The sequence below is a fragment of the Oryctolagus cuniculus genome, chromosome 7 (genome assembly GCF_051225735.1).
Source record: "Oryctolagus cuniculus isolate XC-2025 breed Fujian yellow rabbit chromosome 7, ASM5122573v1, whole genome shotgun sequence".
NCBI lineage: Eukaryota > Metazoa > Chordata > Mammalia > Lagomorpha > Leporidae > Oryctolagus > Oryctolagus cuniculus.
In genome coordinates this window covers 157,865,092-158,130,311 of record NC_142873.1, presented here as the reverse complement: position 1 = coordinate 158,130,311, position 265,220 = coordinate 157,865,092, and the positions used below count along the sequence as shown (strand labels likewise).

The 265,220-nt window shown below is 54.3% G+C and overlaps 7 protein-coding genes across 22 annotated transcripts; 3 read left to right on the top strand and 4 right to left on the bottom strand.

Annotated features, from left to right (window-relative positions):
- The first annotated feature begins 18,447 nt into the window (after window positions 1–18,447).
- Window positions 18,448–28,845, top strand: TARDBP (TAR DNA binding protein). 2 transcript variants are annotated; one of them, XR_011390893.2, is made up of 7 exons: window positions 18,448–18,535; window positions 19,309–19,560; window positions 23,693–23,856; window positions 25,268–25,408; window positions 26,283–26,453; window positions 26,791–28,000; window positions 28,726–28,845. XR_011390893.2 is itself a non-coding variant. In XM_051841954.3 (6 exons), exons 2-6 carry the CDS (start codon window positions 19,323–19,325, stop codon window positions 27,319–27,321), a joined length of 1,245 nt encoding a protein of 414 aa, XP_051697914.1. In that variant the 5' UTR covers window positions 18,448–18,535; window positions 19,309–19,322; the 3' UTR covers window positions 27,322–28,705. The 2 variants fall into 2 exon arrangements, 1 of the variants encoding a protein (XP_051697914.1); XM_051841954.3 differs by lacking the exon at window positions 28,726–28,845 and having other exon boundaries at window positions 26,791–28,705.
- A 975-nt stretch (window positions 28,846–29,820) lies between these two features.
- Window positions 29,821–42,728, bottom strand: MASP2 (MBL associated serine protease 2). 8 transcript variants are annotated; one of them, XM_051841947.3, is made up of 12 exons: window positions 42,693–42,728; window positions 42,383–42,611; window positions 42,112–42,289; window positions 41,556–41,687; window positions 39,407–39,606; window positions 39,082–39,229; window positions 37,059–37,177; window positions 35,498–35,576; window positions 33,878–33,949; window positions 33,367–33,501; window positions 32,826–32,900; window positions 29,821–31,911 (listed from the first exon to the last, which is right to left on the bottom strand). In XM_051841947.3, exons 1-12 carry the CDS (start codon window positions 42,695–42,697, stop codon window positions 31,127–31,129), a joined length of 2,157 nt encoding a protein of 718 aa, XP_051697907.3. In that variant the 5' UTR covers window positions 42,698–42,728; the 3' UTR covers window positions 29,821–31,126. The 8 variants fall into 8 exon arrangements, with proteins under 8 accessions (XP_051697907.3, XP_051697909.3, XP_051697908.3 ...); XM_051841949.3 differs by having other exon boundaries at window positions 37,080–37,177; XM_051841948.3 differs by having other exon boundaries at window positions 39,407–39,603.
- A 12,670-nt stretch (window positions 42,729–55,398) lies between these two features.
- SRM (spermidine synthase) lies at window positions 55,399–58,190 on the bottom strand. Its single transcript, XM_051841946.3, has 8 exons — window positions 57,910–58,190; window positions 57,366–57,486; window positions 57,197–57,289; window positions 56,667–56,820; window positions 56,240–56,323; window positions 55,956–56,101; window positions 55,742–55,864; window positions 55,399–55,660 (listed from the first exon to the last, which is right to left on the bottom strand). The coding sequence occupies exons 1-8, from the start codon at window positions 58,074–58,076 to the stop codon at window positions 55,640–55,642; spliced, it is 909 nt and encodes a 302-aa protein (XP_051697906.1). The 5' UTR covers window positions 58,077–58,190; the 3' UTR covers window positions 55,399–55,639.
- A 3,332-nt stretch (window positions 58,191–61,522) lies between these two features.
- EXOSC10 (exosome component 10) lies at window positions 61,523–87,524 on the bottom strand. 4 transcript variants are annotated; one of them, XR_016210267.1, is made up of 26 exons: window positions 87,323–87,524; window positions 85,559–85,695; window positions 81,653–81,776; window positions 78,919–79,023; window positions 78,162–78,327; window positions 77,899–78,013; window positions 75,882–75,957; window positions 75,569–75,679; window positions 75,274–75,417; window positions 74,024–74,214; window positions 73,075–73,231; window positions 72,775–72,923; window positions 72,579–72,629; window positions 71,873–71,984; window positions 70,673–70,723; window positions 70,468–70,546; window positions 70,264–70,370; window positions 67,093–67,188; window positions 66,327–66,401; window positions 66,111–66,173; window positions 65,257–65,344; window positions 64,282–64,364; window positions 63,306–63,477; window positions 62,692–62,753; window positions 62,158–62,234; window positions 61,523–61,663 (listed from the first exon to the last, which is right to left on the bottom strand). XR_016210267.1 is itself a non-coding variant. In XM_002723352.6 (25 exons), exons 1-25 carry the CDS (start codon window positions 87,422–87,424, stop codon window positions 61,633–61,635), a joined length of 2,661 nt encoding a protein of 886 aa, XP_002723398.2. In that variant the 5' UTR covers window positions 87,425–87,523; the 3' UTR covers window positions 61,523–61,632. The 4 variants fall into 4 exon arrangements, 3 of the variants coding, with proteins under 3 accessions (XP_002723398.2, XP_089155444.1, XP_089155443.1); XM_002723352.6 differs by lacking the exon at window positions 66,111–66,173 and having other exon boundaries at window positions 87,323–87,523; XM_089299318.1 differs by lacking the exons at window positions 66,111–66,173; window positions 77,899–78,013; window positions 78,162–78,327 and having other exon boundaries at window positions 87,323–87,470.
- Window positions 87,525–88,957: 1,433 nt separating this feature from the next.
- Window positions 88,958–222,262, bottom strand: MTOR (mechanistic target of rapamycin kinase). Of its 3 annotated transcripts, none has more exons than XM_008251668.5 (58): window positions 222,143–222,262; window positions 219,704–219,895; window positions 218,728–218,836; window positions 217,810–218,042; window positions 216,972–217,172; window positions 216,148–216,282; window positions 205,694–205,969; window positions 205,506–205,614; window positions 202,277–202,463; window positions 201,192–201,320; window positions 199,979–200,223; window positions 198,705–198,920; window positions 198,171–198,376; window positions 195,167–195,289; window positions 194,164–194,253; window positions 193,953–194,045; window positions 193,190–193,324; window positions 192,826–192,955; window positions 191,307–191,557; window positions 182,175–182,261; window positions 178,943–179,110; window positions 178,366–178,478; window positions 177,951–178,113; window positions 176,151–176,243; window positions 175,342–175,488; window positions 172,540–172,682; window positions 169,492–169,654; window positions 169,211–169,356; window positions 137,099–137,174; window positions 134,147–134,286; window positions 127,096–127,196; window positions 124,452–124,567; window positions 123,317–123,394; window positions 123,007–123,114; window positions 119,504–119,629; window positions 119,291–119,422; window positions 114,901–115,016; window positions 114,141–114,258; window positions 111,389–111,631; window positions 110,741–110,841; window positions 109,974–110,070; window positions 109,576–109,674; window positions 109,279–109,401; window positions 108,998–109,180; window positions 108,485–108,619; window positions 108,103–108,277; window positions 107,013–107,148; window positions 103,888–104,035; window positions 103,155–103,277; window positions 100,919–101,001; window positions 98,858–98,930; window positions 98,370–98,444; window positions 97,909–98,044; window positions 97,040–97,105; window positions 92,880–92,960; window positions 92,550–92,630; window positions 90,504–90,609; window positions 88,958–89,880 (listed from the first exon to the last, which is right to left on the bottom strand). In XM_008251668.5, exons 2-58 carry the CDS (start codon window positions 219,863–219,865, stop codon window positions 89,865–89,867), a joined length of 7,644 nt encoding a protein of 2,547 aa, XP_008249890.1. In that variant the 5' UTR covers window positions 219,866–219,895; window positions 222,143–222,262; the 3' UTR covers window positions 88,958–89,864. The 3 variants fall into 3 exon arrangements, with proteins under 3 accessions (XP_008249890.1, XP_002723399.2, XP_089155442.1); XM_002723353.6 differs by having other exon boundaries at window positions 219,704–219,879; window positions 222,143–222,256; XM_089299316.1 differs by lacking the exons at window positions 88,958–89,880; window positions 90,504–90,609; window positions 92,550–92,630; ... (25 more) ...; window positions 134,147–134,286; window positions 137,099–137,174 and adding an exon at window positions 165,164–165,301.
- Window positions 156,729–162,350, top strand: ANGPTL7 (angiopoietin like 7). The gene is made up of 5 exons (XM_002723351.6): window positions 156,729–157,313; window positions 159,342–159,442; window positions 160,032–160,226; window positions 160,875–161,073; window positions 161,245–162,350. Exons 1-5 carry the CDS (start codon window positions 156,944–156,946, stop codon window positions 161,412–161,414), a joined length of 1,035 nt encoding a protein of 344 aa, XP_002723397.1. The 5' UTR covers window positions 156,729–156,943; the 3' UTR covers window positions 161,415–162,350.
- A 3,675-nt stretch (window positions 222,263–225,937) lies between the features above and the next one.
- On the top strand, window positions 225,938–235,636 carry UBIAD1 (UbiA prenyltransferase domain containing 1). Of its 3 annotated transcripts, XM_089299315.1 has the most exons (4): window positions 225,938–226,226; window positions 227,011–227,212; window positions 230,589–230,763; window positions 233,592–235,636. In XM_089299315.1, the coding sequence occupies exons 3-4, from the start codon at window positions 230,670–230,672 to the stop codon at window positions 234,077–234,079; spliced, it is 582 nt and encodes a 193-aa protein (XP_089155441.1). In that variant the 5' UTR covers window positions 225,938–226,226; window positions 227,011–227,212; window positions 230,589–230,669; the 3' UTR covers window positions 234,080–235,636. The 3 variants fall into 3 exon arrangements, with proteins under 3 accessions (XP_089155441.1, XP_069933156.2, XP_051697904.3); XM_070077055.2 differs by lacking the exons at window positions 225,938–226,226; window positions 230,589–230,763; window positions 233,592–235,636 and adding an exon at window positions 228,048–230,498 and having other exon boundaries at window positions 226,335–227,212; XM_051841944.3 differs by lacking the exons at window positions 225,938–226,226; window positions 230,589–230,763 and having other exon boundaries at window positions 226,345–227,212.
- Window positions 235,637–265,220: the final 29,584 nt, after the last annotated feature.

Genomic DNA, 265,220 nt, shown 5'->3' with positions numbered 1-265,220 from the left:
GAAAGGGGGGCTCCCTCCAATTGAGAGGTCGGTGCTAAACGACAATTTTTTAAAAAGATAACAGGGTGAGAAAAAAGGTAGCATCATGACCTCATACAGATGAAATAAATGAGGCTGTGTGGAAGATTTTATTAGCTCGTTATTAACGAGGGAACCAGGCAGACGGTAGAAGCCGTTCAAAGGAGAGGAAAGAGAAGACGCATTTCCGGATCAGGGACGTCGAGCTGAACCGGCAAACAGCCTCACAGCCGCTTCCTCCACGCTGAGAGAGGCAAGTCCGGTGAACCTCCCCCGACGCGATTGATTTGCCTGTCCCTGAGCAAGAATGACTGTGTGTACTGAGTTCTCTGCACAACAGCGCAAGGATGGAGTGAGAGAGAGCCGGAGGGGTCTGCACGAGACAGCGTGTGGTGTTCCAGCGCAGGCTCCTGTACCGGTTGGTTTCGGTTGGGTTTTGCTTATTCCAAATTTCCCCATGTCGAGTAAAACGTGGCTGAGAGATGACAGGTGAGCCCAGCAGGTGCAGAGTGAGGGATGAGCCCAGGATGTGTAGGACCTGGGAAGTCCGTGGAGCTGTGGTCAGCAACAAAGAGGAAGAGTGGCCAGGAGGTGAGGGGCAGCCCGGGGCGGAGCCACCAGGCCCTCGGGAGCCATGGCGCAGGCTGGAATTCTGTCAGGAACAGGACGAGCAGCCCGGGAGAGCTGTAAGCGGGGAAGGGACAGGAGCTGCTGTTTTAATGGAATCCTGCTTGCTGGGACTCTGGCTATTTTTAAAAACCGCAGCCCAAAGCCTAAATTCTCAGCACAGGTTCCTTGAAGGGAGTTGCGGAACAATCCTGGAGCCAGAAGTTGGAAAAGAGGACTGACCTCAACAGGGGGCCAGGGCAGACACAGTGCGGAGAAAGCTCCCGCCTGCTCCCCCTGGGAGGGAGCTTGGTTCAGCCACTTTTGGAACGGGCAGATCTGCTGAAATTGATCAGACCTCCACCTGCGACCCTCACCTCCACACGCACAGAAATGCCAGCGCAGGTGCCGCCAAAGACGGGCACGAGAGCATTCACGGGAGCACTACCGCTTCTGGAAGCCGGAAGCCGTCCGGATGCTTATCAACCACAGGGTGTCCACTCACCAACGGAACACTATGCTACACACACACGCGACTGACCACTGATAAATCCAACAATGTGGGTGAATCTCAGAAACCTTCTGCAGGGGTTAGATGCCTGCAGCCCATGTCAGAGCACCTGGTGTGAATCCTGGCTCCACTGCCTTCTCTCACCCAGCTTCCGGCCAATGGGCACTGTGGGAGACAACAGGGAATGCATGGCTCCCACACGGGAGGCCTCCATTGAGTTCCTGGCTTCCGGCTTCCTCTTGGCCCAGCCCTGGCCATTATAGGCATGTGGGGAATGAACCAGTGGATGGGAGATTTCTCTCTCTCTATTTCTCTGCCTCTCAAATAAAGAAAATAAATTCTTTTTAAAAATTTGCTGAGGGGCCAGCACTGTGGGTAAAAGCTGCCGCCTGCAGTGCTGGCATCCCATATGGGCGCCAGTTTGCATCCCAGCTGCTCCACTTCCGATCCAGCTCTCTGCTATGGCCTGGGAAAGCAGTAGAAGATGGCCCAAGTCCTTGGGCACCCTGCACCCGCGTGGGAGACCCAGAAGAAACTGCTGGCTCCTGGCTCCTGGTTCCTGGCTTCGGATCGGCTCAGCTCTGGCCATTGTGACCATCTGGGGAGTGGACCAGTGGATGGAAGACCTCTCTCTCTCTTTGCCTCTCTTTCTCTCTGTGTGTAACTCTGATGTTAAAATAAATAAACAAATCTTTAAAAAAGAAGAAAAAACGTAAGTTTGAGGGCAGGCATTTAGCCTAGTAGTGAAGACACCCATATCCCATATCAGAGTTCCTAGGTTCAATTCTCCCAGCTCAAGGTCCCAAGTCCAGTTTCCTGCCAGTAAGACCCTGGGAGGCAGTAAGTGAGGGCTCAAGTAGTTGGGTCTCTGCCAGCCTCATGGCACCTGGACAAACTTCCAGTCTCCCAACTTCAGCCAAAACAGACTCCCAAAATCGCCAGATGTCTTTGGTGGAGAGCTGGGTGTTGTCTAGTATACACTTCAGAGCTACATGATTCTCTGCACTTCTCGTCTTTGAGCAGTTTTACAACTTTGTATGTTGTGGACTACGGAGAACAAAGCAAGTGATTGTGAAATAATGCAGATGGGTCCTAGCCAGTTATCTGATAGATATTGACCAATTTCGCATACACTAGAATTCCTCCACGCGTTCCTGACTACTGCTCTTTGAAGTTGCCTTAGACCTGACTATAACATCTCACCAGTTCCCTAACTAGTTAACGAATTAAATAAAATCCAGACCCCTGTTCATTTTACATGAGCATACTTTAAAAACCTCACAGAAAATGGGATTAAAAGATCAGTTCATTGTGCTGCAAAAAACATTTGAAATCCACCCATGTGGGAGCTCATGTGGCACAGTGCGTTAAACAGCCACTTGCGATGACCACAGCCCATGTCGGAATGCCAGTTTGAATCTTGGTTCCTCTGCTTCCAATCCAGCTTCCTGCTTGTGCATCTGGGAGGCGACAGATGATGGCTCGAGTACTTAGGGCCCTGCCACCCACGTGGGAGTCCTGGATGAAATCCCAGTCTCTGGGCCGGCGCTGTGGCGCAGAGGGTTAACGCCCTGGCCTGAAGCGTCGGCATCCCATATGGGCACAGGTTCTAGTCCTGGCTGCTCCTCTTCTGATCCAGCTGTCTGCTATGGCCTGGGAAAGCAGTAGAAGATGGCCCAAGTCCTTGGGCCCCTGCACCCACGTGGGAGACCCGGAAGAACCTCCTGGCTCCTGGCTTCGGATCGGTGCAGCTCCGGCCGCTGCGGAAAATTGGGGAGTGAACCATCGGATGGAAGATCTCTCTCTCTCTCTCTCTCTCTCTCTCTCTGCCTCTCTTCTCTCTGTGTAACTCTGACTTTCAAATAAAAATAAATTAATTAAAAAAAAAAGAAATTCCAGTCTCCTGGTTTCATTCTGGCCTATCCCTGGCTATTGCAGACATTTGGGGGAGTAAACCAGTAGATGCAAGATTGATCTCTCTCTCTCTTTCTCTCTCTCTCTGATTCTGCATTTCAAGTAATACATAAGTAAACATTTTTAAAAGATTTATTTATTTATTTTATTTGAAAGTTAGGGTTACAGAGAGAGAGGGAGAGACAGAGATATCTTCTATCCATTGGTTCACTCCCCAAATGGCTGCAACAGCCAGAGCTGAGCCAACCCAAAGCCAGGAGCTGGGAACCTCCCCCAGGTCTCCCATGTGGGTGCAGGAGCCCAAGCACCTGTGCCATCTTCTACTGCTTTTCCAGGCACAAGCAGAGAACTGGATTGGGAGCGGAGCAGCCGGGACTCGAACCGGCACCCATATGGGATGCCAGCACTGCAGGAGGTGGCTTTACCTGCTACACCACAGCACCAAACTCTATAAACATTTTTTTTTTTACAGGCAGAGTGGACAGTGAGAGAGAGAGACAGTTTTTAAGGTTCCTGTTTTTAAAAAGCTCATAGAAGGCCAGCGCCGCGGCTCACTAGGCTAATCCTCCACCTTGCGGCGCCAGCACACCGGGTTCTAGTCCTGGTCGGGGCGCCGGATTCTGTCCCGGTTGCCCCTCTTCCAGGCCAGCTCTCTGCTGTGGCCAGCAAGTGCTTGGGCCCTGCACCCCATGGGAGACCAGGAGAAGCACCTGGCTCCTGGCTTCGGATCAGCGTGATGTGCCGGCTGCAGTGCGCCAGCCGCGGCGGCCACTGGAGGGTGAACCAACGGCAAAGGAAGACCTTTCTCTCTGTCTCTCTCTCTCACTGTCCACTCTGCCTGTCAAAAAAAAAAAAAAAAAAAAACCTCATAGAAAGTGTACATTATGAGAAACCATACATGGATCTCTATTTTTTGTGCCAAAATAAGGTTCTCTCCTAATTCCATTTCCCACAGATCTTCTGCAGTGCCCTCATATTTGCAGGTCGTGACTGTGCTCTTTCAGAAAAACTTCTCCTTTTACGAGACCTGGATGCTTTTCTGTATGCATATTAGACTTCGTGGTTTTTTTTTTTTAAATTAGGCTTAAAAAGTTCAATTTAAAAAGACAGGCCACTGTGCCTTCGCTGAGGCTGCTACCAGCCAGCCCTTCCATTCCTGGGTGAGAAGAAAGCCAGGGCCCAAGGCCAAGCTCAGGCAGGCCGGCTGCCAAGGCCCCCGGTCACCCCAGAGCGGGCTGGCAAGGAATCACAGGACCCCGGCCCAGGCCTGGAATCTGAGCTGAGCCTGCAGCCTCGGAGGCAGAGGAGCTGCCTGCCCCAGCCTCACTCACTGTCTTCAGGGAAAGTGTGAGGAGGTGTAGCTGTTGGGGAGAAACAAATCAACCCGAAAGAGGAACAAAGAAGGAAAAAGAACACAAAGGAGGAGGAGAGACAAACAGGGAAGCCAACGTGGAGCCCCGTCCCTGGAGAAAGCGGGCCCCTGCCCTGCGTGGCTCTGCTGGCCGCACGCTGGCCCTGCTGCCGGCTTCCTCCAGCCCCCAGCAAGGGGGGTGCGCTATTATTATGTCATTAATTCACAGAACAAAGACGTGGCCGGGACAATCGGGCTTGAAGTAAAGTCTCCAACGCGAATAAATCTGAGACTGGAGCAGAGGAGTGAACCCGGGGAGGGAGAATTGTCTCTGACCTTTAGCCCTGTCCTCGCGGGGACCCCTGCCCTGCTGTCCCACACGGAGGGTTGTGCAAAATCGGCCTTGCAAGGGGGCAGCAGCGGGCTGGCGGCCCTGCCCTTCAGCCCTCGCCGTGCCTGCTTTAGCTTCACTTAGCAGCAAAGAGGGGCTTGGGCTTTGCCCCCTCACTTCGGCAGCCCAGCTGAGGCAGCCCCTGACCTTGCCTGTGCCAGCCTTGGGCCAAGCTGAGCCTCCGTGGAAGGCACCAGGAGGAGTGCTGCCAGGACAGGGCTCGCCCACCCTGTTCTTCATTGTCCGCTGACTTAGAAACCTTGCCCCAAACAAAAGCCCTGCAGAGAATAGCCCAGCTATGACTGACATCCACGCTGGCCTTGGAGGGCTCAACTCCCACTGCCAGGAGCTATTTGAAGCATTTCTTTCCTGTTCTTTTTTTATTTACTTATTTCCAGTTTATTTGAAAGGCAGAGAGGCAGAGACAGATAGAGATCGGCTATGCCCTGGTTCACTCTCCAAACGCACACAACAGCCAGGGCTGGGCCAGGCTGAAGCCAGGAGCCAGGAGCTCCATTAGGGTCTTCCATGGGAGCGCCAGGGACCCAAGCACTAGCCACCATCTGCTGCCTCCCAGGGTGCGTGTTAGCAAGGAGATGGACCGGAAGCCGAGCCAGGACGTGAACGAGGCCTCGGGCCCAGCATCTCCGCAGAAGAGCTTCTTGAGCTGGGGAGGGGAGGTAGCTCTGGCTTTGAGACTGAGGCTGTTCGAAAGGACCGTGGGAAAACCCTGCACTTCCCGGAAGCAGTTTTCCTTAATGTGCTCCCTTCCTTAGGGAACGAATCCCAGAGCCAGCAGGCGGCAAGAAGGGCAGACAGGGACAGGAGAGACGGTGGGACACGCAGCCTGTCTCAAATCGCCACTGAGATTTTTCTCCCCAACCCCACAGCCAAATGGTTTGTGACCAGGACTCCTGGTGTTTGAAAGCCCCTTGAAATGGAGCATCTCTTGGCACCTTGAGCCCTAACTTGTTTTAAGGACCCCTCTAGGACAAACCAGGGTGTTGGGAGGAAGCAGGACTAAGGGTGACACGGGGCCTGGGGAAGGCAGGAGCAACGGAGCAGACCTCGCCGGCGAAGGCCACGAAACGGCCAAGGCTCACGCCCACTGACCCCTCTTCTCCTGGGTGTGAGGCTTCTGCATTCTAGGGACGACGTCTGGCACCAGGCTGCCCGGCACTACACCGGCCTCTCCCAGTTCCCGTGACGTCCGAAACAAGAGCCTTGCCGCGGGCCTGGGTAAGGGGCACTTACCAGACGACCGTCGGGGACGCCCACATCCTCCGGCCTGCGGGTTCTCCTGCCCCAGAACTTATCCGGGAGCGAGTCCAGGCTCAAACATGAGAGGCCAGCCTGCCTCCCCACCTCCAGGGCAGGACAGGGGTCACTCGGGTGCCAGAAAGCACAGGTAAGCGTCAACTCCGCCCATCTCCTCCCCACCTCCCTGCTTCGCTGACTTCAATCACTTTGACCCTGGGAGCCCAAATAAGGGTTAAGGGAAGGGTCCGCTGAGCTGCCCCACCTTGGCCTCCTTCAAGGTGGGGCTGGGTGGCAGGGCATCCACCTCTGCTTCTAGTAGGAGCCGGTCTGGGCCAAACAGAAGAAAGAAATTAAGAAACCAACCTGAGGGGCCAGAGTTGTGGTACAGTGGGGTAGGCCGCTGCTTGCGATGCCAGCATCCCCTCTCAGTGTGCAGGTTCAAGTCCCAGCTGCTCCACTTCTGACCCTGCTCTCTGCCAAAGTGCCTGAGAAAGTGGCAGAGGATGACGCAAGTTCCTGGGCCCCTTCCACTCACACGGGAGACCCAGATGGAGTTCCTGGGTCCTGGCTTCAGCCTGGCCCAGCCCCAGCCCCAGCTGTTAGGACCATCTGGGGAGTGAACCAGCAGATGCGACATCTCTCTCCCTGTCACTCTTTCAAATAAATAAATAAATCTTTAAAAATAAAAGAAACCACCTTTAATTGGAGAGCAGTTGTGTTCTCTGCACAGGGCTTCCCAGGAACCCCTCCTGGCAGAGTTCAAAGGAAACTGGAGGAGCTGCACCAGTGAGCAGGGGCTTGGTGAGTCTCTGGAGAATTTGCAAACAAACCAGCCAAGGCAGGAAGTCATGAACAGAGGAGAGAAATGAACCAGTGGGTTTTTGAAGGCTCGCTCTGGCAGCTGGGTTGAGAATGGCCTACAAGGGGCAAGAGGAGGAAGTAGAGAGAAGCAGGGAACGAATCAGCAAATGGAAAAGCTGTGTGAGTGTGAGTGTGAGTGTGCGTGTGTGATTCTGCCTTCCACATAAGTAAATTTTTTTTTTTTTGACAGGCAGAGTGGACAGTGAGAGAGAGAGACAGAGAGAAAGGTCTTCCTTTGTCATTGGTTCACCCTCCAATGGCCGCCGCGGCAGGCACGCTGTGGCTGGTGCACCGCGCTGATCTGCAACCAGGAGCCAGGTGCTTCTCCTGGTCTCCCATTGGGCCATCCTCCACTGCCCTCCCTGGCCACAGCAGAGAGCTGGCCTGGAAGAGAGGCAACCGGGACAGAATCCGGCGCCCCAATCGGGACTAGAACCCGGTGTGCCGGCGCCGCTAGGTAGGTGGAGGATTAGCCTAGTGAGCTGCGGCGCCAGCCAATAAGTAAATATTTTTTTAAAAAATAAGCATTTAAAAATGAATCATGCAATATTGCTTAGCAGTTGTCCTGAGCCAACCTACTGCATGCTAGGACTTCTCCAAAGGTGAGGAAGGCCATCTCACTCCGCTGCCACTCCAGTGCGGAACTGGCCACTCTCGCAGTGTCCAGGGCTGTCACATAGCAAAGCACCACAACCTGGTGACTTAAGCCAACAGAAATTTGTTTTCCCAAGTTTTAGAAGCCAAAAGTGCAAAATCCAGGCGTGGGCAGAGCACGCTGTCTCAGGTTCCTAAGGGAGGAACCTCGCTTGCTTCTCCCGGCTCCCGGTGGCTGCCTGCAGTCCGTGGTGGTCCTTGCTCGGAGCTGCTTCACTCTGCCTTCATCGCCCTCATCTTCTCCTTGCGTGTCCCAATTTCCATCTTCTTATAAGGACACCCGTCACGGGATTAGGTTCTACCTTAACTCGACTGCATTAGCAAAGGCCCCAGTTCCCACCAAGGTCACAGTCGCAAGCTTCAAGAGTCTGAGCACATCTTCTTGATGGACACCACTCAGTCCACAGCAGCTGCCATCTTGCTTTGCCGATTCTGGGTGAGTAAGACTGGGGGATTTTAAAGGCCAGGAATGTACCTCTCCACCCCTCCCTCCCTCCCTCTCTCTCTCTCTCTTTCTTTTCTTTCTCTCTTTTTAGATTTATTTATGTGAAAGGCAGAATGATGGAGAGGGAGAGACACAAAGAGACCTCCCATCCACTGATTCACTCCCCAAATGGCCACATTAGTCAGGGCTGAGCTAAGGCCAAAGCCAGGAGCCAGGAACCCCACCAGGTCTCCCATGTGGGTGGCAGGGGTCCAAGTACTTGGGCCATCCTCCGCTACTTTCCAAGGCACAGTAGCAGGGAGCTGGATCAGAAGCAGAGTAGCAGGGACTTAAACTTGTGCTCCAATATGGGATGCCGGCATCGCAGGTGGTGGCTTAACCCACTATGCCACAACACCAGCCCCTAGACTCCAATTCATTCTGCTCATCACTTTTGAAACTTAAAAACAAACAAACAAACAAACAAACCTGACCTGGAAGAAATTTTCCCAGCTACCTTACAATTTTGGGAGTCTTGAGACAACATCCTTTAATTGCTTGGTTCTCATCCCTTCCCTAGAATTTCATTGTGAAATTTTTCAAATGGATGGAAAAGTTCCAAGTACGCAGTGTGTGCTCATACAGGCTACCCCCAGAGCTGACCCAGGTGGTTCACCCACTGCTCCACTCGCTGTAGGTGGCTGCTCCCGTAACTCCTCCCTCTGCGGACCAACTTTTCCCTCCACTCCACATTGCTCTGCGCGCATCACCATCACCTGAGGAGGCTCAGAACCGCAATTCCAGTCCCAGTGAGGTGGGAGGCGGCTGCTTGTCACCAGGGTCCCGACACACAGGTGGCAGGCCCGCCTCACGCCAAACAGAGCACACAGCTGCTCAAAGCTCGCCAGGAACGTGTCCTGGCCCACTTCACAGGCCTCACACAGCAACGCCAAGGCCAGGGCAAACACCCTCGGTACACAGCTCCCTGAAGAGAACCTGCGGGACCGCACCTAACCTCTTGTTTCCTCCCTTACTTGGACAACCTAAACTCCATTCCTCCTGCACACACACCCACACACCTACGTAGACACACACTTTACACACATCCTTGAACGTAACCACACCCCCCCCCCACAAACCCCTACACAAATGCCTACTCTCAGAAACACACACCCCTACAAGCACAGTAGGGCCTCCTTTCTAGAATATTCTCAGAGAAAGCCATTTCACTGGGGTCTTTTCTGTTGGGCTCAAATTTCATTTCTCCATTTAGGGAAATCATATTTTCAAAATTGCTTTGGGGGAGGGGGGCAGCACCGTGGCTCACTTGGTTAATCCTCCGCCTGCGGCACCAGCATCCCATATGGGCACTGGTTCTAGTCCCAGTTGCTTCTCTTCCAGTCCAGCTCTCTGCTGTGGCCCAGGAAGGCAGTGACTCCACCTGTCAAATAAATAAATAAAAAACATAAAGCCAGGCTGACTTTTTTTTTTCTTGGACAGGCAGAGTTAGACAGTGTGAGAGAGAGAAAGAGAGAGAGAGAAAGGTCTTCCTTCCATTGGTTCACCCCCCAGTGGCCGCTATGGCCAGCGCTGCGCCAATCTGAAGCCAGGAGCCAGGTGATTCCTCCTGGTCTCCCATGCGGGTGCAGGGACCCAAGCACTTGGGCCATCCTCCACTGCCCTCCCGGGCCACAGCAGAGAGCTGGACTGGAAGTGGAGCAGCCGGGACAGAATCTGGTACCCCAACCGGGACTAGAACCTGGGGTACCAGCGGCACAGGTGGAGGATTAGCCAAGTGAGCTACGGCACCGGCCGCCAGGCTGACTTTAAGAACAAAGTTGCTTTGGGGTGGGAGACAGGCCTAGCGATCGAGACGCCAGTTAAGAAGCCCGGTTTGATGCCCGGCTCTAACTCCTGGCTCAACTTCCTGCCACTGCAGACCCGGGAAGCAGGTGGCTCAAGCAGTTGAGTGATTTGGGTTGAGTTCCAGGCTACCCAGTCCTAGCCAGCTGCATTGTGGGCATTTGAGGAATGAGGGAGTAAAGGCATGTTCTCTCTCTTCTGATCTGTTTCTCTCTCAAACAACTACATAAAATATTTTGGGGCTGGCGTTGTGGCCTAGCGGGTAAAGCCGCCTCATGCAACGCCAGCATCCCATACGAGCGCCAGTTCGTGTCCTGGCAGCTCCACGTCTGATCCACCTCCCTGCTAATGACCTGGGAACAGCACTGGAAGATGGCCCAAGTGCTTGGGCCCCTGCACCCACATGGGAGACCTGGAAGAAGCTCCTGGCTCCTGGCTTCAGGCCACTGTGAACCAGCAGATGGAAGATCTCTCCCTGTCTCTCCCTCTCAATCTGTAACTCTTTCAAATAAATACATAAATCTTCAAAAATAAGTAAATAAATAAAGCATTTTTAAAAGAAAAGAAAATCACTTTTACTCAACAGCACTGGAGAATCCTAGGTACAGACCCCATGTGGTTTTCACCATGGTTTTATCCATTGATACTCTCTTGCAAATGAGAAATTACAAAATCCTTTTTAAACAAAAGGCTTTTAGGCCGGTGGCACCGCAGCTCACTAGGCTAATCCTCCGCCTTGCGGCGCCGGCACACCGGGTTCTAGTCCCGGTCGGGGCGCCGGATTCTGTCCCGGTTGCCCCTCTTCCAGGCCAGCTCTCTGCTGTGGCCCAAGAAGGCAGCGGAGGATGGCCCAAGTGTTTGGGCCCTGCACCCACATGGGAGACCAGGAGAAGCACCTGGCTCCTGGCTTCGGATCAGCGTGATGTGCCGGCTGCAGTGCGCCAGCCGTGGCGGCCATTGGAGGGTGAACCAACGGCAAAGGAAGACCTTTCTCTCTCTCTCTCTCACTGTCCACTCTGCCTGTCAAAAAAAAAAAAAAAATATTTGCTCTGGGGCCGGCACTGTGGCATAGTGGGCAAAGCCACCGCCTGCAGTGCTGGCATCCCATACGGGCGCTGGCTTGAGTCCCGGCTGTTCCTCTTCCAATCCAGCTCTCTGCTAATGCACCTGGGAAAGCAGTAGTAGACAGCCTAAGCCCTTGGGCCCCTGCCCCCCCCCCCCCCCCCGTGACGGGCCTGGAAGAAGCTCCTGGCTCCTGGCTTAGGATCAGTCCAGCTCCAGCCATTGGGAACATTTAGGGAGTGAACCAGTGGAACAGCACACAGCCCATACACTCCACACCAGCGAACACACGAATAGTTCACCCTCACTCTCACCCGAACGCCACAAGAGGGCAATGATCGCCAAGCCCTGAACGACCTCACGGGGATCATCGCAGGCTTCATCCCCAATATACTGATTGATAACCCGCTATGTGTCAAGCACTTTTTAAAATATTGAGAGAGAGAGAGAGAGAGAGAGAGAGAAACTCCCCCATCCACTGGTTCACTTTCCAAATGCCAGCAATGGCTGGGGCCAAAGCTGGGCGCTAGAAGAAGGGAACTCAATCCAGGTTTCCCCATGCGTGGCAGGAGCCACGTACCGGAGCCACCCCTGCCGCCTCCCGGTGTCTGCATTAGCAGGAAGCTGCCGTCAGGAGCAGAGCCGGCACTGAATCCGGGCACTCCCACCTGGGACTCCGGTGTCTTACCTGGGGTCTTATCCACTAGACGAAACACCTGCGCTTGCCAAGCAGGTTAATCCTCCCGGTAACCTGCCTTCTACGCAGAAGGAAATGGAGCCCAGAGGGCTCTAGTGTCAAGAAGTCACGCGACTGTGATTGTGTCACACGTCTCTTGTGACTGTCAAGAAGTCACACAACTGGGTGGACCTGAACTTTGACCCCCAGTAACACAGATGAAGCATATTAGACCAGCCTCTGTGTACCCCCTTTTAGAACACGAACCTCAAGTTGCAACAAGGAAGGAAGGTGTGTAAATGCAAATGTCTTTGGTAGATGTTTTTTTTTGGGGGGTCAGTGTTGTGGTACAGTGAGTTAAGCGGTCACTTGCAATGCTGGCGCCCCATATCTGAGTGCAGATTTGAGTACCAGCTACTCTGCTTCCAATCCAACTCCTTGCTTGGGAAAACAGCAGAAGATGGCCCAGTACTTGGGCCCTTGCCATGCATGTGGGAGACCGGATGGGATGCCTGGCTCCTAGCCTTGGCCTGGCCCAACCCTGGCTGTTGGGGACTTTTGGGGAGTAAACCTGTGGATAGAAACACTCTCTCTCTCTCTCCCCCTCTCTCTCTGCCTTTCAAATAAATATATCTTTTTTAAAATTTATTTATTTATTTATTTATTTATTTATTTTTGACAGGCAGAGTGGACAATGAGAGAGAGACAGAGAGAAAGGTCTTCCTTTGCTGTTGGTTCACCCTCCAATGGCCGCCACGGCCGGCGCGCTGCAGCCGGTGCACCGCGCTGATCCGATGGCAGGAGCCAGGTGCTTCTCCTGGTCTCCCATGGGGTGCAGGGCCCAAGCACTTGGGCCATCCTCCACTGCACTCCCTGGCCATAGCAGAGAGCTGGCCTGGAAGAGGGACAACCGGGACAGAATCCGGCGCCCTGACTAGAACCTGGACTAGAACCCAGTGTGCCAGCGCCGCAAGGCGGAGGATTAGCCTAGTGAGCCACGGCGCCGGCCCAAATAAATATATCTTTTAAAGAAAAATATTTTTTTCGGGGCTGGCTCCATGGCGAAGTAGGTTAATCCTCCGCCTGCCGTGCTGGCATCCCATATGGGTGCTGGTTCTAGTCCCGGCTGCCCCTCTTCCAATCCAGCTCTCTGTTACGGCCTGGGAAAGCAGTAGAAGATGGCCCAAGTCCTTGGGCCCCTGCACCCATGTGGGAGAGCTGGAAGAAGCTCCTGGCTCCTGGCTTCGGATCGGCTCAGCTCCAGCCATTGTGGCCATCTGGGGAGTGAACCAACGGAAGGAAGACCTTTCTCTCTGTCTCTCCCGCTCACTTTGTAACTCTACCTCTCAAATAAATAAATAAAATCTTTTAAAAAAAGAAAAATGTTTTTTCACCTTGTTTAGAAAATATATTACTTTAATTTCGAGGAGCAACTTGTCAGTGAAGAACCCAGACACTAGAAATATTCAAATCCATGGATAGCGGAGAAACGCAAATCAAAACGACATTATGAGAGCGTTTTACACTCATCAGAATGGCAAAAATTAGGCAGGTGGAAATGAGAGAGGTGGAGCTGGCGAAGCCGTTGGGGGAGCAGGAGACACAGGGCGAAGAGCCCAGGGCTGCACCTGGGATTCCTGGCCCGGTGTTCTCACCTGGAAAGTGGAAACAACACCCTCACGGAAACAGGCCTGAAAACTCCATCCCAGGTGCCATCACCAGGGGGACGAGCAAGAGAGGTGAGGTGGAGCTGCTCCACAGGCCAGCAGGACACGGGGCCTCGTGCAAGGTCAGCGCGTCGGAGGCTTCCCACAGGGTCTCTTACAGCCTTAGATGATATGCAAATGATGGGCGGGGCTGTGTGCCAGTAAAATGTTATGAACACTCTCACTTGAATTTCATACAATTTTCATGTGGCAGAAAAATGCTTCTTGGGGCTGGCACTGTGGCGTAGCGGGTAAAGCTGCCGCCTGCAGTGCTGGTATCCCATATGGGCGACAGTTCGAGTCCCAGTAGCTCCACTTCCTATCCAGCTCTCTGCTGTGGCCTGGGAAAGCAGTAGAAGATGGCCCAAGTCCTTGGGCCCCTGCACCCGCGTGGGAGACCCAGAAGAAGCTCCTGGCTCCTGGCTTTGGATCGGCGCAGCTCCAGCCATTGCAGTCATCTGGGGAGTGAACCAGTGGATGGAAGACCCCTCTCTCACACTCTCTCTCTCTCTTTCTCTCTGCCTCTGTAACTCTGCCTTTCAAACAAATAAATAAATCTTTAAAAAATGCTTCTATTTAAATTTTCCCCTAGTTTTCAGGCTTAGAAAAGCTGCTATGGCCCACATCTGGCCCACGGGCTGTAGCTCACTGAGCTGCAACAAAGTCTAAAAATACAAGGAGCAGGGCCGGCCTGTGGCACGGTGGGTAAAGCCACAGCCCGCAGCACCTGTATGGGTGCTGGTTTGAGTCCCGGCTGCTCCAGTTCCGATCCCGCTCTCTGCTAATGTGCTTGGGAGAGCAGTGGGAGATGGCCCAAGTGCTTGGGCTGCTGCACCCACATGGGAGACCTGGAAGAAGCTCCAGGCTCCTGGCTTCAGAACGTCACAGCCCTGGCCGTCACGGCCATTTGGAGAGTGAATGCAAGCACTCACATGTGCACACACACTCTCTTTCCCTTTCAAATAAATAAATTATAATAAAATAAATCTGTAGTTTGTCATCCTATTGATGAAAAACCGTTCTTTACAGAACACAGGACTTGGGCAGCTTTTGGTGTAGTGGTTAAGGCTTGGGACTCTTGTATTCCATACCTGGTACCTGGGTTCCAGTCCTGGCTCTGCTTCCAATTCCAGCTTCCTGCGAATGCAGACCCCGGGAGGCAGCAGGCGACGGCTCAAGTGCTTGGGTCCCTGCCGCACACATAGGAGATCCAGACTGTGTTCCCAGCTCCTAGCCCAGCCTCAACTGTTTTTGTTTTAATATTTATTTATTTATTTATTTATTTGAAAGGCAGAACTACAGAGAGGCAGAGGCAAAGAGAGAGAGAGGTCTTCCATCCATTGGTTCACTCCCCAAATGGCTGCAATGGGCAGAGCTGGGCTGATCTGAAGCCAGGAGCCAGGAGCTTCCGCTGGGTCTCCCACGCAGGTGCAGGGGCCCACATACTTGGGCCATCTTCCACTGCTTTCCCAGGCCATGGCAGAGAGCTGGATCAAAAGTGGAGCGGCTGAGACTCGAACCAGCTCCCATATGGGATGCTGGTGCTGCAGGCAGTGGCTTTATCCACTATGCCACAGCGCCAGCTCAGCCTTAACTGTTGCAGGAATTTGGGGAGTGAACTAGTAAGTAGATCTTTGTCTTTGTCCTTCTACCTTTCAAGTAAATAAAGTTTAAAAATTTTTTTAAAAGATAGAAAAATAGGGAACTGAGCTAAGAAATACCACTAGGAAGTAATCAGATCCTGAACGTGCAACGTTCTACAAACTACCGAACTAGATTGCCTTACAAAGTATCAGGGCTGGCGTCGTGGTGCACTGGGTTAAGCCACCGCCTTCGTGGCTGGCACCCTCCATCCAGAGCGCCAGTTCCAGTCCTGGCTGTTCTGCTTCTGGTCCAGCTCCCTGCTAATGCACGTGGAAAGCACCAGAGAGGACCAAGGACTTGGTCCCTGCCACCCATGTGCAAGACCCAGATAGAGTTCCAGGCTCCTCGCTTTTTTATGTGTCTGGGGAAAGAGCGTGTGGGATAAGCCAATGAGACAAAACGCAATCATCTGAGGATTCACGAGGAAAAACTCTTTTCATGCAACTGCATCATAAATTTTAAATTATCTCCAAGGAAAATAATTTTGGACCTAGACGCAGGGGAGGTCCAGCTTGGCAGGACCTAAAAAGATGGAGTCGAACCTCTATTTCAGTATCAGGATTACCCTGACGTGTGAGTTCTTGGGGATGCTTGGGGAACTCCCTCCTGTTCCCTGTCTGGAGTGGACGGAGCCCGGAATCCTAGAGGTGGTGGGAGGGGAGGAGACCCCCCCTCCGAGGCAGGCTGCACGTTCCAGGTTCAGCGCACCGTCAGGGCAGCCCCCAGACCCCAGCAGCACACCTCAGGGAAAGCCCCAGACCCCCCAGCTCACCGTCAGGGCAGCCCCCAGACCCCCCAGCTCACCGTCAGGGCAGCCCCCAGACCCCCACAGCACACCTCAGGGAAAGCCCCAGACCCCCCAGCTCACCATCGGGGCAGCCCCCAGACCCCCGCAGCACACCTCAGGGAAAGCCCCAGACCCCCCAGCTCACCGTCAGGGCAGCCCCCAGACCCCCGCAGCACACCTCAGGGAAGCCCCAGACCCCCAGCTCACCATCGGGGCAGCCCCCAGACCCCCGCAGCACACCTCAGGGAAAGCCCCAGACCCCCCAGCTCACCGTCAGGGCAGCCCCCAGGCTCCCGCAGCACACCTCAGGGAAGCCCCAGACCCCCAGCTCACCATCAGGGCAGCCCCCAGACCCTCGGCGTCCGTCCCAGGCTAGCATCCAGGAGCTTTATCCCCCAGCAGTCTCCCCGAGGTTCTCCTGCGCTGGCTACCTGGCCCCATCCCACACCTGGAATACATCCAGGTACCCTCCTTCTTGTGTGTCTTTGTGCTGCGGTTTAGCCCAGGGCTGGGGGAGGTGTTGGGAGCCCAGTGAGCCCTGCCCCATCTGTGCCCTGCAGAAAGCTCTCGATACAGGGTCTTTTCAGCCCTGCAAGAACCTGCCGGGTTACAGTGAGGGGCGTGACACACACGCGGGCGCACGCACACGCACACACACACGCACACACACACACGCGCGCGCGCGCACACACGCACCCTTCCTGCAGCTCTCGGCAATCTGCGCTCATCTCGAGCGGAACCCCAGGATGGGCTTGGCAGGTGGAGTATGTCTGGTATTCCAGTTTGTTTTTTAGCTTTTGTGTTCGCTATTTGCTGGTTGTCTTGACTCACCTGCAAACTTCCCGGGAAGGGGCAGCCTTGGCCATCCTGTCCCCAGCACCTCCGCCCTCCGGCACCGGGTACCTCCAGTCCCAATGTCTCCATCTCCACCTTTTATTTTATTTTATTTTTTTTATTTTTGACAGGCAGAGTGGACAGTGAGAGACACAGAAAGGTCTTCCTTTGCTGTTGGTTCACCCTCCAATGGCCGCCGCGGCCGGCGCACCGCGCTGATCCGATGGCAGGAGCCAGGTGCTTCTCCTGGTCTCCCATGGGGTGCAGGGCCCAAGCACTTGGGCCATCCTCCACTGCACTCCCGGGCCACAGCAGAGAGCTGGCCTGGAAGAGGGGCAACCGGGACAGAATCCGGCACCCTATCTGGGACTAGAACCCGGTGTGCCAGCGCTGCAAGGCAGAGGATTAGCCTAGTGAGCCGTGGTGCCGGCCTCCATCTCCGTGTTGACTCGAGGGCAGTGGGCAGACCTGGGACAGCTATGTCTGGGCTCAGGGACATCTTTGGTCACACGGCCCCTGGGCCTCAGTTTTTCCTTCTGCAAAGTGGGGGTAATAAACCTGCTTCTCCGGGCCAGCGCTGTGGGAGCAGCAGGTTAGGGCCCCACCTGCGATGCACCGGCTGGATTCCCGGATGCTCCACCTCCCAGCCAGCTCCCTGCTGTGTCCGGGAAGGCAGTGGGTGATGGGCCAAGTGCTTGGGTCCCTACCACCATGTGGGAGACCCAGATGGAGTTCCTGGCTTCTGGCTTTGGTCTGGCTCAGCCCTGATCATTGTGGCCATTTAGGGAGTGAACCAGCAGACAGAAAAAAATAAATAAAACTGGGGTCGGCGCTGTGGCGTAGCGGGTAAAGCCACCACCTGCAGTGCCGGCATCCATATGGGCGCTGGTTCGCGTCCCAGCTGCTCCTCTTCGGATCCAGCTCTCTGCTGTGGCCTGGGAAAGCAGTAGAAGATGGCCCAAGGGTTTGGGCCCTGCACTCGCGTGGGAGACCCAGCGGAAGCTCCTGGCTCCCGGCTTCCGACCCGCCCAGCTCCAGCCGTTGCGGCCACTTGGGGAATGAACCAGCGAACGGAGGACCGCTCTCTCTGTCTCAAATAAATAACTAAAAAAAAAAAAAAAAAAAAAAAAAAAAAAAAAAAAACTGCTGCCTCCTCCGCGGTCGACACAGCCACGTCAGCCATGAGAAACAACAGGGGCGTCTGGCTGGGGCGCGGGGCCGGGCCCACACGCGGGGAACGTGCTAGAACGCTCGCTCGGGCCTCAGCGTTCAAATGCCGGGTCTCCCATTTGTCCCGACCCACTCAACCGCTGAGCCCGGGCCTCACGGAGAACACGAGAGCTTAGGACAAGGCGGTTGTTCCCAGGTGTGTGTGCGGGGTGGGTGCGGGACAGTTAGAAGCGGCACCTGCACCCGTCCACGCACGAAAACTCCGGGCGGCCCCGGCCCACAGGCCACGCCCCGCCGCCCACGCCCCGCCGCCCACGCCCCGCCGCCCACGCCCCGCCGCCCACGCCCCGCCGCCCACGCCCCGCCTCGCCCTTACGGGACCGCGCTCGTCTCGCGCACTTTCAAAGTGCGCGAGCTCCGGCCGAGACCCGGGGCCGACGGTTGGTCGGACGGAACCATCTGCTACGTTGCGTGGGGGGAGCGGAAGGCCTCCACGCCCACTTTTTTTTCCCCCAAGTCTTTAACTTTCCAGCCCAAGTGCTGGTTCACGGTAGCGTTCAAATCCTCTCCGCGTGCTCATACTCTCAGGAGGAACCCAGTCTCCAGGAGAAGGGCGGGTGTGGGTCCGTGCGGCGTCCTCCCCCTCTCGACGGGGAGCCGGTGGGAGAGGACGACGGCCGGCGGGGGGAGGAGGAGGCGGCCCTAGCGCCATTTTGTGGGAACGAAGCGGTGGTAGCTGCGCTGCTCTCGGACCCCGGGCTGCTTCCGTCTCCCCGTCGGGCTCCCTAGCAGCGGCCTAGCGGGTGAGTCGCGGACGCTTCTCACTGAGGATGCCCGGGGCGCCCCGGCAGCTTCGGGCAGGAAGGGAGCCGTGGGGCCCTGCCCGAGCGGGCTCGCGCGGGAGCGTCGTTAGGGCCCGGCGCGGACTGGCAGCCGGCGCCCGGACAGGGACGCGGGGCCCGCGGGGCCTCGGGCGGGGGTTGGGCCTGGTCTGTCCGGGCCGGGGCCGCGCGAGTGCGATCGGGACGTGCGCCGCGGGGGCCGGCGGCCAGCCCAGGCCTGTGCCCCTGCGGCCCCACCCAGGGCCGCGCCGCAAACTCCGCCCTCGGCCGTCACGCGCTGGCTGCCGGGAGGGGCGGCTCGCCCGAGGCCCGGCTCCGGGAGCCCCGCCGAGGACCTTGCTCGCTGGCGGCTTCGCCCTGCTGGGCGCCCAGGCTTCCGTAGGGACGTGTGCCCCGGCCCGCGCGCCGGTGTAGGCTGCCCCGGCCCCCAGCGGTAGGTTTCTCAGGACTGCAGTGCGAGAGTTGGGGGGTGACCGTGTGTGCGGGGGCTGCCCCCGGGGCCACGTGGGGACTCGGGACGGTCGGAAGCAGCGGACTGGCCGGGCGGCGCGTTTTCAGAACGTGTCCCTGGCCTCCCCCGTTCTCCAGGGCTGACCCCCGCGCAGGACAGTGCGAACAGCAGTTTACTTGTTGGAAGTCAGGACAATAGCGGCGGCGGTGTTAGCACGAGGGTACAGGGGCGTGAGCAGCCTCGCGCGAGCCCGGGTCACCCGTGTGTCTTTTTCCTTTTGAAGAACAACAAGGGAAGATGTCGGAGTACATCCGGGTCACGGAAGACGAGAATGACGAGCCCATCGAGATACCGTCCGAGGACGACGGCACCGTGCTGCTGTCCACCGTGACGGCCCAGTTCCCCGGCGCCTGCGGGCTGCGCTACCGGAACCCGGTGTCGCAGTGCATGCGGGGCGTCCGGCTGGTGGAGGGGATCCTGCACGCCCCCGACGCCGGCTGGGGGAACCTGGTCTACGTCGTCAACTACCCCAAAGGTGGGTCCCTGCCACCTCGCTGGGGGACCCTGGTCTGTGTTGTGGGCTACCCCAGAGGTGGGGCCCTACCACCCCACCCCGCTGGGGGACCCTGGTCTACGTAGTCACCTACCCCAAAGGTGGTTCCCTGCCACCCCGCTGGGGGACCCTGGTCTACGTAGTCACCTACCCCAGAGGTGGGGTCCTACCACTCCACCCTGCTGGGGGACCCTGGTCTACGTAGTCACCTACCCCAGAGGTGGGGTCCTACCACTCCACCCTGCTGGGGGACCCTGGTCTACGTAGTCACCTACCCCAGAGGTGGGGCCCTACCACCCCACCCTGCTGGGGGACCCTGGTCTACGTAGTCAACTACCCCAGAGGTGGGGCCCTACCACCCCGCTGGGGGACCCTGGTCTGTGTTGTGGGCTACCCCAGAGGTGGGACCCTGCCAGCCCGCGGGGGGACCCTGGTCTGTTGTCGGCTACCCCAGAGGTGGGTCCCTGCCATCCCACTGGGGGACCCTGGTCTGTGTTGTCGGCTACCCCAGAGGTGGGGCCCTACCACCCCACCCCGCTGGGGGACCCTGGTCTACGTAGTCACCTACCCCAGAGGTGGGGCCCTACCACTCTGTGTGGAGCTGCGGCGTGGACTGGGGCTGCTGTTTGGCAGGACGTTTCTAACCCTAGCATTGCCCTAAACTTCAGTGTCAGGCTGACTTGGGAGACCACCCCTCTAAACTAGGGAAAGTGAGAAAGCTGTGTGTAAGCTGTCATCTGCGCACGCGTGGCCGAGTGGGTAATAGGTGTGTCTTGCAGATAGTGTCCTGCCTTGCAGATAGGTTTTTCTATAGCACCAGGTAGTTTGCTTTGATGGTGGTCTTTCTTTTGTTTGTTTGTTTGTTTTTATTTCACAAAGTTATAGACAGAAAGGTCTTCTTCCGTTGGTTCACCCCCCAAATGGCCGCTATGGCCGGCGCTGTGCCGATCAGGAGCCAGGTGCTTCCTCCTGGTTTCCCATGGGGTGCAGGGCCCGAGGACCTGGGCCATCCTCCACTGCACTCCCAGGCCACAGCAGAGAGCTGGCCTGGAAGAGGAGCAACCAGGACTAGAACCCGGGGTGCTGGTGCCGCATGTGGAGTATTAGCCACGTGAGCCACGGCGCCGGCCGGTGGTGGTCTTTCTGGTCATTCAGTCAGCTCTTCTGAGTTCTTAAATCATAGAGCAGACCTTGGGTGAGGGCAGTGCCAGCTGCAGTCGTGGGGGTTCTGAGGCTGCACTCGCTGCCTCTCAGCACTGATGTCCTGGATGAGAGGAGCAGCGTGGGGGTGTGCTGGCTGACCCAGCTCCTGCTGCTGGGGCTGCCCAAGTCAGCCGACTGCAGTTGGCAAGTAGGCAAATAGCTGACTTTAATGTGTGTCCAGAAAAAAGTAGAAACTCAAATTTCTTTAATACGCTGTTCCTTGAGCAGTTGACTACAAATTGCCGTCTGCCCCAGTTTACAGTGTCACTTAGGTGGGGTGCTGGTTGCCCTGTCGCGGTGCCCCCTGGGCCAGCACCCTGCCGATGCACTGGGGGAAGCAGCAGAGGCCGGCCTGAGCGCGTGAGCCCCTGCGCCCGTACGGGGGATCCAGGTGAAGCACCTCGCGTCTGCCTGGCCCAGCCTTGGGCGTTGCAGCTGTCTGGGGAGTGACCCAGCGAATGGGAGATCTCCTTCTGTCTCTCCTCCTTTATCTGTAGCTCTGCCTTTCATAAGTCATTTAAAACGATGCCGCTTGGTGGGGCCAGTGCCGTGGCGTAGGGGGCTAAGCCTCCCCCTGTGGTGCTGGCATCCTGTATGGGCGCCGGTTCAATTCCCAGCTGCTCCTGTTTGATCCGCTCTCTGCTGTGGCCTGGGAAGGCAGTGGAGGATGGCCCAGGTGCTTGGGGCTCTGCACCACTTGGGAGACCAGGAGGAAGCTCCTGGCTTCAGATCAGCTCAGCACTGGCCGTTGCGGCTATCTGAGTGGATGGAAGACCTTTCTCTCATTTCTCCTTCTCTCTGTAACTGTAACCTCTCAAATAAATAAAATCTTAAAAAAAAAAAAAAAAGATGCCGCTTGGGGTGTCTGCATGCGACACTGGAGTGCTTAGGTTAGGTTTGAGTCGCACCCGCCTCTGCGTCCACGTCCATTTTCCTGCTCATGGACGTCCTGGGAGGCAGCAGGTGATGATTCAGGTCGTTGGGTTGTGGCCTGACAGTGTGGTGCCGTGGGTGCTGCCGTCCCATATAAGCACCAGTTCAAGTCTTCACTGCTCCACTTCTGATCCGGCTCCCTGCTTATGCCCTGGAGAAGCAGCAACAGATGACCCAAGTGCTTGGACCTCTGCTACTCACGTGGGAGAACCAAATGGAGTTCCTGGCTTTAGCCCATGCCTGGCTGATGGGGCCATTTAGGGAGTGAACCGGGGGATGGAAGGGGGCCTTTTGTTATTGTTTTTTAAAGATTTATTTATTGGAAAAGCAGAGAGAGCTTCTATCCCCTGCTTCACTCCCTGAGTGGCTGCAGTGGCCAGGCTTGGGCCAGGAGCGGGTGGCAGGGATCCCAGTACCTGGGCCTTCTGCTGTTTTCCCAGGCACATTAGCAGGCTGTTAGTGCCCACGTGGGATGCCAGGCGTCTCACGTGGCAGTTCAACCCACTGCACCACAATGCTGGGCCCATAAATAAATCTTTTTTATTTTTTAAGATAATTTATTTGAAAGGCAGAGTAACAGAGAGAGAGGGAGATAAACAGAGTTCTTCCATCTGCTGGTTCAGTCTCCCAGGTGACCACACTGATCAGGACTGGGCCAGGCCAAAGCCAGGAACTTGTAACTGGTCTCCAGCGTGGTTCAGGAGCCCAGGCACGTAGGACATCCCATGCTGCACTCCAGGCACGTTAGCAGAGAGCTGGGTTGGAAGAGGAGCAGCAGGAACTCCAGCCGGTTCCCATAAGGGATGCTGGTGCCGCAGGCTGTGGCCTTAACCTGCTACACCACAGTGCCAGCCCCGCAAATAAATCTTTCCCAAAAAAAGGGTCAGGCTGAGTCCTTGCCACCCATGGGGGAGACCCGATTAAGTTTCCTGCTCCTGGCTTTGGCCTGGCACACCCCAGCTGTGTGGGCGCTTGGGAAGTGACGCAGCAGACCGGAGATCGAGTCCCTCCTTCACGCCTGCGTGCTCTCTGCTTTTCAGATAAAGAATGTCATTTAGTTCATCTCCTTTCTAAATAACCTTAAGATTAGGTTTGGCTTTTAAAAATAACCCGAGGTTTTTGTTTGGTTTGGTTTTTTAATGGCACAGTTTGTGTTTATTGTTGAAGGCTCAGGAAAGACAGGAAACGTCCACAGCTGGAGCTGAAGTGCAGGCATCCAGAGAGGCAGGCAGAGGCGTGTGCTCTAGCATGTTTCACTTATTTGAGAGCAGAGAGAGACAGAATGGGCTCCCCTCTGCTGGCGGACTCCCCAGAGGCCCCACTGGCCAGGACTAGTCCAGGTCAAACTGGAGGAGGATTATTTTTGTTTCGGTAAAGCTTCTTCTTTTTTTTTTTTTTTTTTTTTTTTTTTTTTTTTTTTTTTTTTTAAGAGAGAGAGATATTTTAATTATTTATTTGAGAGGTAAGGTTGCAGAAAGAAAGGTCTTAGAGTCACTGGTTCACTCCCCAAATGATAGCAATGGCCGGAGCTGTGCTGAGGCCAGGAGCCAGGAGCCTCTTCCAGGTCTCCCCCATAGATGGAGGGGCCCAAGGACTTGGACCATCTTCCGTTTTCCCAGGCACGTAATGAGGGAGCTGAATCGGAAGTGGAGCAGCCAGGACTCGAACCAGTACCCATGTGGGTTGTTGTGAAGTATTAACCTGTGCCACAGCGCCATCCCTGGGTAAACCTTTGAGAAGGAGGCTATAGATGAGATTGTGATCTTGAGATACTGCGAAGCCGGCGTTAGGAATCTCAGCCATTGGGAAAGCGCCGCAGCCCCTTGTCGGAGCCTCCTCTGTCTTGAGTGCTGACGTCACTCTTGGCCAAGCGTTTTCAGTCTTCACAGATTGATTTCTCGGGGTGGGAGGCAGTATGTTTTAAAGGGACGTGCTAAATGAAGATTTTTTTAAGAAGATTTCTGTTCATTTTGCTCAGATAACAAGAGAAAAATGGACGAGACCGATGCTTCGTCAGCAGTGAAGGTGAAGAGAGCCGTGCAGAAAACATCGGACTTGATAGTGCTGGGGCTCCCCTGGAAGACGACCGAGCAGGACCTCAAGGAGTACTTCAGCACCTTCGGAGAAGTTCTCATGGTGCAGGTAAGCTGGACTCGCTCAGCGGCGGACACGCAGCTCCCTGGCTCTTACTTCAGTGGCACTGTCTTTCGTGTTTGGATGATTATTTTTAAAGCAGAAAGCAGCAAATTTTTTTTTTTTTTTTTTAAGATTTATTTATTTGAAAGGTGGAGTTCAGAGGCAGAGAGAGAGAGGTGTCTTTCATCACTGGTTCACTCTGCAAATGGCCGAAACAGCCAGAGCTGGGCCAGTCCGAAACCAGGAGCCTGCAGCTTCCTCCAGGTCTCCCACGTGAGTGCAGAGGCCCGAGGACTTGGACCGTCTTTGCTGCTTTCCCAGGCCATGGCAGAGAGCTGGGTTGGAAGTGGAGCAGCCGGAACTCGAGCTGTTGCCCACATGGAATGCTGGCGCTGCAGGCGGCAGCTTTACCCACCATGCCACAGCGCCAGCCTGTTGGAGGGTGTTCTAAAGTCCTCATACAAAGTTAGCAGAGGACGCCTGGCTTACATGGTTCCCTTTATTCATGCCCACACGGGACCTTCGATGTTGTAGAATCCTGTGCCTTGAAGGCGTAGGGGAGTAGGTGACATTGAGTTTTTCCTTAAAAGATTTATTTATTTTACTTGAAAGAATTACACACACACACACACACACACACAGAGAGAGAGAGAGAGAGAGAGAGAGAGAGAGGTCTTCCATCCGCTGGCTCACTCTCCAATTGGCCGTAGCGGCTGGAACTGCGCTGATCCAAAGCCAGGAGCTACTTCTGGGTCTCCCACGTGTGTGCAGGGGCCTTTAAGTGTTTAAAGGAACGGGAAATTTTTCTGCTTTTCCCATGTGATTAAGTTTGTAAACACTGACGACTGGCGTTGTGGCACAGCAGAACAGTGGGCTAAGCCGCTGCTTGGAATGTCAGCATCCCCTGTTGGAGTGTGGTTTCCAGTCCTGGCTGCTCCACTTCCAATCTTAGTAGGCCTGGGAAGGCGGCAGGTGGTGGCCCAAACACCTAGGTCCCTGCGGTCATGGGAGAGACCTGGAAGGAGGGCCTGGCTCATCCCCAGCTGCTGTGGCCATCTGGGGAGTGAACCAGTAGATAGAGTCTCTCTCTCTCTCTCTCTCTCTTTCTCTCTTTCTCTCTTTCTCTCTTTCTCTCTTTCTCTTGCTCTACCCTTCAGATATATTAAAAAATTTTTTTAAAGCTGGCACTTATTGTAAAACATTGTTAAAATTCTGTTGTGTCACTTGAGTTTTACTCTGTCCATTAACATGATCTGGATCCCTCTTGCTGCCTTTTATTTTCCTCAGTACTTAGCTTCATCGACATCCTAATTCAGCCACTGCGTTCATGGAAGCCGTTCAGTTTTCAGGAACTTTTGATTTAGGACTGCGAGTTTGAGTGCATGCGGATATTTTAGGAGTAAATTGTCTCTTCTAGGTCAAGAAAGATATTAAAACTGGCCATTCCAAAGGGTTTGGCTTTGTTCGTTTCACGGAGTATGAGACGCAGGTGAAAGTAATGTCCCAGCGGCACATGATAGATGGACGATGGTGCGACTGCAAACTTCCTAATTCTAAGGTACTTGGCTCTCCCTCTGTGGGTTGGGGATTTTTACTGACAGGCTTTCTTAGAAAGTGCTGTAAAATAAAACATTAAGTACAAGGGGGGTCTTTAACAAAATTGATGAAAGGTACGTATTTATGAAAAACAACTGAATTTTTTTAAATTTTTTGCTCCAGAATTTTTTTTTTAAGATTTACTTATTTACTTGCAAGTCAGAATTATACAGAGAGAGGAGGAGAGGCAGAGAGAGAGGTCTTCCATCTGCTGATTCACTCTCCACTTGGCCACAGCAGTTGGAGCTGTGCCAATCCGGGGAGCCGGGAGCTTCTTCCAGGTCTCCCGTGTGGGTACAGGGGCCCAAGGACGCTGGATCGGAAGTGGTGCAGCTGGGACTCAAATCAGTGCCCCTATGGGATGCCAGCACCTGCCACGCCACAGTGCCAGCCCCTCCAAGATATTTTAATTCCATTTTCCATTGACTTTGTTAAGTGCCCGCATATGCTTGGGAAAGGCAGTGGCAGGATGTGTTACAGCTTTTGCCTTGTAACTCTTCCAAACTGAAACTTTGCTCGCGTTATTCATGAGTTAATGTTTCCTGCACGGGTGTCTGTTGAAACGTGAAGACGTACAGCGTGTCATACGTTCACCTTGTTATGTAGGCCTGACAGAGCAGTCCTTGTTCAGAGCGTCGTCCCGTCAGGGCCATTCCTGTCGCTGGCTTTTCCCAGGTCCCGTCGCTTTCCTAACTCTGAAGTCTGGTCTTGAAGTCTTGCTGGAGGGAAAGGGCTGGTGGCTCCCTCGCAGGATCCCTCTGCTGTAACCAGACAGACTCTGCTGCTCTCCTCGCGCCCCCCAGCTCTGTCTGACCTCTCCCCTTTCCCTTGGCCAGCAAAGCCCCGACGAGCCCTTGAGAAGCAGGAAGGTGTTTGTGGGGCGCTGCACGGAGGACATGACTGCTGACGAGCTGCAGCAGTTCTTCTGCCAGTACGGGGAGGTGGTGGACGTGTTCATTCCCAAGCCCTTCCGAGCCTTCGCCTTCGTCACGTTTGCAGATGATCAGGTATTTTGCTTGGTGATGCGTCGCAGTGGACAGCCATCCTTAGCTACGCTTTCTGGGCTTGTACGGCAGCGGGATGTGTGGGCTTAGACACGTGTGAGACGAGCAGTGGGTAGCTTTCAGTATGTGCTGTTGGAGAGTATTACATGGTCTTGAAACAGAGTGAGATGCCCCCGCTCCGTGACTACAGCTAAATAAAGGCTGTGCTGCAGAACAGCTAGCGTCGTCGTATTTCTCTCCAGCGTGGATAAATTCTGCGTGCAATCTAGATTTTGTTTCTGCTTATTAGGTGTGTGTTCCGTGGCTTAATCTCCTTTGTCTGCACCCTTATTTCTTACAGGTTGCCCAGTCTCTTTGTGGAGAAGACTTGATCATTAAAGGAATAAGCGTCCATATATCCAATGCCGAACCTAAGCACAATAGCAATAGACAGTTAGAAAGAAGTGGAAGATTTGGTGGTAATCCAGGTGGCTTTGGGAATCAGGGTGGCTTTGGTAACAGTAGAGGGGGTGGAGCCGGCTTGGGGAACAATCAAGGTAGTAATATGGGTGGGGGGATGAACTTCGGTGCTTTCAGCATTAATCCAGCCATGATGGCTGCGGCGCAGGCGGCACTGCAGAGCAGCTGGGGGATGATGGGCATGTTAGCCAGTCAGCAGAGCCAGTCGGGGCCTTCGGGCAATAACCAGAGTCAGGGCAACATGCAGAGGGAGCCCAACCAGGCCTTTGGCTCTGGCAATAACTCCTACAGTGGCTCTAACTCGGGTGCAGCGATTGGTTGGGGATCGGCATCCAACGCAGGGTCAGGCAGTGGTTTTAACGGTGGCTTTGGCTCCAGCATGGATTCGAAGTCTTCTGGCTGGGGAATGTAGACCGTGGGCTGTGGTTGGTTGCTTAGAATGGTGGGAATTCAATTTTTTCTAAACTCATGGTAAGTATATTGTAAAATACATATGTACTAAGAATTTTCAAAATTGGTTTGTTCGGTGTGGAGTATATTCAGCAGTATTTTTGACATTTTTCTTTAGAAAAAAAGGAAGAGCTAAAGGAATTTTATAAGTTTTGTTACATAAAGGGTTGAAATATTGAGTGGTTGAAAGTTGAACTGCTGTTTGCCTGATTGGTAAACCAACACACTACAGTCGATATCGAAAGGTTTCTCCTGTAATCTCTTATCCCTGGACTTGTCAAGTGAATTCTTTGCATGTTCAAAGTGGAAACCATTGATTTAGAGCTACATTCTTTTCTCCTTGTTTTAATTTGAACCCCACCATACGGATTTTTTCCTTAGGAAAGTCTTCCTCTCGGGAGATGATGGTGTCACGCAGTGTTTGGTTCTTTCGGTTTTGTTTTTAACACTTGTCTCCCCTCATACAAAAGTACGATATGAAGCCTTCATTTAATCTCTGCAGTTCATCTCATTTCAAACGTTTATGGAAGAAGCACTTCGCTGAACGTAGTGCTGTAAACATTCTGCCATAGGAATACTTCTGTCTACAGCTTTCTCTTTCAAGAATTGGTCGTCACGCCGCGCGGGCTGCGTCTCTGACGGTGGGTGTCCCATTTTTATCCAGTACTCTTTATTTCATGGAGTCGTATCAACGCTGTGAACGCAAGGCTGTGATATGGAACCAGAAGGCTGTTTGAACTTTTGAAACCTTGTGTGGGATTGATGGTGGTGCCAAGGCATGAAAGGCTAGTATGAGCGAGGGAAGGAGAGAGCGCGTGCAGAGACTTGGTGGTGCATAATGGATATTTTTTATCTTGGCGAGATGTGTCTCTCAATCCTGTGGCTTTGGTGCGAGAGTGTGCAGAGAGCAATGATAGCAAATAACGTACGAATGTTTTTTGCATTCAAAGGACATCCACATCTGTTGGAAGACTTTAAGTGAGTTTTGTTCCTAGATACCCCACGTAGCTGAATGTGTTAAGTGAAACGATACTTGTACCCCTGCCCCTTGTCAACGCTGTGAATGCTGTATGGTGTGTGTTTCTCCCGTTACTGATCTGCAAGTGTGGTCATGTGAACTGAAGCTGCTGGGGTGAGAACATGGACTGAGCTTGTGCTGTGCTTTGCAGGAGTACTTGGAAGCAGAGTTCCCCAGTGAGCTCAGGTGTCTCCAAGAAGGGTGGACGTTCAAATGTCTGTTAGCTACCATAAGAATGCTGTTTGCTGCAGTTCTGTGTCCTGTGCTTGGATGCTTTTTATACGAGTTGTCAATGTTGGAAATTCTTAAATAAAACTGATTTAAATAATATGTGTCTTTGTTTTGCAGCCCTGAATGCAAAGAATTCATAGCAGTTAATTCCCCTTTTTTGACCCTTTTGAGATGGAACTTTGATAAAGTTTCTTGGCAGTAGTTTATTTTGCTTCAAATAAACTTATTTGAAAAGTTGTCTCAAGTCAGATGGATTCACCACCTGTCAGGCCTTGACGCCTGACGCCCAGACTTAATTGCTATCCGTTCTTGCACTGTCCAAAGTGAAAAGTTTTTTTTCTTCTTTTTAAATCTAGTCTGGGTGCCCGCACCTCATGGTAAGCAGTGCCCTCCAGCGTGTCTCAGTGCCTCTGACGCTCTCTTTACACGGCCTGTGTGGTCCTCGTTGGGGAAGCATGACTTAGAAAACTTTTTATTTGGGGGCGTGGGCAAAGCAATAGTGATTGATTCCCAGTGCTTTGTAGCAAGGCACATCAGCTGGGAAGAGGGGAATCTCAGCGCCTTTCTAGTTGGGGATTTGAAAAGTGGAATTAATTGCAATAGGGATAAAGGAGAAGAAACCACAAATTTTCTTGTGCCTAAAATCCATTAAGAAGCCTGATAGCTTTAAGAACGAGCAGGGTGGGTTGTCTGTCAAGTGGACCGGGCTTTTGCCCGCCAGAGCCGGGGCGTGTAGTGATGCTGAGTGAAACCACTTGCAGCACTCAGATCAGACTCTCACGTGCGTTGTTAAGTATGTGAAAGCAATAATACACTGATTCTTGATTGTACTTTCTATGTAACTACTGATTCTCATTTTCTAATTGGAAGATTGTGACAATATTTGTGTTGGTAGTTTACGTAATGCCCTTACCTAATCAGATTATGATAAATAGATTTGTCATTTTGCAAGTTGTGTGTTTATAAATGAAATCATCCTTTTAGATTTTGTGATCGCCACGTTGTTTCGTTAGTCAGTTTCTTCTGTAAAAGGGTCTTGCGTTGTTTTAAAGTTTTTTTCTGCATCTGAATCTGCATGATTTCCAAACCCTGTACCATCTGAATTTTGCATTTTAGCATTTGCACTATTACTCAGCAGCAGTAACATGGTAACACTTAAAATGGTATTCGGGGACCTCCAAAGACTAAACTGACAAGCCTTCAAGGAGCCCAGGGGTAAGTTAACTTGTCGATGGCATGGTTTTAATCCTTATTTACACTTGTAAATTAGTTACTGGTCATAGAAGGCTTTCACTGTTGAGTAGCCTTTTATTAACATGTTTATGGTACTACGTGGCTGGGGTATATATTCTACCCTACCAAAAAATTGAAGCTTAGACGTGCTTAAACTATTTGGCAAAGATTTGTTTTTGAAAGTCTATTTGGTCATCTAAATGCATTCATTCTAAAAAATTTTTGAACCACAGTTGAATAAAAGTTTTGTTGCCACCAGTTTAGTGTCTGGAGTCTTAATGGAAAACATGTCACGTAGAGGGATCTGAAGAAGCTGCACTTGAGGCGAAACCAGAACTCACAGTGAACTCGTGCCGGAATGCTGCCTGCTTAGCTAGCCCGAAGAACTCTGTTAACTGTTAGCTGTTAAAGCTTTTTAGGGAAGAATGGCTAACTACAGTGAGACTGTCTGAAGTTAAGGTAGCACTGGATTTTTTAAGAAAAAGGAGTTTAGCTTCTCAGTAACTGAGATGATGCGTGTGACGCTGAGAATTTGTTGTTGGGTACTAGTGAAGCAGTTCTTGCCTGTCTGTCGAGTTCCAACCCCACTCGGCTGTGCTGTGGCTGTGATGTGGTGTTGGCTTGCCTGTGCCCAAGTACTCCGTGGTGACTGTAAGAAGTACAGTGTCAGCTCTGTATTTCCTCTGTGGAAGTGCCACATTTGATTCCGTCTGAATTTGAACATTACTTAGGTTATTTCCAATTGCTAGCAACATCCTTAGGGCTACATTAAATTATTAGTGTTGGAGTTAGCAGGTCAGAGGTTATGCACGCATGTAAGGCTTTTGAGATGTTTGCCGTGTCCTTCAGGAGGTTGCGTTGGCTGTGGCAGTGTGAAACGGTGCTGCCGTGCAGCGCTCCCGCTGCGGGACGCCTGGGTGGGTGAGTGAAAGTTAGGGCTCACGCTTGCGTGGTGCTAGTGTTTAAGCCGGAAGTCAGTGAACTCTTGGGCTAGAGAATCCGTGTTTCCAGTTACCCAGAAGTGATTTCAAGGTTATTCCTGAACCAATCCTGTTCTAATACATAAAGCAGTCTCAGAGATGAGTAAGAGTTGACAACCAGTCAGAAAATAGAACAGATGACAAATGCAGACACCCAGTACGGACTGTGTACGTAATTGAACGTGATTCCCCTTGGCTTGGTAAAGAGGCAGACGCGCGCGCCGTGTGGGACCTGCGGCTCAGCCGTGCCGTGGGGCTCCCCTGGCTGAAGTCATGGCTATCGATGGTCAGCCTCTGGGCTGAGATCAAGGGTGGACGTCACTCGCGGAGGAGTTGCTGACTATGCCCTCGATCCAGGGAATGTAGTTAGTGACTTTGGTGTATACCCCGTACTGAGCTGCTTCCCCACAGTCCGCGGAGCCCCAGGACACGATTCCCCCCACAAACCACCTCTGTGTGTCGTTATCGAGAAACACTAGGGCCCCCCCACTGTCGCCTCTACAGCTGTCCTTGCCCCCACCTTCTAAGCCGGCACAAAACATGTTGTCAGTCACCCTCGCCCCTGGGTGGGGGGTGCCTTCATACGCAGCAGCACATTTTTGCTGGTCGACAACTGGAACGTCCACAAACATCAGGTTCCTAGCAAGGAACCCCCTTTGGGTTAGTCCCCACCCAGATACAGTCCCCAGGTCGTTCGGCCTCAGGTAGGACCCCGCGCCTCTCTCGGGCAGGCAGATGGGCAGGACAGTGCTGCTGACAGCAACTCTGTCCCTCAGTTTAATCAGTGCGATGTCGTTGTCGAAGCCAGCGTCATGGGCGTAGCCTTCGTGGATGAAGATGGCCTCGGCCCGGGCTCGGGTGTAGTCAGGTGAGAGTCTTCGCAGGGCACCCATGCGAATGTCCAGGGAGGACGGCTCTCCCCGCTGCCCGTAGATGGCGTGCGCGGCTGTTAGGACCCAGCTGTCAGATAGAAGAGCGCCCGCTGCTGTGGTCTCGCCCAACAGCAAGACTTGCCAAGGAAAATCGCCAGGCTTCGCGTGCTGCCCTCCGTAGATGCGGCCTCCTGTGGTGCGGGCGGAGAGGCCGCAGACTGGGGAGAGAAGCAGACGGGAGGCCCCTTAGAGGCAGCCTGGACCAGGACGGTGCTTACAGAGCTAGGTGTTCGGAGTGGGAGCCCTGAGTGAGCGGGGCCGCAGCCCAGGGCCGTAGTTGAGAGAATGAGGTGTGGAGGAAGGGAGGGGCCAGGCCCTGTCACTCTCCTGTCCTTGGGAAGTGGGGTGGTGGCCGCTGGGTTGTGCAGAAGCAGGAAGCAGAGCGGAGTTCTCACCCCGGGCACACGCTGGAATGCTGCCTTTAGGTTCAGAAGTTACTGGTTTTGGTCTGGGTGGTTTCTTGCAAACCGTAAATTTTACTCTTTACTGCAAACGGATTGTGCTCACTGATGTAGCAGACGTGTTTCCTGTTACGCTTGTTCATTATACTGGACACACGCTGCCACAGCCAAGAGAGGTTTTAGGAAAAAGTAAGCCGAATGGCACAGAGGCAGTGGGGGTGTGGGGGTGTTATTACCTCTCCCTTTCCTTCCCCTCCGTCTCTCCCCCCTCCCCACCCCCGCTAAATCATCATCTTTGGACCAGTCTTGTTACACAGATTTTAAGTACTATTAAAGGCAGATTGCATTAGTGATTAAAATCTAGGTGTCAAAAGCAGTGCTGAGGGAGATAATGGAGTTGCTCGCTTCGGTGTTGATGGCGTTTCTGCAGAGAAAGTAACAACTCCTGTTCCTAAGTGTACAAATAGTTCAAGATAGTCTTAGAAATCATTTAATGTTTATGCTTGCCGAGTTACAAGGTCAAAAGTAATCAAGTGACGGATGCGGTCAGCACCCAGCAAGCCTCAGAAGGGGCCATGAGCACCTGTCTCGGGCAGGAGCGAGCGCCCGAGGCCGTCTGCCTGCACAGCCGAAGCGCTCGGGACGCCAGTCTCCTCTAACCGCGTGCTTACCAGGCTCGCAGACGGGGAGTGATTTCTCTCCTTTGGAGCTCGTCCAGAATCCATCCGCCTCACACACGTATTCACCTGCAGCCAGTGGGAAAGCGAAATGTGTGACTGCGTGCGTGAGGTGGCTATCGTTTGCTCTGCCGCCCCGGTGAGAAACGCTGGCTGCAGCGCGGGTGGCGAGGGGGGTCTGGATGCCGCCGTGGCCGTGGCGGCTCTGCGTCTCTGTCTGCTGGCAAAGTGCAAGGCTTTTAGCTGTGTAACTTGAATATGTATCACCATCTCAAGTGCTTAATGATAAGGTTTTGACTTGTTAAATTAAACCATTTGGAATATATTGTGTGTTTGTAGTAGTCATTTACTAGATAAGATCTGTTTTCAGATTCTTGCAAATTGACATCAAAGTCACTTTCGCTGTAATATTTCACTTAGCAGGTGGGAGAAGTGCCTTTTAATCTTCCCTCTTAGCCAAAAATGTTAGTTTATTTCAGACGGGGAGGGCTCAAGTTGCAAATGCCGCCCACCCCACCTTGAACACTGGGCTCACCGTCCCCGGCACTCATGGTGTAGAAGGTTCCCTCGCAGCTGTACTGGATCACAGCCTTGTACGTGGTCACGTCAGCGCCTGTGACGTAGCGCACCTGGCCATTGGCCAGGTGGTCTGGAGGGCCACAGTCCACAACTGAGGAAGAAGAGGGGGGACCCCGCTGTGCGGTGGTGCTCACCTGAGGAGGCTTTGGGGCCGGCAGTGCTGGCCCAGGTTGGGGTGTCAGCCCCTCCGCCTCGTCCCTGTTGCTGACCGAGGGGCTGCACGGGAGGCGGGCGAGGTGAGGACTTCCCTAAAGGGAGTTTGGAACCATTCGGCGGGCCTCAGCGGCCACTCAAACCTTGGGGTCTGCAGCAAAACTGATGGGCAGAGTCGGTTCCTGGCCAAGTAGCGGCTCAGTTTGCAGGCCGATTGGCTGTAGAGGCGGCAGAGGGCTGAGCAAGCGCGGGAGACCTGGAAGGGGTTGGGGTGGGATTCCGGGGCTTGTGCATGTTGGCAGTTCTCGCCATACCTTGAGTGTGGGCCAGAACGGAACCCAGTTGTTGGGACACTGCTGGTGTGGACTTGGCAGCCGGCTCATGAGCTGGGAGGAGGCAGAGGGGCTGCGTCTCGCCTGCGTGCGTGGGCGTGGGCCTGGCCTTGCCCCTGCTCTAGCACATGGGACTTCTCTCCCCCTCCCTCCTCTCAAGTACATGAAAAAAAAATGTTAAACAGTTTTCAGCAGTGTAATAGCTGTGTGTAGTTCTGTGCCAAACACTTTGCCTGCGTTGCTAGTTGGCAGGTGCAGTTCTGTGAAGGGGCCGCTCTCCGTCTGTACGTGAGAAAATGGTGTGTGTAGAGGGGACAGTGATGGGCCCCAAACCGCCAGCCTGCTCCACAGTGATGTGTTTTTGAACAAAGTCTAATGGGAGGAAAATTTATATTAAAAATGTGAAGGCCCCTAACACTTAGTCCCTAGGAACTCTTAACGTGAGAATGTGTGTGGTGTGAGCCACCGGGGCGTGTGTGCCCTGAAACACGAGGAGGTGGAAACCCACACGGTCCGCCCACGCAGGGGTGCGTGCGGCCCGGCCGGGGAGGGCGAGCGCGCACGCAGGAATCGCGGGAGAGGCAGCCCAGCCATACGGCAAAAAAGATTGCAGTGCCACCCGGTGCCCGGTTTTGGCTGAAAAGTACGTGATGGGATTGAAATGTTCGGATGTGTCCCTGTCCGTGTTGTGAAAGAAGTGACCCCAGCCACTTGGTAGCTTGGGGGGTGGGCAAGAGGCTGTCACCATGTCTTTTGGTAAATTTCTGGGTTTTTTTTTGCAAGTAACACGTACACTTTATGAATGGGAAAGGAGCCAGCACTGTGACCCAACGGGTTAAAGCCCTAGCCTGCAATGCTGGCGTCCCATGTGGGCGCTGGTTCAAATTCCAGCTGCTCCTCTTGCGATCCAGCTCCCTGCTGGTGGCCTGGGAGAGCAGTAGAAGATGGCCCAAGTGCTTGGGCCCCTGCACCCACGTAGGAGACCCGGAGGAAGCTCCTGGCTCCTGGCTTTGGATCAGCACAGCTCCAGCCGTTGCAGCCATTTGGGGAGTGAACCAGCACATGGAAGACCTCTCTCTCTGTGTCTGTGTGTGTGTGTGTGTCTCTCTCTGTAACTACCTCTCAAATGAAATCTTAAAGAGAATGGGAAAATGTACAGTCACGTAAGACACACAGTGCTCAGTTTGCAAGACGGTGGTGCCAGCCATTACCCCAGTTAGGGGTGTGTGTATACATGTGGGTACACCCACAGAATGGTCTGCATTTTGTAGATGGTTCCTACAGAGTGGTGTGGCGTGTGCATACGTGTGAGATGTGTGTACTTGGGAGGTGACACACCAAAACAGTCCCCATGACTGCGGTCTCGCGGCATGTGGGTGTTAAATGGCACTTCCACTTCTCCCGGATTGTGCAGTGACCGGCACTGCTGTCCCTGGGAGAAGGTCCTCCGAGAACACTTTCCTAAGCCCCCCTCCCCAGGAGCCTGGTCCTGTCTGACGTGCGGGGAGCACGCTGAGAGCTGGGGAAGCAGAGTTGGGATCCAAGCCCCGGGAAATGGGGTCATGGGAACTGGAGCAGGGTGGAGCGGCGGCGGGGGCGTACTGCTGCACTCCGGCAGGGCGGGGTCCCAGGCTCCATCTCTCTGACAGACGGCAGTGAAGGACTTCAGGGGCAGGTCTCCCTACAGAGGAAGGGAGGCAGAGTCATAGAACCCCTCCCCGGGGGGCAGGCCTGGGAGATGAGGTGCCTAGCGCGCTGCACTGGTGCACGTGTGTGTGTGTGTGTGTGTGTGTGTGCCCGTCCATGCCACCTCTGCTAGGAATCTCTCAGTGCCAACTTGTGACGCCGGCCTCTGCAGCCATTCCTGTGTTGCTTTTCGCTGTAACCGGGGCACAGGTGGGCGCTTGGAGTGGCTGCGGCCACAGAGCAGACTTGGAGCTGGCCGGCTGCTGTGTCTTTCTGTGGCCGTTAGCTGGAGGCTACTGGAATCACAAGGGTACTTAAAAATTTATGGAAAACGGAATCAAAAGAGAAGTTTATTTCTGGTGCAAAAATACCTGAAATCCACGCTTTTTTTTTTTTTTTTTTTTGAAGCCTCCCTCGTGTGCGTGGCTGTCAGGTTTTACTCATCTTGCCCTCCCGTTCCCCGAGCCTCAGCCCTGCGCTCGGTGTGCTGCCCACGCGTGTTCTGTTCTCACTGTGCTTTTCTAAAGTCAAACGTGAACACGAAGGAAGGCGGCTGTAGCAGAAGCTTTGTGCTTCAAATGGTATCAGGATTTAAAAAGAAAAATCGGGCCGGCATTGTGGCTTGGTGGGTTAAGGCTCCAGCCTGCGGTGCCTGAATCCCATATGGCGCCGGTTCGAGTCCCGGCTGCTCCACTTCCTATCCAGCTCTCTGCTATGGCCTGGGAAAGCAGTAGAAGATGGCCCAAGTCCCTGGACCCCTGCACCCACGTGGGAGACCTGGAGGAAGCTCCTGGATCCTGGCTTCAGCCTGGCCCCGCCCTGGCGGTTGCTGCTATTTGAGGAGTGAACCAGTGGATGGAAGATCTGTCTCTCTCTGCCTCTCCCCCTAACTCTGCCTTTCAAAAAAATAACTTTTTTTAAAAAAAGAAAAGGGTCAAAACTGGGCACGTTTGCAATCCAGGAAGCTGTGGAGAGAGCCGGCCGAGAAGTTTGCAAGGAGGGGACAGTGTCTCCGCCCTCTCCGGGCTCTGGCCTCCCCCAGCTCGCCGGCCTCGCACGTTATTGCTTTTGGCCGCTGAGACTCCGACAATTTTGAAGAACATAAAGAGGGCGTCTTAATCTCCTACCTGTGCCCCTAGCAACACGCTAAGCATTTTTTAAAATCAGCTCGGCGTCCCTCACCGGCGGTCCCTATTTATAACTGTGCACAACACACTCTTTCCCTCCTTCCTGGGGCCGGCTAATTTTTCTGCGGACCCAGAACTTGTCTCCTGGAAGGGTCAGCCTTCGCGGGGTCGGGGGTAGGGCGACAAGGGAGGGGTACAGCGAGCAATCCGAGGATGCATGCCTGAGCGAGCAGGGAAGCTGCCCCCACTTCCATCACCGGCTTAGAACAGGCGAGAGCAGAATGCGCGCAGCCCCCGGGGCGGCCGCCCCCCGCCCTGCTGTCCCCCGCGTCTGCCGGGCCAGGGCGCACCTGCAGGAGTTCATAGCCGACCTCACATTGCACGGAGACGCGGTCCTGGAAGATGTACGTGGCTTGCACCGGGGACACGCGGCCGTTAGGTGGCGCCACCGGGTCCGGACAAGGCTGTGCTGCACGGAGGGACGGGGCGCTTGTGAATCCCGCGGGTCCGAGTTCCCGCTCTTTAACTGAAACACTCAGCACGCAGAGGCCCTGAGACCCTCGGTTGCTTGTGCCCACGAAACCCGGTCACTCGGCGGTCAAGGTGGGCAAGGAAGCCTGGCTGGAGTAAGGCGGTACCCAACCCCCACCTGGCACACTGTGCAAAACAAGCAGGGACCAAGAGCTATCCGTCCCCGGGGGCCACTGGCGCCCCCTCTGAGCCTCCACTGTGGGCGGGATTACAGCAGCCGCTCCCCTTGCAGGGCTGCTGTGGGGGCCCAGGGGCGCCTGCCCGGGGGCTTGGCAAGAGCAAGCTGACTTGAGCCTCCCCACAGTCCCGAGACCAAAACCCCAAGACCCAGACCGACTCCGGGAGCCCCGGGGTGCCTGCCCGCGTGCTCAGGCCACCAGGACGGCTGCCTTCCCTTTCGACCCCCAAGCCCCGGCCGGGTCTCACCCCCAAGGCTGTGGGCCACCTCCTGGCTGCCCCTCCAGCAGCTGCTCTCAGGGGCCCCGGGCACCCAGCCTGCGTCCTGGGGTGCCCCGTCCCTGTGCACGCCCCAAAGCTTCCATCAAGGGAAGCAGTGCCCAGGGACAGCCCCGAGGCCCCGAGGGAGCACGGGGCTTCTAGGATTCGAGGGTCTGTGAGGAGGAGGGGCGGGGGTCTGGGCAGAGCTGGGGCAGGTGCAGGCCCTGCTGCAGACCCCCGAGCTGCGGCCCCAGCCCAGCCCCACTCCCCAGCTCTCACCCACATCTCGCCCGCGCCCGCCCCACCCCACGGCGGTGCAGCCCCTGCCGGGACTCCTGCACCTTCCTGCAGCACCTGCTCGGCTTCCTGGTGCAATCGCAGGTGTTTCCTGTGCCGGGGGCTCTGCCGCGGCACCCGGCCCCTCCCGGGCCCTGTGCCTGGATCTACACCTGTGCCTGCCACCAGGCCCTGGTTTTGTTGCTGTGTCTGTCCCCACACTGGACCTAGAGTGTGTGACGTCTGCACTCTGTATGCCTGGTGTTGTGCATCCGTGGGTAGAAGGAAGCCCGGGTGGACAGGTGGACGGGCGGATGGGTGGGCGGGCGGGTGGGTGAGTGGGTGGATGGATGGATGATGGATGGATGGACGGATGGATTGACGCATGGATGGATAGGTGAATGGATGGATAGTTAGGTAGATGGGTGGACGGAGGGATGGGTGGATGGACGGGTGGACGGATGGGTGGATGGATGGATGGAAGATGGGTGGATAGGTGGAAGGGAGGGAGGAAGGGAGGATGGATGAATAATTGGATAAGGAGCTTCTGGGTTGCTGAACACGTAGGGTCCCTGGTCAGCCTCAAGAGAGGGCATGGAATCCCCACTCCCCTTCCGCATCCTTTGTAAGCTCCTTTGAACAAGCCAGTAAGTGAACAAAGAGACAGGGGCGTGATGGCTGAGCAGGCAGAGGAGGGGGATGGGGGAAAGGAGTGGTCCTTCCACTGGTTCCCAGGCCACTCCCTGCCCACCTGGGCTGCTTTCCTAGGCGCCTGCCTGGGCCTGAGACCCGCCCACCTGAGACCTGCTCACCTGACCTGCCCACCTGAGACCCCACCCCCCGGCCTGAGGCCCCGCCCCCCGGCCTGAGACCCTATCACCTGAGACCCCACCCCCTGGCCTGAGACCCGCCCCCCACCTGAGACCCGCCCCCCAGCCTGAGGCCCGCCCCCTGAGACCCCACCCCCCGGCCTGAGACCCTATCACCTGAGACCCCACCCCCTGGCCTGAGACCCGCCCCCCAGCCTGAGGCCCGCCCACCTGAGACCCCACCCCCCAGCCTGAGGCCCGCCCACCTGAGACTCCACCCCCAGCCTGAGGCCCCGCCCCCGGCCTGAGGCCCGCCCACCTGTGCTTGAGTAGCGGATCTTCCAGCCCGTGTGCTCCCCTGACTCATCCGTGGTGAAGGTGACGGTCACGGTGCTGCTGTTCGTCTGAATTCGGTGGGGCTTTGTGTCCCCGCAGAATCTCCCATACTCCTCTCTGTCTGTCCGAATCTGAAGAAACGAGAAGCCCACGACCTGCCGGGGGTCCTGGCTGGGCTGAAGGACCCTCGCTCCCTCTGAAGCCAAGCCTGGGGGGGCGGGCATGCTGGACAGTGGCGTGGGGGGGCAGTTCAGGGAGTGAGGGGACAGCTGCCGTGGTGGACGAGGCCCGGGTCCCAGGGGCCATACCTGGAGGGAGTCGTAGGGGCACTGGGTGTCGGGGTGTGCCTCCACGTCGAAGGACCCCACAAAGTCCAAGCTGACTCGGAAGCCCTCCTGCAGGCGGATGCTGTACGTGCAGTTGGAGAGTTTGGGGTACGGCTGTGGGTACTCGGGACTGCTGAACTCCCCAGAGCGCTCAGTGAAGACCTGGCCCGAGCACAGAGCTGCTGAGAGGGAACAGGGCAGTGGCTGGGCGCACAGCCTCCAGGGAGCAGGGCGGGGCACGACTGGGTCACCTGCCCACGGGCAGTTCTGAACAGGGCCGGAAGCCAATCACCGCACCTCCACGGCAAAGGGGCCATGTAGGCAGGCGCTCTGGGGCTTTGGCTGAAGCCGCCTGCCCCTGGGACTGCAGCCCTCCAGGGCCCTCACGCACAGCCCCAGAGGCTGGGGCATCCCGGGCCAGGGTGTCAATCCCAGAAGTGAAGTGAGCAAAGGAAGCTCCGCCAGAGGGTGGGGAGGAGGAGGGGGCCCTTCCCAGGAATGCGGGGAGAAGGGAGGGACGCACCATGGCCTTTAGAGCCCTGTCGCCAACACTACCAGCCCACCCTAGCAATTCCTATGTTCGTCCACCAGGGGGCTCCCACCCAGCCGCAATTCCCATTTTCATCCACCAGGGGGCTCCTGCCCAGACCCAGCAGGAAAGCCGCACAGCACTCCCGAGGGTGCTGATGGGAGCAGCCTGGAAGAGCGTCTTGCCCTCCCTCCGCCGGGTCTGGGGCCTGGGGTCCCAGGAAGTCCAAGTCCACAGTGCCCACAACCAAGTCGGAGCGGCTGATAGCGCCTTGGGGTCCCTCACTCAGGGGAGCCGTCTGCCCCCTGCCTGCCAGCCTCGCCCCTGGATGGGGGCTCTGCAGGGGTGGGGTGCAAGCATTCAGACCTAGAGGAGTCTGCGGACTGGGGGTCCCGACACCGCCCTCCTGCTCCCTCCGGGGCAGACAGCATGGCCCCTGGGTTTGGGTGGGGGACCAGGCTGGCCTCTCAGCTGCGGGCCAGCTCCCCCAGATCAGCACCCGTAGCCTGGATGGCCCGGAGCACCCCAGCGCAGCCTGCAGGGCGCGGGCCGGGGGAGTGAGCCCAGGCTGAGCCCTGCCCTCCCCGGGCCTTAGTGCCCCATCTGCAAGCTGACGGGCTGCTCAGGAAGGACCCTGAAGCCCCGTGGGGGAGGCTCCCCACAAACAGGGGTCCCCCGGGTATGAGAAGAGAGGCAGGGAGGAGAGAGCAGGGCACACATCAACACCCCCAACGCTCGGACTCCAGAGACACGCAGCCGCAGACGGAGGCGGAGCCAGGTTTATTATGGGGTGCGCGCGGTTGGGGTGCAGGGGCGAGGCAGCGACCGAGCCCCTGCAGAGCTGCAGCCCGCGGGGCTCCCTGTGGCTTCGACCCTCCGGGCAGGCTGGAGCCTGAGGGGAGGCTAGCGGCTCTGCTCTGGAAGAGATCAGAGAGAGAGGAGGACTGGCGGGCAGGAGACAGGGTCAGGGCCAGCTCCAGGGCTCTGCTGCCCCCGTCCAGATGTGTGACGAAGGCGCCAGGGTGGGGGCGGAGGCAGAGGAGGCGGAGGGACAGCCTCCCGGGGCTGGGCGTGGTCCTGCTGCCACCCTGCGGCTCCGTGGAGGGAGGAAGCTCTGGGAGTTGCACTTGACCAGGGGCGGCAGGCTTAGGGCCCACCCCCACCCAGGGTAGTAGCAGAGGCAGCAGAGGGGGAGGTGGCTGCCTGGGGGTTCCCTGAGCCCAGGAGGAACCAGGCGCACAGTGGGGACCTAAGACAGGCTGAGTGAGTGAAGCCCCCACTGGGCGCAGTGAGGGTGGGGGAGGAATGGAGGAGCTCAGTGGAGGGGTGCAAGGCGAGGGGGCCCCAAAGATGCCCTGGGAGCAGCCGAGCAGGTGCCTGGGCACAGCAGCCCCCCCCCCCAGCCTGTGTGTCCGTCAGGGTGGTGGCCCTGCCCCCGCAGCCTCACCTGAGCAGGTGCCTGGGCACAGCAGCCCCCCCCAGCCTGTGTGTCCGCAGGGTGGTGGCCCCGCCCCCGCAGCCTCACCTGAGCAGGTGCCTGGGCACAGCAGCCCCCCCCAGCCTGTGTGTCCGCAGGGTGGTGGCCCCGCCCCGCAGCCTCACCTGAGCAGGTGCGCCTGTCCCGGTGGAGGACGTAGCCCGAGTGGCAGGAGCAGTAGAAGCCTCCCAGGTGGTTGTGGCAGTGGTGGTCGCAGGCAGGCGCCTCTCCCGGCGACACCTGGCACTCGTCGATGTCTAGGGGCAGGTGGGTGGGACAGCAAGGGGGTCAGAGGGCAGGAGACGGCACGGAGCTCCAGCCTGGCTGCGGGCTCAGGTCCAGCCTGGGGCCGCTGCAGCCCCTCTGAGTGCCCAGGCAGAGGGCCGGCGAGCGCCCGCCTCCCGAGGGCACACAGAGAGGTTGGGCCACTCGCCCAAGGTCACACCGCCATGCCCCGCGGGGCCGGGCTCTGAAATGCGCGTGCTGGGCGGGGCGCCCGCTGGCGGGGCTCCCTGGGGGTGGGGTTCTCAGCCTTTGCGTCCTTGGGGAGGACGAACTCAGCCATCGGTGTTTGAGCTGTGGGTGACGTCAGGCCCCGGGTGCCCTCTCCTGCGTGGCGAGGGGGCCAGGACTCCAGCAGCCCTGGACCAAGGGGGACCCTGCAGGCCCCCCTGGGCTCACCCTCGGCTGCGTAGAAGGCCTCGAAGCCGGTGAAGGGCTTCTCGTTGGAGTAGTCGGAGCGGAAGGTGACGTCCAGGCGGGGGCCCGGGGAGTAGAAGGTGTCGTTGCCAGGGGCTCGCTCCGTGTCCGTGCTCTCGTGCCCGCACAGCGTGGCCAGCACCGCGCTCCCCGAGCTCAGCTGTGGCACCAGCAGTCACAGGAAGGGAAGTAGCCCCCAGGCCCCGCCCGCCCCCCAGGCCGCCCCTGCCCGCCCACTCGCGCCGCCTGGCACCTTCACGAAGTCGTACTCGCAGAGGTAGGAGAGCTCCAGGTCGAAGTGGGTGAAGTAGAGGCGCAGGCGGTAGCCCGGGGGGGCCGTGAGGCTCCAGCGCCGCACCTGGTCATTGGCGTACTCCCCGGGGAAGCCGGGGGACGCCAGGCGCCCGAACACGGGCTCCGGCCACTGCGGCCCCATCGGGACGGCCCCTGAGCCACACAGCAGGCTCAGGACAATCAGCAGCCTGCACACAGGACGGGGGTGCTGAGCCCGCACCCGGCCCTCCCGCCTCGCCCCGCAGGGGGCCCTGGGTGCTCCCACCCACCTCATGCTGTGCTGTCCACCTGGCCAGACCTGGTCTGGGCCCCAGCTCTGACCTTTGATCTGTTTGTCCGGCGCTCTGGCCACGCCCCCCTGTGGGGGAACTGGCCCTGGGATTCCAGGAATGGAGTCCATGAGTGCCGGCCGCCCAGTGTCCTGCAACAGGACGCCCCGGGAGCCGAGAGCGGGGCCCCCGGAGAGGGGAGCGTGATGGCACAGCAGGTGAAGCCGCGGTTCCGGCGCCTCCACGTCCAATGAAGCTCCCTGCTAATGCACACCCTGGGGGGCAGCAGCAGCACGGCTCCAGTGCTTGGGCCCTGCACCCGTGAGAGACCTGGATGGAGCTCCAGGCTCCTGGCTTCAGCCTGGTCCAGCCCTGGCTGTTGCAGCCATTTGGAGAGCGAATCGGTGGATTGAAGATCTTTTTTTTTTTTTTTTTTTTTAATGTATTTATTCGATGGGCAGAGTTACAGAGAGGCAGAGGCAGAGAGAGAGAGAGAAAGAGAGGTCTTCCATCCTCTGGTTCACTCCCTAATTGGCCGCAACGGCCAGAGCTGCGCCGATCCAAAGCCAGAAGCCAGGAGCTTCTTCTGGATCTCCCACGCAGGTGCAGGGACCCAAGTACTTGGACCATCTTCTACTGCTTTCCTGGGCCACAGCAGAGAGCTGGATGGGAAAAGGAGCAGCTGGGACTAGAACCAGCGCCCGTATGGGATGCTGGCACTGCAGGTGGCTCTACCCACTATGCCACAGCTCTGGCCCCAGGATAGAAGATCTTTGCCTCTCTTTCTCTCCCTGTCTCTGCCATTCTGGCTTTCAAATAAATCTTAAAAAACAAACAGGACGGCGCCGCGGCTCACTAGGCTAATCCTCCGCCTTGCGGCGCCGGCACACCGGGTTCTAGTCCCGGTCAGGGCGCTGGATTCTGTCCCAGTTGCCCCTCTTCCAGGCCAGCTCTCTGCTGTGGCCAGGGAGTGCAGTGGAGGATGGCCCAAGTGCTTGGGCCCTGCACCCCATGGGAGACCAGGAGAAGCACCTGGCTCCTGCCATCAGATCAGCGCGGTGCGCCGGCCACAGCACGCCGGCCGCGGCGGCCACTGGAGGGTGAACCAACAGCAAAGGAAAACCTTTCTCTCTGTCTCTCTCTCTCACTGTCCACTCTGCCTGTCAAAAAAAAAAAAAAATTAAAAAATAAAAACAAAAACAAACAAACAAAAAACACAAAGGAGTGGGCCAGGCCCGGATGAGGCAGAGTCAGTGGCATGAAGCAGGCAGGTGGGATGTGGAGACCCCCAGCCTTCCTCCCAGCTGGCCTGGCGCCGCCCAGCCAAGCTGTGCAGCCCCACCTGCTGTGGTCAAGGCCCGTACATTAAAGTCCTGGTCCGCAGGGTGGCGCTGCTGGGTGGTGCTGACTCCGGAGGTCCTTTGGTCCCTGGGTGCTGCCTTGGAGGGAGTTAGAGTCTTGCTGTTCTAGAACACCCCAGAAGGGTCGGAGCAATTGCTCGAGAGCCCTCCGAAGCAGGTTGGCTCACCTGGCCACAGCCAGCCGCTGCCGTGGGCACCATCGGGAGGAAGTTGGAGCTTCCTGGCGACGTGCGAGGTGAGGAGTCGGGGGGCTGCCGCCCAAGTCCTGGACTCCCCGAGCGAGTAGACACAGCAGTGCGTGGTCAGCTCCCACGTGGGGCTCTGGCTGACCCCCAGGGCTCGCGACCTGCTCATGCCCATGGCAAAGGCGGGCTCCAGGGGCAGGTGCTTGGTGCAGTGCCTTATGTTGCCACATGGGGGCTCCACATCCCATCTCCGAGTGCCTGGTTCGAGTCCTGGCCACTTGGCTTCCAGTCCAGCTTCCTGCTAGTGTGCACCCTAGGGGGCAGCAGTACTTGAATTCCTGCCACCGCAGGGGAGACCCAGGTGGAGTTGGGCAGTGGGCTCTGCCTGCCTGGGGCTACTGTGAGCCCTGGAGAAGCTCTGAGAATGGGGCCCGTTCAGAACGGGACGAGCTGAGTCTGTAGCTCAGGGCTTTTTTCTTTTCTTTTTTTTTAAATTTTTAAATTTTTTTAATTTTTGACAGGCAGAGTTAGACAGTGAGAGAGAGACAGAGAGAAAGGGCTTCCTTCCATTGGTTCACCCCCCAAATGGCCGCCACGGCCGGCGCGCTGTGCCGATCGGAAGCCAGGAGCCAGGTACTTATCCTGGTCTCCCATGCAGGTACAGGGCCCAAGCACTTGGGCCATCCTCCACTGCCTTCCCAGGCCACAGCAGAGAGCTGGCCTGGAAGAGGGGCAACTGGGACAGAATCCGGCACCCCGACTGGGACTAGAACCTGGGGTGCCGACGCCGCAGATGGAGGATTAGCCTAGTGAGCTGCGGCGCTGGCCGCTTTTCTAAAGATTTATTATTTATTTATGATGCAGTGGGTTAAGCCTCAGCCTGCAGGGCTGGTTCAAGTCCCGGCTGCTCTACTTCTGATCCAGCTCCCTGCTAATGTCCCTGGGAGAGCAGGAGGAGATGGCCCAAGTCCCTGGGCCCCTGCACCCGCCAGGCTCAGATAGGCTTCAGATAGGCTCAGCTCTGGCCGTTGCGGCCATCTGGGGAGTGAACCAGCAGATGGAAGCGCACGCACTCTCTCTCTGCCTCTGCCTCTCTGTAACTCTGCCTTTCAAATAAAAAAAAAATAAAAATTTAAAAAAATTTAAAAAAAAAGGCCAGCGCCACAGCTCACTAGGCTAATCCTCCACCTGTGGCGCCGGCACACCGGATTCTAGTCCAGGTTGGGGCACCGGATTCTGTCCCGGTTGCCCCTCTTCCAGGCCAGCTCTCTGCTGTGGCCAGAGAGTGCAGTGGAGGATGGCCCAGGTGCTTGGGCCCTGCACCCCATGGGAGACCAGGAGAAGCACCTGGCTCCTGGCTTTGGATCAGCACTGTGCACCGGCCGCGGCGGCCATTGGAGGGTGAACCAACGGCAAAGGGAAGACCTTTCTGTCTGTCTGTCTGTCTGTCTCTCTCTCTCTCTCTCACTATCCACATTGCCTGTCCAAAAAAAAAAAAAAAAAAAAAAGCACATTGGAGACTAGCAGGGGGTGTGGCCAGAGCCCAGAGGGTTGCAGTGAGTCCAGCCTCGAGCTATGGAAGCCCAGCCCGACCAGGCTCCCGGATAGGACAGGGCTGAGACGCACAGGTGCGGCTCCGGGGCCGGCGCACAGGACGGTGAAGCTCCCACCCAGCCCTCTCCACTCCCTTGCTCTAGGGAAGCCACGCTGCGAGGGTGCTCAGGTCTCTGTGGGGAGCACTGGGCCTCCGGACCACGGCCAGCATCCTAGGCTGGCTGCCCACGTGAGCCACGGCGAGCCGGAGCCTCCCCAGCTAAGGCTCGGGGGGCCACGGCCCTGGCCCGTGCTCGATTCCAGGAACGAATACAGTTTCACACCTGTCGGGGTCTTGGTCCCCTTCCCCAGGAAGCTCCTGTGGGATCTGCCCCCACCCCACATAAGGGGGTAAACCAAGAAAGGGGAGGGCACGGGTCCACGCGGCTGTCGGAAGGCCCTGGACAGACGCTCCAGGCAGAAGAAAATGTGCCGGCCTGCGGCACAATGAACTGGGTCTTCCTGAAACAGAGAGTGGGAATGCGGGGACAAGGACGCAAAGAATGGAGCCAAGACAAGTCCTGATCAAGGCTCGTTTATTGAATAAATCCAGTAGTATTTAAACATGACCAGTTGTTTACAAGAAGGAGCACAAAAGATTTACATATCAAAACGGCTCTTAAGGTTACAATAAAAACACTTAGGTGATAAATGAAGGTTACAGGTGTGACTGATTATCTGTATCATCTCTTGTGAAAGGTTTAGGTTCTTCCTGCCTCTTCCCGGAATCTCCCTAGCCCAATTGTCTGTGCCGGGAAGTCTCCATTCACATGTTTAAGTGTAAACAAAGGGAGTGACTACCTGTGGCTGCCCACATTTCCCCCTTTTTTATTTTTTGAGGCACTGTTCCTGTCTTAGGTTGCCCGCATCTCTTCTTGTCCTTACCCGTCATTGGACACCCCAGACATTCTCTGAGGCTCCTGTCTTAGGTTGGTACAAGGAGACCGAGTCTTACCCGTCATTGGAATTCAATGCCATCCTTTTTGGCTCGGGGGTGAAGCTGTGAATGCAACTTTAAAATCTCAGACCAAACGGTACCAAATGGCACAGAGAGGCCTTGGAATCAACAAAGGACCCAGCAACATCAAAAGCCAGAGGGTCCATTGAGATCCACCAACAGAAAAGGGATTATTTAGAAACATATGCTGAAGTTCACCTTTTAGCTGCTGTACCAGATATTTTATGTAAAGAACATGATTTGAGATATTAAAGCAGCAACTTCCAGGAATCAAGTCACAGCTTATAAGATCTTTCAGTAGTAAGTAGTTAATGGCAGCTAAATGTAGCCAGAAATTGCTACTTTCAACAGAAGGAGGAATTGACCATAAGAGTTACTTCAACAGTTTTGACCAATACATCAACCAGGCTTCTTTTCTAGAATTGACAAAGGTATACCCGAGTCTGTCAATGTGACCAGTTTTGATATGCTAAAATCAGTATTCTCCCTTTTCGATTGATCAGTCACATTAAGCCATTGGTTTTCAACTATAACCCTCCCAGTACGGAACAAGGTTTGATTGTTCCTTACCCATTGTACAAACTCTGCTGTTTTAATTCCATTATCATAAGTGCATGAACAATTTTGAACTACTGGTGCGCACCGACAGAGTCCATGGCCTAGGCTTAGTTTGATGTGAGCCGGCAAGCTTCATTCATCTTCAGGGGGATCCCAATCAGCAATGTTATCATAATGAAGATCAAGGGGTTGCTTTGTGACATTGTCTGTTTGCCGCACAAGTCGCTCAGGTAACCACCGTACTTCATTGTCTTTTTGCGAGAAAATAGAAACATGTCCACGTCCCCATATTAAAACAGGGTCAGGTCCATACCATTGAGCAGTTAGAGGGTCTTTCCACTTCACGTAGACTTGTTGTCTTTTGGTTTCAGGATGCCAGTGACGATCAGCTGCAGTTTTCCCTTGATTATCCAGTATTAAAAAATTTAAAATGAAAAGAGCATGTGATAGCCATTTTTTGTGGGGAATATGCCATGGTCCCGTATTCCCCCTTTTTTATTTTTTATAAATAATTTTTAATGCGGCATGTGCTCGTTCCACAATACCTTGTCCCTGGGGATTATAAGGAATCCCAGTGATGAGAGATGTGGAAGTTAGTACAGAAGTGCTTAAGAGAGTTGGAAGTATACGCTGAGCCATTATCAGTTTTTATCTGTATAGGGGTTCCTAGAACAGCAAAGGCCTGAAGGCAATGAGAGATGTTTGGCAGACTCGCCGGATTGCAGGGTGGCAAAAACAAAACCTGAACATGTATCTAAAGAGACATGTATGTATTTTGGTTTACCAAATTCAGGGAAATGGGTGACATCCATCTGCCAAAGCTGATTAGGCATAAAACCTCTAGGATTTACACCATAATGAGGGACTGGGAGAAATGTGACACAGGAAGGGCAGGATTTTACAATTTGCCTTGCCTGTTCCCGGGTGATTCCCTATCTTACTGGTAAGGTCTGGGCATTGAGGTGATGCAAATCATGACCACGGGACGCTTTTTAGACTTTGTCAGTCCCTCGTTATAGGATCTGGCTACTGAGCCAGAGACTGGAGCAGCTAGAAAGAAACACGTTTATAGCTGAAGTTTAGCATCATTTCACATCTTGGCACCACTTTTAATCTAAACACCCCAATTGGTTATTATCTCTGCAAGATGAGAGATATATCTTTTGACATCTCCAGGGGCCCTCTGGAGGTATCAAAAGTCCAGAAAATTTAAAACTTTGATTTTCAGAAAGTCTGTTAAAGGTGCCAAGAGAATTTAGAGTATCTGGTCAAAATAGAATTCCTTAACATTTAGTCAGCGCAATTTTAACACTTTTAGATCACATCTGATCATAATGTTATTTAACATAACTTTTTAAGACTTAATGCTTTTTATCAATCATAACTTAACAGACAATAGAGTACACAGATTACTTTGGCAGAATATGGATTCTATGTTTCTTGTTTAATAAACCGGGAATAAAAACCTTGGATGTAGGAATTAGCACACAAAATTATCACATAACTCAGAACTATTTAACAGAGTTAAAAAGAGCTTACACGACCTAACTTTAGAAATGGCAGAGTAACTGATTAAGCAGACACTGTTAAAAAGAGACGTTACAGTTTTTCCAACAACAGATTTTAAGATTTACAATTGAGACCATTTCCAGATAATTACTAACATTAGTACACATTTTAAAAAATCTCATTGTTATAACAGAAGATCATACTTCGACTTTAGGTTAGTGTAATTTTGGCATTAACATTTAACTTATAGAAAACTCTGTAAACAATGTTTTAAAATCAAACTTTTTACAACTTTTCATGACTTGCTCATACCTTCTGAAACTTTACACCCGTAGTTACTTTTACAGTCTTGAATTGTCATGTATGGACAACCTATGAGAATACATGCTGACAAACTTAAACAGTCTTTTATCAGAGATGTGAAAAGTACACATAATTTTTCACGTTTTACTTAGCACTGATGCCTAGATAACTTAAGACACTGAGCTATTAATGAATGCCACACCATTATCTGAATTAAAAGTTAAAATTACATTTCCATGCTTCTAAGTAACAAAAGGATAACACCACTTGAGCAGCAAACACAGTCACTAGTGCATATTTACAACTTTGAAAAGATCTTCATCCTTAAGAGAAACAAGTTTAAAGCATATCAAAGACATGTAAAACTGAGCAAGTGAACCAAAGGGCGTTTGCATTAACCCAATTTTCTGAACCAATCTGCATTGGCTTACTTTAGTTAACAACATAAAGGCTTGTATACACAGAATTTACTCTCATTTTTATAAGACTACTCTAGCTGAAAAGCAAAAACATGAATACAACATAGATATGACAGACATAATTTACTACATTTTAATACACTTTGTATAATTTGAATTGACTCAAACAGCTGTTGCTTTAACAAATTTAGTGTCTCATCCTTTGAGAGTTCCAGGGATCCGACTGGAAGCCCCAAAGTTGAAAGACTCGGTTTAGAATTTAAACTATCAGAGAGTCAAACCATTTTAATCAAAAATTAGTATGTTTAACCAAGGCTGTGGGCTAGATCTGATCAGTGTTAGGTAATCACTCAAACATTAAAGACAGGCAAAAAACGTAAACAGCTTCACATTGCAGTTTTTCCAGTCAAGACTCATACTGGTAATAGAAAAATGCGAAACCTTCAAGACACATGAAAACTCTCATCAGATAAGTTAGCTACAGCAGCACAGAAAAGAATTATCAGTGTATGAGCCCATTGCTTAAGTTTTTATTAACTGTAAAGAGAAAAACCCATCAAATTGGAAAGCATTAATGGATTAAGGTTCTTGCTCCCTTAGGTAAGGCCAGCAGTAGCCAGAGGCATTTCCCCTGCCCCCCTCCTAGTGAGGAGGTTATTGAATTGGAAATGGAGACTAAAAAAGCGGCCCTGGGGAGCCCTTTCCCAAGAGATATCTGGCTAAGCCTGCTTGGGTGTGGCAGGCCACATTGGCTGGAATAGAGTGTAGAGAAAGGCTGTGGTCCCTCATTTACAGGGAAGACTGCACACGCCAGGGCCTAGCAGGGCTGGCCATGGGGTTGGGTAGGTGCGCTGTTTCACCAAGAGTGCTGGGAACCTCCATAGCGCCTACTCTGATTAAAACGGCCACCAAGTTGAGATCTTCAACCAGAGCCAGATCCAATCAGGCTACTGCAACCACTCAATTAAAACAGATAATTAATAATAGTGTACAAAAGCTTTTCAAGACATACCAGAAACTACCATAAGCTGCAAAGATGGAAAAACATTTATCAGGTTGGAAAGGGTTATCGAATTAAGACTTTTCTCTAGGTTGAGAGACCTGTGGAATTTTTCCTCTCTCTTTCTCCTGGCCATAGGTATAGGGAGCAGTGGGCCCATATGCATCATGAGCAGATTTTCAATCTTTTAACATTTTAAAGGGGACTGGATGGTGACTGGCATTTCTTGGCCATCTTCTGTATATACTTTCACTGGAAAAGCATCAAAAGATTTTGGCTTCCTCCTGGCCTTGCTGTGCTGCTTTTCTCAGGGTTTGAGTGACATTCTTTTTAAGATATTTGGCAAACATTCCCCTTCTTGACAAAGGGATAATTTTTTATCATTATTTTTTATAAATAATTTAAAGGGAGGGGCGGAGGGAGTAACTTTTTCCATAGAACTAGAGGATCGGCAGGATCGATTATCCTCGCCATCACAGCTTCTGGCTTCCTCAATTTTCTCATGTCCTCCCGATGCATCTCATCTACAAGGCCTTCTTCAATAAACCAAGGACATGAAATTTCTATGGTTTCTATAAATTGCTCTATTACTTTCTTTTTTAACCCTATTCCTTGCGTCTGCAATAATGCCTTCATTGCCTTTACTACTGGGGGATTTTTCCCGATGCTTGTCCCATAATGCCTGCTCAAAATAAATCTCCACAATTTTGGTGTCGGGTATTCACCACAAATTGTATACCTCTATAGTCGCGACTCCGTGAATCCAGGTTCCTCACTGCTTCTCTAATTCTCAGGTCCCACGTTCGGGCGCCATTTGTGCCGGCCTGCGGCACAATGAACTGGGTCTTCCTGAAACAGAGAGTGGGAATGCGGGGACAAGGACGCAAAGAATGGAGCCAAGACAAGTCCTGATCAAGGCTCGTTTATTGAATAAATCCAGTAGTATTTAAACATGACCAGTTGTTTACAAGAAGGAGCACAAAAGATTTACATATCAAAACGGCTCTTAAGGTTACAATAAAAACACTTAGGTGATAAATGAAGGTTACAGGTGTGACTGATTATCTGTATCATCTCTTGTGAAAGGTTTAGGTTCTTCCTGCCTCTTCCCGGAATCTCCCTAGCCCAATTGTCTGTGCCGGGAAGTCTCCATTCACATGTTTAAGTGTAAACAAAGGGAGTGACTACCTGTGGCTGCCCACAAGAAAATTCTAGAACACCTGCTCAGTACAAAGTTTTTTTTTTTTTTAAGATTTATTTATTTATTTGAAAGTCAAAGCTACAGAAAGAGGAAGAAGGAGAGAGAGAGGGAGAGGGGAAGAGAGAGAGAGAGAGCGAGCGAGAGAGAGCACTAGAGCTCCATATGGCCTTCCCAGGCCTTAGCAGAGAGCTGGATCAGAACTGGAGCAGCCGAAACTCAAACTGGCGCCCATATTGGATGCCGGCACTGCAGGTAGCGGCTTTGCCCGCTATGCCACAGCGCCGGCCTCATACACTGGTTCTTCCCAAACTGGATGATGCTGATGACAGACAGACACAGGAGTGCACATGCGGCCCCCACGCAACACTGTGACCACACGCGGTGGGTTTCCCCACACAACGTGGGATTCTCTTGGGGCTCAGCCACAGGCTCTCCTGGGGAAAAGCCCACGTGGCTTGAATGGCACGGGAGAGGAAACTGATCACGTGCCGGCGGCGTTCAGTCACCCACAGGCAGGGCCATGGCACCGCCGTGGAGGACCACGTGCAGAAAACTCCAGCAGGTGGGCCGGGTCGGAAAGAGGCAGCGGCTGTGGCCGTGGAGGGCCCCTCGGAGCCGTCAGCTCTGAGACTGAGATGCCCGCGTCCACACGGGGCGGCCTGGGTTCAAAGCCTGGTTCCTGACTCCAGCTTCCTGCTGCTGTGGACCCTGGGGGGCAGCGGTGACGGAGGGAGCGATTGGGTTCCTGCCATGGAGATTTGGATCGAGCTCCTGGTTCCTGGCTTCTTCGGTCAGCCATTGTGTGCATTTGGGGAGGAAAATCCACAGATGGGAGCTCTCTCCTCTGTCTCTCCAGAAAAAAAAAAAAAAAAAAAAAAAATCCAGGTTTAGTGAACGTGACCTACAGCCCAAATGGCCCCAACACAGACAGGAAGGTGAGAGCCAGGGCTGGCTGTTGGGCACGTCTCACTTTGGAGTTCCTGGTTCCAGTCTTGGCTCCGCTCCTGACTCCAGCTTCCTGCAACTGTGCACTACTCTGGGAGGCCTTAGGCGTCGGCTCGGCTGGTTGGGTCCCTGCCGCCCACATGGGAGACCCAAACTGAGCGCCAGGTTCTGGCTTCAGCCTGGCCCAGCCGCAGCTGGTGTGGGCATGTGGCGGGTGAGGCAGCAGGAAGCAGATCTTTCAGTCTTTAAATCGCACAGGAAACAACCAAGGACACAGCTGAGGAGCACAGGGCAAGGCACAGGAGCTCCCGCACCCTCTGGGCGGCCTCTCCGGGGGTCTCCGCCCTGGTGGCACTGATCCCGAGGCCACTGGGAGTCGCACCCCAAGTCCCTGCCTTAGCATCAACGCACTCTCATGCTGAGACCCTCCCATGAGGATGTCCCGCGGCTTGTAGCTCCGGACAGTACTGGGGGCCGAGAGCAAAGCGATGTATTTTGGCACAGAAGGTGAAAGGTGAACTAACTAGGAGGGGCCGTGAAGGTAGCTGCTAGGGGCAGATACTGTTTCTTTCTAATAAGCTATGTGAGCTAATGGGGGCCCTAACCCGGGGGCATGGCTAGTTTTGACAAATATTTAAATACATTTTTAAAAAAAGATTTATTTGAAAGAGTTACAGAGGCAGAGAGAGAGAGAGGTCTTCCATCCGCTGGTTCACTCCCCAATTGGCCACAATGGCCAGAGCTGCGCTGATCCTAAGCCAGGAGCATCCTCTGGGTCTCCCACGTGGGTGCAGGGGCCCAAGGACCTGGGCCATCTTCTATTGCTCTCGCAGGCCATGGCAGAGAGCTGGATTGGAAGCAGAGCAGCTGCGACTCAAACCGGCGCCCATATTGGATGCTGGCACTGCAGGCGGCACCTTTACCCGCTGTACCACACCACACCACACCACCGGCCCTGGCCCCGACAAACATTTAAAACATGCAGACAGGACCAGCCCGATCCCATGCCACAGACGGCCTGGGTTTGTGGCCCTGTCCCAGATCGCTGGGACCCTGGGGGACTCAGGCCATGTCAGTCTCTGAAGACAGTGTTGCATCCTGCCCCCGTCCCGGGGCTCAGCATAGCACACTTGCCGTGCACTTGCCGTGACGGGTCGTGTGCAGGGTCGCAGCCTGCCCCTGTCCCGGGGCTCAGCATAGCACACTCGCTGTGCCAGGGCAGGCGTGTGCAGGGGCTTCATGAGAGCTGGGAAGAGAACTTATGTCACGCGACAGACTCTGAGCGAGGCTCACGCATGCTGCAAGCGTAGCTGTGCTGGGTGAGGCTCTTGCTGCCGCTCTGCAGACTGCAAAAGGCAGACGGGGTCTGGGAGGCAGGGCTGAGATCCGGACCCACGCTCGCTCCAGAACCTGCAGACATGGAGTCCCAGGGCTGTCCTCGCCTCCCCTGCAGCTTGGCTGGCAGAGTGGACGTCCCTGCTGGGCGGAGCTGTGCTGCAGGAGACCGGGCCAGCCTGGGTGAGCAGGGATGGGGCTGCTCTGGGAGGGGCCCTGGTCAACCCCTTCCTGTGCGGCCTTAGCCTGGGTTCCACACAGCTATGGCCACCCTGCCCTTGACCGCTAACGACAGGACCCTGCAGCCGCTTGGCTCCCCGGAAGTGGGACCCTGTGGGGCAGACCCCAACTCCCCAGCCCTTCAGGACTCCTGGGCATCAGAGGGTGGAATGGAGATTGGGTTGCGGTCAGACGTGCTGATGGGTCCAGGGCCTGAACACGCGATTCCAGAGGCACAGTGACTGGCCTGAGTCGGGGGCAGAGCTGGCCCCGCTCTCCTGGCCCCGCCATTTCCCCACACGTTTCAGAATCATGCTGAGAGTCAGGGATCTAACATTTCCGCCCAGGTATGGGAGGGGACCGCAGCACCCCCTAAGCCCCCGGGGCCGGAGCCTCCTCTGTCCAGGCCAGGGGCCGGATTGGGCGGCAGGCTCCTCTCTCTGGGGCTCCCAGGGGGTGGCCTCCCCTTTCCAAATCTGCATCCTGGCCTGGGCCCTCGGGCGGCTCTGTACCCGGGCAGGCGCGTACCAAGGGCACTGCCCTGGAGGTTCAGCACCTTGGAGAGGGGACAGGCCTGTGCACAAGGACTTCCCCCAGGGACCACAGCACCTGCACTCTGCACGTCCCAGCACTTGGTGGGGAGCTGCTACCAACCTGCCAGAGGGCACGGTGTGGACAGGCAGGATCTGAACCCGGGTCCGAGTCCCCAGCAGTCAGGCCTGCCACCTGCGCCAGGCCTGGTGTGCTTGAACGGATCCCAGGTAACTGATCCCGGACGCTGCCCCTGCCGGGGTCACCGCCAGGGCCTGTGGCCCGTGGAGCACCTGGATGGGACCTGACCCAGCCCTGCGTGGCCCCAGTTCTCCTGGAAACACTGAGCAGCCCCAGGAGAGAGCAGAGGCACCACTTGGATCTTACCAACCCCTGGGGGTCTGGCTTGGTAACTGCTGTGTCCTGTGCCCCTGAGGTCAAGGCTGGTCCAAGGCTGTGGGGGCTGGGAGGACACGGCCTGCCTGGACGGGGCCCCAGGACCCACACAGACCGAGCACCCAGGAGCACACCGTGGCCAGAGGGGCCGCTGCCGGGCCCAGTCAAGGTCAGGGGACACAGGATTCCAGGCTTTGTTATAAATACTCGTGTTTGGTGAGGGCACCAGAAGGCAGACGGTGCTATCCACAGCTGGCAGAGGCTTGCACAGAGACAGACAGACGCACAGACAGAGTCCGCCCAGCATTCTGGGGCCTGCAACACTTGGTGGGTGGGTGAGACCGGCAGGGGGCGAGGCCCGGGGCTGGCGGGCTCAGGCACCCTGGCGGCTCCGGGTCCGAGGTCCCCCGCGGTGTCGGCAGCGGCACGTGGGATCAGCTGACATCGTTCAGGGCCTGGGGGGACACGAGGTCGGTCAGGAGGACGCCCCGGGCTGTGCGGGGGGCCCTGCGTCCCACAGCCCCCGGGCCACCCACCTTGCGAGCGAACTCGGGCAGCACGAAGGCCGCGCGGTGCACGTCTGAGTTGTAGTACTTGAGCCCCATCTCCTCCACCTGCTTCTGCGTCAGCTGCTGCACGGGCTCCCGGAAGTTGGTGCTCTGGGGGCCGGGGACAGGGGCCATCAGGGGCGGGCTCTCGGGGCCCAGCTGTACCCACCGCCGCCGCTGGGGGGCGCAGCTCCCAGCTCACCGGGTTCTTGCTGCACAGCATAAAGCCGATCTGGCCGCCAGGGTAGGTGGGGATGGTGCAGTAGGCGTAGCCCACCACGGGGAAAAGCGCCTTGCAGAACTGCCGCATCTCCTTGATGAGGTCCAAGTGCAGCCACTGGCACTCGCCTGGGGGCAGGCAGTCCGGGCAGCGTGAGCGCTGGGCAGGGCTGGCCGTGCCGCGCCCCGCCCGGCCCCGCCCCGCCGGGCCCCGCCGCGCCACACCTGACCCGGCCCCGACCCGCCGCGCCCCGCCGCCCGGCTCACCCTGGCAGCACAGAACGCCGTCCTCCTTGAGCGCAGTCCTCATGAGCTGGTAATAGGATTCCTTGAAGAGGCTCTCGGCTGGGCCTGCGGGCGGGGGAGACGAGCACCCCTGGCTGAGACCCCCGGGCCTCCCCACGCCACCCCACCCCACGGAGCCCCGCAGCTGTCCCGGGATTTGAAACCAGGCCTCTGGCATTCAGAACCCAACTCTGGGCGCAGGGGTCCACACTTCAGTCCCACTCCCGGGAGGTGCTCGTCCGAAGCTCTCCCCAGGCCTGCCCCGGTGGGCCGAGGCCAGGCTGCCACTGTGCTGGGGTCCCGGGGGCACCGGGGCTGGCCGGGCTCTGACCCGCAGGCTGACTCCTAGAGGCCCTGTACCGCCCCGCCCTCCCCACCCCCGCAGGCCCGGGGCTCCACCCCTGCTCACCCATGGGGTCTGAGGAGTCCGTGATGATGACGTCAAAGGCATCCTGGTTCTGCTTCATGAACTCGAACCCGTCGCCCACGTGTAACGTCAGCTTTGAGCTGGAGTAGCCAACGGCCATCCCTGGCAGGAATTTCTTAGAGACTTGGATGACATCCTGGACAGGGGGACAGGAGGGACCAGGCTGGGCCGCGGGGCTGGGGGGCGCTGGAGCCGGGCCACTGCGGGCAGGCCTTCCCTTTCCGGAACCTCGGTTTCCACATCTGCGCGATGGGCAGGGCCTTGGCACCCCCGACGGCCGCCATCCCTGACCCCTTCCCCGCCGGAGGTCACCCTCTCCCCTGCCACACGGCCAGCGGCTGCTCTCAGGCCCCGGCCCGGGCCTTCCTGCCCCAGCCCGCACCTCTACCCCAAACCTGGCCTCTGATGCCCCATCCCCACCCACACCGCCGGCTCCCAGGGGTGCCCCCTGACCGAGACCCGCGCCCCTCCCAGCATCTGTCTTCCGGATGAGAAAACCCCGCGCCACTCACCTCGTCAATCTCGCACTGGACCACGGACTCCACGGACGGGTGCTTGACCACCTCGCGCAGGACCCCGCCGTCCCCGCCGCCTATGATCAGCACCTGCGGGGGGTGGGCGGCGGTCAGCGCGGGGCAGGCGGCGGCGGCCGGCGCCCCCTCCCCCGGGCGGCCCGCGTACCTTCCGCGGGCTGGGGTGGCTGCACAGGGGCAGGTTGGCGATCATCTCCTGGTACGAGAACTCGTCGCGCTCCGTGCACTGGATGACGCCGTCCAACACCAGCACGTTGCCGTAGGTCTTACTGCGGGCGGCGGGGTGACAGTCGGGGGTCCGGGTCCTCGGCGGGCGGGGGCAACGCGCCCCACCCCGCCCCGGGCCGGCAGAGGCGCCCCCCCGCCCCGCCGGGCAGCCCAGGGGCGAGCGGCGGGGGGACACGTGGCGGGGATGGGCGGGCAGGCCCGCCGCGCAAGCCGGGGTCGGCCGGGCTCTGACGCGCCCCGGGACTGACACGTGGAGCGCGCGCTCCTCCGGCCCCCTCCCACCCCCGGGGGCCGGGGAGCCGGCCTAGCTGGCGAGAACTTCTGACAGTTTGGCGGGCGGGGGCGGCTCGGGCGCGCAGGACCGCGGTCCGGTCTCCCGGGGCGGCGGTGGGGGGCCCGGCGGGCCCCAGGCTGGAGGGGGTCCCCGGGGTGGGCGGCTGCGAGCCCGCCGGCCGGCGCGGTACCTGCGGAAGACGAGGATATCCTGGTACCGCGAGCGCTGGTGGTGGAGCAGCCGCTCCACCTGCAGCGACAGGGCCTGGCCGGGCCACAGGCTGCACGTCTCGCGGAACCAGCCCTCGCGGATTGCAGTGGGGCCGGGGGCTGCGAGGCCGTCGGGGCCGGGCTCCATGGCTGGCGGGCGGGCGGGCGGGCGGCGCGGGGCGCGGGCCCGGGACTACAGGCCGCGCGCGGAGCCGCAGCACAACGGGACCAGCTCCGCCCCGCCGCCCGCGCCGCAACCTAACCCGCGGCGGGGCGGGGCCTGCGGGCCAGGGGGCGGGGCCCGACCCAGCCAATGGTGGCGCGGGAGCGGCGCGCGGCGAATCGGCGGCGCGGCCTGGCCGCGCGCTCATTGGTCGCCGGTCCGCCGCGCGGCACCTAGTGGCTGGGGCGCGCCGTCCGTCGGCTGCAGCAGGGTAGTAAGGCCCGCTCCCGGGGCCACGTGGGGCCGGCCCGGGCCGCCGGGCGGGTTCCGGGGGCGATCGGGCCGGCGGCAGGGGTCCGGCGTCCCTGCTCCAGCGCCGCGTAGGCAGGGCGGCGCAGCCGCTACCCTGAGCTCCTGCCCGCTCTCTGGGGCCGGAGGCGCCGAGCGAGGGGCTCGGGGCCCGGGAGGGGCAAGGAGCTGACGGCTCGGGCTCGGGGCGGTGTGGGGGCGCTGGGACCCGCGTCCGGGGGCTCGCAGCCCGCGAGCGCACAGGCTGGATTTGGCATTTTCCCTTAGATTCTGAGCCACCGGCCGTGTCCAGGGAGGAGGCCCAGCCATGAATATTCAGCGCCAGCCCGGGTCCTGCTCCCTGCAGGGGTGGGCAGGGATGTGCTTTCTGTTTTTATGAAAATGTCAAGGAACTTCTCAGAGTCACATTAAGCATGCTAATTACCAAATATTAAATGCTAATTGCTACGCACGAAGCCTGAATGCCAAGGAAGATGAAATTGGTGGAAGCTACTGTGACATTATGTCAAGGTTTTTTTTTTTTTTTTTTGACGTTTTCCAGCCTCCACCTGGAGGTGGGGAGCGAGTCCCCAGTCCGCGGAGCCTCCCTGCGAGGAGCACCGCGCTGTTGACCAGGGAATGCCTGCCTGAAGCCTTCCATCAACAAGGCGCTGTGGCCGGCTTCAAGCTCCCCAGGAGTGGTTTCAGGACACAGGTTATCCAGAGAGGTCGCGAGGGAGTCAGTCCAGGCTTCTGACCAGGTCCAGCCCGTGCCCGGGTCCGCGTGCTTGCCCGACAGGCTACCGATACCTGGGCCACCACAGCGTTTCCTGTGGGTGCCCGCCGAGCGCACTGTGAGCCCAGGAGGCTAGGGGTGGCCTCTGCCGATGGCCGGGCGCGTGTGGGCAGCCCTCGTGGCTTCCTGCTAGGTGGAGTGTGGCTGATCTAGACAGGGGCCCTGGCATCCCAGGAGCACCGTGTGGGGAAAGGTGGAGGATCAAGTCCATCCATCCTTCTACAGCAGAACAAGGAGGGTGCCAAGTGAGAAAGACAACTGCCCTCTTCCGGTCACCCTGGAGGGGAAAATGTGGCCCAGCCAAGGGCAGGAAGATGGGAGACCTCTAGGCTGGAGTATACAGGGGGCACTCAGCCCGGGTTCAGGGAAAACAAGGCCCTGATGGAGGGAGACCAAGTCCCCAAGTCTGCACATAGAAATACACATTTGTTCACCTTATATAAACTAAAAATACATAAATAAAGGCCCCGAACCCGTTACAGGCCAAAGTGCCCCCTGTGCAGCACCAGGAGCCCAGGTGCGACCCAGGGCTTCCAGTCACCAGGAGGAAAAACTGGTTTAGCCAGAGCAGCACCACAACCAATACTGCCGATACTGCCGATCAGGACGGAGGACTGCATTCAAACAGCTACAAAGTGTTGCTGTCTGGTGAGCTGACCACCCAACCTCCCAGCCTCCTCCAAAGGGCTGAAGCTTAGAGTGGGGCAGGGCGGCAGAGGGGTACAGGGAGGGGAGGCGTCAGTAGCTACAGCCCAAGGTAGGGGGCTGTCACCTGGGGGTGTCTGCCAGGCAGGGACTTGTGGGCGAGGCAGCACCTGACGGGAGCTCAGAGCGCTGTGCTCAGCCAGGCAGACAGCTGTGGCTGAGCGGGAACAAATCCAGCCATTGTACGGCGCTACTGGATGGGAATGCTGATGGCGAGCTGCCCGTGCACCACAAACAGCTGCAGGCCAACAGCCCTGCTGGTGCTGGATTCTCAGCTCCCAGCCCTCCCAGCCCGGCCAGCTCCTGCATCCCGGGGCCCAGGCCCAGCCCCCATATCCCGGAGTCCAGCCCCAGCCCTCCCAGCCCGGCCAGCTCCCGCATCCCGGGGCCCAGGCCCAGCCCTCCCAGCCCGGCCAGCTCCCGCATCCCGGGGCCCAGGCCCAGCCCTCCCAGCCCGGCCAGCTCCCGCATCCCGGGGCCCAGCCCCAGCCCTCCCAGAGTGACTGAGCAGCTGCTGATTGGGACACACATAGACACACACACACCCCCATGCAAGTGTCCCATCCTCCTTGGTCCCTTCCCCGTGACACTGCTGATGGACAGAGCTAGGGCTGTGGCCTGACCCCCTGGGGCTCCTGTCTCCACCCCAAGGATCAGCAGCTCTGCACCTTCAGCTTCCGCTAAAACTAAAACTTCTGACATTGGTACCAATTTTTTTATTGTGTAACGAGGGATATTTACAAAGACCTCAAAATCCTATTGTCTGGTTTCCACCTTAAAACATTATCATGAATACAGAACTATTAAGAAAAACTTGCAGTTTGGGGCCAGCACCGTGGCACAGTGGGTTAACGTCCTCCCCTGAAGTGCTGGCATCCCATATGGGCGCCGGTTCGAGACCCAGCTACTCCACTTCTGATCCAGCTCTCTGCTGTGGCCTGGGAAAGCAATGGAAGATGACCCAAGTCCTTGGGCCCCTGCACCTGCATGGGAGACCTGGAGGAAGCTCCTGGCTTGGGATCAGCGCAGCTCCGGCCGTTGTGGCCAGTTGGGGAGTGAACCAGTGGATGGAAGACCTCTCTCTCTCTCTCCTCTCCCTGTGTAACTCTGCCTTTCAAATAAATAAATAAATCCTAAAAAAAAAAAAAAAAAAAGAAAAAGAAAACCTTGCAGCTAGAGGACAGGCCCTGTTTTAACCCCGAGAAACGGCAGGGAGCGACTGCCTCGACCGCGCACTCGGGAAAGGCCCGGGAGGGTTCCGTGCCGAGGCCCACCCTGGGCAGGGCTCCAGGCGATCCGCTTCCCCTCCGCACGTTCTGCTTCCTGCACTTCTTGGGTGGACATGCCTTTACTTTTACACTCAGGAGGGAAGGCAGAGGAGAGAACCAGTCTTCCGGGAGCCACCTCGCGTTCCCTCTCCAGACTTTTCCTCCGTCTGAGGGCAGTGAAGAAGCGGGAGGACGCACAGGCGCCTCCTGAGATGCGGCCCGGACGCGGGCTCTGCTGTCACCGCAGGCGCCTTCGTGCCCGGGGGCCGGTGCGGACTTCTCCAGAAGCCACCACCTCCGAGGCCCACCTGCCCAGCTGCCTCTGTCCTCCTGCTGGAGCTGTGACGGCAGCCAAAGACCAGTCGGGAACCAGCTTTCCTCCAGTAAAAACCAGTTTAATACTTTAAAAATGCATCTGTACAAAACCAGCAGCGCCGCGTGGCGCCTGTAGTCCACTGCGTGGTCCCCAGCGTCTCTCCGGTCATTATCTCTTGGGCCAGTTGTGCCTGAAGCCTCTGCAGAGACAGGGGAGAAGAGTGACTCCCTCCGGCCGGGAGGGAAGTCTGTTCCCGCCAGTGTGTACAGTGTGGCGCCCGTAACAACGCTGGCACAGCCGGGGGAAGGGTTTGCTCGCGGGCTCAGGAGCTCTGCAAGGCAGGGCAAGAGGTGGCCTGCAGAGGCCACGGCCCCACGGCAGGGCCTCAGGATTTCATACTTATCACTAAAACATCCCTCAGCTACAACCCCCCACATTTACTTGTTGTCATTCCTAAGAAACAGGCTGGCCTAGGAAAATCTGTTCTCAGGTGGCCCTGGGGACGGTACAGGAGAAAGCTAGAACGATGGGACTTGGAGTCCTGGGAACATGGCCACGTGACAGATGGCACGGAGCAAACCACCTCCCCTCCCCTCCCAAACGACAGGGAAAAGGCCCCACCCCTGAGCTCCGGGAATGGCGGAGCAGGTCGGGGCTTCCCACTGGGCTCCTGGCCCCGCCGCCCCCACGCACCTGTCGGATTTGCCGGCTGGAAAGGACATGCTCTTGTTTCCCACTGACTGCTTCAGTTTCTTGGCTGCGACGCATTTCTGAGAAGAAAGGAAAGCACTCAGGCTGGGGGAAGCACCGCTGAGGGTGGACAGCCAGGCACAGCCCGCAGCACCACAGGCGGCTCTGGCTTCCCGGGGCTGCACGTGAGGCTGAGCTGGGCCAGGGCCAGGAGGGGCACCCAGCCGCTCCCTCCAAACCCGCAGCCATGTTCAGCTGCCCGGCCCGAGTACCCATGTGGGCAAAGGCAGGCTGCTGCCACACCAAGGGGTCTCTGTGGCCCATGGCTGCGATTCCCACGGCAACAGAGCACGACCCTGAAAGCCACACCCCAGCTTTTACAGCTGTGAAACACTTGTGAACAAGTGCCGGCGACAGCTGTGGGTCGCATCTGTCCCTGGGGAGAAACGTGGCCGAGGGAGAGGATTCCTCAGCGGACGCGGCTGCTGGGCCAGGGACGCGGTCTAAGATGCGCCCTGGAGCACGCCGGTGTCCTACCTTGCCAGATGAGCTCTGCTTGTTTGGGTCAAACTGGGAGGAAGGTTTGGATTTGCTGTCACCTGGAAGGGAAGAGAGAAGAGAGGCTGATGACGCAGCAGGCTTGTAACTGGGCTGCAGGCTGTCCGTGCGGAGGCCTGTACAATGTAAGTCAATACACCACGGCCTGCTCACAGGTCCGTTCTCGGGGCGGGGCAAGCACTGGCTCTTCGCCCCATGGGGAGCCATGCTGTGCCAGATGAGGTCACAGTTAGGGACCTGGGCCTCAAGCACCCGTGTGGGCAGTGCCGTAGTGCTTCCTCTCCCTCCCACAGGGGGCGTTCCTTTGGAGGCTGTCATGGGGCCAGGGGGGCCACTGGCCACCCCTCCAAAGTACGTGGACTCTCCAGGCTAAGGGGCCACATAAGTCCATCTCACGGCATCAGGTGTGTGCAACAGAGGGAAGCTGTGGGTGATGGAGCCCGAGGTCTGAGCCAGGGCACTGCTGCCCGCGAGCTCCAGGCCAGGAGGCACAGGCCCCGGCCTGCGGCACTGCGGCCGCTCCAGCTCCCAGGCTGGCCACCTGCTGCTCTTACTTTCTCCCACCTCGCCAAGGGCCCTGGTTCTGTCCTCACCAGCAAAAGCCTTGAAGTCTGACTGGCTGTAGTCGTAAGGGGTGAAATCTTTTCCTGATGGGTCTGGGGCCTTCAGCTTCTTGGAAGTTCTGAGTCGTTTCTTCTCTTGTTTCTGTTCCGTGGTGCGGGGGTCACTTGTCGCCCGCTCTCGCTTCTTGGCAGCAGTTTCTAGCTGCAGAAGGAACGCAGCCAGGCATGAGGTGTGTGAGTGGGGGGGACGGGCTGAGCACCCCCGCCCATGCGCCTGCGCCACAAGTCCAGGTTTTGGATTGCGCAGTCCTGCACATGTACACGTGTATACGATTTATCTTGGGACAGGACCCAAACATAGACACAAAATTCATTTCTGCTTCGGTTACACCTTATACATGGTTTCAGCAGTTTTAATTAAACATCTTTAACACGGTTGTGCATGAAACCGTTTCATGGTGTGAAATTTTCCACCTGGGGCATGTATCAGTGCTCCAAACGTTTTGGATGTTGGAGAACTTCCCGATTAGCACTGTGATAGCTGGGGACGGGGCTGCCTGTGGGCCACGCGTGGAGTCAGGGCTGGCGAGGAGAGTGGGGCCGGGAGTCTGAGCGAGCTGGCAACCAGGACCAGCACTCCGACGGGGGCCAGCTGGGACAAGCATCTGACGGACAACGACACCAGGCCATTGACGAAAGGCAAGGGACAAGATTCCCACAGGGAATGAAGTGTTTGGGGTGAGGTGGGCCACACAGCAGGCTTAGTGCCCCAGCCACTCCTCGAGTCCAGTGGGCTGGCACAGGTACCTCCACCTGGGGCGGAACCATCCAAGGGGAACTGCAGCATCAACCTGCTGAGGGGCCTGGACGAGCCAAGGGGAGCTTGGAAGAGGGCGGCACGGGGTGTGAAGCAAGGGTCAGCCTTCCTCTGGGACTTGATGGGGGAATCTGCCCACAACCAGGGCAGCATTCGGCTTCTCCAAAGGAAAGACAGGCCAGCACGTACCGCAGCCTGCTGCCGCACGGAGATGGCCTGCTCCGCCGCGCCTTGGTTCTCTTCCTGTGTTTCCTGTGCCTGTTCCCGGGTGGCTGCAAGAGACGACCTGTCTGTGGAGTGGCGCAGCCCGCCCCGCCCCGGCGCGGCCTGTCCACAGGGGTCAGCACAGTTCTCCCCCATCTTCAAGGAGGAGGGCGCAGCCTGGGCACTCCTCTCATCTTCAGCTGCAACCTCACCTGACTTCCCGCCCTGCCTGTTCTCTCCTCTGAACCCCACGGCATATCCACGCACACCTGACTTCCGAGGAAGCTTCATTAAGACGACCATCACTGCAAGGACCAAACCAAAGCCTCGTCCCCTCCCACCGACGGCACCTCCATCCTCGGGGTGCTCAGGACAAAACCTCGCATCCTGAGCTCCTTCCCCCCTCCCCTGCGACATTCAACGCATCATCACAGCTCACCGGGCTCCTGCCCTTCCCTCCGTAACCTCCTCTTGACACAGCAGCCGCAGCGTCTCCTGGGCTCACGCCCCCTGAGGCCTCCCAACGCACTCGGAACACAAGGGAAAGCCCCCACGATGGGCCGACGGCTCTCCACCTCCCACCTCGTCTTCACCCTCGTGCTCAGCCCCAGGGCCCCTCGCTGCTCCCTGAGCCTGACCAGCAACCTCTGCTCCAGGCCCTTGGACTCACGACTGCTGCAGCCCCAGTCAGCGTCCTGGTGAGACGGCTTCCCTAACCCTGCCAGGAACAGCCACACTGCCCCCTCAGCCCAGGCACTCTCTCTGCCAGGACCTGCGGCGGACACGTCAGCCTTTACTGCCTTGCTATCGGCACACCCTCGGCAGAGGTGGCTCCTCAGGGCGGGACTGGGCGGGCACAGCTCCCTGCTGTCTGGCACTTTGCCGAACAGCGGAACAGACAGGACGGAATAGACAGACCGATGCGCAAAGTGCCGGAGTGAACAAGGAAGTGAGGGCTACCTGTTCGTTCAGCTGCCTTCTTCTCGGCAGTTTCCTTTGCATCTTTCTGTCCCTGTCCCTGGCTCGCCAGCTTCCAACGGTTGCTAATCTGCAATGAAAACAAATGTAACAAAACCGCACACGCAGCCACGAGCGGGGCCCAACGTTTTTAACGAGGTGACGCAGGGCACGCTAGCCTCAGAACATGGTCTGTCACGGGTCCCAAAGGACACAAAAAGCAAAACCTCACGCTGCCTTTGTTTATAGTTCTTATTAAGGACAAAGTGCGACTGCGCTGCAGGCACCGGGCGGGGCCTTCACAGCTGCCCTCCCGCTCAGTCCCTCCTGAGCCCGGCTGGGGCAACGGCTCTCTCCCGTGAGAAGCTGGCTCGGGCAGGCGAAGCAGCTGGCCGTCCAAGCAACACGGCTACTAAGGGTGGGCTGCTGCAGGCAGGACTTGCAGGACTGCCAGGTGTCTTTCTGACACGACATTCACCTGTGGCTCTGGAACACAACCGGAAGACCTGAGACAAACGCGGCAAGGCACGCACAGCTGTTCCACGTGCCACGCTCGGTGGGGTAAGGACTAAGCCCCCCCCCGACCCTCTGCTTCCAAAGTCCGCAGGCAAACCCTGGGCACATCAGGGTCTGCGCAAGGCCATAGCTGTGGGAGCCATCAGAGTGGACCCTCCCTGCAGGGAACACGGCAGCCTTTCAGCCACAGGGCCAGAAGTCATTCAATTTACAGTGCCGGCAGAAACACACCACACTGCAGAAAATGCAAGCCGTCACCTCCCAGAGCCTTAGGACACAGACGTGCGATGCGTCACTGTGTGCTTTACTGCGTGCAAACCAAACCCAACTGGAAAACAAACCAACACAGAACTGCTTCTTCAGTTTTGCAAATGTCTCTGAGAATCTGAAGATGCGGCCCCTCCCTAGAAACCAGAGCGCGTCTGTTCATCTTCAGGGGGTCTAGGCACTGAGGAAGCCCTTCCATCCAGGAGCCAGGCTAAAGCAGCAGCCTGTTCACGAGGCTAACTCCCCCTTTTTAGAACAGCACTCTTGGAAGAGGTGCCAAATCCACTTACTTCGTAGATTTTTGAGGATGGATCAAACTTTGCTGCCTGCGAGATGTGAGCCCGGTGCTCCAGCGAAGGCAGGAACTGGAGAAGAGAGAGGTCTGTGAGCATGGAGCCTGGATCACAGTCCGGGGCACCGTGTGAGGGCACTGTGGGTGGCAGCTCAGGAGGACCCAGCTCGGGGATTGCTGTCAAGCTACAAGGAGCTTATGCTACCGCCTGTGCTGCTGGCATCCCGCACTGGAGTGCCAATTGAGTTCCTGCTATTCCGCTCCTGATCCAGCTCCCTGCTAAGATGCCTGGGAAGGCGGCAGACTTGGGCCCCTGCTACCTATGTGAGAGACCCCGATTAGCTGCTGGCTCCTGGCTTCAGCCTGGCCCAGATCTGGCTGCGGTAGCCATTTGGGGAGTGAACCAGCAGATGAAAGCTCTCTTTCTGTCTTTCCCTCTGGCACTTTGCCTTTCAAATAAACAAATAAGGCTGTTAGGGACCTGGGTCACCTCCTGCTGCTTTCCCAGGTGCATCGGCAGGGAGCTGCGATATGGGACACTGGTGTTGTAAGCAGTGGCTTAACCCACGGCACCACCACCCTTGCCCAATAAGCAAATCTCTGGAAGCCCACAGCTCAGGCTCTTGACCTGAACTCCAGAGACACTGCACACACAGCACCCAGAGGCGTCCTCTCTCCAGACGACTAGCTGTCCAGGTGAAAGGCGCCTACGGGTACAGAAATCGCTGCTTGTTCTGCAGCCCTGTGCACACACCACGGCTTACCATCCTAAAGGGGTTTTCAAAGGACTCCATGATGTTCTGGGCTTTTTTCTGGGCGACGGTTAATGGACCCTTGCCATTTTCTTCAGCACTAGGTTCCTGTAGGGACAGACCAGAAACGACCACTTGTAACCGTGCTGGCTCTGTGACACCAGGAGGCAAGTACAAGAGTTAACAGCAATGCTGGCATGCGGCGCGCGCACAATCGAGCTGCTGCCTGAGACGCTGGTATCCCATCCCAGATGCCAGTTCCAGTCCCTGCTGCCCCGCATCTGATCCAGGTCCTTGCTAATGTGCCAGGGAAGGCAGGAGGTGGCCTCTGCCATCCAGGGGGACCCAGGTGCAGTTCCAGATACCTGGCTTTGGCCGGGTCCAGCCCAGCTTTTGCAGATATTTGGGGAGTGAAACAGCAGATGGGAACTCGACACTTCTCCCTCTCTGTCACCCTGCCTTTCCAATAAATAAAAATGGCTAGTTTTTCTTAAGCTCTCCTATTTATTAGGTCCTGCACCTGTAATAGCACCCAAGGAGTATCTGATCAACCATTCTCACTGTCTTACGACCTGGGAGGTACAGTCACATTATCCGCAAACGACTGGGAGACGGTTCTGAGAAATAGAGTGTCAGGCGATTCTGTTCCTGAAGGAACACTCTGCAGTGCACTCGCACAAACTCGGGGACTACGATGCCCCTGGGGGACACTCTTACAGGGCCCCTGTACGTGCAACCTGCTGTTGACAGGAGTCATCACACGGTGCACGACTGTCATGTGTGGGTTTAAAATATTTTGCACCAAAATAAACATCTTCTAATTCCACTCTTCCACAAACATTTTAAAGCACCCTTGTTGAGGCCGGCGCTGTGGCGCAGTGGATTAACGCCCTGGCCTGCAGTGCTGGCATCCCATATGGGCACCAGTTTGTGTCCAGCTGCTCCACTTGCGATCCAGCTCTCTGCTATGGCCTGGGAAAGCAGTAGAAGATGGCCCAAGTCCTTGGGCCCCTGCATCCATGTGGGAGACCCCGAGGAAGCTCCTGGTTTCAGATCGGCGCAGCTCTGGCCATTGCGGCCAATTGGGGAGTGAACCAGCGGATTGAAGACCTCTCTCTGTCTCTCCTCTTTCGAATAAATAAATCGTTTTTAAAAAAAGATTTATTTTATTTATTTGAAAGTTAGAGTTACACAGGAGAGGCACTGCACCCAGTAGTCACTCTGGTTGACTGAAGCTCGGCGTTTCCTCATGGACTGCTGAAACAAGTCAGCCTAAACGCAGTTAAAATGCGACTTGGGACACCCACATCCTATACTGGGGGGCCTGACTCAAGTCCCAGCTACCGCACACTTCTGCTTCAGCCGCCTGCTAACGCACAGCCTGAGTGGCAGCAGGAGGCAGCGTCAGCAGTGGGGTCCTTGCCACCACGTGGGACACCTGGACGGAGTTCTTGGCTGGCTTCAGCCAGGCCTAGCCCTGGCTGTTGTGGGCATCTGGGGAGTGAACTGGTGGACTAAAGATCTTTGTCTAGGGAACGGCGCTGTGGCGCAGCTGGTAAAGCCGCTGCATGCAGCGTCGGCATCCCAGTGGGCACCGGTCTTGGATGGTCTACTTCCAATCCAGTTCCTTGCTAATGCGCCTGGGAAAGTAGTGGAAGATGGTCCAAGTGCCTGGACCCCTGCACCCAGGTGGCAGACCTGGAAGAAGATCTTGGCTTCTGATCGGCCCAGCTCCAGCCACTGTGGCCATTTGGGGAGTAAACCAGTGGATCGAAGAGGTCTCTTTCTCTTTGACTCTGCCTCTCTGTAACTGCCTTTCAAATCAATCTTAAAAAAAAAATTTTCTTTCTGCCTTTCAAGTTGAATGAAAATAAGCAAGTCAACAAAAACATGAAAAAAGAAGACAGCTGCAGCCAGTGCTGCGGCTCAGTGGGTTATGCTGTCGCCCGAGACTCTGGTGTCCCATATGGGCGCTGGGTCGAGTTCCACAGCTCAGCTCCGATTCAGCTCCCTGCTAATGCACCTGGGAGAGCGGAAGATGGCCCAAGTGCCTGAGCCCCTCCCATCCATGATGGTGACCCAGACGAAGTCCCCGGCTCCTGGCTTTGGCCTGGCCTACCCCATGTTGTGGCCATTTGGTGAGTGAACCAGCAGACAGAAGATCTCTCTCTCTTCAAATAAATATTTTTTAGAAATAGTAGCTAGTTGTTAAAACTAACTAATAAGAAAGTGGAGTCCCAGGGCAGAGCTCTGCAGTCACCACTTGACCTCTGTGGGCTCTGGCCCAGTTCTGGCCCAGCGGGAGAGCCTCCGTCTGAACGCACCTCCCGCTCCTCTGCTCTGAGCCCTGGCCACGCCGGCTGCCGTCCCTACACCAGACCAAACGGGTTCTGGCTTCTCTCAGTTCTTTCTGAAAATGATGGCTTTTTCCTACCACACCTGCTGCTTGTGGTATTCCATTTTCTCTAAGTATTTTCCTTTTTCTTGTTTATTTCATTATTCAGCCATTCTGGCCAACAAATACATGCTGGTCTTCCTTTTACAAGGAGCCTGGAGTTCCAACTGCTGGCAGACACCAGGATGGCTCTGTCACAGTCACATGCAAGCTGCAGAAACATGGCCCAGCCCAAGCCAGTCTCAGGTCTGCACAATGGCGGTCACTGACTACGACAACCGTGACCGTGTCCCATGTCTTCCAGGGACAGGACACGTGGTTCTGCCCACTAGTGCTCAGCTGGCTCCTGGCTTTCTCTGTGAGCCATGGCACGGAAGACAGTTTCCAAAGGTCCTCCTCTTCAGCACCAGAGCATGAGAGGGTGTGGCTCAGCAGGAAGGGGTCTGTGAGCGCCTACTCCCCAGTGCGTCAGTGAGCGCTCACTCTACCCTGCCGCGGGTCTAGACGGAAGCGGCTGCTTCTCCAAGTTCTGCCTTTGTCACCTCAGGCCACACCTCCTCCCCCCAGGCCCCACACTCTGAGGGTCTCTTCACACACAGAGCTCCTGAGTCCCTGAAGCGCCTCCCCACAGCCCGCCTCCTCCAGCGCATCTGTCTCTGCCCCCCACGGTTGGGTTTTACTTCTTTATTGGTCTCAAAGTGTACGCAGCCCTCCGGCCACACACCCCGACCCAGCAACCCAGTGAGGCCCCCGAGTCTACACCTCAGTGAAGCTGCCACACTACTCACACTGAACAACGTGATGACAGCGGTAGCGATGAGGCACTGCGTATCCAGAGACGTCTCTTCTTTTTGGTCGGGGAAGAGGCTTGCCTCTTTCTGAACTGGCACAGACCCTGGAGGCATGGAAGTCAGCAAGGTCAAAGCCCAGTGGACGTTCCACAAGGCAGCGGGCCCCGCCTCCGCAGGGGAGTCCAGGGGCCTCGCCATTACCGTTGGCTGGGAGGACTGGGTGGCCATCTGGAGGGGCATGGGAGCAGTCATGCGGTCCAAAGAGAACATTCTCCAATGTCTGCATCAAAGGAAACCATCAGGCCCGGTGTGAAAGCTGCAGGCGCACCAGGGCTTTCTGCCAGCCCCCTCAGTGTGTGGGAGCCAGCTCGCCACCTCGCGCGCGGGGCAGGACAGGAGACTCTACCTCGGCAGCGGGCAGCGGGCCGCTCTTCCTCACTCCTGCGGCAGCTTCGGACTGCGGAGCGAAAACAGAGGCACGTGAGGCGGGCGCCTGCCGCGGGGACACCCACGCCCCTCCAGACCCCGGATTCCTGTGCTCTCAGCCCTTCCAGTGCCTGGCGCTCCAGTCATTCACAAACGACAGGACAGAGCTCTGTGCGGGGATGCGGCACAGCACAGAGGACCCCGGGAGCTTGAGGAAGCCCCTTCCCCGCCCCAGCTTCCTTGCGCTGCTCGGACAAGCGGCAGAGCGAAGCAAGCAGCTTTCTCGTCAACATTATAAAGCGCTTATTCTCAGAGAAACTGATTCTCAATGTTTCTGGGTCAGCAATCTTCCAAAACATGATTTCTATCACATGCTGACACTGCTGCTGAGTTGCGTATGCTAAACTGTCCTAATAAAATGCAAATCAAGAGGTAGATCTATTTTTAACAGGAAACATGAGCTACGTGCAGCCGCACCCCCACAGACGTGACACACCTGTGCTTCGTCTACACTTGTCTGAGCCTGACACCATCTCCCGCACAAAATCAGCTCTTTCTGAAACCCCGTTTCTATCCATTGTTCCCTATTTCCTGTCACCCAGGCTTTAAGTCCAGAGGCGTCTCTCACGCCATCTCCGTCACCCCAAATCCAGTTGCCACTCACATGACTCCCCCCAGTACTGGGTGCTCAAAAGCGCTGGGCAGCCCCTGGGCATCTGTTAGGAAGGCCCATCCACTGTCTGCTTGGATGCTTGCAGACTTGCCCTGTCCGCGCCAGCCTGGGACCCTCACAGCTCCTCAGGTGCTCACTCTTCACATCCGGACTCTGCCGGCCTCTCAGAACCAGCGCCGTGTGCTGGGCCCCTCCATCTCATCTTGCCACAGAAACCGCTGCTGACCGACAGCTACTTGGTATGGCCATTACAGGTTACTTGCTGTTGGGTCAGCAGATGCAAGATTGAAGAATAAGAAGGGTGAGTTTTAACTCAAGACCATCACAAAGAGAAAGCAGCTAAAGTGAAAACCACATCCCACTGGATTGCCGAGACCCCCTTATTTCTTTAGGGTTGTTTAGAAGGGCGCTGCTGTACACAGGAGACCACGAAAACCACAGGAGGAAGGTGTCGGGAGAAAGAACAGCCCACTGAGCGGGGCAGCCCCTTAGCAGAGAGCTCTGTACCTTGAGCAGGGGCATCTCTCGGGCCTGTTGGACTAAAAGATGCATCTCGTTGATCTGCTGCCGTACAAGAGGTGGCACGGGGTTGCAGCAAGCTATGATGCCCTGCGGTTCCCTGAGGACAAGGACAAACACATAATTTATCAGACCTAGAGACACAGCCCTCAGAGGCTTCCAGATAGGGATAACCAACGGGCAGAGCCGGGGGCCTCGGCCAAGCTGAAGGCTAAGGAAACAAGTTCATGTCCGGCTGGCCCAGACTAATCACGCTTCTGTGTGCTCTTGCCATGCCAGGCTCTCGGAGCCCAACTCCTGCACCCTGGGAAGAGCAAGAGGCAAGTCTCCCGGCACTGCTCATTCTCAAATCTGTGAATTTTGTTTCCTGTTTTGTTTCCTTCATTAACACCAGAAAGTGTTCAAAGTCAGGAGAGATGCTCTCCTTTGCAGGAAAGAACAGAAGAGAGTCTGCGACGTCTCCCCTTGTGGGCGGACGGCATGGCTCAGACTGCACTCCGCTCAGTGTGCTGCACTCAGCTCCAGCTCAGGGTTTGGTCCTCACACGGCAGCCCTGGGCAGAAGTTCTGGGTTCCTGCGCTTGCTCCCTGCCACGCTCAGAGCATTTATCTTCCCTGGGTAAACAGCCGTGGGGAACAGCCGTCAGAGAAACCTGCTCTGGGGGCCGGGGCACGCTAGCCGTGTTCAGACTCACTTGGGCAGTTCCTCAGCTATCTTCAGCATCATGTGGTTTGGCAGTACGTATCTGGAACAAAACACACCAGATCATCACGTCAGATTCAGCCAGAGCTTCTAGGAAACGCTCCGACGCAGGGGAAAACAAGCCTTGTCCATCGCTTCCTCGTACAGGGCCCGGTTCAGACGAGGTGTGGAGAATCTGGGTCCCTCACCCATAGCTTTCATCTTCCCGGCGAGCGGTTTTATCCCTCCAGGCAAACAGCAGCTGAAACGCCGTCAGCTGCTGCGTGTTCAGGTGCTTCTTTTGCTTCCTATACAGTTCAAGGTAGGACTCGTCGGTGAAGATCGGCTTGATGAATTTCTGCAGAGTGTTACAGGACAGGCAAGACCAGTGGGAATTAAGAGTGTGCCCCAGGCGCTTCAAGACGCTGGGCTCCGTCATCAACGTACAGAGCAAACCTAAGAACCAGGGGCTGATCAGCACGTGGGAGCAGGCCTGCGGCAAGCCGTACCTTGAGGCAGAGGTCCCTGCTGCGCTGCCACACCACCTGCAGCTGCGTGGGCTGCTCGTTGCCGCGCTCCCACAGCTCCAGCCGCATGCGGTCATAGATGTAGAGCAGGTAGTGGGTGTCATCCCGGGCGTAGCTGAGCATCTCCTCGGGCAGAGGGCTGGGGACGCAACAGAGGACGTGGCTTCACGGACTGCCCCCAATGACAGCAACTCAAGTGTGTACCTGGTGGCTGCCAGGACTACCTTGGACCCTTTTCACATCAAAGATGTTTTCCCAGCCAACACTGACGATGGTAACATCACCACGCCTGGCATTTGTCCTCTTACACGGTTAGAAATGAGGGCACTGTGGCTCTGGGTGTCTGTCCCTGGACAAGTGCCTTCTCTCTCACCAGAGAAACGGGCACAGGCACCCACGTGCTGCCGTGAGGATTACCCAGGACACCAGCTCTGCAGCACCCAGTGCTCAGTAAGGAAGTGGTTTTGGGGGTTTTCAGTTTTCACCTTCTGTTTGACTTTAGTAGTCCAAATACACTTTTGTTTTGATAAAGACTGCGGCAGATAGAACTGGAGAGACGTGCAGGGCATCTGCCCATGATAGCTACAGCCTCAGCGAGGCAGTGCCGTCTACACACGACTGCCCAGAACCAGGCTGCCACAACCTGACACAACACTGAACGTGTTACAGACCAACTGTGCACCCTAGGAAGCTGTCTCAAGGCGCGTACAACCATCCCTGGGTGGGAGACCCGGGATGCAGAGGGCAGACTGCTGGAGGCCGACAGGGCACAGTCTCACAGAACTGGCCCACATGAACTCCACGTTAGCAATTTCCTGCTGCCTTTATGCTCTGAAAACACCGGCAGAAAAGCCTGAATGCAGGTCTCCGCGCTGAGGCTGAGAGCAAACACACCCTCTTCTCCCTACACGTTGGGCAAGAGCAGACTGACCGTATCCTCCAGTCGGCCAGCTGGTACTGCTTGTCCGAGTCCACGCTGCAGTAGAGTTTCAGCAGGTGATCCAGGGAGTGCCTGCCCAGGTTCAGAAGGCGCGCTGCCTGGTGGGTGTCAAACATGTTCACGACGTACAACCCGAAGTCCTTCTGCAGCCATTCGATGTCGGAGTCAGCACCGTGGAAGACCTGAAAACAAACCCAGGGTCCTGGCACAGAGACACTCTTGCTCTGAAGTTAACTGTGCCTTTAGGTTACTACACATTGAAATGTGACACCAACATGAAAATTAAGATGTGGTTTTAAACGTGCCTTTAAAACAATTTTTTAAAAAAAGATGTATCTATTTATTTATTTGAAAGGCAGAGTTACTGAGAGAGAGGGAGAGGCAGACAGAGAGAGATCTTCCACTACTGGTTCACCCCCCAGATGGCTATAACAGCCAGGGCTGGGCCAGACTGAAGCCAGGAGCCAGGAGCTTCTCCCAGATCTTGGCCATGGGTGCAGGGTCAAGCACTTGGGCCATTTTTTGCTGCTTTTTCCCAGGCGCATTAGCAGGGAGCTGGATCGGAAGTGGAGCAGGCAGGACATGAAACAGCGCCCATTCGGGATGCCGGTGCTGCAGGCAGCAGTTCAACTCGCTGTGCCGCAGTGCCAGCCCCCGGCCTTCTTTTATGCTGTCTGAAACTGTTATCAGCCAATGATATAAGAAAACAATTCTATTAGCTAAAAGTATATTAAGTCCAAACTATCTTGAAGGCATTAGCATGTTGCAGGAGTCAATAAAATGAACTCACATTTTTTTGGTTGGTAACGAGCTTTGCCTTAGCTGTTCTAAAAGAAACAAAATCAGTTTAGCCTGTGACACCACGGTAAGGGAAATGACAGGATTCCCTCCAGTTCACTGGTTTTCACTGCAAGAATCAAAGAGATCACGGAGGGGCTGGTATTGTGGTGCAGCAGGGTAAGCCACCGCCAGGGACACCAACATTGCACAGGAGCGCAGATTCCAGTCTGCTGCTCCACTTCCGACCCCGCTCCCTGCCATGTACCAGGGAAAACACAAGAAGGCTTTGGCTTGGCTCAGCCCTGGCTGTGGCAGCCATTTGGGGAATGAACCAGTGGACAGAGGATCGAACTCTCCTCTATCTCTCCCTCTTTGTAACCCTGCTTTTCAAATAAATAAAATAAATATTTACAAAAAAAAAAAAAAAAAAAAGGTACTGAAAACTGAAAGGGCTGGCTGACCTTGACGATGGTAGGGTTGGTGAGGCTCTCGTTGAGAAGGTACATTTCGCTGCGAAGCTCCAGGGTGTCGATGATGAAGTCTTCCGTTCGTGTGGAGACCTGCATCAGGCAGGTCAGCCCCAGGAAGCTCCTGTAGGAGTGGTGCTGAATCACACAGACAGGGACAACAGGAAAAGAAACCCATCTTAATCTCAGTAGGTTTTCCTTTGCCTATTTTGTAAATCGAAGTCCTATGAAAATCATCACTGAATTCATGGAAAATTTAAAAATTTCATTCATTGTCATTACAAGATACCTCTAAGTCCACAGCAAATTCTTGACAATTCAACAGCTTTTCGTTGAGTTCCACGAGTTTGTCCAGGGAGGATATGAAATGGCAGGGTGTCTCGTGCACTGGTCGGTACAACTAGACCAAGAAAGCACCGTGAGAAGCAGGAAGGGATATCAAAGATCTTCCTCCACTAAAGTAAACAACACCAAGGTCAATGCCCTGAAGTCACAACCTTCACTCTAAAGATGTCTAAGAAAGGTCAACATTACAATCAATCTACTCGTTGGATTCCCTCTGGACTACCCAGACACTGCCCTAAATTAAGGTTGGCACTAACCTGGGGTTGTGGCTTTTGAAGCACTGAGTCTGGTGGAGAAAAGTGATCCAGTTCATACTGATAAGGATGTGCAAACCTGAATAAACAAACACAAAAGAGAAACCTTTTTCATTAATTTCATGATTCAAAGGAAAGATTGCTTTTATTCAATTTGTAAAAACAAGTGAAACAAGACCACGGTGAAAATAACTTCCCTTTATAAAGCTTATCAAATAAACCAGCTGATATTTGTTTGAAACTCACTTAGAGAGAGAAGGAGGCAGACAGAGAGAAAGATCTTCCATCGGCTGGTTCATTCCCCAAATGGTTGTGATGGCCAAGGCTGGACCAGGCCAAAGCTAGGAGTCAGGAGCTTTATCCATGTGGGTACAGGAGCCCAAGCACTTGGGTCATCTTTGACTGCTTTCCGAGGCACATTAGCAGTGAGGAGGATTGGAAGCAGAATTGCCAGGACTCCAACTGGCGCCCACAGGGGATGCTGGTATTGCAGGCAGCATCTTAACCTGTGACGCCTCAATACCAGCCCCCAAAGAAACCTATTAAGGAGCAGGAATCTGGCCTAGCAATTAAGATGCTGCTTGGGATACCTGCAGCCCAAATCTGAGTGCCTGAGTTTTGAGTCCTGGCTCTAATTTATTTATTTATTTAGACAGGCAGAGTGGACAGTGAGAGAGAGAGACAGAGAGAAAGGTCTTCCTTTGCCGTTAGTTCGCCCTCCAATGGCCGCTGCGGCCAGTGCACTGCGCTGATCCTAAGTCAGGAGCCAGGTACTTCTCCTGGTCTCCCATGGGGTGCAGGGCCCAAGGACTCAGGCCATCCTCCACTGCACTCCCGGGCCACAGCAGAGAGCTGGCCTGGAAGAGGGGCAACTGGGACAGAATCCGGTGCCCCGACCGGGACTAGAACCCAGTGTGCCGGCGCCACAGGCAGAGGATTAGCCTGTTGAGCTGTGGCGCAGGCCCCTGGCTCTAATTTCAATTCTACTTTCCTGCTAATATGTACCCCGTGAGACAAGCAGTGATGGCCCAAGTGGTTGGGTCCCTGCCACCTATATTGAGTTCTCAGCTCCTGGTATTGGCCCTACTCAGCTTTGGCTATTGTGTGCATCTGGGGACAGAACCTGCCTGCCTCTCTCCCCATCTCACTGCCTTTCAAAAAAAAAAAAAAAAAAAAAAGACAAACCAGAAACTCAAAAACAGTAATTTTTGAAAAAAGAATTCAGGGCTGGTGTTGTTGCACAGTGGGTTAAACAGCTGCCTGCACTGCTGGCAAACCACATGGGTACCGGTTTGACTCCCAGCTGCTCTGCTCCCGATCCAACTCCCTATTAATGTGCCTGGGAAAGCAGTGGAGGATGGTCCAAGTACCTGGGCCCCTGCCATGCACGGCAGACCAGAAGGAATTCCAAGCTTCTGGCTTTGGCCACTGTGGATCATTTGGGGAGTGAACAAGTGGACAGAAGATTTCTCTTTCTCTGTGTCTCTCCCTGTTTCTCTCTGCCTTTCAAATACATAAATCTTTTTTTTAAAAATTGATGTTTTGACAACTGTTGACTTTTTGAAAGTCTGCATTTATTTAATTCATTTTGGAGGCAGGCAGGCAGAGAGAGCTCTAATCTTCTAGTTTACTCCCCAGTGCCTAGGAGCTGGGAACTCAATCCACGTCTCTCATGTGGGTGGCAGAGACCCAAGTACTCAACCACCACCTGTTGCCTCACAAGGATGTGCACCAGCGGGAAGCTGGAATCTGGAATGCAGCTGTGACTAGAACCCAGGCACTTCAATCTCAACTGCTGGGCCAAACCTCTGCACCTCTAATTTTGCTCTGACATCTGTAAAATGGGAACAAGGGCAAATGGACTGCTGAGGGTTAAAAGACACAGTGCTGGGCATGTCCCCGTGAACACTGTCGAGGTGAGACCCACCTGCTGTCTTGGACACATTTTACAAAGGGGGAGAGTGAAGACGTGGCCTGGGGGCAGGCAGTCACCGCAGGGAGCTCAGACGCGGGCACTTACATGTCCTGCTCAACCTGCTGGGTCCTCTGCTGATGGATGAAGTCGGCCAGGGCAGGGGGCACGTCCAAGTCCTCGGGGCGATCCTGTGGGCGTTCCCGCCTTTCTTTAGAGAGAGCTGGAGACCCGGGAGGTGACAAGTTAGCGCTTTCTGGTCGTGAAGGGGCTGAGCGGCTCATTTTAAAGAAAGAAGGAGGCAGAGACCCTTCCCCTTCCCCGTCGGACTGAAAGGAAGCCCCCGTACTGCAGAGTTCGGCGCTGCTTACCCCGCGGGAGGGGTTTTTGAGCGTTGGGCTTGACGAAGATTTTCGGGAGAAACGGTGTGTTGGAATTGTCAATCTTCTCTCGAAACCTGAGTTGAGGTCGGATGATGTTTTTCGCATGAAGCAGTCGGAAGGTTTCAGATTTTGCTTTTTTGCCATATTCTCCTGCCTAAGACCAACACATGCAAATATTCTAACACAGCAACTTGATGAATTAGATAATTAAATTCCAATTTATGCGTGCCAAGGACATAAAAACACTGCAAAGCCATTCATTTGCATTTAAGAATGCATGAGGGCAGGCCAATGTAGGCATCCTGTATGGATGCTGGATCAAGTCCTGGCTGTTCCACTTCTGATCCACCTCACTGCTAATGGCCTGGGAAGGCAGCAAAAGATGGTCCACGAGCTCAGGCCGCTGCACCCACATGGGAGACCCAGATGAAGCTCCTGGCACAGACATGGCTGTAGTAGCCACTTGTGGAGTGAACCAGCACACGGAAGATCTCTGTCTCTCCTTCCCTCTCCCTTTCAATAAATAAAATAAATCTTTAAAAAAAAAAAAAACAAAACATGATATGTCTGTGTGAGACCAGAGATTACAAAGTAAAGAAGAGGGTAGTCAGGTTGTGTGTTTATGAGAGTAAGTTGGAATAGTCCTGTGGCCAAAAAGCTGAACAAAACCACAAATCAGAACAGGCAAAAGCCCTGCTGCACACCGACACGGAGGGCCTCAGTGCGCGCTGAGAACGAGACTCACCTTCCGGTTCCAGCTGGACACAATTGTCTTGGGGACCTGCAGTCCTGCAGGAAGGACCGGCTGCTGATTCTTATTCACGCCTGACGCCTCGTCCAGTAAAATCCCCTAAGAGTAGAGAGGTATTTTCAATAGCTCCCTTTCAAGGTTAACCCAGCTTTAAGAAACATTCTCAGAGAATTACGTATAGAGAATATATGCCTGAGAGTAGATCAATTCAATGCATTTATCCAAATACCACGTTGTGGGGTGGGAACTGTGCTGGAGGGCCTGGAGCCGAGTCCCAGCTCCACTTCCAGTGCCGCTTCCTGCTAACGGCCACCCTGGGACACAGCAGCTGATGGTTCACACACTTGGGTCCCGGTCACCCACGCTGGAAACACAAATGGAGTTCCTGGCTCTGGGACCTTGCATCCACTGATTCATCCCCAAATGCCCATGGCTGCTGTGGCATCCGGGTGTGAACCAGCAGGTGGAAGACCTCTCTCTCCTTCCTCTGCCATTCTCCCCTTCAAGTGAACAAATATAATCTTTAAAAAATACACCATGGCACATACCATAAATATATGCCATTTTTATTACTTAATTTAAAAACCGCTTAAGAATTTAGAAACAGATCGACTCAACGTGGAAGACGGACTGAGGGAGTCATGCCGGAAGGCATTAGTTTGGCCAAGGACAGGCAGTGCAGTGATCACCCACTGTCAGCTCCGGATTGTGCTGGAAACTCAGACGTGACTTAGCAGCGCGTGGCCCGATGGCGCCCATCACACACAGACAGTGAGCTCCAGAATGAGCACGGTGGTTCTCAGCTACCTGCACCACCAAGCAGGTGTGCGACAGCACTCTGGGCACCGCTCACAGGAGCGCACCCAGGAGACAGGTGGCAGCACGGCAGGACTCAAAATCAGAAAATAGGGAGGAGCCACTCAAAGACCCGTGTGCATTTACAGCAGGGAAGAGATGACTTCAAGTACAGGAGAGCGGGAGTTAACAACTCTAGGGACGTCACGTGGCTGAGGGCTGGATGTGTTTTGGAGGACCACTGTTGTGTTTCTATAATATTCTGCTGAAAAATTAGGCATATAGAGTGAGTTAGGAAAATACAAATTTCCTTTCAAACCTGCAGGTTGGGATATTTATTAGCTTTTGAAAAACAGCAAAAATGGACAAAATTTTGATTGGGTTGATATAAAGGTCTCTCAATAGGATCTGCAAATGTGGAATGAATGCAGATTTTTAACAAGGCATTTTATTTATTTATTTAAAGATTTATTTATTTGAAAGACAGAGCTACAGAGAGAGGTAGAAAAAGAGAAAGAGGTCTTTCATCCACTGGCTCACTCCTCCGATGGCTGCAATGGCCGGAGCTGCGCTGATCCGAAGCCAGGAGCCAGGGGCTTCTTCCGGGTCTCCCACATGGGTGAAGGGGCCCAAGAACTTGGGCCATCCTCCACTGCTTTCCCAGGCCATAGCAGGGAGCTGGATAGGAAGAGGAGCAGCTGGGACTAGAACCGGCACCCATATGGGATGCTGGCGCTTCAGGCCAGGGCTTTAATCTGCTGTGCCACAGCGCTGGCCCCTATTTGTTTATTTTTTAAAGATATAATTATTTATCTGAAATGCACAGAGAGAATTGATCCTCTATACACTGGCCCACTCCCCAAATGCCTAAAAAAGCCAGGGCTGCGCCAACTGAAGTCAAGAGCCAGAAACTCAGTCCAAGTCTCCGCCGTGGGAGGCAGGAACCTAAGCCCTTGGGCCATTCATTCCTGGTCTCCGAGGCACATTGCACACTAGTAGAAAGGTGGATTGAAGTGTGGAGTTGCCAGGACTTGAACTAGGCACTCGGATACAGGATGCGGGGGCCTTAAGCAGTGGCCGAACCCACTAGGCACCAAAATGCCTACCACTATTAAGGCATTTCAAAAATACTATTTTGGTGCCAGTGCTACGGTGTAGTGGGTAACAGCTGCCGCCTGATCGAGCTCTCTGCTATGGCCTGGGAAAGCAGTATAAGATGGCCCAAGTCCTTGGGACCCTGTACCTATGTGGGAAACCCAAAAGAAGCTCCTGGCTTCGGATCGGCACAGCTCCGGCTGTAGCAGCCAATTGGGGAGTAAACCAGTGGATGGAAGATATCTCTCTCTCTTCTTCTCTCTGTTAATTCTGACTTTCAAATAAATAAATAAATCCTTAAACAAAAAAAAATACTATTTCTGAGCAGGCACTGTGTCCCTGGCTTGGGATGCCCACATTCCGAATAGGAGTGTCAGTTTGAGTTCTGGCTCCTCTGCTTCGAATCCAGCATTTTTGTTAATGCACACCCTGGGGGGCAGTAGATGATGGCGCAAGTGCTTGGGGCCCTGCCACCTATGTGGAAGACCTGAATCAAGTTTCAGGCTCCAGCCTTTGGCCTGGCCCAGCTCCGGCTGGTGCAGGCATTTGGGGAGTGAGCCAGTGGATGTAAGACCTCTCTTTCTCTACTGCTCAGCCTTTCAAGTAGATGAAAATAAGTCAATCAACAGAATCAGAATTTCACAGGGCAGCGACGTTTTGAAGACAATAGCAGTTTCTTTGGAGACAAACTATACTAACCGTCAGAAGGGAATGTCATCGCTGGTAAGCACTATTGAACATTCTTTTCTTTTTCCAAGGTGCTCGGGTTGCTATTTGCATTTTTTTAGTACGAAAGTTCTCTTTGTTAGTTATCATCGACGCAAGCTGAACAACTCACCACTCTCTCCAGAATCACATCATTGGCATCAACTAGTAAATCAAACTTGTCTTCCAGTTCGGTCACCTTACTCCGGTCCTTAATACTGCTGCGACAGCCGTGGTACTGCATTACCCTGCTCATGCTAAGGAAAGGAAAACAAAGTTTGCTTACTCTTATTTGTTCAGAATCTGGGAGAACACTCCCGTGGCTCAGACTATTTTTAATCAAACTAGTAGAACTTGCACAGTTTACAGCAACCTCTATTTTTTAAAAATTTTTAAAGATAGTTACAGAGAGAGGTAGAGACAGAGAGAGGTCTTCCATCTGCTGTTTCACTCCCCAGATGGCTGCAACGGCCGGAGCTGCACCAATCCGAAGCCAGGAGCCAGGAGCTTCTTCCAGGTCTCCCACGCTGGTGCAGGGGCCCAAGGACTTGGGCCATCTTGTACTGCTTTCCCAGGCCATAGCAGGGAGCTGGATCGGAAGAGGAGCAGCTGGGACTAGAACCGGCGGCCACATGGGATGCTGGTGCTTAAAGCCAGGGCTTTAACCTGCTGTGCCACAGCTCCAGCCACTACAGCAACCTTTAAAAAATACTGCGAGGACCCGTGCTGTGGTGAAGGTTAAGCCTCCACCTGTGGCGCTGGCACCCATATGAGTGCCTGTTCGAGTCCCAGCTGCTCCATTTCCGATCCAGCTCCCTGCTGACAGCCTTAGAAAGCAGCAGAAGATGGCCCAAGTACTTGGCTCCTGCATGCGTGTGGGAGACCTGGAAGAAGCTCCTGGCTCCTGGCTTCAGCCTGGCTCAGCCCTGGCTGTTGCAGCCACTTGGGAAGTGAACCAGCATCTCTCTCTCTCTCTCTCTCTCCCTCTCTCCCTCCCTCCCTCCCTCCCCCTCCGTGTCTGTAACTCTGCCTGTCAAATAAATCTTTAAAAAAAAAAATAATGTAAGATGTGTAGCTGTGGTCAGTTCACTAAATCTTGTTAAGACTTCCCTCAGCTGTTAACTGAAAACGTGAGTGAAATTACCCCAAAGCTTCCTTTAAATTTAAAAAACATATGACACTATGTAAATAATGTATAGCGCATTAATGGCTTTACATGGCAAATCTGAAAGGGTTTCTCAGAGCTGGCACTGTGGGTGAAGCCACTGCCTCTGATGTTGGCATCCCATACAGGTGCTGGTTCAAACCCTGGCTGCGCTACTTCTGATCCAGTTTCCTGCTAATGCGCTTGGGAAAGAGCATGGCCCAAGTGACTGGGCCCCTGAGCCCACACGGGAGACCTGGAAGATGCTCCTGGCTCCTGGCTTTGGACTGGCTCAGCTCCAGCTGTTGCTGCCATTTGGAGAGTGGACTACTGGATGGAAGACTTCTCTGTCTCTCCCTCTCTAACTCTGACTTTCAAATAAATAAATATCTTAAAAAAAAGTCTCTAATTTGGTCAGGCAAGATTGATGTTTATGTTTTATCTCTCCTAATACATTTGTTAGAAAGTTAATACCTGTGACTCTGCAAGTCATGTGAGAGAATACTGCACCTAAGTTTTAAGTCTCATATTAATTCAAAAGATTTGCTGTGACCAGTATTGTGATGCAGTGGGATAAGCCATTGCCTGCAACTCTGGCAACCCACATAAGCACCCATGCAAGTCCCAACCCCTCCACTTCCAATCCAGCTCCCTGCTAACACACCTGGGAAAGCAACGCAAGATGGCCCAAGTGGTTGGATCCCTGTTCCCAGGTGGGAGACCCGAATGGAGTTCCATGCTCCTGGCTTTGGCCTGGCCTATCCTTGGTTGCTGCGGTCATTTGGAGAAGGAACCAGCAGATGGAAGATCTCTCTCTCTCTGCCTCTCCATCTCTTTGTAACTGTTCTCAAATAAATAATTTTTTTTCTTTTAAAAGATTTATTTATTTTACTTAAAAGTCACAGTTACACAGAGAGAGGAGAGGCAGAGAGGCAGAGAGGCGGAGAGAGAGAGAGAGATCTTCCATCCACTGGTTCACTCCGATGGCTGCAACGGCCGGAGCTGTGCTGATCCAAAGCCAGGATCAGGAGCTTCTTCCAGGTCTCCCACGTGGGTGCAGAAGCCCAAGGACTTGGGCCATCTTCTACTGCTTTCCCAGGCCATACCAGAGAGTTGGGTTGGAAGTGGAGCAGCCAGGACTTGAACCGTCGCCCAAATGGGATGCTGGCACCACAGGCGGCAGCTTTACCCCACAGTGCCCGCCCTCAAATAAATAAATCTTAAAAAAATTACTGCCTATTGATAAAACAATCCATCGATATCTATCTTTTTAAAATATTTATTTTGGAACTGGTGCTATGGTGTAGCGCGTAAAGCTGCCATCTGCAGTGCCGGCATCCCATATGGGCGCTGGTTCGAGTCCTGCCACTCCACTTCTGATCCAGCTCTCTGCTGTGGCCTGGGAAAGCAGCAGAAGATGACCCAAGTCCTTGGGCCCCTGCACCCACGTGGGAGACCCAGAAGAAGCTCCTGGTTCCTGATCATCCTAGCTCTGGCTGTTGCAGCCAATTAGGGAGTGAACCAGAGGATGGAAGACCTCTCTCTCTCTGCCACTGTCTCTCTGTAACTGCCTTTCAAATAAATAAATATCTTTTTTTAAAAAAGATTTTTTATTTATTCATTTGAGTGGTAGAGTTACAGAAAGTGAGAAGGATATACAGAGAGAAAGGTCTTCCTTCCGTTGGTCCACTCCCCAAATGGCTGCAATGGCCGGAGTTGCACCAATCTGAAGCCAGGAGCCAGGTGATTCTTCCCGGTCTCCCACACAGGTGCAGGGGCCCAAGGACTCGGGCCATTTTCCACCGCTTTCCCAGGCCATAGCAGAGAGCTAGACGGGAAGAGGAGCAGCCGGGACTAAAACCGGAGCCCACATGGGATGCCGGCGCCACAGGCAGAGGATTAACCTACTGTGCCATGGCGCCGGCCCCAATAAATATATCTTAAAAAATATATTTATCTGAAAGGCAGAGAGAGAGAGAAAGAGAGAGAGAGAGAGAAGAGACAGAGATCTCCCATCCATTGGTTCATTCCCCAGTGGCTTCAATGGTCAGAGTAGGGCCAAGCTGAAGCCAGGAGCCTGAAACTCCATCAGGAATTTATTTTAAAATAAATCTTTAAGAAAAATTTTTAGCCGGCGCCGCGGCTCACTAGGCTAATCCTCCGCCTAGCGGCGCCGGCACACCGGGTCTAGTCCCGGTCGGGGAGCCGGATTCTGTCCCGGTTGCCCCTCTTCCAGGCCAGCTCTCTGCTGTGGCCAGGGAGTGCAGTGGAGGATGGCCCAAGTGCTTGGGCCCTGCACCCCATGGGAGACCAGGAGAAGCACCTGGCTCCTGCCTTTGGATCAGCGCGGTGTGCCGGCCGCAGCGCGCCAGCCGCGGCGGCCATTGGAGGGTGAACCAACGGCAAAAAGCAAGACCTTTCTCTCTGTCTCTGTCTCTCTCTCTCTCTCACTGTCCACTCTGCCTGTAAAAAAATAAAAAAAATAAATAAATAAAATAAAATATAAAAAAAAATTTTTTTTTTAAACCAAGTAGCGTTTACTGGTTCACTCCCCAAATGGCAGCAATGGCCAGGGCGGGATCAGACCAAAACAGGGGCTTCTTCTGGGTCTCCCACATGGGTGCAGGGGCCTAAGGACTTGAGCCATCTTCCATTGCTTTCCCAGGCACATTAGCAGGGAGCTGGATTGGAAGTAGAGCAGCCAGGTTTTGAGTGGCACCCATCTGAGATGCCCGTGTCACCTGCGGAGGCCTAACCTGCTACTCCACCACGCTGGCCCCACTGTCTTATCTTCCAATCTTCTATCTTAGAAAAACAAATTTCAAAAATAGTATCTACCTATTTGTGTTCATTTATTTCATTAACACAAGGAGACAACATGTGTATAGTACATACCAGTGAAGTAGCCGGTCTCCCTGTGTTTCACAAAATGCCTGGAAGCCGGGAAAACTTCGGTAAAAATCATACTCATCGCCAAACTGGGGCAGGCCTGCAGACGCCTTGGTGACGGCCACCACCGACGCGAGAGCAAACTGTCAAAACCAGAGAAGTCAGGTTCACACGGATCCCTGGCCATTCAGCAAATCAAAGGCCTCCTATTAACACACTATGCTGGACACTGACAATATGCAGTCTTCATCCACCCAAAGAGCATTTCGTGTAGCTGTCTCCAAGCCCTGTTCTAGACCGTGAAAATACAGTGAGGAACACAGAACCAGAGGGGGCACGGATAAAGCTGCGTTTGAATCTTGGCTCTGCCAACGGTAACCTGTGATCCTGGGCAGGTTACCTACTTGGGCCTTAGTTTCTTCGCGTGATAAACGGGCACAGTGAGAAGTGCCTACTCCACCGAGCTGTGAGAATTAAATGAGCTAATGAGGTCACTTACGACAGTGCCGGTGCGTAAGCGCTATTCCTACAGGTTCAGCGCCATGAGCTCTCTACAGGAGTTTCCCGTATTTTGTTTTCATCTTGATAAGTCTGGAAACAACGGTAGCATCTTCCACACAGGTCGCCTACTACCCACGACTGAACTGTTTATGGTTGTTAGTGCCAGGCAGTTCTAATTTTTTTTTTTTTTTAATTTTATTTGAGAAGGGGGTGAAGAACACGCACAAACGCATTCCCACCTGCTCTCAATCCAGGTCTCCCACGTGGACAGCAGGAACTCAGTGACCTGAGCCATCGCCACTGCCTCCCAGGGCCTGCACTGGCAGAGGGCTGGAGCCAGGAACTCAACCTGGACCCAGGCACTCGGAGAGAGAGATCTCCTGTGTGCTGGTCTGCTCCCCAAATGTCGGCACCAGCCAGGGCTGGGTGAGCGCAAGGCCTCCACGCAGGTCCCACATGCGGCGGCAGGGACCCCGGCCATCATCAGCTGCAGCAGGCTGGGTGGAGGTGCTGGGACCGGCGCTGCCACATGGGATGCCGGCGACCCAAGGGGCAGCCCAGTCGGCTGTGTATTAATGCCAGTCCCCGACTCTCCATTTTTATTGTTGCAACGAGAAAAAAAAACAGAAGTGGCTACCACAGACCAACGATGCTGGAACAGGAGACACCCAAACACCATGGCTGTGGGTCGTGTGAATAAACACTTCTCAAGAGCAAGTGGGGGAAGCTGAGTCGTGGCGGGGGGCCGGGCAGCCTGAGCGCACGAAGGCCTCAGAATCAGGGCCGCAGCGAGCCACATCGGTCACCAGGGCGCTGCTAACGGCACCGGCACCGGGCGAGCGGGGCTTCGCAGGGTCTGCAGTGCAGGGGCCGCGCACCAGGCGTGAAGCCGGTTTCACGCTCGTCCACACAGACGAACCCCGCGATCCTAAAGGAGGCGCTGACTGCTGTGCGAGGCAGTGAGGGGAGCGCGCCCGGCTGGCAGCTTTAACAGGTGCCATTTAAGCCGGGTCTGGGGTTACGCAGCACGAGCCCTCACGCAGGGCCGGGGGCTTCGGGGCCCACCCGGGCTCGGGGAGGGGCGGCCGGGGGCTTCGGCGGGAGCGAGGTCGCGAGATCTGGGTCATCTGGGTGACAGGGAAGCCCACTCCCAGGACGCGGAGTCGGCCCTCCAACACGCGAGTTCGCGTCCGGGCCCCATCCCCGCAAAGGATCCCCTCGCCCGGGCTCTGAGGCGGCTTGGGCCGGCCCAAAGGGCCGCGGACTCACCTTCACGAAGCTGTCCGCGTCGGGGAAGCCGGGCAGCACCATCTCGCCGCTCGTGCTGGTCGCCGACGGGGCCTTGGGCTCCCGGGGACTGGGAGGCGCCATGTTTGCGGCCTGCCCGGCTCGTCTCGCGAGAGTGTCTCCGCCGACGCGACGCGCGCGCACTGCGCATGTGCAGAGGCCGCCGGCGCAGCCTTCCCGCCGGAGGCGGCCTGCGGGCGTGCGGCGGGTGTGGCAGCCGGGCGGGACCCTCAAGTTCTTTGTATCATCCTAATAGCCCTGGGAGCCAGGGTCGGACCCGGGCCGACTTGTAGTCCTACTAGGCCGGCTCCTGCCAGGCCGGGGCTCGGGGTCCCTCGCCCGCTCGATCTGGGCTCCTCCATTCCGCTGTATTTTCCCTTTGGCTTCATTCCCTACACACACGCGGACATCCTCTCGGTGAAAGGGGGAGAAAACCCGCCTCGCCCCCCATCTTCCAGCCACCTCGCACCTCCCTCGCCCTTCACGGGTAGGCTGGGCACGCCCGCGTGCCCGCTCACCGCCGGCGGGCACGTTAACGCCCGGGCGGACCATCCCCCATTGCTTTCCCAGGCAACATTAGCAGGGGGAAGTGGGGCAGCCAGGACTCGAACCAGCATCCGTATGGGATGCGGGCGCCACGGGCAGTGGCTTACCCATAAATCGATTTTTGGGGCCAGCACTGTGGCATAGTGGGTTAAAGTGCAGCCTGCGGCGCAGGCATCCCACATGGTTGCTGGTTCGAGTCTCGGCTGCGCCACTTCCAATCCAGCTCCCTGCTAATGCTCCCGGAAAAAGCAGCAGGTCCCGGGCCCAGGTCCCTGGCTTCTACCACCCACATGGGAGACCCAGAAGAAGCTCCTGGCTCCTGGCTTTGGCCTGGCCTGGCCCGGCCCGGCCCAGGTTGTTGTGGCCATTTGGGGAGCGAACAGTGGTTAGAAGATCTCTGTCTCTCCTTCTGTCACTCTGCCTTTCAAATAAATCAACAAATCTTTTTTTTTTTTTTAAAGAGTGACAGAGAAGGGGGCCAGAGCCTGATCTTTCATCTGCTGACTGATACCCAAGTGCCCACAACAGCCACTGCTGGGCCAGGCCAAAGCCAGAAGCCACGTGGATGACGGGGACCCAAGTACTTGGGCTATCACCCACCGCCTTCCCAGGTGTGTTAGGAGGCTGAATCGGAAGCAGAGTGGCCAAGACTCAAACCAGCACTCAGGGGGACACGGGCATGCCAGGCCACGCCTTATGAGCCCTGGCAGCATGGCTGCCGCGAGGCAAGCGTCTCCAGTGGGCATCTCTGCGAGCGTCCCCGCCACTCCTGACGTCATGTCCCCCCCCAGGGGACTGCAGCCCCCCACTACTCCCTGGAGACCCATCCCCTTATCACCCCCCACGCGGCTTTCCAGGCACTCTGGGGGTCCTGCCAGCGGCTCACACGGGGCCCTTCTCCCGAGATGGGGTCTGGGTCTCGCGTGGCCCAGTGACGCCCCGAGGAAAGGGGCCACATCGCGTCCTGTGTCCTCCTAGTCCTAGTATCAGTGCTCAATAAAAAGGGAACATGGGAGGAATAAATGCTTCACTTTGGAACTCATTACGAACAGAAAGCCGCTCAAATGCATGTTTTTAAAATTCTGATGTCATTTATTGGCACAAAAATTGTTCAGATACAACATGGTGTCTAGACATGGCTACACTTTATACTTTGTGCATTTAGTCGAATATTTATTTTGCTCACAATTCCAACACGTACTTGAGCTTTCCTCTCTGCTCAGCACCCGTGACAGCGCTGCCGACCTCCAAGGCCTTTCCTGGAAGCGTGGCACTCAGATCTCACGGCGCACGGCAGACCCGTGCCGGGAGGGCCAGTGTGGGCTGCCCTGCTGTGCTGTGCTCGCCCCTGCGTCTGCTCAGCCAGGCCGCCAGTGGCCCGAGCAGGTGCCCCTCCTGGCGGTTCCGGTCTCGGGCTGCAGCGTGAGCCGCGGCCTCACTGGGCCAGGCGGAAGACGCGGCTCTCGCACCCGTTTGGCCCATCTTGCGGAAGTCGCCACTGCTGGCCCCACACCAGTGAGGTAACGGAGGGTGGAAGGGACGAAGCCTGTTGCTTCCACTTCCTTACGGACCCCCGTGCTCGCCAACACGAGGCGTCGTGACTGCACGCAGTGTGCTGTGCCCGTGTTGAGAGGACGAGGCCGCCCGTCTGTCGGCAGGTGCGCGTGAGGAGTCCTCTTGTGAGTGAGTAGAACCCGTATCTAACGTTAAGGACCTCTGCTCCCCAGATCAGTGGCTTCTTCCCCGGGTGCCCCGTCCCACTGGCCCGGGGACCACAGCAAGCCTGTGTTTCTGACAGTCATTCTTCAACAGCAGCTGGAAAGTTGGCTCAGACCAACTTGGAATATACAGTAGTCTTTCATGTACACTTAGAACATTTCACCAAGTCGAGCTTCCTGGCCAGAGCTCGCTTAGTGGAGGCGTACACTGAAGTAGAGAAGCCTCAGGAGAAACGCTGTGCGCACGTCTGGGCCTTCGGTTACCAGAAAGGACACCTAGGGAGGCAGGCAGAAAAGGAATATTTTAATAAGCTCAGCTCCTTCAAAGCTTCCCCAGTTACCCTGACAAGGGCGAGACAGAGGTCTGACAAGCCGCATTCCCTGAGCTCTTCCACAGCTAATTGCATGGGACACACACGTCCTCCTCTCATCCTCGGCATGGGGGGGGGGGGCGCACCCCCTGCGGACACTTCCTGCTGCCTCCAGGCGCGCCTCAGGCAATCACTCCAAGTGCACCCAGCTGGTCCTTGAGGCGAGCCTCCTAGGTCATGAATCTGTCTTTTCATCTCTCTGTCACTGCTCTGGCTTCTTCGGCCTTGCCTGTATCTGAATTGCAATGACTGCAAAAATCCAAGAAGGACTCCTCAGGCCCGGCCTGTCCTCCTACGCCATCTCTAACTGTGATTTTGTGTGTGTGTTTGCCTTCCAAATGTGCATGCCTATGTCTCAGTTTTCTTCCCGTTAGAACAATGAGCACACAAAGTGAAAACAGACATCTGGAGATGTGAGCTCCTAAATGCCCATGACAGACACCCCACCCAATCTTCCTCGGCTACCCTGGGCCCGGGTGGGGTCCTGCCCGTGCACTGTTGCCAAGGTACTCTGGGATGCCTGCTTACCAGCCGATGTAGCACTGGCAGAGGTTCTCATGGGACGTGGCTTGCTTGATGAGCAGTTCCACTTGTGTTGGGACGTCCAGAGTGTCATCGTGCGAGAAGTCCCGACCTGGGTGGAGAGGCACAAACACTTTAATCTGCACCTGGTTACCACGCACCCCGTCCTCCGGCACAGCTGTCCACGCAGCCCATGTCAGCGTATCTCACACGCCAGCGTGGAGGATACACCGCAGCTGGATTTAAAAATTCACTAGTCTGCTTCTCCTAACACAGACTTGGTCCACTGAATATCACGTCCTGAGCTGGCTTAGTTCAGAAGTGGGGTTGGGAGGATTCAGAATATTCCAAAGTCCTCTGTGAGGTGGACAAGTGCAGGAGAACACCCACTCGGTGTTAATCCCGGGAGCCCGCTTCCACTGGAAAGTCAACACCTCCCGCTGCGTATGTCACAAGACCACTTCACGTCCTCTCTGCAGCCCCGGATGTCCACACCCCTCCTTCTGCCTCGCCCTCAGCAGGTGCCCCATCTCCAGCCCGGCAACTAATGCATTACACAGGGTTCTGGGGCCCCAGTGTTCGAGTGCGTGTTGGAGGGGCTGGATTCGCCTCCCCCCCCCCACTCCCTCCTCCCTCCCACTGAGGACCTGGCCCCGCCTGCTTTCCCAGGTGGCTCCTGGCATTGATCGTCCTTTCTTTCATACCGCACAAACTGCACAAACTCCCTCTTATCATACGGTGTCTTTCACACGTACTTGTAGGCAGGTGCTTCTCTCCCCCGCCCTCTCCCTGGGGCACACACTACTCGGCCTTTGAAGCTCCTCCCTTTCCTGACCACTTGGCGCTCGCGCTCTCTGCACCTGCTGCGGTCCGGCTGCTGCGCCCCACACCGCTCAGGAGTCACCGGTGCCTTGCAGCCATCCCGGAGCCTTCCTTAGCCCTCCTGCCCATCCTTTTTTTTTTTTTTTTTGATTAATTAATTTTTATTTCACCTCCTCAAGACCTCGAGAGTCCATCCCCACCCCCTCCACGCCCAGTCTCATCAATGGTCCTGCTTTGCTTCTGCTCCCTTCTCCCCTCGAGAGCAGGCAGGAGGCGGGGTTTCACAGCGCAAACCTAGACCCTAGATGCTTTCCATCACCTGCCAGCTGACGAGGCGGGGGCCGAGGTCACAGGCTGCAGGGGGAGCGGGGGTCTCTGGCTTCTCTAGGTCCCACCCCTGAGTCACATCACCTCCTGGTCAGGAGGCAGATGACGGACATGAGCTGTCTCCTTTTCAAGAGTATGTGTCTCCCCCCCCCTTCCCTCCGTGACAGCTCTCAAAGCACAGGGAGTACATCAACTGATGACCAGAGAGAGAAGACGTAAACCTGCACGATGGAATGCTACTCTGCCGTAAAAAAGAATGAAATCCTGTCTTCTGCAGCAAAACGGATGCACCCGGAGACCACTACGCCGAGCGGAAGGAGGGACATGCTGCCTCTGTCCTCGGTGCTCTGTGCTCTAACGTACAGAGCACAGGGACACCTCCCTGAGAGGGGACGTGCGGGGCAGGCTGTGCTGTCTGCTGTTCCCTGCTGAACTCTGTATTCAGTGCAGCACGAAGCCTGCGTCTATAAGGTCAATTAAAAATGTGTTATCACAACAATTAAAGAAGGAAGGAAGGAAAGAGGAGGGAGGGAGGGAGGGACTGAGGGAAGTGCTGCATATCCTGAGAACTGTACCTTCAGGAAATCTGTTCTTTTTCTATTAATAAAAAATAAAAAGGGCAAAAGCCGAGCGGCAAGGACCCGGAGCGGTCAGAGTGGCTCCGGAGTGAATCAGGACAACGCACTCCTAGGAGCAGGATGAGCTTCACTCACCTCCTGAGGTCAGTGAGATCAGACTAACGTCAAGTTTCACTGTTACTGGTTACCACAAGACAGGGAGCGTGCTTAACGCATGGCCTCGCACGCGTTCCCGTGAGCCGCTCGGGGTCCGCGCTCAGCCCTGACCGCCAAGCAGGGAGAGGACCGTCTGCTCCCGCTTCATTCCAGGTCCACGCACACTCACCAGTGAGCTTATCGCGGACCCTGTTAATGATCTGAATGGCTTTCTTATTTAGGGCTTCTGGTTTCACCAACCCGTCTCCAACTGGAACACACAAAAGTCAAAACAACAGTAAGAATCAGACTGCAACGGATGCAGGGGGCTCCGCTGCTTCCCTCGAGTGTTCACTGTCGCCAGTGCCGCGTCTTCTGCGTCCTCAGGAGAGGATCAGCGGAGACGCCCCTGCTCAGAGGCTGCTGTGCGACTTGGACTTCCCGCTGTGGCCTCTCTGCGCGACACAGCAGTGACTCTCCTCCCAAGCCAGGCACCAGCCCGTCCCGCGGGGGAACTTACTGAAAGAATGAATGGATTCTGGCACTGTGGTCCCCGTTTTCTTATGGGCTGGTTCTCCAAGTTCTACACCGTCCAAAATTTCTAGGGGGAAAATCAATTAATGGAAAAATAAAACACCAACAAGCCATAACTCCCATCAGTTTTTTTTTCTTTTTTGAAAAATTAATTTTTTTGAAAAGCAGAGTTAGAGAGAGGGAGAGAGAGGTCTTCCATCCACTGGTTCACTCCCCAAATGGCTGCAATGGCTGCAGCTGGGCAGGTCTGAACGCCAGCTACCTCTTTTTCCCCCTTTTTAAATATTATTTATGGGGGCTGGCACAGTGGGTAAAACCGCTGACTGCCATACAGGCACCGGTTCCAGTCCCGGCTGTTCCACTTCTAATCCAGCTCCCTGCTAATGTGCATGAGAAAGCAGCAGAAGATGGCCCAAGTCCTTGGGCCCCTGCCACCCATGTGAGAGACCTGGAAGAAGCTCCTGGCTCCTGGCTTCAGCCTGGCCCAGTCCTGGCCATAACAGCCATTTGGGGGACTGAATCAGCAGGTAGATTTCTCACTCACTCTTGGTTTTTCCCCTTCCTTCTGTAACTCTGCCTCTTAAATACATATTTTTAAAAGTATTTATTTGAAAGGCAGAGCAACAGAGAGAGGGAGGGAGAGACTGTGAGGGGGAGAGAGAGCTCATTCAGCCGCTGGTTTACTCCTCAACACTGGTCTCCTGCATGGGTGGCAGGGGAAGTACTTGTGCCAGCTTTTGCTGTCTTCCCAGGCACATTTGCAGGGCGCTGGCTCAGAAGCAGAACAGCTGGGACTCCAACCGGCACTCTGATAATGTGGGGTGTCAGCACTGCAAGAAGTAGCTTAACCTGCTGTGCCAAAACACTGGCCCCAGCTTTTAATTCTTCATGTACTGGGGCTGGCGCTGTGGTGGAGTGGGTAAAGCTGCTGCCTGCAGTGCCAGGATCCCATATGGGCGCCGGTTCAAGTCCTGGCTGTAACTTCTTTTTTTCTTTGGCAGGTAGAGTTATAGATAGAGAGAGACAGAGAGAAAGATCTTCCTTCCATTGGTTCACTCCCCAAATGGCCGCTACGGCCGGCGTTGCGCCAATCTGAAGCCAGGAGCCAGGTGCTTCTTCCTGGTCTCCCATGCAGGTGCAGGCACGCAAGCACTTGGGCCATCCTCCACTGCACTCCCGGGCCACAGCAGAGAGCTGGACTGGAAGAGGAGCGACCGGAACTAGAACCCAGCACCCATACGGGATGCCGGTGCCGCAAGGCGGAGGATTAACCAAGTGAGCCATGGCACCGGCCCCTGGCTGCTCAACTTCTAATCCAGCTCTCTGCTGTGGCCTGGGAAAGCAGCAGAAGATGGCCCAAGTCCTTGGGTCCCTGAACCTATGTAGGAGACCTGGAAGAAGCTCCTGGCTTCAGATCAGCACAGCTCTGGCCATTGCAGCCAACTGGGGAATGAACCAGCAGATGGAAAACCTCTGTCTCACACTCTCTGTCTCTCTGCCTCTTCTTCTCTCTATGTAATTCTGACTTTCAAATAAATAAGTAAGTCTAAAAAAAGTGAAATATATATTTAAAAAAATTCTTTATATGTACTGTATTCCCCTTAACACCTGCCTTACCTACCTCAAATGGAAAAGGACAGAGGCAGCTTTGTGTTACTCTCTGTAAATTTAGAAGTTTTTAAATCTAAAAGCCATATTTAAATGTGAATTATTATAATTGAAGAATATGGTATTTATCAGAAATAAAACATGAATTTCCAAGCAAATAGCATTAATAAAATGTTCTGACAGAGAATGGAGTAAAGGTCAAAGGTTTGGTGACCAAACAGATCTTGCTGGATAAAAATGGACAATAATGTCAACACAATCAGCTTGGCAATGGGTTATACACGTGGTTGAAGTGCTATTTCTTAGAGAAACCTGCTATCCATTCTGGGTAGACAATGTCCTCAGATGTTGGGGTCTCCCACCACTGACTGTGGTCTTCAGAGGTCTTCCATCCACTGGTTCATTCCCCAGATGGCCCCAACGGCCAGGGCTGGGCCAGGCTGAAGCCAGGAGCCAGGAGCTCCAACCTGGCAGGGTCCCAAGTTACTCTGATCATCCTCCACTGCTTTCCCAGGTGCATCAGCAGGAGCTGGATCAGAACTGGAGCAGTCAGGCCTTGAACTGGCACTCCAATATGGGATGCCACGCAGGCGGCAGCTTAACTCGCTGCACTATAACACCGGCCCTGGAACTTAACTTTTAAGCTACATTAAAAACAACGGGTCCCCCACCATCTGGTGCCACCAGAACGGGTTGTCCCAATTCTTCCATGCACACTGCAGACAGCATAAGGAGTCACTCCGTAACATTCCTGAGCTGGGTCATGAGAAAGAGACCAGCGGGTCTCAGCATGCCTGGAGCTACCCAGGAGCCTCGGCGAGTGAGGTCTTCCCAGATCCCATCCCGGCGTCCCTGTAGGACACTATAACCCAGGAAGCACCCTTCCCCCTACCCATCCAGATTCCATGCCTCCAATCAGGGAACCTTCCCCGTGTCTGGTAGGTGGTGGTGAAGTGCTCCCAGCCCAAGTGCCCCCTGAGTACAAGTCAGAGGGGACGCCCCTCAGCCCAGCTCCTGCAGCCGTCCCTCCCGGGCATGGCGCACACGCAGAGTGCTGCTCCCCGCCGTCTCACGCACATCGGCGTCAGTGCTGCGATCGGACTCCGGGCTTCCTCGTGGGGACCTCCTAGCTCACCTTTCCTTTCTGCATCTCGAGACGCAGTGTGGCTTGGTGAGGAGCCAGCTGTACGTGCTCCCTCCGTATCTGAGAGAAAGCTTGCTTTCCGCATCTCAACATCTCAATGGCGTTTTCCAAAGTCTGACCCAGGCAGGAGGCCACGAGCGTTACAAGGAATCGGGTCGGGGGAGCTAAACAAAGCTCAAAGCTCTGCCCCAACATTCTGAGCCTGTCAAGACATGGAGAGGGTTCTGGCTCTTTGAGGGACCTTGCTCCATGAAGCAAACTCCTGGAAACAACATCTCATGTGACTTCAGGGCTCCGGCGACGTGAGAGCATGTTCCCACTGCCCCTCACTTCTGAGCTATCAGCAGTGTTTGAGGACCACAGAGATGCTGTTAAAAAATATGCACACCAGACACCACTAAAGGGCATGGTGTGTACTGGTTGACATTCACACCCACTTTCAACTGTTTGTATAGATTAAAGAACAGATTCATAAACATTTCTTAACAGGGGTCAGCGCCGTGGTATAGCAGGTAAAGCTGCCACCTGTGGTGCCGGCATCTCATATGGGCTCTGGTTCAATTCCCGACTGCTCCACTTACAATCCAGCTCCCTCCCTACTAATGGCCCAAGGGTATGGGTCCTGCACCCACGTGGGAGACCCAGAAGAAGCTCGTGGCTTCAGATCAGCCCAGCTCAGCTCTGGCCGTTGCAGCCTTTTGGGTAGTGACACAGTGGATGGAAGATCTCACTTGCTCTCTCTGTCTCTCCCTCTGTGCAACTGTGTCTCTCAAATAAATAAGCAAATAAATCATAAAAGAAAAATTTCTTAACTTCAGGTACCCACTCCCCACTTCGTGAGAGAAAATTTAAATAAAAGTATATGAGGTGTTTAGTGTCCAGTAAACTATTTCTAGGCCAAGTTTTTGAAGTTCAGTAACCACCGTCTAGATGGTGGTCAGCAGCGGTAACATCCTGCAGAAGTGTCCAGAACCTTGAGAAAGGCGCAGTGTGTGGTGCTTTTGGTCAGCACCGGCTGGGGGCGGGCCTGGGTGTGAGTCCCGGCTCCAGGTCCTGGTTCCAGTTTCCTGTAAGGCACACCCTGGGAGGCAGCAGGTGATGGCTCAAGCACTTAGGTCCCTGCCACCCATGTGGAGATCCAGATGGGGTCCTTGGCTCCTGGCTTTGGCCTGGTCTGGCCTGGTGATTGTAGGTCTTTGGGGAGTGAACCAGATGGGAGATATCTGTCTCTCAAATAAAATGAGAATAAAACACCAACCAACCAACCAACCTCAAGAAACACAGGCTTGCTTCCTTCAGATGCAGCAGCCGTGATGAGTCACACCTCCTTTGGCCATAACAAAGTTTACCCCATCCTGGAAACACTCTGGACAAACACTCTGGGATGCACCCACCTACTGACTGGCCCGCAGAGTAGGAATCTGTTCGCGTCCGGGATCGCTTGTTGCCTTTGGTATTTGCTGGGGAAGAGGAAACAGACTGTGAGAGCGCTGCAGGGGCAGGCACTGTGGTCCCCAGGTTAAGCCACCACTTGGGATGTCTGCAGCTCATAGCGAAGTGCCTGGCTCGAGTCCTGGCTACTCAGTTCCTGAGCCAGCTCTCGGCTAATGTGCCTGGGAAGCTGCCGATGACGGCTCGAGTGCTGGACTTCCTGCCACCCGCAGTGGAAGGCCCAGATGGAGTTCCTGATTCCTGGCTCCTGGCTTTGGCCTGGACCAGCCTGGCTGTTGCAGGCGGTTGAGGGAATGAATCAGCAGGTGGAAATCTCTCTCTCTCTGCATTTCAAATAAATACATAAATTAATCTTAAAAAAAAAAAAACTGCTTCAAACTGCGATGTGCAGAGACTTGGCTTTGCTGCCGCGGATTAGAAGCCTCCTGCCAGTAAGCGTCCTCCAAGGAGGCAGAAGCAGAGGGTCCGCGAGGACTCTGCTGCCTCCGATCCCAACCGCTGGCATTTCTTATGGAACTTCTAGCTTGCTGCTCTACGAAGCCACATAAACAATCCACTGGGGCACGCAGCTAATCCTGAAAAACTATTTTAATCAACATGTAGGTAGATAATGGGAGTTTCTGTTCTAGTTAATAAAAATGCTTGGAATTCCTATCTAGCCACCAGAGCTCCTGGGTGAAATGCAACGCAAGGGCTCAGCGCTGCACCTCGGGCTCCCGGCATGCAGGGGAGGAGGTGGGAGGCAACCTGTCGGATATCCCTCATCTGGGAGGGTGCCAACCACAGCGGCCATGCACTTGCTGACACTCACTGTCCATCAGCCTCCAGTTCAGCAAGGGGTCGTAGACGAAGGCCTCCAGCACGGCCATGACACTGTCCTTGTGTTCCCGCAGCACCTCCATCACGGTGTGGCAGGTGATTCTGTAGTTGCCATCCAGACCAGTCACCTAGAGGAGGGACAGGGCCACTCACCACGGGGGTCGCAGGCTCTGCCTCATTAGTGCGTAGAGCCAAAAGCAAGTGCGGAGGCTCTGCCATCCTCTTGGGAAGAAGACCCTGGCTGCAGAGGGCCAGGGAGGACTGTGGGACTGCGGTGAAGAGCGGTGAGACCTTCGAGATAAGACGGTTCTGGCACCACGGCCAGCGACAGGAAGCTGCCACGGAGGGCACCCAGGCACCCAGGCACCGCTGAACTCTAACAAGCACGTCTGTCCTCAGAGACGGTCGGAACGGTCGGTCCACCCCACAGCACTGTTTCCAGTGTCCACTCACCTCCATAGCATTGGTCAACATTCTCGTTAGTCTAAATGGAATCTTCTCTGGGAACTTCTCTCTGGTCATAGCAACCTATAGCGTAATAAAGACAAATAAACACAATCCAAAGTTAAATTGTTTTCTGTGGTGAAAGCAAGGTAAAGGCAGGTGGCTGTCTCGGATCACCTGTGCTGATTGTAATTACAGCACAGAAACGGAGCCGCTCAGTTAGTGAAGGGACTGGTCACAGGGACTGGGAAGACGACAATAACAACAAAAGCCAGCGAAGGGAGAAAGAGGAAACGGGACCAGCGGGCCGCATGGAGGCTGGGGCTTCCCCCCGCTGGACGGAGGTGTGAGCAGGGCCCCGGCCCCCGGGGGCTTGGAGTCCCACGAGGAGCACAGATTCGTCTCAGACTGGCTTTCTGTCGTGTTGGTAGGAGAGTCGGGGTGAGGGAAGGCACTGCCAGAGAGTGGGCGGTACGTGATCTGGAAAAGGTGGTCACCTCAAAGCAGTCTCCAAAGTCAATGTGCAGGATCTTCCCACTCAGCCGGTCTAGCATCAGATTGGACGGGTGTCTGAGAACCAGAAGAGACCAGGCAGGGGTCAGGGGGCAGCACCGAAGGAGGAACCACCCACAAGGCAGATGCAGGCCCGGGCTGGCAAACCGCAGCCACAGCTCCCAGCCGGTCCCCGCCGCACAGCCAGGCTCCCTGCCTAGGGATGGCTTCCACCTGTTTTATGCTGTAACAGCAGAATAGGGTAGCTGGGACAGACCCAAAAAAGCCCAAAATATCTACTATTTGGTCCTGCTCAGAAGAGCCTGCCAACTCCTGCTGTGGGGCTGAAATGAGATTTATCTGTGTGAGTCACAGCCTGGCCCACTGGCCCAGGATGCTCTGCTTTCCCAGGTCTTGGCCACAAGATAAATAGTTCCTGGCAGTGACGGCCCCTCAGAGTGGAGAGGCTCCACCACGACGGCTGAGGAACTACCACGGGTCTGTCTCCTGGAGCCCTTGAGCCAATCCACACAGGGTCAATCACCTGGCTCTTGTCAACAGGCATTCTCCAATTTTTTAAAAAGATTTAATTTATTTATTTGGGAGGTAGAATTACAGACAGAGAGAGAGGTCTTCTATCTCCTGGTTCACTCCCCAATTGGCTGCAATGGCCGGAGTTGGGCCGATTTGAAGCCAGGAGCCTGGAGCTTCTTCCAGGTCTCCCATGCGGGTGCAGGGGCCCAAGCGCTTGGGTCATCTCCCGCTGCTCTCCCAGGGCACAGCAGAGAGCTGGGTTGGAAGAAGCGCTGCTGGGAGTTGAATTGGCATCCATATGGGATGCCAGTGCTGTAGGCAGAGGTTTAGCCCACTACACCACAGTGCTGGCCCCAACTTTTTTTTTTAAATGATTTATTTGTTTGAAAGCCAGAGTGACAGAAGAGAGAGAGAAAGAGGGAGAGATCTTCCATCTACTGGTTCACTTCCGAAATGCCCCCAAAAGTCAGGGCTGGAACAGGCTGAAGCCAGGAGCTAGAAACTCCATCTGGGTCTCCTAATGTGGGTGGCAGAGACCAAAATACTTGGGCCATCATCTGCTGCCTTCCCAGGCACATAAGCAAGAAGCTGGACGGGAAGAGGAGCAGCTGGGACTTGAACCAGCACTCTGGTATAGGACGTGGGTGTCCTAAGCAGTGGTTTAACCTGCTGAATCACAATACCCACCCCTGTGCTCGTCTTTTTTTAAAAACAATAATTAACTGTTTTTGTGGGGTAAAATTATTTTTACTGTCAAATGGTTGTATGGCATAAGACACTAAGAGAAAAGCTACTCAGAGAATCAGTTTTCTTTACCTTATTGTAAATCAATTTCTGAATATTCATAAATGATTTCCTCAGTTAGTACATTTGGACAAAATTGATTATGCAAAAATACCAGAAGGATGTACTTTGCTTGGTTTCAGCTATAGACATAGGAGTATTTACCTGAGGATGTTGGTAATTGATAGATGCTTATTCAGTCAATAGCCAATCTGATCAGGGTGGGTGTCTGGCCCAGCAGTTAAGAGGCCGACATCCCACCCCAGAGCGCATGGGTTCGGCACCTGGGCGTGGTTCCTGACTCCAGCCTCTTGCTAATGCAGACCCTCTGAGGCAGTGGTGATGGCTGTAAGTAACTGGGTTTCTGCTACTCACATGGGAGATCTGGATCCAGTCCCTGGCTCCTGGCCTATCCCTGGTCATTGTGAGCGCTGGGAAGTGATCAGTGGGTGGGGGTGCTCTATCTGTCTGCCTCTCAGAGGAATACGCAAACATCGACACAATTAAACACCATCTGATCTAAGTATGCTACAGTGAACTACAGAGGAAGCAGGACCCTCTCCTCTGTAGTCTGCTCCGCTATTCCCTCGGCCTGTTTAACAAACAGGAGACAAAAGCTGATGCTGCAAAACAGGCCTGAAGTACAAAACACAAATGTTTGTTTACAAAATGGTCACAAAGCTCACAGGGAAATAAGATGGATCTATTCAAGAAAACTAAGATGGAGAAAGAAGAATACATCCACTCACCTATCTCCCAGGCCCAAAATATACCCCACCATTGACATGACGGCTAACGAGCGGGTGTAATTGGTTCTTCGGTCAAACCACACCTAGAACACAAGGGCACACGTGACAAACGTGAACCACGCCTCGGAAACCTGGACAGTTTCAACATGATTATGCTTCAGTCAATTGCTTTCTTATATTCCATCAATGACCAGTTAGAAAATACAATAAAGGTCTCATTCACGATTAAAAATAGAAACTATGCTTCCGAATAAACTCAATCAGAAATGTCTAGGACTTACATGAATAAGCAGACATACTGTAGGAAATATAAAGGCCTGAATAAATGAAAATATCCACTTACGGATAGGCACTTAAGATTGTAAAGATGCAATACCCTTCCAAATTGTTAGATATATTTAATGGGATTCCAATAAAAATTTAGTGGCACCTTTTTGTCAAGTCTCATTGACAAAATAATCCCAAAATTTATCTGGAAGAAAAAAATTATGAGAATAGCCAGTAAGAAGACACTTATATTAACAGTATGAGACTTGAGCAGAAAGAGCAATGGATCAGAACTGAATCCCTAGAAAGAAATCCAAGAGCACTCAAGAATTTAGTGTAAAAAATGAAATTTCAAAAACAGTACTGAAGGGATAGAGTCTTCTAAAAAGCTTATTTTTATTTATTTATTTACTTGTGAGGCAGAGAGGTGCAGAGACAGAGAAAGAGAGAAAAAGAGTTAGAGAGAGAGAGAGTTTGCTAGTTTCCATCGCTCTCCAGATGCCCTCAAAGGTCCAGACTGGGCCAGACTGGAGACGGGAGCCAGGAACTCAATCCTGGTCAGGCACAGGGACCCAATTACTTGCGCCATCACCTCTGCTTCCCAGGCTCTGCATTAGCAGGAAGCTGAGTCAGGAGTCAGAGCTGGCCTGCAAACCCAGGCACTCTGCCATGGGATGCAGGCATCTAACCACCAGGGCCAAATGCCTGTCCTGAGACAGATGATTGATTATTTGAGAACTAATGTGGTAGTCAATCATTTAAAAAAAATTACATGTTAATTTAAAAATAAACTCCAAATTACATTAGGCTTTAAATGTAAAAAAACAAACAAACAAACAAAAAAAAAAAAACCAAGCAACCTTTTAATTAGCGGAAGAAAATAAGTGAAAATATGCATAATCTAGGCCGGTGCTGTGGCTCACTAAGCTAATCCTCTGCCTTGCAGCGCTGGCACACCGGGTTCTAGTCCTGGTCAGGGCGCCGGATTCTGTCCCGGTTGCTCCTCTTCCAAGCCAGCTCTCTGCTGTGGCCAGGGAGTGCAGTGGAGGATGGCCCAAGTCCTTGGGCCCTGCACCCCATGGGAGACCAGGAGAAGTACCTGGCTCCTGCCATCGGATCAGCGCAGTGCGCCGGCTGCAGCGCACTGGCCGCGGCAGCCATTGGAGGGTGAACCAATGGCAAAAGGAAGACCTTTCTCTCTGTCTCTCTCTCTCACTGTCCACTCTGCCTGTCAAAATTTTAAAAAAAAAGAAAAGATACATAATCTTTTTTATTTTTTAACAGGCAGAGTTAGACAGTGAGAGAGACAGTGAGAAAGGTCTTCCTTCTGCTGGTTCACCCCTTCAACGGCCGCTATGGCTGGCAAGCTGCGCCGATCTGAAGCCAGGAGCCAGGCGCTTCCTCCCGGTCTCCCATGCGGGTGCAAGGGCCCAAGCATTTGGGCCATCTTCCACTGGCTTTCCGGGCCACAGCAGAGAGCTGGACTGGGAGAGGAGCAACCGGGACAGAACTGACGCCCCAACTGGGACTGGAACCTGGAGTGCTGGCGCTGCAGGCGGAGGATTAGCCTAGTGAGCCGTGGTGCCAGCCGATGCATAATCTTGAAGAGAACAGGGCCTTTTGAAATATAAAGCCAAAGAGATAAATTCAAAAATCTAACTTCTAAATTTAAAAAAGGTTTATATATAAAAAACAAAAACCGCAATTCAAAAGACATACCATTAACAAAATTTAAAAATCAAAAATAAATCGAAAAATTTGTAACATGGAAATGACTATGCCTAATTTATAAAAAGCTCGAATACTATTGGAAGCAATAGGACAAACGTGAAAGTACCCAATCTGAATCTGCCAGCCTGCAGGGTTTTCCCGTTTCTTTTTGTTTGACCAGCCAGGCCCAGGAGTCCCCCAGGGTGCCGCAGCCGGGTGAAGGTGAGCGCCTGAGCAGCTGGGTGGGGTGAGGGCGTACCTCTGAGCTGGGGCTCTTCAGCCACAGCAGCTTGGCCAGGTCGTCTCCGGCTGTGTTATTGACGGCGTGCTCAAACACCTCCACCTTCTGCATCAGAGTCAAGTGGTCGTAGTCTGGAGCCATCTGCATCAGAACACAGCCCTCAGTGAGAGGCGCCTCGGGCAGGCAGCTGAACCCCAGGAGACAAGGCTGGGGGCCAGGCAGAGCCGGGCTCTGACCTCCCCAACTCAGCCAAAGGAGAAGGGCAGGAAGAGTACTGCACGAGGACAAATGGAGTGGCCACCCCACCCGATGACCCACGGGCACTCCCAGGGCAGAAGGGGAAACACCACGCCTACCCTCAGAACAGCCTGTGGTTTGGATGAGAGCACTGGAGGCGTCAAGGTTTGGGGCAAGCAACAGTTCTCTTTCTCACTACTCATGCACCTGCTGACCCTGCCTTCCCCACCCGGCAGGGCTTCACAACACAGGTGAAACACCACGCCCGGCACGTGCGTCTCCAGTCCCTCTACGAGCAGAGCTAATTTCTGGGCTTTAGGCTCCTTTGGTTTCTCACGGGTTATCTGATTTAGGGCTCACTCATTAAACCTTCTCCAACAGTTACTTCCCTCCAATAGATTTTCGTATGAAAAACTATGGGCACACGGAACCAGAGAGGCAGACGGCGCGATTCCCGCGGGCAGCTCTGCCTCCAGGACAGTCCGGGGTGACGGGTGGCGGCCCTGTGACGTACCCGCAACATGATGCGATGCTCAATGTTGAGAAGGATCTTCTTTTTCTCCCTGTAGTCCCGGATGAGGGCGTGCAGCGTGTCACAGTGCGGGACCCAGCCAATGAGGCCCGAGTTGGTCGACAGAGGAATGACGGCGTATCTCTGGATGCTGGTGCCCATGGGGAAGCAGGTTGTTACACGGGAGAGAGTAAGCTTTTTTTTTTTTTAGTTTTTAAATTTATTTTTAACTGACATATAAGAAATCATACATGTTTGTGGATTTCCATGAGACGGTTCTGTATATGTGTACACTATGTACTGTCCAATTAGAGTAAATATATCTCCTCAAAATCTCCTCGAAAAATCTACAGTATGTTATCATTTATCTATAGTACCCCTACTATGCTGTAAACCTTTCTCTTAGATTTAAAAAATTACATGTTGATCTCCCTCTGAACTGCTGAAGTAATTCAGGCTGATAAAAATCTGAGACAGACAGAAAGGCATATAGAAGAAAAGCTGTCTGTAGTCTTTTTTTTTTGACAGGCAGAGTTAGTGAGAGAGAGAGAGACAGAGAGAAAGGTCTTCCTTCTATTGGTTCACCCCCAAATGGTTGTTACGGCCGGCACGCTGTGCCAATCCGAAGCCAGAAGCCAGGTACTTCTCCTGGTCTCCCGTGGGGTGCAGGGCCCAAGGACCTGGGCCATCCTCCACTGCACTCCCGGGCCACAGCAGAGAGCTGGACTGGAAGAGGGGCAACCGGGACAGAATCCGGTGCCCATATGGGATGCCGGTGCCAGAGGCAGAGGATTAACCAAGTGAGCCACGGCGCCGGCCCCGTGTCTGTAGTCTTATAAACCAGAAATAACCAGTGTGAATCCTTTAATATATTTCCTTTTTGTCAGCTTTCTATGTTGTACTTTTTATTTCACTTTTACAAACGGGATATCAAATATGCTCTTTCACATCTTATTGTTATCCAGTGAGCTTCCTGTGTCACTGACATTTCTAGGAAGAACTCTAGTGATGTAAAAAAAATCTGTAAGTGAAAAGCACAGTCTACAAAGCTGTACATACAGAACACAAGAGACAGAGGACTGAAAAGAAAACACACCAAAAGGTAACAGTGGATAATCTCCAGCTAGATCACCATGGTGCTCTTCAGGACACTGTACTATACTTTCAGCTTTCTACATTAAGAATGGCATTTACTGGGGCCGGCACTGTGGCACAGCAGGTTAAGGCCCCAGCCTGCAGCACCAGACCCATATGGGCGCCGGTTCGATTCCTGGCTCCTCTTCTGATCCAGCTCTCTCCTGTGGCCTGGGAAAGCAATGGAGGATGGCCCAAGTTCTTGGGCCCCTGCACCCGTGTGGGAGATCTGGAAGAAGCTCCTGGTTCCTGGCTTCGGATCAGCTCAGCTCTTGCCATTGAGGGAGTGAACCAATGGAATGAAAGACCTCTTTCTCTCTGGCTGTACCTCTCTCTCTGTAACTCTTTCAAATAAATAAAATAAATCTTAAAAAAAAAAAAAAAAAGAATGGCATTCATTTTTAACCTATTTGAGAAATAAAACAAAATCTAAGAATTACAAAGGGGCTTTGTAAACAGAAATGTACTATGTGATTACAGTTTAAAAGTTAACTTTTAGGGGGACAGCGAAGTGGTGCAGGTTAATCCTCCGCCTGCAGCGCCAGCATCCCATATGGGCACCGGTACTAGACCTGGCTGCTCCTCTTCCCATCCAGCTCTCTGCTATGGCCTGGGAAAGCAGTAGAGGATGGCCAAAGCCCTTAGGCCCCTGCACCCACGTGGGAGACCTGGAAGAAGCTCCTGGCTCCTGGCTTTGGATTGGCGAAGCCAATGCCATGCAATGCAGTGCCATTGCAGCCATTTGGGGAGTGAACCAGCGAATGGAAGACCTTTCTCTCTGTCTTTCCCTCTCACTGTCTGTAACTCTGCATCTCAAATAAATAAATAAAAAATCTTAAAAAAAAAGTTAACTTCAGGAGCTGGTGTTGTGGTATAGCAGGTAAAGCTACCACGCGGGATGCTGGCATCCCACATGGGTGGTTTGTATCCTGACTGCTCCACTTTCCATCCAGCTCCCTGCCAATGGCCTGAGAAAAGCAGCAGAAGACAGCCCAGGTCCTTGGGCCCCTGCCACTCACATGGGAGACGTGGATGAAGCTCCTGTCTCTGGCCTGGCTCAGCCCCGGCCATTGTGGCCATCTGGGGAGACAGTAAACTTGATCAGTGCAGGACATGTGCACTATTTCTAATGAACCCCTCTGTCTGCTACAGTGGCTGTTGTGACAGGCGTGCAGTGGGGATAACACCTCACAAGAGGACTGTGCACTGCTGACATGAAAACAACACTGGGGGGGCCGGCGCTGTGGTGTAGTGCGTAAATCCGCTGCCTGCAGTGCCAGCATCCCATATGGGCGCCGGTTTGAGTCCCTGCTGCTCCACTTCCTATCCAGCTCTCTGCTATGGCCTGGGAAAGCAGAAGATGGCCCAAGCCCTTAGGCCCCTGCATCCGCATGGGAGACCAGGAAGAAGCTCCTGGCTCCTGGCTTCGGATCGGCGTAGCTCCAGTCATTGTGGCCAATTGGGAGTGAACCAGCGGATGGAAGACCTCGCTCTTTCTCTCTCTCTCTGCCTCTCCTTTTCTCTCTGTGTAATTCTGACTTTCAAGTAAAATAAATAAATCTTAAAAAAAAAAAAAAAAAAAAGAAAACAACACTGGTCTTCACAGTGTGACTGACAAACTCACTGCTTTGGGGGAAGAAGCATGTGACTACTCCTAAGGCTGAAATAATCTCTCTGCTAAACACTGAAGCTCTTAATGGGAAGAGGAGTAACAAAGCATCGGGGCCAGGAAAGGTTAAGCAGCCGCACACATCTGCAGCACCTCCAGTTTAACGGTCGCGAATACTCCATTCTGGGCTCTCTAGAAGCAATGAAAGCAGTTCCTCAACGAGAATCCTCTAACGACTGCAGTTTTTCCTTCTGTATTCGATGCCTTAGCTACTGGCGACTTCTTGCCAGGTTAAAATCACTTTACCACTTCTGTGAAGCTCTGAGACTACATGGACAGAAACTTCGCACTCAAGTCTTTGGCTTTTTCACTGCAATCTGAATACCTGAGATTCTTCCGAAGAGACGTCGGGTCGTTGGCCAGGAGGGTGTTAACCAGGCCGAAGAGCTGCATCACCCGCTCGTCCTGCCGCAGGTCTTCGTGCCCCTTGAGGAGGAAAACAAACTCATGCCCGTTGCTGCCTGCAAGGAACGGCGGCACAGTTAGGGAAGACCACGCGTTCTCAAAGCCTCTTCCGAGAGTCTAAAGGCTACACAGAGGTCATCGAGCCACATCTCTCTCTAATCACAGCTTCCCTCGAGGAGGAGATAAAACCTCTGGAATTGAAGAGAACAGCTCTGCTGAGTATTACCAAGGGTGAGAGGCTCAGGGTGCCTCCCTGAACCTGTCCCAGGCAGGCGGTGCCGACACCCCCAAGGGAAATTACAGGACTGCTGCTTAACCATCCTTACTGTGAAAACTCACTTAACAAAAAAAGATTTATTTATTTGAAAGGCTGAGCAATAGAGAGGGAGAAACAGGGATTTTTCCCTCCATTGGTTCCCTCCCCAAATGGCTGTGATGGCTGGGGCTGGGCACGGACAGAGCCAGGAGCCTGCAGCTCCATCTGGGTCTCCCACCTGGGAGCAGGGCCATTTTCCACTGCCTCCCCAGGCACTACAGCAGGGAGCAGGATCAGAAACGGAGCAGCCAGGACTCCCGACTGGGACTCTGGTGTGGAATACAGGTTCACAGCAGGCAGTCTAGCTTTTAGTGCCACAACACTGGCCCTGAGAATTAATCTTATATAATCGTTTCCCAAAAAGAGAGACTGTGGTGGTCAGAAGACGAACCCAGGAGCCCCTCCTTCAGGGCAGCTTGCTGCTGTCCATGTTTGCGTCCAGGTGCTCCTGGCTGGGTCCTCACCTCCCAACATCTGCCTCCCCAGTCCATCCTCCACATGTGCCTAAGGCGATTCCCCTGGCACCTAAGGCAGCACAGCTGTGTGAGGAACTCACAGTCCCAGGAGGCACTCATGCTCCACGCCTCCCTCCATAAACACAGGAGACGTCGCGTAGGAAAGCTGAGCAGTGCATGGCAGGTGTCACCTCAGAAGAGGGGAGAAGCAGCTGGCAGAAGTGCATGATGGTCCTTACCCATGAGTGTCAGCTTTCGGGGCCTCTGCTTAGACGTGATGACTTGCAAAGACGGGGCTATGGACTGAATGCGAATGATTGGCTGGTTGGGGTCATACGTTCCTGGCACAGCCAATTCAAGGTCCCGGCACATCAGAAGTTTTGGGGAGACATACTGTAGCTCTAAGGATGTGAGCTGTGAATAAATATCAAAAGATTCAGTTTTTGACCTCCAGTGGGGAATTTAAAGGCAATGGTCAATGGTTTGCTAATAGCAATGACTTTTTCCAAAGTCTGTGAGTGGAAGTGTAACCAGACGCTTTGGAATGGGTGCTAGAACTTACACGACAGTAAGACAGGACTATGGTGACAGCTAGCTCTGTGACAAGCCTCAAGGTCCCACCTGGGGCAGCTGCTTCGAGATCCGCCTGAACACGTGGTAGTAGAGGTCCCAGGCCTGGGTGAGGTCCTTGACGTTCCCCGACTTCATGTACTTGCGGCACCACTCCTGGGCCTCCATCAGGTCTCGGCCATACGCCTGAGGGGGACGACAGCAGGGAATTGGAAAGCTGTCAAGGCGTCCGCCGAGCTCGGAGGCTAAACCCCCAAGCTGACCACACAAATCAGGCACCTGCTGTGGGCAGGTGGTGGTGAGAAGCTGTGCACTTCTCCATCCTGAAGATCGCAGCTCCTGGGATGGTTTATTAGGTGGGGGGAGGACCAGGAGAGAGAAGGACCTCTGGGGGAACTGCTAAATTTTCCAGTTAAAATTTTGGGAGGGTTCTTCTAACTTGGTGACAAAAGGCACTGCTCATGTTCTTGTATGCTGTGGCCTTACCGTCAGTAGAAAGACGAGTGGGAAGGGAGCCCCACAGAAGCCCTGGGTAACGTCCTTTCACGCTTTCGCAGCCCATACCTGATTGAAGGACGTCTCCTTCAGGGTCTGGGGGCCCCGCTCCATCATGGCGTGCAGGGGCTCCAGCACCTCGAACATGCCCTTCACGTTCCTCTCCCCAAAGTACAAACGAGAAGCCTCTTCCAGGCCCTCGTGCCACATCTCATGCCAGAGGATGGCCACGCGGATCAGCTCCTCACTCACCTGTCGAGCAGGAGGAGAGAAGCCCAGGGGTGAGCTGGCCCGGCAGGGTCCGTGCGGGACGGTGGGGGACGGTGACCGCCGCTCCGCTCTGGACTCACCATCATGGCTTGCTGGACCAGGGTGTTGCTGTGCTCACACATGTTCTTGAGGATCTTGTTGGCCGCATTGTGACGGGCCGTCGTGGTGGACTTAGACGCCACGGTCAGCGGGTAGATGAGGGCCTGAGGCGAACAGAGGAGCATTTGCAACGGGAGGCAGGAAGCATGACACTGACAGGCCTGCTGCACCTTGGAGGGGGCTTTCTTTTAGGAAGGCGCCGGGCCGCTGGGGCTGCAGGCTGGGCGGACTGCCGCCACACCGGATTTGAGGAGACACTGCCCAGGGTTTCCACATACCTGGGGGTGGTACCGACCGATGTCTGTGAGAAGCTGGTGAATGAGCCGTCCCACCAGGGGTCTGGGTGTATCAATCCTTGCAATGAGCTGAGGTATCACCTGGTGTTCAGAGACACAGCAGGCGGCATGTGAAATGGCAAACAACCTTAGCTAATTTTGTAGGCAAAGATGGACTTTAAACATTTGTTTCGGTTGACACGACTTGGCTCTGCAATGGGTCTTTCTTGTCATTTCTCCTCAAGAATCTTAAGGAGACAGGGAATGGGGAGGGGGTGTCAGGGGCGGGGGCAAGCCCTACATCCTTACCAACGTACAACATATTCTGCCTTGCAGGATTCAAGAGAAGAGACACAGGAAGGGGAATGCGGCCCACCCTCACCTGCCACCAGCACACTCACCTGCAACCAGGTGTCAATCTGGATCGCTTTCACCCCTTCCACTAGGGCTTCATTGACATCTGGCCAGTGGCCATAATCAAACCACAGGGTGAGGACTCTGGAAAAGAGAAAGGAGACGCCAGAGAAAATTTGGTTTCCCAGCTGTCTGCTCATCTTTTATTTATCTTAGGGTTCCTGAGAAGAGAACTAGCAGGGACTCAGATCAGTGGTTCTCAAATGCATTTCCTCTCGGGACTCCCTGGGAACAGAGGCTGTGATGAGCAGAGTATGAGGCTCGTCTGAGTGAATGAGTACTGCGCCCTACATCATGTCCAGGGGCCCCCACGGCTTATCCTGACAATGACCTTGTGAGCTGGGAGAATGTTAGAGATCCACAGATCTGCAGACCTAGAGAAGCAGGCACCGCCACACAGGGCGACCTGGGACTCAACGGCCAGAGCCCCAAGCGAAGGAGCAGGCTGCCCTTGGCCCCACGAAGCTCTGGACTGACTCAGGTCACTGGTGAGGCCTCTGCTGAAGTTGAAGGGATTTTACAGTACTGTGGTAGACGGATGGGTTGATTTTCCCTCCACAATATACCACACGTGAGAGTTCTCACCCTAGCTCTTCTTATCACCGCAGGTTTCACCCAAAGGTGGGCCATCACCTGTTACCCCTCAAGCTGCAGTGGAGAGCGGCCGTATGCCGATCTCGGGCGACCCTCACGTGACTTCTGTGTCCTCCCAGTGACCCAGTCGGCCAGGGTTCAGGCTCCCCTTCCCTGATACCTGAGCGTGTCCTGCAGGTTGTTGCCTCGTGACAAGGAGATGGAACGGAAGAAGCCCTGGACCGCAGGGACAGTATACATCAAGAGGGTTTTGGACAAATCCTGTTGGAACACACACGTTAGTGACACTCTGGCCTCAGCTTTCTCTATAAAACGGGTACAAGTGTGTGCTACTAGCACCCATCCCAAATGGTGGTTGAGTTCTGAATCAGTTAATGCCGTAACACCCTTACGGTGAGCAGTGAATGAATGGAAGTGGGGCCAACATGGCCTCCTGCACAAGGGGCAGGAGGAGGCGGCTGGAGCTCTGAACCTGCCATTCTTGGGGCCTGCTGCCAGCCCCGCTACATTGTGACTGTCGGTCCCAGGGGAGAGAGAACGACAGGAACTGAGGCCCCAGGACCTGACGGCCACACATGCAGACAGTGGCTCATCCACGTGAGAAACACTACAAGGAACGTAGCAGCTGGGGGCCCTGGGAGCCGCCCCAACACGAGAGCACGGTCTCAGGCAGCCGGGGGGCCGACAGGCAGCGTTTTCCAGCCCCAGCGGAGCTGCACACGAGCCCACAGGTTCCTTTCGGCTTGCAAGCACCCGCTCTCAGACACTGGTGCCCTGCTGGCCCCTGACGAGGGGGAAGGCGAGGCACCTCAGTGACCTTCTTCTGCAGGGGGGAGGGGGTGGGGCTGTTCTCGGCGCTCTCGGCCTCGCTCTCGCTGTTGCTGCCCTCGGTGCTGGCGGTAGTGGTGGCGGTGGCGGCGGTGGCGGTGGCGGCGGTGGTGATGTTGGCCCCGCTGCCGTGGCGCAGCTTCTTCTTCTCGTCACGGGCTTGGTTCTGATGCTTGTAGTGCAGCACAGCTTCAAAGTTCATCACCGCCCACGCGTGCCAGGCCTGGAGGGCAGGGGCAGCAAGAGTCAAAGACAGACCCCGGGGCTATGGCCGACAGCGTCAAGGTGGGGGAAGGGCTGGGGCTGTCTCCTCTGTGGTCAGCAGGGTAAGGGTCCACCTTCGTGAGACGGTCAGGCAAGGGCGGGGGGGGGCCACCGGATTCTCGGTGACCCATTCACTTTGTGGGGCACTTACCGGGTCAGGTTCGGTGGTGACTGCTGGGGGGAAGGGGCACAGCAAGAGGAGCAGGTGCGCTCCTGGTTTCACAAAACCTCAGATCCGGGGGGAGAGCTCACTTGCCAACCCACAGACCTACACACTCTGCAGGGCAGAAGACAGCAGAGGCCAGGAGGAAGAGGAGGAGAGTGGGAGTGCCAGGGACCTGGGACGCCTCAGAGAACTCAGAGCAGCTGCGGGAGGAAACACGCGTGGGCAGCAGGGAGGACTTCCTGGCAAGGGAGGAACAGGATGCAGGTGCACAAGGCGCACGAGCGTTCACTGGAATCTGACTGCGGCTTGGGGCACACACGGGGGGGTGGGGGGGGGAAGCTGGCCACGGGCTGGGGCAGACCACAGAGCTCCGGGCATGCTGGAGCCTTTCAGGCAAGTGGAACGTCTGGAAGAGATCCTGGGAGGCCTCTGAGGCTGGGGGCAGGCAGCGCGGTCCCAGTGAGTCAGGGGGTGACGGTGAGGGTCCTCAGTCCGCTGGCAGTGGACAAGGGAACACACGGACAGCACAGGAGCACGGTGCAGGGAGGGTCTCGTCTGCCTCTCTGGCCCTAAGACTGGGCCCGTGGCCTGGTAGAGAAGCAGGCCCAGCGACTGCTGGCTGGAAGAAATCTTTGGTGCTTATCTGGACAAAGGAGAACTCTTCATGTCCCCGAGGTTCTGAGCTGCGGTTACTCTAGCGCACACCACTGCTTGGTTAAGGCAGCAGGAGACAGAACTGGATTTGGGACATGGTCGCTTTGCCACGACAGTAGGACATTTAGCAATCCACTACTAGTTGGGCTTTCTGGATGGCTGGGAACTCCTGGGCATTCCTTGCTAAAAGCCTTTAAAATAAACGTGCCTATTTTCCCATTGAGACAGCGCAGACCAACCATAACTGACTTTTACTTGGAGTAATCTCTGCAGTGAGCCACACTGTCTTCTTACGCCTTTGTTTGTCTAACAAACACCTGCTGCATGTCCACCACACACCAGGCACTGATCTAGGGTCACACTGAACAAGATGAGCGTCCTGGCAGGCACACGGGGCTATGAGATTGACAGTAGAAAGCATCAAAAAACAAATCAAACCAAATCAAAAATCCCAAAACAACCAACCAAAGATACCCACACATCACCAGGAAATGCTTTCAAAAACTAAAACTAGAGGTTGGTGTTGTGGTGCAGCAGGTGAAGCGTCTAGGACACTGGCATCCCATAGGGGCGCTGGTTCATGTCCCTGCTCCTGGCCTGGGAAAAGCAGCTGAAGATGGCCCAAGTGCTTGGGCCCCTGCCACCCACGTGTGACACCCAGATGAAACTCCTGGCCTAGTCCCAGCCACGTGGGGGAGTGAACCAGTGGATGGAAGGTTTCTTTCTCTCTCTCTACATAACTCTTCCTTTCAAATAAATAAATCTTTAAAAAAACACACACAAAAAACTAAAACTAAAGTTCCTGGACCCTGCTTTTTTCTTGTGACTAAAGCTGACTGAAGAAAGGCAGCTCCGGGTAGGGGTAGTTTTGATTAATCCGGGTCCAGCTGTTCAAGGTTGACCGGGTGTGTTTGTCCAGCTCTGGACAGGCAGCGGGCCTCGAGCCACTATGGTTCCTAAGGCAAGACGGTCATCCTCCAGACCAGAATGCAGCTGCTTACTAAGTGAGGATAAAACCTTTATTGTGAATGTGCCCGCAGCTTTTCAGGTGCAAATTTTGATACCAGAGGGATTAATTCACAAAATTAGCAAGGAGACATCAGAAAGGAAATGACGACATCTGCTACACCTCGCAGCTGTCACCATCGACGCTGACCAGGGAGAATGGGTGCGCCACCCTTGCCTCAGTCACGTCTTCATGCGTGTGCTAATCGTGTTTATCCTTCGGAAGTTCCCTGTGACATAACAGATGCTACCCTGACCCTTCCAACAAAGAACAAAGACGGCTCAGTTCTTAGCTGAGGAGCAGGCAGGGGGGGAATCAGAGAGAAGCTGACCAAGGGAAGAAGGTTCCAGAGAGGAACGGTGCGTCCAGATGCTGTGAGGCGCGGAGGCGGCGAGTCCCAGCGCCACACACAGTGACGGTGCAGGGCCCCAACCTCCCCCGACACGGTGACGGTGCAGGGCCCCAACCTCCCCCGACACGGTGACGGTGCGGGGCCCCAACCTCCCCCGACACGGTGACGGTGCAGGGCCCCAACCTCCCCCGACACAGTACCAGTGCGGGGAATCAACCCTCCTCTGCCACCGTACCGGCGCAGGCCTCTACCTCCTGTGGCAGCTGCGCTGCCGCGGACGCGCGCCTCACCTTGTACCAGCCGCGGTCGTGCTCGGTGGCGGCGCTGCAGTACTGCAGCACCTTGGGGATGGTGCTCTCGTTGATGCCCTGCAGGTTCAGCTGCCACTCCCCAAGCTTCAGGAAACAGCTGGAACACAGAACAGCCCCAGGGGCCTTCCTGGCGTCCACTCCTCCCAGGAGGCCCCAGGATGGACCAGCAGCGTTTTAACCACGTGGAGGGAACGAGACAGGCTCTTGGGCCAAACTTTTGAGGTATCATCTCTTCTTCTTGACCTCTGCCTTTCAGGACTGTATGCATCAGGGGCTTGGGCCAGGTAGGTCAGTTCAAGCCACAACCCATTTTGTTCTGTGAATTATTTTTCTTGCTGACTGCTGTCTTCTCCCTCCCCCTCCCCACCATTCTTTATTATGATAGCACCAACAGCTACTATTTCCTGATCGCTATTGCGTTCTGGGGCTGCTCTAAATGCTGAACATTGTACTCTCTGCCCTTACTATGCCACCTTTGGAGACAGGAGCTCTGCCTATCTCTTTTACATGACAAGGAAACTGAGGCAGAGAAAGATGAACTTCCCTAGAGTGACAGCTCGGGCTGCTGAGCCAGGAAAAGGAGTGGCAGGACTCTGGGCAGCCTGCGGCCCTGCAGGAAGCGGTCAGAGAGCCCAGGAACCAGGAACCAGCCCTCCGGGGAGCTGGCATCGCCCCCCTGCTGTGGGGGCTCCGGCAGGGCTGGGAAGGGACCGGCCCCAGTGGGGCCCCGGGAGCTCACCGGGCCATCAGCTTGTGCAGCTCCTGCTTGTGCTGCTGGTCCTCGGTGGCGATGGCGTGCTGGGCCTGCTGCTGCATGCTCTGCACAAAGTGCTGCATGTGCTGGAAGGCATCGATCTGCCCGCAGAGACACAGAAGGTCACTGGGCGCCGTCAACCTCACGGAAGGAGCTCCCGTTCCTGACGGGCTGCCGGGTCAACCCCGCCCCAAACAGAACACCCAGACCCGAGGTACGGACCCCACAGGACAGAGGACCAGGGCACGGGGTTGGGAGACGGCTGAGCTTCTCAGGAAGATTCCTGCCTTAGTCAAGGCTTAGTTCTCCTTTGCCAACTGCAATTACCAGCCTAATGAGCCCTGGGAGAGTGCCAGGCCTGCCACCCCAGGAAGTCGTGCTTCCTTCACGACAACACGCCGCCCGGGGGAGGCGTTTCAGGCTGATGCAGCTCCAGCGTTTGTTTACAACACACGGCACCCTGGACATGGCAGCACAGTGAAAACCACAGGTTTCAAAACAGGACCCTCGGGGCCCAGGTAAGAACGCAGAGTGGGGGTGAGGGGCCTCGTGCATCACACGGGTGAGGGAGAGGCCGCGGCGAGCTGAGCGGCAGTCAGTCACCTGCAGCCGGGCACCTTCGTGCTAGGATCAGGGAAGAGCAGTGTCACAGCCTGGCGAGTGCTGTCAGCCATGTCTACACACACGTGCTTCCCTGACCGGGTCCCTGTCGTTTTCTCGAGGGCTTCCAGGATGGAGACAGAGTGCACAGACATCAAAGCCCAAACAGGAAAATGACAAAACCTCAATCTACTGACACGGGCTGGGGGTGGAAATTACAAGAGAATCTGCAAAGGTGGTATATGTTCTCTGCTGTAGAAAAGAAGGAAAAAAATCAAAACTTCAGATAAATAATAGGCCTTCTTATGGCAAATTATGCACGAGAGCTTTTTCTGTTTGTTTTGTTTTTAGATAAAAACGTTATCAGTGATGATGGCCTAGAAGGAAATCAGACTCTCTGGCTTGGGGGACATGACCAACCGCAGACACTTTTCAGTATAAGGAGTTAATCAGCATCAAGATACAGGGTTTCAGCCAGAGCCAAGATGACAATGAGGAACAACTGATTTGGCAGCCAATCCACGCAGGACGCCCAGGAAGACACACAGATGTCCCCTCAGTGAATGAGACACCTGCCTTCCCAGAGTTCCAGGACTCACTGGCGGCTTTGACAAATGAATCACATTAGCATCGCACTCCTGGGAAGTGATAAATGTTCCTTCAGGTTTTCATCTGCATTGGCCAGACTTGAGGCGGCTGATTTCTCAGTGCAACCTGCGTTCATCAAGCAGGCAGGGATGCAGCGAGGCCTCTGGTGCCACGTCCTTGTCAGAGCCCGTGAGCCAGGTGTCACTGACAGTTTGGACCCAGGGTTTAAGCTCTTTTTGGTGGCATCCCATATGGGTGCCGGTTTGAGACCCGGCTGCTCCTCTTCCGATCCAGCTCTCTGCTATGGCCTGGGAAAGCAGTACAAGGTGGTCCAAGTCCATGGGCCCTGCACCCACGTGGGAGACCGGGAAGAAGCTCCTGGCTCCTGGCTTCGGATTGCCAAAGCTCTGGCCGTTGTGGCCAACTGGGGAGTGAACCATCGGATGGAAGACCTCTCTCTCTCTGCCTCTCCTCTCTGTATGTAACTCTGACTCTCAAATAAATAAAAAAATCTTAAAAACCAACCAAACAAACAAAACAACAAAAAAGAAGCTCCCTAAACTAGGGAGGCCAGGTATTAGTTTGGATTTGAAGCCCAACACTAAGTTTATCCAGCATGAAAAAATCCAGTATGAAATAGCATGAGGCAATTTATTTTCCAGGAATTGAAAGCACTGTATTTGAAAACTTCTTTTCTGTACTCCCAAAAATGAAGGGGTAAAAAGTGATTTATTCGGGGCTGGCACCGTGGCTCACTTGGTTAATCCTCCACCTGTAGCACCGGCATCCCATATGGGCACTGGTTCTAGTCCCGGTTGCTCCTCTTCCAGTCCAGCTCTCTGCTGTGGCCAGGGAGTGCAGTGGAGGATGGCCCAAGTGCTTGGGCCCTGCACCCGCATGGGAGACCAGGAGGAAGCACCTGGCTCCTGGCTTTGGATCGGTGCAGCACGCCGGCTGTAGCGGCCATTTGGGGGGTGAACCAACAGAAGGAAGACCTTTCTCTCCATCTCTCTCACGCTGTCTGTAGCTGTGCTTATCAAATAAATAAATAAAATATTTTTTTTAAAAAAAGGTGATTCATTTGTTCACTCATCAAGGGCCAGTCACCCAAAGGAAGGACATCTCAGGCCACCCGGGCACAGGCTGGGCACAGTTCTCAGTTCATGGTGGCCTAGGTCATGTGTAGGCAGGAATGATATTCCTGGCTCAGTGAAATCTCATGAATGAGCCTATCTCCAGGCAAGGAGACGTGTCCCAGCATCCCACAGGCTCCAGCATCCCACAGGCTCCTGCATCCCAGCATCCCACAGGCTCCTGTCGTTCCAGCATCCCACAGGCTCCTGTCGTCCCAGCATCCCACAGGCTCCTGTCGTCCCAGCATCCCACAGCCTCCTGCATCCCAGCATCCCACAGGCTCCTGTGGTCAGACGCCCTCCTGTAGCATGGGACTGCTCCTTCTCGTGTGCTTTCTTCTGCGTGGGCCAGGCAGAGTGCACTGTCCTTGTCTGAGTGACTGGCTCCTCAACACACCTCATGAGCAGTCAAGCTCCCGAACCGCAGAGCTGTGAAATGTCTAGCTCTGGGCTTCAAGTCCACACGCCTAACTTTAAATGGGTTTCTAAGTATTTAATCCCACCAGAATGTGGGCTAGTAAGAAAAGGCCATACTCTGCAGAGAAGCTGGGCTGCTGTGAGATGTTGAAAGAAGTCACTTCTTGGCTGGGACACCACCAAAAAGCTTCCTTCCACTTGCTGTGGCAAGATATTTGCAGTCTTGGAGACGACGCTCAGGAAGGAACCAGACCCTAACCGGATCCAGCACCTTCTGGTTTTCTCATCTGCCCAGAGAAGGTCAGGTTTGGAATCCGAAATGCTCTGGCCTGGGAACCTCAAGACACCAAAAACCCAAACAACACTAAACAAAAACCAAGATGCCTAAATCACACACTTGGAGAAAGACACTTGGTCCTCAGCGATGAGGTCAACTCCAGTCAAGGACCAGGCACCTGCCGGGTGCAGGGCGGCCGACCCCACTCCGGGTGACATTCACAGTGACACAGCAGCACCACCTCAGCGGGGGGGCTCCAGGTGCAGCCAGGGACCTTCCCGCACACCTGCAGCACACGAACCTCTCTCAGCAGAGCTCTGCACAGCCATGGCTGCAGCGGCTGCTGCCCCTTCCTTTCTCAACCTGGCATCCAGTGCAGGGGCCACAACAGGGAGAGCCACTAGGAATTTCATCCTCCTTCGGGTAGCCAAAGGAGGTGCTGATTTTGCCTCCAGCGTCTACACCACCATCATCAAGGCAGGCTGTTTAAAAACCAAAACCCGACTGGCGCTGCAGCTCACTAGGCTAATCCTCCGCCTTGTGGCGCCGGCACACCGGTTCTAGTCCCGGTCGGGGCGCCGGATTCTGTCCCGGTTGCCCCTCTTCCAGTCCAGCTCTCTGCTGTGGCCCGGGAAGGCAGTGGAGGATGGCCCAAGTGCTTGGGCCCTTGCACCCGCATGGGAGACCAGGAGGAAGCACCTGGCTCCTGGCTTCGGATCAGCGTGGTGCGCTGGCCGCAGCGCGCCAGCTGCAGCAGCCCATTGGAGGGTGAACCAACAGTAAAGGAAGACCTTTCTCTCTGTCTCTCTCTCTCACTGTCCACTCTGCCTGTCAAAAACAAACAAAAAAACAAAAACCAAGATCAGCAGTCACATCCACTTCTTAAGGGCTTGTCTGTAAATAAAGAGGAATTCCACACTGGCCTCAGGATAATGTTTCCTCCTGGCTTCAGCATTACACCCTGTGTGGTGTTGCTTTTGAATCCACACTGATGATGGGAAAGGAGACTGGAAGTCTGAAAAAACCGAACTGGTCTTGCGAAAGCTCTAGTCTGGGTTGTCACAAACACGCACTTCTTGGACGGAACAGCCCATCTTTTTGTAGAGCAGAAATTGTGCCTTCCCACATCTGAGCAGTTTCTGGGTATCGACTACCCTAACTGTGATCACTCTCACACATGCATCTCCTCAACTAGGATCCCTGTGAAATCAGTCCTTTGTACAGGAAGACCCCCGACACCGAGGGTGCGTGGTCTGAACGCTGTCTGCGTGGCGGGCTTTGAGGAAGCTGTGAGAAACAGACCAGACAAGCGTTCTGGAGAAGGTGGATTATTACTGGAGGGACACACACACACACAGACCTTACGAGAGCTCTTCCACATGTTCTTCATGTAGGCGTAGGTCACCTGAGGGTGAACTGTTGGCAGAGGGTGGTCAAGTTGGCGAGATGGATCGACTCCCAGAAGCAACACTAAGGTTTTATGGGCAAGCGCCTTAAAGACAAGAGAAGCCAGGTTATCAACAGCACCGCACCGGGAGCACCACCCACCCTTCCTTGGTGGCAGGGTTCTCACCAGCCGGCCGCTCTTGCCACACAGGCTTGCGTACTTGAGCCATGTTCTCATGTCCTCATGAGGGTTGACCACAAGGGATCGCACCATGAGGATTTTCTGCCAGTCCTCTACAATACGCTGGCAGCCCTGGAATATTCAGAAATGACCATTAGACGTGTCCTCTGCTGTATCTTACTTGCCTCGAGCGTCAGAGAAGTCCTCTCTAAAGCAAAAAGGAGCCTCACGGTGCAACCTCCACTTTCTCATGTCAGGGCACGACTTGAGCAGCAGAGCTCAGGGTCCGGAGCCGGAGCCCTGGCTCGGCCACTTCTGTCCGTGAGACTTCGGGCAGCTTGTAGAACCTCTTTGTGACTGACTTATAAAGCAGAATAAAAATGGCACCAACTCCACAGCGATTCAATGAATCCAGTTGTTTCAATTTCTTTTGTAGAGTATAAATAGGCTTAGTGTTAACCTTTAGTACTCAGTCTCTCCAGTTGAAGATAACTACCACCGACAAAAAGGTTAAACTTAACACGCATCATTCAAAATTCAAAAAACTAAGTGTGAAACAAGTTTAAACATTTCTTTCTTTTTTTTTTTTTTTTTTTTTTTACAGGCAGAGTGGACAGGGAGAGAGAGAGAGAGAGAGAAAGGTCTTCCTTTTTTGCCGTTGGTTCACCCTCCAATGGCCGCCGCGGCCAGTGCGCTGCAGCCGGCGCACTGCGCTGATCCGATGGCAGGAGCCAGGTACTTCTCCTGGACTCCCATGGGGTGCAGGGCCCAAGCACTTGGGCCATCCTCCACTGCACTCCCTGGCCACAGCAGAGAGCTGGCCTGGAATAGGGGCAACCGGGACAGAATCCGGCGCCCCGACCGGGACTAGAACCCGGTGTGCCGGTGCCGCAAGGCGGAGGATTAGCCTAGTGAGCCGCGGCGCCGGCCGAACATTTCTAACTTTCAAATGATGTTAGGGTCGGGGCTGTGGCGTAGCGGGAAAGGCCGCCACTTGCAGTGCTGGCATCCCATATGGGTGCCGTTTCGAGTTCCGGCTGCTCCACTTCCTGTCCAGCTCTCTGCTGTGGCCTGGGAAAGCAGTAGAAGATGGCCCAAGTGTTTGGGCCCCTACACCTGCGTGGGAGACCCAGAAGAAAATCCTGGCTCCTGGCTTTGGATCGGCACAACTCCAGTCATTGTGACCAATTGGGGAGTGAAATAGCAGATGGAAGACCTCTCTCTCTCTCTCTCTCTCTCCCTGCCTCTCTTCTGTGTAACTCTGACTTTCAAATAAATAAAAATAAATAAATCTTTAAAATAAAAAAAACAAACAAACAAATGATGTTGCCTAAGTTGGTAGCATTTGTGTTTCTGATGTTACTAAGCCTGCACCTGACTTCCAGACCCCCATGAACTGGCCATCTTTGATGCCTTTCCTCTTTGCTTCCATGTCTCAGACTAAAAACTACAGATAGGAGGGGAAGTGCTTCATTAGTTTACACATATGAATTCTTTATAATTAAGAAAAGGAGCAAATTAATCACTATCTAAGGGGCTAAGCTAATTTTACATCAAATGACTGCAAAGAGTAAAGCGAACTTCTCCTTTCCCCCCTCACTGGCAAGGAGTCAGACTCAGGAGGGGAGATGGCTCCGGACATCTGTGCTTCATGGGCAAATTCCACGAAGCTGCCCTCCATGGAACTGAACTTAGCAATCCAGCCACACTGACAGGGTGCAGAGTGAGCCTGACCATACTCAAGGTCAGAGGAGAGGCAGTACAGGCAAGGCTGACCTCTCCACCCACCTTGCGGGAGTCTCTGGGTGGGGGTTTTAATTTAAATGACTTGACCACAAATGGCCATTTTCCAGCCCAGGCAGTTCACTGAGTGTGTGGGCAAGGAGCCATCCACGAGAGCCAAGTTTCCACCACAATGTAGTGCTTTATTTGCAGGCCGTGGATGGTATTTTTCCATCCTATGAAGTGTGACAACAATGACTTGGAAAGTTAGAAAAATAGAAAAAAGTACATTGAGTGACTATTTCACAAAAATACAAACAAGTGCATTGGGAGATTGTCTTGGTCGCTTCCCATCAATGGCTAGTTTCTCCCACGCTCGGTGTCTCCGCACAGTCCTGGAGGCTGGAGGCAATGACGGTGTGCTGAACCTGACCCAGCAGAGTCCCCAGGACTCACTCAATCCGCGCACCGCCCCCCCTACCCCCGTCCCTGAGCCTCTACTTGGATTAAGTCCCACTTGCCAGACTGTCAGAAGAGTCATCAAATCTCTGACTGATTGGAAAACTTCACCCCTGCACAGCCACTCAAAAAACCCAGGGTGTGTTCAAGTCGAGTGGGAAATGCTCCATTTTGAAATTCTTTCTGGTGCCCAGTGGACAATTTTCCACCAAAACACTCAGCGGGCATTTCATACTTACTAATAAAACATGTAAAAGAACTGTATGTGCTACTTCAGAGCCGTAAATGAGTGCATTCACAGATGCGCCTCTGCCATCGCCCGCTCCTGTCCAGGGGAATGTGTCCTGAGCTCCCCAGGCAGGAATGCGGCCTCATGAAAAGTCTGGAAGCACAACCCTTGAGTGGTCTGGGAGAGAACTGGAATTAGACGTGGCCGTGGCCAAGAGGAAATGGCTCATAAGTGCCGGGCCAACGGTGAGGGGCATGGAGACGAGCGCTCTCACTCCCGGGGGCACTCCCGCCCGCCTGCTCACGGGAGGGGAGAACCGGCCACCCTTTCCAAGAACGCTTAAGACTGCTGACTTCCACGTCTGGAACTGACAGCTCCTTGTGCTGCAGCGACCAAAACGCTACAAGGAAAACGCTGATGGAGGACTCGGAGAGGTTTCTCTTCAAAGGGAAACAGCGTCAGGAGACCGTCTGACCCTGACCCAAGGCATGGCGGACGACAGGGTGGCGAAGGAGACCATCAGAACAGGAGACATCAGAACTGTTTAGAACAGCTGGATGTGGGGTGGGGGCACGAGGAGTTTGGAGCAGTGGGTCTCCGCCTTGGCTGCACCTGGAATCATCCAGCGATCCTGAAAGACGCTGACCCTGGGTCTACCCTGGACGTTGCCAGCAGTCGGGGGGACGGCCCAGCACTGGGGCTTTTAGAAAGCATCCCGGAGATCCTCCTGTGCAGCTGGGGTTGAAAGTCACTGGTTTTGAGGTTAGCGACTCCCACTTGCCTGGTCAGAAGTACTACTTATTAAAGACATTTTCTTTCCTTTCCTCTTTCCCTCCCTGTCTCCCTTACTCTTATTTCTTTCATTATAAAAATATAAAGATATTTTATTTTCTCCTAGAGAAGAGAGAGGCTGGACAATCTGCCATTCTCCCTCAGCCGGAGCTCAGCCCAGAGCCTGGGGTTCAGTGTTTAGCCTCGTCTGCCAGCTTCAAGCTTCGTGTAGGCGGCAGTAGAAGCACACTAAGAGCAGCGAGGGCACGGCCTCACCCAGGTCCTGGCAGGGGTGGCTGGGTGCACCAGGGCTCTCGACCGGGCTCACCTGCAGTCGCTCCCACCAGATCTGACGGATGATCTCGCGCCGCTCAGGAACAAGTTTGTACTGGATAACCTCCTCCAGCTCAGAGAGCATGTGGCAAGAAACCATGGCCTGATGGAAGCAAATCACATTCCAGTCTAATTACTGCATGAACAACCCAAAGGCAGGATTAATTTAAATCATTCCTTCTACTGTTAGGGTCTCTGCTGACCTGAGAAAACAGGCATATTTCCAACAGCCTGTGAGTCTGCCTCTGGAAAAAAGAACTGAGAGAGGCCTGAAAACCAACAAGGCACAGAATCCCGACACTCACCCCGTACGCCCGGCTGTAGCTCTCTCCTGCCATGGCGGTGAGCTCTGCATCCAGCAGGTCCCTGGCCTTGTCGATACACTAGGAGAGAAACAAAGGAGGCCTGGACCGGAGCTCTGGCCTGGGGAGCCTAAAGTTCTTGTAGGGCTTCCCAGGGAGCTGCAAGTGTTATTTGTCTCCCTTAAATTTCAGTGAGGAAGGGAAAAATTCACCGAGGAGAGAAGCAAGCTTTTCCAAGATCTGAATGGCTAGCAAAGAGTACTTCCAGTTTCTCACTTACAGAAACGTACGGCGTTGAAAAGCCTGAAGCCTCTCTGAGGCAACGGCCGCAACCTCAGTGGCAGAGGGAAGGAGGGACGCGTGCTGTGGCCCTGCGGCTCGGGGCACGCCTGGGGATCCACCTTCTTTTCACTGTGCTTGCCAGGCTTGTGTGTGAAAACACATGCACTGGCCCCCTTCTCCGTGGAGAAGCACCTCTGAAATCCACAAGGATCCCCGAGCCCTGGGCTCTCAGTTCCCATCGCATCGATCAGGGTGCAGGGGTGCCATGGGATGGCAGCTTGAATCTTCTGTGTGCCATCAATTAAAGGCCCCTCTGGTGGAGCTCTTCGCATGTTTAAGGTTGACTGCTATGTCCCCATCCCTTCAGTGCACAGATCATTTACCCGAAGAGCACCTCATCCGGGACAGTCTGCTGCCTGCCAGAGGGGTGTGACTCCACGTTCACTGCATTCTGCCAGTCAGCAGAGCACCTGCTCCCGGGCAGGGTAAGCGGCAGGTGCCGCCCTGCACAGCCCAGAGACCCTCGTGATTCTTTTGCATGGTGGGGGTCACCGGCTCCCTGAACCCTCCCTTGGTGAAACGCACAGCTTCCCCCTACTACAAGGAATGCGAAGGCAGGGTAATGAAAAGGAAGCAGTGACGACCCAAGAAGCAAACTCCACAAACAATTGCAATGCTGAGTGTTGCTGGTGAGTACCACGTACCAGGCTACTCTAATGAGTTCATGGAGTCTAATCAATACTGCTAGAGCTGACGGACAGCGGCCTACTGACGCAAGCACCTGCGCTAAGGAGACCACGGGCTGGGCACAATTACCTGACCCTGCTGGGAAGTCTGGGGCTGTGTGGCTTTTTACCTGTTGGGCCAACGAGAAGAGGTCCTGATGCAGCGCCAGCACAGCTCTGTAGAACGCCCCATCGTGCGTGTCCCGAGGGATCATGCAGGTGTACTCTTCCATGCTGTCCCACTGGCCTAGGCACACACACACACAGAGGAAGCACCGGGGTGGTCAGCCGGCTGTGCTAGAGGCAGTGTCTCCCATAGGTTTTGCCAATGTCACCCTCATTTAGCTTAGGGGACGAACAAACCCGGTGAATCTGAGCCTGAGGTACCCAAATCCAGTGAAGACACATGTGGGGTGGAGGTAACAAAGTCCCGTCTGTCTTCCTAACTCAGGAGCCCCATGAGCCATGAGAGCACACGAGTGCAAACACACTGGCGGCTCGCACACGGCACCTCGGGAACCTGGCGGGGAGCCACGGCGGCTTTCCTCCCCGGCAGGGGAGCACCTCCCGGGTCAGTGCTGTGTGGGGAAATTGCCTTTTTCTCTAAGCAGCTGGAAGTGGCCATTCCACAGATAGGGGACAGGAACAGACACACGGCTTGCCTGTTTTACTGGCAGAATCTCTGCCTCGGGGGGAAGAAATAACTATCTGAAGAGGTTCTGTTATAAGGGAAGACGGGCCGGGTCACAGCACAGCGGTCTCTGTCCCATCAGCCTGGGGAAACGGCTGATCCAGGAAGAGGCTTTGCCCCCCCTGGTGGGCAGAGTGCGCATCACAGGCCAGGATTTCCAAGACCATCTGCAGAAGGCACCAGCTTCGTGAGCTGCAAGCCGCAGGGCTGCCAATTTTACAAGGCACTTTGCTGCCTTTCCCGTCAGACCATCGGCTCCTCCACTCTCTGTGCCTCTGGGCGAAAGCAAACAGCAAACGATGACTCCTCAGGAAGCAATTTGTTTTTGAAAAATGTTCCGGATCCAGCCCAGAGCTCATGAAAGCAAAGGAAATAACTGTTGTGACTCAGGAGGGATGGAACAGGCGGAAGGTTACGTAACCTTCCCGCGGCCTCCGTGGGCGAAGCTGTTCACCTGGGTCATCTCCGTCCCCGCTCCCCTCCCAGCACACACACTGCTAATCCTCTGGGCTGGGCCTGACGTCTGAACGTCAGAACGCTACCCAGGCCTGCCGAGATTCAAAAAGTCTCTGCTCAAAAATCCCCTGGGAGCAGGAGTGAGGTAAGTGAGCAGCGGGCAGCAAGAAGAGACAAGACAAAGTGGCAGAAGGGTTCTAACCGCTGAGATGGCACAGGGCGCGTGGGTCTCTCACTACCCTCTCCACGGGTTCTAACCGCTGAGACGGCACAGGGCGCGTGGGTCTCTCGCTACCCTCTCCACGTGGCCATCTAAGTTCTAGGATGCACGTTCAGAAACGAAAGGAGATGGACCGCGGTCTCCTGGAGGACACGAACTCCAGCGACCACACTGGATCAGGAGGCGGACTGAGCGTGTGACAGGAAACTGTCAGGGACTGCCTACCTCTAGGCCTCATTTATGAGAGGAAAAGAACCCAGTAGTCTGTTGAAGACAAATGAAAAGCAAACCCACTGTGGTGTATAAGAGATGGATCTGGACTTTTTTTTTTTTTACAGGCAGAGTGGACAGAGAGAGAGAGAGAGAGAGAGAGAGAGAGAAAGGTCTTCCTTTGCCTTTGGTTCACCCTCCAACGGCTGCCGCAGCCGGCGCGCTTTGGTCGGCGCACCGCGCCTATCCGAAGGCAGGAGCCAGGAGCCAGGAGCCAGGTGCTTCTCCTGGTCTCCCATGGGGTGCAGGGCCCAAGTACTTGAGCCATCCTCCACTGCACTCCCGGGCCACAGCAGAGAGCTGGCCTGGAAGAGGGGCAACCGGGACAGAATCCGGCGCCCCGACCGGGACTAGAACCCGGTGTGCTGGCGCCGCAAGGCGGAGGATTAGCCTATTGAGCTGCGGCGCCAGCCGGATCTGGACCTTTGTCGCTGTGTGTTGCACAGAACGCCTCAAGCCCTAGGAAAGCCCTGTGTGGTAAGGGCGCTCCTGAACCCTGAGGGCTGTGTTGACAGACGCACACACGCCTGTGCCGGGAGGACAGGCCACCCCCCTCCATGGGGACAGAAGCTGTGCACACCTGTTCCCTTGTGTCCTTTGTAATAAACCAGAAAACAAAAATACAGCACTTCCCTGAGGTGTGTGAGGTGTCCCAGGACGTTACAGAACCTGAGGCGGGGGTTGTGGGAAGGGATTGATAGCAGGTGAGTCAGAGGCACAAGACAACCTTGGACTAGGCCTGGCGTCTGAAGTAGCAGGCTTGTGGGACCTGGCCCTTGCCCTGTGGGGTCTCACGCTATTTCCAGGTAGGGAGTGTCAGAAGTGAGTGACAGGACATGCGGTTGATGCCTGGTGCTTGGTGCGTGGGAAAATGCCCCACGTCTGGTGTCAGCAGTGTCCTGTGTGTTTCCCTCACCCACTACGTCTTCATTTTGATGCTTGCTCACTGCTTTCCTCGGCCTCTCCACGAAGTTTCCGTTTTCATCCACATCTAACAAGTCAGCAGAAATCACGAGGCGGGAAGCCCAGGGTGGACACAGACGGCTTTTCCGCGTGTGTAGACCTGACATCGCCCTGCAGGTGCCGGCCCCAGCCTCCCTCCCCCACCCTGACTGCGGTGCCTGGGCGGGAGCCTTACCTAGGCCCCATGCAGCTGCAGCAGCCATCCGGGCCATCTTGGCTTGGGTTTCATCATTCACCAAGGTCCACTTTTCACAGCACTGCTGGTGGAGCTGTCCCCTGGAGGAACACAAGTCTTATCCGGTTAACTGAGACCATTACCATGACCTGCCAGTCTTCCTCTCCAGCCCCTGGAGTCAGCTGAGCACCATGGGGGAACTGGCGTTAGGGGCCTACCCTCACGCTGGGAGCCTTTAGAGAACACATTCTAGCGGTCTTATAATAAAATAAGCAAGGCTGGCGCTGGGGCATAGCAGGCAATGCCACTGCCCGCAATACCGGCATCCCATGTGGGCGCCAGTTTGAGTCCTGGCCACTCCACTTCCAATCCAGCTCTCAGCTATGGCCTGGGAAAGCAGTAGAAGATGGCCCGAATCCTTGGGCCCCTGCACTCGCGTGGGAGACCCAGCGGAGGCTCCTGGCTCCAGATTGGCACAGCTCCGGCTGTTGTAGTCAGTTGGGGAATGAACCAGCAGGTGGAAGACTCTCTCTGCCTCGCCTTTTTCTGTGTAACTCTGACTTTCAAATAAATGAATAAACCTTACAAAATAATAATAAAAAAGCAATTGAGCTACTTGTGGCTTCTGTGGCTTGGTGCCTATAGTCTGTCTCTGAGTGAGTGTATCATGAATAAGGACGACATCTAACTTTATGTGAAGTGAAATGCTGTGAACATCTGGCCCCTTCATAAATATTAAATAGCTTCTCTCCTATGCCAATGAGCCCTGAGCTCTTTCCTGCTGGCAAGTCTACAGAGAAAGCAATCTGAGGAGACACATCTGGACTTCCATTTGGGGCTGAAACTATAGTATGAGAAGTGGCTCTGAAAGTACAGACGGTTTCAGGCTAACAGGAAGTCACGCTGTACAGGAACAAGGCCCTACAGGGGTTGTGCCCACAGACATGTAGGTGCATGTGGGTGGGGCTCTGAGCTGTAAGCTGGGAGTGGTGCCTTGGAGACCCCAGGACAGACAGCAGAGCAGGGAGCTCCTACCACTGGCCGAAACTGCTACCCTCCCACGTCCCACTTCTCAATGAATGGAAACAAAAGAAAAAGCATAGAGGCCGTTCATTTTCTAAGCATCTTTTGTTGGGGTCCTGCCTGGAGGTAGGAGAGAAAGCTCTGTGATCTCCACTGGCCCTTCTGACCCTAGAATCCAGACACTTCCAGCTGGGGAGCACAGGCAAGGCAGCGCCACCCGCTTCTGTGCCGCGGCTCTGGGGTTTAGCTGCCCCTGGCAGGGGCAGGTCGGAGCAAGCTCAGCGATTACAGTGCACGACCTGTACCCGAGGGGCAGAGCAGGCAGCAGTGAACAGCCCTCAGAGCCTGCAGAACGCCCGAGTCCGAGCTCTCAAGGGCAGGAGAAGGGGCGGCCAAATCAAACAAAACTACCAGACTCTTGGGAACAGCTGGGCTGGGTGCTCCGACCCCCTCTTGAGGACAGGCAAAGGCCACCCCCTGGGCCTGCCTCTCCCACCCACTGCAGCGAAAGGCTTACTCAGAAACTTTGTGATCTCTTCCCAAGATCTGCTCTGAAAGAGCAGAGGCTGTCAGGAGCAGCGTGAGCAGGGCACCGGCTACAGGTGTGGCTGTGTGTGCTGTGGGCCTGGGGAGCAGAGCAGCGTGGGGGAGGGAGGGCGTCTCAGCTCACTGGTAACTCAGATCACTCCTGACACCACCTCTGGCATCTTCAGGACGTGCACTCAAAGCAGAAGAAGTGCAGAAATTGCACCCTAAACAGAACTGGCTGAATAAACCGTATCAGAAAACCGCATACCGTCTGCTTTTCTCTTCTTTCAAAACCTCTTAGTCTTCCCCTGCATTCTTAAGTCCCTGGGTCAGCATCCCTGACCACCTGCACTTTGCAGGTGATGATAAAACTGGAAAGAACCCAAGAGACTGCAGGGATACGGGACCGAGCAGTGCAGCGCTGGGAGGCCTGTGTCACTCTGCTCTGGGCAGACCTCAAGCAAGCTGTCTCACTTCCACGAGCGCATCTCCAGTCTCCTCCAGTGCTCGAAGCTGTCCCTTCCAACCTGGCCAGAGAGCGGTTTTCTTACTCTCTCTGCCTCTCAAAAAACAAACAGAAACAGCTGGAAGGGGACAGGACCAGGAACGGTTTCAAGGAAAAAGAAATGGTGGGAGAATTTCAAATAGCAGAAAAAGGAGAAGAGGAAGACAATTCAGGGAACCAAGGGAATGCAGGCAGGGTTTGCAGAGGAGAGAACAGCTTGGCCAGAGCTGATTGAGACAGCTCACTGAGAAGTGAACTGAAGAAGCGGGCTGCAGCCAGGCTGGCAGAGTTACATATAAATCCACAGACAACAGGTAGACAGGACAGCACTGCAGGAACTAACTGGAGTTGAATTTTTTTTTGTGGGACACGGACTCTTTTTTTTTAAGATGCATTTATTTATCTGAAGAGAGGGGTGGAGAGAGAAGAGAGAAAGAGAGAGAGAGAGAGAGAGAGAGAAAGATTTTCCATCTGCTAGTTCACTCTCCAAACAGCCACAGGTTCTGCCCAGGCTGAACCCAGGAGTTAGGAGCTCTATATGGGTCTCCTATGTGGGTGGAGAGGCCCAAGCACTTGGGCCACTGTCCTCTGCTGCTTTCCCAGGCCATTAGCAGGGAGCTGGATGGAAAGTGGAGCAGCCGAGCCTGGATGGTCATGTGGGATGCTGGCACTGCAGGCAGTGGCTTAGCTCGTTGTGCCACAGCGCCAGCCCTGGAGCTCAATGTTAAGAACACTAGTATCTTATTTTATCTTTCTCTTAACAAGATATGGATGGCTGTATGGTACCCAATTTGAAAGCAGAACACGCTGTTTTAGGATAAAATGCGGCTATGTCTTGTCAACACACTTTTCTGTTGCTTTTGATCAGTGCTGTCCTGAAGAACTTTCTACGACGATGGAAATGTTCTCTGTTGACTGTCCAACACAGCAACCCGACCCCATGCTGCTAACGTGACCTAATACACGGCCAGTGCAACTGAGGAACTAAATCTTTAGTTTAGAAACAGCCATTTGTGGCAAGTGGCTTCCTTGCTGGACAGCATTTTCAGATACTTGATAGACGTGGAAACATAAGCTTTAGTTGCATACATGAAGCAGACTGAATTGGATATGCTTCCCCAATCTATCGAGGTGAATGAATATGTAATGTTAATTCATAAGAGTAACTTTCAAATGATCAAATGAGACAGCTAAGCCAGTTTCAAAGACTTTAGACTATATATGTGTATGTGAGCCAAAGCCTAAGGCTGAATTCGATATTAGTTTTTTTTTTTTTTTTACAGGCAGAGTGGACAGTGAGAGAGAGAGACAGAGAGAAAGGTCTTCCTTTGCTGTTGGTTCACCCTCCAATGGCCGCCGCTGCCAGCACGCTGCAGCTGGCGCATCACGCTGATCCGATGGCAGGAGCCAGGTGCTTCTCCTGGTCTCCCATGGGGTGCAGGACCCAAGGACTTGGGCCATCCTCCACTGCACTCCCGGGCCACAGCAGAGAGCTGGCCTGGAAGAGGAGCAACCGGGACAGAATCCGGCACCCCTACTGGGACTAAAACCCAGTGTGCCGGCGCTGCTAGGTGGAGGATTAGCCTATTGAGCCGTGGCGCCGGCCCGACATTCGATTTTTAAACAATACCTTCCATCATCTTCTATCTTGGGAATGTAGTAAATATTAGAAAGTGAAAGTAGCAATCAGTTTGCCAAAAGACCATCTGTAACTAGGTGCAGAAAGCTGAACGTGGCAAAGATCATTCTTTCAGAAGCCTTCTTCTGAGACTGCCCAGTAGTACTCTTGAAATTTGTTAATGTATAAAGCTTCTTTTTTTTAAGATTTATTTAAGATTTTTTTTTAAGATTTATTTGAAAGACAGTTACAGAGAGAGCTAGAGAGAGAGAGAGAGAGATCTTCCATCCACTGATTTACTCCCCAAATGGCAGCAATGGCTGGGGCTGGGGGCCAGGCTGGAAGCCTGGAGCCTTGAGCTTCTCCTTGGATGCAGGAGCCTAAGCACCAGGGCTGTCATCCCCTGCTTTCCCAGGCACATCAGCAGGGAGCTGGATTGGAAGTGAAGCAGGCAGGTCTTGAACTGGCACTCATACGGGATGTCGGAATCGAAGGCAGAGGCTTAACCTGTACGCTACAACACTGGTCCCAATATAGAAATTTTTTAAAAGGCCACAGCAGAGAGCTGGATTGGAAGTGGAGCAGCCGGGACATGAACCAGCGCCCATACAGGGTACCAGCATTATAAAATTTCTAAACACAAATTGCCAATATTAAATAGACTAGGTTTATCAAGATGGTGGAATATCATGCGGCTATTAAAAATGGGCAACGGCCGGCATTGTGGCACAACAGATTAAACCTCTGCCTGTAATGCCAGATCCCATACCAAACCACTGGTTTGAGTCCCAGCTGCTCCGTTTCCAGTCTGGCTCCCTGCTAATACATCTGGGAAGACAGTGGAAAATGGTCCAAGTACATGGACCACCGCCACCCACGTGGGAGACCCAGATAGAGTCTGGGCTCCTGGCTTTAGCCTGGCACATCCGAATCTGTTGCAGCCATTTGGGCAGTGATCTGGCAAATGGGAGCTCTCTCTCTCTCTCTAACTGCCTTTCAAGTAAATAAGTCTTAAAAAATGAATAATAATGAGGAGGCAGTAGCTCTATGGGTGATGACAGTGGAGCAGCGGCCTGGTCTTGTGATGTGAACAAACAAGGCGCAAAACGGTATGAACAACCCATCATCATCAATACATACGCTGGTCACAGGAGCTTAGGACGCATCACCCCCAAGACGGCACCTTGGCAAACTGAGTGTTTTGAGAAGGCAGCAGCAAGGTCATCCTGCGCTTCCCCTCCCCTTCTCCCCAAAGCAGGAAACAACACCTAGCAAAGGTACCCTGTTCTTCCCTTGAGGCAGGCCCAAGACCCTTGTGTCCCAGGAGCCCGCCCTAGACCTGGAGCGCACAGGGACCCAGGGAAGAACCAGCACACTGGCCTTACAGGCTCTCCCATCACCACAGGATCCCGGCATCTTTGCCCTACCCTACTTCTCCATGACTGCGTATTCTTTACTGAGCCACCACGAGAAAACATTTCTTCCCCTTGGGTCCTCATTTCCTGAAGGCTCTCACACCATGTAAAACTTTAATAAATGCCTTTTAGGCTTGTCTCATTGATCCATCTCTTGTTATTGGGCCACAGTCATGAACCCAAGCCAGGCAGAGGAAAAGGTGCTTTTCTTCCCCTGTGCCCCTTAGGGTGCCCCGGAAGCCTTCACCAGGGCCTGGTCCCGGAGCCTGGGCTCTGGATGACGTGGGGGACGGGGCAGGACTGGGACTCCACAGCTCCATCGCTGCACTGTCTTGTGGCATTTCCTACCACGCGCCCATTACTTTTTCAGAAAATGGGAAACAAATGTGGGGAATTTTTTTCTTTAACTAGCCTCTGGGGACAGAGGCACCACATGCACACCAGCCACAGGGCAGCCTGCAGGACTGGCCTCAGGGACCTCAGGCTCGGTGTGGCCCCGAGAGGGCCTGGGAGCTCCTGCCGCACTGCAGGTCGGAAGCTCCAGCTGTGCACCGCTAAGGACGTCCAGATCTCCTCAGTGCAGCCCCCTCAGCCTCTCTGGATGCAGTCGCCTCTCTCGAGCCACACTGTGCTCCCTCTTCACCACCATCCTGCCTCCCTGGTCTGATCTGGTCTGGTCTGGCCAGCACACTTCTGGCTACCCTTCAATCTACTCACTCATTTGCTCTTGAAGGATTCTCTTCATAATTGCAGACCCAACCAGGATGCCTCTCCAAACACCTTTAGTGGCTCCCAGCGGCCTTGAGTGGAAGTCTGAACTTCGAACAAGGTCTGCAAGCCCCTGCCTGTCCTGTTGCCCCCTGGTTACCTCTTTCCAAACCACACCAGGCCCTTCAGCCAAGATGAACACACCAAGCTCCTCACTACATAGTCCAGTTACATTCCCCTTCCATCTGGAAGCCTTCCAAGCCTGGATTAGTGAGCCTTTTATCAGCCACAGCCCAGGGCGTCTCCTTCATTACCGTTGAGGGCTCTGCTGCAACAGCCTGCCATCTGCCTTGTAAGGGCAGGGGCTGTGTCTGTCTCCTTCACTGCCGTGTCTCCGGGGCCTGGACCAGACGTCAGTAACAAGGAAGCCCACGGTTACTGATCCACTGAGTGAAGAGGGGACACACAGCAGCAGGTTCAAGAGAGACTGGGATAATGCACTACAGGGAGGTACGCAGGGTTTTGTCCGGGTCATGTAAAACCACCTAACAATGGTGGAGCAGCGTGTTGCTCCAAATACTTTTTAAATATTGCACTTGATACTGGAAACGGAATGGAGATCACCTGCCTTCAACACTGCCTGATCCTCTCCAACCCCAGACCACGCCCAGCGTTGTCAGAGGACTTACCACTGCCCCCCTGGACATCTACCCCCTCCTCCCATACCTACTTCCTAATTCCCAGCCCCGCCTTCAAGGAGCACCACACAGCCACTCTACTCTCTCCTGCAGGCTCCCAAAGCAGTCCGCACCTACCACTGTCAACGACCCCCGGCTCTGAGCACTATCGGTGTGTGTGCTTGTCCCAACAGCCTCACAGTAAGGACCGTTCTGGGCTCTTCTGTATCCCTGCAGTCCGGCCTGGCGCTGAGCACACAGAAAGCATTTAGCAAGGTGAAGCACCTCAAGAGGGCACTCACTGTCCCCTTTTCCTGAAAGCATGGCAAGAGCTACAAGGAGACAAGGCAGCAGGACACAAATGTGAGACTTTCACACCAGCCAAGGTCGAGGAAGCAGGTGGAAGGAGTGGGTGCAGGCCCATGCTATCCTGCCCTATGGCATTAAGTTTAAAAAAAACACTATATAGCAGCTAAGACGGAAGAGAGATAAAAACACCAAAGTGATAGAGGATTTCTGGGGACACATCCAGCCAACGCCACGAGAGTGAGGCGGGGCTCTGCCGTGGGAAGCTCACCATTCCCCCAGGGCCTCCAGACAGCGCATGCGGCCCAGCATCAGCTCAGGGTCATCCTTGTTGGTGTCCATTTTCTTGTCATAGGCCACGAGGGCGTCCTCCCACTCGTGCAGCTTCTCATACCACGTGGCCTGGATCTCCTGCCCGGTGGGAGAGAAAGGACCGCTGTGAGGCACAGAGAACGAGGGGCACTGTCTACCTCCACACGCTCCTTCCTAAGGCGCCGTGCTGTATGCAGTCACTGCACCTGTCGCAGGAGGTGGCGTGGATGGGGAGGAAGCTGAGCCTGTCTGAAACTGAGGGCGGCGAGCGGGCTCCTTGGCACGCGGCCGCAGGACCCTGGGGCAGCGAGCAGATGTGGCTGCGCTCCTCCCCAACCCTTCCTGCCCAGGCCCAGGCGTCACCAGCCACGTGGCAGGGATGGCTGCTGCTTTTCTGCTGGGGCAGGTGTAGGAACCAAGCCACATCTGCATCCCTGCTGGAGGAAAACAACTCACTCTTTCAAAGCTCTTGATCCTCTGTTTCTTAAGGCTAAAAATGCAGGAAAGAAGAATTTACAATATAACACTAGCACTTAAGATTGGAAACCCTTCCCACCCTTCTTCTACAGTCTCCTGTCCAGTGTTCCCTCTCACAGTGCTTGGCAGTTCTACCTGCGTCAGGGCCAAAGGAGGGATTCCATTGCCCTGGGCAGCTGGAGGCGGGGGCGCCACGCTGGGACTGAGTGTTGTCCACGTGAGTCAGAGGAACTGCAGTCTTGAAGTTACAGACTACGGCTCTTAAAATTATTGGGAGGCTATTTTATGTGCTGTCTGCCCTCCATCTGCCCTCCACCTCAGCTCGACTTCTGGGCTTCTTCTTCATCAGTTCAGTAAACGACTGTTTCCCTAGCAGGCCAGGGTATAGCTCTCCAGGGATTTCTTTAACAATACGATTCCACAGTGGAATTTGTGTGATACAATGCAGGGCCCACATTAATGTCTCCCATTGCCCTCCTAATCTTTCCAAATAACACTGATGCTGCTCTAGCACACACACTAACAGCGACTCTGCTGAGCCGCCTCAAAAAGAACCTTCTTCTGGAACCTGTCGGGAGGGCAATCACATTCTAGTCAGCTCGCACCCACTGCCCTCACCCCGTCTCACTTCCGGAGAGCCAGGCCCTCTGCTGCCCCCGCATGGAGTGTGCTGCTGTGGCAGCCCCTCCCCCCAACCCCCATGCCAGTGGACTCTGTCAACACAGCCGCAGTCTTATCTGGTCCCCTGGAAGGGACACTCTCTGAGCTTCATCCTCCAAGTCTGTTCAGAATAATGCCTCTCTCTCACGCCGAAACATGAACGCAAGCTACGAGAAGAGACTACAGAGGCAGTGTAACATCACAGTCCCTTGAATGAGAAAGCGGCAGTGGTAAATGTCCCACTCGGGATTTCTGCACCGGTGGAAAAGAAAGCGGCGAGTGACTAACGTGTCTGTGTGAACATGCAGAAAGCAGGGGCAGCCCGTGGAGCAGGTCACGCAGAGGTCAGGGTGTTTTGAATTGCAATAGGTTGCAGAAACTATAAGGTTTAGGCAATGAATCACACAAAATTCTAATGCGATTGCTGTTACATAAATTGTGCTGAGAAAGCGCAGGCTCTGCCAAGACAAAAGCAAACCATTGTCAAGCTTAATATGATTCAGCTACCTAAATATAACAGAAAATCCACCCCGGGCTTAGCAATAACCCTGCAGCTAATGGCCACCTTCAGGACCTGAAGATGGAGGACGCTTCATTTGAGGCTGGCGCTCTGAGCACAAACCATCTGCTGGCAGGTCACCTGAACGCCAGATGTCACGGCGTCCTTGCTGCGATCAGCACTTGCTGGGCACTGCGCTCCAAGGGCGGCAAAGAGGAGCACAGTGCGCTCTGGGTGGGGGACGCACGGGCCCTGCTGGCCCACTGTCTTCCCTCTGCAAACAGGGACTGCGGCAAAGATGGGTGAGACGAGACCCAGGTCTCTTTCGTCATCCTCTGGACGGATGCTACTTTGGTCTGGTTACAGATAATATGCGCTAGAGATGGCAGAAGACCCCCTTGAGGGTTTCAGTCCAATTTGCTAGTGCTTGTGTGAGGCAAAGGGAAAGACAATCGAAACCTGGGGGGTGGTCCCCGATTCCTTCCTGCCCACACCCAGGCTCTTGATCAAGGCCGTGCAGAGCGAGCGCCCTCCACGCCGCATCAAAGGCTCCTCCTCAGACAGATGCTCTCGGAGCTTCCGGCCTCCCAGGATTCCATGCTAAGCTGGCTGAGTCGATGCTTTACATATTTGATGACCAAATATAATAATAAAACATTTTCATATTGGCAGGGCAACACGACAGCAGAGAAGCAGCTACGTGAGCAGTGAAGAAACAGAAAATCCCTCAACACCAGTGTCAATGCCCGTCTAGTTTTTCTGTAGAATGGTCATGTTTTCCTGAGTCTGCACTGAGTGCTAACTGTGGGCCACCGCAATGAGCGCTGGCACAGATGACACAGAGGTAACTCTGATCAGGCCAGACGCCTGGGCCCTCAGACTGCCTGGGTTCAAGTCTTGGTTTTGACATTCACTCTGTGGGCTCAGACAGGTGCTTAACCTGCTGGGCTCAGTCTCCTCCTCTGTACAATGGGATAACTTGTGGTGGAGACCGAATTCAATGACGTATGTACGGCACTTTCCAAAGGGCTTGGCACTTGGTCTGAGCTTGGCGACTCAGTGACGGCTGATGATTAAATTCTACTCTTAGGGCCTGCGGGCAAATGGAGTCCCGAGAGCCACTGTCGGTTCCTTTCCTTAAGACACAAGGTAAGTCAGTCACAGACTACAAATTGGGGGCAACAAAAGAGGAAGGTAACTTTCTCAAGGTCATGGCTGAGTGCCTCCCTAACCAGGTCGCTACCTCTTGTTTCCTAGAAGGGATGGGGCACTCACCAGCTCTCCGAAGTGTTTCATGGCATACTCCAGCACCCCGGCAGCTGCCTCCGGCTGCTGAAGCTTATTATTGATGCTGAGGAAACAGAAGGAAGAGGCGATTAAGTCACACATCTGAGGGTGCAAGTGTCAGGTCACTCGTGGGCAGAGGGCCCACCAAGCGCGCTGGGGACAATGCTGTGCAGGCGCGGCGAGAACGGCACTTACTCTCCTTTGCCACCCAGGAAGCTCAGCTCCAATGACGATCCCTTACCCTTAGTGGGGGGAGAGACAGACGGGGTTCCTCCCAGATACCGCCAGGCAGGCAGCACCTGTTCGTTTCTTAAAACTAGACATCCTGGGTCCACAACTGTCCCCGCGGCAGTGCACAGCCACGAGCCCCCTCTCATTTCGTAACCCTTACCTCTTCTCACAAGTTGCCTTCAGGAACAGGAATAACCAAAATTAATCAAAATCTCAGGACTCCGTGAGTACCAGAGAAGGCATGAGGCCGGCTCAGGGGGACTGGCTGTGCAGCCCTGCAGACTGCTCCCCCGGAAGAACTCCCCTTCCCCGCCCTACACCAGCCTGTGAAGGGACCACACTCAGGTTACTCGGGCTGGCCTCTGGAGTGGAAATGCCTGTCACCAGTGACACCCTGCTTTGCTGATGCCAGTTCCAAGCAGTACGTGGCCCGCGGGGCCAGAGGAACTTTAACTATATGCAAGCAGCCGGGCAGTGCCGTTGGTGTGGTATATGGGGGCAGCTGGCCAGTGCTACCCAAAGGCCTAGTGCCAGCATCAGTTAACCAGAGATACCACAAGGAGGCCCCGTGAGCAGGAGAGCTGCAGGGCTCAGACCCTTGTCCCAACAGGGACTTGTGCAACTACACCCAACACCAAACACAAGTCCGAGTTATGGAAGGGAGGGGAAGAAGGAGGGGAAGCAGGCTTGAGAAAGTCACATGGGACATCCACAATTACACCTGTTTATTGGCAGGGGCAAAATGTGACACACCAACTAGGAAACGTGGCCAGGTTTAAGGAGCAAGGATTCCGTCTACTGTGCTGAGTGCAACTGTCCACCTGACTGGAATTACCTTTCAGGGGCGGCTGGGAAATTCCAGGATTTGGGTTCCATGTGTAATATGGCAAGAGATCGCTGTTATAAATATTATGTTTAAAAATCCAAATTCCACATTTCTTCCAATAAAACAGAGTGAGAACTGCCCAGAAATCTGATGCAGCCGAAGTTAACATTTGTGAAAGTAATAATCTAATGGCTCACGTTTACAAAGCACATTTCAAGTAATCTTTCCAACCCATCACTGCTCTGACCTCACACACCCCTAGCAGGGAGGGAAAGGTGCTGTCAGCCCTGTTCCAGACTGGGGAAACCAAGGCCCAGCAAGAGTGGTGATGGCCCCCAGCCCAGTCTACATAGACAGGGATGGCCTCCACGTTTCTCTGTTAAGGCGAGGTGGGGGTGGTTCGAGTAATCCACCTGCTGTAACTTTATCCTCAGAAGCATACCTTAATGGAATATGAGAGGCGAGACAGTTAGATGGGAGGCGACTGGGCCATGTGGGATTTATCGTGGGAGAGGCTTTGTCACAGAAGGAAGTTCTCTGGCTGGCTTGCTCTGTAGTCCTGCCCACAATCCAGCCCGGCAGGAGGGCCCCACCCGGAGACCAGCAGGTGCTGGCGCCGTGCTCTCGGCTTCCCAGCCTCCTGAACTCCTGGTCCTTATAAATTACCTGCTCCAGGTACACGCACAGAAAGTTGTGCTGAGAACAACCCCGACACATGGAAGCAGCTTTGCAATCGGTCATGGGCAGCGGCTGGAGAATGCAAAGAGCAGACCAGAAAACGCCTGAGTCGCCAGGAGTGGGGCGCTAAGGGCAAGTCAGACGGGGGTCTGGGAGAAGACAAGGTGACCAGGGACAATCAGGAACTCCTTAGAGTTAAGCAAGTGGTTGTGACCAGAAGCTGATAGGAATGTGGACGGTAAAGCTACCCCGTGAGGTCTCAGGTGGAACAGAGAGAAAGATATGGGAATCCACAGTGAAGGCCATCTATGCTATAAACTTGGCTGGACTGTGTCCATGCCCGAAGGCTTTATGGAATGCAGAAGGTAAGAACAAAGAATCAGGGGGCACAGCCGGTTAAGCATCCACCTGCGGAGCCAGCATTCCATATGGACGCCAGTTCAAGTCCTGGCTGTTCCACTTCCAATCCAGCTTCCCCCTGATGGCCTGGGGAAGCAGTCAGTAGAAGATGGTCCAAGTCATCGGGCCCTTGCACCTGTGTGGGAGACCCAGAGGAAGCTCCTGGCTTTGGACTGGCCCAGCTCTGGCCATTGTGGACATTCGGGGAGTGAACCTGCAGATAGAAGACCCATCTCTTCCTCTCTCTGTAACTCTGCCTCTCAAGTAAATAGGTAAATTTTTTTTAAAAGGACAAAGAATTAGGACACGTGGTAGAAGAGAAATCTATTCAACAAAGTGTTCAGGCTTCTGCATGGCTGCTTTTAGCCACTTACATGAAGTTTAAAGAGGGGAGAAATGACCCAAAGACAGAATTCATAGTCAAAAGGAAAGCAAAGCTAGACGGTTTGGAAAACACAGCCGTGTCCTGAGTTAGAGAATGAAAGAACATTCTCTGGAGAGGGCACCAAGGGTGTGACTGAGCTGGGGAGAGATCATCAAGACGCTGGGAAAGGCCCTGACAGCATTTCAGAGAGCCCCACGGCTGCCCTGCACCACAGGCCGGAAGGTGGAAGGGTCTGGGCGACGGCCCAGGGCTCCTCCGCAAGCTCACTGCCTGGGGCTGCCCAGGACTCTGCTCCTGGAATCCCTGAGCGGCACTGCTCGGCCACTCCAGCTGTGGTTCAAGGGGCCCCGCGTTGAGCTTGCCACTGCAGAGAACACGAGTCACAGACCCTGGTGGTGTCTATGTGATGCTGTAGGCACATGGATGCACCAGTCATGGAGGCACAGAGGCCTCCGCCTACATCTCAAAGGGTGCCTTGGACAACCTGGGGCACAGGCAGAGACTTACTGCAGGGGCAGACCCACCACAGAGAGCCTGCAATAAGACAATGCCAAATAGAAATCTGGGATTGGAGCTGCCCCAGGCAGAGGTACAGACACAGACTTCAACCTGTGAGAACTGAAGCATAGGCAGAGCCCAGGAAAGCCATAGGAGTAGAGCTGTGGGAGGCCCTGGTAGCCCAATTTCTGCACCAGTGTCCAGGAAGTAAGGGAGGGAGAGTATTTCACTTTTATTAAACAGAAATAATTATTCAAAAAAGGGATTTATTTATCTGAAAGGCAGAGCTACAGAGAGAGCGGGAGAGACACAGAGATCTTGCATCTGCTGGTTTATTGCCTAAATGGCTGCTACGACTGGAGCTGGGCTGATCCAAAGCCAGAAGCCATTTCCTAGTCTCCCACATGGGTGCAGGGGCCCAAGGACTTTGACTATCTTCTGCTGCTTTCCCAGGCACATCAGCAGGGAGCTGGATCAGAAGTGGAGAAGCCAGGGCTCAAACTGGTGCCCCTATGGGATGCTGTGCTGCAGGTATTGGTTTTACCTGCTATGCCACAGTGCCAGCCTTGGGAGACTATTTTCACAGCCTTGAGATTTTTTTTTTTAAATTTTTTTTGACAGGCAGAGTGGACAGTGAGACAGAGAGAGACAGAAAGAAAGGTCTTCCTTTTGCCGTTGGTTCACCCTCCAATGGCTGCTGCGGCCGGTGCATCGCACTGATCCGAAGCCAGGAGCCAGGTGCTTCTTCCTGGTCTCCCATGCAGGTGCAGGGCCCAAGCACTTGGGCCATCCTCCACTGCACTCCCGCGACACAGCAGAGAGCTGGCCTGGAAGAGGAGCAACCAGGACAGAATCCGGCGCCCCGACTGGGACTAGAATCCAGCGTGTCGGCGCCGCAGGTGGAAGATTAGCCTATTGAGCCACGGTGCCAGCCCACAGCCTTGAGATTTAACGTGGTTTTCTCTGTTGAATTTGTTTGTGCATGTGTGTTTTAATTTGAGAAAGAAAGAAAGATACAGCACTTTCATCTGCTGGTTCACTCACGAAATGCCTGCAATGGCCAGGAGGCTGAGGCCAGGAGCCGGGGACTCAGGTTTCTTATGTGGGCGGCAGGGGCCAGGAGGCTGAGGCCAGGAGCCGGGGACTCAGTCCAGGTTTCTTATGTGGGCAGCAGGGGCCAATTTCTGAGCCCTCACTGCTGTTTGCTTCCTAGCATCTGCAACAGCAGGAAGCTGGAGCCATGGGATGAACCAGGTACTCCAGAGTGGGGTACAGGTACAGTGAGGTACAGAATCTAAACTGTTAGAACCAATGCCTGGCCCTCTCTTGGGCTTTGACTTCTCTGGGACTTGTCCGTCCGTCCGTCCTTCCTTCCTTCCTTCCTCCCTCCCTCCCTCCCTTCCTTCCTTCCGACAGGCAGAGTGGACAGTGAGAGAGAGACAGAGAGAAAGGTCTTCCTTGTCCATTGGTTCACCATCGCGCTGATCCGAAGCCAGGAGCCAGGTGCTTCTCCTGGTCTCCCATGCGGGTGCAGGGCCCAAAGACTTGGGCCATTCTCCACTGTACTCCCAGGCCACAGCACAGAGCTGGACAGGAAGAGGAGCAACCGGGACAGAATCCAGCGCCCCGACCGGGACTAGAACCCGGTGTGCCGGTGCCGCAGGTGGAGGATTAGCCTATTGAGCTGCGGCACCGGCCTACTTCTTTCTGTCATCTGTTCTCTCTCCTGGAATGTCTATCCTATGTATTTTGGAAGTAGATAATGTATTTGGTTTTACATGTTCACGGTTGGACTAATTTGCCTCAGGCATGTCTTGAGCCTCAGCTATACCAGGTGCAGGTGAGACTCTGGACTTCAGGCTTTTGAGCTGGTGCTGACATCACATAAAACTTTAGGGCTGGGGCTGGCACTGTGGTGTAGTGGGTAAAGCCGCCGCCTGCAGTGCCGGCATCCATATGGGGGCCGGTTCAAGTCCCGGCTGCTCCACTTCTGATCCAGCTCTCTGCTGTGGCCTGGGAAAGCAGTCAGTAGAAGATGGCCCAAGTCCTTGGGCCCCTGCACCCACGTGGGAAGACCCAGAGAAAGCTCTTGGCTCCTGGCTGGGCACTGGCGCACAACTCCGGCCGTTGCAGCCAACTGGGGAGTGAACCAGCAGATGGAAGACCTCTCTCTCTCTACCTCTCCTTCTCTCTCTGTAAAATAAATAAATCTTTAAAAAACAAAAACAAAACAAAACAAACTTTAGGGCTACTAGGATAAAGTGAGTGCATTTTGGATGTGGAAAAGACACAATCTGGGGGCCGGGGCAGAACACTAAGGGTTTGAATGCATCCTCTTAAACAGCTTTGCATTTGCAGTCAAAAGACCTCGGCCTAAATTTCTAAGTCTAATTCTGACACTGAAGAACAGAGTGGCCATAAACAAGCCACTGTTTTTAATTTTAAATTGTTCTTCCATAAAATGTAGCTACTACCACCTCCTTTACAGGGTTCTTCATGGAATTAAAGCAACACTAGATATGAAATTGCTCAGCAGGTCCTCCATGTGTTTTTTCCAAGGACAAAAATTGCTAGAAATAGAGCTGCAAGCGGCTGTCTGCCGGAAAACCACATGCTTATGGTTGAGACGTAAGCTAGCCCCAGGAAGTCATCAGTCCAAGTTCCAAACTCTTCCTGACAGGGCTATTTGAGCGCCCAGTGCCCAGGTTCTGTCCCCCTCTTCTGTTCATAGCAGCACACAAGTGACCTCATGGAATCTCCTGGGCTCTGGCACTTCCTGCACTGGCCCTAAGCAAAATATGAACCACAGTGTTTTCCATAAGTCAGTCTGCTGCTGGATTCAGAAACACTTTTACTCACAGTGAAACCACAACATCACAGTTTCCCTTCAGATGCCCTAAATGAGTGCCTCTAAAGGGACCAGCTACTCCCACAGGTGCACTGGGAAGCAGGTCTTAATATCTACTGGTCTTGTAAATCAGGTGCTGGACTTGTCTGCTCACAAGGAGTGGCATAACCTGCTCTATTAATCGATATTACTAGAGGGGCCGGCGCTGTGGCATAGCGGGTAAAGCCGCCATCTGCAGTGTTGGTATCCCATACGGATGCCGGTTCAAGTTCCAGCTGTTTCACTTCCAATCCAGCTCTCTGCTATGGCCTGGGAAAACAGTGGAAGATGGCCCAAGACCTTGGGCTCCTGCACCTGTATGGGAGACCTGGAAGAAGCTCCTGGCTCCTGGCTTCGAACTGACATAGCTCCAGCCATTGTGGCCAACTGGGGAGTGAACCAGCAGATGGAAGACCTCTCTCTCTCTCTCTGCCTCTCCTTCTCTCTCTGTGTAACTCTTTCAAATAAAATAAATAAATCTTTAAAAAAATCGACATTACTAGGTATAGATTTCTGATCTTATAGTTCCTTGAGCCCAAATAAAGATTTTAAAAGTATAAGAAAACAGGAAAAGGGGCCAGTGCTGTGGCGCACCGGGTTAACACCCTGGCCTGAAGCGCCGGCATCCCATATGGGCGCTGGTTCGAGACTGGCTGCTTCACTTCTGATCCAGCTCTTTACTATGGCCTGGGAAAGCAGTGGAAGATGGCCCAAGTTCTCCCACCCATGTGGGAGACCCAGAGGAAGCTCCTGGTTCCTAGCTTCGGATCGGTGCAGCTCCGGCCGTTGCGGCCAATTGGGGAGTGAACCATTGGATGGAAGACCTCTCTGTGCCTCTCCTCTCTCTGTGTAACTCTTTCAAATAAATAAATAAATCTTAAAAAAAAAGAAAAGAGGAAAAAAGAAAGCCAACATACAGTCTATATATTAAAGAGCATACATCCTATGTTATGTGTTATTCTCAGAAGATTGCTGGGACAGCCAAGGTTCTTTTAATCAGAAGAACCTAACTAAGAAACAGACAATCTAGGAGGTCTAGCGATTGTCTTCCAATCTTGTGTTCTGGAACATATTCTATTTTTAATTAGAAATTATAAACATTACTAAAGCTTGATCTACTTTGGAGCCCAAATGACACAAAGACAAAAACAAATACAAGCTTCTTCCTAATCTACTCCTCCCCTTCTTACGCACTAAAGAGAGTTTTCTAATAAGCCAATCAAAGCTTTCTAGTGGTTAGGGACCTCAAAGGAGAACTACAAAGGCGACCTCAACACTGCTATGCTTTGATATAGCCCCTGTAGGGACAGACCAGCAGTTCTGCCAATTAACAAAGAAAATGCATCACACAGCCCCGACTCTTGGAAGAGGAATCTGGGGACTGGAGGTGCACTGCAGCACACCAAGCCACTGCTTGCGACACTGACGGCGCCTAGCAAAGTGCTGACTCGTGTCCTGGCTGCTCCATTTCTGACTCAGCTTCCAGTTAATGCAAATGGGAGGACAGCAGAAGATGCTCAAATGGCCGGGCCCTGCCACCCATGTAGGAGACCAGAATGAAGCTCCTGGCTCCTGGCTTCAGCCCGTCCCAGACTCAGTGGCTGTGGTCATTTGAGGAGCGAATGAACAGATGGATTTTTTTCCCTAACATTCTGCCTTTCAAATAAATAAATAAGTAAATCTTAAGCAACAACCACAGAAGGGTCCAAATGAGTCTCCTGCGTAAAACCTCCCACTAGAATGTGCGAGGGCAGGCAGGCTGCAAACACAGCCCCATGGGAAGGCAAGGCATGCCCAGTTGGGTCCATTCAGGGACAACTGCACCTACCATGCAACCTAAGGATGCCTTGAGGTTCATGATAAGCGCTTGTCCAGCAGCAAGGACAATCATGGAAACGTGACAACTGTAACTCAAGGGACTAGAACTCACCCGTGAAAAATGAGTGAGTTCAGTCCAAGAAATGAAAGTCGAGGTCTCCGACCTGAGGATCTTAAGAAAGCATTTATGTGCCAGCGCTGCAGCTCACTAGGCTAATCTTCCGCCTGCGGCACCGGCACCCCAGGTTCTAGTCCTGGTTGGGGGTGCCGGCTCTGTCCCAGTTGCTCCTCTTCCAGTCCAGCTCTCTGCTGTGGCCCGGGAGGGCAGTGGAGGATGGCCCAAGTGCTTGGGCCCCTGCACCCCATGGGAGACCAGGAGGAAGCACCTGGCTCCTGGCTTCAGATTGGCGCAGTGCCAGCTGTGGTGGCCATTTTGGGGGGTGAACCAACGAAGGAAGACCTTTCTTTCTGTCTCTCTCTCTGTCTATAACTCTGCCTGTCAGAAATAAAAAAATAAAAAAGAAGGCATTTATGCCTACCCAGTCTCCTGGACGTACAAAGAAAAGGGATTGTAAGTGCACCAGCCCCTGTTTCCCTTTTTATTACTTCCTCTTTGCCTCTTTTCATTTTTTAAAATTAATTTATTTGAAAGGCAGTTAGAGAGAGAGATCTTACATCGGCTGGTTTACTCCCCAAATGGATATAATGGCCAGGGCTGAGACAGGAGGTCAAAGCCAAGAGCCTGGAACTCCCACGATTGGGAAGGGCCCAAACATCTGGGCCACCTTCCACTGCTTTAGACATTAGAGGGAGCGGGATTGGAAATGGAGCGGCTGGGACTTGAACCAGCACTCATATAGGATGCCGGTGTCACAGGAGGTGGCCTAACTAGCTGCACCACTACGCCAGCCCTCTCTCCTCACTTTCATTTCCTTAGGAAGTTCCTTCTGGGGCTACATTCCTCTTCTCTTCTCCCAGGGAGTCTGCTGGTGAGTACCGACTGCGGGTGGCAGCGCTCCAGGGAGCTGAGCGAGCAGCAAGCACGGCCCAGTGAAGGAGGGCTGGTCAGGTGGTCAGGAACCTCAGCTCTGTCTTCTTCCCCCATGGCTTCCGCACCTCATCACCGGAGGCAACGTAGTGCAGCAGCAGCAAGAACAAACCTAGCCAGAGACAGTTTATTGGATGTGCTGGGCCTACGTGCTTACTCCTTCATGGACACTGTGTCTCAACATTATGAAGTTGACACTATCACTGATATTCCCACTTGACACTAGGAGAAAACGGGGCCCAGTACGACACGGGCTGTTGGCTGTCATCTTTCTCTTACAGACTTTACCATCTGAAGGTATTCCAATAATCAAGGGTGCACTCAGCTTTCCAGCCTTGGTGTCAGCCGGCACCCTGTGAACAGCGGTGAGATGAGTGACCGGGAGCTGGGTGGGCACCCCCATCAGCTACTCAAGCGCTCTGTTACTAGCCATGCAGGAGCAAGGAGCCCCCGCTGTGCCTTCATTTGACATCTTCACCGACCCTGTGGCAAACACTCCCCTCAGATCCCACACTTTTATTTCCTTTCAGAAGCTACTAATACACGGCACAGCTTTCCGTGTGAGAGCTGGCGTGCCACCACGCAGGCTTTCCCCAGGCTGCTAGGCGTCAAGTGCAGGCTAACCCAACCTCCATGGAAACGCAGGAGTTCCCAGCTCCCGGGCTGCCAGTCTCTGGCCTCCATGGGTGACAACAGGCTGTCCTTTAGTCCCCTTTTAAACTCAAATGCGATTTTCTGAGATGTCAGGCACAGAGCGTATGTTTGGACACGGGAAGAAGTCACCTGTGCTCACTAGCATCCTTCATGAGCAATTCTCGTTTTACAGGGCAGCTGGGAGTTTGCTATAAGCACGCCCAGTGTGCCCCTCAGGCTTTCCCCATTAATGTGGGAGGCTTACAAAGTCACACTATTCAAAGCCCCTGCCCGACAGCAGAGGTGCATTTAATGACACAAACCAGACCCCACTGCTGCTGGCCCAGTGCACAGACCTGACAACAAACAGGTCTAACGAGACCAAAGCCTGGGCAGCAACACGGCCGTGACGACCATGTGCAAAAATGACAGGCCAGCCGTCTCTCTGCAGGCACTGAGGCCAGGAGGAGAGAGACTGGTGCCACAAGCCTCTTCTGAGCTACTGGATGTGATCCAACGGTCGTCGTGACACGGGGGTAGGGTAGATTTGCACCCATATTCCAGGGGGTACACCTGACGGCCATGCTACATAGCTGTGAATCTACAAAGCACAGGGAAACTGCCTGCTGGTGTAATAAACCCAGAGCACGCAGCAGAACCAGGTGGCAGGAAGACAGGAAGAGAGAGAGGACACAGTGGGACAGAATCAGAAGTGGATGAGGCAATTCTACAGACAGATTCAGTCTCACTCATTCCTCCTCCCTTCCCCAGCTCCCTTCCCCCAGATTGAGTTTTTTTTTTTTTTTTTTTTAAGATTTATTTATTTACTTGAAAGTCAGAGTTACACAGAGAGAGGAGAGGCGGAGAGAGAGAGAGAGAGAGAGGTCTTCCATCCGATGGTTCACTCCCCAATTGGCCACAACGGCTGGAGCTGTGCTGATCCGAAGCCAGGAGCCAGGAGGTTCTTCCAGGACTCCCACGTGGGTGCAGGGGCCCAAAGACTTGGGCCATCTTCTACTGCTTTCCCACGCCACAGCAAAGAGCTGGATCAGCAGTGGAACAGCCGGGACTCGAACCAGCACCCATATGGGATGCCGTCGCTTCAGGCCAGGGCGTTAACCCGGTGCGCCACAGCGCCGGCCCCAAGATTTAGGTTTTATCAAAGGAGGTTGAGTTGAAGAGCATGAAACCTGGGCAATTCCTGGCAACTGAGGAAAACACTTTCTAGAGTGGAAGAGTTAACAGAGGACGGATCCCCCCTGACGTATTCACATCCCAAACAGACGACGCCAGGCCCCTTTCCTCCCCGGTATCTCCCCTCTCCCGCAGGGTAGGGGAGGTGGGCAGTCTGAGCAGGCTCCCCGGCTGTGAAGGAGTCTCCCTGCCTGGGCAGTGGCCCTGTCGAACGACGGCAGAGAAGCCTGTGCCGGGCGTGGGGCACGCCGACCGCATGATCCTCCCGCTCAAGCTGTCCCTGGGGGCTGTCTGGGGCAGGCTGGGACCCGTTTCACGGAGGAGGAAGAGACTGACTGGAAGGTCTGAATGCCATCCCGCCACGGCCGTCTCCAGAAGGGTCCCCCTAGTCCCCGCTCGGCAGGCCCTGCACTGAGCTCAAACCACTGCACTTGGGCTTGGCAGTTCCTCCTGGTGCGGCCTGCTTAGCTACGGCCCTCCGCTCTTGGCTTGGCACCCTGGGGACCTGCAACGTGGTGCGAGACTCTCCCACACACAGCTCCAGCTGGTGGAATTTCGGGCAGATGAGGAGCACCGGCAGGACATCTGGGGGAACACTCAGGCTCCCCAGCACTGCCACCGCGCATTTATGAGGACATGACCCGCTGGCATCCCAGACTGCCCTGGGCCTTCTTCCTGCTGTCTATTTCTAGTGCAGACTGCTGTCTGCGTTTCACTTGGTTCCCTGTCAAGTGAGAATTCTCTGAATTCTCTTGGCACTGGGCTGGCGACACATGCGCGGCAGCTGACGGGCCTGTGCCAGGTCCAAGCAAGGAGCCCGAGGCGGCGAGCTGAGGCCGCAGCGGACGCTGCTCCGGCCCTGCCCCTGGTCAAGCAGCGCTTCCCGTTCTCCGGCAGAGTGGAAAGCACTCCAGACCCTCTCCATTCACTGCTCCCAGCACCCAGAGACAGCGCTGTGCCCAACGTGTGATTAGAGGAGACAGTTTGACTCCCTTACAGGGCCAGGAAGCGGGGCTTGGCTGGGCCCTGGTGCCTGTCAGGCAGCTGACCCAGGGGCCTGGGGACCAGAGGCTGGCCCGCAAAGTCCAGGATGTAAGAGTCTGGTTTTGAACAGAGTGATTTCAAAGGGAAAGGACAGCAGGGAAGACAGAGGCACGGTGAGGACACTTGACTGTGACATGGAGGAGGGCTGGGAGCCTGTCAGAGCAGGCGGTGGGGAAGTGAAGGGAGACTGGACGGTCGCAGAGATACTCAGCCAGAGTCGGGTAATGAATGTGGCAGCACTGGGTCTGGTGGGGTCAGAAGGCAGGAAAAACTGCACTCCTTTTCTGTACCTAAGAGAGAAAAGGCTCACCTGTTACAAGGTTTCAAAGCGGGAACATTGGTGTCCTCAGAGCTCTTGAGGACTTAGAGGCATTGAGATGAAAATCATTTGGTGCAAGAGAGGGGGCTGGTTTCAGGCAGTCAAGACAGGTTCCCAGTGTCTCCAGCTGTGCGTTCTCTGCAAGTCCTCACGTCACCGTGGTCGCAGTTTAAATGGCATGTCTGTCACACGCCAGCTAGAGGACAAGCTCAATCTGCATGTGCGAAAGGTATGGCCCCTTAAGAGTAAAACGGCTGGGATGTTAACAGCTGTCTGAACCAGGAAGAGGTGGGAAAAATCCCATCTTGGCAAGACTGGTCGGGGGCAGCATGTCTTTTTTTAAATTAAGACAACGTTGGAGGAGGGAAGTTCCTACAACAGACTCATCCCGTCAGAGTATTTGCGCCTGTGCAGATTCTGAGTAATTATTTTATACACGGTGAAGACCTGAGCACACTGTGCCTTTTCTCCTAACACAGGCATTTTCCACTTTGAGTCTGCATAATTACTTGGAACGGCTGCATCACCGTTTCACCCGGTGGCAGGCCGTGGGTGGCCCAGGGCACCAGGAGAGCCGCTCCTGAGCTCACAGTCAGCACTGACTCTGCTCCTATGTGACCAGGCCTGCAGCCGTGTACAGGGCCGGCAGTGGGGCTCACAGTGCCCACTGCCCAGCAAGCAGCCGGCTGGCTGCACTTCCAGGCCTCTCCTAACTGGACATGGCGCCCCTACGAGGCACAGAGAGGCGCACAACCCCAGAGTGTCAGAGCACAGGATTTGTGCTGGCCAGGTTTCCAACCAAGGGGGCTGTCAGAGGTGTGCCGTAAAAATGACGAATGGCTGTCACACTCCCAAGGCTCTGGCTGATTTAGGGAGCTATTGGCAGGCGCATCGCTCCCAGCATGTCAGCCAGTTAATTACTTCCAACTTTATCTTTCTTGTCAACACTTCTTGACAAATTGGCCATTATCTTTTTATTCTACAACAATGAGCACTGCTCCTTTTCTGGTGAAGCCTGGAGGTTTTTCCCTCCCCCTTTCTGCTTCCTCCTATCCAGAGTGAAATGAAGAGCTCAGAGAGAGACCATTAAAAAGAAGAAGCTGTCAGGAAAAAGACAGGGAAAAGGGACAGAATGGGGAGGAGGCTGATACACTGAACCCAAAGCTAATTTCCATCTACCTTGACTCAAAGCAGAGTGGATATTTTGGGTAAAATCCTGACTTCTTGGCTTCTGAATGCTCAAGAGCTCTGACTCAATCTATTAAGTGGATGAAGTTGGGAAACAAAAAATAAATGAGCTGGCACCTAGTGATCTGGCGGCTCTAAACTCTCCACACTGAATTGTATAAGCAGATGTGAACTGGCCTTCTACTCCATTAGGAAGATGGGCCACATTGCCGGAATACCAATGTCCACTCTGGGACCAGGGGAAAGAAGAAATACGCCGACCTGCTTGGTAAAGAAAATACGCGGATGAGAACCAGGACACACTGTAATTGGATTACCAAGATTCACAGCCAGTGAAATGTCCAAGAGAATCTGGGGAGGCCAGTGGTGTCACCACTCCTACATGCCACCCTCACTGGGACGGACCTAGCACCTCCTGTATCTCCTCAGGCCTGAGATGCAGGATGCTGCACACAGTGTGAGCACCAAATTGCCAGCAGTGTGTCTTCTCCGAACCCCTTCATAAAGTCAGAAGTGGGGCTGGCACCCCACATGGGTGCTGGTTCGAGTCCCGGCTGTTCCACTTCCAATCCAGCTCTCTGCTATGGCCTGGGAAAGCAGTGGAGGATGGCCCAAGTCCTTGAGTCCCTGCATCCATGTGGGAGACCTGGAAGAAACTCCTGGCTCTTGGCTTCGGATCAGTGTAGCTCTGGCTGTTGTGGCCATCTGGGGCATGCACCAGCGGATGGAAGACCTCTCTCTCTCTTTCTCTCTCTCTGCCTCTCCTTCTCTCTCTGTGTGTAACTCTTTCAAGTAAATAAATAAATCTTAAAAAAAAAAAAGTCAGAAGCAGTTTCTCTACCTCCTCCTACCAGCAGTCCTGTCTCAAGATGAGCTGGATGCTGGCAAAGACAGGTTTCCTATGAAATACAGCGAGCACTCCCTGCAGAAGGGCCACAGAAGACCCTCGGTGCTTTTGGTCAGCTGTGGCAGAAACCCTGCAGCTCTCCTCTCAGGGCTCCTCATCGATGGCCCACTGCCTGCAAGGAAACACCGTCCTTGGGGTTTGCACAGCGCTCTGTGAAGGCAGGTGCTGCACAGCGAACCTAGGGAAAGCCAGCAGTCACGGTAAGTACACTCCACTGGTTCCCATGAGATGTGCCCGCCTGGGCAGGGCAGAATCTACAAGGGCATTTAAGAAAATGATGGGCTGCAACCTGAGCCAGAGCTTTTGCTACACAATGGTTCCCTGTTCTCCTATCCTGGCGCATGGAGCTCTTCAACAAAAGCAGATTCTGGGGCCGGCACTGTGACGCAGAAGGTTAAGCCTCCGCCTGTAGCGCCAACATCCCATGTGGGCCCCGGCTTGAGTCCCAGTGGATCCGCTTCTGATCCAGCTCCCTACTAATGTGCCGGGAAAGCAGTTGAGGAGAGCCCAACCACTTGGGACCCTACTCTTGGCTTAAGCCTAGCACAGCCCCAGCTGTTGTGGCCATTTGGGAATAGAACCAGCAAACGGAAGATTCTCTCTTTCTCTATCTCTGCCTTTCAAATAAATAAATAAATCTCTAAAAAACAATAATAATAATAATAAAAAAAAAGCACAGATTCCTAGAGACAAAAGGGCACTTTTGAGGTCGGCATGAGCCCAGAGGCTGTGGATGTGTTCTGGGAGCAAATCCTCACCCTCTCTGGCCTGGGTGCTTTTTCCTCCAGAGGTGCTGGAAAAGAGCAGGCCTGTGTATCTCTCCTGGAAGCCAGGAAAGATCTGTAAAAGCAGGCCTCACACTTCCAAGCAGCACACTATGACTCCATGTGCTTGCAACCTGGACAGAGTGGGCTCTGTCTGCCCACCTCGCCCCTCGCCTGTTGACTGTAAAACCCAGTCACCCTTGCCATTCATCGGCTGCTCAGCCACAACTGGCACAAACCCCCCAACATTCTTCAAGAATGACGGGTCTGTTTTCCAGTTTGTGGTGCCCAAGTCAGGGCGGTAGCAATCCAGGCTCAAGAGGAGCCCTGTGGCTCACGGGGCAGCTTGGGGCATGGACCTCGGATCTTGCCTGCAACCTCTGACGGGGTCCTGTCTCTCTGGAGATCGTAACGTAACGGGCATTTGCTTCCCCTCTGGGGACAGGCGAGATTCATTAGGTTCCTGTACAGAACGTGAGGAACACAACTGTCAGAGGCGAGGCTTTTCTTACAGGGACTTGTCACTTCCTTTGCTCTGTCCCAGCTGCTACATGCGACCCGAGAGGCCACCTACACAGGCTTTTGGAATAAACAGGAGGGAGATAAAACACTGCGAATGCTCTGCAGGCTGCCTGCTGGCCTCCATAAGTAAAGAAACAGAGTGAGACGCTAGCTGGTGGTCTTCCAGGGATAGGAAGTGACTTTACAGGGCCAGCGCTGTGGCACAGCCAGTAAAGCCACTGCCTGCAGTGCCAGCATCCCATATGGGCGCCGGTTTGAGTCCCAGCTGCTCCACTTCCAATCCAGCTCTCTGCTATGGCCTGGGAAAGCAGTGGAGGATGGCCCAAGTGCTTGGACCCCTGCACCTGCATGGGAGACCGGGAGGAAGCTCCTGGCTCCTGGTAGCTGTTGCCATGATTTGGGGAGAGGACCAGTAGAGGGAAGATCAATCTCTCTGTCTGTAACTCTGCCTTCAAATAATCTTTAAAAAGGTCTTACATTTACTAACAAGAATGAAGCTAAAGCTGGAAGACATGAAGATAAGTGAAATGTATCAGGCAAAGACAAAAACTGCATAGTCTCCTGGTCAAAGGATACCCGATTCCAGCTAGGTGGGAGAAACAGGTTTAAGAGATCTATTGTACAGCAATGACAACATTTAATAATATATTGTATTCTTGAAAATCAATTAAAAATATAAACCATTATAAAACAAAGAATGTTTTAGCAATTTTCAACCCTTCACTATATTTAACCCTGGTAAAAATCCTGGGAGGTGAGTAGTTCTGATTTTTATCTCCATTTCAGATGGGTAAACTCAGCAAAGTAATTTGGCCATGGTCACATTCCGTTAGGGAGGGATGAGAAGCCAGACCCAAGTGCTCAAGTGCGTCTCACACGGCCTCCCGAATCCTGAAGCCAGCGAGTCTGTCAGGCTATTTCATATGAATACACTACAATTTTAAGAAATTCTAAGTTACACACTTCCAGTTAAAAATCTTGCTTGGCAATTCAAAAACCCACTTCCTGGTAGGACTCGGGTAAACAAAGTAACAAGAAGCCAAAGCTCCTTGGATTCCTTCCACAGCCCCTGTTCCCAGAGCGGTGGCCACACCACTCCCCAGGACGCCTGAGGTCCTCAGGCCTGGCTCCCCTCTACCCTCCCTCTGCAGCTCTTGCTTCTGACCCTCAGGCCATGTCTGTGACACAGCCACACCTCTGCTCGGAGGCATCTCCCATTCCTGGCCGCACTTCCCTCTGGAGGCTCTGTGGAGCGTCTGTGGGTTGGGCACTCCTCCTGCTCTGTGTCCTCCATGCTTGCTCATCACACTGCCCTAGAATTCAGCTGTCAGTCTCCGCAGCTGGACTGGGAGACACCCGAGGCTGGGGTGGCGTTATGCTGTCTCCTGCAACTTGAACAGTGGCAGGTCCAGGACATGGGCTTTGGCAAAAGTGGACAATTCAAAAGCACAGGGAATATAAGGAAATACCCTCCGTGATGGGCTTGGGCTTCCAGCTGTGTGAGGGAAAGGTCAGAGGGTCAGCAGCATGGCAGGCTGTGCCCCTGACTTAGCTGTGCTCAAAACAAGGGCTGATCTTCCCTTCTCTAACAGATGCACAATCTAGGGACGGAACAGAGTTGTGGGTGCTGTGGAAAATGCCCTTAATTAGCTATTGTTTCTCAACATTTAGGGGATTTGTTGACATTTGGGTAGCTGAGGCAACTTAGACAAATCTTCGAATAAGAAAAGCTTCTGTCTCCAAGTTATGCCTTATGTTAGAAATCAGTTTCCAGAAAATAAATGTCAGACACCAGGCACTCTTACTAAAAACTAAATGCCTTCAATCCAAACTTATAAACCCCCTTCTACTTCCCCTAAAAAGGACTGCTACACAGGTAGCAAATACGAATGACTGACTCATTTTCTTCCCAGATATGAAAACTGATTCACAACATCTTTTTTTTTTTTTTTTTTTTTTGACAGGCAGAGTGGACAGTGAGAGAGAGAGACAGAGAGAAAGGTCTTCCTTTGCCGTTGGTTCACCCTGCAATGGCTGCCGCGGCCAGCGCGCTGCAACCGGCGCACCGCGCTGATCCAATGGCAGGAGCCAGGAGCCAGGTGCTTCTCCTGGTCTCCCATGGGGTGCAGGGCCCAAGCACCTGGGCCATCCTCCACTGCACTCCCTGGCCACAGCAAAGAGCTGGCCTGGAAGAGGGGCAACCAGGACAGAATCTGGCGCCCCGACCGGGACTAGAACCCGGTGTGCCGGCGCCGCTAGGCGGAGGATTAGCCTAGTGAGCTGCGGCGCCGGCCAACATCTTCTTGTTTGCCCAAGAGAAGCAGTTACTGGGAAGACTAAACAAACAGCTGCCTGGAGCCCAGCGAGCTCTGCGGTTCCTTTATGCTGAGACAGAGATCTTCTACCTGCGGTTCACTCCCAAAATGTCCACAACGGCCAGGAGCCAGGAACTCAGGAACTCAACTCTGGCCCCCACGCGGATGACAGGGGTCCAAGTACCTGCGCCATCTTAGACTGCCTTCCTGGGCACTTTAGCAGAAAACAGAATCAGAAGAAGAGAGCCCTCTAATACAGGATGCAGGCATTGCGAGCGGTGGCTCAACCCACTGAGCCACAATGTGGGTCCCTCCTCCGTGTTTTCTCTGCTGCATCATCACACCTCTATCACATGTGTGACTGCACAGCTCATAGCACTGTGGCACACAGTTGAGCTCAGTGCCATGCAACTGCCAGGAAAACCTTGAAGATCCCCAGTTTAGCCAACAACTATAGCTTAGGCTCTCCCTAGTGAAATGAACTGCACAGAGCTAAGGCTGTGGTGTCCCCTGGCCTAGACATCTACAAAAAGAAAAGTGGGGCTGGGCACGGTGTCAACCCTCAGCAGAATCTTCTGGGCAAAATGGTAAGTTTCTGTGGGTGCCAGCCACATCTCACCCCTCAGCAGACAAGGCAGCAGAGGACGTGAGAAAGCACCCGCTCCTCCCGAGCCCTACTGCCTTCCAGTGTAGAGGGAAGAACTGCTGGGGGCTCCAGCTGCCCGACCAGGAGGGGCTCCGAGCAGCCTGGCGCCCTGGCTGAGCTCATGGAAGCCAAGCAGAGCTGTCAGGTGTCAGGCTCGCCTGAGAAGGACCCACAACGAACACCAACAGGGTACGCAACTGCTCCGGTGGCTCCAGACCGTGGAGACGGCAATCGTGGACCAAGGTGCTGTTTTAAGGACAGAGGGACCTTTGCATAAGGTCTCGCTGCAAAGCTTATTCTGAGGATGTTTGCTGAAGTGCCATGTTTCTTACACGGAACAGAGCAGTGCTCCATGTGCAGTACACAAAACATTACAGCAGCTGTGTGTTTGGGTACAAGGTCATCCACAGACAGAGGGAGAACCACACTGCGCAGACTGACTAGGTGATGAGGGTTCTTTTTTCTATACTTCCACATACTTTCCAAGTTCTGCGTTCTGGGCCAGGATGGGCCTGTTTCCCGTCCTGCCCAGGGACTGACAGAAGTGTGAGTGACCGATCCCAGAGCCCGGCTCGGCCCTGCTGCCTTTCCATCTCTGCTGTAATCTCCTGACACCTCATTGCAAAATGTCAAGTGTGAGCACTGACACTGGCTTACTCTTTGCTGAAGGAGAAAGTATGTATATATAAAAAAAGACAACTGCACAAATCCTGTGGATACAAAGTCTTTTTTTTCTTTCTAAGAGAGTTACTCTATCCTTCTATTTCTAGAACTTTTCTAAGTTGAGAATTCTCAAATGTGAGAGTTCGCTCCAGGTGGAACAAAGGTTTGGTGGACACTGAACGAAGATCAGAGAGGAGTGAGCAGCCCAGCTAAAAGCACCGTCCGCAGGGTGCCAAGGTACGGCAGCACGAGCCACGTTCCCAGTCCTGGGTGAGAAGTGTCCTACTCCCAGCTCCCGCTCGCCCTCAGCCTGTGGTTATGTAACCTTTAGACAGGAATCTGGAAATTCCTCCGACCCTGCCCTGCCCCTGATAGAGCGGAGCCAGTGGCTGGCAGGGGCAGAATCTAATAGGCCAAACTAGAACCACACACATTCAGTCCTCTCGTCTCAGCCCTGAGGACTACAGGCAAGGAAAGACAGACTCGCCCTGTCTCCCTCCTCCCCTCCTCTGGCCTAAGTTTACGCTGACTTCACCGACCAGGCACCTGACCCTCCCAGATGAGCTGGGAGGGGCTAAAGCCCATGCATGGCCATGGTGGGGTGGAGGTGCAGGCAGCAAACAGTATTTAAGACGCGGGCTTTCTGAGCATTCAGACTCGAGGAGGAAAGCTGTGGGCTCTCCGTGAAGCTCCACTTTCAGAACCTCAAGCTTTGAGAAAGGCTAAGAAGGAGCAGAGAAAGCAAGACACCAGCAAGTGGTGAGGCCACCCGCGGGGAGCCACCAGGTCTGCTGCAGCTCCGCAGACCTCAGCGGGGGCTCCCCAGACTCCCCGAGCGAAGAGCCTTCCTCACCCACACCCAGGGAAGATGCCGAAAAAGACTCTCTCAGCCGTGACCTGGCTCTGCGTCCTCATTGTGGCCTTCGTCAGCCACCCAGTGTGGCTGCAGAAGCCCCCTAAGCGTAAGACACCCGCACAGCCCAAAGTGCCCGCCTGCTGCGAGGAGGTGCAGGAGCTCAAGGCCCAGGTGGCCAACCTGAGCAGGGTGCTGAGCGAGCTGGGCAGGAAGCAGGAGAAGGACTGGGTGAGCGTGGTCATGCAGGTGATGGAGCTGGAGAGCAGCGGCAAGCGCATGGAGTCCCGGCTCACAGAGGCCGAGAGCAAGTACTCCGAGATGAACAACCAGATCGACATCATGCAGCTGCAGGCGGCGCAGACCCTCACGCAGACCTCGGCAGGTAAGGCCGCCCGCCGCTCCGGGCGTGCCGGGGTACACTTCCCCTTCAGCCACGGCTTTCTCAGAGTGTCTCCTTATGCTGTACACTTATCCAGTGCCTCCACGGCTTTCTTCCAGACACCCAATGTTTCTGCAGCTTAACCCCCTTGGAGCACTGGGTGACACATGCTTTGACCAGAGGCACTCAGGGAGTCTCAGGCTCAGGGTTCAAGTCCTCCTGGTGGTGCGGCTGTGCCACTTCCTTGTCCTGAGCTGGCAGGCTGCACCCTCAGTCCCAGGGAAGCGGGAACAGACAGCGCACGGCAACACCTGTGCTTGTGCAAGGCAGGCTTCGCCAAGAAAGCTCTGTGATGTCCCCGAGCCTAGCGGAATTCTGTGTCCTTTCTGCAAACCTAACTCTTCTCACCGGCTTGGAATTCAGTGCGCAGGCTTTTCCGTAGCCGCCTGGTGAGTCCCTGTGCGCTCACAAAAGCACAGCTCCTTAACGTTCCTCAGTTCTGATATTTCTATTTTTTCCCCCATGGACTCAAATAAAACTCTAAATGTAAGCAATAAGAAAATGTAATGTTGAATTACAGGTTTTTGACAGCCCTAAAACAAGAAACATTTAATGTTTGCTTTTTGCAAAGTAACTTTCAGTTACTGGTTAGCATGGCTTAGATGAGCCAACGTGAATTTATCTTTTAGAGATCATTTTTGTTTTCCGAAATCACCAGGAAAATGTTAGCTACAAAGCACATATCTTACAGTTATGTCATTTCTTGATGATATAAAAATGGTCTCATTACCCATCAAGAACAGACACAATTACCTTCTGACAAGCAAGTAACTGGTTACCCTCCATTCAAATGCAGAGAAAGTTTTAATATAAATCTAAAAATTCTGATTTCTAAACCGTGTATAAATCCCGTTCCGAAGTACAGGCTTCGGACCCTCAATCTGGGACTGGGCGGGTTTTCTTGCACTATTTTCCAGAGTCCTGATTTGGTCTGTGAGATGAGATCAGACATGCGGAAGGCCAGGTCAGACTCAGGAATCTGACAGGTCCACCTGCTGCTCCTCCAATCAGGCAACCTTCTCCCCACCCAGGAGCTTCCTGCGGTCCACATAGCCCGGGCAGGCCTTGGGAACACTGCTCAGCGTTCTCTGTGGCACCTCTATGCTCTAACAAGTGGTGGTCCTCCAGAGAAAGCTGTAAGCTGGTGCTTCCACCTATGCTAGGAAGTGAAGAAACCCGAGGGCTGAGGCAAGTGTCCCCTGCCCCCCCCCCCCCCCCAGCATGCTCTGTGAGGAACCAAGGCCCCGCACATATCCGTCACCCTTGCACTCTTCTCTAAAGCCTCAGAGCAGGGGTCACAGACCCAGAAGGCAGCAACCTCTCCCGGACTGCAGGAGCCTGGCTCTCTGAATCCGATCGGGACAGCCTGTCTCTTCCACAGGCTCTCTGCTGTCCACATTGCCCCACAGTGAGAACCAGCCTGTCCCATGCTCTCCTTTCTGTTTTAATAAAACCTCTGGGGGCAGGCCTCGAAGTGCTCCTCAGACTGCTTGCATTTTCATTTGCGGATGGCACAGTGAGGGTGCGAGGGGAAAGACAACGCTGTGAAACCCGTCTCCCTCAATTAGGCTCCCAGCAGGCAGGAGCCACTGCTTCTGAAAAACAACAAAACCAGACCCAGGCACTGTGACTTCTGCTGTCAGAGAGGTGGCCGTACCAGAAGGCCGACTGACCCTACAAGGCCGTCTTGGGAGGTGGCCCCCAGACACTGTCACCTTCTAGAGTCCGTGACCTGCAACCACAGCAGGACAATCTATTTCAGAGCTCGGTGGTCCCACAGACACTGTTGGGGGAAGGGCTCCGCACGCCTACCCCACCCCTAGTGAAGCTCAGGCAGCGCCTCCTCGTCTCCCGACGCCCACCTCTCCAGCCCCACACTTCCTGGGAGTGAGGCCCACGGGAACCTGTGGTGGAAACGCGGCCTCACGTCCAGGCCTAGCAGGGACACTGCACCTGCCCATCCTTTCACAGATGCCATCTACGACTGCTCGTCCCTCTACCAGAAGAACTACCGTATCTCTGGGGTGTACCGGCTGCCTTCCAATGACTTCCTGGGCAGCCCAGAGCTGGAGGTGAGTCACTGCTGCCCACTGCCCGCTTCTACCCTCTGTCCCCCAGCCCTCAAAAGTGAGCAACAACAGGGCGAGCATGGCCTACAAAGGGTTACTCTAAACAGAGAAGCAAACACGCAGAACACCAGAGAGCACCCCAAACTCCATTTCTGGGTACCCCCACCCAAATCTAGGCATCTGTTTGGCCCCTTCAATCCTTATCAATCAGACGCCAAATCTTCACATACAGATTAGATTACATACCTCTTATAACCACCACATAATTAGTTCAAATCTCTTGCCATGTCCTAGAGCAAATATTCTTTGGGGGACGAGAAAGGAGAACATGAAGGGAGCACGTGGGTAGGACCCAGAGTTCTGCCTTCGAGCTGTGAACTCACTCACCCCAACCTTCACCTGGGTAATTATTCCTTAGCAAGCTGTCACCTGGCCCAGCAACCAACACCGGGCAGCACCCTGAGCCAGTGGACCGTGGGTGGGTGTGTATCCACTGGCTCTGCTGGGACAGGAGAAAGACGGGGGAACCTGTCCTCACGCTGCTGCTTGTCTGTGCCTGTGAGTGCCTGAGTGAGCACGCTCTCTGCTCCAGGTGTTCTGTGACATGGAGACCAAAGGCGGAGGCTGGACTGTCATCCAGAGACGAAAGAGTGGCCTGGTCTCCTTCTACCGGGACTGGAAGCAGTACAAGCAAGGTTTTGGCAGCATCCGTGGAGACTTCTGGCTGGGAAATGAACACATCCACCGGCTCTCCAGACAGCCAACCAGGCTCCGCGTGGAGATGGAGGTGAGCCCGAGGCCTGGGGCCCTGGGACTGACCCAGAGCTGCCACACACCAGAGTGCACTGCCCTGGGCACCATCCCTCGTCTCTGTCACTACAGACTGCAGGTTACTATGATTCCCCTGCAGGTGACAGTACAGTTGAACAACAACAGTTCCTATCTTGTTTTTTCACCAAAGCGGGGCTGCAGATGGCACAGAGGTAAACTGACCCAGGCCAAAGCAGAGCAGGTCCAACAGTGAGCTGGGCCGAAACCCAGTGTCTCTGCTCCGCCTGGGGCACGAGTTTCTCCAGATGCAAGCCTTACTGGCCCTGGCTAGAAAGCCTTGTAGGTCTCCAAGCACTCACGGCACCTTCACATTACTCTTAGGACTTCTCCGAAGCACACATCTATCCACTCCTCTTCCAGACGGGAAGGGGAAAGAAACACAGAAAGAGATTCAAGGCCAAATGGTGTCTGGAGAGAAGTTTAAGTAGGACTCCTTTTCCTGGCTCCTGGGTTAGCCTGGTAAACCAGAGGTAAACAAGGAATGAAGTCTGAGTAGACTGAAGCTACACAAAGATGCTTGGCTGTGGGGCTGCAGAGACGAGGCACAGGGACAGTAGCAAACCCAGCCTCCTACAGTTTCCTGAAGGCTCTGTTCTCCCAACAGGACTGGGAGGGCACCGTGCGCTATGCCGAGTACAGTCACTTTGTCCTGAGCAATGAACTCAACAGCTACCGCCTCTTCCTGGGCAACTACAGTGGCAACGCCGGCAACGATGCCCTCTACTACCACAACAACACAGCCTTCAGCACCAAGGACAAGGACAACGACAACTGCTTGGACAAGTGCGCACAGCTCCGCAAAGGTGAGCTCTGGGGAGAGGGTGGATTCCCAACGGTACAGTGCTCTGGCACTGGCACCCTGACTTCTTTCTCCCTGCTCAAGAAAATTACCAGTACCTGATGGAGAGCCCGCCCCTTGTTTCCGAGGGGAGGGTGCCCTCAGCTGGCGAGCACTGATCTGTCTCTCGTGCCAGGTGGATACTGGTACAACTGCTGCACAGACTCCAACCTCAACGGGGTTTACTACCGCCTGGGAGAGCACGACAAGCACCTGGACGGCATCACCTGGTACGGCTGGCACGGCGCCAACTACTCCCTCAAGCGGGTGGAGATGAAAATCCGCCCGGAAGACTTCAAGCCCTGAACGCAGGCTGCCGTGAGCAGGGTTTCAGGAACAGGCGCGTGGAGGCTGGGCGAGGGGGAGGACGGGAGGGAGCGTGGCGAGGGCGGGGGCTTCTCATCTCCCACGGCAGAGGGGTCTCTGAGGAGCACAACACAGTTCTATGCACACGCATGTGAGGGTGCACACATGAAGCACCCCTCCCCCCCGCCACGGTCCTACCAGTACTTCTCAAGGGGCTGAACTGAGTGGGCTCGCTCTGCCTGGGAGACAGCAGCTTGTCTCTTCCATGTGGTGGTCTGTGGGAAAAAGTTGTCAGAGTGCTTTGTCCATTTTCTCTAAGGCTTAGGTTATGTAAGAGCGAATCCCAATTCCTTTGCTAAAAAGGACTGTATTTTCACTCTCAGAGGAGAGGCTTTGAGTGTTAGAGACAAGAGTGGAAGAGGGTGGTGGAGGAGGCAAGTTTCTACTTCTAAATCGCATGGAATGACCTCCAGTCCACACGTCTTCATTAGTTAAACGGAACGAAATGCCCCTCAGTCCAGCGGGGGATGAGCTGCCCCAGGCTGCACTACCTTGGAGGAGACTCCAGGACTCTGGGCCCTGCGATCAGACTCTTGGCTCTGCCCCTGCTCACCTCTGTCTGGGTACAGGACCAAAAGGGACCAAGGGCATCTGGTGGAGGCAGGGAGCACCAGTGGGAGGGGACAGCCTTCATGGTCGCCTGCCCAAAACTGCCTTCAGCTACTCACGGTCAATTTAGATATATCTATTTGTATTTACTTTGTAAGAAATGTTGTCTATAGAAAAAGGTCTGAAAAATGAAGATTATTGATAGTGCTTTGGTAAATAATTCATGCTGTATATAAGTATCTTGCTTTGTAAAAATAAAATATTCTAGTTTGTGTTTTAAACAAAGCTTCTTTCTTTCCTTTCACAATAAACCCTTTTAAAACCTGAGCACTTTCCCTCTCCATTCTTATATTATCACTTAGAACAAGATACAAGTCTAAGCAAAAAAAAAAAAAAAAAAAAAATCTGAGGGTGAGCAGTGAGAGACTCAGTCTTGGGCCGGAGGAGGAAGTCAGAGAGAGAAGGCGAGGGAGAGAGGAGGGGTGGGATCCCGGGCGACCTCACTCACCCCATGGAGGCCACCACCACCATTTGGTGTCAAAATACTTGGCAAATGCAGATATGGGGACACGGAGAGGGAAAACATCCTGGAGTCAGTGCAAGGCGGCCAGTCAGTGTTCTCTGCTGTTCCTACGGCCTTCACTAATGGGAAACTATTTCATCGTAAAAACAAGAACCTTGGTGCCGTTCAGAGAGACCAAGTGGGCGGAGAACTTCGCTGGCAGAGGGCTCCCCGCGGACAGCCACACAATGTCCCCAGCAGCAGGAGGGTCGCAGGCGCTCAGCACCGTCCCAGCAGGAAAAACCAATAAACACAGGGGCTGGGCCGAGTGAGGAGAGCAAGACGCCCACAGCAAAAGCAGTCATTTTCTCCCTCATTTCCTATATGCCCTGCAACTAAAACACCCAGGGCTTTTCATTTTAAGTCAGCCTCTGGGGTTTCCTCCCCGCTCTGGGGGAAACTTCTGAGAGGGGAGCAGAGGGCCGAGGGAGAGTGGCTGCAGAGGACGCAGGGGCACCCCCACCCGCTGCAGCGGCGGGGAGGGTTCCCGCAGTCGGCTCTCTGCATCCACTGCACCTGCACCTGCAGGTTCAGCCCATCACGGATGGAACATCGTGAACTCGGGAGAAGCTGCCTCTATCGTCATTATTCCCTGAACAATGCAGTGCAGCCATTATTCAGGTAGCATCTGCACTGTGTTAGGCATCACAAGTCGTCTAGAGATGATACGAAGGGATGATGACACCTACGTTTCTACAGCACCGCTCTGGCGCACTTGATGAGATACCAAGGATTCAGAGACGACAGCAGAGCACGCTCTGTGACCTGAAAGCAGACAGGATCACCAGGAACCAAAAGGAGAGCTCAGTGTTGCTCCTGAAGGTAAAGTTCGGTTCTCATCAGAGCCTTTAAAATATGCAGAGAAGGAGGTGAAAAAACACAGCGCAGTGCAGAAGACACATCCACTGGGGCCAGTGCTGTGGCGTAGCGGGTAAAGCCGCGGCCTGCAGTGCTGGCACCCCATATGGGCGCCGGTTCTAGTCCTGGCTGCTCCACTTCCGATCCAGCTCTCGGCTATGACCTGGGAAAGCAGTGGAAGATGGCCCAAGTCCTTGGGCCCCTGTACCCGAATGGAAAACCCAGAGGAAGCTCCTGGTTCAGATCGGCTCAGCTCTGGTCATTGCGGCCAGTTGGGGAGTGAATCAGCGAATTGAAGACCTCTTTCTCTGCCTCACCTTCTCTCTGTGTAAATCGACTTTCAAATAAATAAATAAATAAATCTTAAAAAAAAAAAAAAAAAGACATATCCACTAAGTCAGCGAGTTAGCACACTAAGTCAGCGAGTTAGCACAGGCACCTTTTTTTTTAAAAAAAAAAAAAAAAGATTTATTTATTCGGGGCTGGCGCCGTGGCTCAGCGAGTTAACGCCCTGGCCTGAAGTGCTGGCATCCCATATGGGCACCAGTTCTAGTCCTGGCTGCTCCTCTTCCAATCCAGCTCTCTGCTGTGGCCTGGGAGAGCAGTAGAAGATGACCCAAGTCCTTGAGCAACCTGCACCCGCGTGTGAGACCTGGAAGAAGCTCCTGGCTTCTGGCTTCGGATCGGCGCAGCTCCAGCTGTTGCAGCCATCTGGGGAGTGAACCAGTGGATGAAAGATCTCTTTCTCTCTCTGCCTCTCCTCTCTCTGCATAACTCTGACTTTTGAATAAATAAATAAATAAATCTTTAAAAAAGAGATTTATTTATTTATTTGAAAGGCAGAGTTATATAAAGTGTGGGAGAGAGAGAGGTTTTCCACTTGCAGGTTCACTCCCTAAATGGCTACAATGGCTGGAGCTAGGCTGTTCCAGGAGCTTCTGCCCAGTCTCCCACATGGATGCGGGGGCCCATGCACTTGGGCCATCCTCTGCTGCTTTCCCAGGTGCAATAGCAGGGAGCTGGATGGAAAGTGGAGCAGCTGGGATTTGAACTGGCACCCATACACAAGATGCCGACGCTGCAGGCAGAAGAATTACCTGCCACGCCACAGCGCTGGTCCCTGGCCTATTTTTATTTATTTTTAAAATGTATTTGAAAGGCAGAGATAGATAGATATACCATTCACTGATTCACTCCCCCAAAATGCCTATAATAGCAGAAGCTGGGCCAGGCTGAGGCTGGGAGCTTAATTCAGGTCTTCTCTGTGGGTAACAGGGATGCAAGTCCTTGAGCCATCATCACCTGCTGCCTCCCGGGTTCGTATTCGCAGGCAGCTGGAATGGGAGTGGAGTCTGATCTCAAATTCAGGTGTTCTCATGTGGGCTGGGCAGTGAAAGCTTCCAGCTCTTTTCTGCATAGGGTAGAGGAAGACAGACAGGCCAGCAGACCCCACTCTCATGTTCTAGTCAACCAAGTAAAAGACCCACAAGTTGTCTACGTGAGTGTGTTTCCTAAAATCAACTACCCTTTAATTCCACTGTTTACCTAAGAATTAATCACACTTACTGATGCACGTGGGCTTTGAGGGGGTGGACGTAGTTTATACCAACTCAACGGTAACCCCTGATCTGGGGATTACACATGGGATTTAATCTCTCCTGGGGCAAAGGTAAAAAGTCAATAGAAAGACTTAATAGACTGAACCGGCTGCAAGAGAACAATACTGTCGGTAGAGCACAGCTTTTTAAAACAAAACATAGGAAACATTCGCACGACGATGTTTCTTTGTAGGTTTCCCACTGTTTCAAGAAGCACGTAAGGCAGTTGGCTAAAATGCAGTCAGCCTCCATATCTGGATCTGTGGAGTCAATCAGGGAGTAAAAATATTCTAAAACAAACTGCATCTGTACTGAACATGTCATTATTCCCTAAACAAAATGGTATAGCAACTATTTACACAGCACTTACATTGTATTAGGTACTACAGCAACGTAGAGATGATTTAAAATAAACAAGACCACGCACAGGTCTATGCCAACACTGCGCCCTTGTACAGAAGGGACCTGGACATCTACAGAGTTTGGTGGAACCAATGCCCCGCAAACATAGGGGACAACTGTGTATTATCATAATCCCTAAAAAAGTAAACAGATCGGTGAAGGGTAAATAAGAATAGGAAAAATAAATGGGGGGTGGTTATAACTCAAAGCAGGTAAGATGTATGAAACTTGTTGAGGAGGGCCAGGAATGCAGCTGCAAGCTTTCTCACTGCCATTGTGAGGAAGAGAATTCAAGCTATTATGAAACAGCAACATCCCCAAGAATGGACCAAACCACCAGGGACACGTCAACGGTGGTCTGACCTGGGAGGGTTTCCAGGTGGCTCCTCTAACAGCAATTTGCTCCAGAGTATTTTTAAAACTTCCAGGGGGCGGTGCTGTGGTGTAGCAAGCAAATCCACAGACTATGAAGCCAGTATCCCATATAGGTGCTGGTTCGAGTCCTGGCTGCTCCACTTCTGATCCGGCTCCCTGCTCATGCACCTGGGAAGGCAGAGGATGATGGGCCCCTACGCCCACGTGGGAGACCAGGAAGAAGCTTCTGGCTCCTGCCTGCAGAAGGGCCCCGTGCCAGTGCTTGTGTCCATTTGGGGAGTGAACCAGTGGATGGAAGATCTCTCTCTCTGTAACTCCTTCAAATAAGTAACTAAATATTAAAAACAAACACACACACACAAAACCTTTCTACAGGGGCTGCTGCTGTGGCGTAGCAGATTAAACAGCTGCTTTCGACGCCAGCATCCCACATCAGAGCAGCAGGTCACGCTCTGGCTCCTCCACTTCAATCCAGCTCATCTGGGAGAGCAGTGGATGACAGCCCAAGTGCTTGGGCCCCTGTCACCCACGTGGGAGACCCGATGGAGTTCCAGCCTAGCGTTTTGGCCTGGCCCAGCCAATGTGGCCATATGGGGCATGAAACAGCTAATGGAAAATCACTCTCTGTTGCTCTGTCTTCAAATAAATGAATATATAAATCTTAAAAAACAAAAAAGACAACCTTTCTGCAGTAAAGATGATAGTGTAACACTACAGTGGCACTCAGGAGAAGCATTTTACAAAATCACAAGTAAAAAGCTGCAACTGAAGAAAAAAAAAGGAAAAGTATGGCGAAGACACACGGCCAGCGGAGGGAAACGTGGATACACCGCAAGGGCTCTGAGCACCAGCCTCTCCCGGAACCCACTCGGGGAAACGCCAACATCAACCCACAGGGGATTCCGAGGATTTCTTTTCAATTATACTGGCTTAGGAAACTAAATGAGGGGCCGCGCTGTGGTGCAGTGGGTTAAAGCCCTGGCCCGAACCACCGGCATCCCATACGGGCTGCCTGTCCTGGCTGCTCCTCTTCCGATCCAGCTCTCCGCTACGGCCTGGGAAAGCAGTGGAGGATGGACCCAGTGCTTGGGCCCCTGCACCCGTGTGGGAGACCCGGAAGAGGCTCCTGGCTCTTGACTTCCGATCAGCTCAGCTCCGGCCATTGCGGCCATCTGGGGAGTGAACCAACAGATGGAAGACCTCTCTCTCTCTCTCTCTCTGGCTCTACCTCTCTCTGTAACTCTTTCAAATAAATAAAATAAATCTTTTTTTAAAAAAAGAAACTAAATGAACTTCTTGAACACTTTTCCAGGACTCTGACTGTACTTTCTCTTCTACATCTTCATTACTTGGGGACCGGCGTCGTAGCTTAGCCAGTTAAGCTGCCGCCTGCAGCACGAGCATCCCAAATGAGCACTAGTTCAAGTCCTGGCTGCTCCACTTCCCATTCAGCTCTCTGCCAAAGCACTTGGGAAAGCAGCAGAGGATGGCCCAAGTGCTTGGGCCTTTGCATCCACGTGGGAGACCCGAAGGAAGCTCCTGGCTTCAGATCGGCCCAGCTCTGGCCATTGAGGCCATTTGGGCAGTGAACCAGCGGATGGAAGACCTTCTCTGTCTCTGCCTCTCTCCGTAACTCTGCTTTTCAAATAAATAAATTTTTTTTTTTTTAAATCTGCATTACCTATGATTGTCTCAAATATGGGGAAACAAAATCAATGGTGGATTATAGGAAGTCCCAGATAGGTCTCAAGTGGAAACAGGTTAGCAAGGAAATTAATGTGTAAAATTTGTTATCTGACACTCATTACCAGTTCTTCCACTGGCTACCAAATGAATCTATGTCACTAAAGTCAGAGATGAGAGGAAGAAATGCACACTTTCATGTAGGTCCTGTGCCTAATTTGAAACAGAAGCAAGCCTCAGGATGGCATATTTATAATTGCTCCCAAATGATATTTTTATTTTATTTTATTTGAAAGGCAGACAGACAGATCTCTCCACTGGTTCACTCCCTAAACGTCCACAATAGTTGGGCTGAGTCAAGTTGAAGCTAGGAGCCAGGAATTTAAGCTGGGTCTCCCACATGGGCGGCGGGAGCCAACTACTGGAGCCATCACCTGCTGCCTCCCAGGGTGAACAGGAAGCTGCCATCAGGAGCAGAGTCAAGACTCAAACCCAGGCATTCCAATACAGGATGTGGGGGTTCCCAAGCAGAGTTTTAACCACCATGCTAAATGCCCTCCTACTACGGTATTTTAGAAATTAACATTTCTTGGGGGTGATGCTGTGGCCTAGCAGGTTAAGCTGACACCCGCAGCGCTGGCATCCCATACGGGCTCCAGTTCAAGTCCCAGCTGCTCCACTTCCAATCCAGCTCCCTGCTAATGTGCCTGGGAAAACAGTGGAAGATGGCCTAAGTGCTTGGTCCCCTGCACCCACGTGGGACTCCTGGATGAAGCTCCTGGATCCTTGCTTCGGTCTGGTCCAGCTTTGGCCGTTTTGGCCCTTTGGGGAGTGACCCAGCAGACAGAAGACTTTCTCTCTGCCTCTGCGTCTCCCTCTCTGTAACTCTGCCTTTCAAGTAAATGAATGAATCTTTTTTAAAAAAGAAAGAAATCAATATTTTTCTCAAAGTTCAACTTATTCAGGCTACAGCATGATTCTGTTTCTACCTCTTGGGTCACTTTAAAGCATTGAAAGGAATGCATTTTAGCATCTGCTTAAAGGCGGAGCTAGTAGAGAACCTGGCAATCTGATTCTCTTCTCACATGAAGGAATCCCACACAGCAGGCTCTATCAGCTACAACAGAGGGACTTACTGGCTGGGTAATTCTTCCAAAATTATCTGCAGTGCAACAACCAACCAGGCTAGCACGCTCATGAAGATAATTAGATCTCAGAATTAATAATCTCTGACAGTCATTAGAAGAGAAGCGAACAGCAATTTCATAACAGCAGAACATTTGCTAAATAACTAATTTTTCCCATATCTAAACCATCTTAGGAGAATATTCATAGGAAAGGAGGAAGACCCCAACACCAGCAGATTCAGTTGATAAAACCCTACCCTGCCTTGGAAGCCCAGGAACCAGCGAATCCTAGCCTGGCCCAGAAAGCACAATCCAATGCAGACACACCATCTATCTTTCCTATGCTAAGGCCCTAAAATTGCTTCCGGACTAATTTCTTCAGGCAAGCACAGGCTAGCAAATTCCAGGAGTCTAGGTAGTAGGGTCGACAGAAGTGACAATTAGGACTAGACGACTGGGGAGAACCATCTGCAAGCACACGCCACTTAAGAACACGCTGGCCAGGCCTGGCAGCAGATTCACAGCAGGCAGCGGGAGAGCTCACCGTGGAAGGACAGCAGTTACGAAGGGTTCATGGCCTACCTGATGAGAGACTCCAAAATGGCGGGGGTGGGGCCCTTCTGGAACTCCAGCTCCTTGTAGTGCAGGGCTTTGGCATACGCTCGGCACTTGGCAGCTCTCTCGCCCAGCAGAACAATCCCATTGTCATCTCTCAGTGGCAGGGGGCCCTAGAGGAACGCAGACCACACAACAGAGCAGAGTGGCAGACGGGGCACAAACAGGACAGGGCTGCATGGACGCGCCTCCCCTCCCCCCAGCTGGCTCCTGTCCAGCTCCACCTGGACGATGGGCCGAAGTCTCACCTTATCACTATGCTCCATGAACTCAGCCAAGTTCAAGAGTGTCTGTGTGACTTCAGCGATGTCCTGTGAGGTAAGGGCCAGCTCGATGCTTCTGATGAGTTCGTCCTGCTGGTCTTCATTCAGTTCTGACCAGCAGGACACAAAAGCAGCATTGAAGAGGTCCCTGAAGGCAAGGGGAGAGGAGAAAGACACTGCAAACGGCTCTCACACCACTGCGTGGTGCCACAGAGTCATACCTATTCAGCAGCACTTCCTAGAAATGCTCTCTGTCTTGCCAGAATAATATGGCAGCCATTGGTCATTAAGCATTTCAACCGAGGCAAGTATGACTCAGGAAGTGAGTTTTTTTTTTTTTTTTTTTTTTAAGATTTATTTTATCTCTTTGAAAGAGTTACAAAGAGAGGTAGAGACAGAGAGAGAAGTCTTCCATCTGCTGGTTCACTCCCCAAAAGGCCTCAATGGCTGGAGTTGAGCCAGTTCTCTGTGTCTCCCACACGGGTGCAGGGACCCAAGGACTTGGGCCATCTCTGCTGCTTTTCCAGGCACATCAGCAGGGAGCTGGATGGGAAGTAGAGCACCTGGGACTTGCACCGGCACCCATATGGGATGCCAGCACTGCAGGCCGGGCCTTAAACCTGCTGTGCCACCGCGCCAGCCCCAGGAAGTGAATTTTACACTTAACTTCAGTGACCACTGTATCTTAAGGAACAGGTGTAGACACTGTGACATACAGGGGACCACACACGGGCGGGAGAAGCAGAGCCAAGTGAACTTGTCTCCACGGGCATACTTCCAGGCAGGTTTCACACTTCTCCCCAGTGCAGGGGCCGACACACGCATCTACTCTGTGTGTTTCCCACAGCTCCTCAGAGGTCACGGGGCAGAGAGGTGCAGCAGAGGTCACGGGGCAGAGAGGTGCAGCAGAGGTCACGGGGCAGAGAGGTGCAGCAGGAAGTCTGCACATCGGGAGCAGGGCATCTCACTAAAGTACTGAAAGCACTTGCAGGGCGGCTGTCGGCTTCACGGTGACGGTGCCGCTGGAGACAGCAGTCCCACACCGGAGCGCCCGGGTCACCGGGTCCCACACCAGAGCGCCCGGGTCACCGGGTCCCACACCGGAGTGCCCGGGTCACTGGGTCCCACACCAGAGCGCCCAGGTCACCGGGTCCCACACCAGAGTGCCCGGGTCACCGGGTCCCACACCGGGGTGCCGGGGTTCTATTCCCAGACCCAGCTTCTGACTCCAGCTTCCTGCCAGTGTGGACCCTGGGAGTCCACAGGTGCTGGCTCAAGAGACTGGTTCCCTGCCACCCACACGGGACACGCGGTTGTGTTCCATCTCGGGTCCCGGCCACACCCCGGTTGTTGTGGGCATTTGGAGTGAACCAGCAGAAGGCAACTCTGTCTACATCGCTCAAAAAAAAATTCTTACACATTTATAAAATAAAGTGGAAAGGAATGAGGAACCAAAAAAATGGCATCGAAACAACAGTCTTAGAGACCAACTCTACTCCTGCTAAACGCACACAGCAAACCGGCTGTGCTGGTAGAAGTGAAACCAGAGCACTGTATTTTTATATTTTGCCAATGAGAAGAGCTGCTTGTTAACTAAATCACCATTTTATGTTTCATTACAAAGAGTAAATATAGAAAAATCTGAAAAACAGAGAAAAGGATAAAGAGAAAATAATCACTTCTCACCTTACTATTAAAGATAAATAGCCACTGCTGTAACTTTCTAGTCTTTATCTATGCACATATTTCCTAAAAGCTGAAATCACATATTTACTCCTCCTGTTTTGTTCACTTCCATTATGAGTCCATCACAGGCATCACGCATTTTATTAAGCACATCTTTAATGGCCTGTTAAGAGACTGACTCTTTAGAATGACACTTCTATGACAGAGTCTCACTTCCACAGATGGCTCCAACAGCACCACCTGTTCCATACGCTCTTCAGCTCCCGCTTCGCTCCTTTGAGCCTGAGGGGCCCTGTGACTGCCTTGAACGAGACAATGATGTGACTTCCAAGGCTGCCACAGGAAGACCACGCGCCCCGCCTCCATCTCCTGGAGCGCTCCCTCCTGCACTCAGCCACCACTGTGAGAACGTCTGTGAAACTCCCGGAGCAGCGCGTCCTCCAGAGAGGGAGCAAGGCTTCGGCCCCAGTGGGGCTCCCGGCTGATGGACAGCCCAACTCGCCAGACATGCTAGCGAGCCCACCTCCACCCTCGCCGAGGGAGGTCCTCCCAAGTCGCAGATTCAGCAGCAAAATACATAACTGCTATTTTAGACCACTAAGTTTTGTGGTATTTGTTATACAGCAATGATTAGAATGTCATTATTACTAGAATTGGTTACTTTGAATTACGCATTGTGGATCCCTTATCTGAAATGCTTGTCATCAAAAGTGTTTCAGAATTTGGATATTTTGTTTGTTTTTTCAAATACATGGACCATACAAAATGAGACATCTAAGGGAAGGGACGCCAAGTCTAAGTACAAAACGCACTGACACTTTCTGTACGCCTGATACATCTAAGGGAAGGGACCCCAAGTCTAAGCACTGACACTTTCTGTACGCCTGACACACACAGTCTGAAGTTGATTTATGCAGTGCTTTAGTGCACCTGCATCTTGACCAGTCATTTGGGGTCACGTGCAGAACTTCCCACTTGTAGCATCTGCCAGTGGCTCAAGAAGTTTCAAATTTTGGAGCATTTTGGATTCTGATCAGGAATGTACACCCTGTATTACACAGCTGTTTTCAGAGTTGTAAATGACTGTAATTAAAGTTTTGGACCTAAGTCTGTGAAGGAAAAGAACTTATTTGTAGTCCACTATGGCGCCAAGTTTAAGATGGATTTTTTCCTATAACATGAGCTTGCTTTATCTGTCTTTTTCTGTTGTCCCATGAGTTAGCAGAATTAAAAATACAAACGTTTTACTATCACCTCTAACAAAAACTAATTCCTATGTATCCTCTTCTCTGTGCTGATCCTCTCCAACCTCACCAACAGCCAGGGGGAGGGCCTGACATGCCGTACCTGGCCATCGGGTTGTAGGCCTGCGCCAGGGCCCAGCACGAGCGCAGGGAGGGGGACGAGGAGTCCTTCAGCAGCTCCAGGCTCAGCCGCCGCAGCCACTCCAGCCAGTCGTCTTTGGAGACCCTCCTGGCGGCTCCCCAGGCCTGTAATCCCCACAGGCAACAGTGGAAAGTCATATAAGTGGTTTCCATGCTTTTTGGACCACGTAGATCCTCTATTAGCAAAGCTACCAGAACATGTACTGAGTGGAAAACTGTGATTCTGAAAGCTGGTTACAACCAGTAAACACAGCAATTATCACTGCATGATCACACAAAAGCACACTTCACTCTCAGATGAAACAGATCCAAGAGTCAGCTGTGGGGATTTTGGCGTGGATTTTTACACTTGACCTGTTCCCTCAGGTGAGCGTCTGCTGGGTGAGGTTTGTGCTTATTTTTCCACGTCCTGGGTAGGAAGCAAAACTTCCTGGATGCAAACTAGACTCCTGGGGAAGTTCCTAAAATAAGAGAACAAAGCTTCCAAGCAGGGTGGCCAGCTGCCTGTTTGGAAGGACATCCTGAACCCACACTGGCTGAAAACATCTGGGTGGAAATATGCCTCTGGCCTCCTGCCCCGGGCCCTCACTCGATGTGAGGTGGCAGCAGGGTGGCCTCCGTGACTGCCGGGGAGTGCCAGGTGACTGGGACCTTGTCCCTCCTCCCGAAGTCTCAGATTGGCAGTTAGGGAATCCCCAGAGGAAAAGCACCATCACTCCTGACCCAAGACAGTCAGTCCATCACTTCTAGCTCAGCAAACAGCTCCTAGTAGTGGTCACCGGGCTACCACTCTCCTGTGGGTAAAGACTGTTGACACAACAGTCAGTGACAAACCTCTCATGTTCTGGCACTGGGTGTGAGCGTGTATGTGGGCACGCATGTGTGGGCACACACACACACACGGCTGTGTTCAGGGTATTATGGGCCTGGCAAAAGAAAACAGGTCAGGTGGGACAGTACTGCCCAGTCCTCTACCTCTATCCAGTGACAGGAAAGGCAGCTGTCATGAGTCAGTCATGAATAAATGAAGATTAACCCCAAGCTGGGACCCAAACTGGGAGGTGCTCAGTCATTAGAAGCACTAAAGGGTAACATAAGTGTGGAAAATAAACAACCTGATAAATGTACTTAGAAGTCAGTGAAGTGACTGATTGTCCTGTCTAGATTCACTAGAGGCGACTGTCTGTCTCAGGTGCATGGCTGGTGTCAGACAGGAGACGAGCCCAGGTTTCAGTCAGCAGAGATACTTCACTGCTTACTTACAAAAACCTAAAACCTTGCTTCTCACAGTGTGGTCCCGGGACCAGCAGCACATTACCTGAGAACTAGTTAGAAATGCAGAATATCAGGGCTGGCGTTGTCACACAGCGGGCTAAACTGCTGCCTGCAATGCTGGCATCCCACATGCCAGCGGTTCTAGTCCCAACCGCTCTAATTCCGATCCAGCATCCTGTTAATGTGCCTGGGAAAGCAGCAAAGGATGGCCCAAGTGCTTAGGCCCTCACCACCCACATGGGAGACCTGGATGGAGTTCCAGGCTTCTGGCTTCATTGTGGCCATTTGAGCAATGAACCAACAGATGGAAGATCTCTCTCTCTCACTCTGTCTTTCAAATAATTAAATAAACAAATATATATTTTAAAGATTTATTTATATATTTGAAAGTCAGAGTTACACAGAGAGGAGAGGCAGAGAGAGGGAGAGAGGGAGAGAGAGAGAGAGATAGGGAGAGAAGGAGAAAGAGAGAGGGAGAGAGGGGGAGAGGAAGAGAAGAACAGAGGAAGAGAGAGGAAGGGGGGGAGGTCTTCCATCTGCTGGTTCACCCCCCAATTGGCCGCAATGACCAGAGCTGTGCCAGTCTGAAGCCAGGAGCCAGGAGCTTCTTCCAGGTCTCCCATGTGGGTGCAGGGGCCCAAAGACTTGGGCCATCTTCCACTGCTTTCCCAGGCCACAGCAGAGAGCTGGATCGGAAGTGGAGCAGCCGGGTCTTGAATCGGCGCCCATATGGGTTGCTGGCGCTTTAGGCCAGGGCATTAAACCACTGCGCCACAGCGTCGGCCCCAAACAAATATTTTTTAAAATTCAGAGTACCAGGCCTATAATCAGAAAGAGCATTTTAGTGGCCACTGCTTGCCCCACAAGCACCCCGTTTCAGAATGCCAGTTCAAGTCCGGCTGCTCTGCTTCCAATCCACCTTCCTGTTAACGTGCCTGGGAGAGTAATGGATAATGACCTAGGTACTTGGTTCCCTGCCACCTATGTGAGAAGCCAGGATGAAGCTCCTGGCTCCTGGCTTCAGCGTGGCCCAGCCCTGCCTCTTTTGGTCATTTGGAGAATGAACTAGCAGATGGACGATCAAGCATCTTAACAAGATTCGTAGCAACTGGCTGGCCGAATGAGTAGGAGAATTTTGGAAAGCACTGCTTTGAAGAGCCTACAGCAGTGGCAGAGCTCACCAGGGGGCTCACTGGCTCTGCTGTGTGCACGTGAATGAAAATGTCATTTGCAACTAAAGGTTTTACTACCAAAGTTTCAAAGAAACACAACAGCACACTCTGTTTGAGTTTTGTTTTCCTCTATCTAAGAAAAAACACAATTAGGAGAAATTCAAAATTACCTGAATTCACAGTATCAACATTTGTGGGGAAAACGCTAGGGCTGATTTTTGGTGGATTTATATGGAATACAGTAAGGGCTGAAAATTTTTGAACAAGAGAGAACAGCGGAGCTCCCCTTCCCAAACCCCTGGTAACAATGGACTTGCCTTTTGCAGGTTGATGGTGCTGACATGCAGCTTCTTCATGGGTCCTGTTTCTACTGGTCCACTGGCCAATGCATCCCCTTGGCCACTCCTCAACATTCGATGTTGATAAATCAAGGGGTCCTCCTCTTCATCAGCAAGGGTGTACCCCTGAGTGCAGAGAGTTACAGAAAACTCCTGTAACTACTAGAAGCCCTCACTTTGGAAACATGCATGGCCTGGGGACGCTCAGAGCCTCTGGAAGAGCTGGGCTTTCACCAAGCAGGAAAAGCTGCATGCAGAAGCCACAGGTGGGTGAATTCCCCACTGCACACCAGTCCCCGCCGGCCACTCCAGGACAGTGACAAGCACTGCCTTAGTAGGTGGAGCATGCAACCACGCAACTGGCAAAGGTGAACGAGCTGTGACCAACGCTAAAAGTGATGAAGCTGTCAGGGCAAAGAGGGCAAACGGGCCACCTCCTGTTCTTGTGGGAACCAAGAGAATGTTTTTAATTTAAAATGGTTGAAAAAAATCAACAGATGATTAATATTTCACAATATATCAAAGTTCCAGAGAATCAGACTTCAGGTCCATAGATGAAGTGGTGCTGGCACACGGCCAGATGCGTTTGTGTGTGTGTGTGTGCAGCTGCCTCCAGGCTGCGCCGAGTGGAAGCAACAGACCACGCCTACAAAGCTGAAAAACTCCGGACAGGAAGAAATGGCCAATCCTCACTCAGAACCAAAGAGCCAGACACACGGCACAGCTGCAACGACCAGAACACCAGCCCGGAGCCGACGGGACGCTCGAGAGGAGGAGGAGCAGCTCACCTTGAGGATTCTGCAGATGAGCACATCGTAGCGCTGATGGCTGATCCGGTGCCGCGCCAGGACCTTATTCACCATTGGAATGAAAATCTGGTACTGCAACAAGAGGAAGGAGGGCTCAGAAACCACTACTCTGGGAAGCGCAAAGTAGAGAAGAGAGCACCACCACGTCGACGCCACTGGTGTTCATTCTAGATTGCTGGTTTGCTTTGTGGAATTCTGAGGCATCCTGCACCCTCTGCTTACAATCCTAGTCCAAGTCCCCATCATATTCCACCAGCTGGTGCCTTTAACAGGTCTCTGCTTCCACTTCTGCCATCACGGCCTACTCCTCCACACAGCATGGAGAGTTACCCCTTAAAAATACTAAGCCCGATAATTTTCCATGTTTCAAATCCTCCAAACCCTTCCAGTCTTGGTCAGGGCAAAGGTCACAGCACTTACAGTGGCCTACAAAGTGAGCTGTATTTTTTAGTGGGCATCAGACTCATCTAGAGGCCTGTGAAGCTGGCTGAGTTCACCTCCTGTTTCTGATCTAGCAGGTCTGAGGTAAGGCCCGAGATTTTGCAGCCACTGATCTTGCTTGATCAGGAGTCACAATTTTTTTCTGTTTTAAAGGCTTATTTATTATTTGAAAGGCAGAGTTAAAGAAAGAGACAAAGAGGCAAACAGCAAGAGATCTTCCATCTGCTGGTTTGCTACCCAGATGGCTGCAACAGCTGGGGCTGGGCTAAGCCAAAAGAAAGAGCCAGGAACTCCATCTGGGTCTCCCACATGGGTGGCAGGGGCCAAAGTATTTGGCCATCTTGTGCTGCTTTTTCAGATACATTATCAGGGAGGTCAGGAGCAGAGCAGCTGGGACTCAAACTGGCACTCACATAGGATGCCGGCACTGCAGGTGGTGGCTTGACCCACTGTGCTGCAAAACTAGCCCTAAGGTCCCACTTGAGAGCCCTGGCCTACCAGAGGAAGTTCCCACCCCATCTTGTCTCTGAGACTTTAGCTCCAAGCACCTTTCCCTTGGCTCAACCAAGGCCACTGCTCTGCCCTCTTCTGGCCTGGACGTCTTCCCACAGGCCGCAGTCTCCACCTCTGCATCTGCTCTTCCTTCGGTCTGCATCTCACTCTCTGGGGACGGGGCTTCGCTGCATTTACGTCTTTGCTCAAGTTGTCAGCTCATCCGAGAAGTATTTCTGGTTCATCCTAAATGAACACCATTGCTCTCCACTTCTACCCATCATTTTTTTAAATTTAAGATGCACTTAACAATCTATTTGAAAGGCAGAGTGACAGTGAGAGAGGGAGAGACAGAGTGAGATTCCATCTGCTAGTCTGCTCCTCAGATGCTCCTGCAACAGCCAGGCCTCGGCCACGTTAACGCCAGGAGCCTGGAACTCCATGTGGGGGCAGGAATCCAAGTATGTTGGCCATCATTTGCTGCCTTTCCAGGCAAATTAGCTGGGAGGTGAATCAGAAGCAGAGGAGCTGGGACCCGAGCCAGCACTCTGACCGGGGATGCAGGCACCCCATGCTGCTGCACCCCAGCACCCAGCACCCATCATGCTATGAGACGAGGAATGCTTCTTTGCTTTGCTTCATTGGAAGGTAAGCTCTGAGAGCAAGGACTTCATTCTGTTGCCTATGTTATCCCTAGGAGAGCACTTACCCACAGAGATAACAAATTAAGGGGGGGACAAAAAGCAAGTAACAGCAGTTGAGGCCTACTGACTGACCAATGGAGAAACGCGCAGCTTTCTTCCCAAACAAGGCAGAAGAGTATGTGTGTGCAGGATCATGTCTTACCTTCTTCCCCAGCTGGAAGACAAGTGAGGACAACGTGTCCATGGCTGTGGAACGCAGATCGGGGCTCTGGTCCAGCGTTCGGACAATCGGGTGGATGATGCGGGAGGCATAGTCGGTGAAGTCCAGGGACTCTGTCAGGCGGTCCACCGTCTCCAAGGCTGCCCTGCAACAAGTGCCGACATGTGACACAGCCAACCACCGCTCCTAGGTGGGGGAAGGGCACTGCAGGAATGGCTCCTGAGGTATTTTGGGTGGCGTGGGTCCAGTACATTTTCCAGTGGGACAGGGACAGTTAAGATTTCCAAAAACCTGGAGTAATTCCAGACTAAAGCAATGGGAGTGGGAATACCAAGTTAGGAAGACAGCCTAGGCACCCGACTACGTAACGACGGTGAGTCCCAAGAGCAGTGCTTACTTCCGAGAGGCCAGTGGGACTTCCGGAGCATCAAACAGCTTCACTATAGGAGGCAGCAGCAGATGCAGGTAATCGTCCAGATTGGCCCCGAACAACTGGATCGCAGCCAACAGCTGCAAGACAGAAGCAGAGTGATGGGCACACGCGGCCAGGCTTCGGGATCTAAGGACCAGGGAGGCGCAGTGGCATGGGTAATTCAAGGTCCGGCGAGGAGTCTGAGAACTCTTGATCGAGTGGCTTTGAGCTACCTTCTTTGGTAGCCCTCGTCCCCTTCTACTTTATTTATTTACGTAAGATTGCCTTCTCTCTGCCCATTTCAACAAATAGAGGATCCGTTGCTGGCTAATACAGAAAACTGGTCTGGGATAAAACAAGAATAATCCACTGCACGAGATCAGGAGAGGATCGCGAACTTCCTGTGAACTGCACATCACAAGCACCAGGTCTCGGTATTCTCGGAATTTAACCTCGTGCAGCAGGGATCAACTTGTCAAAATGGGGTCTCGCTCCCTGGTTAATCACCCGGGCATGTTGAGGGAAGCCGGGAATCTCTCAGAGGACGTCCTGGGCTACTCACCTTGATGGAGACGATGCGGCCTTGGCTGTTGTCATGCATGAAGACACGCAGCATGTGCGGGATGAGCTGGGGCAGGTAGAGCTTGAATTCACCCCCAAGAGCAACCACAATTTGCTCAATAAGCAGAATGATGGTGCTCTGGATCGGGGTGTTCATGACCCAGAATTCCTACAAAGAAGGGAGGGACAAGGGGCCAGAGTCAGGCGCTCATCTGCTGAAACAGGAACCAAGGAGCTGAGAAGGCTAAAATGACACAAACGCAGTGGGCACGGTCAGCCCCGACTTCTCCCACCTTCCTCTCACAGGGCTTGGGCAGCCTGTCCTGGCCACACGGAACCAATGAACGCGAGCTTCCTAAGACACAGCAGGCTCCCCCACTTTGCTGGCTCTGCTCCTGCTGTGTCTCCTGCCTGAGCCCCATTTCCTGCTCAGCTAGGCCCGGTCAGTTCTGGCCCTGGCTCAAGCCTCACTTCCTTGAAGGCTGTTGGGTGCCCTACACTACCCCTTCCCAGCACCTGCAATACTTTGCCTCGTCACCTTTCCTCTACAAAGCTGTAGGCTGTTCAAAGGCTATTTAAAGGAACCTCATGTCTCATCTCTGTCTCCACAGAATCTAACAGAGCACCTGGAATATTCCGGCCACTCAGACACACATTAACACAATGAACAACTTCCTCGTTCTAAGGGCTCTGAAGTGGTCCCCTGTGGACACTTTACTTTCTTACCACCTGATCTGCCAGAGGGCAACTCTGGTGCTGGTGAGATTTCTGCCCGTTCTGGATTCAGACTTTGCTAGGAGGTATCTGACCTCTGTCCCCTGTCCCCAAAACTCTATTAGGCCCATATAGTGCCACTAAATGAACACTTTTTCTTTCTTCTAAAGATTCATTTATTTACTTGAAAGTTACAGAGAGGTACAGACAGATGAGACAGAGAGAGAGAAAGAGAGACAGAGATATTCTACCCTCTGTTTCACTCCCCAGATGGCCACACTGGCCAGGGGCTGGGCCAGGTCAAACCCAGGAGCCAGGAGCTTCTTCTGGGTCTCCCGTGTGGGAAGCAGGGGGCAGGAGCCCAAGCACTTGGACCATCTTCTGCTGCTTTTCCAGGCCATTAACAGGGAGCTAGATCAGATGTGGAGCAGCCAGGACTTGAACCAGTGCCCATATAGGATGCCAGCATCACAGCTTTACTGGCCACACCACAATGCCGGCCCCCAATTGAGCACTCTTCTACACTTAAACAATTATATTCCACAGAAGTTACCAAAACAAACCTTGGCCCATTGGCCACAGATCCTGCCCAGGTATTGCTAAGCAAACTGGCCCAAGCTTCAATACTAGGAAAAGCTGCCATTTTTTTAAAAAGATTTATTTATTTGAAAGGCAGAGTTACAGAGAGGCAGAGGTAGAGGCAAGGAGAGAGATCTTCCTGCTGGTTCACTCCCCGAATAGCTACAATGGAAACAGCTGGGCTGATCTAAAACTAGAAGCCAGGAGCTTCTTCCAGGTCTCCTGTGCAGAGGCCCAAGCACCTGGGCCATCTTCTACTGCTTCCCAGGCCATAGCAGAGAGCTGGATCAGAAGTGGAGCAGCCAGGTTTCCAACCAGCACCCATATGGGATGCCAGTACTGCAGGCGGTGGCTTTACCCGCTACACCACAACTTCAACTTGAAAAGCATTGCAAGAGGCCCCATAGATTTGATGGCCCCCACAGCTTGTCGGATTTCACTCACTTGTAGCACACTCTGCCTTCCTGAGAGAAAGCTCAGCTCCCTCCCGACTGCATGAGCACAGCTCCTCACAGGAGTTTCTCTCCTGGAAGAACGCAGCACCTGCCTGCCGTGCGTGGCTCTGGACCACCGTTCACAAGGACGATCCTTTTCCCAGAGGGGCCCCGTCACACCTTTGTGTGGGATGAGAGGGGAGCTGCACCTTGCAGGGATACGAGGCTCCCTGTCTCAAATCCTGGCACTCAGTTGGATGTCTCTCTTGGGAGCAAGTCACAGACTACTTCCTTCCCTACCACAAGTACCCTGCCTCACCCTCAGCCTCCTCCCACTGAGGCCATGCACCTGACAGTGCAGCAGTCTGCCCAGCTCTGCCCTGCACAGACACGTCTGTGGAAGGAGCAGGAACAGAGCTGCCCAGAGTCACACACATCAGAGCCTTCTGCCCTAGGCCCAGGGGCTGGGATGCCCCATCTGGGAAGCCAGCCATTCTGACTCGGGCCTGCTGCACCCTCCAAGCTACCTGCAAGGGTCTGGGGTGGGGGAGAATTCATCTTCCAGCTCTGAGGACAAAGTTCTCGCTACGAAGCGGCCCTCCCAACACAGACGTTTAAGTGATTTAGAACGGTAGAGAAAACAATGATGCCACCAGCGGGGTGGCTTCTGGCACCTGCCTACTGCATGCTATAAAATCCAGGGACCTGGGGCCAGCACTGCGGTACAGCAGGTTAAAGCCCCGGACTGCAGTGCCAGCATTCCATATGGGTACCGGTTCGAGTCCCGACTGCTCCACTTCCAATTCAGCTCCCTGCTATGGCCTGGGAAAGCCATGGAAGAGGGCTCAAGTCCTTGGGCCTCTGCACCCACATGGGAAACATGGAAGAAATTCCTTGCTCCTGGCTTTGGATCGGCTCAGCTCTGGCCATTGTGGCCATTTGGGGAGTGAACCAGTGATGGAAGACCTCTCTCTGCCTCTCTGTAACTCTTTCAAATACTTAAATCTTAAAAAAAAAAAAAAAAAGGATCCAGGGCCTGGAGCCTTTTTGCACACGCTCCTGCAGCTACAAGGTGACGGGGACGCCTGCAGGGCTAGCAGGGCAAGCACCACCTTGTTCCCAGTCCTAGAGAAGCACAAGCCAGCCGCTCTTCAGGCCACGCTTCCGCGGGCAGTAGGGAAGAGGGCTCTGTGGGAACGGAAGTGCTGCCGTGACAGCAAAGTTCGTTGCGTCCGAGGCACATTACTCGAGAGTCTACTTCTGGCAGAACAATTACTCCAGGCTTCCTCCTCAGACGTCACACCCCATGCTCTGCACCTAGGAGCTGGGAGCCACAGCTTCTCATGCCCCTCAAAATCCAGGGGGCTACCACACGCCACTGTCTATCCTTGGGCTGTACCAGCTCCACAATGATCCATGGAAAACGGTCCACGTTCCCCAGCCTTGTGTCTGGGCTTCCCCAGCCCCTGTGTGGATGAGCAGGCCAGAGCACCTGCATCGACTCACTCTCATGAGGGTGACGATTTCATCCATGTACGGTCTGATGTGGCTCTTCACAAAGGACACCAGCATTCCCAGCTGCTGGAACAGAAACTGAAACACAGCAGAGGACAGCAGTTAGTACCACGAGGGCTGCCAAGGTCCTGTGCTCACCCTAAATCCACGTGAGCGAATAAAGACAGCTATGGAATCAGCTTCCACACTACCCACCTACCGAGAGCAGCTTTCAAAGCCTTAGACTGGAAACCTGCAGTGGTGACGAGGGTGGGAGCTTTGCACACCAGGCTAGCCACTTCCTGTACCTCAGATAGGCTGGGACAGACCAGCTGATGTGAGCCACTCTACCAAGTGTCAGCTTTGCAACCTCCCCTTAACCTTCCTTGGCCTAGGCTCTTCAGTGGGAAGGAGGAGATCACAGGACTTACTTCACGAGGGTTAGAGGGTTAAAGGGGAAAACAAATGCAAATCACTATGACAGCGACATGAATACTGTTCAATGCTCAGTGAGTTAATTATCATTAAAAGATTTCTGGAGTCACTAAAAATTTTTAAATGGACGTGAAATTTTTAATCAACTATAAGCAAACCTTTTGTTGACTTGGTGCTATCTCATTACTATTCATTTTTTAAAAAAAATATTTATTTATTTATTTGAAAGAATTACAGAGACGGAGGGAGAAATAGAGAGATCTTCCATCTGCCCCCTAGATGGCCACAATGGCCAGGGCTGGGCCAGGCTGAAGCCAGAAGCTTCACCAGGGTCTCCCACGCGGGTGCAGGAGCCCAGTCGGGCCATCTTCTGCCGCTTCCCCAGGCCACAGCAGGAACACGTCTTCTGGAGCAGCTGGGATATGAATCAGCACCCACATTCCCTTTCTAGAACAAATGCAGTAACTCTTGACTAAGAGCATCGCAGCACGTTTATAGTAATTAACTCAATCAGTTAGGTCTTAATTAAGTCTATCTCTAAGAAACTGAGCCAGCACAGGCCTTTGGTGCAGCAGCCAAGGTGTTGCCTGGGATGCCCACGTCCCACACTGCAGTGCCTGGTGTGAGCTCTGGCACTGCTTCTGGTTCCAGCTTCCTCCTGATGAGTGCCCTGGGGGAGACAGCAGAAGACTCAAGTACTTGAGTTCCTGCCCTTATTTGGGAGACCTGAATTGAAGCCAGGAACTTAATTCAAGTCTCCCACATGGGTGGCAGGGACCCAAGAATTTGAGCTATCATCTGCTAACTCCCAAGGTCTGACAGGAACCTTGAATTGGGAGTGAAGCTAGGACCTGAATCCAGGCACTCTGATATGGTCTTAGCTTAATTTCTAGGCCAAATACCTGCCCCTAAACAGCAGTACTTTATTTCTTTTATTTTTACGTTTTTCTTTTATTTATTTATTTGAAAGGCAGAGTTGGGGGGAGTGGGGAGAGAGAGAGATAGATCCATCTTCCATCTGCTGGTTCACTCCCCAAATGGTTGCAATGGCCAGAGCTGGGCCAGGCTGAATCCAGCAGCCTGGAACTCCATCCGTGTCTCCCATATGGGTGTAAGGCCCAAACACTTGGGCTGTCTTTAAAGTTAAGATGCCCACATTCCATGTCACAATATGGTTTTGGTTCCTGGCTTTGGCTTCTCATTGCAGCTTCCACTAAAACAAATGCTGGGAGACAATAGTAACAGCTCAGGTAACTGGGTTCCTGCCACCTACATGGGAGACCTAAATTGTATTCCTGTCTCCTGGCTTTAGCCTGGCCTAATTCTGAATAGTGTGTGCATTTGGGGAATAAACCAGTGGATGGAAGCCTTCTCTATGTCTGTCTTTATCTCTCTGCCTTTGACATAAATTTTTAAAAATTAAATTTAAAAAAGTGAAGCTGATCAAGTACAGAAAAGGAAGTAAGTGATGAGTGCACAAAAGACTCAACAAAACAGGAATGCCACTGGCAGGGGCTGGAGACATAGGCACGGACACTCAGCAGGAAGAAGCTTCAGAGGCGGCACCGTGGCTGATGCTGAAGACGGCAGGTGGAGGAAGGGGCCAGAATGCAGGCAGCCTCTAGAAACTAGAAGAAGCAAAGACACAGATTCTCCCCCAGGGCTTCCAGCCAGCAACATGGAGATTTAGTCTGCTGAGAACTGTGCTGCAAGGTAGTGCAACAGTGTTATTTTAAGCCAAGAAATGTGACAATTCATCACAACAGCATGGAAATCACACAGGAAGAAGGCGTAAAGATGAGCACAGAAGCTCGACCTTGCTGGGTATGCCCTGTTCACACTACTGCTGGATATGCCCTGTTCACAGTACTGCTGGGTATGCACTGTTCACAGTATTGTTGGGTATGCACTGTTCACAGTACTGCTGGGTATGCCCTGTTCACACTACTGCTGGGTATGCCCTGTTCACACTACTGCTGGGTATACACTGTTTACAGTATTGTTGGGTATGCCCTGTTCACAGTACTGCTGGGTATGCCCTGTTCACACTACTGCTGGGTATGCCCTGTTCACAGTACTGCTGGGTATGCCCTGTTCACAGTACTGCTGGGTATGCACTGTTCACAGTACTGCTGGGTATGCACTGTTCACAGTACTGCTGGGTATGCACTGTTCACAGTACTGCTGGGTATACACTGTTCACAGTACTGCTGGGTATACACTGTTCACAGTACTGCTGGGTATGCCCTATTCACACTACTGCTGGGTATGAACCGTTCACACTACTGCTGGGTATGCCCTGTTCACACTACTGCTGGGTATGCCCTGTTCACACTACTGCTGGGTACGCACTGTTCACAGTACTGCTGGGTATGCACTGTTCAAAGTACTGCTGGGTATGCACCGTTCACAGTACTGCTGGGTATGCACTGTTCACACTACTGCTGGGTATGCACTGTTCACAGTACTGCTGGGTATGCCCTGTTCACACTACTGCTGGGTATGCACTGTTTACAGTATTGACCCTGGAACCATTTTAATGTTTTACTTAACTAAAATACAAATCAAATTCTAAAACACTCAAATGACAGTCTAAATATTGAGAATAAACCAGAACAAATGAGTTTATTAACCAAGCTGGCTGCAAACTCAGAGAAAAATAATTTCAATTGACTTTAAACACAGCATGTGAGCTACACATCCCTCATGGGATGCATCTAAGAACAACAAAAATTGGAAAAAAAAAGTCTTAAACTAGATTAAATAATCCTACTGCTGATGCGAATATTGGCCATCTATTATTCATGTGTACACAGAGTGCATGCAGCTGTGCCCCATGTACCGATGCACTGGTCATCTGTGGACTGCATACCGAAAGGGGGTCCCTTGAGACTGCTCATCCCGGCAACACAGCCCCTGCCTGTGAACGTGCACTCCATGACGTTAGCAACAACAAAACCACCAACGAAACGGTTCTCAGAATGCATCTCGTTGCTAAGCGACGACTGCCTACATTATATGTATTTTCACTAAATGAAACCAGAGCTCCTTGGAAGTGGCTATGCCCAGGCTTGAGGGAAATGTCCATAATAAGCTTAGAGTATCACTTTTTCTGCCAGAAAGCAAGAAAGCAATCACAAAGTCTCCTGGGCTATGTAAAAAGGAGACAACAGCGAAGTCCACTGGGATAATGAGACTGTGAAAAACAACAGTGCCTGCAGTGAACAGGAAGACGGAGTGTGTGTGTGTCCAGAACTCTGAGTTCTATTAATTTAAAAAAATGCTAAAAAGTCTATGAATTCACGGTGAAGAAAGGCAGGTGAGGAACGGTGCTGTTTGGAGCACCTCTGAAAGGTGGCTAGTGACAACTCACTATCTGAAAAACTGATAAACTGATTAAGGCAAAGAATCATGCATTTGTTCTGCCCTTCCTGTATAATCTACACTTCAAGTTAACTAAAGAGTTGATTTCATAAAGCGCTTTATAGATGACTTCTAGCTAACAAATCCAGAAATAATAATACAATTAGAAAAATCACCACTGTGCAGTCCCTAAACAAATAATGGATCTAGAAAACCACCATCAATGAACACAAAAACAGTTATTGGGCTGGTGGGGAACTCAATGGCTGGGTCAGGGTTACAGCACCCAAGCCGCCAGCAGGGGACCATCTAGAACACACGTGCTTACTAAAGGCTGAAACAGGATGCCTACAGTGCCATCTATTCAGTATTTTCTGTCAAAAAAAGAAAAAAGAATCTGAATCTAAATCTAATCAAGTCTGGAAACGCAACCAGTTAACAGGAAGTTAAGACACTGAGGAAACAAATACAATCAGCCAAATCCAGGATGGGAAATTTGAAAGAACACGTGACCTCGTTCTTACACAAAAGTAAGACATGAAGAAAAACAGTGGAGGGAACAGGGAAATACAGAGAAAAAGAATTAGATATATCAAACAAATGCCAGGCACAAATGAGGATTTTGATTTGCGTAAAACAAATGTTAAAAAAAAAAAAAACATTTTAGAGACAAGCAATCTGTGGACTGGTATTAAATATTAACACCAATTATTACTTTTGTGGGTGTCCTAGTTGTATTGTGGACACATGGTGGGAGTATATTTATTGGTAAAATAATGTGATATCTGGAATTTGCATTAAAATACTCCAGAGAGGGCTGGAATTGTGGCAAAGCAGGTTGAGCCACCACCTGTGATTCCGGTGTCCACTACGGGCACTGGCTCCACTCAGAAGTAGAGCCAGCTCCCTGCTGGTGTGCCTGGGGATGCAGTGAAGGATGCCACAAGTGCTTGGGCCCCTGCACCCATGTGGGAGACTCGGAGGAAGCTCCTGGCTCCTGACATTGACCCAGGCCAATCCTGGCCATTGTGACCATTTGGGCAGTGAACCACAGGATGGAAATTCTGTCTCTCCCTCTCTCTTCATCACTCTGCTATTTTTATAAATAAATAAATCTTGGGGCCAGCGCTGTGGTGTAGTGCGTTAAAGCCCTGGCCTGAAGCGCCGGCATCCCATATGGGCGCCAGTTCTAGTCCCGGCTGCTCCTCTTCCAATCCAGCTCTCTGCTATGATGTGAACCAGCAGATGGAAGACCTCTCTCTCTGTCTCTACCTCTCTCTGCAACTGTCTTTCAAATAAATAAAAATAACTCTTAAAAAAAATCTTTAGAAAAAACTCCCAAAAAAAGCATGTGTGCGTGTGCATGTGTGTGTCTGTGTGTGTGTGTTGTGAAATCACATCAACAAAATGCTACTATTTTTTGGTATGTATATAAGAATCTAATAGGGGCCGGCATCGCGTGGCAGAGTGGATAAAGCCGCTTCCTGTGACACTGGTATCCCATATAGGCGCTGGTAGGAGACCTACTTCTGATCCTGCTCCCTGTTAATGTGCCTGGGAAAGCAGTATAAGATAACCCTGGCACCCACATGGGAGACTCAGAAGAAGCTCCTAGCTTCAGGCTGTTGTGGCCAGTTGGGGAATGAACCAGAAGATGAAGAGCTCTCTCTCTCCACACCCCCCTCTAACTCTGCCTTTCAAATGAATAAATAAATTTTTAATAAAGTTAATCCAGCTATATTATATTTACAACAGACACATCTGAAACAAAAAGTCACAAATCAAGTAAAAGGAAAAGAAATAGATACACACTTCAAAAAAGAGCAAGTGCAATTATATTAAGTAAAATAAATTTTATGGTATTAATCAAGATAAAAAGGATCATTTCATAATGATATGTCATTTTATAATGATAAGAGATTCAATTTTCCAGAAAGATGGTTTGAAATTTGTATGCACTAGTAATATACCTTCAAAAATATATAAAACAGAATTGGCTAAACTGTGAGAAACTAATAAACCCACCATGGTTAAGAGAGATTTTTATCACAGTTCTCTTGGTAATTGATACATGAGGCAAACAAAAATTAACAAGGACACGAAGACCTGAGCACACTAAGTAGTGGGGTCGATCTAACCATGTTCAAGCACAAGCCTGCGCAGGACATCACAAATGCGCACGGTTCTCAGGCACAGGAGCTGATGAAAATCAATCACGACAACCCCAGTAAGGCAGTTTCAGCAGATAGCCGGGAATCACAGATACAGAGCAAATAAGACAGCGATCAATGTCAGACACAACTTTACAGACGCAAGACCCACTTCTGAATAACTCAAGGTGAAAGAAGAAATCCTAGCAAATGTTAGAAATTACGTCCGTCTGAACAATAACGAAAATACTGTTATCACTCAGCAATAAAAGATGTCCACTGAACTACTGGTACACGCTACACCAAAGAAGCCAGACACAGAAGACAACGTTTTCTATGATCAAAATTTTATGAAATGTACAGAAAAGGCAAATCTATAGAGAAGAGAAGTAGAAGACTGGTCACCTACGGATGGGGGAGGAACGGGAAAGACTGCAGATGAACAGTCTTCCCGTAGGAGTGACGGAAACTTTCTAAAATTAGACTGCTGGTGACTGTACAACTCTTCAACTATGTTAGAAATCAATGAATTTTAAATTTAAGAAGAGTGAGTTTTATGGTGTGTAAATTTCATTTCAATAAAAAAAATTTTTTTTTTTTTGACAGGCAGAGTGTACAGTGAGAGAGACAGAGAGAAAGGTTTTCCTTTGCTGTTGGTTCACCCTCCAATGGCCGCTGCGGCTGGCGAGCTGCGGCCGGCGCACCGTGCTGATCTGAAGGCAGGAGCCAGGTGCTTCTCCTGGTCTCCTGTGGGGTGCAGGGCCCAAGGACTTGGGCCATTCTCCACTGCACTCCCTGGCCACAGCAGAGAGCTGGCCTGGAAGAGGGGCAACCGGGACAGAATCCGGTGCCCTGACTGGGACTAGAACCTGGTGTGCCGGCGCCGCAGGCGGAGGATTAGCCTAGTGAGCCGCGGCGCCGGCCTCATTTCAATAAAATTTGAAAACCATTTGGAATGCAGCTAACCAGTACCTGCAGTGAAATTTGCAGCCCTAACAGATTACACGAGCAAAAAGGAAAGAATGACAATTAATGACCTAATTTGTCAACTAACAAGCTGCTTCTAAGGAGCAGAAAAAAGAGGAGGAAAGTAGTAACAGACCAGATTAATGAAATAGAAAATGAAGTCACAAAAGACAAGAACACAGCCAAATATTGGTTGAAAAAAAATACCATGGTAAATCTCCAGCACCAAATTAAGGTTGGAGCTAGTGTTCTGGTGCGTCAGGTTAGGCATCCCATGCTGGAGTGCTAGTTCAAGTCCCAGCTGCTCCCCTTGGGATCCAGCTTCCTATTAACGTGCCTTGGAAGGCAGCAGATGATGAGTACCTGGGCCCCTGACACCCATGTGGGAGACCAGGATGGAGTTCCGGCTCCTGGCTTTGGCCTGGCCCAGACCTGATATGGCCATGCGGGGAGAGAATCCTTAGAGATCTCTCTGTCTTGCTCTATCTCTGTTACTTTGTCTTTCAAATAAATAAATAGCCTTTAAAAAAAAATTAAGGTAGAAGAGAATGTGTAAACAACCTAATAACAACAAATTTTATCACTTAGATAAAGCAAAGAGTTTGACAGAAAAGATGTGACCATGGGCCATCACAGAAGGTTAAGCCTCCGCCTGCAGTGCGGGCATCCCGTATGACTGCCAGTTCAAGTCCCGGCGGCTCCACTTCTGTTCTAGCTCCTTGCTAATGGCCAGGGAAAGCAGTGGAGGATGCTCCAAGTTCTCGGTCCCCTGTACCCATGAGGAGACTGAGAAGAGGCTCTTGGCTCCTGGATTGAGCCTGGCCCTGCCCCAGGCATAGTAGCCATTTGGGGAGTGAACCAATGAATGGAAGATCTCTCTCTCCCTGTATTTCAAATCAATAATAAATAAATCTTTAAAAAAAAGTGACTAAAACTGTCTCAAGAATCTCTAAAAAGGTGCTAGTGTTGTGGCATAAGAGGTAAAGCTGCACCTGTGGCAACAGCAGCCCATATGGGCGTCAGTTCATATCCCGACTGCTCCACTTTCAATCCAGCTCTCTGCTGTGGCCTGGGAACAGCAGCAGAGGATGGCCCAGTGTTGGGGCCCTGGCAGCCACGTGGGAGACCTGGAAGCAGTTCCTGGCTTCAAGTTTCAGCCTGGCTCAGCACTAACTGCTACAGCCACGTGGAGAGTGAGCCAGTGGATGGAAGGTCTCTCCGTGTCTCTGCCTCTCTGCAACTCTGACTGTCGGACAAATCTTTTAAAAAATAATTTCTAAAACGCAACTGCTGTTGTTGTCAGTGGGTTAAAGCTGCCACCTACAATGCTGGCATCCCATATGAGCACTGGTTCCAGTCCTGGTTGTTCCACTTAGGATCCAACACTCTGCTAATGTGCCTGGAACAGCAGCAGAAGATGGCCCAAGTGCTGGGCCATCTTTCTAAAAAGATACTATTGCCTCTAGAGGTATATAAGTTGATAATATGATCACAGAGGGAAAAACAATTAATTCAAATGTCTTTAACACTGTGTCCGACTGTAAGCCCTCAGCAGTGTGTGCTCTAAGGAGAGCGGGACCTGCTGAGCCCAACACAGCAGGTCTGCGTAGATAGTGTTATGTGCACAGCAATGAGGCAGCACTTGCACGTGCTGCGGTTCAGAGAAAGAGGACAGAGAGCAGGAGTGAGACGGGAGTCAAGGGGGATTCCTCTTTATAGAAAAAATGCCCGGTAGTAACGCAGAAGTGACAGAACCGGAAGTCGTCATTCTGCAACCACCAGTGTGGTAGCTGACTCAGGCAAGGATCATCAACAGACGCTAAAGTACTGGGTGAAAGACAGTTGGGAAACAGGACAGTGGCCAGACTCCGAGCGTCACCCCAGAGATCACTGATGAGTGACAGGAGAAAAAGCAGAGCTCTAACAGGCGCTGCACCGGCTTCTGTCAGGAGGGTTCGCGATGCAGAGTGCGGGACACACAGCCGGACTGAGCTCCAGACCGCTGAGAATGACCATGCTGCCTCTCCCGCGGCCATTCACCTTTTGGTCATCTTAGGGGCAACCAGACACTGGACAGACAGAGCTGCCTGTACACGCGGGCGTCGGGGGCAAGCGGAGGAAAGGCAGCGGGCTCGAGAGCAAGCAGAGGGCGTTACCAGGAGGCAGAGCTGGAACTTCTGCGCCTGTGGCACAGAGCAGAGAGGGGAGGGCTACGGTTCTGGGTACTCACTTCCCGGATGGCCCCGTCACAGACTCGAATGACATTCAGGAATGTGGGCATGACCTGGGGCAGGAACTGCACACACTTGAGCCCCAGGGACTTGAAGATGAAGGTGATGGCCTGGACAACCATGGTGTGATGATGAGACAGAGACTGGTCTCGGAAGATCCGCATCAGGGCCACCATGGACACAGCAGGGTAGAACTCGTCCAGAGGCAGGTTTCCCATGTTGACCAGCATTTCACTGGTGCTGTAGTCAGCTAGGACGAAACGACGGAGCGAGTCACCAGGTGTATGTGACAGGACCCTGCCTTGGGCAGACCAAGGTGAACAGCAAACAAGAACCTCCTGACAGAATCAGCATTCCCCTCTCTCTCCCTGGTACAACGTTCTAACACCATCGGGAAAACAGGGTCTGCTAGGAACAATGAATAGCCTCTCACCCTCAAGGACTAAATGGTGTTTGGCTTTTCTACTACCTAAACCACCAACGCCTAAAACAGTACATGAAGAGTTTTCTTTAAATTGCTATGTTTAATTCAGCTTCTTACCAGCACAGTTCTGAAACCATCAATAGGAACAATTACACCCCAAATGAAAGTAAAGAGAATTAAATTGGGCAAACATCTGTTCAGCAGCTTGTTCCCCTCGGGAATCCACACGAGTGGGCAGGCAAATGCGGCCTGGCTGAACAGCAAGGACCTCAAGGACTCTGCCTGAGGGAGGTAAGAACCAGAACAAGTCAGGAGCAAGAACACCTGGAGGGACATGGTTCAGGCCCTGCTCTGGATAACATCACCGCTGCACCTCTGTAATACACACAAGGAAAACACAAGTGGAAGAAGCAATATGGTCCCATCTACAGAGTTTAGAAACAAACTATTTTGTTTGGGGAAAGTAACACTCTGTTGGAATAGTTGGAAGAGCCACCGTTGACCTTAACTTTCAAAAACAGGCCTGTTCCCCGCCCCACCAAGGGCAGGGGGCTAAGTCCAGAAGACTTTTCTTGCATCCCATCCCCGATTCCACTCTCAGCTGTCAAAAGGCAATGGGGCTTTAGGGCCCATTGATGGTTTCAGATGGAAAAAGAGCCCTGGATTTCTGATTGCTTCTTGTTTTCCTACACCCCTGGGTCTTGCCTTAGCTTTCCTCACCAATGAAACAGGAAGAGTAAATTTTATCCTCTTTTCCCTTGGGTGCCTTAGGACTACAAGGCATCAAAGAAGCACTAACAAAGAAGGAGTGATGAGCAGAGGTGATGGGGTGGTAATTCGTATCCCTTATTGGCACCAAGAGAGCAGACGTAGCCTGTTCGGCCTTGACAAAGAATAGGGACATGGGGGGGACTCTGGCCACGCTAGGAGCAGCATCCTCCCTGGGATTCAAGAGGAAATTACTTTTAATTCAAACGTTGCAAGATGTGCCAATATCCTCTAATTTCACAGTTCTAGCCCAAGACTCTGAAGCCAGCACTGCGGGCTTTCTAAGCTGGGAACGTGCAAGTGTCTCCTAGTTCCCTCCCACTTACAGGAATCCTGGCTGGACTTGGACTCTGACAGGCTGACGGCAGATGCGTCCCGGGACTGGTCAATCATGCCGATGTTCACCTTGTGCTTGTAGGGGTCCAGAGCCCCCAACAGCCCCAACACACGGATGGCCTAGGCAGGAAGGGGAGGGGAGAGACTCGTCACACCTCTGATCACAACAGGTCTCAGGGGAATTCCTCTGGTGCTGCTCAGTCCCCGGTCCACACACAACTCAACAGCTGCATGAACAACACTGAGAAGGCCACAAGCCTGCAGGCCGCTGTCAGAGCACGCTGGTGCCAGCAGCTGCTCTCCCTCCATTCCCCCAGGGAAGTGCAGGGAGACCCAGTGTGCCCTGTTCCCTACCTCTCTCCGTGTACCCTGATTCTGCTCAGTCTTCAGGAAATTCAGCAGCACCTCAAGCAAAGTGGGGTACTTCCTATAGGGCTCCACGACATAGCCAGTGCTGGCCACCAACTGTCCCAGGGTCCACAGAGCCACCTGGATGGGCAGAAGACCCCAAGTTTCTTAAGTCAGAATGAGAACAAGCACAGTGTACTCTGTATATAACAACCCCAATGAAGTACCACCGGTTATTTCAAGATGTGTCCAGCAAATGTATTAACCACGAACAGAACTCCTGAGAGGACATCAAAATAAGGCTACTCAATATAAACCTACAGCAACCACCGGATTAAAGGAAGAGAACACGCCCACCTTTCTCAAAGGAAACACAGTTCCTCCTATCCCAGAGGTTCATGGGATTCCCAGGAGACTGACTGCTCCTAGTTTTAGTCAGTCTAATAACATGTGACAGATGCGGAAGCAGAGCCAGCTGGGCATGAGCTGAAGCTCTGTGCCCCACAGGCAGTTACCACGGCCTTCTTTTCCCCTGGGAGCTGGGAAGAGGCTCGACCTGCACAGAGGAGACGGCGCTGGCCAGCTCTGGCACTGCTGCAGGGGCCTCTGGGTCAGGATGACGGCTACTTCTGGGTCCTGGTGCTACTTTTTCTGCATCTGCTGCGTGCCAGGCACTGTGCTAGCCACTGGCAGAGGAGACTCAGGCAACTCAAGAGAAACCGGCCCCTGGCACCCCAGGGGCTACCTGACCAGGAAGGGTGGCACTCACCTGCCTCTTGGCCAACAGGGAGGAGTCCTGGAGCATGTCCATGATGATGATGAAAAGCTCGTCAACCCACTTCCTCATTTCCAGGCCACTAACCTGCAGGAGGAAGATGATGCGGTGTTTAGGATTAGCAATGTTGGCCTTAGGAAGCACGTGACTTCTTCAGAGGTTAAACAGTTTCTTCCCATCCTATGAAAGAAGTCTGTCCTCTTACTTGAGCCAGTTCTCCTATTGTGGCCAAGACATTATTGATCACACCTGGGTTTGGATCAGGATCTGGGTCTTTCAATTTCAAAATTAAAGCCTAGGGAAGGAAGGTATGAGAAAACAAGTACAGATTAGGATCTACTAGAAACCTTTTACGTAAGTAAAATTTACCCCAGAGAACATCCCTGCCCTGAATAAATCACTTCTAGAGAACTGATGAATCCAAGACTTCTGCAGTGTGGATTCACAAACCTTTACCCACACCGAGTTCTAGTCAAACATGTGACAGAACACGTTTAAACAATTTCCCACATCTCCTCTGAACTATATCCTGTGAGGATTTGTCCAGATGCACAAGTCACAAAGGACTTTACATCACTCTCTTGTATTCAGATTTGAAGACGGCTTCAGATTTTCAAAAATTAACTTTTATTTATTTGAAAAGCAGAAAGACAGAGAGACCAACCTCCATCTGCTCGTTTACTCCCCAAATACCCACAACATCCAGGGCTGGGCAGGCCGAAGCCAAGACCAGAAATGCAATCTAGATCTCCCACGTGGCTGGCAGGGACACTCACCTGCGGCCTACCACAGTGTGCATTACCAGGAAGCTGTAGGCAGGAGTGGAGCTGGGGCTGAACCCAGCACTGACAAGGGATGCAGGTGTTCCAAGTGGCATCCTAACTGCTACGCCAAGTGCTGGCCCCGATTTCAGACTGTGAATCTCATTTTCCCTTCATTTTGGGGGGAGCTATTTTATGCTGCTATTCTCCGCGTCTCCCCGCACATTCGAGAACCTGCCTGAAGCATGCCTTAGCTCTTCTAAGGAGAGCACTTTCCTGCAGGGGTGAGAGTCCTGGTATTCTTTAACTGAAGGTGCTTGATGTGGCCTTTGCCCCAGCTTGGGATCAAAGCAATGGCCCATTTGTCCAGTGCACTAGTGAGCATGCAGCCCTCCTGTGTCCCAGACAACCCAGAGAGGAAGCGCTGCTCTGTCTCTTGCGCGTTACCTTCAGAATAGGCTCCATGTAGGGGCGGATGAGTCGGGGGGCGTTCGAAACCAGGTGTCCCAGCATGCGGGCACTCTGCTCCTTGATTCTCCCAATGCCGCTGTGCTCCAGCTCTGTCAGGATCTGTGGGAAGAAAGGTTCATTACGGCAGAGGCTCTTCTAGAAGGAACTATGTGTCAAATGGGAAAACGTGACAGGGAACCAGAAGGAACCAAGCCTCTGTGACGGATAAAGCAGTGCTAGATACTGACTAAGCGAGAGCCATGTCTGCAGCTGGCGGGACAGCGGGAACACAGCTACGCCTGGAGACCAGCCCTGCCACCTTCACGTCCCTTCTACAGCACAGCCGTTCAGGGCAGCACCGTCACAGAAAACAGAAAACCAAGGAGAGCTGTGAGTAGGCCTTTGTGGAAACGAGTAATGAAGGGAGGGCTCCTGGGGAGAAAAATCTTTGTCCAGAGAGCAAACCAGTAAGAGGGTCTATAAATGAGACAAAGGAATCAAAGATCAGTGAGAACAGCTAGGACACTGAGAAACGCTGACACTCCACAGCCATTTCGGGCACAGCAAGACAAACCCACGTGGGCAGGGATCACATCCATGGCGTCCCCTGAGCCTTACTGACCAGAGATAATGTGTTTGTTCTGCCTGACATCCTTAAAATACCAGCAAGTCGGCACACCGTGCTCATGGTGATACAGAGACGACGTAACACAGACAGACTTCTGGATAGCTGACGCTGCCGGAAGGAAACCTAGGAGCAGTAAGGGAAGTCAATGTGCCAAAACGCAGGTTAGCAGAGGAGCCCGCAACGAAACACACACCCGTGATGGGCTCACTCACAACTTCCTGAGGTGCAAAGGCAACGTGCATTCGGCTGGAACGACTCCTGTCTTCTCCAGGCTAGCAAACACAGCAGTGTCAGGTTGGGCAGCGGCAGTGGTACAGCCCTCAGCCACAAGCTGGCCACTCCGCAGTGCCAGCTGCGGCCAGGCTACAGTGTTCAGCAGGTGAGGTACATTACACGCGTTTCCAACTTCCTTTCCACTTACGATGAGCTTAATGGGAGAAACCTGTCCTAAGCTGAGGAGCATTTGTATTATATTTTGTCTTGGGTTGCCCATTTATTAACTCTGATTTTTTTGGATCCTGTTGCCAGACAGGCCTTTTCCCTCAGTGAGAGCAGCCAGCAGTCCAAGGAGACCCACAGGGATAAGAGATGGCCGACTACGAGGAAACGTGCCCCAGGGAGCGGGGCACAACTTTCCAGGTGGTGCACTGCCAGAACAAGGACGCCAAGTTCACGTCCAGAGCCACAGAGCCTTGCAGCCCCTAATAACACAACTAAGACCTCAACGAAAAGCCAAGACTTTACCCAAGCGTGAAATCATGAGATTCGGTCTTGGAGAATCTATGCTTAAGCCTGAAAGGAACACTGCTGGAACCCTGACACTTCAAGGACTGTTCAGTGCCTGACAGACTCCCTCAGCACACTTCAGCTTCCGTGGGATCGGGAACCTCGGTGGCCTGACAGCTTCCCATCAGCGTCAGGATGCAGAACACGGCTGCTCTCTTCACTGCTGCTTCCCAGTGCCCAGCGGCACCGGGGCGTGCAGGTGCTCAGCCTGCTGACGGAGTGAGTTTTCACAGCAGGTGTTTCTGTAGCAAACTCAGCACAATCCAAGCTGGCAGGTTCAAAACGGTTTCTTTTCTTTCCCAAAGCCTTCGGTGGTGTTTTTTTTGTTTTGTTTTTTTTTTTGGACAGGCAGAGTGGACAGTGAGAGAGAGAGACAGAGAGAGAAAGGTCTTCCTTTGCTGTTGGTTCACCTCCAATGGCTGCCACGGCTGGCGCGCTGCGGTCGGTGCACCGTGCTGATCCGAAGGCAGGAGCCAGGTGCTTCTCTGGTCTCCCATGGGGTGCAGGGCCCAAGCACTTGGGCCATCCTCCACTGCACTCCCTGGCCACAGCAGAGAGCTGGCCTGGAAGAGGGGCAACCGGGACAGAATCCGGCGCCCCGACCAGGACTAGAACCCGGTGTGCCGGCGCCGCAAGGTGGAGGATTAGCCTAGTGAGCCGCGGCGCCGGCCGCCTTAGGTGTTTTAAAAAGACTTAAAATGATGCAGGCCATCCTAATGTAGGCCAGCAGGCAGACATAAATCATTAGGCTAAAACCAGAAGTGCCAGCGTAAGTACAATTTTCTAATTTGTTGATCAATGATATAATTTACAGCTACTTTAATTATGATAAATTGTAACTAAACAGCATTTCTCTAGGGTGAGTTACATGTATTAATGGTTTCCTATGTTTAAGTTCCTCACCTGTCCTGAACGTGTGTATTTCAGAAGAAACCATGGGAGGGTCAGGACGCAGAGCAGGGTGGGGAGGAGTGGAGGAGAGGGACAGGAAATGACAGGGGGGCTCCAGGACACCAGGAGAGCGTGGGAGTAACTTGCAGCTGAAAGGGCGGGTCCACACACAGCTCATAAGGAGGCCGAGAACTTCCTCGGGGAGATGAAGACAAAACTTAAGGAACCAGGTTTTGGCGGGAACGGAAAATCCTAGCAGAACTAGCGGCAATGCCAACCTGGATCTACTTCAAGCTGAGCCTGGCACCGCACATTACATGAGGTAAAGGCCAGGGAGCACAGACCAGGCGAAGACCATGGGAAGGAAGGCTGGAACCGCTCTCTTTGTCAAGAATAGGGCCTAGCCCCCACACGACAGGCAGGAGTGGAGGACAGGAGGACGACAGGAGGACTGAGCTTGTTAGCACGCGAAGGCCAAGAGATGGAATGCCGGTGACTGGCCAGGGAGGAGACAGAGCTGTCGAAGCTGTGGGAAGTATCTGGGAGTTACTGACCAGAGGCTCAGAGGGGATGAGCTGTCACACCGCAGCGATGGAGCCGGGAACGCGTGGGCCCTTGCAGCCGGATGTGGCTCTCCCGGGGCTCTGGTCCCTCCCTCCCCCTCCACCCTCCGCCCACTCCTTGCTCGGTTCTCACCTGGATGAGCATCTTGCGCAGGAAAGGCATGACAAAGGCCGGGTTCATGCTGCTGAGCCGGCCCACAGTGCAGATGGCCAGCTCCCGGATCTCGAACACCTGGTCATTCAGGGCCACAAACAGCGCCTGCAAATTCTCTGCCTGGGCCAGGTGAGCGTCGAAGCGCTCATCCAGGGATGCCAAGACACAGTAGCGGATGTCAGGGTCTGTGAAAGCAACGGAGCCTGTGAATCCCTCTTCACGGTCCCAGCCCTTCAGTCCTGTCCCACTGTCCACCTGCACTGCCATCGCCTCCTGGGAGGACTCGACACCCTTCTCCATCTCACTGTCATTCTCTTCTCTACTCGCAGGAGTAAGAGAATTGAAGACAGACGATCTCGCGCTTACGGGCTGGGTAGCCAAGCCTTGACAGAACAACCCAACACCAGTTGCAGAGGCTGAAGACCTCTAGAGAGGCCAGGTGATCAAACTGGCCACTTCCAGCTGCCCCGAGCTCCTGCACTCCCCAGACCGCGTCCGTCTCGCAAGCTTTACCAGGATCTGTTATCCCGACCACGAGCAGCTTGCTGAGCACGTCTGCCACCACCTGCACTGCCGTCTGGCTAACCACGTGTGCGTGGCCGCTGATGAGGTGGATGGAGGGGGTGAGCAGACGCGAGCAGGTGCGGGCAGCTTCCATGCGGATCTCCTTGTGCTCACTGTTCAGGAAATGATCCGCACAGTGGCGAACAAACTGGGTCAGAGAGTGGCCTGGATACAGAGGCAGAGAGGAAACAGAATAAACACTACCGCTTCAGATAGGTGGGCTGACACCTGCTAGCTGCATTTTCTATTTGTGGCTTCTCACGGACAGAAAGGCAGAAGGGGGTAGGAAAAGGAGCAGGGAGACGAGATGAAGGTAGCCTGGACCCTGACCCTTTCCATATTTCCTTCAAAGTGTGAATGATTGCGTTTTATTCTGACACAATCCATTACACTCCCAGAGCGGAAAGTGATTCTTGACCAAACTGATCCTGCCAACTTTAGTTCTCAGATTTAAATGCTAAAAAGAGAGCTTGATATAGCTGGGTTTAAACACAGCTACTTTCTATGTATTAAAAACAATCACGGTGGGAGTTGATCACTCGAAGTAGAACAGTCTCAACAGGGAAGGCCCAAGCAGCACAGACGCTGGGCTGCACGTTTGGCCCTCTTGTCCTTGCTAGTTTCTGTGTGGTCTTGACCAATATTACCACATGATACTAAAGTTCTGAATTACTCGCTTTTTCTCCTGAAATCTCCCAGAGGTATTAATATGGCTTTATCTGCAACTTAGAATTCCAGGCTGAACCACCCAGCACAGCACTCAGACATCATACCGCCACCGGCATGGACACGCCCAAAGCCCTGCTGGTGCACCTGAAGCACTGAATGCCACCTCCGCCACGAGAAGTGGGAGGTGGGTGGGGGCGCGACACGTGGGAGGTGGGTGGGGGTGTGACACGTGGGAGGTGGGTGGGGGCGCGACACGTGGGAGGTGGGTGGGAGGCGGCCCTGACTTCTCCCTCTCCGAGGCATGATTTCCCTGGATCGATGCATACTCTTCCTGACCCACACCTGTCCCCAAGTGCAATATGGGACACAGAACTGAACAACAGGAATGAGTGATCCACGTAGAGTCTGCGCAGGATGAGCCACTACGGAGTCAGCAGCCAGGAGCCCTGTCTGCAGGACCCTGGGAAGACACAGGAACTCCAGGCAGGCTCGGCCCTCTGGAGAGGGTCGCAGCATCACTTGCTTTCTTGGCAGCAGCCCCTCCACGTCTTTACCTTCAAATTCGAAGCTACCAAGGGTCCGGAGGGCGAGAGTGATGCTGCCCACATCGCTGGCCTCGGGCAGGGTGTTGAGCCCGGGGGAGGCCAGCTGGTGGGCCAGGCCCTTGGGCATGCCTGGGTGTCGGAGAGGTTTGTGCATAAGGACCAGGGACAGCATCTTCAGGAGCCCGTCCTGGATGTCCTTCTTCAGCTGCGGGATCTGGCGGCTCAGGTCGTAGAGCACAGCAGTGAGCGCCGGGCTGAGGGGAGGACACCAGTCACACTCCAGGCCAAGCACACGGGCTTCGGGCTGTTTCTGGGGAGAAGCAGCCCTTCCTGCCCACGGAGGGGGTCAGGGCCCATCGCTGCTCGGTCTTAAAGGATACCAGACTCCTGGCCTGGTCTCAGCCTTCAGAACAATCTAAGAGTTCTGGATGGAAGATCTTTGTATTCCCCACCCCTCCAACTCTGTCTTTCAAATAAATTAAATAAATCTTAAAAAAAAAAAAAAAAAAAAAAAAAAGGAACCTGTGGAGCTAGCACTGTGGCATAGCAGGTAAAGCTACTGCCTGCAACACCAGCATGCCATAAGAGCACTGGTTCAAGCCCTGGTTGTTCCATTTCAGATCCAACTCCATGCTAATGAGCCTGGAAAAGCAGTGGAAAATGGCCTAAGACCCAGATGAAGTTCCTGGCTCCTAGCTTCAGCCTCTCCCTCTCTCTCTGTAACTCTGATTTTTTTTTTTTTTTAAAGAGTTACACAGAGAGAAGGAGAGGCAGAGAGAGGTCTTCCACCTGATGGTTTACTCCCCAGTTGGCCACAACAGCCGGAGCTGTGCCGATCTGAAACCAGGAGCCAGAAGCCTCTTCTGGGTCTCCCATGCAGGTGCAGGGGCCCAAGGACTTGGGCCATCTTCTGCGCTTTTCCAGGCCATAGCAGAGAGCTGGATCGGAAGTGGAGCATCTGGGCCTTGAACCGCGCCCATATGGGATGCTGGCACTGCAGACAGCAGCTTTACCCACTATACCACAGCGCCGGCCCCTGTAACTCTGATTTTCAAATTAAGTAAACAAATCTCTTTAAAAAAAAAAAAAGAGTGTGTTTAGTCTGAGCTATCCTATGCTGTCTGTTCAATTTAACACACAAACAACCATGCCTTGTTCCTTTAAGCAGGTCCCACGCCTCCCAGTAACAGCAACAGGGCGGGCTCAGGCGCCTGACACCTACCTCAGTCCCACAGCCAGCATGGGCTCCAGCAGCTCCTTGATGTCCTGCTGGATGCCTGGCCCCATTGCGCGCGCCAGCATGCTGACACACGTGAACACCGTGGCGTCCACCTGCACTGCCTTCTGCCTCCTGCAGAGACACAGAGCGGCTACTTTAAACACTGGAATGAGATAACGCATAAGGACCAAGGACAGCACCAAAGTCACCCTGAGTCCTGGAGAGCAGGTTCCTCAGGCAGAGCCATCAGGTATGAAGGTGCAAGTGTCTCGCGTACAGTTCTGGGGACTCGTCATACTGTAGCTATCACAGATCTGTTTACTTGTGACAGCAGTCAAGTGTGTGCAGCAAAAGGGTCCCTTCCTGAATTCACACAAGGGCACTCAATGGGTTTAGTGTGCTGCTGACCAAGGCACCTACTGGGGAAGTCAGCTGAGCCTTGTGCCCATCAGGGAGCAAAGGCAGACCACAGGAACACATGGAAACATGAGACCCCCACGATGGGACCACTGGGCTAGAGAACAGGTGGGGCTCATTAACTCACCAGAGCAACGAAACAGGGAACCATAACAACAGAACGCAAGATGAAAGAAAGCCGACTAACACTGACCCCCTAGCCTTAGCTGAAGACCCCAGCCTCTCCATCTAACAGGCGCTGAGGTTCTTCTTATATTTCACTGACTGGGAAGTTTAAAGAGGTGGAGCATCTTCTTCAACTCTAGCGATAAGGAAAACGATGGCTGTTAGGTTCCTTCAGTTCCAGCCAAGAATTCCTTTCTTTAGCTCTTATACAAAAATAAGTCCAATGAAAGCCAGAGCCAAGAGTAAAATTAGGGGCTTCCCATAATTGGAAATAGCACTGGCATCTAACATATTCTCAGGGCATTCAACCTCACAAAGTATTTACAGAAATGTTATTTGATTTGGAAAAGGTTAGCCCTCACCTAACAAGTACTGTTCTTCACTCTGTCTGCTCATCCCTGGAGTTTAAGGACGCATGGAAAGGCCCTCACTCGGGGAAGAGGGATGGAGCATCCTCCCTCTCCAACCAGATGGAGGGAAGGTGGAACCCTAACAGAGGCACTCACTTGTGGGCAAAGTCCTTAGGGGGCAGGGCCGCCCGGATGATGTCCAGCACACGAGGCAAGTAGACCTTGAACTCTGACCTCACAGCCACAGAAAGCAGCCCCAGAGCTTGGAAAGCTGCTGTCCGTTCCTTCTCCTTCTTGACACAGCTTAGGACGTGGTTCATGGTGTCCTGGAGGTACTGAGTGTCTGAACACAGAAAAGCAAAGTGGACAGCTCAATGCTAAAAGTTGGTCTACACATCAAAGGTTAGAGTTTCTCTACAGCACTTAAATGAAGAAAGCTGTTGGAAAGATGTTAAGAATTTAGAGGAAATACTAACTAAAGTCTTCTCTTGACCTTCAATTATCAGATAACAACTTTTAGAAGCAATGTAAAGATAAGTTTTCTCCTTTTGTTAAAAAAGTCTCCAAAACAATAATATCACATAATTGTCCCCATTTCTTATTTAAGAAATATACTTAATCTTATTTAAAAACAAAAAGATGATCTAAACTATTTTATATTATAATGAAAAAAAAATTTTTTTTGACAGGCAGAGTGGACAGTGAGAGAGACAGACAGAGAGAAAGGTCTTCCTTTTACGTTGGTTCACCCTCCAATGGCCACTGCGTTGCGGCCGGTGCACCGCGCCGATCCGATGGCAGGAGCCAGGTGCTTCTCCTGGTCTCCCATGGGGTGCAGGGCCCAAGCACTTGGGCCATCCTCCACTGCACTCCCTGGCTACAGCAGAGAGCTGGCCTAGAAGAGGGGCAACCGGGACAGAATCCGGCACCCCGACCGGGACTAGAACCCGGTGTGCCGGCACCACTAGGTGGAGGATTAGCCTAGTGAGCCGTGGCGCCGGCTATAATGAAATTTAAAGTAAAACTGAATATTGCTTGCAAGAAACAGGCCATTCCATCCAGTGTAGGCCTAGAAACCACTTTGTTATTACCTAGACATCTTTGTTACAGTTATATTTATTTATTTTTATTTATATGAACGGCAGAGTGAGATATCTTCCATCTGTTGGTTTACTCCTCAAATGCCCACCAGAGCCAGGGCTGGGCCAGGCCAAAGCCAGGAGGCAGAAACTCCATCTGGGCGTCCCATAGGGGTGGTAGGAACTTAAGTGCTTGTGTCATCATCCGCTGCCTCCAAGGGTGTGCACTAGGAGGAAACGGGATTAACAGCAGAGGTGGGACTCCGATAGGGCAGGTGTTCCAAGTGGCAGCTAAACCCGCTGGGCCACAACGCCTGCCCCTGTTACGGTTAACATTCAGTACAGCAAGAGTCAGTCTGCAATTTGGAAACTCACATGTGTGTCTCATGTACACTGACATAAGCCCACGTGCATGGGCTGCAATTCTTGGGTAATTTAAGAGTGCTGGTTCTCCCCTGAAAGCTGGATCTTCCTGCCTTCTACTTCCCTTCTTCAGTGAATGCAGAGCCCAGGTCCTGCCCCTGTGGCACAGCTACGACCACACATCCACGAGAAAACCAGGGATGCTGCGGATGAACGAGACTCTCAACTGGCACATACACAGGACTGCACTACGCTAATGAGACGCATGTTCTCCGCCAGCTCCTGTGGTCAACTGGAGGCATGCTGGGGCCTGATCACAGGGAGCAACATGACACAACGGTCAAAGCAGAGCAAGGACGAGGAAAGCGGGGCCTCCCTCAGGACAGCACTTCGGCAGGAAAGTAACTTCCTCTTCCAGACTTAGCACCCCAAGAGATTAGGAATCTGGTTTTGTAGAGTTCCAACCCCACTCAGGGCAAGTTTTTATACACCTCACTTACACCACTGGGAAGTTCTCAGTGACTCCCAAACTACCAGCTTCAAGCAAGTGAAACTTACGCAATAAGGTGCATACTTAGGAAGGCTGCCCACACAGACTTGCACCGACATACTTCAGTACACTATTGAATAAAACAACAAATCCACATCAAAAGAATAAACCTAGGGGCCTGTGTCTTTGTAGCCTGCTGCTAGACCGCCTTTTGAACATCCTAGGGTAACTCTTTCTACAGCATGCAGGCTTTGATCAAATCTGGCCTACTTATTAGTTTCTTCTGAACCACAGACTTTCAACCCAATATCATTTAAAGCTCTACTGAACAAGGGCACGTGTGTTCATTAAGCAAGAGAAGCTGCTGAGTGCCAGCTAGCAGGAAGGATGGAAGAGTGAAAAAACACGGGTGGTTTCCATTCTGTCACTTCTCAGGTTCCGTGATCCTATGTGACTAATTATGTGCCTCTACGGCATGTCTCACACCTCACCAGCTCGACTGCATCCGGGCTGGGTGATGCAGAATCAATCTGCTACAAATGGCCACTGCTGAGGGCTGGACTGGCCTTCCACTCATTCTCCTGGCTCGCACTGGGTCTCGAATGCATAAGGAGCTGGGGTCATGTGCACACGGGGAGGACAAAGGGATGTTCAAGATGGCGTCTCACGCTCCGCAGGCAGGAGGCTGAGAGTGGGACATTAGGATAAACAGACAGTTGGAGCATTACTACGATTTTTAGCTCGACCTACTTCCAAATGGATTTGTAGTAGTTTGAAGAAGCAACAACGCTATAATAATGGTTTCTGTTCACTGAGGCTGCTTACTTAGGCTTTAATGCCTTCATCTTGGGAGGTACTGACTGCCATTCTAATTTTACAAGTCAGGAAGTGGAGGACCAGGAAGGTCCAACAACCTGTCCCAGATGTCACAGGTAAGGGCCCAGACAGGATTCGCCGCCGGTCTGATCCCAAGGGTTGCAGGGAACAGGAACAGGGCATCTGCATTTGCACGCAGGGCAAGCCAGGAAGGGCCTCGTGGGGAAGCCAGTGTCTCATACTGCCTCCCTCCTAAGGATGGGGGCCTGGCAGCACCCAGTCCTTCCTGAGTGCAAAGGTGGCTGGGTGACCACGGCAGAGGCACAGGCGGGACGGTCACCAAACCCCCACTCAGAGGCCACAGCACAGGGTCAACACTGAAAAGGCTCTTCTAAGTCCACTGATGAACGTGCTGGCTTCTGTACACGGCAACCTGCTTGGCCAAGCACTGCCTACAATTATGATTGTTCCTGTCCCTAGATACCACAGACTGAAACTGGACACGAGGCAAAGAAATCAGAGACGGCCCCTGGGCTGGTGTTGCTTCAAATGAGAAACAGACACAGCTCTTTGGAATCACCAGTCCCCTGTGTATCACCCTCAGGTAGGCAATGACGCCGTCCACGGACTTCCTCACCTGTAAAGGCAGAAGGTCTGAATGCAGCCAGGCGGGGCAACAGATTAAGGATCGTCATTTGGATCAGCGAGTTCTTGCTGTTCCTGCACTTCAGCACCCACTGGCACACCTGAGAGAGCAAGGATACAGGGTTGGCAGAGGAAAGTGAGGCGGGAACTGGGGAGAGAGGAGGGGCAGCTCCCGTCTACCTGATCGAATTTTTCCTCCATCAAGTCTCGGCAACACCGGCTCTCGACCAGGGTGGACTTAGCTGGGCTGGGGGAGGCCCCGAATCCCATGAGGCCTTGGTGAGAGCTGTAGCCCAGCAGCCCCACCAAGGCGTTCGACTGCTGGGGCTGCACAGCCTGGAAACTGGTGAAGGGCGTGATGTGCCGAGGTTTTGTTCCGAAGCCCATGAGATCTTTGCAGTACTTGTCGTGCACCAGCTGCTGCTGGGTGATTTCTTCCATCTCTTCTCTCAGCCGCTACAGACAGGAGAGAAGAAAAACCACCTGTAGGTATGAGCGGACTTCCCCCTGGGCACTGTGGAGTCTACAGAGCAATGCATTTGTCCAGTCCTGAAATGTAAAACTTTCCGCAGGGCAGGATTCTAACTTCTCCAGAGCAGGGGACCCACTTGCATCCCAATTTAGGCAGAAGAGCACCACCTGCTGAACACCGCGGAGGGCGCAGGCTCAGGCTGCCTCAGGCCGCACCCCCAAGGACTCCCTGTGTGGCTCGGGAAGGCCAACCTGCACACTGAAGATCACAGCAGGGTCAGGGGCAGCCCAGGCCAGCAGCCTGTAAGGATACTGGTCTCTTCCTAGCAGCCCAGGCAGTCACACAGGCGAGTAATTGTCGCAGAACTCTAGGCTCGCGCAGCAGGCATGAAACCAGCTGACAGGTCTCCCTTCCCAGAGGCTGCCCGAGAACTCATCTCCAACACCGTGCACTGAGAAGGCCACGGGGGCCCGAGTGTGGCGTAGTGGGCAAAGCCGCCGCCTGCCATGCCGACATCACAGATGGGCACTGGTTCAGGTCCAGGCTGCTCTCCTGCTGATCCAGCTCCCTGCTGTGGCCCGGGAAAGCAGTGGAAGATGGCCCGAGTGTTTGGGCTCCTGCACCCACACGGCAGACCCAGAAGCAGCTCCAGCTCCGGCCTGGCTCAGCCCTGGCCACTGCAGCCATCTGGGCAGTGAACCAGAGGATGGAGGACCTCTCTCTGTCTCTTGCTCTCCCTCTTGACTCTTTCTAACAAATAAATAAATCTTTAAAAAAAGGCTCTAAAACAGTTTTTTAAATGTCTGTTCCTGACATACACATTTCATTTTTCAGAAAATCTCATCCACTGTCTTATCCAGGTCAGAGGACTCTCACGCTGCTAAATCCATCTTATCTGCAGCGTTTAATCCAACCCCTCCTCCTCCTCCTGGGACTGAAACCCTTCTTGGCTGAGCTTCACGGACGTCAGCCTCGCTGGGTGCTCCCCTCTCCTGACTGGTCTCCTGGGGTTCCTCTTCACCTCCCGACCTCAGACCTCAAGCACACCAGCTCCCTTGGGGCCCTCACCTGGTCTTGTGACTTCAGTAACACCTGTATGCTGAAGAATCCCAAATCTGTGTCTCCCACACACATCTCTGCTCAGAACAGCCCAACACGCACCTCAAACTTAACTTCAAACCACACTCCTGGTCAGCTCCTCCCGCTACGGTCATTGCACTGCAGCCCTGGGCTGCTCGGCCAACACCTTGACTTCTTCCCCTTCCACCCAGCTCCAATCTATCAGCAAATCCCAAATCCAGAACCCAGCCTCTTGTGGACTCCATGGCCCACCCACTGTGTGTGAGCTGCAAAGAGCCCCGTGCGAAGATGGCCACAGCTCCCTCCACACGGGGTTCCCAGCTTCAGCCTGGGCCCTCCAACAACACATTCCCAACACAGTGGCTAAAGCAAGTAAAAAATGCAATCTTTAATTCATGCTATTAACTCTTTCCCTTCCCTGCTCTCACTTTCTCCACAGCATTTATCATGATATGATTTATTTTTACTTATAGGTATCTTACCTGTCCCCCTGTTAGATTACTCTAGCTCTTAAGAGGCACATATTAGGGGCTCAATTAATATTTGATGAACAAGTGAACATATCAAGAAAGCACACCTGAGGGCCAGCACTATGGTGTAGGGGGTAAAGCCACCGCCTGAAGTGCCGGCATCCCATATGGGCACCGGTTTGAGTTCTGGCTGTTCCACTTCCAATCCAACTCTCTGCTTTGGTCTGGGAAAGCAGAAGATGGACCAAGTCCTTGGGCCCCTGCACCCGTGTGGGAGACTCAGAAGAAGCTCCTGGCTTCAGATTGGCACAGTTCTGGCCATTGTGGCCAATTAGGGAGTGAACCAGTGGATGGAAGACCTCTCTCTCTTTCTCACTCTGCCTGTCCTTCTCTCTCTGTGTAACTCTTTCAAATAAGTAAATCTTCAAAAAAAATTATACCTTATATTCAGACAGTTCCTAATTCACAAAGCATGTTTTAAGAATTACTTCATCTAGGCCGGCGCCGCGGCTCAATAGGCTAATCCTCCACCTAGCGACACCAGCACACCGGGTTCTAGTCCCAGTCGGGGCGCCGGATTCTGTCCCGGTTGCCCCTCTTCCAGGCCAGCTCTCTGTTGTGGCCCGGGAGGGCAGTGGAGGATGGCCCAAGTGCTTGGGCCCTGCACCCCATGGGAGACCAGGAGAAGCACCTGGCTCCTGCCTGCGGATCAGCACGGTGTGCCGGCCGCAGCGTGCCAGCCATGGCGGCCATTGGAGGGTGAACCAACGGCAAAAGGAAGACCTTTCTCTCTGTCTCTGTCTCTCACTGTCCACTCTGCCTGTCAAAAAAAAAAAAAAAAAAAAAAAGAGGCAATCTGAAATCTGTGAGGTAAAGAACTCAATATATGAAATTAAAAACAGTTGAATACCTCAACAGAACTGAGCAGGTAGAAGAATTTCTAAGCTTGAAGACAGCTTTTTTAAAACAAAACAAAACAAAAAACATTTTTTGAAAATTCATTTGCGCGGCAGAGAGACAGTGAACTCCTTCATCCGCTGGTTCACTCGCCAAATGACAACAACCCTCAGCCAAAACAAAGCCAGGAACTCAGAGCGTGATCCTCATCTCCCACGGGGGCAAGTAGGACTCCCACCACCCAGTCACAACACTGCCTCCCAGGGCTGCATCAGCAGGTGGCTGGAGTCAGGGGCTACAGCCAGGAACCGAACCCAGGTCCTCTGATACGGGATGTGGGCACCTGCACCGCCAGGCCAAACACCCAGCCCAAGACGCCTTCTGAAACAACGAGGAAATGAAAACAAACGTTCAGAAGAACAAAGGAAGTCATGGAGATTTACGGGACAAACATCTGCCAACATCCCTACTGTGCATGCTCTATGAGGTGGGGAGGGAAAAGGCACGGAAAACTTAGTCAGTGGAGCGACTGCAGGACACCTCCCGAACCTTGGGAAAGACACGGACATCCAAGTCCAGGAGGCTGAGAGGACTCCTCATGGATTCGACCCAAAGAACTAAAACATCTCTTTTTTTTAAAAAAAGATTTATTTATTTGAGAGGCAGAATTACAGGGAGGCAAAAGCAGAGAGAGAGAGAGAGAGAAACTTCTACCTGCCGGTTAACTCCCCAGATGGGAGTTAAAAGGAAAGCAGCAGAGGATGACAGCTCAAGTCCTTGGACCCCTGCACCCATGTGGGAGACTCAGATGAAGCTCCTGGCTCCAGGCTTCAGCCTGGCCCAGATCTGGCCAAAACAGCCATTTGGGAAATAAAACAAATATCTCTGTCTCTGTCTCTCCCTCTCTCTGTAACTCTGCCTTTCAGATGAAAAAACCTTTTAAAAAAGAAATGGAGGGGGCTAGCATTGTGGTGCAGCAGGTTAGATCACCAACTGTGACACTGGCATCCTCTGTGAGTGCTGGTTCAAGTCCAGCTGCTCCATTTCCAAACCAGCTCCCTGCCACTGCACCTGGGAAAATGGCAGAAAATGGCCCACGTGCTGGGGCACCTGCTACCTACCTGAAAGACCCAAATGGAGTTTCAGGCTCCTGGCTTTGGCCAGGTCCAGCCAGAGTTGCTGTTTGGGGAGTGAACCAATAGATGGAAGATTTATTTTTTTTAAATATTTTATTTATTTATTTGAGACAGTTTATTTATTTTTTGTTATTTATTTGAGACAGACAATGAGAGGGAGAGACAGAGAGAGAGGGCTTCCATCCGCTGGTTCACTCCCCAGATGGCCGCAACGGTCGGAGCTGCACCGATCCAAAGCCAGAAGTCAGGTGCTTCTTCCCAGTCTCCCATGTGAGTGCAGGTGCCCAAGCACCTGGGCCATCTTCTGCTGGTTTCCCAGGCCATAGCAGAGAGCTGGATTGGAAGAGGAGCAGCCAGGACTCAAACCAACACCCATATGGGATTGTCGGCACTGCAGGCGGTGGCTTTGCCACTACAGCACAGAGCCAGCCCCTGGAGTTCCTTGATTCTAATAAACACTTTTAAATCTCAAAAAAAAAAAAAAAAAAAAAAAAAGGTAGGTGAAATAACAACTTTCTGTAGCAAGCAAACACTGAAAGAATTCATCATCACCAGACAAGCCCTACAAACGCTGAAGGGAGTCCTACAGCAGAAGTGAAAGGGCTGGCCAACACTGTGGTGTAGCAGGTTAAAGCCCTGGCCTGTAGTGCCAGCATCCTCTATGGGCACAGGTTTAAGTCCTGGCTGCTGCACGTTCAATCCAGCTCCCTGCTAATGGCCTGGGAAAGCAGCAGAGGATTGCCCAAGTCCTTGGGCCCCTACATCCACATGGGAGATCCAGAAGAAGCTCCTGGCTCCTGGCTTTGGATCAGCTCAGCTCTGGCCATTGTGGCCATTTGGGTAGTGAACCAGCAGATGGAAGACCTCTCTCTCTTTCTGTCTCTACCTCTCTCTATAACTCTGCCTTTCAACTAAATAGAATAAACCTTTAAAAAAAATACTTATGGGGCAGGCGCTGTGGCACAGCGGGTTAACACCCTGGCCTGAAGCGCTGGCATCCCATGTGGGCGCCGCTTCGAGACCCAGCTGCTCCACTTCCCATCCAGCTCTCTGCTGTGGCCTGGGAAAGCAGTAGAGGATGGCACAAGTCCTTGGGCCCCTGAACCCACGTGGGAGACCCGGAAGAAGCTCCTGGATCCTGGCTTTGGACCGGCACAGCTCTGGCCATTGTGGCCAATTGGGGAGTGAACCAGCAGATGGAAGACCTCTCTCTGCCTCTCCTCTCTTTGTGTAACTCTTTCAAATAAATAAATAAATCTTTAAAAAAATACTTATAAAAAATAAAAATGAAGTAAAAGGGTGACCATCACAGAAACAAGTGAAAGTACATATCTCAACAGCGGTACAGACACACAGTTCCTTAAATGGTTACCAGGATCCACCAGAGAAACCAGTTAGGCCTTTCACGATCTCTGGAGAAGACTTTTAAAATGAATTTAATTTCTTAAAAGGCAATTCAAAAATTTGAGCCCTTTTCCTGAATTTGTGTCTTTAAGGACATATGTGCATTTCGTATAAGCTGGCAAAGTGGTTGGCATGAAATTGTTTAACATCCTTAAAAGAAAATTAAAAATAGAGCCACCCTGTGATGCAGCTCTGAAACAGTGACGCTTCCCACCACTGTATATGCTTTGCGGCACTCTTCATGACAGCCGAGACACGGAATCAACCTAAGTATCCATCAACAGAGGAATGGGGCCAGCGCTGTGGCGTAGCTGGTTAGGCAGCTGCCTGCAGCGCCAGCACAGCATCCCACACGGGCGCCTGCTCCCTGCTCATGCACCTGGGAAAGCAGCAGGAAACGGCCCAGGTGCTCGAGCCCCTGCACCCACATGGGCGACCTGGAGAAGCTCCTGGCTTCAGTCTAGGCCAGCTCTGGCGGCTGCGGCCATGGGGGGAGTGAACCATTAGATGGCAGATCTCCATCTCTCTTTCCCTCTCTCTCTGCTTTTCAAATAAAATAAATAAATATTAAAAACACAAAAACAAAAGCAGATGAACAGGTAAAGAAAGTGCGGCATATTGGGGCATTTGGTGCAGGGCTTAAGCTGCCGTTTCCGAGGGATGCCCGCATCCCATATCTGAGTACCTGGTTTGGATACCAGCTACTCCACTTGCAATCCAGCTTCCTGCTAATGAAACCACGGGAGGCAGCAGATGATGGCTCAAGTGCTTAGGTCCCTGCCACCCACTCGTTGGACCTGGACTAAGTCCGAGGCTACTGGCTTCATCCTAGCCCGGGGCCCAAGAGGATCTGGGGAAGGGATTAGTGGACAGAAGATCTCTTTCCATTCATCTCTCTGCCTTGAAAAAAATAACTAATAAAAAAATCTTCCATGTTCATGGATTGGAAGAATGAATATCATCAAATCTCCACACTATCCAAGGCAACTTACAAATTCAATGCGATCCCAACCAAAATACTAACAACATTCTTCTCGGATCTAGAAGAAATGATGCTAAAATTCATATGGAAGAGCCAAAGACCCCAAATATCTAAAGCAATCTTAAATAACAAAAAGAAATCAGAGGCATAACAATATCAGATTTGAAGACATACTACAGGGGGCCAGCGCTGTGGTGCAGGGAGTTAAAGCCCCGCCCACAGGGCCAGCATCCCACATGGGCACCGATGAGGTACTCTTCACTGGCATGGGGCGATGTCTCAAGTCGCTGTCCCCTGGGTGGGGAGCCGAGTATATCCCTGTAGCAGCATTTGGTTGACTGCCTGGTTGCCGAAGGCCTTGGTTCCTTTATCAAATCCTAAACAGGCATTTTTCAAAGAACGAAATTCAAACAGCCAACAGGCACATGAAAAAATGCTCAGGATCACCAGCCATCAGGAAAATGTAAATAAAAACCGCAGTGAGGTTTTACCTCACCCCAGGTACAATGGCTCTCATCAGAAATCAACAAACAATAAATGCTGGCAAGGATGTGGGCAAAAAGGTACCCTAATACACAGCTGGTGGGAATGTAAACTGGTGTAGCCATTGTGGAAGACAGTATAGAGATTTCTTGGAAATCTGAAAATAGATCTACCGTATGACCCAGCCATCCCACTCCTGGGAATTTATCCAAATGAAATGACATCAGCATATGAAACAGTTCTCTGTACTCCCACATTTATTGTAGCTCAATTCACAATAGCTAAGATATGGAATCAACCCAGATGTCCATCAATCGATGACTGGATAAAGAAAATGTGGGGCCAGTGCTGTGGTGTGAGTTAGCTCAGTCTCCGTCTGTGACGCTGGCATCTGGTGTGAGCGCCAGTTCAAGTCCCAGCTGTTCCACTTACAATCAAGCTCCCTGTTAATGGCCTGGGAAAGCATTGGAAGGTGGCCCAAGTGCTTGGGTCCCTGTACCCACATTGGGAGACCTGGAAGAAGCTCCTGGCTTTGGATCAGCCCAGCTTTGGCCATTGCAACCAACTGGGAAGTAAACCAGCAGACGGAAGATCCCTCTCTCTGTAACATTTCCTCTCAAAAAAGAAATAAATCTTAAAAAAATATGGTATATTTACACTATGGAATACTACTCAGCCATAACAAAGAATGAAATCCTGTCTTCTGCAACAAAATGGATACAACTAGAAACCATATACTTAGTGAAATAAGCCAGTCACAAAAAGACAAATATCATGTTTTCCCTGATCTGAGGTTAACTTTTAGAGTACAAAAAAATGTATATAAGTGAAATTGACATTTTGAGATTTGATTGTTTATAGCTCTTGTCTCCTGTTGAGGAACAGTGTTTGTTTTTTTTATTTGTTCTTACTATTGGTGAATTATTTACTTAATGGAAGATTAAGCTTACGATTATAAAATAAGCTGAAAGTATGTCATTGTTACAATTAAAAGAAAGAGGGGCTGGCACCATGGCGTAGTGGGTAAAGCTACCACCTACAATGCTGGCATCCCATATAGGCGCTGGTTCAGGTCCTGGCTGTTCCTCTTCCAATCCAGCTCTCTGCTGTGGCCTGGGAAAGCAGTAGAAGATGGCCCAAGTGTTTGGGCCCCTGAACCCATGTAGGAGACTGGGAAGAAGCTCCTGGCTCCTGGCTTCGGATTGGCCCAGATCCGGCCATTGTGGCCATATGGGGAGTGAATCAGCTGATGGAAGACTTCTCTCTCTCTGCCTCTGCCTCTCTGTAACTCTGCCTTTCAAATAAATAAATAAATCTAAAAAACAAACTAAGAGAGAATAAAAAAGGAAGGAGGAGGGAGGCTGGGTGGGGTGGGAAGTGTCACTACGCTCCTAAATCTATATATTTGAAATAGATGAAATTTATTCACCTTATATAAATCAAAAAATTTTAAAAAAAATACGGTATATGTATATAACGGAATACAATCTAGTCATAAATGAAATCCTGTCACTTGCAACAATACAGATGAACACATAAACATTACTTTAGGTGAAATAAGCTAGACACAGACAAATACTGTATGATCCTAACTCACATGGGAACTCTTAAAAAAAAGTCCATCTCATAGAAGTTGTGGCTAGAACAGTTGTTACTAGATGGCGGAGGGGTTAGGAGAGTGGGGAAAACAGAGAGGTGAGCTAATGAGTACAAGTTACAGTTAAGTGGAACAAGTTCTGTATTGCACAGAAAGGCGACTATAGTTAACAATAATGCTCTTATATTTCAAAACAGCTAGCAGAGAATTTTTATGTTCTCACCACAAAGAAATGATAAATGCTAATCACTCTAATTTGAACATTACATAAAGTATACATGTATCAAAATATCACATTGTGTCCTATAAATATATATATATATATAAAATTGTGTGTCAATCAAAACACAATGCTGGCAGGGCCCTCTGACGGCTACTGCTTACAGAACACCGGCCACGTATCAGGTGCTGCGCTGGGCACTCTGCATATTTAGAAACCTCCCGCGAGCTGACGGAGGCTGGGAGGATCTCATCCAAGTGAACTAAGCGAGCTGAAGCCATAACCTGCCTGAGTCCCACAGTCCACAGAGCAGAAGGGTTCCGAGCCTGGTACCTCTCTCTCTCTGCTTTTTTTTTTTTTTTTTTTTTTTGACAGGCAGAGTGAATAGTGAGAGAGAGAGACAGAGAGAAAGGTCTTCCTTTGCTGTTGGTTCACCCTCCAATGGCTGCCGCGGCCAGCATGCTGCGGCCAGTGCACTGTGCTGATCCGATGGCAGGAGCCAGGTACTTATCCTGGTTTCCCATGGGGTGCAGGGTCCAAGTACTTGAGCCATCCTCCACTGCACTCCCTGGCCATAGCAGAGAGCTGGCCTGGAAGAGGGGCAACCGGGACAGAATCCGGCGCCCCGACTGGGACTAGAACCCGGTGTGCCAGCGCCGCAAGGCAGAGGATTAGCCTAGTGAACCGCGGCGCCGGCTCCGAGCCCGGTACCAAACCATCCTTGTGTCTACTAAAGGAAGTCCAGGGGTGACATTTCATTTCCCACAGGCAAGATCAAGGATGGAGCCCGACCTCCCAAATCCAGCTTGAACCCAACTACTTTTCAGCATGTGTGCTGCCATTCCTAGCCCAAGCCACCACCGTTGCTCACCCAGACCACCCAAACAGCTTCCTGACCTTCAAGTACAAGCAGCCTAACTGACTAAGGGCCCAGCTGCTGTGCTGGGACCCCGCACCGAGTTTGTTCCAAGGCCACGCTTTCCGTCGGCTGCTCCTGGCAGATGACAGGACACGGTAGGGATGCCAAGGGAGGCCTGTTCTTGGGAGACCAGGCCTTCAACAGCTGATGCTGGCTTGAGGATCTCACGGAGGCCTTGCACAGTAGACTCCACCCAGTTTCTCTCCCACCTCTTGTCCAGTTAGGGTCAGAGGTAGAATGTGGTCTTCCTGCTCTCCCACCTCCCCTCCCATTTTCTTACCGGCTATTTCACTAATAAAACCTCTGTCCTTTCTACCCTCACCCTGGTACTTTATACCCATCTCCTCAAGCTAATTCACCTCCTATCTGGTCTCCCTGCGTTGACTCCTGCCTCTCCACACCTTAGAAAAGGCATGGCGTCACACCGCACATCGCCACCCTGTGTGCACACGGCCAATGTCTGCCCCTGTAACTAGAAGAGGAGCCAGTGCTGACCACGAACCACGAGCCCCTTCCTCCCTGACCACACCTCCCACCTTCTCTCCTTCTTGTGGTAAGGGACCAGCCACACGCCCCTTCTTTCTGCTTCATCAATTTTTCAAACTTGACCAACTTTTCCTCCCACCTCAAAGCCTTTGCCTGGAACGCAGCCCCTGGCCTGCTACAAGGGGCTCCTGCATGTCCTGCGGCCTCTGGACTCCAATGGCTCTGCTTCAGAGAGGGCCTTCCCTGACACTGCATTTCCCACAGGAAAGATCACAGCTGGAGCCCGACCTCCCAGATCGGGCCTGAGCCCAGCCACTGCACTCAACCCCACCCCTCACCTCCATCCTCTTTCCTGTTGTGTTTCCTTCCCAGGACTCGTTGCTGTCTGAAGTTGTCCTGTCTACCTGCTTGTCACCTGTTTCCTCCTAAAAGTGCCCGCTCCGTGCGGACGAGGGTCTTGCTCTGCCCGCCCGGCCGCCGCATCTCACCTCGCCCTCCATGCTGCTGATCCGAACCAGCTCGTTGAGGATCAGCAAGGCTCCGTGGATCCGGTCATCCCGATTCATCCCCTTCTCCTTGGCCAGGGTCTCATCAAACCCCTTCTCTGCCTCTTCGAACGTGTGCTGCAGAAACGGACAGAATCCTGTGCTCACCCAGCGTCCAGAGCTGGAGAGAAGCCAGGCCCAACCAGCCCTCGCTGGGGTTCCGGGGTGTTCCCACACGTGCTCGGCGCCGTGGACCAGCGTAACACTGACTGGTCGTGCGCTTGTTTAATTTAGCTTCAGCTCTTCTGCCCTCACATGCCACTGAGATACGTATCATTATCACCTGCCAAAACAAAAACCCCGCCCCCAGGCTCAAAGACCCTGAGTGAGCCGCGCAGTGTCACACGTACAGGCAAGCCTGGAAGGCCAGCCTCCCGCCCTACGCGCAGGGCGCCTGCGGTACTAGCAGGCTCACAGCCCCTCGGCAGCAGCAGACGGCACAGAGCTCAGGACACCAGAGCAGAAGGCACCGCCCTTTCTAAACTCCTACCAGCCATCTCCCGGCGAGTCTGCAAGGAAGCATGTTTTTACACCTCAGAACAGATGTCTTGGAGTGCGGAAGGCACTGAGTCATGGCCTGACCGGCATGTTCTCATTCTTAGCGACACACGAGATGATGCTGCATCTATCACTGGGCCTCTGCTTTCACGAAATGCAGCAGAGGAACCACCGACTCCTGCTGAGGGTCGTGAAGCTGCCTGACGGCGTGAACGTGCACTGCAGGCTCTGCCCGAGCGGCTGCCCGCCAGGGACCCAGCCCCTCTCACCCGGTACCACTGCGGCTTCTGCATCTCCTTCGGCTCTCGCTGAGTGGTGAGGATGAGACAGGCACGGAGGGCGGCCACGGCTCCCTCACGGATGGCCTGTTTGGGGTCCCACACGGCCACAAAAATGTTGTCGAAGAAGGGCTGCACTTGCTGGAAGAAGAAGGTGGGGACGCTGATGGCCAACTCACGGAGAACCAGGACCTAGGAGAAAGGGGGGGAGGGGGGCAGCTGAGAACTGCCATTCGCACCAGAGTTCTGCTCCCTCGGGACCACACTTGCTTGGACAAGGGAAGGCAGGCCCTCTCTTCCAGACAGGGAATTCTGGGGGCAGAACAGGAGAGCAAATGGACCAGACTCCTCCATGTTCGTTATCGTAGGCTGTGACAAAGACAGAGCCTCGGGAAGGCACACACTAGGCTCTCGTACCACTGCCCCGACAGCCCGGCCCAGTCACTGCGTAAGCACACTTGTTTCAGGTTTTATCTTAGGATTTTCATTTGACAAGAAGACACTGAGGGTCAGAGGTTGTGCCAGATTACGGAGTTAGGAGGTGACAAAGCCAAGACTTGAGCCAGGTCCCCACGTGTGTCCCTCTCCCGGTCCCAGGCTCCCTCCTGTAGCACGGTCCCTCGAGAGGGAGGACTAGAAGGCATCTGAGTGAGGCCTCTGATCCCCACTGCCCACTCCCAGGTCCTCTCCCCTGTGCAGTCACTACCCCATCTAACAGCGTCCAATCCTGGCCCACCAGAACAGCCTCTTCTGGGGATGAACCCTGGAAGGAAGCCGGGGACCCTAAAATAACGCCACGGTTCCCACGCCCAGTTCCGCGGGCACTCACAGCGGCGTGTCTCCGGCCCTCGTTGCGGTCAGCACCCAGCCATTCCAGGGCTCGCTTCACCTCGAACTCCACGTACTCGGCAGTGAAAGTGTCCCCTGCCATGGCAAGGCGGCCAATGGCCTTGGATGCCATCTCCATGACAACTGGGTCATTGGAGGGGAGGAGATTCCGAAGATAGTTGGCAAACCTGCCGATCCGGGTGGCATTCCCACCTTCCACGCCGATGAGGCTGGCTGGAAGAGAAGGTGGCAGAAGGTGACAAGGCACAGCGCGCTGGCCAGGCCGCAACTAAAGGCTGGCGAGCAACACCGCGCTCTGCCCTGAGCGCATGGCTACGTCGTAAGGGTGCGGGCAGTTTTCATTTTCCCTAAGATTTGATATCCGTGTCATAATGACTTACACCAAGTAAAACAGCACTATTGTAGTATATATACTTTGTCTCCCCAAGAAATTAGGGGAAAAACCCACACCCCCGGGACTGCATAATTCACAGGACTAGACCAGTCCTTGGGAGCTGAAGGACGACCTGTCTTTCATGAACTGCACCGAAATTTCACTTCTCCATTCATAAGCCCTGCTAGGCCAAACCCTGCTCTACGGAGAAACCAGCACCTGCACAGGCAACACGGGGTAGTAGAAAGCTGGCTTCCGGTCCCAGCTCTGACACACTGGCCCCACAAGAGTTGCTTAATGGTTCTGGGACTCAGCTTCCACTTCTAAAAACACCTGCTCGGTCTACATCCTAGGACTGCTCATAGAATCAGGACCCCTGTAAGGGCACTGAAAGCCGCACGGCTCCTGAAAATTCACAAACATGAATGGAACTTCTAGTGGCAGACATGGGCCCGGTGGACACAAAGGTGACCAGCCCTGTATTCCTACCTGTTTGCTGTTCCTAGCACCAGACTCAGTCCTTACCTATGGCCAAGATGCCCCCTTTCCTCTCACTGGCATCGGAGCTGGAAACCAGTTCAAATATGTGATGGTTCAGCTGATCGTAGAACCGCGTTGACTCTTCCTGACTCATCTGAAAGGAAGATGCGCCCAGAAGGATTTCTAAGGTGTCTTGCCCCGAGGGTAGAGGGGGAGTTGGGAGGGACGGGTGGTGCCGGAGAGGATTGGGGCGAGAGAGGCAGCAGGTGTGGCTCAAACCAGGAAGACAAGCTTCTGCCCATTTGCAGTTCTCAACCACAGAGCTACTGACCTTGCAATGCACCTCTATCTGTAACTGCTTCCTGAGTGCCTGCTGGGTCAGGATACAGGATGAACCAGATGCTGTCTCTGACCGTAAGTCTGGTCTCCATCAATTCTCCAAACCATCCCAACCCACTTTTATCAGGCAGAAATAGCTGATAGGCTGAACTTATGTGGATCCCTGATCGTGCCCATAGACACGAGAAATGCCAAGGAAGCGTGCAACCCCGGGAGAGGACCCTGTTCTAGGGTGGGGAGAAGCTGGGGGCTTTTCTAAAACAGAATCCACATTTCAAGCTTCACTTAGCTGTCCAAGGGAGTCTAAGCCAGGGATGCTGGGGTGGGCATTCACAGGGACACCCACAGCCCACATCCAAGTGACTGGTTCCAGTCCCAGCACCTCTGCTTTGGAGCCAGCTTCCTGCTAACGTGCACCGTGGGAGGCAGCAGGTGGTGGTTCATGGACGTGGGTCCCCTGCCACCCACGTGGGAGACCTGGACAGAGTTCTGGGCTCCTGGCTTTGGGCTGGCCCAGCCCTGGCTGTGGCAGGCTTATGGGGAGCAAGTCAGAGGACAGATTTATCTCTTCACCTTTCAACATCAAATGAAAACCGGCTAAGTAAAAGGTGAAATACACCAGTGATGGCACGTCCGGCCCAAACACCCCACGATGACGGGTGCCAGATCCCTGAAGGCTGACCTCGCGGAGCTCCATGGTGACGTAGTGCTGGAGCTCCTTGGCAGCCTTGGCCCTGGTCTCCTCATTCCGGCTCTTCAGGCCACTGGCAAACTGCTGCAGGACGCTCACGTTGCTTGAGGTGGCGGCGGCGGCGGCGGCAGCGGCGGGCCCGGTCCCCAGCATCTTGCCCTGAGGTTCTTTGGAGAAGAGCTCCTTTTATGTTCCAGAGAGCAAACCATGGCAGTAATTTAGGGCCCCAGTTATTCAACGGGGATCTCCACCCAGCCCCTATCAGCTAGTGGACCCTAAAAAGGTGGGGAGACCACACTGAGGAACATTCGCAAAGCCTTGATTCGGGGCCACCGCTGTGGCGTCGTGGGTAAAGCTGCATGCAACTCCCACAGCCCGTATGTGCGCCGGTTGGTGTCCCGGCTGCTCCACTCCCTATCCAGCTCCCTGCCAGTGGCCTGGGAAAAGCTGCGGCAGATGGCCCAAGTGCTTGGGCCGCTGCACCTGCATGGGGGACCCAGAAGAAAGCTCCTGGCTCCTGGCTTTGGATCAGCTCAGCTCTGGCCATTGCAGCCATCTGGGGAGGGAACCGGCGGATGGAGGACCTTTCTGTCTCTCTGTGGCTGCTTTCAAATGAATAAATAAATCTAAAATACACACAAACAACAAGTAAGGGCCACACTGTGACACTGGGTTAAGCCACTGCCCGCGAAGCCCGCGTCACATATGGGAGCACCAGTTCGAGTCACCGCTGCTCCGCTTCCCATTCAGCTCCCCGCAATGCGCCAGGGAAAGCAGCAGCAGATGGCCCCCCACGCAGGAGACCCAGAGAAGTCCCCGCTCCTGGCCTCAGCTTGGCCCAGCCCATGCTGCTGTGGCCATTTTGGGAGTGAACCAGGGGATGGAAGACCTCTCTCTCTCTCTAACTCTGCCTTTCAAATAAATAAAGTCTTTTTTCTAAAAAGAGAAAACTGGAATTAAAAGATAAGTTTACTTAAAAAAAAGGTGAAATCAAAATATGTTCCTTCATCCAATATCCCCCAATATTAGTTTAAAATGTCATCAATGTGAAGAATTATTGATACATTTTCCATTCTTTTTTTTGTTAAGTCTCCAAACTCCAGTGAACATTCACGCCCAGGCAGTCTCGGTGTGCACGGGTCACAGGCACAAGCGGCTGCTCACTGCAGTGGACAGTGCGCTACAGGACACTACCGTGGACAGCCACACTTGCGGGTTCAACCAACTGTGGACTGAAAACCTCCCACACAAGTTGAGCCTGTACTGAACACATACAAACCTTCACCTTGTGACGAGACACGTTCCGGGCATGACTTAACGCACACGGACACAGACACACGCAAGACCACATCCTTTTACAGGAGCAGCTGGTGTATCCTCGCACACGGGGCGTGTCCTAGACCGATCCCCGGGGAACACCAAGGGGCGACTGTGTAAGAGACAGTTAGTCCCGACCACCGATCACTCACTCCTCAACTGCACGACTCCTTCTCTCTGACAACCGGGGGGCAGGGAGGAGGCTACACCAGGCAGTAAAGTGGCCAGGACAGGGCTGAGCCCCCACAGCTGTGATGGAAGTAACATACCCCTAAGTGTGTCCAGATCACTCTAGAAAAACTTGCCAAAATTCTCATTTTTGGAACCAATTTGTGACACGCGGAGGAAGAAACATGGCAATAATTGGATTTGGAAAGTCTTCAGACACTCCAGTGCCAGAGGGCCGCAAAAGTTAGGGTCGTTCCTTAGGGGCCGGGGAAGCCAAGGATCCATAAGAAAGCTACCGCACTTAGTGTTGGGGCAGGGAGAAGACGGGGCCCAGGCACTGCCATGCGCTGGAAAAGCGAGACCCCGCGCCACCTGCTCCAGGCTGACCTCGGCCTCACTCCTGGAGGCCGGACGTCCCCAGGGTCTTGGGGAGGCTTAAGGAAGTCAAGGTTGCAACCAGGACGGCTGCACCCCGGGACGGAGGCGGGGGAGAGGCAGAGGGGATGCATCCCAGGCAGGGGACTCGGCTGCCGGGAGCGAGTCTCTCATGGGCCTCTAGGGTGGAGCGCACGGCTGACACTGAGGTCGGGGCGCCCCGGAGCAGGGCTCCCCAATTCCCAGGTGGCTACGAAGGGGAACTGGGACGGGCAAAGGAGACCCTACGGCGCCACGCCGGTGCCGGAGCTGACGGGCCGGCCGGCAAGGAGCTGGGACCCCGGCGGGCCCAAAGACCGGAGGGTCTCCTGGGTGTCCTCGGGAGCTGGGCGTTGCCTCGTGGCGTGGGGTGGGGTCAAGGCTCGGGCGGCGTCCAGGTCGTGGGCCGGTACTGAGTGGATCCCACGTCCCGGCCAGGCGGCTTTCCCGGGCACCTCCCTCGGACCAGGCTGGCCGTAGGTCTGGATATTCTGCCGCCTTACAGAGGTCGGTGCCAGGCCACAGACTCACCACGCGGCTTCGGCCAAGGCCTCAGCAGTCGCCGCCAGCACCGGTACCGCCGCTTCAGGCCCCCAGTCCCACCACCCGCCTTCCCCGCTGTCCTCTACGCCGGGCGGGAGAGTGGGCGGGCTCACAGCCCTGAAGACCAATCGGCAGGCAGAAGAAAAAGATGGACTGGAATACAGGCCAATAGTAATGAAGGAGAAGTGAAGCTTCGGGACCGGCTTCTCAAGAGGGCGGGGACTGTTCAAATAGACAAACCAGGCGGCCAGTGCCAGGCGAAAACAGCATTAGGTTCGCTCGGGAGAACCAATCGCGCGCGAGTTGCCTTCAGTCACTTCCACGCACACATCCGGTGCATCATTACTATGAGTCCCCTGCGCATCGCGGCTGGGGGCGGCGGTTCGTGACCCCGCGCGTGTGCGCGGTGCGGGCGGGTCACCGCAGCCCAAGGCGGGCTTCTCGCTCTCCTGATAAATTTGACAGGCACGTGAAACTGTTCTGAGTTTTCTCACTCTCCCAGAATTGTCTGGCTCGCAAGATCACTCCCGAAAAACCGTAGCTAGGTTTTGACTGAAAAAGTAACATCATCATGAAAAAAAAAACTTTCAAAAATATCGGCAGCAAAAATGGAATTTGTCTCACAATTCTGTTTATTTTAGTACACACTGAAAATTCCTAAATCTCCCACAATAGGTATCTGATTAATAAACAGGCATATGTGTTACGCAGTCGTTAGTGATGACAGCGTAAATGAGTATTTGCTAAGAAGAAAAAGGTTTGCAGTCTGTTACAAAATTACAAATGATACAATATAGTTGTAATATAACCCCTTAAAATTTTCATATTATATATGTGTGTTTCTGTGGGGTAAATGTGATGGGTTTGGGGCGACGCCTTTTTCCTATATACATTACCAACAATTATGTGTGTAATAAAATATTTATTTATTGAAGGAATGAAAGTTTCCATAAGATTAAACTGCCATAATAAAGAGATGTATAATATTCTGTGGCTAACAAAATGCTTAGGCAGTTTTTTTTTTTTTTTTGAAAGAGAGAGAGAGGTAGAGACAGAGAGAGAGGTCTTCTATCTGTTGATTCACTCCCCAGATAGCTGTAATGGGCAGAGCTGAGCTGAGCTGAAGCCAGGAGCCAGGAGTTTCTTCCGTGTCTCCAATGTGGGTGCAGGGGCCCATGGACTTGGGGCGTTCTCTGCTGCTTTCCCAGGTCATTAGCAGGGAGCTGGATCGGAAGTGGAGCAGCCGGGATTTCAGCACCCCTATGGAATGCCAGCACTGCAGCCCGGGGCTTTAACCCTCTGAGCCACAGCATGGGCCCTAAGAAGCTTTTTTTAAATTATGATTACAACTTTAGGTTTAGACTCTTTTCATGGCTTTTGTGAAATCATTGTTCCTCTAAATTTCACGTTTGTCATTGGTGTTCAGCGTCTATATTGTCAACCATTACATTTTTCTCCTAGCAATATATTCAGCTCAAGTTGCAAGTAAATGATGTCAATCATGAAAATCCTGCCCCACCTCTGCCCCTTCACTACTTATTTCCTTAGTTTCTGTGTATCCCTAGAATTTCTTCATGCAAATACAAGCAGATACGTGTATACACCACACACACACACACACACACACACATTCTTATTTTTCCCTTTCATTACACTGTATGTACTCTTCTACTTTAAGATTTTAAAATACATCTTGGAAATTTTCCTATCTTTTAAAAATAGATTTATTTATTTATTTGAAAGGCAGAGTTACAGAGAGAGGGAGACACGGAGGGATCCAGCCCTTAGATGCCTACTTCCTTATCTGTAAAGCAGAAAAGACTATAGTACCTACATAGGAAGGCAGTGTGGCATCAAACCCTAGTACATGTGAAGGACCCAAGGTGGTACGTGGCACATGGGGACAGTAATAAATCCTGTCACTGTGTTCTGGGATGTGTCTATGGGGTAGGTTCTGCTGCTCCCCCTTGGGTAAACTGAGGTACAGCGACTGGGTGCTGGAGTTGGTAAGCCACAGAGCCAAGGTTTTAGAATGTGGGCCCAGAGATAGTGTGCCGTCCATCATGGGACACTTGGATTTGGCCTGTATCTCTGTGCAGAGAGAAATTATAAATGTCTAACAGCCAGCTGGGATATGGGACAGTCTGACTTAATGATTTTTCTGACTTCATGCTGAGACAAAAGCACACCCTACAACATCTGCTTCTGGTTTTCGTAACAGTATTCAGTGTATCGTGTGAATTATTCAGCATTTCTCTTCTTATTTTTTTTGACAGGCAGAGTTAGGCAGTGAGAGAGAGAAACAGAGAGAAAGATCTTCCTTCCATTGGTTCACCCCCCCAAATGGCCACTACAGCCAGTGCACTGTGCCAATCCGAAACCAGGAGCCAGGTGCTTCCTCCTGGTCTCCCATGCAGGTGCAGGGCCCAAGCACCTGGGCCATCCTCCACTGCCTTCCCGGGCCACAGCAGAGAGTGACAGAGGCCCACGTACTTGGACTGTCTTCCTCTGCTTTCCCAGGCACATTAGCAGGAGCTGGATCAGAAGTTGAACAACCAGGACTTCAACTGGTGCCCATATGGGATGCCAATACTGCAGATGGCAGCTTACAGGCTGAGCCACAGCACTGGCCCCTATAAAAAGTATTTTGAGCACCTTTAAGTTAGGCTAGGCTAAGCTATGCTATTCAGTGGGACAGGTGTAATAAATGCACTTTTAAAAAAGTTTTATGGGGGGGGGGCTGGCATTGTGGCACAGTGAGCCAAGCTGCTGCCTGCAACACTGGCATCCTGTGTCAGAATATTGGTTTGAATCCTGGCTGCTTTGCTCCTGATCCAGCTTCTGGCTGGTATGCCTGGGAAGGCAGGAGGGTGGCCACCCACATGGGAGGCCTGGATGGAGTTCCAGGCTCCTGGCTTCAGCCTGCCCCTTCAGCAAACGGACAATCTCTGTGGCTTTGCCTTTCAAATAAAATCAATCTTTAAAGTAAGTTGATTCATTTTCATTTACGTGAAAGGCACAGAAACACCAGAGAGGTATCCTCCATCTACCGGTTCACTCCCCATATACCAACAACAGCCATGGCTGGGCCAGGCTGAAGCCAGGTGCCGGGAATGTCATCCTGGTCTCCCATGTGGATGGCAGAGGCTTAACCTAAGTCAGGGGTCGTTGCCGTGCCATAGAAGGCTAAGCCTCCACCACATGGGCGCTGGTTCAAGTCCCGACTGCTCTGCTTCTGATCCAGCTCCCTACTGATGCACCTGGGAAAGCAGCTAAGGATGGCCCAAGTCCCTGGGACCCTCCACCCACCTGGGAGATAAGGAAGAAGCTCCTGGCTCCTGACTTCAGCTTAGCCCACCCTGGATGTTGTGGCCATCTGGGGAGTGGGCCAGTGAATGGAAGAGCTCTCTCTCTGCACATCTGCCTTTCAAATAAATAAATAAACATTAAAAAAAAAAAAAAAAGGAACCTAAGCTATCATCCGCTGACTCCCAGGATGCGCATTAGCAGGAAGCTGGACAGAAAGCAGAGTCCCAGGAAGGACTGTGTCAGGAAGCAGTGGCAGTTTAACTGGCTGAGCCACAGCCTACTTGCACTTAAAAAAAAAGTTATTTACTTCTTTGAAAGGCAGAGGGAGAGAGGTCTTCCATGTGCTGGTTCACTCCCCCAGTGGCAGCAATGCCTGGAGCCATCCGCAACCAGGAACTTCTTCCGGGTCTCCCACGCGGGTGCAGGGGACCAAGCACTCGGGCCATCTTCTACTGCCTTCCCAGGCCACAGCAGAGAGCTTTATTGGAAGTGGAGCAGCCGGGACTCGAACCTGTGCCCATGTTGGATGGCGGCACTGCAGGCGGGGGCTTTACCCCGCTAAGCCACAGCGCCGGCCCCTACCTGGCCTTTTGACTTAAGAGATCTTCAACCTAGGATGGTTTATCGGGGAACCCACAGCGGAGGAGCTGCAGCCCTGTTTTCACAATGCAGACACAACAGCCATGAATAACTCCAAAGGCGTCCACGCAACAGGCGCTCGTTAAAGGCTTGCGCCCAGAGTAAATGAACCAACCTAATCTCGGCAAGTTAAAGCCCCGGGTTAGGCACGGCGGGCAAGTCCGGCGGCAGCTGCGGAGCAGCGGGACAGGGGCTGCGCCCCGCGCTGGCCGCCGGCTCCGCCCGCCGGCCCTTCCCGCGCCTCCGGCCTCGGTTTCCGGGCGGACCTCGGGCGGCCACGCACAACATGGCGGCCCCCGCGGCCCGGACGAGGAGGTGGCCGCAGCTCGGCCTTGGGCTCTAGCGCGGGGCCGCGGGCCGGCGACTGGCTTTCGCCGAGTGAGGGGCCAAGGGTCGGGGCGGCGCCGCCGGGCCTCGAGGGGTGCAGGGCCCGCCCGCCCGCCATCGCCCCGGACCCCGCCGCCTTCGCCGTCCGGCCCGGGTTGGGACCCCAGGAAGGTCAGGCTCGGCCGCCCCGCCTCTCCGGGGCCCCGGCGCGCTGGCTCGCCTGCAGGGTTGACTTTTCGCCCGGTGCAGCGTCCATGGCGGCCTTGCCGGTCCTGGGGGAGAAGATAAACATCCAGGCAGGCGAGACAGCCGCGGCCGGGGCCAGAGACCCGCTGGGCACCGAGCGACCCGAGGCGGACGGCGCGCCCCGGCGCGCCTGGAGGCACAAGTGCGCCTCGTACGTGCTGGCCTTGCGGCCCTGGAGCTTCAGTGCCTCGCTCACCCCGGTGGCCCTGGGCAGTGCCCTGGCTTACCGGGCCCAGGGCGCCCTGGATCCCAGGCTGCTGGTGGGCTGTGCGGTGGCCGTGTTGGCGGTGCACGGCGCCGGCAACCTGGTGAACACGTACTATGACTTCTCCAAGGGCATTGACCACAAGAAGAGCGACGACAGGACCCTGGTGGACCGCATCCTGGAGCCCCAGGACGTCGTCCGGTTCGGAGTCTTCCTCTACACCTTGGGCTGTGTCTGTGCGGCTTGCCTGTACTGCCTGTCGCCTCTGAGGCTGGAGCACTTGGCTCTCGTCTACTTCGGAGGCCTGTCCGGCTCCTTTCTGTACACGGGAGGTAAGCACTGGGCTGTCTCTGGGCTGCAGGTCTCGGTGGCTTGGACTCCTGGAGGTGTTAAGGGGACTGGGTAGACATGAGCCCGTGTGTGCACGGGACGCCAAAGAAAGCGGGCCTTTTGTTGGGACGGGAAGCAAGCCTTGGTAGGAAGCAAACCTGCGTTACACGCGAAGCCTCGTCTTCCATCAGTACACTGGTTGCACGTGTCCCACCCTCAGGTGGGGAGGGCAGCGCAGGGCAGTTTTCTCCACCCTGCACCGAGGGGGCTGTGGGGTCCATTGTGAAGTTCAGGGGGAGGAAGTTTAGGAATGCCCTGCAGCCTGCGGTATGCCAGAGGGGGTGTCTGGGGGTGTGGGGTGGGGGTGGGGATGCCAGAGGGGGTGTCTGGGGGTGCGGGGTGGGGGTGGGCAGGCCGAGGGCCCTTACCCAACTCTGAAGACTCTGGATGTGGACCGGGATGCCCGCCTGGCCTGTCACGTGTACTCGTCTTTAAACTTGGCTAGCGCACTTACTGCCACGCCCTGTCTCACATCTGAATTCTTGTGCGAAGACCGGAACCTTCTAACAGCTGTCTGCTGTAACAGAAACTGCTGCTTTGCCGCCGTCACAAAGAGGTCAGCGATTCTTTTCTAAATCGGACCACTTTACCTGGAATCCACTGTGAATGGGTTGAGAACAGTGAGAACCTTCCCCTCAGGGGTGTTGGGTGTGGCTCAGCTGGGAGGGTACTGAAGTTCATGGAGAACGGAGTTAAAAAGTAGCAGGTAAAGCGGCTGCCTGCAGCACCGGCATCCCAAATGGGCACCAGTTTGAGTCCCGGCTGCTCCACTTCCAGTCCAGCTCTCTGCTGTGGCCTGGGAGAGCAGTGGAAGATGGTCCAAGTCTGGACCCCTGCACCCCTGTGGGAGACCTGGAAGAAGCTCCCGGCTCCTGGTTTTGAATCGGTGCAGCCCCTGCCGTTGCGGCCATCTGGGGCATGAACCAGCGGATGGAAGACCTCTCTCTCTCTCTGCTTTTCCTTCTCTCTCTGTGTAACTCTGACTTTCAAGTAAATAAATAAATCTTTAAAAAAAGTTAATTTTGGTGCAAAAAATTTTTTGAAATCCATCCATACAAGGAAGCTTCAGAGTGGGAAATGTGTCTTATGAAAAAACTAAGGATGGATTGCAGACTTTCTGAAGTCACACATGTGCATACCTTTTCTTGATCGTTTGCCAGAGTTGCCAATTTTAGTGGAATTAAATCTGAAGAGCTCAAAATCAAAGCGAGTAACTTTGACTTAGATTGCTGGGTGACTTTTTTTTTTTTTTTTAAAGATTTATTTGAAAGAGTTACAGAGAGAAAGAGAGAGAATGGAGAGATCTTCCATCTGCTGGTTCACTCCCCAGGTGGCTACAATGGTGTGGACTGAGCCAGACCAAAGCCAGGAGCCAGGAGCTTCCTCCAGGTCTCCCACATCGGTGGCAGGGCCCAAATGCTTTGGCCATATTCTGCTGCTTTTCCCAGGCTGTTAGCGGGAACTGGATCGGGAGTGGTGCAGCTTGATGCTTTGCCTGCTGCACCACAACACCGACCCCCAGTCTATCTCTCCGCATGATGATATCTAAGGAGTTCCACGAGGGCAGGGACCTGTGACTGCCATGTTCACGCACGGCGGTGCCTGGCACAGACCTGTGCTCGATGCATCACCACTCTCCACCACCACCTCCCTCAGGCTGTGGCACATATATATATATATATATATATATAAAATTTAAGTTGTGTCTGAAAGGCAGAGAGAGACAAAGATCTTCCATCTGCTGGGTTGCTCCCAAATGCCTGCACCATCTTGGCCTAAGCAGCCAGAAGGATGGAACTGGTGTCTTCATGTGAGGTAGAGAAGGTTGTGGAGAGAATAGGGAATCAGGAGATTTGGATACCTAATGCCTGTTGGATCTCCGAGCAGGGATGTTGGATGGATGGTTGGAGGGGTGTGTGTGTGTGTCTGTGTCTGTGTCTGACTGTAGGGACGAGATCTAAGCTACACAGAGATATTTGGGAATCACATAGATAAGATCGTGGGACTGGTTGAGGTCATCGGAGGAGAGAGGGTTGGGAGAAGGGTGAGGAGGACCAGGACTGAGCCTGGGATGCTCCAGCGTGAAGAGGTGGAGGAGACTGAATCCGTGTCCAGAGGGGTGAGAGGAAAGGGAGAGCCTGGCCTCCCAGCCGCACTCTGCAGGTCTGGGCCAGGTACACAGCTCAGTGCAGGAAACCAGCGGGGGTGGCGTGAAGGGACGCGGCTTCCCTGTGAAGGTGACGTTCAAGTGAGACTTAAGGAAGTGGCCGAGGGCAGAACTTGAGGTTTTTTGTTTTGTTTTAAAGATTTATTTTTTATTTATTGAAAAGCAGAGTTAGAGAGAAATCTTCCATCTGCTGGTTCACTCCCCAAATGGCTGCAATGGCCAGGGCTGGGCCAGGCCAAAGCCAGGAGCCTGGAAGCTTTATCCGTGTCTCCCACATTGGTGGCAGGGTCCCAGGTACTCGGGCCATCTTGTGCTTTCCCACAAGGAAAGGGAGCCAGATCAGAAGTGGAGCAGCCGGGACTTGAACCAGCGCCGCGATGCAGGATGCAGTGGTCGCTTCGCTCGCTTCTCCCCAGCACTGGCACCGCTGGTTTTCTCCTCACTCAGTTCCTTCTGGAAGCCTCACGGACACCTCCAACCCAAGGTGTCTGAGGTCAGACTCCCAATCTTGTCTGCAGAGAAAACTTCCTGCCTGCAGCTCTTCTCGGTTCTCTCCATGGCAGCTTCATCGTCCGGCTCTGCAGGCCGGGAGTCAGGGGCTTTGTCCTGGACTCTTCGTCCCCTGGGACGTCACAGTGACCCTGCCTTCCAAGTGCATTGTGGTCCGAGCACTGCTCGCTGTGTCCTGGCACCACGGTCGTCTTCCCCTCTGACAGCGAGCTCCCTGCAGTCAGGCTTGCTGTGTGTTCTCGGCAGGGCCCTGAGCAGTGCCTGGCTGGAGACCTTTCTCAGAAAGTCACTGAGTGAACAGACGTGGAACAGAGTGAAGACATAATCTGATTAAGATTTGTTTTTGGTATGACCTTTTATTGACCTATAATCGACAGTGAGATGCACAGATCTTGGGTGAGACAGCTGCTGAATTGCGACAGATGCTACAGCTGTGCACGCAGGGCCTGATCCCAGCGGGACGCTTGCGTCACTCCCTAGCGCTTCCTGTGCTTCCCTGTCCATCCCACGCTTGTTGACCACAGGCAACCACTGTTCGCACTTCTTCCACGTAGGTTAGTTCTGTCTGGTCTAGAACGTCGTGGCAATGGAGCCATTCGATACGAACCATTCGTTTACTTATATTTATGCATTTATTCCAGCATGAACTCGTATGCCTGGTACCTTTTGCTCTGAAAGGCAGAGTGACAGAGAGATCTTCCACGCACTGGTTCACTTCCCAAATGCCCCCAGTCACCAGGAGCCAAGAACTCCAGCCAGGTCTCCCACGTGGGTGGCAGGAACCCAAGCACTTGCCCATCATCTGCTGCCTCCCAGGTGCGTTAGAGGGAGCTGGATTGGAAGCAGAAGTGGGGCTGGATCCCAGGTACTCACCTGGCTGGCAGGCGTCCTGAGTGGTGGTTTAATCTGCACCCCAGCTTCTGCCCTGGCGTGATGTTTTTGAGATTCATGTTGCTTTGTGCATCATTTATCCTTTTTTCTTTTCTGCCGAGTAGCATTTCATCGTTGGAATAGACCCAGTTTTCTCATCCTTCCTCCTGTTCAGGGCGTTGTGGGCTGGGGGTTGGATTTCCGTGTCTCGAGTGATCGGTCACGTGCAGCTCCTTCTCTGTGCGTCTATTTTCATTCCTCTCGGGTGAAGGCCTGGAGCTGCAGTTGCGGGGTCTCGGTGATGCTGACGTCTTGGAGAAGCTGCCTGGCAGTGTGCCGCAGTGGCTGCGTGGCTTCCCATGCCTGCCAGCGACACCCGCAGTCCCAGGGGCTCTGCATCCTTGCCACCGTTTGGATTTATGTTGTAACAGAGTAACTGGCTGCATGGAGAGAGCCGTCCAGGATTTGCTGTGCTGGCCTGTTTAGAAAGCCGTGCTTGTTCTGGGAGGGATGGGCCACATCTCTGGATCAGAGCCCGGGCCCCGTGCTGGACATGTAGGAAACAGGGTCTGTGCCGGTGCCCTCTGGGAGGGAGGCCACCCTTTCTCACCCCTAGGCGTCTGAGCTTGGATCTCAGGCAGGACCTGTTTAAGATGGGGACACAGGTGTCCGCTCAGCTTCGCTCAGGGCACTTTTGCCAGGTGGAGAGTGCAGTCGGGGGCCCGGGCCACGGCCCTACTGCGTGTTCCCTGCGGCTGGGGCCCTGACGCTGGCTGTGGGGGCTGAGGAGGAGCGGAGGAAGAGGCGCAGCCTGTGCAGAGCCTTCCTGCCCAGCACCTCCTCTGGGCAGGCCACACCAGGCCTGGAGCAGGTGCCCTGCTGGAGGGCGTGGCCTCAGACGGCCGAGCCGCAGTGCTGGGTGCAGGATGGGCTCGCTGGCTGTGCCTGTGCTGCCCTTCCCTGGGGACCCTTGGCCCTGAAGAACCAAGAGTGGTCGTTCAGCACCAGTGAACCCCAGCCACGGAGGTGCAGGTGAACGCGGGCTGAGCGTCGCTGCGCTGTTTTAGATCCTCTGCCGTCTGCTGTGACTTACACGTTCACTGGTTGGAGTACTGTTCATCACCCGGAGTTTTGTCTCCTGATCTGAGGCTGAACCGGGTGGCTTGGTGGGATCGGAGCTTTCCCAGGCCTCTGAGGCCTTAGGTGTGTGGACCCCTCCTTCCGAGGCCACCTCTCACCCCTTCCAGACTGCCCCTCCAGTTCAGTCACATGGGAGGGTTTCTGGATCACAGTTCAAGGGGTTTATTAAGGAGCTGTGTGTTCAGCTGAGCTGTGTGCCATGGTTGGGAGCCAGACCGGAGGCCCGCCCTCGTGGGAAAGGCAGGTTGCTGCCATCGGAAGTGAGCTGAAGGAAGCTTTGGAAAGTGGCCGTCCGTGTGCCCTGGGAACATGACGGGAGCAGACGTGCTTCAGGGGCACAGAAAAGCTCGCTCTTAAAAATTTATTTGAGTTACAGACAGAGAGAAAGGTCTTCCATCCACTGGTTCACTCCCCCGTTGGCCACCATGTCCATTGGAGCTGGGCCGATCGGAGCCAGGAGCCAGGAGCTTTTTCTGGTGCAGGGACCCAAACACTCGGGCCATCTTCCACTGTTTCCCAGGCCACAGCAGGGAGGTGGATCGGAAGTGGAGCAGCCGGGATACAAACTGGTGCCATATGGATGCTGGCGCCGCAGACAGAGGCTTAGCCTACTATGCCACAGCACCAGCCCCAAGCTCTCTGTCTTGAAGAGTGAGTTGGAATCATCTAGGCAAAGGGGAGGGGGGTGTCAGAAGACCCCCAGGAACTGAAAGGTGTAATGGAGAGAGCAAGGGAGCTCAAGGTGAGAGAGCGGGCCAGGTTAGAGAGCGGGGACTTTTATTGTGGGGACTGGTTGTTGGTAAGGGCCTGGGGCGTCTTGAGGGGAAGGAAGGAAGGATGTTCAGATGCGGGTCTCAGACTCTGACTGCCCTCTGACTGCAGGGGCAGGGCAGGTTGTGAGAAGACTGGAAGCTGGGGGCCCTGCTAGGGTGGCTTTGCAGTATTCCAGGCCCACGATAACCATGGCTCGGGTTTGGGGAGAGTGGGAGGGCGGGCTGTGGCATGGGGAGGGAGAGACCGAGCAGGTTTGGAGGCAGTGGGGTTGACAGGCCTTGCAGTCACCGGCAGACAGGAGCAGGATGGTGATTCAGTTTAGCCTCGTGGGAGCCAGGGCACAAGGCAGCAGGTGCCCTTGGCTCTCTCTTGCTGTTTCACTCATTTCTTCGCGCAGACCACTGGGGACCCTGCAATTTCATTGTGATCCACTATGGGCTTTCAGAACTAGAAGACGCCTCCAGGGAGGGTTGGGGTGGGGGGCGGAGGCTGGGGCGGAGACCCTGAGCAGGTGCTCCCAGAGGGTCTTGCGGGGGTTGGTGAGGGGTGAAAGAAACTAAAGACTGAGATGTTAGGCCCCTCCACTGAGCTCCAGGTAGCAGGAGTCCAGAATTTTCCTGGGGTACAGTAGGAGTGCAGACTTGGGCTTGAACCTGGGCAGGTGGACCCGGACCCTAACTGGGTACTCTCCAGCCGTGTTATTGAAGACAATACCAGGGTTTGCTCTGGGGTCGAGGGAATGGAATGAGTGCTGGCCCTCTCGGTCTGAATCACCGTTCCCGGCCACAGGCAGCCGACCAGCAGTCCCACAGTTCCCAGCCTTTGATCTCACGCCAGCTCTCTGGGTTTTCTGGCTGCAGGAATTGGATTCAAGTACGTGGCTCTGGGAGACCTCGTCATCCTCATCACCTTTGGCCCGCTGGCTGTGGTATTCGCCTACGCCGTCCAGGTGGGGTCCCTGGCCATCTTCCCGCTGGTCTACGCCATCCCCCTCGCCCTCAGCACCGAGGCCATTCTCCATTGCAACAACACCAGGGACATGGAGTCCGACCGGGAGGCCGGCATCGTCACGCTGGCCATCCTCATCGGCCCCACCTCCTCCTACATCCTCTACGCCGCGCTGCTCTTCCTGCCCTACCTGGTCTTCAGCATCCTGGCCACGCGCTGCAGCATCAGCCTGGCGCTGCCCCTGCTCACCATCCCCGTGGCCTTTTCCCTCGAGAGACAGTTCCGCAGCCAGGCTTTCAACAAGCTGCCCCAGAGGACAGCCAAGCTCAACCTCCTGCTGGGACTGTTCTATGTCTTTGGCATCATCCTGGCCCCAGCGGGCAGCCTGCCCAAACTCTGAGGGGTCCAGCAGCTGGCCCGCGGCACAGCCACCTCTCTTCGAACGGATGGAAGTCAGGAGTCCCACACAGGGAGTGCCATTTGCCAGTGGGAGTGTTTTTATATTGTCGTCATGTTCTTAAACATAATCGGTTGGGTTTTTGTTTATTTTTGTTTTTCCGTTTTATACCCTGGTATCGGAAGAGGGCAACCCAGACGTGTGGTCCTTGCTTTACTTGTTTCCACTAGAGGGCGCTGGCAGGTCTCTTTACAGCAGAGCAGACTGGGCTCCCTGCCAGGCAGGGGGTCCTGAGGGTTCGTGGACGCCAGATCTTGGTCTTGTGGACATGGTGATGGTTGGCGCAGGCCCTCTTAACAGTCCCTGGGGCTCCCGGCTTTTTGTCCCAAGTGTGTCCTTCATGTCCCCTTTCACTCACTGCCACGGTGGAGGAGCCCTGTGGGATCACCCTGCAGCACGACAGTCAGGTGGGGCCTGGGAGCAAAGCCACCCAGCCTGGAGGTCGCCCAGAAGATCACTCCGCTGCTGGTAGAAGCGAGGGGACTGGCGGGGAGGACCCCGTGTCCTCGGTCCCTGTCAGGAGCCCAGACTGCAGCTTCAGCGCTGTCCCCGCCAGGCTCTTCCTCCCCGTCACCTGTCCTGCGCGCCCCTCCGCCCAGCCTCCATCTCTGTCGGGTTCCCGTCTATGTGTCTGCACCTGTAGAGCCAGACCTGGGCAGCAGCTCAGCAGCTGGGTCAGGGGCTGTCGCCGCTGCTTCCCGGAGAGCCCCACGACGGGCAGAGCAGGGCCCCGGGGGTGAACAAGCCGGCGGACACAGCGCCAAGCCCCACGCAGCCAGAGTGCCAGGCCCTGCCCGTGAAGGAGCTGGAAGACACACAGTGTTGACCCTGCCCCCCCACCAGAGCTGCCGTGGCATTAGAGAGGTCACAGGCCCCCCGGGGGTGGGGGGAGTCCTATGGGGACTGTGGCTGCCGTTCACCGCGCTGCCCGCACAGTGTGATTCCTAGGCTGGCATAGGTCAGTGCATTTGGTCCAAGGCTGAAGTCGGTATCTCTCCGGTGTGATGATAGCCGTCCCGGCGGGAATTTCAGAACTTGGCATAAGAACTCGGTCCTTGAGATCCAGCAAATTGTGATTTGGCTTCTAGAGTTAGAATTGGTCAGTGTACTCGGAAAAACATATTTGGAAATCGCAAAAGCTCCTCTCTTAGAAGGTTTGGCTGCCAGAGCCACGTCCTCGACAGACGGGCAGAGGACGGCCCCCTCTCTGCCCCGCCTCCAGGCACTGCTTGGTGCTCCCCGGTCCCGTGTCAGGGGCGCTCTCCCGGCCTCTGCTCCGAGCGGGCTCCCGGCGGCCACTCCTGTCGGGGCTGCCGGCTGCTGCAGCGGGCTCGGAGCACGTCGCCATGCCATCTTTATGTGTGAATGTTCCCAAAAGGCCAAATTTGGTGCCAGGTTTTGTAGGCAGGTCACCATGATTTGTATTCTGTCCTCTGATTCAATGAAGGTCTTCTTTAGACTTGTGAATTTAAAAAAAAAAAAAAAGAAGGCAAACGTTCATCATTGGTCTGGCTTCCGGTTATTCTGTGTTTTCTTCCTGTTTCTCTTCCTGTTGGGTGGTGAGCGTTGATTCGTGCGTCTCAGCGAGATCAGCATAGGGACCTTGGGACAGGCAGGGCGGGGCAAGGGCACCCAGCTCCGCTGGTGAACTTGGGTGGGGTTGGGCGGATTTAATGGGCTTTTCTCAAAAGGCACTTGAGACCACTTGGGTTTGCCAAGAGCCAGGCAGCCGTCAAGGCCAGGTTAACCTCACTTCCCCTGTCCACTCCACTTCCATTTTCCTTTCTTCTTGATGAGATCCCCGTGCTGATAGGTGGAGAACACGCAGTGGAGTGAGTGCTTTGGGGTGCAGCTGGGTGTTTGACAACTTGTCCATGTGAACGAGCAGCCAGGTGGCAGGGAGAACAGGGTGGTGAGGTGAGCCCCCGAGAGGCCCAGCGAGCTGTGGCAGCCGGTGTCAGTGGGAGGGGCCTCCGGTGCCTCCGCTCAGCCTAATCCAGAAGTTACTCATGGCTGGCACGAGGCAGCCAAAATCACGGGTTTGCTGAACTGTGGAGGGAGAGCTCAGAGAGCGGCAGTTATGGTGTGAGAAGTCAGAAGGCTGCTTCGACAGGTCAGAGGAGGACGGGTGTGTGCACTCGTCCCCCAGCCCAGCAGCCTGGCGTTGGGAAAGCCCATGGTGCAGGTGTTGGGCTGGGTGTTAGCAGCTGGAGCTACCGCACGCGCCTTTATTTCTTGGAGTCAGATGTGTCCGGCGCCCTGGTCAGCGAGTTGGAAATTCAGCTTCCCCGCCTGTGGGTCCCCTCCTGTCTCGCAGCGGCCTCCCAGGGCTCCGGGCGTCCGTGGGTCAGCAGCCAGGGCGCTCACTGGGCTCTTGCTCTTCATTGTCTGTGAGGTCGTTTCTCTGCTTCTGCAGGTCAGGGCTTGGCCCTGGAGTCTGGGGCTGACAGGGGCCGCGGGCCCACGGGGCGCTGGTCCCTTCCTCCCGCCCCCATTCTTCCCGGTCTCGGTGAACGGTTCTCTCTGTGATCCCCCCACCCACGTCCCCTACTCAGAGCGATGCCCTCCTCCCCGACTCTTGGCGGGACCTTTGTAGGCTCAGAGCGGGGAAGAAACAGTGACTTCATCCTGTGTCACACATCCGTCACTCCTGTGCTAAACCCAAAACCGGAGCCTGGGGCTTGGCCCGAAGCTCAGCTTGAGTCAGTAATGAGTGCCAGCTTCCTGGCAGGTGAGTGTGATCCGGGGTGGAGAGAGCCAGAGACAGCGTGTGGAATGAGGCAGGCACACGTCCTGGCCGATCCGCACGCCGTGGGCGGGGCGCGTCCTGGTTCCTAGATAGCGTCACCATGGCGATGGATCCAGGGACTTGCGTAGATGCGATACACGTGGATTTCAGCAAGGCATTTGAGAATATGAAGTGCGCCGTGGGTGACCAGAGGAGCTTTGCACGCGTGTTGGTGTGCGTATGCTTGTGTGTGCACGTGTGCTTGTTTTGCGTCAGTAACAGCTGCGTTAGGACCTTACGTTTTCGAGCATGGGAACAGCATTTTAAGGACTGAATTAACAAAAACGAATCTTGTCCAGAAAGCCACCGACTGACACATAAAGACCACGGCAGCAGGGAAAGCGGACTCAGGCGCAGGCTGACCGGAGAGCAGGGATGGGACGTCAACAGGCAGGCTGAGGACGAGTGGGCGGGAGTTCTGTGGCCCCAAGTTTAAGCTCCTCACTCCTCAGGAAGAACTTTGTAGACCTGAGAGGAATCAGGAGGTGGGATGTTCAGAGTCCCAGCAGGTGGTGAGTTCCCTGTGGCTAGAGGTATTCAGGTGAAAGGATGACCCTTTCAGGTGCATTAAAGGGAGGTGTCACAAAGGGGAGGGGTCAGATGAGGAGACCCTAAGGGCCTTCCAGTCCTGAGGTTCGGTTGTCCTTTTGTTGTGGGGTCGTGTCTCAGGCCCCTAGGGTTGGGGGAACTGGGTACTAGCACAGGTCCACCGTCCTGCCTGTCAGATGCTGCCTGCCCATCGCAGCGGGCTCAGCTGTGACTCGTTCCTTTCTATAAGATTTTAGGTGCACACACACGCACACACACACGCACACACCCCACGCAGAGCTGGTCTCACCCTTGAAATCAGCTTGCAGTGGGGATGACAGCTCCCTCCCTGCAAGCCCCCAGGGCGGCTGTGCTGCTAATGGACTTCCAGCCTCTGGCATTCCGGGCTCCAGACGTCCAGCCGCAAGCTGGTGTCAGCGCCGCCTCCGGCGAGAACTGCTCTTGGGCCCCAGCCAGGTGACATTTGTGATTTGCCCTCCCACAGATGGAGACAGCCCTCCCTCGAGTGACAGCTGGAAGCCACACAAACCCAGTCGGGTCCCTGCCTGAGGCCGTGGCAAGGACTGAGACCGGCGCATCAGGAGGCTCGCGGAGGCTTTCCTGGGTCCTGCCCACCTGCTCCCAACCAGGCTGGCTCAGGGGAGGTGGTCCCTGTTGGGGTGGGCAGGCTGCCTCCTGGCTGGTGGCTTTCCAAGGTCAGAAGCAGAGAGCCTGAGACCCAGTGGAAGAGATGTGCAGGCTGCGGGAGGAGCAGTGCCGCAGGTTTCCTGGGGCTGCCCCCAATCTTGATTGACACGGGCCAACTGTAGAATAAACACTGACAGCCACAGGGTTGCTGGGTGGAGCTGGTTGGAAAGGCTTCCAGGAGGAGGTGAGGATGAACCATGATCAGTTTTCGAGAATAGGTGGCTGCAAGAGCTGATGGTTCCCTTGGAAACCCGAGGTGTGGTGGATGGCTGTCCACATGGCTGCCGGAGAGAGTGAAGCCGAGTCCTTGATCAACCTCCCCGGCTGTGCAGACAGACACCTGCGTTGAGGCAGGTGTGCGAGGGTGCTCTCCCCACTGCCAAGCTTGGAGCCTTCCAGGACGACCCCTGACACCTTCCTGCTAAGAAGCGAACAGGAGGGCATGGTGGGGCTGTCATCAGCCAGGGCTGCCGGTCCCTCATCAAGGTGAGTGTCCCTATGAGGTGAGGCGTGGGGACAGCCTGTGAGCGGGAGGAGTCCACCAGCCAGGGATAGCTGGGCGGAAAAGAGTCCAGGCCCAGGGGTTGCACAGGGCCACTCCGACACCCATGAATGAGACCCCCCCCCCCCCAATACACACACAGTGCCTGGTGCCGACGCCAGGCGAGTCAGCTGCCACCTGGAGCCTTCCAGCGACACTTCCCCTGGCCGGGAGCCTGCTCTGTCCCAGGAGGACGCGGGATAAACAAGGCAGGCCCCTGCCCTTAGGGACTCCCACGGAGCAGGAGCACAGTGCGTGGGGCACATGAATTGTCCTGATGCTATCCCAGGTGGCAGGGGGGCGGGGGGGAGAGGAGAGGTCAATTTTCTCCATGCCCCGTTGTTTTACACCCTGGTCCATTCCCTATCTGTGGGTAGAGCCTCTCTCCCAGGAATCGCTGCCTGTGAGCCCTGGGGTCTGACAGCACCGAGGGCAAGCCCCTGCGCTGTCCCTCGCCCCTGGATGCTGTCAGATTATCCACGCAGCCTCTGTGAGTGTCTAGTGTGTGGCTCAGTGCAGCGGTGTTCACGTGGTGGGTGCCTTGTAGTAGGCACTCATCCTGGGGTCCCCTTCCTCTGCTTCCTGGGGCATGGCCTAGACTGTAGATGCTTTGGTGTGGCCTCGGACTCTCCTACCCAAGGGCAGAAGACCCACAGCCGGCAGGACTGCGTTCTTCACGTTCCTGGCACATCCACTCACTCACTCACAGATGCTAGGGAGCGTCTGATACGTGCCAGGCACAGTGTTCAAAGCTAAAACTGGAAGCTGAGCAAGATCAGGTCCCTGCCCCGAGGACAGGAAAGAAACAGCTGTTCACCGCGAAAGTCTGTGCCGCCGTCTGAATGTTGGTGTCCCTGCCCCCCACCCCACCCCCACATTCATATCTTAAAACCCAACCCCCCCCCTTGGCTGGTGCCACGGCTCAATAGGCTAATCCTTCACCTACAGCGCCGGCACCCCAGGTTCTAGTCCCCAGTTGCCCCTCTTCCAGGCCAGCTCTCTGCTGTGGCCCGGGAGTGCAGTGGAGGATGGCCCAAGTGCTTGGGCCCTGCACCCCATGGGAGACCAGGAGAAGCACCTGGCTCCTGCCTTTGGTTCAGCGTGGTGCCCCGGCTGTAGCGCCCATTTGGGGGGTGAACCAACGGAAGGAAGACCTTTCTCTCTGTCTCTCTCTCTCTCTCACTGTGTAACTCTGCCTGTCAAAAACAAAAACAAAAACAAACCCCCACCCCCACCCCCCAGCCTGGTGGTGACAGGAGGTGATGACTTTGGGAGGTGATTCGGTCACCACAGCAGAGCTCTCGTGAATGGAGGGTTTTTTTTTTTTTTTTTTTTAAACTTACTTATTTTTATTTTATTTGACAGACAAGAGATCTTCCTTCTGCTGGTTCGTGCCCCCAGTTGCCTGCATCAGCCAGGGCTGGGCCAGGCCAAAGGCAGGAGCCCGGAGCTCCATCTAGCTCTCCTGGGACCAGGTGCTTGAGCCATGGCCTGCTGCCTCCCGGGTGCACATTAGCAGGAAGCTGGATCAGAAGCAGAGGACCTGGGACTTGAATCAGTCCCTCCCATACGGAATGTGGGCGTCCCAAGTGGCATCGTAAGGGCTGTGCCAAATGCCCACCCAGAGGGCGGCCTGCCCCCGTCACCCTGGGAGAACGCAGCTAGGAGGTGCCATCCGTGAACCAGAAAGTGGGCTCCAGCAGACACCAGGGAAAGCCGGCCTCCACCAGACACCAGGGAAAGTGGGCCTCCACCAGACACCAGGTCTGCCTGACCCCCAGCTCCTCGGCTTCCAGAACCCTGAGAAGCAGAGTTCTGTGGTTAGGAGCCGTGCGGTTTGTGAGCTTTGTTAGAGCAGCCTGAACAGCGTTAGGCACTGTGTGTGTGTGTGTGTGTGTGTGTGTGCGTGTGCACGTGTGGGGGGTCTTCCTGTTCACGGGTGTCTGAGTGGCTCCACGCCGGCTCCAGCGCAGGGCCCTGTGCAGCCCAGCTGAGGTTTGGATGCGGCTCCTTCCCTCCAAGCCCGGGCTGAGATTTGGTCTCCAATGCAGCGGTGTCTGCGATGTGTGGTTCCCCCTCAGGAAGGGGTTTGTGCCGAGTGCAGGAAGCGAAGGCACTCCCGCGGGAAGGAGTTAGTGGTCGTGAGTGCGTGGGGAGTGAGGTTCAGTTAAGACACCTGTTCCCTGCCAGTGCAGAGCCTGGGAGACACAGGTGATGGCTCAAGTGCCTGGGCCCAGGCTACCCACGTGGGAGACCTGGATTGAGTTCCCAGCTCGTGGCTTCAGCCCCAGCCTACCCCCAGTCTCCACAGGCATTTGGGGAATGAACCAGCAGAGGGGAGCTCGGTCTGCCTGATATATAAATATATCCTGCTCTGGATCCAGGCGGCACCTTGGGGTCCACCACGCCCCTGTCCGGAGAGGTGTGCACCGGCTTGTTGCCAGGCTGAGGGCACCTGGCTCAGGGTCACCCTGTCCGCGCCCTGCAGACCCTAAGTGCAGCACTCCATGGGTTAAAAACCTCTTCCGCACTTTCCCTTTCTCTCCTGGGGGGAGGGATGAGGTTTTTAAAAATATAAATCTCATTTTCAATTTAAATCTTCCAGCGTTGAAAGAGCCAGAGCCGCAGCTGCCTCTCTTTGTCTTCCTCTCCCATCCTCTCCCATTCTCTTTGCTGCCCGCCCTTCCTTCCCCTCCTTTAACCCTTTCCATGTTCCCCCTGTGTGGGGCCGGCTTCCCTGGGTGTTGGCAGGGTTGAGCCCCCCCCCCCCCGAGGGTTGAGAAGGGCGGGTGATTCTGTCTGCTGAAAAGCACCTCGACCTTGCCGGGGTCTGGGGTCGGCTGCAGGCACCGGCAGCCTTAGCCAGAGTCGCCCACAGTTCTCTGCCCGCTGACCGGAACCAGCATGGGATGCCAGCAGTGCCGCGGCTGAGTTATGACGGACAGGGAGCCTGAGGCTCCTGCAGCAGGGGAGGCGGCTTCCCTCAGTGTCCCCAGACGGGGAGCAGCCCAAGGTGGCAGCGCTGGGTAGAAGCCAGGTCCTTTGGCTTCCGACCCAGTGCCCTTTCCACTTTGTGCCGTGGACCAGCGTCCCATCCTTGCTGTTAGCCTCCGACAAGGCAGGACAGAGGTGGGCTGGCCTGCTCCTGAGACCTGCGACAGCTCCCTCTCCCGGGGGCGGGCAGGGATCCACGCAACAGGCAGGCGATCACCTCCCCGTGGAAGGAGCCATACCGGTCGCCTCCGCGGCTGCAGGACTGCTGACGCGCGCTCCGCCCCCAGATCTGCACTGTCACCGGCTTGTTGGAAAAACAGATGTTATTGTCCCCTGTTCCTGTCCCTTTGTCCCTAACTGGCAGTTCAGCGCAGGAGCGGGAATGAGAGACAAAGGCAGAAGCGAGTCACTGTTTCGGGCTCACGTGGGGTTTGGGCACAGAGTGGGTCAGGGAAGGCCCCCTCCCCTGACTGCTCCCGGGACAGCTGTGGGGAGCAGCAGCCTGGCCCCCAGGGCAGGGCGTGCTGAGGCTTAGTTCTCGGAGGAGGCGCCTTCCTCCTCTCTGAGGTCCACCCCCTGGACTGGACTTGCCCTGTGGCTGGAGGGGAGGGAAGGGAGGCGGGAGCTTCTGCCCTTCTGCCAGGACTCCCCGGGTTTGGAAGACTGGACAAGGTCAAGGGCAGATGAGGTCAAGGTCTGTTGTTCCTTTCTTGTTTGGGGTCCCTTCCTCTGTTCACTCCTTGGCTGAGCGCCTTCTCCAGAGCCTTGCCCTACGCGGGCAGCAGGCGGCTGGCCTGCAGGTGCAAGGTGCTGGTGGCAGGACAGTCCCTGCCCGCGCTCAGGTCAGCGTGGCTGGTTTCACGGGCACTCTGAAGTTCTCCTGCCCCCAGCAGCTCTGCCGCTGTCCGGGGCCTCCGTTCCACCATCCCTCAGGGTTGTCCTTGCTAAGATGCCCGCACACCACGAGGCTGTTCCCAGAGAGGGGGAAGATCCGCCTGTCACCACGGGGGGCCAGAGGATCAGGGCCCCACATCAACGCTGGACAATTCTGCTCTCCGGGAAGAAAGAAGAGAAGAGAAAGGGCCAGCCCCTGGGCCCGCTACCCTGGAGAGGGGCCCTTATAGGGGCTGCATGGGGGAGTTAGGAATGTAGGGGAGCCCTGGTCGCCTGCTCCGCTTTGAGACTGGCAGGGAAAGCAGGGACCGCCCAGGAACAGCCCCGCCCTCTTGGCCTGGCCGAAGTGGGGGGGTGCACTTTTACACTTTGCTGACCTCCAACACTGGGAAGCTTGGTGACTGAGCCAGGGGTGCCCCCCTAAGGACTCCCTGCACATCTCAGTATTCCTGCCATTCCCTCCTGTCCCACCCCTGCTGTGTCACCTTGCCGCCACCTGCTGGGACGGGGGCCTGGCCCACCCAGACAACTGTGCTGAAGAGGAGAGCAGGAGGCGGGGAAGGCCCTGTCCCACCAGGCTGCACCTGCTGGGTTCTGGGGGCTGGGAGCTGGGGAGGGAGGTGCCCTCTGTCACCTCTGCCTGTTTAATATTCACCGCCTTCTTCACCTTCCTGTAACAGAGCTTCTGAAAAAGGCGCATAATAACAGCCGTTAGGATTCCTCCTAGATGCTTTCCATAAAGATAATCATTATCCTCGGTGATTCTTAATGGGTGCACAGAGGGGCGGGGGCAAGGCCGGCCCTCCAGCCAAGGCCTCGGGTCCTTGGGGCGCAGGAGCTCACTCCTGCTGCAGGGAGCACCCAGGAAGGGGCTGCTGCAGGTCTCCTAGAGCGCCCACCCCCACCCCCGTCCTCTCTGTGTTCAGCCAGCTGTCCTGCCTTTGCAGGAACCCAGCGTCCAGCCACCTGCCCCCTCCCCTCCCCAGGGGACAAGAGGTTGACTAAGGAACATGTCCAGGAAGGAGTGGAAGGAGACGGAGACTCCTGAAGCCACTGAGACAGGCTGAGCTCCGGTGACCCCGCCTCTACCCACCTGCCCCTGCCCCACCCCCGCTTCCACCCATTTGCCCTTGACCCCACCCACCTGCCCCGCCCCTGCCCCCACTCCCAGGCCTGGACCTGGAGCAAGGGGCTTAGCACTAAGGCGGACACACGGGACTGAGGATGGCGCCCTGAGGAGCTGGAAGGGCAGCCAGGACTCATCCAACTCCAGCATCACCACAGGCAGTGACTGTCTGTCTCTCTCTCTCTTTTTTAAGGATTTATTTATTTGAAAGGCAGAGGAAGAGAGAGAGAGGTCTTCCTCCCACTGGTTGCCTCCCCAGATGGCTGCAATGGCCAGAGCTGCACCGATTTGAAGCTAAGGGCCAGGGCCTTCCTCTGGGTCTCCCATGCTGGTATGGGGGCCCAAGGACTTGGGTCATCTTCTACTTCTTTCCAAGGCCATAGCAGAGAGCTGGATCAGAAGTGGAGCAGCCACATGGGATGCCAGCATTGCAGACGGCAGCTTTACTTGCTACGCCACAGTGCTGGTCCCAAGTGACTATGTCACCTTCTCCATCTAGGACTACACAGGCACACACACACACACACTCACACACTCACCAGCGCAGGACTTATCTATGGTGTCAGGGGTCAGGAGCACAGGCGCGCCTGTCACAGGTGCATTGTGGGCCCTGATCAGGCAGGTGCGTTCACTCTGCTGGGACTTGCTGAATGGCACACGTGATCTCAACACTCTTCCGATGGGAGCTGTAACTCAGTGAAAGGCGTTCCTTGTGACACAGAGGTTGTTGGGACTTGCCCAGCGTCAAATGACCTTCATTAGAAAGGGATGGCACCCACGGCAGGGGGCCACGGCTCGTCCACAGCAGTTTTCTACGTGGACCACGTGGGAACGTGTGGTTACACACTTGCTTGTGAGAGGTCCGCTTTTGTACGCGTGTGTGCACCTGCTGAGATGGAAACCGGCCGGTGTGTCTGATGGGCACTGCTCACCTAGGGGAGGTGATCCAGAGGTGATCCAGAGGCATTGCCCGTGGCGAGGACGGCGGACGAGGCAGGATTAGGACCTGGGCACAGCTCGAGTCTTCCCTCCACCTCCGGTCCTTTTGCTCGGTGTGGAACGTGGCTGCCACTCCAGTTGCTGGGATGCACATTTCTCCCCAACCTGGGGTGGGGGTGGGGCGGCAAGTAAAGGTCTTGAGGAGTGAGACCACCGCCTTTGGGTATGAAGGTACTCATGGCAGGAGGGGCCCAGAACCTGATCTCGAATTGGTTACCTTGCACCTGTTGGCCACAAGCCCCCCGTGCCTGGTCCACAGCCCTTTCCCACATGCCTTTGGCCTACTCTCTCACCAAGGGGTGGTGCCTCTTCCCCTGCCCTTGGAGTTGGGCCCCATCTTTTGACTTCCTTTGGCCAGTGGGATACGGCCGGGGGTGATACTGGGTGACTGTGTGAAAGGAGTCCAATCGGGGAGGGCGAGAAGGCCGAGAGAACAAGGGTCCCTCGGTAACTGGGCATTTTCTTTCTTTTTTTTAGAATTATTTTATTTATTTGAAAGAGTGTGGCCGGCGCCATGGCTCAATAGGCTAATCCTCCGCCTTGCGCCGCTGGCACACCAGGTTCTAGTCCCAGTTGGGGCGCCAGATCCTATCCCGGTTGCCCCTCTTCCAGGCCAGCTCTCTGCTATGGCCTGGGAGTGCAGTGGAGGATGGCCCAGGTCCTTGGGCCCTGCACCCGCATGGGAGACCAGGAGAAGCACCTGGCTCCTGGCTTCGGATCGGCGGCCGCGGCGGCCATTGGAGGGTGAACCAACGGCAAAAGGAAGACCTTTCTCTCTGTCTCTCTCTCTCACTCTCCACTCTGCCTGTTAAAAAAAAAGAAAAGAAAAAAAAAAAAAAGAGTGTTACAGAGAGAGGTCGAGACAGAGAGAGAGGTCTTCCATTCCTCTAGTTCACTCCCCAAATGACCGCAACGGCCAGAGCTGAGCTGATTTGAAGCCAGGAGCTAGGAGCTTCTTCCAGGTCTCTCACATGAGTGCAGGGGCTCAAGGACTTGGGCCATCTTCCCAGGTCACAGCAGAGAGCTGGATCGGAAGAGGAGCAGCTGGAACTCGAACTGGTGTCCAAATGGGATGCCGGTGCTGTAGGCTGGGGCTTTAACCTACTGCGCCACAGTGCCGGCCCCAACCTGGGCATTTTCTTAACCTGGCTGGGGAACCGGCCTGAGCCGGTTGGTGAGGCTAGCAGAAAGCAGGCTGTGGCACTGAGGCCATGCAGAGGAGGGAGGCTGGCGCCATCGGTGCTGTCCCGAGAGCACGGTGGACGCGGCTCCACCCCGACAGGCTGAGACCGGACTTTCCCTCTGTCCTGGGAAAGTCACAACCAAACCGGGGGAAGGCAAGAGAAGAAGGCAGGACGAGCTCACCACACAGGAAACACTTTTTTTTTTTTTTAAAGATTTATTTATTTATTCAAAAGGCAGAGTTACTGAGAGAGAGGGAGAGGCACACAGAGGTCTTCCATCTGCTGGTTCACTCCCCAGATGGTTGCAGTGGCTGGGGCTGAGCCACGCCAAAGCCAGGAGCTGGGAGCCAGGAACTTCTTCAGGTCGCCCACCGGGGTGCAGGGTCCCAAGCACTTGGGCCATCAGCAGGGAGCGGAATCGGAACTGGAGCAGCCGGGCCTCAGAATGGCGCTCACGTGGGATGCCGGTGTTCCAGGTGGTAGCTTTACCTGCATTGCCACCAGGCCGGCCCCAAGAAGCACTTTTCTTCAAGGACCTTGTGCAAACTCTCCAAGGCGTAGAGAACCCCGCTCACTTCCTGCTGAGAAGGCTCCTCCCGCCTGCTTTCCTGGGAACTTCCCCTCTGCTCTTTTCAATACAACTCTTACTTAACCGCCTTCTCAGGTTGTTCATCTGCCTCACACTGGAAGCTCCCAGGCTTACGTCAGCTGCAACGGCACATGGACACAGGGCTTCTGTCCTCGCCTGCCTGGGACCCCTGAGTGAGAAGCCACGCGGAGCAGGGCGGAGCCTGCCCAGCCAGCACCAAGCAGCAGACCTGGGCACGAGGCTGGGTTTAGATCCTGCAGCCACGCAGCCAGCAGCCGACAGCCGCTCCCGGCGGAGCTCGGGGGAGCCCAGCCAGCGGCTGCCCACAGGGCCAAGGGCAGATCAGCCCTCGTTCTGGTCATGGGCCGCTCTGTCACTCAGCAGTCCATGGCTGACAGAGCCACCAACGTGCTGGCCTGGGCACTTGCTGGCCGACGCCAGTGTCCTGGGGCCATCGACTCTTCCCATCCGGAAGCCCAGAGCCACTTCCTTCCCAGGATTTGTATCTTTGCTCAGCCGCACTGGCTCCTGGGCTGCCGTGCAGTGCCCATTGCTCTCTATTAGTTTAATAGATGTTGAAGCCTCAGGCTGGCTGCTGGGGCCCAGGTGGAACAGATGAAATGTGACGAAGTTCGGGGGGGGGGATGATTGATAATGAGTAGGGACTGGAAAATCAATTGTGTTAATTCCTGGTCTGTCACTGGGACTGAGAATTAATGAGAAAATCTGTCTAACTTAATGGTATTTACACATTATACAGAGTGTGATAAAATTGTCTGCAGGTGCCGCCTGGCATTACAATTACAACAGGGCGGCACAGCCCAGGGGCAGGCAGGTCTCAAACCCAGGCCCCCGGCTGGGCACGTGCAGGCTTGCTGGGGCCTTCCGGCTCCCACCCTAACTTCGGAGCAGGGCCCCAGCCCCGTGCGGGTCCTGTTGGCACGGCTGGTCCCTGCCGAGCGTGGGCAGCCACGTGGCAGCGTCGCAGGAGTGTGTCGGGCTGTCGTTGAGGACAGTCGCTCCAGAAGCCGAGTGCACTGTGGAACAGCGGCCAGAGAGAGGCTCTGTCCCACATGTTGGCAGAGCCTGTGTGTGCTCAGACACAGCCAGTCCTCAGGCCCCCTCCCAGACCCAGCTAGGCTCAGCAGCGCCCCACCGGACCGGTTCTTGTTGGAAAGCTGCCGTGAGAAGCGAGGGGATGGGTGACAGCACCTGGCGCGGAGTCTGAGGGCTGCTTCCTGGGAGTTCTGCAGACCAGAGCTTGTCCCTCTGCGGGCCATCCAGAGAGGCCGCATGGCAGCCAGCCTCCGTCCGAGACGGCACCCCCACACCCCCAGCCCCTGGTGTCACATCTCTCACGCTGCCGAGAGCTGGTCTGAGCGCCCAGTAAGAGCAGAGATGACTGTGCGTGACCGCCAAGGCCAGGTCATCAAATCCGTGGCAGCTCAGCCTCCTTCTGTCTTGTGGCACTCTCCCAGGGAGGCTGCCACCACGTGCGGAGGCCCCTTGGGAGGACCCACAGCCTTGTGCCAGCAGCCAAGTGAAGGGTCTAGGAAGCAGATCCTCCACTCTAGCCCCAGTCAAGTTCTCAGCTGACTGTGGCCACAGAACTGAGCGAGTTTGCTCCCCAGTGCCTGCCCCAGCATAAACCGGCAGAGATAGAGCGATATCTATGGTTTGAAGCTATGATGCATGGGGGTAACTGGGAAACGGATGCAGGAAGGGAGGGCAAATGATTCTTTATTGGAAAGACAGTCACAGAGTCACAGAGAGAGATATAGAGACAGAGACAGGAAGAGAGAGAGAGAGACAAGGAGAGAGAGAGACAGAGAGAGAGAGAGGGATTCCATCTACTGGCTCACTCCTCAAATCCCAAATGCCTACAACGGCCAGGGTTGGGCCAGCTCAAAGCTAGGAACACAGAACTCAATCTGGATCTCCCACACGGGTAGCAGGGGCCCCACTACTTGAGCCGTCACCTGCTGCCTCCCAGGGTGTGCATTAGCAGGAAGCTGGAATTGGAAGTGGAGCCAGGACTTGAACCCAGTCCTTCCGCTGTGGGATGCGCCTGTGTCAATCCCCACACCTATGTTCACTGATTTTTAACTGAGTGAAACCCACTTCTGTGGTTGCCACGTCCCCAGCACACCTGCCTTGTCGGAAGTCAGAGTTACACAGAGAGAGGAAAGGCAGAGAGAGAGAGAGGTCTTCCATCCATTGGTTGACTTCCCAATTGGCCGCAACGGCCAGAGCCGTACAGATCCGAAGCCAGGAGCCAGGAGCATCTTCCAGGTCTCCCACGCGGGTGCAGGGGTCCAAGCACTTGGGCCATCTTCTACTGCTTTCCCAGGCCACAGCAGAGAGCTGGATCGGAAGTGAAGCAGCTGGGACTCGAACTGTGCCCATATGGGATGCCGGCGCTTCAGGCAGAAGCTTTACCTGCTACACCACAGCGCTGGCCCCAGAAAAAGCTTTTGTCCCTTCTTTTGCACCCCCTAATGGATGCCCGAGGCTGGTGAGCTGTCAGTGGCCTCCTGAGCTCCGGAGTTGGGAACTCGACTTTTTTTTTTTTTTTCCCACAGGCAGAGTGGACAGTGAGAGAGAGAGACAGAGAGAAAGGTCTTCCTTTTGCCGTTGGTTCACCCTCCAATGGCCGCCGCGGCCGGCACGCTGCTGCCGGCGCACCGCGCTGATCCGAAGGCAGGAGCCAGGTGTTTCTCCTGGTCTCCCATGGGGTGCAGGGCCCAAGCACTTGGGCCATCCTCCACTGCCCTCCTGGGCCACAGCAGAGGGCTGGCCTGGAAGAGGGGCAACCGGGACAGAATCCGGCGCCCCGACTGGGACTAGAACCCGGTGTGCCGGCGCCGCAAGGCGGAGGATTAGCCTAGTGAGCCTCGGCGCCGGCCCTGGAACTCGACTTTCACGAGTGAGCCTGGTTCCCATTCTCTGGTGCCCAGAGGATGCTCGGTGCAAAGTGAAAAAATAATGAGTAAGCAGCGAGCCACCTTAGGGAGCAAGCCAGGAGCGGAGGGAAGCCCGCACTGTTCCGGGAGGGAGGGGCCTGGCCTGACGGGTTGGGGGGGGGGGCTGCTGATGGCTGGGCTGTGTCTGTGTGAGCCTCACAGCTGGGGCGCTCTCCTGCCCTCCTGCTCTGAGCGTCCCCGGGTCGGGGGGCATCACGGGGGTACCCCTGTTTGTGTGTCCCTGTCACATCCTCTCCTGGGCCCTGCCCTCCCTGGCCGGCTGTTTGTTGTGCCCGACGGGCAGCACCGCAGGGTCCCTTCCCTTCCTTGTGAGCCCGGAGGGCTGTCGGACAAATCTGATTCCTGAAGCAGGAGTAAAGGGCTTCTCCCGGAGAGCCGAGGTCATTTCTCCTCTCGGTGTCTCCAAAGCGTCGAGGCAGCAACTCCGAGTGCCACTGCCAGCTCCTGGGCTGAACAGAATGAATTCCTTCCGTGGGATCCTTAGGCTGGAAGAACGCTGTGTTCTCACGGTGCCCCGGGAGCCACGTGGCCTGGACGCTTCCGGAGAGGAAGGCTGGGGCGGGAGCCCCCAGGGGTGGGGGAGCCACCACCAGCACACCTCCGCCCCGGGCATTCTGCAGGTGCAGAGGAATCAAGCCCTTTGTCTGAGGTCCTGTCCCACTTGGAAAGCTGCCCCCCACCACACTGCAGGCCCAGTGAGCCCTCGGCCTGGCTGCTTCGGGGGTAACCAGGTCCCAGCCCCCAGTGGGGTCTTGGCAGGACTGAGCCAGCCTGGGGCTGAGGTTCCTGGGTCCCCACCACCCACGGCTCTACTACTCGGAGCCTGGGGAGGGCTCTTTGCCACCTCTGACTGCTGGTTTGTGTCTTGGAGCTCTGCAGCCCTTTGGAAATCTGAGAAGCCAAGGAGGAGAAGGGGAGATGAGAGAGGGGAACGATTCAAATCTCCAGGGCTCCCTACTCTCTGTCACCTCTCAGATGGCACCGGCGCCAGCGCTGGTGGCCAGCAGGGCCGAGCCACGCCCTCCCACCCCCGAAGCCTGGAGCCTCCAAGATAACCACTCAATGAGGTCAGGCCACCCTGCAGGCAGGCCTGTCGGCGTGCAGCAAAACGCCAAAGCGGATTTCTCTTGGTTAAAACCCTAGGCGGTATGTAGCGGGGAGACACCAAGGCTTTCTGTGAGCCCCCCACTCCAGGGGGAGGTCACCCTGGCCCTGCCCACCCCAACCACATGTTACCCCAGACTCGGCAACTGAAAGCGACAGCCGCCACCGCTGCCTGTGCGTTTCCGTGGGCAGGAGTCCCGGAGCAAGCTTGCTCGGGCATCCCGGAAGCTGCGGCTCGGACTGGAGGATCCGCTTTCCCCGTTCACCCAAGGGTGCTGGCTGCTGGCCAGAGGCCTTGGGTCCTCCCCGCAGGGCCTCCACCCATGGTGGTGACCTCTCCAGGGCGACACAGGGGAGAACGAGCCGGGAACTCGTGGATTTGTATGAACTGGTCCCGGAGGTCTCATACGGCATTCTCAGCTCCCCGTCACGCCCCCACAAAATCGCTGCTGGTAGCCGGCCTGCCAGGGGTGGGGTCCCTGGAGGTGGCAGTGCCTGCCGCCGGGGTGGCCAGCCTGCCAAGGCTGTGACGTCAGTGTCCCTGGACCCTACTTCTGAAATCGTGTTGTGATCGGCTTCAGTCTGGGAGGGAGCTTCCCCCTGCCCAAATCCGCCCCTGATCCACCCCGGCCTCCCCTTTTCTGCGTGAGCTCCTGAAATGACCTGATGGAGCCACAGAGTTCAGCCCAGGCTTACAGCGCAAGCCCCCTCCCCTGCAGGGACATGAGGCGTGTCCAGCCAGGAACAGCTCTGTGTGTACAGGAACCGGGCTTGCACCCGAAGAACTGGACCTGCTTTCTAGCTCCGCTCTGTCGTCCCTGGGGCCGGCTGGCCTGCTGGACCCCAGCTGCGCCGTGGCCGGGGTTACAGCCCCACAGCTGCTCACCCGGTGGACACCTGTGCAGCCCCGCCTACTGAGGGGGAGCTGCTTCACCCCTCTGGACCCCAGTGTCCTCCTCGGTCAATGCAGACAATGCAGCGTCCACCATACGGAATTTCTGGAAGACGGCAATGAGTCCATAGCATGGTGCGACACGCGGCACATGGCAAGTACAGGCAGTCAGTGTGACTACTGGGGCTGGCGCTGTGGCACAGCGGGTTAAAGCCCCAGCCTGCAGCGCCGGCATCCCACATGGGCACCAGTTTGAGTCCCGGCTACTCCTCTTCTGATCCAGCTCTCTGCTGTGGCCTGGGAAAGCAGTAGAAGATAGTCCAAGTCTGGACCCCTGCACCTGCCTGGGAGACCCGGAAGAAGCTCCTGGCTCCTGCATTCAGACAGGCTCAGCTCCAGCCCAGCTCCAGCTGTTGCAGCCATTTGGGAAGTGAACCAGTGGATGGAAGACCTCTTTCTCTGTCTGTAACTACCTCTCAAGTAAATAAAGAAATATTTAAAAAATATATGATTACTAACCGTTACTAAAAGAAGCCCTGGAAAGAGCTAGTTCCGTGCCAGGAGCTTCACCTGGCTTGTCCCATGTAGGGCCCACATCTGCCAGGTGTGGGTGGTGTCCCATTTGTTGGTGAAGAAACTGAGGGGCAGAGAGGTGAAGAAGCAGAAAGCAGCTGACTCAGTGTGCTGTCTGCATGGAGCCCGCAGTGCCCCGAGCATAGCGCGGGCCCCAGGCCCTAATCTGGCAAGTGCCTCACTCACAGGTACCCGAATTCCATATCCTGAGTCCTGACCTCCGCCCCCACCCGAGACCCCACAAACCCTCCTGCAGCCCCCCTGTACCATTTCCCCTGTTCCCGTTTGCACTGGGTGACGAGTTCCGGGTCCCTGGTGGACGGTTTACCGTCCTGGGACGCTAGCTTGTCCATCCTTGGGCACAAGGCTTATTCTGAGCAAAACTGCAGGACCTGTTGGCCACTAGAGGGAGCTCCTAGCGTGGTCATGGGCCTGTCTGGGGTTCTGCAGGGCAGGGTCGGCGGAGGGGCCAGCCCCGGGGGGGCTCTGCCAAGATGCTTCCAGAGACAGGGATGGCCCCGCAGGCTGAGCACCTGGAGACCCAGGAGGCTGTGGTCTGTGAGATCAGCATTTTTACTGCGGAAGTTCAGGACCCAAATCATGCAAGGTGCCTGGAAGGGGAGCCTCGGTCTCCAAGGACACCGGTCAGGCTCTGCCATCCCTCCTCCGTCCAGCCTCACCGCCTGTGGCCCCTGTCTGTAGGCCAGAGAGGAGCAGTGCGACTCAAGACGGGCCAGCAGCTGGCTTCCGCTCCTCATCTGTCAGCTCACAGATTCATTCTTTCAACAAGTATTGGCTGAACGTCTGCTGTGTGCCAAGTGTTGGGCCAAGCCTTGGGAATACCGTGATGGCCCCAGAGCCCCTGCTGTCTTGCGAGGCTGAGAGAGACGCACAGACAAGCAGCGGTGACGTTGTGTGTTAAGCTCTGCCACAGGTGCAACACAGGAGACTCCAGGCGCAGCCTCTACCGGGGGCGGGGCAGGGGGCGCAGGCAGACACCCTGGGAGAGGACATCGTAGGCTCCGAGGAGCTAGCCGGGCAGAGCGGCACGTGTGAAGTGCTGGCCAGAGTGCTTCGTTCCACAAATGCTCAGGGTGAGAGCCTGCCCCTCTGCCCGCCTGCCTTCCTTTTCCCACACGTGCTTTGCCAGCACCGACAACGTGCCAGGTGTTTTTCTGGATCCGGGGCTGGTAGAGCAGTGAACCAGGCAAACAAGGGCCCTGCTTCACGGGGCTCACCGCTGTGGAATGTGGCCCTCTGGTGGCTCTGAAAACCCTGAAGCCAGAGGGAGCGGGTGGAAGGGATAGGGCCCCTCCCCTGCCCAGTCTACTCCGGGCACCGTCTTCCGTCCTGCTCCTGCCGAGCCTGGCAGCTGTCCCCAAGCCTCCTGCACTGGCCAGCGATGGGGACATCGCCCAGGCCTTGGGGGGAGCTGTGCCAATGTGTGAGCAGTGAGGCCAAGGGCCTGCCAGGCAGCTGTGTCAGTTACAGTACTGAACGGCTTCAATGTACTTGAAAACACCAACATTCATCACGCTGTTGTCACAGCGCAGCGCCAGTGTCTGCACCCCTCCAGCACCCCCACAGGTGCCCCTGGGCTCCTACCCCCGGGCACCTGGCCCGATGCTGAGCCCTTTGCCTGTGTAGGGGACTAAGGGGCTGGGCCTGTCGGCTGCCCCCTGGTGGTGGATGGAGGCATTCTCTCGCGGGTGCCCTCCCCGGCCACAGCTGGTCAGGGAAGGGGGCCCTTCCCATCGCCCTTGCACACAGAGTCCCCGGTCTCCCCCACCTCTCCCTGTCTCCTCCCCATGTAGCACTTACCTGTAACGCAAGTCCTTTTATGCAGTGACAGTATCATGGCCACCTTCTTGCTCTCAAACGGGGCAGGGACAGCCCCAGCCAGTCCCCCTCCCTGTGAGATAGGATGACTTGGGAGCCGGTGGTCTTCTCCCCCAGATCGCACGTGACTCCTCTCTCAGCCCCTCTCCCGGGGGTGTCTGCAGGTGACACGTGGCCAGGGCTTCCTTCCACACCCAGGGAGGTGCAGAGCCACGGGGCGCAGAGCCGTAAGAGGAGCTGAGACCCAGTGATCTGAACTCTTTGCCATATCCGCTGGAGCAGGGGTGTCGAAACCAGTGTGCCGCTGGCCCGGCCACCAGCGAGGCGGGGGCTGTGACTTCTTGGGGTGCCGCCAAGCCTCCAGCTTGAGTTCCTTCAACTGCTGTCACTTCCCAGCTGGGGTCTGATCTGACCTGCCCCATGCACCCAAACTGCTGTCCATCAGTGCGGTTGGGTGGAGAGCTCAGGGGCAGGCTAGCTGTTCACCTGCCAGGCCCGGCCTGGGACCACCTCTTGTCGCCTGTGCCTTGCCCCAGCCCTGGAGAAGGGGGTGGTGTTTTGATTCGTGTCTGCTCCCTGCCACGCTTCCCCGAGCAAGCAGCTGGCGGGCAGCGTGCACGAGGGAGCCCCTCACACAAGCAGCCAAGCCCAGCGTTTGCTGGGAACAGGCTGTTCTCACTCCCTCTCCCTATAGGCACAAGGGGCTGCACATGTCAATCCTTGGGTCCCACTAGGACAGGCAAGACCTTTGGGGGGTGTTCAGAAAGAACACGGACAATGCATATTATGAAAAAACCTAGGCATGGATTTCCAAAAATTTCCACCAAAATAAACTTATCTTTTAATCCATTTTCCTTTAAACTCTTTGAGGTATATTCCCGTCCAACACAGTCAGACGGCCAGGGATGACGAGTGAATTAGAGAACCTTGCTTCCACCCTAGGGGCTTCGCTGCTAGCTCTCAGGGACCGAGGTGCGCCCCCTGCTGTCAGGGACCGAGACGCGCCCCGTGCCACCTGGCCCTAGTTCCTCCAGCATGGGAGGAGCTGAAAACCAAGGCCTCTTGGGGGGTCTGGGATTCAGCATCTACAATTCTTGCCCCAAGGCACAGCCAAGAAGGGAGCTCCGCGCACACTCCCCCACCCCCCACTTCCTGGGACGCCAGCACTTGCCCGAGGCGCTGGGACGGGAGCTGGGTCCTAATGACCAGCTCCCCCTGCGTGAGCACCGAGAGGGGTGGTGGCGGGCAAGAGGCCAAAGCGATAAGTGCCTCCCGCCATGGGGGAGCCGGCGCGGCGTGATCAGTATGCAGGACCCGTCAGAGTCCTTAAGAAAAACTGATTAATTTCCTCTCCACAAAGACAGAGAGTTCGACAGTAATCACAGTATCAAGTCGTCATAATAATAAAAAAAATCCCTCCACGGAAAATAGTGGTGGGACTCTGGAGAGTTCAACGGGGGGCGATGGCATTCAGATGAAGGAGATCATCACAGAGCGGGCAGGAGAGGTTGACAGCGTCTCCTAAATCACATCGGGGAGCCCCTGGCACCGCCGTATCCCCACCAGGGAGCCGGGACCCCCATCCGACCCAGCTACCAGGCGTCAGTGCCTGGGCTGTGGGTGTCCATCTCCCTGCTGCCCTGCGAGGCTGCTCGGCTCAGGCAGCGGCTGCCCCTGCTGTCCAAGGCCAGCCCGGGACCCCTCCCCCAGGGGCGGCGCAGGGGCCACACTCCCCAAAGGACACAGATCCCTGCTGGAGAGTGGACAATGACCATCAGAGGGTCTGCCCCGCAGTGGGGGGGGCTGGCGGAGCGAGGCGGGTGTTTGTGTCCCCTCCCCAGTTTGGCATCTCCCCGGTAAGGGTGGGAGTGCCAGGGCCCAGGGCCCCCGACACTGGTCAGACCTGGTTCAGAGGAAGACCCCAGCTTCCTAACCCGAGGCCCAGACCTGGCGGAAAAGCCCGAGGGATTTGGGAGAGGAGTTGTCAAAATGAAGTCCCCCAATCTGGCACTGTGGCGTAAGGGGTAAAGCCACTGCCTTCAGTGCTGGCATCCCATATGGACGCTGGTTCAAGTCCTGCTGCTCCACTTCTGACCCAGCTCTCTGCTGTGGCCTGGGAAAGCAGTGAAAGATGGCCCAAGTCCTTGGGCCCCTGCACCCTTGTGGGAGACCCGGAAGAAGCTCCTGGCTCCTGGCTTCGGATCGGTGCAGCTCCAGCCATTGTGGCCATCTGGGGAGTGAACCATAGGATGGAAGACCTCTCTCTCTGCCTCTCCCTCTCTATGTAACTCCGACTGTCAAATAAATAAATCAATCTTAAAAAAAAATGAGGCGCCACACGCTCAGGCACCTGATGACTGCTGCCCCAGGGGCTCTGGCCGAGGAGTGGGTGACTGGGCAGGGCCAAGGGGTGGGGTCCCCACTGTTTGGCATCTTAGCTTGGGCCTTGGGAGGGGTTGTACCGACTCTAAAGCTGCAGCTGGATCTGAGTCGTACTGGACCCCAGAAGTCACTGCTGCCACTGATGGTGGCGGTGATGCGCTGCCCTGGTGTTTTGGAGGGAGGTTGAGGACAGAGTCCTTGGCACTGCTGTGAGCCAGCTGGGCCTCACTGGGCAAGTTCCTGAACCACTCTGTGCATCTGTTTTCTTATCCAGAGAATGGTGGACGGGGGTGGGATGTTGCAGGAAGAGCTACAAATGACAGAGGTCCCCCCCATCCCCTAATTGCCCTGCCCAAGGTCACATCACTGGTGTGTGGCCAAGCCCCGTCACGAGATCACCCACTGCCCACTCCTCGGGGGGAGCCACGTGGCAGCCCAGGGCTCTGACTTGGTGCCCAGGATGCCTGGGGCTCCAACCAGGCAGTCATGGCCAAGGTGAGCCAGTCTCAGCGACACAGAAAGGGCAGTCAAGGTGGGCAGCTTACCCTGGGCTCCCTGGCCGCAAGCCCTTACCTGCGGCTGTCAAGCCCGGCGGGGCCTTCTCCCTCCCCCGGCCTCTGCAGGTGCAAGCCAGGGGCGCCAGGGACCAGCCCGCGATTTCGGAGCACTGTCAAGTGTGATGCGGTTATGTGGAGATTAATGGGAGGCCTGGTGGAGCAGCCAAGGCTACCGTGCACATTTAAGGAGCGATTTGAGAGTGTGAAACCGTTTTAGAGGAATGCTAATTTCAGGAAGGAGAACTTGGAGAGTACAGAGCTGGCACGGGGCTGGGCTGCAGGTGCCAGGTGGCCCTGCCAGCCCCCCCAGGGCCTCTCTGTGCCCACTCGTCTTGGGGGCACAGGTCTCTCGGAAGATCTGGAGCAAAGCTGGGAGCGTGGGGTCCTGCTGCCTGCGGGTTTTGGCCCAGCTGGGCCAGAGTCTCCTGGAAGTGGGCGGGGTCCTGCCTTGCATTAGGAAGAGTAGGATGTGGAGGGGGTGTGGCCAAGAAGGACTTCCTGGAAGAGGCATCGTGCGATCTGAGCCCGGGGTAAAGGTGAGGAAGGGTGGAACGTTCGTCCAGGAGAGGAAGCTGCTTTGCCACACACCCCGGAGAGCCCCAAGCTGCTTCTGACCCCCACCCAGGCCACACTGAGTCCCCAAAGGCTAGAAGGGGGCTGGCAAGGAGGAGGCTGCCTCTTCTCCCTGGGAAACTCTCCTGCCCTGCACCCTCCACACGCCTGAGAGGGGGGACGTGTGCTCCTGCACGGTGCAGGCTGGCACACACAACTCAGCCTGTGGTGTGGTGCTGGACACTGGAGTGCATGCACCCTGAGGGCTCCCTGCCCTTCCTCCCAAGCCTGGGAAAGCCTGTGTCACCCCGGGATCTGAGAGGCCAGCCCTCCCGTCCACTGACCCAGCCTGGGAGTGGGATGAGCCCATCCCCCAGCTTGCTCGTCCCTCCTGCCCCCACCAGAGGCCCGGGCGCTCGCCGGCCTGCAGAGCCTTCCCAGCGCCAGCGTGGTATTAATAACGTCTCTCGGCTCCGAGTGCCTCTTTAATTCCTCTGCTTAAACCACTAATCCGTAGCACTTGCCCCTTAGCCTCCGGCTGCTCCACTCCCTTAATGGCCTTTTATGTAGGCTCCGTCCTGAACGTGCCTCCCAGCCCGAGTAAATCACGTCGGCTGGGTCATCCCTGCCTGCGAGTTTATTAACTTCTTACAAGAAGTCCAAAGGACTACAGGGAGGCCTGGCTGTGCCCCGCGCCCCCCGCTCTGTCCTACCCGGTCCCAGCCTGGTCTCTTGGCTGGTGGGGGTCTCAGGGGGCGAGCTGGCTGAGGACTTGGACGGGAAGAACGCCCACGCGGCTCTCCTGGGCCACTGCCTGCCCCTCCCACACACTGAGACATTTGTCACGTGATTCGCGAATCCTGCAAGATGCCCAGCTTCGAAAGGAGCCTGCTCCAGCTTTGTTGAATTTTGAGTCCTGCCTGCGGTTGCCTGTGGACTGGGTGCTCCCCACCCAGGCTGGGTAGAGACCCAGAGACCAGGAATTGTGAGCTGGACACAGGGACGGGGTGCGGGGCGCAGGCGAGCGCCAGGAGGGACAGGTCCCCGGTACAACAGTCACCTGCGCATCGGCTGCCCGGCGCACCTCACCGGGTACAACAATCACGCAGCAGTTACCGGGTGTATCGGTGCCTTGTGCATGGGTCACCTGGGGCGCTGGCTGACTGCCAGGAGCCTCAGTGATGTGGGAAACGCCAGATCTGCAGCAGAGAGTGGGGGGCAGACTCAGAGCAAGCCACTGGACCCCAAGATTGGAACTGGAAGAGGCAGAGATGACTGCAAGGCGTTCGTAATGGGGACTGTGTGGGGATTCGATGGAAATTCTCTGCATTACCCTGCGATTTCTCTGTAAGCCTAAGCTGCTCTAAGAAACAATTTTTTTTTCTTAAAGAGGCAAGCAGGTGTGTGGCTCAGGAGTCAAGCAACCACTCATGGTGCCTGCGTCTCGTATCAGAGGGCCTGGTTCAAGTCCTGGCTCTGCTTCTGACTCCTGCTTCCTGCTAATGCACACCCCGGGAGGCAGAGGTGATGGCTCAAGTCATGGAGTTCCTGCCGCCCCTGGGGGAGACCCAGACTGAGTTCCCGGCTCCTAGTTTCGGCCTGGCCCGGCGCTGGCAGTTGTGGGCATTTGGAGAGTAAACCAGCAGGTGCATGTGCTGAGTGTGGTGCAGCCGTTCCTCCACTGTGCCTGCAGGCAGAACATTCTGGATTCTACAGCTCCACCTGCTGCCCACGGACCACGGAGCCGCTCCCTCCCACTTGACCCCTGTAGGCCAACCCCACCCAGGAACACACCGAGAGTCCACTGCCTAGCGCTGTCACTGCTCCCCGCGGTATGCAGACAAGAGCTCAAACCCCTCTTCGTGTCCTCTGCCTCCTTTCCCCCTCTCATTGTGCGCCCCTCCCCCCCCTCCCCGCCACGGCCACCCCCACCCCATGGTCTGACTTCACTCTGAGTGTGACGTCTAAGATGGCCTCACGGGTGTTGGTTGTCTACCTCACATCTGTCTCCCCCAGCAACGCGTCAGCGGCCTGTGAAGGCGGGACTGTCCCCTGCTCTCCCAGGTCGCACAGGAGGTGGGTGTTCGTGGAGTGAATGAATGAACCCCTCGCCTGGGAGAGGCTCACTTGCACGTTCAGCCTCCTCCTGCCCCAGGACCTCGCCCCAGTCCTGGGAGTGGGGAGGAAGTGGGGTCCACCCAGCGCTCCCTGCCTGAGTGCTCCCCTTGGTGCCCAGCTCGGGGGGGGGTGACGGCTGCTCCGAGGGAAATGGGTGCTCCTGTGCTGGGCGCCAGGAGCAACCCCATCCCCAGCCAGTGGGGAGATGGCACCATACTTCCTCGGAGACAGAAGTGCCACCTTTACAAGGCTCCGTGGCCGCCCCGTGGACCCTCCAAGTCAGCTGGGGGAGGCTGGGGGCTGCCCCTTCCCACTTCTGCCCTTGGCTGCCTGGCCGCTGCTGGGAAGCGTGGAGCCTGTGCTCTGGGCCTGAGGAGGGGAAACGTTGCCCCCCCCCGGGGGCGTGGCTATCGGGAACAAGAACACACGTGAGGGTGGGGGGAGTAGAAGGAGGTGGAGAAGGAGGAAGGAGCAGCCCGTGGGCGGGAAGGCCCAATCCAGAGCCTGGCTCAGCTGCCGTCCTGGGGTGGGCCGGGACTCCGGGGGTCGGCAGGGCCGCTGGCAGGAGGAGTGGGACTGTTCCTTCTCCCACCGTGAAAGACTCCAGCACCCTATCACCTCCCGAGACCCCTTCGGTCCCCAGCACACAACAGCTCCCCGCAGCTGCCAAGTGAGGCTGCGGCTCTGTCCCCACCCTGGGCCCCTTCCCCTGCACCCCTCTCCCCTGCACCCCTGCCACCACCAGGAGGCTCTGGCCTGCTCACTCCCACCCAGGTGCCTACACAGGCCCCTTGGTGGGCCAGCTCGGTGGCTGTCCTGGTGCCTCCCCATGCCCACCTGGAACCCCTTCCCCGCTGCTGCCCAGCCCCTGCCTCGCGGGACCCCCACCTTCAGCCTGGTCTCCGTCTGCTCACTCAGTGCCTGCCTCCCCCTGGGCCCCGTTGCCTCCCAGCCCCGTCTCTTGTCTGAGCTCCTCCACCCTGCCCCCCTGCTCACCAGTCCTGGGAGGCGGCCATTTCCAAGCAGGTCCCCAGTCTCAGGCACTGGGCTTCGCCCCATCCTCACGACCTCACAGGGCAGGCACTGCCACTCTCTCCATCCTCGGCCAAGGAGGTGGACAGGTAGGTGTTCAGAGAGGTCAAGACATTTGCCCAAGGGTGCAGAGCACTGGTCTAGGGGTTCATGGTGCCCAGATCTAAGTGGGGGACCCTGAGTTAGCATTTCTAGGTGGCAGAGCCTGCACGAGGGGCCCAGGGGCAGCAGCTGGGTCTGGAGCCGTCTGGGGGTGGACCCAGGGGAGCTCAGCCACAGGCACCGAGGATTTATCCAGAACACAGGGGAATCCCTGAGCCAAGGGAGAGACTCGGGAAAGCGCAGAGCAGAGCAGGCCCGGGGGAGGGAAGAACCCCTCCCAGTCTGCACGACCCCGCAAGGCAGGCAGAGCCGGCACCGCCCTGGCCAGTGCCGAGGAGCTGGGGGTGGGAGGCATGGGGGCGGTGCCCTGAGTCTGCCTGAGGACAGCACTGCCCACCTTGCTGGGGTGTGGGGGCTCACAGAGCACATGCAGAGTTCACGTGGTGCATATATGATGTCTATGTGGTGCACACGTGGTGCAAATGCACTACATATGTAGCATATATGAGTGTGTGCACATGTAGTTGTACATAGAGCATATACAGTGTATATCTAGGGCATATGTAGTGTATATGTGGTGCAGAGAGTTACATGTAGTGTATGTGTAGTGGATACATGATACATGTACAGTGCAATGCAGTGTGTATGTAGTACACGTATGTTGTATGTGTAGTATAGAGGGTACATGTAGTGTATACACAATGCATATATAGTGCATTGTGGTGTACACATGCTGTATGTGTAGCATATACATAGTGTGTACGTAGTGCCGTGCAGTGCAGAGTGCACATGCATATACATGAGAGTATACTCACGTATGTGGTGTGTACGTCGGGCACACGTACTGCACATGTGTGTATATGGTGTACATGCAGTGTACGGTATGTACGAGTGTGTGGTGGCGAACGTGATAAGCACCACTCTGCAGAAACCAGCCCTCAGGCTGATGCACCTGCTAGGGTTCCGGGGGACAACGCTGCCATCTCCACTCCGGCCCCTAGGGGGCGCACAGCCCTGCCTGCCGGAAGCCACCCTCCAGTCCCCGCACAAGCCTGTGGACACCGCTGTTTGTAGACTGATTTATTATTGAAACAACTTGCATTGACTTTAAAGGAAGTTGAATGAGAAGAGATCTTTACCCCGTGTCTCCTAAATCCAGGGCCTACAAAGAAAGCAGAGAAACCTGGAAACAGATGGCCCTGTTCGGCCTGGCCGCCTGCCCTTGCGGGACGGGAGGCCTGGGCACGGCTTCTTTTCCTGCCTCCAACGGAAGAACGCGCGCCGGAGATCTGTGTCACCTCTCCTTCCACCGCGGCTGAGGCTGAATGTGGGGGCCCTGCCCCAGGATTCCTGGCACCCTGGGGGAGCAGGCGGCCATCTCGGTGTGGCAGGGTTTGGGGCTGGGGAGAGAGCTCTGGTTCCCGGATGCCCATGGAGAGGGAGGACTTACAAGTGTGTCCGAGGAGCCCCGTGAGGCTGCTTGGTGTGTGTCTATGTCCCCGTGTGTGTGTGTGCGTCCGTGTCCCTGTGTATGTGTGTGTGTGTGTGTGTGTGGGCCTGAGCATTCAGTGGGGCCTGGCCTGGAATAGGCCACCCACTGGAGATGTGAGGGAGCATTCCCCCAACTGCCGGCTGCCTGTCTCTGTGCCAAGCTGCCCGCAGCCAAGAGACATGTGGGGGCGCCTTCACCCAGCGAATCCGAGCTGGGAGTCCCTGCTCTCCCAGGGCCGGGCGAGGGGCACCTGCAGCGGGGGTCGATGGCCAGCTGGATGGTGGAGCAGCACAGAGTGAGACCCCAGGGGACTGGGGGGGAGTGGGGAGGGGGAGACAAGTGGAGGGGAGACATCACACAGGGATGAACGTGCCAGACTCGGGAGAGAGGGCCACAGAGGCTGCTGGAGTGACTCTCAGTGAGGACAGCGAGGAAAGCCTCCAGGGAGTGGGGCGGGCAGGTGCAGGGGCAGACGTCAGCCTGTGCTGGGGGGAGGGGCAAGGTCTCTGCTGGACCTGGGGGTGGGGGCCGCGGGTCCCTCCCCTGCCAGAGCCCCCGACACACGGCAGCCAGCGGGAAAGCAGCTCGTTGGTGATTTCAACCAGGTCCCCCGACAGCTGCAGAAAAATCAACCCGGCTGAATGTGTCTCCCTGTCTGTCATCTTCATTTCGCTTTTGTCTTGCGAATAAAGAGGCTCTGAAACTCCTGCGGCTCCGCACAGCGCCGCGCAGTCCCGGCCGGCTCCTGCCCTCGGTGTCGTCCTCCGCTCCGCGCGGCTGTGTGTGTCCCCGGCTACGTGGCCCTGCCTGACCTGGCGTGACGGCGCCCCCGTCTCCATCGCACTGTCATCTGGAGCATCAGTGCTCTGGCCCCTCCCCCACGCTCCCGGGGAGCCCCCAGCCCCTCGGCCCGACGGCTGGCTGCCCCTGACCCCGTCACTTCCAGCTGTCTCCACGGCTCAGCCCACAGATTGACAGGGCCCATAAATCACCATGGCAAGGCGGGCCCTGGGAGGGAACACGGGCCCAAATGCTGACACAGCGCCAGCCGGCGGGGGGATGGGGGTAGAGTGCGCAGATTTGTGGGAAATTGCTGGGGTGTGGAGCCCGTGGCGTCTCTCCCTTCCCCGTTCAGCCAGGCGTCTTGGTTGCGGAATCTGTGTCAGAAGCTCTCAAATTAGCTTTGCTCAGTTTCATGGAAAAAGCACGAGAAGGTGGATGTGAAACAAGTGGGATTTGGGTTAGACCACAAGGAGAACTTACTGTGACGGGGCTAACATTGGAGAGGAGAGAGATGGGAGTGGTGCAGTCCCTTGGCAGGGAGTTGGTGAACTCTAGGAGTGTCTCCTGGGCGGTTTGGCTAGGAAGCTGCTGGAGACCGGGAGGGGCCAGGCGGTGTCTTTGCTCTCTGGGAGGGGACGCTGGGGCCGGAACAGCACAGGTGTAGGCAGCGGGGGCTTCGGAGACGGGCGGTCTGGTGCTGGGTCCCGGCCTCCCCTGAGCTGCTGTGTGGCTTAGCAACCCGCTCGAGCTGGCCGGTCTCTGTGGACTGGGCTGTGGAGGTTCCAGCGCAGCGTTCGCAAGTCCGTGGCTCAGCACAGCGGCTCTGCACACAGCACGGCTGCCATCAAGACGGTCACCTCTTGTTTTAAAGAGTCCTGCATCTATTTGAAGGGCAGAGTGATGGAGAGAGAGGGAGAGAGAGAGACAGAGAGAGAGAGAGAGAGAGAGAGAGAGAGATCTTCCATCCATCCACTGGTGTACTCCCCAAATGCCCACAACAGCCAGAGCTGGGCCAAGCCAGGCCAGGAGCCAGGAGCTCCATCCAGGTCTCCCATGGTGGGAGGGGCAGGGGCCCGAGCACTTGGACCATCATTATCTGCCTCCCGGGAGCATTAGCGGGAAGGTAGCTCAGACGGGAGGCGTGGCCGGGACTGGTACCAGGCACTCTGATGCGGATCTGAGTGTCCTGAGCAGCTCGGCTTTTGTGAGCCTCGGAGTCCTCATCCACAAGATGCGAATGTCTAACCCCACTCGCTCAATTCGACACACAGCTCTGGAGCCCCTACCCTGTGCCAGGCTCCGTTCCCGGCCCTGGGGGATCGGCTGTGCCCGCACCAGACGAGGTTCCAATCCTCATGGGATTTTTAGCTGGAGGCCAGGGAAGGAGCACACAAGGAACAAATCCCTGTGCTACAAGAAAACGAGGCCACACCGGGGTGAAACAGAGAGGAGGAGGGAGGCTGTTTCCCGCAGGGTGTCAGGGCGGGCTGCTGTGGCGAGACAGAGAGCTCTGGGAGGGAGCGAGCCGTGCAGACACGGAGGATGAGCGTGTGGGTGGCAGGGTCAGCACGTGCAAGGGTTCTGGGGCAGCAGTGTGCTGGGCACACAGGAGCAGCCGGGCAGTGAGTGTGGTTGGAGGGGAGCAGGGGGGAGGGGAGTGGCGGGAGAGCTAGCCGCCGTGAGGAGGACCTCGTCTCCAGCCCCGAGGACGTGTGGTGCTCTCACAGAATTTTGATAGCAGAGTTCGCCTGTACTGGGAGCTCTTTCTGTTCCAACGCCCTGGACCGGCTGGGCTTTGCGCGGCCTCTACCTGTCTGGGACTTGGAGCCCAGCATGCCTGAGGCACTGCTCCCTGCTCGCCGCCGTCTGTTTCAGCTCTGTGTCTGCTCAGGCCGCGCAGCCCTACCCCGGCCTGGCAGCTGCGCGCGTGTTTCTGTGAAAGCGGCCAGGACGCTCCGGGAGGGCCGTCTGCTGTGGAGGACGGGGCTGAGCTGACCCTCGCTTTTCAAGCAGCTTTGGAAATGCCTGTCGGGGGCCGGGCTGTGGCGTCGCGGGTAAAGCCACCGCCTGCGACACTAGCACCCCATATGGGCGCGGGTTCAGATTCTGGCTTCTCCACTTCCGATCCAGCTCCCTGCTGGCGTGCCTGGGCGGGTAGTGGAGGATGGCCCAAGTGCGTGGGAGACCTGGAGGAGGCTCCTGGCTCCTGGCTTTGGTCCAGCCCAGCCCCGGCTGTTGTGGCCATTTGGGGAGTGGGCTGGCGGATGGAAGGTCTCTGTCTTTCCTTCCCTCTCTCTGTAACTCTTTCAAATAAATAAATAAA

Coding starts and splice junctions, on each gene's coding strand:
- MASP2 (XM_089299320.1), bottom strand. CDS start 42,697: ATGAGGTGGGTGGGAGCACCCAGGGCCCCCTGCGGGGCGAGGCGGGAG. Junction 37,178..39,081: donor GATCCGCTACTCAAGCACAG/GTGGGCGGGCCT, acceptor CCCTCCGTGCAG/CACAGCCTTGTCCGGACCCG. Junction 31,912..32,825: donor ACTCCCCGTCTGCGAGCCTG/GTAAGCACGCGG, acceptor TTCTCTCCCCAG/TCTGCGGCCTCTCCGCCCGC.
- MTOR (XM_008251668.5), bottom strand. CDS start 219,865: ATGCTGGGGACCGGGCCCGCCGCTGCCGCCGCCGCCGCCGCCACCTCA. Junction 217,173..217,809: donor AGGGCCGGAGACACGCCGCT/GTGAGTGCCCGC, acceptor CCTTTCTCCTAG/GTCCTGGTTCTCCGTGAGTT. Junction 191,558..192,825: donor CAAGTCCAGCCAGGATTCCT/GTAAGTGGGAGG, acceptor GTTTCGTCCTAG/CTGACTACAGCACCAGTGAA.
- TARDBP (XM_051841954.3), top strand. CDS start 19,323: ATGTCGGAGTACATCCGGGTCACGGAAGACGAGAATGACGAGCCCATC. Junction 19,561..23,692: donor CGTCGTCAACTACCCCAAAG/GTGGGTCCCTGC, acceptor CATTTTGCTCAG/ATAACAAGAGAAAAATGGAC. Junction 23,857..25,267: donor GAGAAGTTCTCATGGTGCAG/GTAAGCTGGACT, acceptor TGTCTCTTCTAG/GTCAAGAAAGATATTAAAAC.
- ANGPTL7 (XM_002723351.6), top strand. CDS start 156,944: ATGCCGAAAAAGACTCTCTCAGCCGTGACCTGGCTCTGCGTCCTCATT. Junction 160,227..160,874: donor GGCTCCGCGTGGAGATGGAG/GTGAGCCCGAGG, acceptor TTCTCCCAACAG/GACTGGGAGGGCACCGTGCG. Junction 161,074..161,244: donor GTGCGCACAGCTCCGCAAAG/GTGAGCTCTGGG, acceptor CTCTCGTGCCAG/GTGGATACTGGTACAACTGC.
- EXOSC10 (XM_002723352.6), bottom strand. CDS start 87,424: ATGGCGCCTCCCAGTCCCCGGGAGCCCAAGGCCCCGTCGGCGACCAGC. Junction 70,371..70,467: donor CCCAGTCCTCCCAGCCAACG/GTAATGGCGAGG, acceptor CCATGCCTCCAG/GGTCTGTGCCAGTTCAGAAA. Junction 66,402..67,092: donor TTGAAAACCCCTTTAGGATG/GTAAGCCGTGGT, acceptor TCTCTTCTCCAG/TTCCTGCCTTCGCTGGAGCA.
- UBIAD1 (XM_051841944.3), top strand. CDS start 226,684: ATGGCGGCCTTGCCGGTCCTGGGGGAGAAGATAAACATCCAGGCAGGC. Junction 227,213..233,591: donor CTCCTTTCTGTACACGGGAG/GTAAGCACTGGG, acceptor TTCTGGCTGCAG/GAATTGGATTCAAGTACGTG.
- SRM (XM_051841946.3), bottom strand. CDS start 58,076: ATGGAGCCCGGCCCCGACGGCCTCGCAGCCCCCGGCCCCACTGCAATC. Junction 56,102..56,239: donor CGGCGTTCTGTGCTGCCAGG/GTGAGCCGGGCG, acceptor GCCTGCCCCCAG/GCGAGTGCCAGTGGCTGCAC. Junction 55,661..55,741: donor TGCCCGAGTTCGCTCGCAAG/GTGGGTGGCCCG, acceptor GTGTCCCCCCAG/GCCCTGAACGATGTCAGCTG.